This window comes from Epinephelus lanceolatus, chromosome 13 (assembly GCF_041903045.1).
Source record: "Epinephelus lanceolatus isolate andai-2023 chromosome 13, ASM4190304v1, whole genome shotgun sequence".
Taxonomy (NCBI): domain Eukaryota; kingdom Metazoa; phylum Chordata; class Actinopteri; order Perciformes; family Serranidae; genus Epinephelus; species Epinephelus lanceolatus.
In genome coordinates this window covers 15,474,226-15,687,643 of record NC_135746.1, presented here as the reverse complement: position 1 = coordinate 15,687,643, position 213,418 = coordinate 15,474,226, and the positions used below count along the sequence as shown (strand labels likewise).

Genomic DNA, 213,418 nt, shown 5'->3' with positions numbered 1-213,418 from the left:
CTTGTGTTTTCTACCAGCTGCTAAGTAGGTCTCTGGTCATCTAACGTTGCAGTTCTGTTTTTGTGGCTGTGACAAACCCCACTTGAAACACTTAAATCTCAGGACCAACATGGTGCTGCTGACACTGTTCCACCACTAAACTAGTGATCATATATTCACTCTCAGTAAACATCACCTTCATTTGAGCAGCGAACCAAACAAAAACAGTCCAAAATTTAAAAAAGATTTAAAAAAAAAAAACAACAAACTGATAATGATGAAGAAACGTTTTTTGTGTCTGAAATGTAAATGTTCAGATTTGCTTCAGACAATCCTGAATTTGCCCAGTTCTCTTCCTCCTTTCAGCTGCCCCCCTTTCAGGTATACACCATTCCAGTAACACTAAAACATGTGTTATCTGTCACATTAATAAACATCTAGAGTCCATCATCAACCTGTTCTGAACCTTGAGTGACTGAGTGTTACGCCGAGTGTGCTAGTGGCCCAGGCTTTACCATGGCTTAATCTGTACATAGTGTGAGGAGATGTGTTAAATGTCTGTTTGCTGTATGGACAAGTGGGCTTTCTGTATAAACGCTGTACTCACACATTCAAATTCTGTAAATGTGAACAATAAAACAGAAGCTCTGGCATGAATAATGGTTCTCTGTGTCGTTAACAGTGCAGTGTGTTTGAAGTTCGTCCTCAGGTAATAACTGAATGACTAAACTAAATAGAATAAATTCGACTCTGTTGAATACGTTTATTACAGAGTATTTGGGCTATGTTCCAGATTTCAATTATAAAGTTGCAGAAAATTTATTTCATAATATAAAAATGGTGTAAAAAAAATTCAATTGCACAACAAATAAATAAATGGAAAAGAAATAAATAATGAAAGCAGAAATCTTCAGGGTCTGCTGAACAATTGGAGTAAAACTGAAATGTCAAAAACATTTTTATAATTTTTGAGTTTTACTTTTTTTTGTGGTAGTCAAGTATGTTCGAAAACAGTTACCTTTAAACATAAATGCGGAGGGTTGTCTTTTAATCCAAATCAATTCTGGCATTAAAAACTACAGTGATCAAGTAAAGGTCAACCACACACACGGGTAATGGTGACATTTTTAACCAATAGGAAAAGACTTTATGTGACACTCGACCAATCAGATCAGCAGATCGTCTCCCCGCGTGCGCACTGCGCAGCAAAACCCTCAGAGGACCGGCAAGACCATTATTCCTGTTATTTTTACAATCTTCATGCTTTACAACCTCTATTAACATGGTAAGTATGAATTATTGTCAAGTTATGATTTATGTAACCGGGTGAAAAACTGTAAAGTTTTACTTTTTGTGCCAGCTATCAGGTAAATTAAGGTACTGAATCGGTGTTAGCTAACATTAATGCAACCGGTAACGTTAATGTCAGAATTTTAGCCAAGGTAACGTAACGGTCAAGTTAGGTGACGTTAACGTTACAATGACAAGATGGAGGACGACAGTTTAATCAAGTTTGATGTTGTAAAGGATACCTGAATAGTGATTTAGTGAATTAAGTGTATCTTAACTGGATTTTAGTTTTTTGATAAATGGAAAGACACCGCTTAAGACCAGTTTTGCCCGGAGGTTTGAGATGCTGGTTGTTCTGTTACCGTTAAACAAAATAGCTCGCTAACTGACAGATTGGACGGATAAACCGTTGCGCAGACAGAGCTAACGGTTCGCCCAGTCTTTAAAGCTAATTCGTGTTAGAAGATTGTGCTAACTGTTAGCTCTGTCTTTACAGTTTAACAAATATTTCAGTCAGATGAAAGGAGGAGTTTTTTTTAGCTAAATGGACAGTTTCTATAACCAGTAAAGAAACAATTAGCCTTATTGTTAATTAAGATAATCAGTGTGTAGTAAACACCTCAGTTGTACATTTTTGACAACCGTACAAATTGATATAAATTTGTGAACAATCCAGTGATTCTTAAATGTAAGTATTCTTTAAATTGGGCTGAAAATTCTCAGTTGAGGTCAGTAATGGTGCAGTTTAAGTATTTTTGTTCGTCAGATTTGGATATAATCAGACACTTGTAAGCCATCCACTGATACTGCAAGTTTGATAAAATGCTATATGATGAAGTTTGTCCTCCACAAGCACCGTTTAGGTCAAATTCTTCCTCCCATTGAGGTTCTGGATTAAGGTCTGTCATGTTGTCCGCAGGTTTGTCTTGCTTTATTTAGAGGCTAAATGAATATGCAACATGTAGCCTATCAGATGACTTTGCCTCACTGCTGAATCAAGCCCGATCTCATTTGCTAGCTTCAACACATGATGACTAATAGAGGTGGATTTCACCAGACGGTCCAGGATATGATATCATTACTATACTTAAGTCACGGTACAATATTATTGTGATTTCAAATATGTTGCGATATGCTATTGTGTGAAAAGTTTCCAGTGTGTTCATCTGACTACAGCAATTATTTTGCAGCAGCAACATGTATCTAATGGACTGAAAAAGTAATTGATTGTGTTATTTTAGTAGGCTACCTAAAGTTTGATTTGTATTTTTAATATTGACAGATTATATAATAATCATATAATAACAAAAATATTGTGATACTATGCTGTATTGATTTTTCCCCAGCCCCTCATGACTAATCTAAAGCATGTGATTAGTAGCTAAATGTTAAAAAAATTGCCTGTGTTTTCCTCCAGCGTGAGTGTATCTCAGTGCACGTGGGTCAGGCTGGTGTCCAGATTGGCAATGCCTGCTGGGAGCTTTACTGCCTGGAACATGGGATCCAGCCTGATGGACAGATGCCCAATGACAAGACCATTGGAGGAGGAGATGATTCCTTCAACACATTCTTCAGTGAGACTGGAGCTGGAAAGCACGTCCCCAGAGCTGTTTTTGTGGACCTGGAACCCACTGTCATCGGTAAAGTCTTAACTGAATGTGGACCATAGTCTCTGGTTGATTTTGGCGAGTCAGACCCTTTAGTTGTTCTGATTCAACACTGTCTCCTCAGATGAGGTGCGAACAGGCACCTACCGGCAGCTGTTCCATCCTGAGCAGCTGATCACTGGCAAGGAGGATGCTGCCAATAACTATGCCCGTGGACACTACACCATCGGCAAAGAGATCATTGACTTGGTGCTGGACAGGATCCGCAAACTGGTGGGTCACTTCAGAGTTCCTTCCTAATAAGACTGGGAGCCTGTGATTAAGCATGATTTTCTATAATTTTCTGCAACACATTTTTCTATAAATAGTCTGCAACACATTTGTGCTGTGATTCAACTGACTCAAATTATGCAGTTTAACTGTGCACCACTAGAGGGCACCAAAACCTTATACATGAAGAGTAATATCCCTGCTCATTTTAGGTGATTTTCTAGCCATGCAGTTTTCTTTTGATTTTCCAGGTTTTGAGACCTGTTTATGAGATTTCTGCCTTTAGACCAGTACAATGGAGGTGCCTGGGATTGTGTTTGTCACACTGACAGCATATATATGCCTACTTTGTTATTACTAAATGAAGTGGTCCCTGACCCATCATCTAAACTATATTATTGAATTTCTTATATCTGGTCAATGTCTGTTTCTCTGTCCTCAGTCTGACCAGTGCACTGGTCTTCAGGGATTCCTGGTTTTCCACAGCTTCGGCGGTGGTACGGGCTCTGGTTTTACATCCCTGCTGTTGGAGCGTCTCTCTGTTGATTATGGCAAGAAGTCCAAGCTGGAGTTCTCCATCTACCCAGCTCCGCAGGTGTCCACTGCTGTGGTAGAGCCATACAACGCCATCCTGACCACCCACACCACTCTAGAGCACTCTGACTGTGCCTTCATGGTGGATAACGAGGCCATCTATGATATCTGTCGCAGGAACCTGGACATTGAGCGTCCAACCTACACCAACCTCAACAGGCTGATGAGTCAGATTGTGTCCTCCATCACTGCTTCCCTGCGTTTTGATGGTGCACTTCACGTTGATCTTACAGAGTTTCAGACCAACTTGGTGCCATATCCTCGTATCCACTTCCCTCTGGCCACCTATGCCCCTGTCATCTCTGCTGAGAAGGCCTACCATGAGCAGTTAACAGTGGCAGAAATTACCAACGCCTGCTTTGAACCAGCCAATCAGATGGTAAAATGTGACCCTCGCCACGGCAAATACATGGCCTGCTGCCTTTTGTACCGTGGTGATGTGGTGCCCAAAGACGTCAATGCCGCCATCGCCACCATTAAGACCAAGCGCACCATCCAGTTTGTGGACTGGTGCCCCACTGGTTTCAAGGTTGGCATCAACTACCAGCCGCCCACTGTAGTTCCTGGTGGAGACCTGGCCAAGGCCCAGAGGGCTGTGTGCATGCTGAGCAACACCACTGCTATCGCAGAGGCCTGGGCTCGACTTGACCACAAGTTTGATCTGATGTACGCTAAGCGTGCTTTTGTTCACTGGTATGTAGGTGAGGGTATGGAGGAGGGAGAGTTCTCTGAGGCCAGGGAGGACATGGCAGCTTTGGAGAAGGATTATGAGGAGGTTGGGCTTGAATCTGTTGAGGGTGAAGGTGAAGACGAGGGGGAGTATTAACAGGGATAAAAGAATTATTTGAGGGGGAAACAGTTTGGTGTTCTTAAATATATTCATATTTGTCAACTAAAATAGTAGTTTGGTTACATTCAGATTTGAATTCCTTAAAATGTAAGTTTCAATTTTATAAAGGTTATTTGTTTCTATTGAATGCACTCCAGAGTTTATTTTGTTTATTATTTGTGCAGAATAAAAATCCTAAGCCTGTCAGTGCTGTGATTTTTTCAGGGTATGTTTTTAGCAAAGTTCATTTGAAGTTTTGTCTATTCTTAAAATAGTTTTATTCTATTTATTAATGGTTTTTAGTGAGGAATAAAAATCCATAAAATTTGATAGAAGTTTGAGGAATGCGTGTACAACATATATTACGGTGTTTTCATTTTACTTGCGCTCTGGCGTGACTTACGTTTCAGTGTGGAATCAGCACAATAATGCAGTGAAGTGTAAAATGTGTAAATACGGTATGAACCACAGGGTGGCAGCCTTAATATTTGAAGTTCTTCTTTTTCTGTAATATGATCATGAGACATGCCTGGATGAAATCAGGATTTACTGGGAACCTACTGCATTTGAGCTAAGAAAATAGAGAAACTGGGGGAAGTACTACAAAGGTACTCTCAGATGGTTTCATGTTAAGGTCCACCATTTACATGAAGTCTACAGGGACCCAGCATATCTAGTGGTCTTGGCAAACAGCAACTTGACAAACAAAATGATACAGCGAGGTAAACAAAAGCAAACAACATACATAAATGAAACAAAGTAAATGGGGAAATTCAAACTAGGTTTTAGTTGCTTTTGAACACAACATGTAGTGTTTCAAGTCGTTTAAAATATCAAGGTTTTGTTTTTGTTTGTATGTATGCCTGTAAAAAATGGAAAGATTATAAAGGATCGTAACATCCTGACATCCTGTTGAAGATGATGACAGATTTTGTTCAACCAATGGCAAAAGAGCTCGTGTGACAGTTGACCAATGGGATTGGGCAGATCTTTACCCGTGTAGCGTCAAGTGCATCAAGAGGACTCAGTTGACAGTGAAGCAACCCGGACAGGCTGTCTATGACAGTTGTCAGCAGATCTCTACATTTCAGTACCTCATAAACATGGTGAGTATGGAATTCTGTGAATTTGGCATATTTATTCTCCTAATTAAATTGAAAGCTCGGAAGTTTCCCTGGGTTAGCTAATGTTAGCTTGCTTTCATTTTGCGGAATCATCATGGGTTAACTGTCGCCATTTTAGCATTAACGTTAGCTAACTTAATAGATTGAAGAGGACGGTTTGCATCGCGTGTTTAATTTTTAAGGGACGTTTTAATTGTACGTTTTATAAATTGGGTTTATCTTTATTCAGTTATTGTCATTTTCGGATTAATGTAAAGGCACAGTTCAAATTCAGTTACAGTTTTGCCTCCCTGTTAAGAGGCTAGCAGCAAGTTAAATTAAACAAGATGGCGGACCAGGCTCCGGGTACATAAGTACATGAGAGAAGTTCTCCATGTAGGCTTTCTCTTAGAAAAGCCTTTCTGACAGCAGTCTGTGTATGTTAACTCAAACCACGAATTTTGTCTTACGCTTTACCAACAACTGCCTCTCTGGTAGAAAGCCCTTCAGCAGACAGTGTCCCAACTGCGCTTTCCAGCCATCAAAGGTTCCTCATATAGTTTTTCTAGGAGGTCAAAGGCCTTACCGCCCTACTGTCCTCTGCTTTACTGTCTGACAGCTTTTACAGTATTCGCCTTGTCTTTCTCCCTGCCGTTGTTCCCAGTCTTGTCTTTTTAGCTGCCTTTTAAAATATGTTTAGGGATCTAAAGCAAATGATTAGTATGAAATTGCTAAATGTTACAAATTGCCTGTGTTTTCCTCCAGCGTGAGTGTATCTCAGTGCACGTGGGTCAAGCTGGTGTCCAGATTGGCAATGCCTGCTGGGAGCTTTACTGCCTGGAACATGGGATCCAGCCTGATGGACAGATGCCCAGTGACAAGACCATTGGAGGGGGAGATGATTCCTTCAACACGTTCTTCAGTGAGACTGGAGCTGGAAAGCACGTCCCCAGGGCTGTTTTTGTGGACCTGGAGCCCACCGTCACTGGTAAAGTCTTAACTGAATGTAGACCATAGTCTCTGGTTGATTTTGGTGAGTCAGACCCTTTAATCATTTCGATTCAACCTGTCTCCTCAGATGAGGTGCGAACTGGGACCTACCGGCAGCTGTTCCATCCTGAGCAGCTGATCACTGGCAAGGAGGATGCTGCCAATAACTATGCCCGTGGACACTACACCATCGGCAAAGAGATCATTGACCTGGTGCTGGACAGGATCCGCAAACTGGTGGGTCACTTCAGAGCAGGAGGACAACCTACTAATGATGCCAATAGCCTGTTATGAATTATTCTTTTGTATCATTGTATCAGGAAAGTGCCATCAGTGCAGTTAGACTCACATTATACATTTTACATTTGTGTCACCAGAGGGCAGCAAATCATTTTCTATATGTAAGGTTGGATCGTTTTCTAACTTTTAGAAATATTCCAGACACGTAGATAGTTTTGCTTCAACTTTGTCCAGGTTTATAGACAGTGAGTAGCTAGAGGTTTAATGTCACTTAACAGCAAAGCCTTATTTTGTAGTTTGACCAGCTGTCAGAAGTTATGTTCAATGGATATAGCTGTTAAACTCTTTTAACACTAGCTATCAATTCAGATTTTAAAACTTAAGTCAAATACAAGCAAAATATTAGACTTTTGTTTGAAAAAATGTTGATGTTGTGAGTTTACAATGACACATTAAGTCCTCCTATTCATAGATCTCAGTTTAATGTCAAGTTAAAGGAGACCTATTATGCTAACTTTCAGGTCCATACTTGTGTTTTGGTTTCTACTGTAACAGGGGTGTCTGAGTTATCATGGGCCACATACAGCCCAATTTGATTTGAAGTAGCCCACCTATAACACCATTGCATAATAACCTACAAATAACAGCCGCTCCAAATTAGTCTCTTTTATTTAGTATAAATAAGTACTAGTACATTCTGTAAATGTTTATTCACTTACAAAACAGACTGCTGCTTCAACGATATGGCTCAGGGCTCTACATTAAGGCTTGTCCACTTATTTGGGAGAAGTGGATTTTTTTGAGGGCAAGTGGAATAGACATTCACCTACCCCACCAGACACATATTAAAAGTTATATATAAAATCATTTGTCACGCATTATTCGGGTATTGAGTTTGCACTTTCTACCATGAAAAATCACTAATAAAAGCTTTTCAGCCAAAATCTTCACGACTTGACGTGTTCCAGTAAGATTATATTTACATATTGGGGAAAAATTAACAATGACAGAAACCACGATTTTATGTTTCTAGGACATTAGTATGTATGTTTACATGTAGCACTGTAGGCTATGGAACGTAAATACTTGCAGTAGCATGCCTGGAGTAGATCATCATCATATGAAGAAATCTGTCACATCAGAACTCAGCTTGTCTCAAAAGAAGAGAAAAACACCCTGTTAGAAACAGAGTATTGAGAACAGCCAAGTCATACTGTAGGTCTTTGGTCACAGTGATTACTTTTACATATGTTTAATGTGTGAAACTATCAAATAACTTAATATTACTTTGTTATGAAGTGGTCCCTGACCTTATTGCTATTATCTAAACTATATTATTGAATTTCTTATATTTGGTAATATAAGATGTTATGTTTCTCTGTCCTCAGTCTGACCAGTGCACTGGTCTTCAGGGATTCCTGGTTTTCCACAGCTTTGGCGGTGGTACGGGCTCTGGTTTTACATCCCTGCTGATGGAGCGTCTGTCTGTTGATTACGGCAAGAAGTCCAAGCTCCAGTTCTCCATCTACCCAGCTCCACAGGTGTCCACTGCTGTGGTAGAGCCGTACAACGCCATCCTGACCACCCACACCACTCTAGAGCACTCTGACTGTGCCTTCATGGTGGATAACGAGGCTATCTACGATATCTGTCGCAGGAACCTGGACATTGAGCGTCCAACCTCAACAGGCTGATGAGTCAGATTGTGTCCTCCATCACTGCTTCCCTGCGTTTTGATGGTGCTCTTAATGTTGATCTTACAGAGTTTCAGACCAACTTGGTGCCATATCCTCGTATCCACTTCCCTCTGGCCACCTATGCCCCTGTCATCTCTGCTGAGAAGGCCTACCATGAGCAGTTAACAGTGGCAGAAATTACCAACGCCTGCTTTGAACCAGCCAATCAGATGGTAAAATGTGACCCTCGCCACGGCAAATACATGGCCTGCTGCCTTTTGTACCGTGGTGATGTGGTGCCCAAAGATGTCAATGCCGCCATCGCCACCATAAAGACCAAGAGCACCATCCAGTTTGTGGACTGGTGCCCCACTGGTTTCAAGGTTGGCATCAACTACCAGCGGCCCACTGTAGTTCCTGGTGGAGACCTGGCCAAGGCCCAGAGGGCTGTGTGCATGCTGAGCAACACCACTGCTATCGCAGAAGCCTGGGCTCGACTTGACCACAAGTTTGATCTGATGTACGCTAAGCGTGCTTTTGTTCACTGGTATGTAGGTGAGGGTATGGAGGAGGGAGAGTTCTCTGAGGCCAGGGAGGACATGGCAGCTTTGGAGAAGGATTATGAGGAGGTTGGGCTTGAATCTGTTGAGGGTGAAGGTGAAGACGAGGGGGAGTATTAACAGGGATAAAAGCATTACTTGAGGGGGAAACAGTTTCAGTGTGTTCTTAAATATATTTCAATATCTTCTAACTTAAATACTAGTTTGGTTACATTCAGAATGAAATTCCTGAAAATGTAAGTTTGAATTTTTCAAAAAAAATATTTTTTTGTATTGTATGTGTTTCAGTTTATGTGTTTATTATATGTGCATAATAAAAATCCTAAAATTGTCAGTGTTGTGAATTTTTTCAGGTAATGTTCTTAGCAAAGTTCATTTGAAGTTTGGTAAGGTCTACCATCTACATTAAGTCTGCAGGGACCTATCATATCTAGTGGTCTTGGCAAACAGCAACTTAAACAAAATGATGCAGAGAGGTAAACAAAAGCAAACAAAATACATTAATGAATCAAAGTGAAAGGGGAATTCAGACTAGGTTTTAGTTGCTTTTGAACACAACAATGTAGTCTTTCAAATAATCTAAAACATAAGAATGGTTTTGTTTTTATAAAATTATATGTATGTCTGTAATATTTGGAAAGATTATAAAGGATCGTAACATCCTGACACCCTGTTGAAGATGACCGATTTTGTTCAACCAATAGCAAAAGAGCTCGTGTGACAGTTAACCAATGGGATTGGGCAGATCTTTGCCCGGGTAAGCATCAAGTTTATAACGCTTTAAAGGATTAAGTTGAAAGTGAAGCAACTGGAGAAGCATCTTGTGTTAAAGTTATCAGCTCTCTACATCTCATAACCTCATAAACATGGTGAGTATGGAATTGTGTGAATTTGGCATATTTATTTACGTAAGTTAATTAAATTGAAAGCTCGGAAGTTTCCCTGGGTTAGCTAATGTTAGCTTGCGCTCATTTTGCTGAATCATCATCGGTTCACTGTCGCCATTTTAGCATTAACGTTAGCTAACGTTGATACCATGGAGGAGGGCGGTTAGCATCGCCATGTTTTATTTTTAAGGGACATTTATTTTAACTGTACGTTTTGTAAATTGGGTTTATCTTTATTCAGTTATCGTTGTTTTCTGATTAATGTAAAGGCACAGTTAAAATTCAGTTACAGTTTTGCCTCCGCGTTAGAGGCTAACTGTTAGCTGCAAGTTAAATTAATGTTAGACAAATGGCGGACCACGCCCGGGTCAAGCAGATGGGAGGAGTTCTCCGAGTAGGCTTTCTCCCAGAAAAGCCCTTCTGACCGAAGTCTGATCATTTTAACCCAAACCACGATTTTTTTTCTTATCAAACAAATGCCTCTCTGGTAGAAAGTCCTCCAGGAAAAAGTCTCCCAACTGCGCTTCCCAACCATCCATTGTTCGCCATATTGTTTTACTAGGAGGTCGAAGGCCTTACCGCCCTACTGTGCCTCTGCTCTGACATTACTGTCTGAAAGCTTTTACAGTATTTGCCTCGTCTTTCCCGCCTGCAGTTGTTCCCCGTCTTGTCTTTTTAGCTGCCTTTAAAATATGTTTAGGGATCTAAAGCAAATGATTAGTATGAAATTGCTAAATGTTACAAATTGCCTGTGTTTTCCTCCAGCGTGAGTGTATCTCAGTGCACGTGGGTCAGGCTGGTGTCCAGATTGGTAATGCCTGCTGGGAGCTTTACTGCCTGGAACATGGGATCCAGCCTGATGGACAGATGCCCAGTGACAAGACCATTGGAGGGGGAGATGATTCCTTCAACACGTTCTTCAGTGAGACTGGAGCTGGAAAGCACGTCCCCAGGGCTGTTTTTGTGGACCTGGAGCCCACAGTCATCGGTAAAGTCTTAACTGAATGTAGACCATAGTTTCTGGTTGATTTTGGTGAGTCAGACCCTTTAGTTGTTCTGATTCAACCTGTCTCCTCAGATGAGGTGCGAACTGGGACCTACCGGCAGCTGTTCCATCCTGAGCAGCTGATCACTGGCAAGGAGGATGCTGCCAATAACTATGCCCGTGGACACTACACCATCGGCAAAGAGATCATTGACCTGGTGCTGGACAGGATCCGCAAACTGGTGGGTCACTTCAGAGCAGGAGGACAACCTTTCTAATGATGCCAGTAGCCTGTGCTGAACTAAAATTGTATCATTACAGTGCCATCAGTGCATTTAGACTCACATTATGCAGTTTACATGTGTGTCATCAGAGGGCAGCAAATCATTTTGTATAGGCTATATAAAGTAGGATCATTTCATAACTTCTAGAAATATTCCAGTCATGTAGATACTTTTGCTTCAATTTTTTCCAGGGTTATAGACAGTGAGTAGCCTTATTTTGTAGTTTGGCCAGCTGTCAGAAGTTAAGTTCAATGGATATAGCTGTTAAAATCTTTAGAACCTGACATATTCCAGCAAGAATATAATCAGAAATTGAAGAGAAACAAACTTCAGCAACCAAGATTATGTGTTATTTGTAACATAAGAATGTAGCTGCATGTCGCAGTCTACTCTCAGCTGGGAAATGACTGTAACAGAGAATAGCTGCAGTTTCTGCCGTGATAAATACTATCAACAGCTTCTTAACCAAAAATAAGACCCACACATGTTCAGAGTAAATATAATCTGAAATCAGAAATTACCAACTTTGGCAATCAAGATTACATGTTTCCCAGACATTAGCATGTAGCTTCTTGTAGCAGTGTAGGCTATGTAACGTAAATACTTGCAGTAGCATGCCTGGAGCAGATAATCATATGAAGAAATCTGTGTCATCAGAGCTCAGCTTGTCTCAAAAGAAGAGAAAAACACCCTGTTGGAAGCAGAGTATTCAGAACAGTCAGAAGTCATAGGTCTTTGGTCACAATGATTACTTTTACATATGTTTAATGTGTGAAACTATCAAGTAACTTAATATTACTTTGTTATGAAGTGGTCCCTGACCCAGTTGCCATCATCTAAACTATATTATTGAATTTCTTATATCTGGTCAATGTCTGTTTCTCTGTCCTCAGTCTGACCAGTGCACTGGTCTTCAGGGATTCCTGGTTTTCCACAGCTTCGGCGGTGGTACGGGCTCTGGTTTTACATCCCTGCTGATGGAGCGTCTCTCTGTTGATTACGGCAAGAAGTCCAAGCTGGAGTTCTCCATCTACCCAGCTCCACAGGTGTCCACTGCTGTGGTAGAGCCGTACAACGCCATCCTGACCACCCACACCACTCTAGAGCACTCTGACTGTGCCTTCATGGTGGATAACGAGGCTATCTACGATATCTGTCGCAGGAACCTGGACATTGAGCGTCCAACCTACACCAACCTCAACAGGCTGATGAGTCAGATTGTGTCCTCCATCACTGCTTCCCTGCGTTTTGATGGTGCTCTTAATGTTGATCTTACAGAGTTTCAGACCAACTTGGTGCCATATCCTCGTATCCACTTCCCTCTGGCCACCTATGCCCCTGTCATCTCTGCTGAGAAGGCCTACCATGAGCAGTTAACAGTGGCAGAAATTACCAACGCCTGCTTTGAACCAGCCAATCAGATGGTAAAATGTGACCCTCGCCACGGCAAATACATGGCCTGCTGCCTTTTGTACCGTGGTGATGTGGTGCCCAAAGATGTCAATGCCGCCATCGCCACCATTAAGACCAAGCGCACCATCCAGTTTGTGGACTGGTGCCCCACTGGTTTCAAGGTTGGCATCAACTACCAGCCGCCCACTGTAGTTCCTGGTGGAGACCTGGCCAAGGTCCAGAGGGCTGTGTGCATGCTGAGCAACACCACTGCTATCGCAGAGGCCTGGGCTCGACTTGACCACAAGTTTGATCTGATGTACGCTAAGCGTGCTTTTGTTCACTGGTATGTAGGTGAGGGTATGGAGGAGGGAGAGTTCTCTGAGGCCAGGGAGGACATGGCAGCTTTGGAGAAGGATTATGAGGAGGTTGGGGTTGATTCTGTTGAGGGTGAAGGTGAAGACGAGGGGGAGTATTAACAGGGATAAAAGCATTACTTGAGGGGGAAACAGTTCAGTGTGTTCTTAAATATGTTCCAGTATTTGTTAACTAAAATACAAGTTTGGTTACATTCAGAATGAAATTTCTGAAAATATAAGGAGAAGGATCAGGAGGAGGTTAGAGTTGAATCTGATGAGGATGAGGGCGAAGAGAGGGAGTGGGAGAGTATTAGAAGGAACATAGAGCTTCTAGTAAAATAGGACAGATAAATCCATTGTGGTTTTAAATACATTCCAATGTTTGTGCTGTGAAATGCTAGTTTGGCCAGTTTGTGCCAAAGTCCTGTGACAGTAAGGACCAGGGAGGGTATGGCAGCTGCACAAAGAAAGTGGAGGTGTCTATTGAGGGTGAGGATAGGTAAGGGGCTTCAAAGCACTAATAAAACTGGAGATGTAAATGTATGTTTAATAGTACATGTTCAAAATAAAAGTCCTGGCTGTGTTTTTAATAAAGTTCCTGGCATGTAACGCTGTGCATCTGTTTGTCAAACCTTTTCAGCCTTTACTTTTCTGTTGCGTGATGAATGCAAACCAGCAGTTCTTTGATTGATCTTTCAAAATTGTAAAACTACAGTCAACTGTTGGTTATTTTCTTGATTAACAGATTCATTATTTGGTCAGTGAAATGTCAGAATATGAAAACATTGACTTGACATTAGACCAACCAACAGTTCTAAAGCCAAACGTGTCTAGTTTACTATCATGTAATACATCAAAAAGTAGATGATATTCACATTTGAGAGGCTGGAATAAGTACATCTTTGTTCTTTGAAAAACAGTTTACTGTCGTCAGAATAGTTGCCCTTAAATTTTCTGCCGATACACCAATCAATTTTATGTCAACTCCAGAACAGCAGCTGGAGACTCACCTGTATGCAGAGATGGAATAAGTGTTCAGAATATTTACTTAAAAATAGCAATACTACAGTGTGAAAATACTCTTATGAGTAAAAGTCATGTATTCAAATTCTAAAGTATTTATATTACTCATGCAGAAAATATTGTTGACTAGAAGTACCTCAAAAATATACTTAGGTGTCATACATGAGGACATACAGTACAGGCCAAAAGTTTGGACACACCTTCTCATTCAATGCGTTTTCTTTATTTTCATGACTATTTACATTGTAGATTCTCACTGAAGGCATCAAAACTATGAATGAACACGTGGAGTTATGTACTTAACAAAAAAAGGTGAAATAACTGAAAACATGTTTTATCTTCTAGTTTCTTCAAAATAGCCACCCTTTGCTCTGATTACTGCTTTGCACACTCTTGGCATTCTCTCCATGAGCTTCAAGAGGTAGTCACCTGAAATGGTTTCCACTTCACAGGTGTGCCTTATCAGGGTTAATTAGTGGAATTGCTTGCTTTATCAATGGGGTTGGGACCATCAGTTGTGTTGTGCAGAAGTCAGGTTAATACACAGCCGACAGCCCTATTGGACAACTGTTAAAATTCATATTATGGCAAGAACCAATCAGCTAACTAAAGAAAAACCAGTGGCCATCATTACTTTAAGAAATGAAGGTCAGTCAGTCCGGAAAATTGCAAAAACTTTAAATGTGTCCCCAAGTGGAGTCGCAAAAACCATCAAGCGCTACAACGAAACTGGCACACATGAGGACCGACCTAGGAAAGGAAGACCAAGAGTCACCTCTGCTTCTGAGGATAAGTTCATCCGAGTCACCAGCCTCAGAAATGGCAAGTTAACAGCAGCTCAGATCAGAGACCAGATGAATGCCACACAGAGTTCTAGCAGCAGACCCATCTCTAGAACAACTATTAAGAGGAGACTGCGCCAATCAGGCCTTCATGGTCAAATAGCTGCTAGGAAACCGCAGAGTGAAGGCAAAGGGGCCAACAAGTGCTAAACACCTCTGGGAACTCCTTCAAGACTGTTGGAAAACCATTTCAGGTGACTACCTCTTGAAGCTCATGGAGAGAATGCCAAGAGTGTGCAAAGCAGTAATCAGAGCAAAGGGTGGCTATTTTGAAGAAACTAGAATATAAAACATGTTTTCAGTTATTTCACCTTTTTTTGTTAAGTACATAACTCCACATGTGTTGATTCATAGTTTTGATGCCTTCAGTGAGAATCTACAATGTAAATAGTCATGAAAATAAAGAAAACGCATTGAATGAGAAGGTGTGTCCAAACTTTTGGCCTGTACTGTATACTTAGATTCTTCCGCTTCCTGTCTTTAGTACTAAGCCTCCATTTCATGTGATTAAAACAGCAAAGCATTGTGGGAAAACTACAATAAATAAAATATATATATATAAAGCACCCTAAGTTAAAGAAATACAGCTGTAATGCATGTTAAGTCAGCATTTGTTACATACACTGTAAATATGCCTGTTATTTCTCAGGTGAATGTGAAGAGCACACACTACAACATCCATGAAGCACTGGAAGATCACGCATGCGCATCAACTGCTCGAGTAAACCGATGACATCACGAGCCGCCCGGCCAACCAGCCCGTTGAATCATCTCCGTGCCGTCTGGACTCTGTGTTTTTCTGCTGCTTCACTTCTCTGCTTACTTGATGAACTTGTGTACACGGTGACTGAGGAAAAATGTTCAGCGTGACGAGGTAAGGACGATGTCGTCACGACAGAACTCACACCGTAACGGCTGAAACAATGCCCGCGTGCAAAGCCTCTCACCGGCCGGGCCGTTGGGTTGCGTTGTTGTCGGTGACCTCCGTACCGGTGTGGCCAGTCAACACAACAGCCATCGGTAACGTTAGCTGCGGCGAGTTTACGGAAGCTCTTTTGTTGAAGTCAGCTTCAGTGACCTGAACCAGGTCTAGACAGGAGTCAGCAGACAGGAGGAGGGTGGTATTTGCATCTCTTTTGCAAGTTTGTTTGTGATTGAAGCTGACCTGGTCACACAGGGAACCGCAACGGCTTCCACTCTGGATAAAGCCCCAGTGAAGCTATCGACACAAGACTGTCCATACTGAGGGTCCGGGGACCTTTAGGGTCCCTGAGAGGATCCTCCAGGGTCCCAGCTGAATGAGGGAAAGTTAGAAAGTCTTTACATTAACTGGCCTTGATATAAGAGGTGTGTATAGATACGTCTCCGAGACTGATGTATTTAAATTAAGGAGGTCATATCTATTTGTTTTTAATCTTTCTGGCTACTCAGACATATTTAAAACCTGAATGTGGTCGGGGAAGTGTTGTTGATGTGTATGAATGGATTTAGGGTTCATTTTGGGTTGGTAGGCAAAGAATAAAGCTCGGACAAGTCTGAATTGTAACTTTGGGTAATAATTAATTGTTTGACCTAGTATCTGTAGTGTAGTCTGACTCATACTGGATTTAATGAGCTCCATACTAGGGCTGCAACCGTAGGCGGATTATAAAACAATGAGCCCCTGGGCACAGAAATGCAAAAGGCCCCACCACCTCTCCTACACAGGAGCAAGACACACAAGACCTTTTACACAGGACCTCTACAAAGTCTCTTCTTTATGCTACCTTTGCATTTCTACACAGAACCACACAACAATGACATCAAGCTGCCCAAATGTGTGATTTTAGACAGCACGCTGGCATCATGGAGGCAAAAGAGGCATGACGGGTGTGATCTCATCCTCTGCTCGGAGGCTAAGGAGCTTCTTGATCTGTTTTCCAATTTGCAGACATTCATGGCTGCTGTTCTTCTTTGAGTTAGCTGCTAACTGGTATTAGCTAGTTTTTTAAATCTCCCACAGTGGGTCGCAAAATGTCACACCCATGCTGCCCTTGATCCCGTCCTGCCAGCTGTCCCTTTTGCATAGACCTTGTTTCGGCGCTGTTACTACCTCCGATGCTGGATTAAAGGTTTTGCCTCTTTTTTGTGATTTTGTGTCTCTTAAAGGTCATTTTTTTGTCTCTTTGCAGTTCCTTTGCACCTCTTTGTGGTATTTTTGCGTCTCTTCCTGGTTCTTGTTAATTTGAGCCTCTGGGCCTGTGCCCAGTAGGCCCATTCAGTAACCATCCATAGCTGCAACTAATGATTATTTTCATTGTCAATTAATCTGTTGATTATTTTCGTGATTAATCAGTGACCTGTTTCCGTCTATAAAATGTCAGAAAATGGTGAAATTTGTCGACCAGTGTTTTTCAGAGTCTAAGGTCCCGTTTATACAACAACGATTTCAACTGAAAACCATAAACTTTAGTTGCGTTTTGGCCGATCGTTTACACGACAGCGGTGTTTTGGGTGCCAGAAAACGCAACGTTTGAAAACGGGTTCCAGAGTGCAATTTTTTGGAAACGGCAGCGTCTCCGTTGTCATGTAAACTTGCAATATGCAGTTCCTCTGAAAACGGAAAATTTTCGCACATGCGCATTACAGTTCCAGTCACTAGGCATGCGCGAGAAAGTCGACCATCACAACAACAATGCCGAGCTCTGTTTGTGCTGCTCACCCTGTTGATTTAAAGTGAAGTGTAGATCTGTTACTGTAGCAGCTCCACCTCGTCGTCCATCCAGACAAAGTTATCTGTGCATGCTTTCACCAGTGTGTCTTCTTTGTTTTGGTTTGTAATCACTGAGTGGAAGGCACTTCAGCGCAGGCACATGGCGTCATGCCGTGGTGTTGCTTTGCAAATTTACACTGCCACCCATGGCCTGGCGTGCATACTACAGCGTTTCCAGTAGATTTTGCGGCTCTGTGTGAACGGGGATCATTTCAATAACGTCATCATATAAACGCAGATGTTTTTTAAAACGCAAAGGACAGACTTTACCGTTTTTAGACAAAATGTCTAAACAGGGCCTAAGATGACGTCCTCAAGTGTCTTGTTTTGTCCACAACTCAAATTTATTTAGTTTACTGTCTCAGAGGAGTTCAAAAATCGCAAATATTCACATTTAAGATGCTGGAATCAGAGAAATTTGTCTATTTTTTTCTTTTAAAAATGACTCAAACTGATAAATCAATTATCATATTAGTTGGCGACCACTTTATTAGTTGACAACTAATTGATAAACGGATTATTTATTGCATCTCTAGTCCATACCAATATCAGAAAGCCTATTTGAGAGGGTTTTTTAAATCCAGTAGTGATACACTTGTTGATACCCATTTACATAACGATATTACAGTTTATTTATTTATTGATAATTTTGTCATTAAAGCACTGTAACCAAGATTTTATAGCTTATGAATAAACTTGTCAGTGGTTGTGAGTTGTTATGTAATGGAGACACTGTTTCTAAATTACATCAGATGTGTCTTGGCAGTTCTGCAGTTTCTTATTACACAATATACACAGATACAGACATAACTGCAATAACTCAATATTGTTTGGAACATCTGCCGTGGCCAATTTATCAGTGAGGCTGTAATCTGTTGGCACACAGGCCTGCAAATGCCTGCTAACCTTAAATTTGCCTTTACAGATTTTTGTGTGGATCAAGCTTTGATATGTGAAATATGCACTTAGCCTCAAACAAAATTTCTATTCAGAGTTTATCATTTTTTCCACGTGTCCCAGTCCCATTCTTATCCTCTGATGATAAATTGAGGTCACATATGTTTGGCCCCTCATAAAGGGCCCTACCTGCCACATTACCCTCTATCAAAGGACCATCCCCTGGAGATCTCAGACATCTGATGCTTCACCTGTTCTGAGTTCATTTTTATCACCATGCTGAGAAGTGGAATGACTCACTTGTGAAAGCCACAAAGTTACAGGTCAGCCGGAGAGCTCAGCGCAGAGATTATCACAGCGTAATCATTCTAGCGGTAGGCTTACTCTCAGTTAGGCGCTTATCAGAAAAGGCTCGCATTCCCAAGAATTAAAATGGTCTAAACCACTGAGGGGGCCTGTACGTGCTTGTAATGGGCCGCTGCCTTGTGAGAGGGCTTACTGCTGTGGTGTGAGCTGCAGACATGTTTTCACTGTAAACACGGGAGAAGCCTTACGTGATGTACCGTGCTGTTATTTTGTCCACAGTGTTAATGCTCAGACAGGGAGTTGGCTGGGTACACATCAGCATTGACAGGCCCTGACATTTGGATCACGTGTGTTGTTTTTCTGAATAGGTGCACATTGCAGATGATTAGTCAACTGCTTTCCTGAGTGGTATGTGCTTTAAGCCTTTCTATTAGAGCCTGACCGATACACATATACATGGGCCAGTATTACTGGCTGGTACTGACTAATTACAGATATATCGGTATTGGCAGATTTGCACTTGGTTGCTTGCATAGTCTGACAAAAGTATAACCACATTTGATGCTGTTTATAATAACAAAGCCTATCCTGACATGCTCTGATCTTCAAGTCAGTTTATTTTGTAAAACCCAGTATCTCAAAGGGACTTTACATTGACATCACTTATTTATTGTGCATTGCGTTTTTAATACTCTGCCTCAGTGAATGTAGACTGTGGCTTTAAGCCTGTTTTTGGCAACTGTTCCTCCCCCCTTTCTGCTATCTCCTTGTTACCATTTGTAAAATCCCCTTCACAACAACAATCTCCGAGTTATCAACCTACTCACTCAAAATGGCAAGTTTTAAACAAAGATTTGGATTGTGCAGTAAGGCATGGCTTCGTCATAAAGCTCTACAACAAATAAAACAACTTGTGAACACACCTCGGGAAAGGCCCAGGCTCCGTCTCACACGACTTTTGCTGACACACGTTTGCTGACATGGCCAGTCAGAGTTGAATTACCACTTCTTGTGACCTTGGCAGCGGCATACACCTGTGATGCTGACTTCACCAGTGTACCGATCCGTTCCACTTCACTCTAGCAAATCATCTGTGCTTTTAATGGGTCCAGTAGTCTCGCCCAGGCTTCATCTCTCAGGCACCAACAATCAAATTGGGTTTGTCATATGTCGAAATTTTGCGTCAAAATAGCCATTTTAATGACAGTGCTCATCTTCTTACGTGCAAATGTTCAAGCAAAACAAATAACTCCTGACACTATTTTGTCAGGGCACCATGGCCGCATCCTGGGGTTAGTGCTGCCCAAGATGATTGTGATTGGTTTAAAGAAATACAAACAACCCAGAGACCTTTTCCCCTAAAGCAGAATGATAATGTGTGCCTCCAGACCTTTCTCTAGTGCTGACACTAGGGCTGCCACGATTAGTCGACTAATCGACTATTAAAATAATTGGTGACTATTTTAGTAGTCGACTAATCGGTTTGAGTCATTTTTCATAGAAAAGTACTATAAAAGTACCTCAAAATACTCTTATTGCAGCTTCTTACGTTCAGATATTGGCAGCTTTACACACTCCCGTGACAGTGAACTAAAACCCTTCGGCGTGAGTATGAAACAAGACATTAGATGACATAATTTTGGGGTTTGGGTGAGACAGACCGACATTTTTCAACATTTTAACACATTTTTTGATGAAATGATTAGTCGACTAATCGAAGAAATAATCGACAGATTAGTCGACAATGAAAATAATCATTAGTGGCAGCCCTAGCTGACACAGTGCTGTGAAGATAGGTCTAGCTATGCGAGACTAAGTTTTTAATGCTGAACCTAGGGATGCATGATATCTGCATGTCACTGGTATCGGCCAATATTGGTTTTAAAATGAATCAGCCAACATGCTTTTTATTATTTTGCACAATGAATGAATATTGCATACATTGAAAAGCATTGTATTTCATGTCTCCATCTTCTGGTTGGCCATCATGATAAGGGTATGCATGCATAATATGATGTTAATTCCACTGTAGAAGAGACTAGGGCGGAGGTAGAGGTAGAGCAGGTCGTCCACCAATCAGGTCCATTTCCCATTTACTAGATGATCACTAAAATTAGGTGGGGAAAAAGTGGATATATCGATATCGTCATTGCTTATCGGCCAAATAAGTTGTTATATATTGGCATATTGGATATGGGCAGAAATTCCAATATCATGCATCCCTAGCTGAACCCTCACACAAGCCCACCTTAAGTAAGGGAGTGTGTTTATCCAACTGTTTTAGCCCAAACTCCTGACTGTGTCTTCTTGTCTGACAGACCTGCAAACACAACAGTCATTGCATTTAGCTTGACAAGCTTGTTACTCTGTGTTACTGCGGCATATTTGTTGCTGGTGGCAGCTCTGCCAGTCACCTTTAGCAATCATAAGCACATTATATGACACATTATGGCGCCGCTTCCCTTTACACAAGCACAGCCGTCAGCTGCAGCGACTGTCGCCTTGTTTTGTTGGCACCGGCCGTTTGTTGATGTTTCACGTCATCCTCTTGTTGTCACAGGCACCGACACTCTCTGGGCTGCTGTCGGAAACAGAAGTAGACACAAACTGTCCTCTGTGAAACTGACTGCAGCATTGTGACTCAGTCTCTATTGGCACTGGTGGAGAACCGGAGCACATACCGGTCAGTTGTTTCTGTTGGGATATGAGCTGCTCTGTCCTTACATTTCCTCAGTGGGAACCATTTTAATGATGTTTAACAGGGTGTCTGCAGGTCCTTTAAAAATCTTCCACCATACAGCAATATCAGAATATGTCAGCAATAGACTGATATGGCTTCCCACAGCAAAGCATCAACACCAAAGTTGTCAGTCCATAAACAGCAGCAGTGTATTGTACCTGCTCTCCTGTCCGTCAGCACATACAAACCTTGCTGGAGCTCTCACAGGGAACTGGGTTAATGAACTGAGTGTTGCGTTTCACAGGACTGGCAGTGCAGCAGGGGGGGACCAGCCTCCCCGGTCAGCTCCCATTAAGCACTACAGAGTAAAAGAGTAAACGACAGCACCGACAACAGGGGGGGAGGTATAGACTAATTATTTCTTCAATGGTGGATGTCATTAAGGAGTGGCTGTAGCACAGCTGAGCCCCTTAAAGACCACCATATGTCAGCATGGTCTGTGGATGTTGTGGTGGCATTAATGTACAGAGGCAGGTGTCGAACCACAGTCCTGTAATGACTGCTTTCCCTGTGAGAATAATCAAAATGTATATTATTATTTAAGATCATCAGCTGCTATATCCGCTTCCTCTTTAGCATACTTACACATATTAGGGATATAAATAATGCATTAATTGTAACTCATGCATCATGGAGAGCTGTTTAAATATTTCACATGCATAAGATATGTGTTAATGCCTATAATAACTTAGGTTAAGCATTTAGTGGACGCACACTTTTACTGTCAGTAAAAGAATGATTATAGTAAGAGAAGGAAGCAAATTCAGTTCGTATACATACCATAGTGTCATAGCTACTGGACTCGATTCAAATGCTGCACGTGTCACATGTTAATTACCTTTCTGTAGACTTTGTAGCACCCGCTAATGTAATAATGTCCTGAAAATGTAGTAAAATTTTGCACTTAACCTAAATATAATCAACAATGTAATAACTTGACCAATAATGTAATTTAACATCCTGACTGATATTGTAATAATATTTTTACTGATAATGGCCGGGTCCTTTTTTTTTTAACTGATAATGTAATAATTTTGATATAAAGTAATAATTTTAAAAAGCAGGCTTTTTTTCCAAGGAATTTTTTTTAGAATATTGTTAGTGTCATGTTAGCCCGCTGAAAACACTTAAATTTGACACAGATTTCATGTCTGGAAATGTAAACTCGCAAATTTACAGTAGATGGCAAGTGGTACATAGTTATCAAGCGGCAACCCACGGGGCTAAAGCCAATGCGGACATTCCAAAAACTGCAGTTCCTCTAATGACCACTTGAGGCTGGCTCCATAAGCGAGTCAATCCCCATAGACCTCCATGTTAAAATGCTGAAATAAACATGTTTACAGTCTGGAACGAAAAACGGTTTTGGTCTCTACAGCTAATTTCAACACCCATGACAACTGTACAGGAGGATCTTTTTTATATAACTCATCAGTTTACATCTTGCTAAGGCTTAAAGTTACTCATGATTTAGGGTGGAGCTGCTTTAAGTGACAGCTTCTCAGTCAGATCCACCCCTCACTTGAACAGCTCCACCCTCTCATCCAAGTATGTTCACTTCTGCTCCCAAAAATCAAGATAGCGACGGCCGAAATGGGAAATTGTCAATGGGTCACATCATGGTAGCAGCATCAATCATTTTAAACTGTTCAGTGGTTGTTTTTTAAGGCAAAGATGCATTGACCTAAAATTCCTATCATTTGGAAATGAACCAGCCCATACCCATGTTTATTGGTCACTGTGCAAGGATCGCCCATTAGACCGCACTGGATCTTACTTTAGACACAGAAGATGACAAAAGCTGCAGAAGATGACTAACGTAACACAAGTAAAAGATGAAGGCAAAACAGTTGATTCAGTCTCCATGTAATGTTCCTTCTTCAGCTGAGTCAGCAGTGATTCTTACTGAATGACGTCTCTCCTTTGCCTCCCCTGATCTCATGAAATTTTTGCATGAGTAATAAGAAGTTTACACACCCAAACATTAAGTTCAGAGAGGACAGCAACAAGCGGGAAGTGGGTAGAGAGAAGTTTGGTTGTACTGTTCTAATGTTTTTATTACTATTTACTATTAACAAGCGACCTGTTGTTACACCAGTACAGCTTTAATATTTGATTTGGGTTAGGGTGAGATATTTCACTTTAGTTAACGTCACAGTAGGAAAGTAGTGTGTTCAAAAATGCTCATATGCTTTGTTATGAATTCATATGTCGCTTTAGATCTGTAGCTGAATGTGTCCGTTTTAGTAGCAGATGTATCAGAGCGAGAGCAGACATTTTCAGTCAGACTAGTCCGGTGATGTTTATGAAGAGATCTAAAAAGTCTTTGAACTGTTTGGGGCAAAGGTTTCTCCAGGTCAGTGTTGTTCCTGCTGGTGTCAGAGCCCCACGTTCTCAGATCTAACTCTCTCTGCACGATGTGTCGTGGATCCTGTGGGAGAAACTGTGGACCTGCAGTGCTCTGCTGGCCCGCCACAACAATAGGCCTGTATGACTGTTTGAATGTGCCATTCTTTGTATGGTGTGCTTCACTTGGGCCAGACAATAGCTTCATTTAGCATCCCTTCTCTATCGAGGCCTGCTCCGTCACCATGGCACCCCTGCCATGCCACACCCTGCCCCCAGTCTGGCCCGACTTTGCACTTGTCCTCGCTGTTGGGACAGCTGGGCTCAGACAGCCGTTGTTGGCCACACCCAAGGCCCAACCCCACATTTTGAGGATTGCTGTTTTGTGGATGAGCCGGACAACCTCTCAGCTTGTTTCGTTTGTATAAAGTTGAGTATGATAACTAACCTTGAGCTTGATTGAGACCTTCTAAACGTCATTTACTGAAGAGAAAAACAGAAGAGTCTGGGGTTGTTTTAAAATAGAGGCGGGCCACCTCCTCTGAAATAAGGACATCCTCCTCTCTTCCCTATCATACAAAATTAATGCACTTTTTGTTTCACAAGACAAGATACGATGTATTAATAGGATGTATTTCTGAACAGTTTTTGACAGAAACCCTTGACCATTCTTCTGTTAGAACTTAATATTTCGGAAAGAATCCAAAAAACAGACATTGTTTTGGATTAAAATACAAATAATCTGACTCACAATGTTTGTTAACAAGAACTGCCAGGTAGACAACCTCTGCGTCACGTCCATAAAATGAAACTAAGCTGAGAAACACTGCCTCGATTCATTAGTTTTTAGCCACTTAAAAAGCCGACCTGCAAAAAAACTATCAGTTTAAGAATATACAATAGTTGGAGTTCTGACGTTAAACTGAAGCCATTATCTCAAAGCCACCAGACTCCATTGAAAGAAACATAAATTTTACTTCACAGAACACAGGAGTTGCTGGTTCACTGCTGCCTCAATTGGTTACGCCGAAAAAAGAGCAGCAAACAACAGATAAATCAGACCATCGTGTTTAACTATACATCAGTAACGGCTAAAAATGAAAACAGGAAGTTTGCAGATTTCACATATATGTGCATTTGAAATCAATTGCCAGTTGTCTATCCATAAGTGTTTTTTGTTGTTAGCTCGATGTGACGGTGATTCTGTCTATAATATATTTCATATAATCTGCTTACAGCCTTTAAAATAAGTTAGTGCTGAGTGCTTGACTTTGACAAAACTGTACCCTAAACACTGACATTGGCAGATGAGTTTAGATACTCGCCCAATAACTGCACACTGCTTGTCCCCTCCCAAGATCACTGACTCCTGACCCCCCTGATTGTTCGGAGGTTAAAGGGCAGTGCACTCTGTTTCCAGTGCAGCCACTCAGTGGTGGCAGATTTTTAATTAATGGGCTTAAGGTCGACAGCTCTCAGACCCTTTGGTGAGTAATTGATCCTTCACAGCAAGACATTCACTCTTTCCTGTTTTTTTATTAGCAATAAAAAATGCATCACAGCCACTAGATGATGTGAACTGGGCCTGTAACAAAGGCTGATGAGAAAAACACTCACAGCCCCTGCAGATGTTTTAATTAATGAGATTATTAAATCTGAAGAGCCTGACGTCACTGTTTGAGTGTAGTGTGAACATGTTTTCAAAAGTTGGCCTCCATCTATTGAAACCTGTGTAATTACCATGTGTTTTAGAGTCCAGCCCAGTCACTGTTGATGCAGCACAGACTCATCTCCACAGAGCAGCCTCCCTCCAGAGAAACAAGCCTAGATCTGCAGTCTTAATGGTTCTATAACTAGAACTGGGTGACCTCTGAAGTTACATTTTGGGCCAATCTGAACTTGTTGCAGTCGTACCCTCGACAGCACAGTACAGGCTGTGCTACTTCTCAAGCCTGCAGAGATACTTTTTTAGACTGTTTGAAGAGGTGAAGACTATAATCAGAGATATTGTGTGTAAAATGCAGCAGCCAGTCGATCAGCAAGACAATTTTAAAGGAAATCTCTTGACACCTCATGATTTGATTCTGATTCACTGGGCTACGATGCAATTGTTAAAAGATTATTGATGCATCAAAATGTTTGACTTCTATACATGATTTATTTTTTCTCACTGCACGACACCTTCCTTTTAAAACATGGCGTGTTTGTAATGATCCATCTTTAAAATGCATTTATTCATTCATTCTCCGTAACCACTTATCCTGTTAGGGGACATGGGGAGACTGGAGCTTATCCCAGCTGTCACTGGGCGAGAGGCGGGGTACACCCTGTACAGGTCACCAGACTATCACAGAGCTGACACGTAGAGACAGACAACCATTCACACTCACATTCACACCTACGGACAATTTAGAGTCACCAATTAACCTGCATGTGTTTGGACTGTGGGAGGAAGCCGGAGTACCTGGAGAAAACCCACTGACAGAGAGAACATGCAAACTCTGCACAGAAGGTCTTGAAGCAGGAACCCTCTTGCTGTGAGGCGACAATGCTAACCTCTCTTTCATTTTAATTTAATACAAGCCAAAATGCTTCTATACGCTAGCTTTTAAGCAAGGGGGTAGCGGTCGGCTTGTACCATCTTTGGTTGCTCATGCTCTGCCATCCTCTCTGAATAATCACCAAAAATCAGGATGTGGCCTTACTTAGAACATAAACACGACACGTTTACGTCCATTACGTCTCCCTATCCAGTTAGTCCAGCCGCCAGGAACGTACAGCCTGGTCTTACGAAGTTGTTACAGAAGATCAGAATGTTGTCAGATCAGCATCAAGAAATAATCCTTCAAGACAGAACAGTGATGCAACAGATTTTTGCCTCTCCATCCAAGGGATAGTAGGCTACCTAACCCCAGGAGGAGTAAAACTTTTAAATGTGAGGTTGGGTTAATATATTTCAGTCATATTTTGTATATGTCTCCTTAGTCTTCAGAAGTCACCTTCATCCACACAACCAGGTGTTTTTTAGCTGTGACATGAGCAGGGAATCACCTCAGATGTCTTTACTGTTACTTCTTGTATCCTGAGCTGCACCCACATCTAAAAACATCTCAGTTTTGGGAAATTGTCTTCACTGGTTAATTGCCTGTTATTTAGAGTGACGTAATTGTCTCAGGCTGTTACAGTATGTCACATGACTGAGGCTATATTTATACTTCCTAGCTGAAGTCTTTAAATCACTTAATGTTTTTCATCTTATGTAGTTTTTTAATTAATAGGTTAGTTCGGTCGTAGTCAACAAAGTTAGAAAGTGACTGTTCTCCTGCCAGACCGAGAGAATTATCATGACAATGAGCATCAAAATTAATCACTTGTGTGGCTTAAGCCGCAAGACGTGGAAAGAGTGTAGCCATGCTGCGGTTCAAACAAAGGGAGCATGTGGGTCCTGTACGTGTGTGGGGGAGTCCCATAACCGAGATGTTGGTGTGGGAGGATGGGAGGGAGGGTTTATGGGCCAAGTGGGATTCATGTTTCAATCCTTGCTCGCCTCCATCCCCTTTGTCTAGGTCACATTATTAATGTTAATTCCCAAAGCAGAGACGCTGGAAGTAAGATTTTTTTTTTAATGAGTTTGCAGTTTTCAGGGGTCTTTCTGTGTTTTTCGTTGCAGGAGAGGTTCCAGCTGGTCTGATGCCAGCATTTTGTGTCAGACAGTGAGTTCTGTGCAGTCATCAGTTCAGGCTGCCACTTGTAGTTACGGTAATAACAGCTCAATCACTGAAAGCTGACGTGTGTTCAACATATCAAAGGCAACCTTATCACGCTCACCAGTGCAGCTTCGTTACTGGGCCCGTATAACAGCATTTTTTCAACCGTTAAATCCCAGAGTTTAGAACATTTCCTGTACGTTATCAGGGCACCTTTATAAAGAGGATTAACCTCAAAAGATGGCGACTGTGGCAGCATCCAGGTGCAGGCCTTTTCATCTGACTCAGAGCTTTAAAACAACCAAAAGTTCAAAGCTTGTTTTGACGTCTATGACCTCAGAGTTCACTGTCTTTTAATTTCAAGCCTCAAGGGCACATATTAACGCTTTAAAGACACTTAGTGGTCCATTTTGGAAATTACATGTGTATTGGCAGAATATGTGATGCATCCTGTCTGTTTGATGAATTTCTTCGATTGCACCGGGTCAGATGCCAACATGTTTCACCCTCAGACACGAACCAAAGCATGTCTAACAGGCCTTGAAACGGCAGACAGATATCAGATTCTGCAGCAGACTGTGCCAGAGCACGGCATGCTTTATCCTGCTCCCTAAAACGCCGCCCCACCCTCCAGAAGGCACGCTCAAGTTCTGACAAGTTGTCAAGCAAAAGGGCAAAGCCTGAAAAATATGTTTAGGCTATATCTTATATCTTTCATCCGGAACTGATGCAACTTTATCAAATCAGGAGTTCACGACAACACGGAGCAAAGGATTAGGAGTTGGGACCTGATCGCGGATGAAGTCAACTTGCATTGCCTCTGTTCCAGATAATCTTCTGCATAATATATGGAAATGAATGCACACTGTGGTTTAACAGTTTCTCTCTTTCTTTTGTTTGTATACCTCCTGAGCTGAGATGTCGTTGGTAGTTTTACCACGGTAATGTGATTTCCAGTTAACTGAGTTGGCGTCTCTGGAGCTGGTAACGTCATGCACATTCTTATTGAATTTGTAGAATTTGTGATCGTTTAAAAGAGGACCTTTTGTTTCTTTGGCGTTTTTGTTGTGAGGCACATTGTTCTTCTTCCTACAAATAACATGCATGAAAGTAATACATCCCAGCTTGGCTATAGACTGAGGCCCTGTCTACAAGTATACAGAGATTTTTGAAAAAGGATATTTTTCTCTTCCATTAAAAAGAAATCGGTCCACACTTGGATGCAAAAACGACTCCAAATGCTTGCTGGCGTTTACTGTCTTCTGCAGTCTCTCCCTTGTCACAAAGGCAGTAAAGTCTGCAGGCTAACGTTACCTTTTCTCAAGATGGAGATCTCGTCACCTTTGATTCCCGTTCAATTTAAAGATGGAGCTCACCCTAACAAACAACCAATGCTCTAGACATGCAAAATTTTTCCTTCCAATCCTCATGGACAGCAACATCCCTCGGAAAGTGTCCCATGATGTGCTGGTTTGACAGGGTCTAATCCAAACCCATCGTTTCTGGCAGACTGTTACGCTGCTAAATCTGGCTCATGAAACCTCATCAACTAAGGCTAGCAAGCCCGTAACTCAGTGCCTCTCCCTACGTGTTGACGTGACTGCCAGGCCACTGTGCTTGCTCCTCGCGACCAGCTTGCTCGGACCAGACGACTCTGCAGGACACCCTTCGAGACCAATCGGCCAGCTCGCTCTTCTTCGTGGTTGTTCAGAGTGAATGTGTATTTACATGGATAATTCGTGATGGCATGTCAAACGCATTCGCAGTCTCTTTTGTCTTCAGAATGTCTTGCCTCCAGCGTCTCCCTCGTGGCGTGCCTGATCAGCTCCAGCTCTCCCTCCAGGTGCGACTAATAGCGACTAATGAGTCATTACCACCAACTCCCAAGTGTGACGTCACTGCTGACCCTGCCTCCTACCACCTGGCTAAACCACACCCACAAGACATTCATTACACCACCAATAAAGCTATCATAATGCAGACCTTAAACTGCAGATGCTGAGGTGGAGCGGAAACATTGGGTGCATGAGACACCTCCATTTGTCCAAGAAGTGGTGCAGCAATACTGACTTTAAGTGTAGAGAAGTCATTAGACCAAGTAGAGCTAATAAAACTTTAGCAAAAAAGTAGTCAGCCATTGCTGTTGTTTTTATCATATGCTTATTACACAAAGCAACAATAGGCATGCCAAAACTGAGGAGACTACATCATTTCCCAAACACATCCACACAGAAACACGTAAATGCAGTTTTGAAAAATATGCACTTTAAGAAAAAACAATTTTAGTGAGCTGGGCCTGAAACTGCCGTCTTTATTCTTTATTATTCTTCTTCTCAACTGGCAGGGAAAGTTTCCTCTTTATCTTAAAGATAGCCACAGTAGGCACCTTCCATTCAGGAACACAAGGCGTCCTGGTCATTTTGGGCAGAGTTTTAAGCTGCTGCTGCTTCGAGGAGCAGGTTCCCACAGTATAACATATCTGTGTGATAACATTACTGTAGAAAAGCCGTCAAAACAGCCGCGCAGTCAGACGAAACCAGCTGCGTCAACAGCTAAATGTTCCTCAGGAGTGATTGTGTTACAGCTTTTAGCGGCGACCATTGTCCACGTCCATATTTCTTTCTCTTCTCACAGTTATGTAACTTGTTATACTTGTACCAGTGCTGTGATTTAGAGGTTAACCTTTAGAACAACTGGTTCATCCGTCAGTGCTCTAACCTTTGGGATTGTTTTACTGTTTTATCTATCAGTGTGTTTTTAGGAGACTCACAGAGATATTAGCAGTTTACCGCTGCCCTGAGCACAGTGTTGTTTGTGTCCCAGCAGTTTGCTTTGTGCAGTTGATAGCTGCGAGGCCGCAGGGCAGAAGCTGTCAGGTCGATCCTGTTAAACAGCAGGTGTCCTTGTTAATGTCCCCAAACATCCCTTTTTCTGCTGTTTGTGTTGTGGTTTCATTTTTCATTGGGCTGCCCAGCTCTTAGTTTAGGTTCCCCAGCAGATTTACCCAGCTTTAATATTGCGTTTTGGCTGGTCTGGTCTCAGGTTGTTTTTCTGTGCTGAGATTATGACACACTCTGAGATAAGCAGCTTGCAGCTCAGCCATCCAGCCATGCAAGATGGCCGCGTACTGTATGCCAGCTTGGTGTATTTCTATACCTCGCCTCTGAGTCAGTCAGTCATGCGTCCGGCTGGACATAAGCCAGTCTCACATCCGTGTTGCCGTTCACACATGAGGCCCAGACCTCAGACCTTTTCACATGGATTTAGTCTAGTGAGCTAATTCTCTGAGCATCCGTGTGTGTCATTAGCTAATAGTCATCGAGTGTTTTGAAACTGTCTTCACCCTCAGAGCAGACTGATACTGATTGGATTATGTTGGATTAACTATACTCTATTTGATGTGTTTGTTTATATGTTACCTCTGCTGTAACGTTGCATTACGCGGCCTCCTCTGTCTTATCTCTCTGCTGAAATCGTTAACCACTGATTTCTCAGCGCTGTGAGCTTGGCCTACATCTGGAGGATCAACAAGTTAAGCCACAGCCTTTTAACCCTCAAATTCTGGCAATCCGTTACAAGCACGTTCACTGCAGCTGCAGCCAGTCACTTAATATTATGTTTGCAGCAGTGCCCTCCACTTCTTCTTTTATCTTTGTATTCCTTGAGTTCTCCAGTTTTTTCATTTGGTTAAAGAGGTTAACTAGTTTAGAAAGAATCCTTGTTTATATTAGACAGCAGAGCAAAAAATAAAAACACCAAAAAATATGTTCAGAAGTTTGGCAAAGCTCAGATACCAAAGTGCCCTGACACACCAAGCCAATGCTCAGTCGTTAGCCAATATCTGGAAGTTGGTGAGTGTCTGTCGCCCTAGTTTTTGCGGCATGTCCTGCACGGTTGGTACTAGTCAGCCTTTTGGTCAATAAAGTTGTTTTTCATACCACAAGTGTTGCTGGAGCTCTTTTGACATTCACTAGTCAGCCTTTGTCAGCTGTTTTTCGGCGGATTCAACATTCATCAGGTTGTGTTTTTAATATGTTAACAGGCTAACTAGTGTTTTAAATCCAGGTCTTGCTGTTTCCTTTTTGTGACGAATGCAGACTACCGCATCTTCTGCGAGGGAGAGTTACTTCCTCTCACACAGGCGCATACAACATATGTGCTAGTTGGCGGTTAGCTGTAATCTTTGCAGTGTGCTCAAGTGCTGCTTTTTAGCCGAGACACAGGTGATGCGAGGTGAGGCAACAGTCAGCCTTCGTCGCCACTAATCCTTTGACTTCACTTTAGCTTTTCTTGGCCTTAAAGATAATATGACTGTGAAAAAAATCAAACTAGTCTGGTGGTTACATTTAATCTCCACTCCATACACTGAGGAAGACCATGAGATGGTTAAATGCTTCGGAAAAAGCCAGGTGGTTGACCCCCCCCCCCCCCCCCCCCCCCCCCCCCCCCCCCCCCCAAAAAAATGCATATACATACAATACATGTAATGCTATTTTTTAGTCTCAGTCAAGGAGAACGCCATAAATGTTCACATTTCAAGTTACAAACATGAGCCTCTCGTCCATGAGTAGATGCACACTTCCTTCTGCGCTCTGATATATTTGGTGGGTGTAGTTCAGTAGATAGAAAATAGTTCCTACATGAAACTGCTCATAACAAGGTCTGTGGGTTATCTTGAGTAACCAGGTCGTGATTTCCGGAAAGAGGCATTGCTGTTAAGTTTTTTAAACGTAAATTTTAGCGCTTTGAGCACCACAAGCTGAGTGCCATCTAGTTCCATTATATTGAAGAAAAGGCAGACATCTCTACGGCCAATACCTCAAATACTCGAAAGCTCACATTAAAACAAACTGCACTACAGATAAGAGGAAAAATATGTATTTCTGATTTCAGGGTGAATTGTCCCTTTAAGATTTGTTCATTAGAACAAGACTGAATTTTCACTGTCATTAGTCAGACTCATAGTGTCTGTTTATAGAGATATAAACTGAAATGTGAAGGGAGACAAATGTTAAACTGCTCCATGATGTTTTTATTGCTATTTATATGCTTTTTATTGGACTACAGGAAACAGAAGCTCGCTCTCTGATTATATGACAAAGGAGAAAACATCATGTGGGTGCTCCAGCCATGATGTATTGTTACTGTCTCTACCACAAGCTAGTTTGTCACATCTATCCTCTTTGAAAAACACTTACGTCTTCTGCAGTTTTCTTCTAAAACACTGCTCCAAACTGTAAAGTGTTGTATCCTGGACTTCCTTTTCGTGTTTGCAGTTGCTTTGGCTGACTTCTAGAGAGAGTAGTGGATGCAGAAAGTCGTGTGGCCCCTTCTGGGAGGGGGTAATTACAAGCTTTCCAGAGGGTGGGTAGAGACCAGTAGGACCTTTTTCAATCCTGGCATTTAATTTGTGAATGTTAGGGTCTCCTGCAAGGGAAGGGCTGCATGGGTGGAATTTATGGATATAGCCCCACCCGGAATGAAACATATGTATGGTGTGGCCCTGTTCCCCTACACCACATGATACGAGCCATAATATAACGTTCCCCCTTCACACATTCCTTGGCAGCAGTCTGAGAGTTTTTTTTATTTAAGGTCTGTCAGTCATGATTCTGCTGAGAATAGACTTATCATTAGCGCGCAGCAGATCTTTTTCTATTCTACTACTTCTATCAGTTTCTGTGTTTGTGGCTTTTGATCCAGTGTTTCACACAGTAGGCAGAACGATTAACATTTCACCAGAGTCCTTTTATTTCCTCTATTAGCAGAGAAACTCAGTCAACAGGCGTGTAATCACAGCTGAACTTCTCAGAGTCATCTACTATCTGCAGCCAGGCAGATTTCAGTGCTTCCTTGTATTGCTGTTGATGCATTACAAACTGGTTTCCAAGCCTCAGCAGCTTTCAACTTTTGATTTCATTCTTGTCCGTCAGATCTGGTGTCCCACAAGGAATGTAGTTGTGCCTGTCATCGTGGCTGATGGCAGGTGATTTTTTTAAAGGCTGAAGCCTCAACAGGTGCAAGGACATTATGCTTAGTATTTATTCACAAAACATTTGAAGGGCTTATCACAAACTCATTAAAGTTTGCACATGCATCAGAACTGTTGACGAAATTGATACTTTATGGGTCTCGTGCTCGTGTGTGACAAATTGGCTCCGTAGCACATCCAACAAAATTTCAACAAAGCACCTCTCGCTGTACATTTCACTTAGATGTATGAAACTTGAGAGGCACATGTAACATCCCAACATTTAAAAACATCCTCTTGGAGCCACACTTTAAATCCAACAGGAAGTCAGCCATTTTGAATTTACTGTGCAATTTTTGGGCATTTTTGGACATTTAACGAACTTCTGTATATTTCACCAGATCAACTTCAGATTTTGGCGGTACAATCTAAAGACCTTGGCCATGCTTAATTAAGAAGCTTTAGAGTTTCAGTGGAACGGTGTGACAGCATTTAGTGGTAGTTACAGTGCCACCTATTGGCAACAGGAAATTACATGTGCAGAAAGCTGCTTGCAACTTTGAGGATTCTGTTTATTTTTTGTTCAGCCTTGTCGCATTGTGCGTTATATGTTACGTTTTGTTTATATTGCTGACCTGCTTACTAGGCCAACACATGAAGCAAAATGTTAAATGTGAAAATGTTATGGTGGTTACTTCTTTTTTATATCTGTTACTTATTTAGTCTCTCTTTCGAATTTGGTGCTGACTAATTTTAATTTTAAGTGCTGCTTGGATGTAGACGATTGGAATTTGTGGCTGAGATGACGAAGAGTATCATATGTTACCGACGGTAAAAGCAGCAAAAATTAGCTGCCCACCCAGGTGTCATGTTTGCTGATTAGAGCTTTGACAGATAATCAACTGTGATATGAGTTGTGATTTTAGTGGGAATGGTCATTTTCGCATTTCATTTTCACTTGAAAAAAATATAAAAATGATGATGATGTCATTTTTGCTAGGATCTGTACCAAACAAGCATGTTCCCTTACATCTGTAATATGATTTATAGTCTGGGGCATCTCTCTAGGACCACAACGCTTCATGTATAATGGTTTGTTGTGATTTTACCTTTGTCCCAGCATTGCACCTCCTGTGATTTGGATATTGCACTTGGCCATATCAGTGACTACCATAGAGTCATTTTGTCCCAGGAATAAAAGCAGAATATTACCTCTCCCACTTAAGACAAAAGCCAGATGTTAGTGGATTTTTCTCCAGTAGGAAAGGAGCTACAGGAACAGGAACCTCTCTTTTTAACTACCAGGAAAGACTTTGATCACTGCCAGTTCCTGATCACAAAACTCCAAATGATTCAACCAAAGAGGCACAGAACATCTGACTTTAAAATCCTCCAAAACAACACAGAAAAACACAACAATGCCACAATCTGTGATAATGTCATCAACCAGAGTGTTCCATACATTTCCTGTCATATGTACCTGGTGCCCTCGAGGTCACCAAAACATCAGTCCTGGCTTTTATTGACACGGACGATCTATGTCCCACCAGAACAGAAGCCCTCCATGAGAACAGGACCTGCGTGTTATTCCAGCTGCATGACATTCTTTATTGAGGCAGCTGCCCAGGACCGTACAGCCTCCACTGTTATCCTCTCATGACTGCACCGGTGCGGCTCGCCACTGATGTCTGCAGCGCCAAACCTGTAGATACAAACAAGTCTTGGATCAAACAGTGCTGTCTCAGATATGGTTATTTAAACTCAAAGTAGAGAGTCTCAATACATTAGAAGATTGTATCAGCTAGCACTGACATGTGACTACTTGGAAGCGGTCCATAAATCTTAAAGCTGCAGGCAACTTTACACGTTGGCAGCGAGAGGTAGCTGTTTGAAAACTTTGAAGTTTTAATTTCCTGAAAATCATGTAACGAGACCATAATGGCCCATAATCCTTAATGAAAAGTGGTTGGTTAATGCTGTTTTATGGTTAATAGATGAAGCGAGGAAGCATTGCTATTACTGAGAATCGCTCAGTGCTCACTCACAGCTGTTAAGGAAAAAATCTGAATTTTGCTTTTACGTTTGATTTGCGACTTCCTTTTGGCACAGCAGAGTCCGAGTCCAGAATTTCCTTGGCGAGTCATGTAGATCCATAGTCTCAGTGACAGTCTCAGTTACAGAGGATTTGATACTCAGCTGTGTGTCCCTGCCACTGATAGTTCTGATTGGACAAAGCTGTGTTGCACAACAAAATTGACAACAAAAGAACTTTGACGTCTCGTTTCTGTGAAACCCACTGATGACATTTGACTCATTTCTGAAGAACAGAAGTTAACACCTGATAGGTGACACTTATTCTGTCAACACCTGCGTGGAAACCTGTAGGGCCTGAATCAGGTCGATGACTTCTGTTCTCTGATGAGAACATGTCTGATATTGTCACCTCCTGTATTGACAACAACAAGGTAGTAATTGGTTTGGTTGTTATAGCCTCGAGACTTACTTCAGAGTTGAATCAACAACACCTCATGATGTAGAGTCAACAATACTGTAACATTATTGACTTCTTAAAGTAGGCATGTCCCCATCCTGAGTGTTTTCAGATTGAGTTTTTGCTGCTATCAACATCAAAATTTACCTAAATGTTAATTAAAAATGTGTCTGACACCGTGATAACAGCTGTAGCCCTTTAAATTCCACCTCATTTCTCACATGCTATTTGATCCAAATACTGAAGATCCTGACTCAAAACTATAAAGTCGACAGGCTTTGATCATTGATATGATACGAACGAAAGTTTAACTGGAAGAGTGCAACTCCTTATGTGACACGATCAGCTCGAGAGAAGTTGTATCTCACTGTAAGAGTTGTGGAAGCTATAAAAAAAACTTGCGGTTTTGCAGTGGTGTCACAGAGCGATGCTTCTTCTACCTCACATCCAGTCTTTGGTTGAGCATAGACATCGGCTTGCAGAGAGCACATAAACCCGTCAGCAGCCAAGTTTGATTATGGCCTGCCATCAACTAAACTCACTCATAAAATTAACGTTACGCTAATTAGCGACAGCCGATATGACCTATCTCTGGCGACGTTTGTCATTTTTGGTTGCTTATTTGAGTTTTACGACAGAATTTAGGGGAAAAGGAAGAACAGAAAGTCTGTTGATGTCAAAATGAACCACTGAGGTTTAGCAGTAGTTATATAATGGGGTTTTCTGTCAAGAACTCTTTCTGACTTCACTTTAAGGGATCGTTCACATTTTTTTTAAGTGGGGTTGTATTGAGGTACAACAGTGTATTACCTACAGTAGATGGCAGTCGGCATGCCATGAGTTTGGAGAAGCAGGCAGGAGTACTGCCACGGAAGCTAACAGCGAACATACTTAAGCCACCCAACAAAAGTTCCACATAATAAAACAACCAATATTTTTTTAAGTGTACGCTGTATTAAGAATATTTTCATCGCTTTACCTTGCCATCAGACAACGATTTCTGTCAACTTATCTATGCTGTCTTCAAAGCCAGACTCCATTGACAAAAACAACATTTTTACCTCACTGAACATGGAAGCCACTTGTCTACCGCTGCCTCCATCAGTTAGTTAGTTTGTGTTATTGTGTGACTTTGGTGTTTTAAAGGGTTATATTGGATTCACCAAAGTCACAATAACACAAACAAACTAACTGATGGAGGCAGTGGTAAACCAGCAGCTCCCATTTACAGTGAGGTAAAATTGTTGTTTTTGTCAGTGGAGTCATACAGTCAGGTCCATAATTATTTGGACAATGATACAGTTGTCGTCATTTTGGCTCTGTACACCACCACAATGGGTTTTAAATGAAACAATGAATACCTGCTTAAAGTGCAGACTCTCAGCTTTCATTTAAGGCTTTTTTCAAAAATGTAGTATGAACTGTGTAGGAATGACAACCATTTCTTCACACAGTCCCCCAACTTTAAGGGCTCATAAGTATTTGGACAAACTAACATAATCATCAATTAAACAGTCAGTTTTAATACTTGGTTGCAAATCCTTTACAGTCAATGACTGCCTGAAGTGTTGGACACATAGGCATCATCAGATGCTGGGTTTCTTCCCTGGTGATGCTCTGCCAGCCTTTTACTGTAGCCGTCTGCACTTCCTGCTTGTGTTTTGGGTGTTTTGCCCTCAGTTTTGGCTTCAGCAAGAGAAACGCATGCTCAGTTGGATTCAGGTCAGATGATATGACTTGGCCATTGCAGAACATTCCACTTCTTTGCCTTAAAAATGTCTTTGGTTGCTTTTGCAATATGCTTCAGGTCAATGTCCATCTGCACTGTGAAGCATCGTCCAATGAGTTTTGAAGCATTTGGTTGAATCTGAGCAGATAATGTAGCCCCAAACACTTCAGCTTTCATCCTGCTGCTCTTGTCAGCAGTCACATCATCAATAAATACAAGAGAACCAGTTCCACTGGCAGCCATACATGGCCATGACATAACAGTACCTCCACCATGCTTCACTGATGAGGTGGTGTGCTTTGGATCATGAGCAGTTCCTTCCCTTCTTCCTTCTCTTGTCTTCCCATCATTCTGGTAGTTGATCTTTGTTTTATCTGTCCATAGTATGCTGTTCCACAACTGTACAGGCTTTTTAGATGGTTTTTGACAAACTCTAATCTGGCCTTCCATTTTTAAGGCTAACCAATGGTTTGCATCTTGTGATAAACCCTCTGTATTTTTTCTAGTGAAGTCTTGTCTTGCTTACAAGAGCAGCAGGATGAAAGCTGAAGTGTATGGGGCACCATTATCTGCTCAGATTCAACTAAATGCTTCAAAACTCATTGGACGATGCTTCACAGTGCAGATGGACATTGACCTGAAGGATACTGCAAAAGCAACCAAAGACATTTTTAAGGCAAAGAAGTGGAATGTTCTGCAATGGCCAAGTCATATCATCTGACCTGAATCCAACTGAGCATGCGTTTCTCTTGCTGAAGCCAAAACTGAGGGCAAAACACCCAAAACACAAGCAGGAAGTGCAGACGGCTACAGTAAAGGGCTGGCAGAGCATCACCAGGGAAGAAACCCATAATCTGATGATGCCTATGTGTCACACACTTCAGGCAGTCATTGACTGTAAAGGATTTGCAACCAAGTATTAAAACTGACTGTTTAATTGATGATTATGTTAGTTTGTCCAAATACTTATGAGCCCTTAAAGTTGGGGGACTGTGTGAAGAAATGGTTGTCATTCCTACACGGTTCATACTACATTTTTGAAAAAAACCTTAAATGAAAGCTGAGAGTCTGCACTTTAAGCAGGTATTCATTGTTTCATTTAAAACCCATTGTGGTGGTGTACAGAGCCAAAATGATGACAACTGTATCATTGTCCAAATAATTATGGACCTGACTGTAGATAAGGTTTAGGGTGCATTCACACTAGGATAATACGGGAGGCTCGATTTGATTGGGCGAGGAATGCCGAAATATTTCACACCTTCATTTGGTCTGGTTCACTTTCACACTGCACTTTTTAAGGCGGACCAAACCGCCTGGACAACGTCATGCAGTTACAACAGCTGCTTGTTTGGGGGCGGTATTGCCTGAAACGGCCACTAACCAGGAAGAAAAAAAAGCATGAGGAAGAAGAAAACCCAGCTCATCGATTGGCCAGGATCGAAAACGGAAATCCATTGTGGGTAGCCACAAGCAACTGTGATATAGTCCTCTGACCATATATCAATAAGTGCCTGCACCGCCTCACTGCTCCACGTCTGCCCATGAGACATTTTCCAACTTTTTCTTTTTTTACCTCTGCTTCTCCCAGTTCGCGCTGGCTTTGTTTTTTTTCTACCCAAAATGCACTGCACTCTACGTCACTTCCTCTCTTTGGTTTGCTGGATAGTCCGTTTGCATGTCCCACTGGAAGCGAAATGCACCAGGGTTCACTTGTAAGTGAATCCAGTTTTCAAGCGGATCAGGGTTCGCTTATTTGGTCCGCACCAAAGTGTTCGAATGAGCGTTCACACCACTACAAACGAACCGAACTATCCATGGAAGTGGACCAGGGTTTGTTTAAAGCGGTCCAAATAGCATCAGTGTGAATGCGTCCATACTTTCAGTTCTAGTGTCAGAAATCGCTGTTGACGGCAAGGTAAAGAGGTGAAAATATTCTTAATATAGTGTACAGTTAAACTGATATTGATTTCGTTACGTGGGACTTTTTTGGGTGGCTTAAATATGTTTGCTGCTGCCCCCGTCCACAGCAGTGCATTGCTTAGCTTCTGTGGCGGTACTTCTGCCTGCTTCTCCAAACTTGGGGTGCACTGGCTGCCATCCACTGGCGGTAATGCATGGACAAATGCAACCCATTTAAAAAAAAAATCCAAAATATCCTTCTAAGCTACTTGGAAAACTCACCTTAAATGAAAGACTTGACTGAAATAGTTCTTACTTTGTTATATATCTGATTCTCTTGTGTGAAATCTTGCAGCTAAAGGCCAAATTACTATGACATTGTGTACTTCTGTTCCAAGTGAAATGCTTTCTTCATGAGCATCTTCCACACTAAATTCCTTACATATTTTTATTCCTTTGGTACAGTCCAAAAATATCACTATGTTGCAATATAGGAATGTTTATGGATGCTGGATGTTGTGAGTCAGTAATTAGCTGAGATGCAGGAGTGATGCTTATGGCGTAAATCATGTGGGAGTGTCGGGGATTGTTTAGATTAAAATCCTCTGGATATTTTGTCAGCTGTCTCATCGTTGCCAGATAGTTTGGATGGAATATGTGCAGTGTTTTGAGTTGCATGGGCTGAATGTGTTTCTGTCATACACAGGAGGTGTTTAGGGTGGATGATGCGAAGAAGCTTAACTTCTGTCCTTTCTGAGTTTTTGTTTTTTGACATTTCCTCAGTAGCCTTGTCTCACTTTCGCTGCCTCCCATCTCTCTCTCTCTCCCACACTCACATTTACACCACACACTTTTTACACCTTAGCTTTATTTCCCTCCTGCAGCTCTCCAAACAAGCCCACTCTCCAAACAACCCCTAAACAAGTTGTCCAGAGCCAGTGTCGGGGGGAGGGGTGCGTTGGGCGGCGGCCACAGCTCGGCTGCATCCTATTAGGAATGGGAGTGTTGAAAAGGGGTGTGGCCTGGAGCCAGTAACATCTGTGCCTGTCCCCTCTGCCCCCACTGCATTCTGCAGAGAAAGGCAGAGAGAGGGAGGTTAGTGAGGGAGGGAGTGGATACGCCGAGGAGAAGTTCTCGCCGGCCAGCTGGCTGTTTGCAAGATCTCAAACAGCAGCTCATGCTATATGGCGAGTTTATCCCTTGTTTGCCCCCCGTGCCACCAGAGAGAAACAGTCTCCATCTGACTGGGATTTTCCTCTCGGGCTGATTTTGACAGCCGCTGGAATTCAAGGTGCTTATTAGAGACGACTTTGAACCTGCGTGGATTACATACCTTGCGCAGGAAATGCTCCAGTGCGTGTTGTGTTTTTCTGTCGACAGTGCAGAAAGCTGGATACTGCAGTGAGCTGAGGATATAAAGGGAATGCAACAGAGGCGAGCCCACTCCTGGACAGGGTAAGACGAGCTCAATGAATCTGCCTGTTCTACCCTGTAATCAAATGAGTGCAGGGAAAAGGAGTGCAGGAGTAGAAGCCGGCTGCTGATTGGAATGTGTGTGTCTGTGTGTTTGTGTGTGTGTGGACTGCATGTGACCAGTAGATAGTCCGAGGCTATCAGAGTCTCTGTGAGGGGAGTCGGCTGCTGGTTTGCTTTATCACTCCCCAGGATACAGGCTGGATTCCTCTCCCCAAGACGTAGGTGATTGTGTCATGTCTGTCTTATTAGGAGGTGTTGGTGCGGAAAAACGTTGTTGCCCTAGTAACCGGGGGGGAGGGGAGGTTGACAGGGTGCTCCGACCGGGCCCCGGGGGTGATTTCATGGTGAGAGAGTTGTCCTGTGTATGCGGGGAATGCCCCATAATGACAAGGCTGGTGTGGAGATAGGGTGAGGTGGTGGTAGAAAAATGTGTTCCTGCACGGAGGCTACAGGCTGCTACCTCCCACCAGCTTCTCTCTGTGGTTTGGCGAACGCAGCCCCTTATCAGTGTCAATGTGTGTGAGAGAGGAGAGGATGGCATACTTTTTTCCACGATGGTGAGGGGGGCGGAGTGCAGATAATCAGGTCAATGAAAAGGAAAGTCACCTTGAGCAGAGAGGGGTCTGCTCGTTTCCTGTCGCTGCCCATCCTTCTCAGGTTCCACCCTCGAGAGGTTATGAATCCTCTACATGTGAGCACCACGCAGACTTGATGCATTACAAAGGACTGACAGCTAGTCCTTGCAGCTCTGCAGGATTTCACGGAGCCGCTGAATGACTGCAAGCTAGGTTTTACCCTGTAATCCTTAATGGTTGTGTTATTTGTTTTTGTCCGCTGAATTAGAGAGACAATCCTATTTTCTCCCCTATAAACATCCAGAGCAGATTAAAAAGGAGGGTAATGTGCGGTGGAAAGGGCTTACATTAAATCACCCACCCACCCAGCTTGCACCGGTCACCCACCACTCTGGTTACCATAGCAACTGAGGAAGAGGTAGGGATTTTTTTTTTTTTTTTTTTTTTTAAAAGACAGGCTGCAGCTCAGGGTATCGTAGTAGAGATTACCACGCTCTCCACGCCCCATTATTGATGATCTGAGGGGTCGTCTTGTTTACTGCTCTGAAACAGATTTGTGACTAATATTGGACCGTGCCCAGCTGTGGAGCACATCATAATGTTTACTCATCCTTCTGCCACACGCAGGGAGACCACGATGACGGCTGCTTATGAGCCGTTCAAAGTCCACAGCTCATATCTGAAGGTTCGGATCTTATATGCTGGTAGAAGCACAGATGTAATCTAGATGATGGTCAATAATGGTTCTTCCTTTCTCTTTCCTTTCTGCTAAGAGTCAGGGAGTTATTGATCCTCTACTTTAATGGTCTCCAGCCTTTTTTGTCTGATGAAACCCCACAGCTCTATCGGATAAGCCAAAGTACCCTTTCATCAACACCACCCATCATGCTTCAGATGTGCTCATCTGAACTTATTTTTAGACTTGATGTTATGTATATGATTTATATACATGTGGTTATTATTTTTGGGTGGTACTGTGTTGCAGTGGTTAGCACTGTTGCCTCAAAGCAAGAAAGTTGCAGTTTTTAAACCCATGGCCAGCTGGAGCCCTTCTGTGTGGAGTTGTATGTTCTCCAGTGTTAGTGTGGGTTTTCTCCGACTTTTTAATAGAGATAAATTGACCATTTTTATGTCTGTTTGGTCAAATTTGCTTTTGCAGCAGGAAGTTTCACCCATACCTATCAATTTCAATCATGTATCCATCATAAGCTGAGGTGCTCCATCTTTTCTATTGGCTTGTTACATAGTTTTTACACAGTCTCAATCATAGCACATGGTTTTTAGGTGTTTTAGCTGACGTGGGTACATTTTTTTAAAGGGCCAATTCACCCCAAAATCAATGGTGTGAGTTGACGAGTGTTGGAGATATCGGCCGTAGAGATGTCTGCCTTCTCTTGAATATAATGGAACTAGATGACACTCGGCTTGTGGTGCTCAAAGCGCAAAAAATACATTTTAAAAACTCAACAGCAATGTCTCTTTCCAGAAATCATGACCCGGTTACTCAAGATAATCCACAGACCTTGTTGTGAGCAGATTCATGTAGGAACTATTTTCTTTCTACTGAAGTACACCAGCCAACCATATCGATGGGCAGAAGGAAGAGTGCATCTACTGCTAGTTCACCTAGCACCGCTGAGCTGGCTAACGTTAAAGCTAAGCTGAGGAGAACACCATGAATGTTCACGCTGTCACAAGCACGAGCCTTTCATCCGTGAGTTAATGCACACGGTGAAGAAGGAAGTTCAGTAGAAAGAAAATAGTTCCTACATGAAACTGCTCCCAACAAGGTCTGTGGATTATCTTGAGTAACTGGGTCATGATTTCTGGAAAGAGACATTGCTGTTGAGTTTTTCAAATGTATTTTCTTAGTGCCCTGAGCACCACAAGTCGAGTGCCATGTAGCTCCATTATATTGTAGAGAAGGCAGACATCTCTACAGCTGATCTCTTCAACACTCAGCAGCCCATAGCAAAACAATCTAGATTGAGAAACCGCCCTACAGGTAAGAGGAAAAATATGAGTTTTGATTTGGGGATGAACTTTCCCCCTTTTATTTTTCAAATTACTTGGGCTACTCCACAAACTTTCCACACAAACAGCAAGTGCAGAATGCATCGTGGGGTTAAAGTACCCCAGGTTGAGAATCGCTGCTCTCTTTGAATCTGCATTAACGCTCTTAGTATGATTTTCCCTTTCTGATTACCCAAACATGCTGTTGTGGTTATACTGTGATGGATGTAACAGGAGTAGTGTGACTGACGGTAAAGACCCTCCTCTCATAATGAATTACAGTTTCTTGATTCTCCAGTCTTAATCATAATACACAACATTTTCCAACCATCTGCTCACTCGCTTTGGTTCATTAGACTCAAGACATTACAGTACACTTGTTAGGAGCTGCACACACGGAACATCCAAAATACCGCAGAACAAATCAGAATTGCAAATTAATAAAGCTGAGAAAAACAACCTTGTAATTTATAACCCAAACTTTAACCTGCAGGACGAACACAGATCGTAAAAGTTAAGCTGCTGTTGTGAAATAGGCGGGTGTTTTTGCAGTGTCAACATCCATGCTTTGTGTTAAACATTGCCTTTTTAGTTCAGATTTCTCACAATGATGAAGCGGCACGATACCGGCCACTCGTGGGCTATTTTTAAACCAAAATGTTCTTGTTTCAGTGTTTTGGATCAAAGCCAACAAAGTGAACACAGATGACTAAGCTGAAACTCCAGCAAGGATACTGTCGCATGTTTGAGAAGTTTCCTACTTTGCCCTGGGTCTAACCTCCACTTGAAGGGTTGACCCGAGGAAGAATGCTAACATGTTAAAGAGTGGGGGGTTGGAGAGTCTGTCTGCAGAACAAGTTTGACAACCTTGCCTGCGGAAAGAGCAGCAGTGTTTAACCTGCTTTTTAATCTCTGTCCTCCTTACATTTCAGCCGCACACTCCCCAATCTTAAATGTGCATTTTTTTGCTCTGTGCTATTATTCATTCATGGAGGAATTAAAGGGGAATATCACAGAATTACAGCTCAGTCTTATCCCTTATATCTAATCTAATCTGTCACCATTTACAAGTCGACAATCATAAATTTTCCTCACATTCATTTGGGAGATCATACAGGTTTTTTTCCCAAAGCATCCAGTGTCTCTACAGATCAGACATATGGTTCCTAGTTGTGTGCAGAGCATGCTACTGTAACACAGCGCTCATTACAGTGTTAAAGTTACAACAAACACGTGGAGGCTCTGCCAGTAAATGGACCATCTCTAGGCTTTTAGATCATTGCGGCATCTCTAAAGGAAAAACTTGTAAAAAGCCAGAGGGTACCACAAATTAGATTCACCAATGATTGAGCCTCTCCCAGGCAACAAAACAACTTCCACTGACAAACATTTGCTCGTCAGCATTGGGTTTGCACAAGCCTTTGTTCATGAAGTAATGCTGTGGCCTCAGCAGGAGGAGTGAACGCAGATGATCACAGCCTTTATGCTCTGTTCCTGCTAGGTGATTATTTTTGACCAGATTATTGACCTTGACAGGCGTGGCTAGAGATACAGAAGCCTTTTTTAGCTTATCTGAGTCATCACTGCGACTGTGTCACTGGACTACACGTGTGCTTAATGAGGAAGGACGTGGAAAACAATTAGATTACCTCTGTGACATGGATAATAGAGTTCCCTGCTCTCAGTTGGAACAGATACAGCAGTGTCTTGTGTGTTGGTTACAAAGTACAGAGTAGTCCTAAGCTTTATTGTGTACCAGTAAATATCGTGTTAAATGTTACACTTGTGATATTGCCCCATGACAGTACAAAGTTAAAATCTGCAAAGCTTTAGCTGCCTGTTCAAGGTGGAAACTTTACACCTTTATTTGACCTTGCCGTTTTGTGTAAAAAGTACGATCATGGAGTAGGGGAAAGAGTTGTCTCACCTTTAAGCTGGCAGTAGAAGTAGTAACAGTAAAGAAATGATGTCTGTGTACAAAGGACAGTTGGCAGGATGGGATGGGGTTTGACAATTTGATGATGAATCATGTGTGCGACCCACTGCAGGAGATTTTAAAAAGTAGCTGTTAGCAGTTAGCAGCTAACTCAAAGAAGAACAACTGCCAAAAATGTCCGCAAATTGGGAAAATGATGGGGCCTGTGAGGACCTTTCCCTCCAAGCAAAGGACGAGATCAGCTGTCATATAACAGGGACAGTAAATGATTGTTATTGCCATGTTATTCTGTTGTTGTTGTTGTTCAGAAAGCCCTGCCAACGCATATGTTATTTGTCACACTAGAGGCAGACGCTGTTGTGTTACATGTCACATCTGTTACACCTCTTCTGATTCCACGATGCCAGCATTTCTGTGTAATCATGGAAAAGCATCATGAAGAAGGGACCTGGTAGCAGCTCTATAGCGCGATCTCTTTGTAAAAATAGCTTTTAAGAAGCTTGAAACAGGGTTTTGTACTTTTTTCTTGACAAATGACTTAACGCTGAAAATTGTTACGATACTGATGGTATTGGCTTGTATACAAGTCTGTGCACTGATCCGATACCACATAGATTATTTTTAAAATTTTATGTAGTTTTACACTCGGATAAAGCAGCACTTTCCCTGCAATCACTTCTTCTTTGCTGCTCTGAAACAGTAGCCTACACTAAGAATTATTGTGTGCAATCACTGGCAACTACAATTTTATAGCAACAAAGAAGAATTGATTTTCGGTAAATAGCGTAACGTTAGCCGTTTGCAAAATGTCAGCGATTTGGCAATAAAGTCCCACCAGTCTAGGGTTTATCCTGAGCAATGCCATACAACAATGATAGCGATCGTTTCACATCCATTTAAGGTATAGTAGTAAACAGCTGTTATTTATTTTTTGTAATGCAATGGTATCTGTATGCAGTATTGGCTAATATGCAAGTTCAAGTATCAGAATTTGAATTGGGAAGGGAAAACTGGTTTAGGAACATCTAAACTTAAAATAGTTGTTAAGCACTTAAATGAATATAAAGTAACTACAGACTCGATGACAAAATTTTTGTAGTTCTCATTAAAGCTCCTGTTTATTGTTTGTTTAACTCCACAGACAATATGGTTTAGCAAACTTGAAGTAGAAACTAGGGGTGTGACGATACATCAGTCTGGACTGATACATCGATTCGATGATCAACGATCCGACATATAGATGCAAAGTGAAAACATTGATACATATCGTCATCTTTAAGATAAGCCTTTTTTTTGTCAAAATCCCATGTCAAATTCCTGTGTGTCCAAGCGCACCTCCTTCCTAGACATTAAAACAGAGCGAGCAGCTTAGCACCAGGCAGAAAATGGCAAGCAGCTAAGAAAAAGACAATAAGGATATACACTGATATCGTGTCACAGCGATCACAGGCTCCTGAATTGAATCAAAAAAGTATCTTGGTAGACTTTTGATATCATTCAAATGTCATATTGTTTTCCAAAGAATGGATATGATATCATGTCCTAATGAAACGAGTGATTTACACCCTTAGTAGAAACAAATTAACACACATATATCAATGTGTACACAGGCATCATGAAAACTGGAAAAACTACCACACCAAAAGACTCATATTACATTCCAGCATGCAAATGATCTGCACAACAGTCGCAGCTCACAGAGACTTTGTCACAGTCCGCTGTCACAACTTCAAAGTCCTAAAAGATGTGAACTTTTTGAACCCGTGGCCTGGTAGACGAGACATTTAGTGTAAACTGTATCAGCTGGTGGAAGAAATGCTTCCTTTGTGTGTCTCTGTGCTGTTATCCCTTTCTCTGCACTCTCTCTGTATGTTAATCCTGTAATCTGAGAGCCACTTAAGCACAACTCCCTCAGCCATGTGACATTAAAGCTCCAGAGGCAATGCCTTTGTCATATCTAGACACACAATCCTGTAACGTAAATGCACATGAGTACGCAGGCATCGGAGCTGAACAGCCCTGATACTGTAGCATGGCTGCTTTCACATTGAGGACAGTTCTGACTGCTCTCTGTTGTCTGACTGATTGATTTTAATCTCCTCTTAACCTGCCACTCAGCATTTCTGTCATGGCCCAGTTATTTTCTGATGTATATCCAAGTCTGCGTGTGTTTACTCATTGTGTTCTTGGGGTGCTATTAAGTAATTGGCAGAACAAGCGTTATGTATGCTACCCAGCTGTGCAAGACAATTGGGCACCACTGTGCCGTTGGTACATAGCTAAACCAGAGTAAATTAGACAATGTGAAAATCACTGCCAAATAGCTGCTGGTTTTCCAGAAGTAACACTGGTTGGTTTACTTTATGTTAGCAGCTACTAAACGTTGCCTGTGAGCAAAAACATGAGAGATTTTGAGTTTTTCTGTCCTGGGAAAAAGCATCTGACATGTTCTGCAGCTGCATTGAGAAACGGAGATTGTTTTATTACTCTTGACTGCTGTTACTATTGAGCATTTTGTGGTTGGATCAACACAGTTTTGAGTTTCACAGGTTAAGCAAACTGCTCCATGTCCAAATACTGGGCTGCTGATTGATTTTCAGCAGGGCAGCTCCGAGCTGAAAGGACTACCAGCAGCCCTCGCTGTGTGACTCCAGAGCCTTTTGTTTGCAGCTGTCCAAATTGATCCAAAATAAATTACCAAATGCAGTGCACAACAGTTGCGGGGGTTTCCACAAGTCCATAAACCTCTTGAGTGAAGCACAGGGCAATCTCCAAACCATGAACTGTGTCTCCAGTGGGCCTTTTTTAATATACTTTTATTTTGTCAGTGTGAGAAACACTGTGGATGCATTGGAGTGGTATGAAATGACCCTACCTATACAACTCAATTGCCAGACTACATGTTGGCATTGTATGTTTCTGCAAACCACGGATATGTAAGATTTGTACATTATTATAAGCTGATATGTTGAAACTTTTCTCTTTAGGCACAAAAAACATTCGGTTTTGGTTAGGAAAAGATCATGTTTTGGCCTAAAACAGCCGTTTTTTGTGGCACCATCGAAGCTGAAAATGATGCAGATGTCTTGTTAAAGAAGACCTGCTTTTGGTGGCTCAATCCCAGCTGGAAACATTGCCACTGTCTTGCAAAAGAACACTCACTTTGGTGGCACCATTGTCACTGGAAATGACACAGATGTCTCACTAAAAAACACTTGCTCTCGGTACAATTGCCTCATGAAATATGAAAGTCTTGCTAAAGAACACCTGCTTTTAGTGGTACCATCGTCACTAGAAAGTCAGCTCATATACATCTAAACAGAATTACATCATGTTGATTTGATACATATGAAACTTTCATATATAACATATCTGTGTTTTGCAGAAACACAAAACACACATTTGCTCCTGGCGACTGGTCTGACCTATAATGTTGCTATGCATTGAAAATACTGCGATGAGATGATCACCAAATTGCAAGTCTGATCCATCCCAAATCCTAAATCAGAAAAGAAGATTAAACTTCTGCGCACCAAATGCCTCTCTGGTCTGCCTATAACACAGCAGCTGCAGCTATACAGCACAACCAGTCAGTTAATAGCAGCTGCATTTTTTGTTTTTTACAGCTAAACTCAAAACAACACATTAAGTTATTTGGGTTTTGTGCAGCTTTTAATGTGACCTCATGATTAAAAGCATGAATGAATTTAGGGATGCAGCCAGTGGTTATTTTCATTATCAGATAATCTGCTGGTTACATTCTAGATGAACCTTTTGGTCTGAAAAATGTCAGGAAATAATGCAAAATGTCTATTCCAGTTTCTCAAAGTCCACGGTGATGTCTTCATATACCTTTTGTCAATCCAAAACCCAAAGATATTCAGTTGAGTGTGATAGAAAACAGAGAAAAGCAGGAAATCTCCACATTTGAGTCTGTCATTTTTGCATTAAAAATGACTTAAACGATTAAGCATTTATCAAAATGGTTAGCGACCATTTTTCTGTCGATGGCCTCATCAGTTAGTTGGCCAGTCATTGTAGCTGTACTTAGGTTAGAGGATAATGCAAGGAGAAGAAGTAACTTGACACTATTGATTCCATTATTGGTGACAAATTTCATTTTAGTTTGCTCCCTCCACAGAGAGGTCGCAGGTCAGGGTTAGACTGAACCGTGTCCCTGGAGCATTGACATGTCTCACTCAAGGACATTTTAAAAAGGCAGATTATTTCCTATTATAGCCCCTGAGCCCAAGAGAGACATAATGTACCTCTTTTCAAAACAAAATGAGGCAGCCCTGCTGCATAGTATTGATTTTCATTACTGCTTTCATATTCTCATCCAAGGTTCCCTCCTCCACCTCCACCTCTGACTATACCCAACTCAATTAGAGACGTAGCAGAGTTGCTCTGCTGTGTCTTGTCCCAACCAACCTTACAGCCACTTATGATTCAGGCAGCCATAGCAGCTGTAGATATCAAAAATTAAAAGTAGATCTCAGTGCCAGAAAGTGCTGATAGACGCCAGCTGGTGCAGGAGAAGGTATTTCACACATCTGCTTTCAATACACTACTGTCCACTGTGTTCTCTCTCCAAGGCTGGATTCCTGTGTAAAGTCAGGCACATTCTGGCTTATTAGCAACAGCTTTTAGTTGACCTTTTAGTATTTAATAAATAATACATAAAGGCAGCGCTGTGATAGGCTGGCGACCTGTCCAGGATGTACCACACCTCTCACCCAGTGTCAGATGGGATAGGGTCCAGCCCCGCCCGACCTCTAGCAGGATAAGCGGTTACGGAAAATGAATGAATGAACAAAGACACCCATTTTTGACAGACAAGATAATCACTATTAGATTGCATGTTTTGATTTGGTTTGGTTCATAAACAGATTTTTTTGTTGCAATTAGTGTGATTGCACATTTTTGCAAATTTCCTTCATGTCTGGCAGCATTTAGAACGTCAACATGCTGTTATTAAATGAGTCTAAGGCTCAGAAGTGTACAGGCTAACGTCTACTTTTCAAAAACATGTCGTGGAGATACTCATCATATTCAAATTAAGGATGAAGCTGACTCATCATAGGAGTAACACGTGAAAGTTCTCCTTCCGGTTCTCAGTGACAACGATCCCACTCTGGAAAGTGTCCCACCACCTGCTGGTTTTACTGGGCCTGATCCAAAACCGTTGATTCTGGCGGACATTTCAAACTGCAGATGCTGAGGTGGAGCAGTTCACTCTGGACACTGCAGGTGCCTCCGTTCATCAGTGAACTGGTGCAGCAATACTACGTTTAAGTTTACAATAGTCCTCCTTATAGGAACACTGCAGCACCAGCGACCCAGACAAGACCAGAGAAATCAAACCCACATTATTTTCACTGCACAGTTTACCATCAGTGTTGATGCCATTTGATATAGATCTTTGACTTAGTTAGAATGGTTGAGGAGGCTGAAGAGAGGAGTAAAATGTATGGAGCAACATCAGAGAAAAGAATAAAGACAGCGGGATGAGAATCATCAGATCATCTTTGAATTCATTCTCTCTGTTCTTCATTCCTCTTCGCACATGTTTGGTAACGTGAGCATCTCTCTGTGTTTAGCTTAAGATGCTCCTCTCTGCCTCTGCCTTTTCTCCAGCGGACACTGACACTCGTGCAGGTTTTTGCAGAGAGGTCTTGGGCGGGCACCATGCACGGGCTCACACTCACTTTACAAACACTGGGATTCTTTTTACAGTCTGGAGTCGCGCCAGATCACCCGCCAAACCACATGGTCACGAAAACAACAAGGCTATCCAAGGATAGAAATCTCCCTACAGACAAAGAGAGAAGTGTTTGTGTGGATATGGGTGGGCGGATTTAATTATTGGATGTGTATGAATGAAGGAGTACAAGAAAAATCTTCCTCGTGATGTAACCGGCGGCCTACAAAAGTCATGTTTCTCCAAGTACAGTTCAAAAGTTGATTTGTGTCTGAATAAACAGCATTCTTCTTAATTTTACGGATAGTGCAGCTGTTATGTGGCATTTTCATCAACTTGCAGACTGTTAACATTTCAAACCTGCCTGCTACCATGATAAGTCCTGGAAATAACCATTAATTCCGCTGGCTTTTACTGCCTGGACAACTGCGGGTCAGTTTGACTGAGTGGGTCTGTATGTGCTTGTTTTAGGATTTGGAGTAATCTGAAGGTAACAGTGGAAGGTGTTGTTGTAAGGGTGTTTTTCAGGGTCACAAAGCTCACCTGGCTATGAGAGGAATGTCCTCTTGTTCTAACAGGCCTCTGTTATGTAGGGAACCTTGACCGTCTGACAGACAACCTCCGGGGGCTAATGTCGGAGCACTCAGGTCTCACAGGTTAACAATTACAACACAAACAAAAAGTTTTCACTGCGACAAAGTCTGCATGTCAAGATCTTAAAGGGCCAGTTCCTCTTACCTGTAGTGCTGTTTGGCAGTCTAGATTGTTTTGGTGTTAGTTGCTGAGTGTTGGAGATGTCAGCCGTAGAGATGTCTGCCTTCTCTACGATATAATGGAGCTAGATGGTACTCAGTTTGTGGTGCTCAAAGAGCCTAAAAATACATTTGACATCATGCCCTGGGTACTCAAGATAATCCACAGACCTTGTTGTGAGCAGTTTCAAGTAGGAACTATTTTCTTTCTACTGAACTACAACTGTCACCTGTTTCACCACTGAGAAGGGAGCATCTACTGCTGGCTTACCTACACCCTTTTTGACAGGCATGGGCTGGCTTGGCTTGGTTTGGGCCGTCAGCCCAGCACTGCAGGTATTTGCATTTCCATTACAACATGGCTACCTTCTTGAAGGTGTGTCTTACACTGTTGACAGCTTGTCTTGACGTTTTAAAGCAGTGTTGATCCACAGTTTAAGTCCCCTGTTATTTATGCTGCATGTGTTTTTTCACAGCAGGGCAGGTGAAAGAATTTTACCTGTTGGAGGTGAGCTGTTAGCAGAAGTGCAGTCAGAGCCTGTTCTCTGCAGCTCTTCATCAACATCTCACTGTGGCTGTTTCTACTTTCACTTTCCACCCTGACACATTATTAGCCTTACCTTTATTGACAAAAAGCCGCTAACAAAATTCCACCAATTCAGTATTCACACTTTTCATCTCCTATAGATTCTTCTCAATAAAAGTCCCCCAATAATTTGTTATGTATAAGCTTTTATTGTGAAGCAGCAAAATAAAGACATGTTGAGTTTTCAAGCAGCAACTTCTCACAACTTGTGATACGGCAGAAAGCGAACATAAACAGTAAAATAAAGCAAATATCTAAAGTAAAAACAGGACACAGGAGAGAAACTAAACTCCAAACCACAGAGATTCATTTTAAAAACGCCTTTCTCTCTGGTCTCTGGCAGAGAGGAGTCTCGCAACACACATGCTTGTTTGGGGGTGAAAGGGGGGTCGTTGGGAGTTGGCTGCAATCGGTGAGACATCACCACTACCCACTTGGTGGCAGGCAGCCCAGCATTTGGACCTACTCAGGAGAGGGTCCATCTCTGGTGCCGGTTAGCATGGCATGGTGCGTCGAATCTGACAATGGAAACACAAATTGGCGTGGCATGACTTTGCTCGGCACGGCCAAGAGTGACAATGGAAAAAGGGAACTAGCACCACTGAGCTAGCTAACATTACAGCTTAGCCAAGGAGGACGACATTGGTGTTAGCATCTTGCACTGAGCCTCCCATCCATGAGTAGATGCACTCTTCCACCTGCACGTCAGGGTAATTGTGGTTGCTGTTGTTGTTCATTTCTCCCTGATTTTGGATCATATTCTTGCTGGAACATGTGTGGTTGTGAAGATTTAGCTCTGGAAGTTTTTATTGGTGTTTTTTCACGGTAAGAAGTGCTGATGTTCTCCGTTACTATCATTCCCCTGGCTGCAATTATGGTACAGAGACCCCGAGATGCGGAAGACCCAGAAATACGGAGAATCAGAGCAGATTGGGCTTTTTTGAGATGGGGGCTTGAAGAGACAGGCGCTAAACGGATCTTTTCAGACAGAGGGTGAATACAGGTGCTCCAGCACAGTCAGTCTGAGGAAAATAAAGTGTTTTTGATCATTAAAGCATGTAAACATGTTCTAGAAACCCAAAAGACATGCATGAGCCTGAACAGAAGCACGATGGGTTCCCTTTAAACGCCCCCTCTCCTTGTGCCCTCCACACACGGCCAAGCTGTGGCACATCCACAGGTTCCTGTAAGCTGGATGGGGACCAGCGCTGTCCCACTCTGGCTCAGGGGTTTATACAAAGTTTACAGCTCGCTTCAGCTAATGGAAAAGATAGGCAGTTTTGTGGACTAATATGGTCAAAGAGGGCTTTGAATTGCTTGTTCCCTTCATGCTAGAATAGACGGTGAGCGTGAAGCCAAGCAGCTGCTGCTGCTGCTGCTGCTGAGGTCTCTGGTAGTCTATTTGGAAAAGTCAAGGATGTGTCAAAATAAATACACCATTCAGTGTGTTAGGAAGGGTGGGCTGCTGTGTACTTTATCCCACGTGTGGCCTTTTGGCCTCGGGCACCTTGTCTGTGTACACTACAAACTTTGTATATTCAGGTATTTGCTGAGTGGAGAGGAGAGTGGATATTCTAGTGATGGAATAAAGTTGGCTATTGTTCGTTTTGTTTGACAGTTTGCCCGGTTATTACGAGTTTATTGGCCACCAAGAGACACAGATTGTAATTTGGACGAATGTGTTTTACGTCTGATTAAGTGGTCATTGCAACAATTTATTATCAACACAGTTTACCTTGGAACAAAATATTAAATCGTTAAACGGCATTTTATCTTTTTTTGTTTTAAAGTGTTTTGATTATATTCGTTCTGGGGATTTGCTTCTTTTGTTATTGTTGGCATTAAAGGACATTAAAGGAAACATATTTAAAACAAACGTTAACAGGATGAAATATGAAAATAATATGACAGATTTCAGGATTTTGTGGTGGTTGGAAAAAGTCTCTGACAGCTTTAGTGGCTGTTCCAAATTTGAAAAGTACAGCTGCTGGATCGGGGAAACACAGATGAACCAGAAAAGTGACTAAAATGGGACAGTGATGGCATCAGGCTTTATTTAGGTAGACCACAAAATGGACTACTTATTGACTCTACTTAGACGAAGTTGCCACAGGAAATGTCCTCACTTTCCCTTTAGATAACTTTAGCTGTCATCTGTCACACTGGGACCCGCAATCTTCGATTACAGCAAAGTACATGACCTGACCAGGTTAAATTTGGACTGCATCACACTGCAAATGATGCGTTCTGTCTGGGCAAAGCCTCTGACTTGTAGGAAAACATTGGGAAAGGTCAAATGAACTTGGTTATGTTCAGCGGGCTGTCGGTCACCAAGAAAAGACGTCCAGAAATTCCTGCAGGTCAGCGCAGCCTCTGTGGTTATGATACTTGGCCTCACACAGCTCTGCACAGCAGGAAGGGAAGACAGAGGAGCTGTTTTTGTGACATGCTGACGACGGTGTCCTCGTGGATGTGTGGACACCATGTCTTTATTTGCCAGACAGCAGAGAGGTCTTGTGCACTTTATTCCATTATTGCTGCTTGGAGTCGAGCCAGCAGCTCTAAGAGCACACGCCGCAGCTGTCTCGTCTCTCAGCCCGTGTGTTTGTACGAATCAGTAGTTTGTTACAAATCAAACATGTTTGTGTTTTCAGGAGCGAGGTTCAAGGTCTGTCTTGTCTCAAGATTCAGTTTTTAACTTTAGCAACAGAGGAAAGTGTCACTCTTTATGAATGAATAGCTGTAACTAAATAACCAAACGCTCCATGTTCATCTGATCTCAGGTCAGAACACCGTCTGAAGATAAGACATAAATATTAAACAACACGAACAATCTACAGTCCTGCTTGCAGCTCTGTGAGGTTGTACTTTATCCTAAAGCTAGCATGGCGACATGCTCACGACATGCAGATGTTTAGCAGGTATAACGCTGACAATGTTCTCCATCTTATGCTGCATCCAAAATCACACACTGTGCACTACAAGCTCTATATGTGTCATTTTGTGTAACATATTTCTGTATGAATAGACAGTAGCATGTATCTTTTTAGACACACTGAGCTGTAATTGCCACATAACCTCCAGAGAGCCTCCTAGCCACATGGAAACATGTTACCATGTAACCATGGTAACCCGTGCCAACCTCAGCTGTACTGGCAATTTAAAAATAATTTTGCAAATATAGTCCGCCTAGCAAAATGAAATCTTATACCCACACTCAAACTGAAGGGTTACTGACGTTACAGAGCTGTCTTGGTCGCTGTCCGCCAATGTGTTTTGTGAACGTTTGTCACTACCACATTGCATTGTGGGATATTTATGCTGATGTAGTGTCCAGTGTTTCGATAATGTGATATTTCAACAGGCACTGTAGGTGAATCAACATACTATTGGTTTCCTACCAAGGTCTCAGACTTACTAGAAGATCTCACACACTGTTATATCGTGCTAAAAAGCATGTTAGCATGATATTTCGGATGCAGCATTAGTTTAGACGTGTTAGCATGTGCACATTTTTCAATTTGCACTAAACACAGGTGCAGCTGGGGCTGACAGGGATGTGATTAGTTTGGTTGTAAACCAAAGAATTGGAGACTTTGAAATTCTGAGCTGACGGTGGCACGAAATGAAAAGTTAATGGATCACCAACGTTATTAGACATTACCTTAAGGGGAATCTTAAGTGCTATAGCATAGGCAATTGGACTTTTTTTTTTTAAGTGAGTTTCTTGAAGATGTTTCGCCTCTCATCCAAGGGAGGATGAGATGCAAGAGACGAAACGTCTTTTAGATTACCATGACCTGGATGACTGAGAATCTTCACCAACATCTTTAGGTGAACATAAATGTGTGATCCAAATTTCATTTCAATCCATCCAGGAGTTTTCGAGACACTCACTCAAATGTCAAACACGTGGTGGCGCTAGATGAAGTCAGAGGATCACCAAAGTCATCAGGATTCAGTCTGTAAGGCTGCACAATTTCAATTTAATTTCAATCCTTCCAGTTTTTAAGATGTTTTAAACTGGACCAAAGTGGCAGATCAACACACACTGACACACCAACATTACCCTCCCTAGATTCTCTTGCTACTAGCACCAGCCCAAAATATCCCTTAAGAAGTTTTTGGGCACACTGGACCTTCACCTGGCAGGACATAACTTTCTGTAATGTGCTCAACCCTCCTCGTCAATGCAGCCCATTTCTGACAGCTGATCTTGATGTATTTTTATCTGTGATATAAAGGCAGGGCAGACTGGCAACAGAATCGCACACATTTCATACATTACTGGTGAAAGTGCAGCTGCTGGAGACCAAACGAAGTGTGTGATTATGTCTACGTAAGTCGGAGAGCCAGGAAGGGAAAGTCTGGTGTTGATGGTTATCAGAATGATTGAGGCAGTGTATGTTTGAGTTTGACTTAGTCTCCACATGCTGTAAATCTCACCTGTCATTTGAACAGCACGCAGGCCGAATTACACACCTGTTAATGACTCGTCCCAGGGTTCACAAGAGGGCCTGTTTTTTGCATTTCACCCACGATGACCAAGCCGGTCTTCAAAACCACAAAAGGCCTCACACACCTCTCTCACCATGGTCATTGTAAACACACCCGTCTAATCATCAGTCGTTAGGTCTTTAGAGGAAAGCTGATGCTGAATAGGAAGGAAGGGGAGATGAAAAGGCCTGAATACACTAATCCTGGCAAATTATGGTCTCTATTTCAAACATCACACTCTCACGGGGCCCTATTGTGTAAACGATATAATGAATTCTTTCATTGCTCGCCCTCACTGATACTCTGCATTGTGCTCTTACTTCAAAAATTATGACCCTTCATTATTAACTGTTTCCAGGGGCAGAGGGTTCAGTTGGAAGTATGGAAAACTCGTAGCCTTGATAGATTTTGTGTTGCCCAGCAGCTAATAAGTAACAGTTCTGCAAACGTCAACATATGCGAGCCAGTTTGTCCCTCGGGTGTTGGTGTGGGGCCCCGGATTTCATCCATGAAAGCAGAGAGTAATAATATTTGTATTTAATACCATTTAAATGTGCGTGCATTTGTATTCATGGACCGTATTATCTGCTATTGTTTATCTGTCTTCAAAAAATCTGCTTCTGTTATTGATTTTTGCAATGTCCATTTAAATAATAGAAAGTCACATGGTGAAGACAGCACTCCGCTGTGTGAGACCAGATTTTGTTTTATGTTGAAAGCTCATCGTGTCCCTTCTCTGTGTTCACAGTACTCTCTGACGGAGGCCGAACTCTGAGGTGGAGGGGGCTGTAAAGAGGCCCTGAAGGAGCCTCCCACCCTCCCTACCTGACCAGCCGGACGCAGCGGACAGCCATGGCTCCCCGGAAACGTGGTGGCGGCGGCAGCCGTGGTGGCCTCTCCTTTTTCTTCTGCTGTTTTAACAGCAATGATCACCCGGAGATCACCTACAGGCTCAGGGAGGACTTCGCCCTGCAGGCCATGGAGCCGGCACTGCCGATGCCGGGATATGACGAGCTGGATGGCATGTTCTCCGAGTTGGTGGTAAGACTTTATTCTGCTTTGTCTTGTCAAAGAAATTCAGACCAGAGTATTTGTAAGACATTAAAAGAAATGTTTAGTAAATAATTTCTAACAAATCTGGTGTTATTTTATATAGTTTTACGGGAAACTTTGGTATTTCATCCACCTGGACCCTATTTCCTCTTGGTTTTGTGACTAATTGACTAATGGGAACATGAATTTCTGACATTGATCCAGTATTGAGTGGGACCAGCCTGCAATTTGGGCAGTAGTGCACGGTCAATGTTCATCCATTAACAGTGCCTGTTTTCGCCAATGACAGGCTCAGATTGTTATAAAGGGGCTTTCAAATCAGGGACCCAGGCCCAGCTCTGAGTACCCTTGACCTCAAAGTCCAGTTTGTTTAGTGTGAATACTTTGTACCATAATTCGATCCATGCCCACACCATATTTGAGACCACCGTTCATGTGTATTCTGGTATTATGCGCATCAGTTATCAACACCAACTGTACCAAAACACAGAAGTGGACTGCCATTACGTTGACTACAACAAGTTTTTATCCGGTTATGAAACTGTCTCCAGTTAATAATGATGCCTCTATGTCAGACAGCAGTGCAGCCTGTTGCAGACAGTTCCAGATTCTGCTTCACTGTCACCTTCTATCTGCAGTCAGAGCTCCTCTGGTCAGGAGCAGAGTGTCACCTCACTACTCCTCCACTCCCCGCTAATGATGGTCCCCAGGGCAGCAGTGTCCATCTGTGGCGGCCTTTTCTACACCATATCATGACAAAAATGTCACGTAGATGATGACAGAAGTGTATTCCGGTATGGAACAACATTGTTATGTGAAAGCTGAGCGGCGGGGGACTGTAGATGAGGGGAAATTGTACTCAGGCACGGTGCTATTTAAGCATATCTAATATGAAAATGTCTGACAACGTTATGGAAAGCACCCTGCAAAGAAAGTTCACATTTTTCTTTACATTGTGCTTTATTTGGTCTGTTTATTATTGTGTCTAACCAAGTGTCACTCAGAGTGTCACTCTGTAATCCTGCAAGTAGAGTTGTTGCAGGAAGTCAATAAAAAAAACAGACTGGATCAAGCAAAAGGTAAAGAGAAACTTTATGTTTCTCTGCAGAGTGCTTTCCATAATGTCAGACACTAACTTAACACCCATTCACACCTGGACCCATCTAACCCTAACGACCAACATGATGGCCGGGTGGGTCAACGACTTACATGTGACCTCAACGACTCTCTTAGGGTTCACACCCACACAGGGTTTACAGCCTGCGACTCTGCACTGAACTGAAGAAGCCTCTTGGGTGAGAGGTGAAATGTCTGCCTCAAACTCAAGCAAGTCCAGTTGTCTACGATGTAGCATCTAAGATTACCATGACCTGGATGACTGAGAATCTTCACCAACACGTTGGACACTAACAATAACAATCTGAGCCTGTCAGTGGCAAAAACAAGAACTTTTAGTAGACATACATTGACAGTGTGCTAGTGCCCGGAATGCTCATTTGCCAGCTGCCAGCTCCAACTACTCTCTCAAGACTGGACTAATATCAAAAATAGTTATTCCCAATAGTCATTTAAACACAAAAACATGGGATAATAGAGTCCAGGTTAAAAAATACTTAAGTTTCCTTTTGATGTCATCATCCTTTTTGCCAGTTTAGCTAAAGCCTGATACAGAGTGTTCCTCTGTGTCAAGAACTACTGCGTAAAACATATTAATGAGCCTTGCCATTACACAGAGTGACCTGTTTTTATTACCATGAACATTACTTCTGTGTTTTATTCTGAGTTGATCCCACATTCACCATCCTGCTGTAAATACTCACTCAAGCCCCAAATGTTTATTAATCCGCAGCTCAGAATAGTTCCCCAACAAATGCTCTGTTTGCTGCTGTTTGGGTAACGTTTGCCAAAAACTGCAGTGTTAATATTTGTCAGTCGTTATAAAAGGTTTCAATTGCAGTTAAATTGGAGACAAGCGAGAGATGAAATTTAAATATTTGTGTTTATACATTAGATGTCTTTAAAATTTAATATTACCTCATTGTTTACTGTCTGTTACATGTTAAGACATTCCCCAACAAACTGTCACTTCCTCCCAGTTTACACTGTCTTGTGAGTAACGGGGCCAGACTGCCATTCTTCCTCTGTCTTATTGTCACTTCTAATTTGTCGTGCTCTCCTCTCTCCCCTGCCCCATTTTCCTCTCCCGCAGTTGCCACAGTAATCTAAGCATGACATTTTTGCACATCAATAGACCTCATTTAGGAATTCTTAGTGTCTCGGCCTCCTCCATCTGCTAATTGCTTGTTTTTGTCTCCCGCCCTTTATGAAGACATAATTGAGTGAGTTGAGTGTGACGACAAGGAGGCCTTCAGTTGCTCTGTTTACCAAACGAAAACAGCCACGTGCTTTTCTCTTCGCCCAGTGTGAGCCACCATGTGCGTGTATAATCCGAACAGGCTTGCTGGAAAAGAAGACCCACATTGTGGAATGAGTTAGGGCCATCTGGTTGGTTACGATCAATTAAACCAGACCTTTGAACCTCAGATTCATTGAGAAAAGTTTTCCAGAAACCTGCAAGTCCAGGTGAAGCTTCTTTTCCCATCCTATGTTTGAAGAGTTACTCTCACTCAAACAGAAGAGCTGCAGTAAAACATACATTTAAATCATGCCTACCATTCACTAGAAGGCTTAGAAAAAGACTTAAGTCTGACACACTCTCACATCCAAAGACAATGTCGATTTTTAGCCACTAATTATAAGATTTTGCAGAGACTGTGGATCTTGCAGAGTCACTGTTTGCAATACTACAACTTGATTCCTTTTAAGATGATTCCCATCCTGCTCCTGGTGGAAAATGCCACACCAAACTCCCTTTAAGAAATATGACATATTAACAATTCCTTACGTTAATCCAGCATCAATATAATCCATAAAGATAAACTGTATTTGTGTACAAACTTTACTGTCTGTGGGAGTGAGAGGCCAAGTCTTTTTTAAAAATTAAGATTTCTCACTAAACAAGTGCCAGTTGGTCGATAAGGAACACACCGAATTAAACACCAACCCTTGTCCACTGCATAGCTCAACCAGGTTCTCCTCCTTTTCTACAGTCCAAAAGAACAGAGACTTGTTCATGTTTTTGCACCTCCCTGAGCTCCCCTCCATGTTTACTCTCCACTCGGTTTGCTGCTTTGGTTTGTCTGGTGCTGGAGAGGATACAGCTATTGGTTGTTGTCATTGACCTGCACTATTTGCATGAGCCAAGTTGAAAAACTTAGGGTAATAGTAAACATTTATTGGAACATCAAGACCAAAAAAAGACTGATTTAAAGGTCCAGTGTGTAGGATTTAGGGGTATATATCGGCAGAAATGGAATATAATATAATAAGTGTGTTTTCTTTGGTGTATAATCATCTGAAACTTAGATTTTTGTGTTTTTGTTACCTTAGAATGTTTATATCTACATAGGGAGTGAATCCTCTTCTACGGAGTCTGCCATGTTGCACCGCCATGTTTGTGCTGTAGCCCAGAACAGACAAACCAAACACTGGCTCTAGATAGGGCCAGTCGTGTTTGATGTTGGCCACCATAGTACATAGCAGCTCCTCCACGATGGTTTAATTTGCCTTGAATTCTAACCGGGAGAAGTTTCATCTGGTTGCAATCTGCACTCCTTACTGCTAGATGCCACTGATTCCCCCTAAATCTCACACACTGCTCTTTAAGGCAGCTCGGACTGAGATTTATGACCACCTTACACCAAATGGTCGAGATCACATTAGGGTGCCACAGCTCCAACAAAACTCTCCTGATTTTATTCCACCACTGTAAATTTGTCTGTGACAGTGAAATCTCTTGAAGAAGTTGTTTTGTCTAAGGCCAGCATTATTTGCCTTTTTCCCATTCACTTCTTACTAGTCTGTGTAATTCATGAGATACATCAGTGGCTTTAGAAAAGAACATCCCCAAAGACAATTCCCATGAAGAGTAGCAGCCAGAAAACATTTAACAGTCAGTCTCTGTTGGGTAAATCACATTAACTTAATCTGCAGTTGTTGGTTAAATAGCAGCTAAGAAAGAATAAACCTGTGTTTAGATGGATGTTGACTCTACCTACAGTATCGTCTCCTGGAACTAAATCGCTTAAAAGCTTTCTCATGACTCGACATCTTTTTCACATGAGGCTCATTTAAGCAGAACTGCCTTTAGATTTGACCTGTGTGGATTAATTGTGTCCAACAAATGCGATGTTAAATGCCTAAAATATCCGTTTGATGCTCCTGCAGTTCACACTCTTTTCTTAAGATCATTATCCAGGACTTCTCTTATCTATCTCTCTGATCTAGCTGGTGTGACAGACAGGGATGGCGCCATTCACTAATAAGCTCCTCTCTATTGAAGTCTGATTTAAAAGACATGCAGTCTATGGTTATAACTTATCTGTGAAATCATCTCTTACACATCTATAAATTATGAAATATTAACCATAGAATGACAATATAATGAGAAAAACTACCACAGTTACCAACCAGCAGTGGCTAATCTTACATTTGAAGGATTAATTTACATTTATCAGCGTTTCGGCCACTTAAGTCATAATTTAATCCAACATCCAACCTGCATGTGCTTCCGTGTGACGGGACTTGGAGGGGGGAGCTTGCAGGGTTTCTGCAACATAACCGATAACCGCTCTGGTTCATAAACTACCATTTAAACATATTATCCTGAACATAACTTTCACATGGCAGTGTCATCTGTTTTGGTGAGCTCTGATAGTTCATTCTCAGATGAATAAAAAAATGAAGAATGTTGAAATATTTTTTCAGGAAAACACAGGATTTTCCAGGACATTGTACTTTTCTCTCATTATGCCTCTGTGCTGTCGGTAGTCGTGGTCAGAGTCATAATGTTTTCGGGTTGTCCGTCCCATTCTTGTGAACGGGATATCTCAGGAACGCTTTGAGGGAATTTTTCTTCAGATTTGGCACAAACATCCACGTGGACTTAATGATGACATGATGAGATTTTGTTGGTCATAGGTTAATAGTCAAGGTCACTGTGGTCTCGTCTGTCTCTTTCTTGTGAATGTATTATCTCAAGAAAGCCTTTAGGGAACTTCTTCATATTTGGCACAAATGTCCACTCGTACTCAATGAGGAACAGATTAAATGTGGGTGGTCAAGGTCAAGGTCACTTTGACCTTGCATTAATCTCCTTCTCATGAATGCAATATCTCATCTAAAGAAAATGACTTCATATTTGGCACAAATGTCCACTCGTACTCAATGAGGAACAGATTAAATGTGGGTGGTCAAGGTCAAGGTCACTTTGACCTTGCATTAATCTCCTTCTCATGAATGCGATATCTCATCTAAAGAAAATGACTTCAAATTTGGCACAAATGTCCACTTGGACTGAGGAATGAACTGATTAGAAGCTAGTGGTCAAAGGTCACTGTGACCTCGCAAAACATGTTTTTGGCCATAACTCAAGAATGCATTTGTAATTCTGTTTTTTTTCACAGACATGGATGGTAAACTGTAACCGCAACTTGACTGGTGCTTACAACCACGAGGCGGTAATTCTAGTTTTCCATGTGTTTTCCGTGACTGGAAAATTGGTCAACTGTTTTCCAGGTTTTCCAGTACATGTGGAAAACCCTGGTCTTGACATGCAAAGTCTCAAATTAAAACTCGCTGATAAGTTTAATTGCATTTAGATGTTCTCAGAGTGTTCAAATGCTCTGGTATTTAGTCTCCCCAGCAGCACCCTTTGTGTGCCTCTGTGAAATATCTGTTATACGTTGTGACGCATGTTGTCTCCAGATGTTTGTTACCACATGTTGAGCAGACAGGCCACGCCTTATCTCTTCCCCATTACTCACACGTTTAAAGGCTGGAAGACATCTGATTTGATTAAGAGTCACATTGAGTTTGACGATAAGAGCGCCCGGTGATATCCAGCTGATCAGGAAGAGATTTAGAGCAAACTGATGTCAAACTGAGAGCAGCGCTCTGGTGCAACTGCTCCCAGCACATGTTTTTGTTTTGGGGAAAACAAAATTGATTTATACGGATGTTTCATAATGTTTGAGAATGTTTTGAGAATGACGCTCTCCTAGACATTAAATATTATTTTCTCTGTACAGTCATCAGTAAATGATTGTGAGGACATATTTAAAATGCTTCTTCCTCCTTTGAACCTTCCTCACCAACATGTCTCAACCTTTTCTTCTTGTATGTTTCCACTTCGCAGGACGAGCTTGACCTTACAGAGAAGCACAGGGAAGCCATGTTTGCTCTGCCTGCAGAGAAGAAATGGCAAATCTACTGCAGCAAGAAGAAGGTAAAAGACTCACTGTGCATCATGTCAAACTCTACATCAGCCTCCACAAGCTCGCTGCTGCTTTCTCTGAATAATATCTGCACATATCCTGCCAAGTTTCTGTAATAGCCTCCCTCATTGATTTGTTGGTATTTGAAGCTGTGAGTTTCTCAAACACAAAACCACAAAACCTTGTATTACTGTATTCCTCTGCTCACAACAGGCAAGAGGAATACAGGAATAAAGGAACACTTCAACCCCCAATGATCATTTGTATATCAATTAGCGCTGCCCCTGACTAAGAATTTTCCTAGTCACCTAATAGTCGTCATTAGGGGCCATTGGTGGACTAGTTTACGATATTGAATTAATTATTAAATGATATATTTAATTAATGAAATACAAAACCGTACTAATGAACCTTCATTAATATAGGCCTATATTTTATCTACAAGTGCACGTCACACACTGAGCGAGCCGCCTGTTAATGACGCTGTGGGCTAATGGGCATGTAGCTACTTCCATGTTTCAGATGATACGTCATGTTTGCAGTTGACCAATGAAGATGAGTTTACATATCACCTTGGGTTCGTCCTTCACCTTCTCAAAATGATCCCACACTTTGGATTTCCTGCCCGACATGTTATTAACTAGCCTGTGGAATAACCGCAGGTACCAGCCCTGGAAATTAACCTGACTCCTGCCTGACTGCTGAACGTGGACACTTCCTGTGTCTGCCCTTTCGAATTAATTTATTCCCACATTGTCCAGTCATAGAGGTTTTGATGTATTTTGATAAGGTGTAGCTCCTGATAGAGTTTCACGTTTGTTTGTTTTCTGCAACTTAGCGACCGATGAAATCTTGCTGGCTAATGACCTCTCTGGTCGACTGATGTTTGGTCGACTATTAGCATACAGCCCTAGTATCAATTACTCACCTCATGTTAGGTTGAATTTGTGAGTAAAACTTTGTCTTTCTGGCATGCCTCCAGTAAACGAAGAATCTAAAAACTTGATGAATTGACGTCATGGGTGTCTGCGTTTAAATACAGCAAAACTATATGAAAACATCTGTTAACAAACTCTTACATAACTCGTGCAGTATAATCCAAGTCTTATTTATCCTGTTGTATGCTCACTTCTTCCTCAATAGACAGCCCTTTCCGATGGGGAACTGAACTTACAATGAAACTTCTCTCTACTTTCTTCAAAGCCAGACTCCATTGACAAAAACTGTAATTCTACGTTGCTGAACATAGGAGCTGCTGGTGTTCCGCTGCCTCAATTAATTAGTTTTGTTTGTGTTATTGTGTGACTTCTGTGAATCCAAACTAAACTTTAAAAACACAAAGTCACACAATAACACAAACACACTTACTGATCGAGGCAGTGGTAGACCAGCAACTCCTGTTTTCAACAAGGTAAAAGTACTGTTTTTGTCAATGGAGTCTGGCTTTGAAGAGAGCAGAGATACATTTCACTTTAAGTTCAGTTCCCCATTAGCAAGGATTGTCTGTTTGGGAAGTACTGAGCACACGACTGGATAAATGAGACTTGGATTGTAGCCATGACTTCAATTCATCAAGAATTTTCTCCGTTTTCGGATTCTTCGTTCACAGTTAAGGGATGTGAGAAAAACAGTGTTCATGAATTTAATGTAACAGGAGGTGAGTAATTGATACACAAATGATCCTTTGGGGGATGAAGTATTCCTTTAATGTCATTTGTATATAACTGCCTATTAGATGAGAACACACATATTTGTTGCAAACTGTCAAACTAAACTGCCTCTAAATTCTCCACTGTAATAGAAGGCATTAGAAATACATTAGAATGACAAGAATAACCTTAACATTTCAAATGCACCACTTAAGTACCACCCAGAGTACTGTCTATTGACTTTATTCCCCGGTCTGTTATGTATCTCTCCAATTACAGTCACTTTCCTCAAAACATAATAAGTCTGTGTTGCCTCTTCAAAGCTCCCCTATGAATAACTCACCTAAGTGGATGTTACACAAGGTGGATATAAAAATAGTGATGTGTAGAGGGAGTAACACGGACGCTAAATCCAGCCTGTTCCATTAGATAATCCTCTAACAGAGAAGCCAGTGACAGGAATCATAAAATACTGAAATATACTGCAAGACTGAATTCAGAAGTAGTATCTTGTTTCTGATGACCCCGAAGATTGTTATTTCTCCCAGACTATAAGGGCCTGGTTTCATTGTTCGACTGTCCTCCCTGATTCAAAGGGAGGATTTTTTAATCATGCGGTTTCTCCTGTTAGATAACACACCTGTCCTATCAAAGCGTTCGTGTAGCCATAACATACTCTAGCACGCTGTGACTGTGTCATATTTCATTACGTCTTGTCTTGGTGATAAAAGGAGTGTCAGCTGTTCCTCCTTTCCCTGTATATTAATTCCTGTCTTGCATGCAGGAAAAAGCAGACGCCTGGTCTAGTTTAGATCAACTTGATTTGAGCTTCCCAGTTACCTCGCATTCTTTCAGCAGTGTTTCTCAGGGGCATAGGTATGACTGTGTAGGATATCCTCTCCTGACTCACATGTAGACAGAGCATACTTTCCTTCATCCGGTTACAAACTGGAGGGGAGGAGTGTTGGGATTTAGGTTGATGGATGGATAGTTTGCATGTCAGTGTACAGTACAGGTCCCCAGAAGACACAGCTGCAGGAAGGCACGCCATTTGTGCAAAAGTGTAAAGCCCCATCATGCATACAAAGAACATATAAGGGATGTTGGTTTTATGCTTTTCTTGTTTATTTCTTTTTTGTTGTTGTTAAAATTGGGCCTAGAGAGTTTGAAGGTCCAGTGTGTGGGATTTAGGGACATTTATTACCATGGTAGGCTATGAAATGGGCTGTGAAATATTCATAACTAACTCTTATTAGTTTAGAATCACCTGAAATTAGGGGTCATTGTGTTTTTGTAAACATAGAATGAAGGTGCTTTCACACCTGCCCTGTTTGGTTCGGTTCAGTTGAACTCAAGTTCATTTGCCCCGTAATTGTGGTTTGTTTGGGCAGGTGTAAACACAGCAATCACACTCAGGTGTGCACCAAAACAACCGGACTGAGACCTTCTTGAAGAGGTGGCCTTGGTCCGGTCTGGTGAGTTTGTGGTGAGAACGTGTCCCGACCTCGATCCGAACCAACTGCAATCACATGACACATTGTTTGGGTTAAACATGAGCATGTTACAGTCCTGGAGGATTATTAATGTGCACCTCCTCCTGTACTGCCTTAATATGCACATTCAGCACATCCAATGCATCAAAACATTGTTTTCTAGTTGGAGCCGCGCCTCGTTTTCAAACTGTATGCTTTGACTAAAATGAACAATGACAGCGATATAGTCCACGATGAGCAGCGCTACAATCAACCTGCGTAGTTGTCCCTCCATTGTGACATTAGAAAGTGTCACATTTATCTTGCATGTGTACTCTTCTTCAATGTTTTGTTTACCTCCTGGATTTTTCCCACATGGAAATTCTGACCAATCAAGAGCAGCTTTCTCGCACTAAGCATTTTATCTGGTCTGTTTATAAATGCTGCCGAGAGAACATGTGCACCAAAATTAGTCCCTGATTCAGACCAGTGCAAGACAGCTCTAGGTCTGAAAGCAGCCTGAGTTGTTATATCTACATATGGAATAGGTCCTCTTCCTTGGTGTCCGCCATGTTGTTCTACAGTAGCCCAGAATGGACAAACCAAATACTGGCTCTAGATAGAGCTGCAGTAGTTCTCCTACGCGCTTGGCACACTGAGACGTTTCAGCTACGCAACCTCACTGCTAGATGGACTAAATCCCACACACTGAACCTTTAAATATGAATGAAGAAAATATAACCACCTCTCACCGCTGCTCGCCTCATCCCCGTCATGATATATTAAATAATAAATATTTTTGGTTTGACATTAGATCTGTTCAAATATTTTGGAGCATCCCAAAAAAATCAGAGTAGAATCATTAAAGACATAGTTTAACATTTTGGGAAATAAGTAGTGAGACTGAGAGGTGTTGATAGGCAGATTTTGTTACCTTTGGACACAGCCAGGTTAGTTCTTTTCCACTGCTTCCAGTCTTTGGCCTTGTTCAGACTTCAGCCCAAATCTGTTTTTGGTATATCCTGATTGATTTAGAAAGTCTGGACAGCAAAAAAAATGCAAACATTTTTGCAGTTTGGATCCAAACCACATTTAGAGGTGGTTCGAAATGTGATTCCAATTGGATTTTCGCAACGCAACACACAACTGGAAAACTTGGTCTGGTGTGATGTAGGTAATTCTGCAATGCGACTTAGCATTTAGCTACATAGTTACTGATACCGACGTCACTACCAGAGCAACCCATGCAGATAGGCTGGTGATGTCTGGACACAAAAATCTGATCTGATCACTTGCAGATAACAGTGCTGACAGTCTGTCTTAAAGATCTTGATTGAGAAACAAATCTGATTTGCCTGCAGTCTGAATTTAGCCTTTATGCTAAGCTAGCTTAGCTGTAGCTTCATATTTACCATAAGGACATGAGTGTTATTGATCTTCTTATCGTAATCACAGGGAGCAGGCGTTTAAGCTTATTTTTATTATATGTGCCAATAGTGTGTATTTATCTGGACAATTAAATTTAATGCAGAATTGGTAAGTTTTGAGTATTTTTGAGTCCGTTAATATGATAAGAGGCCTAAAAGCAACGACGAAATATTCCTCTTCAGCTAAAAGCCCAAGTATTGATGTTTTTATGACTCTGGCTGCACACAGCGTCCACTAGCCAGCAGCAACATGGCGAGAGAAGGTAGTGGAAATGGAAACAGCACAGTGCGTGCTCCCGTTTTTACTGTGTCCCAGTTAGTGGCCTCATTAGGAGTAGTCCCGGGGCCCAAGTTAGCCTGAAATAAGCCCCAAATATTGTTCTGCCTCTGCACAGCTTTCTAGAGATCACGCAGGGTTGCTTCAGGCTTGGTGTGAAGGTGGAAACAAATCTTTATGTGCAGCACTGACCTGCGGGGGGGGGGGGGGGGGGGATGACAAAAGAGAATCAATAGTGCTGACTCTGCAGCAGGCTCTGGCCCCGGACCAGACAGATACAAACTCATCTGAGCCCAGAGGAAGGGTGTGTGTGTGTGTGTGTGTGGAGAAAAGACGCAGAGGAAGCAGTCGGTTGTCCAAGGCAAACAGGAAGGCCTCACTTCCACAGGTGCAGCTTTTGTGTGTCTGACAGGAGGGATGATAAGAAGGAAGGTGGGGTCACTAACGGGGCGCTTTGAGTCCGCATATGATGAGGGCGGTCTTTTTCGCCAGAGGTTTCTTGGCTTCAGAAGTCGGGCCGAGCCGGGAAGAGATAAGTCAGTCAAAGCAGCAAAGCTTTAGCTGTTTGGTTTGGCTGGGCACCTGAGCCGATGAAATAATGCTGCAGAGAATCAATCTCCTTCCTCCTTCTTGTCAGCTCTCTTCTAGGATGCATCATCTGCCAAGAGGCAGATTTACTGATCTGGTTGTTAGCAGAGATTTTGCAGTTAGGTTTCAGAATTCATCCCCACCCCCCAAAAAAGCCCTTCATGTGTGAGAAGACAGAGCTGTAACTTAACTTCTCTTTCATGCAGACTCTAAATAACTGAGATTGATTCCTGTTTGCTAATGTGCCTTTGATCTTAACTATTCAAATGTGGAAAAAATAAACTCCCAGAAACACACTCCCCACTTTTCTCTCTCATCATGACCCTAAATAAACTGGAGTCATGTCAGCGTTTGAAGAGTGCTGACTTCCGAGGTGAAAGATGAACTCTTTAAGATGCAAAAGGAAGTGGTCCCACCTCTGCGTCTGCGCCACTAATGGACTGAACTCTTTCCAGCGCCCGCCTGGTCGAGCTGGCACCGGACGCGAGTGGAACAGCAGGATCAGACCTTTCCGTCACTGCACGATCCCCGCAGACCAGCCAAGGCCCGCAGTTTCTGTCAGAGCGGCCAACTCTCCACAGGCCGCTTTATTAAATGACGCCCAATTAGTTTCTGATGGTCACAGCTCGCTTGTGCTTAATGGAGCGAGGGCTAAAATGAAAGCCGGGGGCCCTTTTATGTACGGGCCAAGTTCACGGTCAAGTCATTTTCTCCTCAGTGTTTTTCCTTTGAGTTAGAAAATTAAATCATCTAAGAAATATCTCGCAGTTGTTGTTTTTTTTTCCACAAACGTGCCTGTCAGGAAGATTAATCTCAGCATAAATCTGGCCGTGTCCTTAATCCACAGTTTTAACATTCATTTGCTAATCTGAAGATTTTCTCAAGCAGCTGTGCTCTCTTTTCTGCACTTCTCACCACCTCCTGAAACTCACCGAAGCGCCTCATGATGAAATGGGCTGGATATCTGTGTCGTCCTACTTTGAGTTCCTGCTCCATTTTTGGCTTTTGGCTATTTATGCCCCGGACCTTCTGTTGCCTGTGTGTTTGTATGTTTCAACGTCTTGGGAAGCCAGTTGATCTGAAAATGATGGAAGGAAGTTCTCCATCTGGCTCGCAGTTGAACTTTGATGTATTCAAACATGTGACATGAACCAAATAACAACTTGTCCTCGCGTGTGACTTTGTGAAATGTTTCCTTCAAGACCACAGCCTTATATTTATAAATCCCACTTGCTCCCTGTTAATATTTATAAACCAAACACATCTTTTTCTAATTAACTTGTGTGTTTTTCCTTATCTTTGTGTGACCTCTGCACAGTGTCATTAATTCTCTGTTACTTCTGTTTTTCAGGAACAAGAAGAAAACAAAAGTGCGACTAGTTGGCCAGAATACTACATTGATCAGCTCAATTCAATGGCAGCTGTAAGTAAAAACATAAACTGTATTTACTCTCTTTATTGCATATAAAAATGGTCACGAAAAGTCCTGGAAGAACAACCTGTTTTCTATTTGACGTTTTCTTACCCTATTCAAGAGTCCAAGGTTGTAAAACCCAGACAAATCTGTGAGTTTGGGCTATAGAAATGCATCTTGACAACTTTCAACTGAATGAAGCTAGTAGTGATCCAACAAATAAGAAAGTTTGCAATTAATATATTTAATAAAGGATTTTTTTATTCTCTGGAAATGTGTTTTCCATGTTACCGGTACATCACTGGAAACCGATAAATGTAGCTTTATTTTGGCTGTGAATTGTCTCTCAGAGCTGAGTGCACCAGCTCGGTATAACAAAGTAGGTCTTAAATCTTACGCCGGTTTCAAATGTACACTAAGTGCACCAAGTCTGACTGACCACAGTCAAAGCTGCGCCTTGGTCTGATGCACGTGCACGTGAAAACATGTGAAGCAATGATTGTTGCCAGTCAACACACTCCTATCCAAAGCGCACTTTAACTGTCCAGCATGTCCAGTGGGTTTGTCTCGTAGACTGTACATAAAGATGGACAACACATCTCCACTTCCTCCCACTGTACAAAAATGAAGCCAAAATCTCCGGGATATTGGTGCAGCCATCCTGCACCGGTGACGTCATTTGGAGCCAGAGTCTGCGCAGTAGCGATCTCCTGGGTATCGAGTTCCCGCCCAATCACCTGTCAGACCAATAATGAGCAGCACCATTGCTCACAGGCACACACAGCTGTCAATCATGACGTATAAACCCCTTTTTATAGCATCAAATAACTAATTAAAATCAAACTTGTCAAAAAAAGACAGTTGAATAAATATCAGCGTCATGAGAGCTACCCAAAATGACAGAAACCATCTTTGTGAAAAATTTATTTGACGTGTACTTCAGTTTGGCCCATGTCCCATCAGCTAACGTGGAGGGGGCGGGGTTTATGACCTACACTGCAGCCAGCCAACAGGGGGCGATCAAGATCTTTTTGGCTTCACTTTTGGGGAGCTATTATGTCGTCCATCTTTATTTACAGTCCATTACAACTAGTTAGTGCACTCATCTCCAGACTTAGATCTTCACCATGTTAAATTTTTTGTTGAACAGAGAAAGACGCTCCTCGCCCTGGAGAAAGAAGACGAGGAAGAGAGGAACAAAACCATAGAGAGCTTGAAGACGGCTCTGAGGACACAACCAATGAGGTGGACTAATACTTTCTTTATCTCACTCTGTCCTGTCTTTTACATATAATGTCATCCATCGTCACATCTGCTTTCATTTAACCTCCTCTCACCTTGTCTGTCACTCTTTCTTAGTTGCTCACAACATTATGTAAATGAGTCCTTGAAGAAGTGAGCACCTGTAAAGGTCACTGCAGTGTTGGTTGAAGGTTTTACATTGACGTGAATGTGCATTAAAGCATTTCTATTTCAGGATCCTGAGCTCTTCACTGCACTTAAAAAGCAAATGTCCTGAGTTGCTTATTACATTTCCTGAGGATGATTCAGTTATAGCACAAGGAAACAGAGAGAGGAGACACACATACATTTAGATATTTGGCATGTGATACTGCAGCTTAACTCAAGGGCATTTGTTTTAATTAAACCTGGTTTTGCCAAACTAATATGATTCCTGTGCTCGTTTTCCTCTCAGGTTTGTGACCCGTTTTATCGACCTGGATGGCCTCACGTGTATCCTGAACTTCCTGAAGAGCATGGACTACGAGACCACGGAGTCGCAGATCCACACGTCTCTGATTGGCTGCATCAAAGCTCTGATGAACAACTCGCAGGGCCGCGCCCACGTCCTCTCGCACTCCGAGAGCATCAACATCATCGCTCAGAGCCTGGCCACGGAGAACATCAAGACTAAGGTGGCGGTGCTGGAGATCATGGGCGCTGTGTGTCTAGTGCCCGGCGGACACAAAAAGATCCTGGAGGCCATGCTGCACTACCAACGCTTCGCCTGCGAGAGGACAAGATTTCAGGTGGGTGGGAGAAAGTCAAGTGCACAATTTTGCAGATAGATAAAGTTGTTTTAGAGGCAACATGGTGTGAAGGTACTTAATGTAACTGTAATAACCTGTCATCCCACAGACACTTATTAACGATCTGGACCGGAGTACGGGGCGATACAGAGATGAGGTCAACCTGAAAACAGCCATCATGTCCTTTATAAACGCTGTGCTGAGTCAAGGCGCTGGAGAGGTGATTTATATACATGAGACAGCTTTTATGCCTCTCTTACACTTGAAGGTCATCGTGTCCCTCTGCAACTCATTTAAGACTCTTTAAAACATTGTGTGCATCCTTTTTATTGCTTTTCTCCCCTAAAACAGACAAGTTTGGAATTCCGTATCCACCTACGATATGAGTTTCTCATGTTGGGGATCCAACCTGTGATCGACAAGCTACGCTCTCATGAAAACTCCACATTAGACAGGTGAGGTGGAACGGAGAAAAAGGTAGTGTCTCAACCTCAAACACAATCGCACCTCATACTGTTAATTTGCAATAACAACTACTCAGGTAGAGGTAAAGGTAAGCATCAAAATACTACCTAGAGAGAAAAAGTATTCACGAAAAAATGAAAAGTAAAAACACCAGCAGTCTTTAATTTGATGTGGATATGACTGGAATGATCTCAACCACAGATGGCCTTCCTCAGGTAAAGAATACCCTTGTCACTTTTCCATTGTCACTCTTGGTCGCACCAAGTAAAGCCATGCTGCACTAATTTGTGTTAACATTGTCAGTTTACACGCGCCATGCTACGCCAAGCTGTGCCGTAGATGGAACTTTTCTGGAGTAGGTCCAAAAGCCGGGTGGCCCGCCCTCAAGTGGGTGGTGGTGATGTCTCGCCGACCACAGCCAACTCCCGATACAATATTCCCAGTCTGTATCCCTGATGTGATCACAAAAATATTAATATAATACTAAGTACACCAGTAAGTAAAATGAGTTCTTTACTTGTTGTCTCCTATTTGATATTTTGATTTGGCAAATAAATCAGCAAAGCATGTGCATGTTCATATTAGACTGTGCCTGTCATGTTAAACAGTAAATATAAGGAGTGTCAACATGTTACAGTGTTCTTCATCTTCTATCACTCCAGTATAAATGTCCCAGTTCCCACCACAGACAGCCACAAATCAGGTGTGACCCCCAACGTCCTAATCCAGCTATCTTTAATCACATAAAGACAATCAGAATAGAGAAGTGGCCAAATCAGTCTCTTATCTTACTGACAGTCTCATATCAGATGACTCACTGAGGCTAATTCGGAGATAGTGCTGTGATGATTCATCATTAATGGCCCTCTAAATACAGGTGTGTTCACTTCAACCACCAGCTGTGGTTGAAACATTACGTCAGGCATGTCCACATAAAATGAAAGCAAAATGCATACTGCTTGAACACTGTTAGCTTAATAGTTAGGCCTACATTATGGCAGAAAACAGGAGTAGTTTTTAAGCATGATATACCGTGTGTATATGTTATTAAACTTATAAACATTAACACAACAGACACACTTACTGTCAGGTGAGTGTTAGTGCGGTTCTCTGATGTACTGACTTCAGACCAGTGTTCACAGCTGGAGCCCTCTGCACTGAGTGCTGTTAATTTGTCTGTAAATATCCGCTGCTAGCATTATTTGAAAGCCATAGTAGCTTCAGCTATTATGCTGCTTAAAATAGAGTCACGGAGGCGTGGCTTTGATAGGATAACAGAGCACCTGTAGACCTGGGACCAGCTGACCACTTGTCTCTTAACAGAGTGTAAATGTATGCATAAAATAACAAATAAATAAAGGTAGTTTGATGAAAGTATCAAATGTAACAAAGTAAAAGTAATAATTTTTCTTTAAAAATCTACTCAGGCAAGTAAAAAGTATGCTGCATTAAAACGACTCTGACAAGTATAGTTTCCTCAAAAACTTACTAAAGTACATGTAACCATGAGACATCAGATGAGATCTGTCCTTCAGATGATGTATTTGACCGTGTATTTCATCTATGCTTTCCAGAGAGATCTTTCTAAATTTCTAATCCAGTCCTCTCACCCTCTCAGGCATTTAGACTACTTTGAGATGCTGCGGAACGAGGATGAGCTGGCTTTGGCAAAACGCTTTGAGATGGTAAGATAAAAAAAAACCTATAACCTTATGACATTAGTCTTACATAATTTATGACTGTAAAATATTCAGCAGGAGATACTCACACAGTTGTTGTTGCATTTCTTCTCCTCCAGGTACACATAGACACCAAAAGTGCCACCCAAGTTTTTGATCTCATCCGCAAGAAGATGAACCACACTGATGCACACCCGCACTTTATGTCTGTCCTGCATCACTGCCTCCTCATGCCGCGTGAGTGTTTCCTTCAGTTGTTTATAAGTGGGCTGCACACTATTAAACCTTAAGGCAAACACTGTCGCACAGAACACAGTTCACAATCTTTTGTGCTGACTCAAAGCTGGTGAGTCTACAATATCCTGAAATATAATGAGGCTCCAAAGAAGGTGGTATTATTACTCCCACACAACACACAGAACATCTGTACCTCCTGGTTTCTGGCCAGACAGATAAGGATGTTGACTTTGTGCAGATTAGTCAGTCTGCAAATTGAATAAGCACATTCCCTGCCAAGCTGAATACTCTGCTAGCTCAAAGTCGGTGACTGCTGTGGTTTTGTTACCCTATTTTTAAAGCATCAAGTTTGATTATAATTTGCCAGTTTTCCCATCTCAATTGACTTGAAAACAAAGAGCCACCATCTTCCCTTTTTAAGTGGCTTTTTAACGAGACCCCCCTCAGTCACTTTGTTTAGGCATTAAGAGTGTAATTAACACTTCAGCCTTGAATACAGAAGCTGTGGTCAAGACTTAATAAAGTGCCTGTGATGGTACTTAAAGGTATACTCTGCAGGGATTGTCATTAAGTCCTATCAAACACCGCATTTGAGCCTGGCACCTCCTCCATACGCTGCTTACACACACACACACACACACACACACACACACACACACACACACACTGCAAGGTACTATTGTAGGAGCATTACATTTGTTGTAATGGCGCACACCCACAGAAATGCAGCTCAGCCTTGCTTTCAGTTTTTCCCAGTGGCCACTCACGGTATTGCAGCAAAAAAATCCTCTGTGGCCCAAAGATCATTTTCCCCATAGTACAAAATTATAAAAGAGACATCTGTAAAACTGTTGATAGGACACCTGCAACTGCAAACAAAGTCAATATGACTCTTGTTATTATGAATTTTTGATCCATTGAGGTTTTATATTTGTAAAACTTTGCTCAAGCTGAGAAAAGTGATTCAAAACTTCATGACAATGTGAAGTCTATGGGCTGATTGAGACCTTGTGGGCGGAGCCAGCAGGAGAAATACTACTGCACATATTCAGTGGGGTTCATACCCCGAAAGTTACCCAGAAGCTAGAAACTTCTTCAGTGTATGTGCCAGATGAATAATTATCTTTGGACTGAATAGGCGCCATCTTGAGGTCCAGTATCCAGATTTAATAATACTGTAAAACCTCTATTAAAAGCGAAGTCCCAATTATATGCACAGTCCCTTTTACGAGCCTGGTGTAGCTACATATTTTGACAAAGAGGCCTGGTCTGGTTGCTAAGCAGGTCATTTTTATAGAAGTTCTTTGCATGTATAAAAGCAGGTTGTTGGCTACCTCAAATTATGTGTCTATTCCTTGATTACCCTGTAAGTTATTCATATTCCTTTGGTCTGTAAGGGTCCTTAGATCAAAAGAATCAAAAGAAATTTTCACAAAAATAAATCCAAGTTATGAATGTTGTTTTAACAGGATAAGGTGGTATCGGCATGTCGGGTGCAGTAACTTACCCCGATGTATTATCTGAAACTTATTTTTTATACAAGTAATATTCATACTGGTTTAAATAAACAGTTTGATTGTTTTTCCCGATTTTTGCTGAGCAACAGTTTTGTGTGAATTAAAGGCCTGTCCCAAATATAGGCCTGTTGATTTCAGTGATTGAAGCAAATGATAGCCTGGGCTACTAATTGAAGTTTTACGTTACATCCATTTTTAAAAGACAATACTTTAGCAAGCTAACTAAGCTAACCACCAGTGCCTACCTGTCCAACAGAAAACAGGCCAACTGTGCGTCACTGTTCATCCCCATCCTCTCATTCAGTGCATGCCAGTTCAAGTGAAAGTGAAAGCCAACCTCAGATTCACTCTTGTTTTCGGAGCAAATGTCATTGGCGTGGCATTTCGATGCACAATTTTTCCAGAGCTGCATCCGCAATTTTTAATTTCCTCTTGGATGCGTGCTGGTACTACCTGATTGAGTCCTGACCTCACCTGCGTGCTGTCATTGGCTAGAAGCTAAAAATAACCACTGCCAAAAGGTTGCAGCAGGTTGTTTTTTTTGTAGGAAAATCCTGTAAAGTTTAAATAGGAAGAGGAATCAGAAAAATATCCATGAAGATGATTTGATGCACTGAACATTTATCACGGTAAAGTAACAGGATGCCTTCTCACTGTAACGCAGTAAGTGTGTGTGTTTAAAAGGTTTTAAGCTAAATAACAAGTCAACAGTAAACACGTGTCGCCTTGTTGTAACCTGTAATTATCCTGCCTCTCTTTGGCTCCTCAGATATGAGCAGTTACAGACCTATTTTAGAAAATCAGTCCAGCAGTCGCTGTGAGGCACTAATGGAGACACTAATCCTGATGACTGATTCCAGCTGGCTGATAAGACACTCTTCCTCTCTTTCTCCTCAGATAAGAGAAGTGGTAACACGGTGCAGTACTGGCTGCTGTTGGATCGTATCGTCCAGCAGATGGTCTTGCAAAACGACAAAGGCCACGACCCCGACGTCACGCCACTGGAGAATTTTAACGTGAAGAACGTTGTCCGGATGTGAGTCCTCTGATTTCCTCTGAGACAAACTGAGTGACTGCATGGAGCAGATTACTCGGCTGCCAGATTGAAGATTGTAGAACAATGTTGTGTTTGATGAGGAGTGGAAAAAAAAAAAACACGTGCTCGACAGTGTTGGCTCAAAAATAGCTTCCCTTTTATGTTGAGACAAACAATGAGTGGAGTTGTTCACTGTAGGTAATTATGTGTCATCCTCTCTGCAGGCTGGTTAATGAAAACGAGGTCAAACAGTGGAAAGAGCAGGCAGAGAAAATGAGGAAAGGTTTGTACGACTCTAAATGACTTTCCTGAAATAGAAAACGTTTGTTAATTAAAATCATATTTTTAGTAAAGTCATGATTTGATGAACACGTCGCTGTGGCTTCTCATCACAGAGCACCACGAGCTGCAGCAGAAGTTTGAGAAGAAGGAGCGTGAGTGTGACGCAAAGACTCAGGAGAAGGAGGACATGATGCAGACGCTCAACAAGATGAAAGAGAAGCTGGAAAAGGAGTCCAACGAGCACAAGAATGTCAAACAGCAAGTGGCCGAACTTACTACCCGACTGCATGAGCTCAGCACCGTACGTCGTCCTTTATACATTACTACGGTTCACAAAACACAGTTGTACATAATCATCTCACACAGCACCTTCTCTCACTTCCATCTCATTGCATATTGATAGGAAAGCTATATTTACATGAGTGAAAAGGAATCTAATGTAAGATAAGGAGGAATCTAATAAGAAAATGTGAAAAAGTTATGAGTTAAAAAACATGCTACACAAAAGCCCCGTTTCCACCAAATGCTTTCAGTATGGTACCTTTGGAACCAAAAGTATCCCTTCAGACATGGTACCTAGATCCTAGAGTTTCCACTGCAAACAGTACCCTAAAATGTGGCCGGGGTTGTTGTCACTCACTGCTCCGTCCAGCACTCACTGTATTTCCACATCAGTGGTGACACAGAGGAAAGTCTGCCCCTCGTTTATCGTCCACAGAACGAGGCTCGAAATGAGCCTCAAAACCAGCCACAACTTAGCCCTGAGCAGAGTGACCGTCCTCTATTGACCAATCAACAGACTGCAGTGTTCACAGCTCCACCTTTTAGTACCAGATCTGTGTGCTAGGTACCCCAATGGAGGATGGGCCAAGAATGGGGACAGTACGGAACGGTTCCGTTGGTACCATCCACAACTTTTCACAGTGGAAACGCAAAAAAAGCGTACCGAACTGAACTGAACTGAACCGTACTGTACTGCTCGGTGGAAACGAGGCGAAAAAGTAATGAAAGTATTCAACTCTTAAACACTGGCATTCTGCGACAGTGGTTCACACCCTTGTCACAGGTGACCTTTGAATTTTAGCAGCAGGAATAAAAGCTCAGATCAGGCACAAAAAATCAGGTCCGACCCATTTTGGGCCCAATGCAGATTAAAAGCACAAATTCCTACTGTAAAAAACTATATTTGACATATAATAACATGTTTTGTTTTAAATTAAAACATTAATTACAAGGGCTGACGTGTCCCTTCGCACCACTTCTCCCTCCTCTCTTCCTTCTGTCATTTCAATAGTCTGCCGTCTTTTGCACGACAGGTTTGACAGAGCTTGCTGCGCCCTTTGGTGCATCTAGTGTGCACAGCGCTGTTCAGATGATGATCACAGCTCTTCGCTGCATATTACACACACACTCTCACACTGCTTAGGAGGCAGAAACAAACACTGCCAAGAAGCTTTGCAGCCTGTCACTCCTTTTTTCTGCCCCTCTCCTGTGCGTGCTTTACCTCCCTCCTCAAGTTCACTATATTGCTCCATTGTCACTTTCCCTTCATCAGTCGCAGCTCCCCATCTTTCTCTCTCTTCCCTTCTTGATTCAGTCCATTAAAACTCCTGCCAAAGTGCCATTTACGCATGAGAACTGCCACTGAGAATAGTGAGGAATATATTCTGCTCGGGCAGAGAATCAGAGGTCTAGCTGGAAGAGAGGAACGTATTCAATATGTTGTCATGTATGAAAAGAACCCAAATGAACACTGTAAACAGACGGCTTGATTCCTGTAGAGATGATTCTGTCAGAGGCTTTTTGATCCACATAAACAGTTGCACCATAACATTCCCACTGTATTAAAAACTCTGCAACATGTTAAATCTCCCTGGTGTCCTCCCCTCCCTGTAGAGACAAGCAGCTGTTGTTCCTGGAGGTCCTCCCCTCGCCCCCGGACCCCCCGGTGGTCCTCTGCCTCCTCCGCCTGTGCCAACTTTTGGAGGAATGTGCCCACCTCCCCCACCGCCCCCTGGGGGCATGATGCCTCCTCCGCCTCCCCCACCGCCTCCTCCGGGAGGACCCCCACCTCCTCCTGGACGCCCACCCATCGGAGGCATCCCTCCCCCACCGGGAGCACCCCTAGGACCTTCTCTGAAGAAGAAGAACATTCCCCAGCCAGCCAATGCACTCAAGTCCTTCAACTGGGCCAAGTTAGCTGAGGTGAGAAGAGTGCAGACACCAGAATATAAAATCTATATGATGCTTTGTGTTTGATTATAAAACATACATGTGTTATTGTCCTCTGCTCAGAATAAACTGGAGGGCACAGTGTGGATGGACGTGGACGATGCCAGGGTTTTCAAAATCCTGGATCTGGAGGACATTGAGAAGACATTCTCAGCCTATCAGAGACAGCAGGTACTGAGGACACCACAGTTCATCTCTCCATCTCACCACATAGTGCCAGAGAGAGACGGGGTCAGATGGGTTGGGTGGCTGTGGGCTCAGCTGGCTTGCATTTTTGGATTTGGCTCGTGTCGAGATTCTCTAAAATTTCTCCTGTTTTGCAACTTTTGATTTCTCAAGCAAAGTTGGAGAAGGGAGAAGGGGAAAGGTCAGATAAATACCAAAAAAAGCAAGAGTCAGCCTGAAGTCAGAGGAAGGAGAGAGGGGAGAAAGTGCAAGATATATTTTGGGGTTCATTAGACGCAACACTGTCATGCTTGAATCATCTCAAACGCTTTCTTACATTTGAATGGAATGCTGTTTTCTGCCATTTTTTTGTTTGTGGTTTTGATCATTTTGCCATTTGTGATTGAAAATGCATGACTGAGCTGCTCAGAATCGACTTTTTCTTTCTTGTGGCCTCAGTTTGCAATTCATTTAATCACTAGATCTTTATAAATAATCAGTAGTGTCTTTGTTAGTCGTACAGAAGAGAATGAGCATGTCTGTTCAGAGTTCAAGATGTCAACAGGCACTGTGTTTCACCTCAGTCTAACGGCCTTAAGCATGTTCAACACACATAATGAGATTGAAAATGAATTAATAAGAAGCGTCTTTCACAAATACAAAGACAGCGTCTGCTAAATTTTGATCCTCAGTGTCGGCCTGTTGAGTTTAAACAGAAATATGACATTGATTTCTTTATGTGCACAGCATGTGAACTATAAGCACGTATCGATCGACTGAACACCCACTCACGTCTCACTGCTGCTCACTTCATTACTGATGGATCCATCGTCATCTAAGTGCAGAACGAGCTTTGATTGCTGTTTGTTTGTTTTGTATGGGCTGCTGTCACGTAACTGCTTTACTTATTCTAATAATGAGTGCTTACATCTTCCCTGCTTCCCGCCTGCATTTTAGGACTTCTTTATGATCAATAACAGCAAACAGGTGAGTGCACTTGCAGTACAGTCCATATACAGACATGACTTTTTGTCGCTCCTCGTGGATTCAGTCAGACTTTGTTACACATGATGTCCTAGTGTCCTTCTCTTCTGATGAATCAATGTGTGTCCAACAGAATGTACGACCTGTTAGAGAGTCACCTGCCTTTAGTTGTGTGTCGTATGTGTGTACTAATCAGTGTGACGACCTCCCTGTGTGACTGTTTTCAAACCTTTGTGATGTATTTGTAGCTTTTGTTTTGGGATTTTGGGGCATGTGTCGGTTTGGTTGTTGTGTGTCTGTGGGTGACTCTAACTCAAACTAATATTTACATGTTACTATGTCTTGTTGCACTCTAACGTCTTCATCACTTGGCTCACAGAAAGAGGCAGAGGACGACACGCTGAGCTCTAAAAAAGTCAAGGAGCTGTCAGTCATCGATGGCCGTCGAGCTCAAAACTGCAACATCCTCCTCTCGCGGTGGGTTTTTATCTGCGTCTTGACACTCATAAAAACATTAGTGACACACCAGAGATTGTGATGGAATTATTTGTAGTTTTCACATTGTGTCTTAAGTTAATTTTATTTTCAAAATTTATATTTGAGGATACGTAATCCTCCAATCCTTCAAGTAGGTCAATAAGGGACAATAAAAATTTAATAATAATTATACATAAATATGGCCGCAAGTAGTGGTTCCAAGGTTCAAGCCACCGTGGACTGTATTATCAGTTGTTGTTTTTTAATAATTTTTATTTAACTTTTTTTTCAGTTCAGTAAGTACAGGAACAAAACAAAACAAAAAATAGCATTACACAGGGGAAAAAAAGACAAGTATGAGGTCATGGGATGTTTACAAAGATATGACAAATTTTCCTAATTTAAAATACAGTAGGATGTCATATATGGTACACACAATAATCACGTGGAATCTGTCTCATTTGCTGACCGATAGAAGTTAAAAGCTGCAAAGGATCAAGGCCTTTGATGGCTCAAATCACCACCATTAAAGACAACTAACAGGTTTTATGATGATCAGACAGACGCCCATTTACTTACCACCAAATCTCCACCAGGCCACACTTTTCTTTGGCAGCACCGTCACCCCCTATTGGTCAACAGCGAAAACATTTTGGGGACATGCTTTAACAGCTTAATTAAAAATATCCACTGAGTTTGGTGATGTTCAGACAAACTCTTACCGATTCATGGCCAAAGTTGCCAATGCACTTATTTGGAACTGGTGACATCCCATGTTGATTGATTTCAACATAATTGTACTCACATGGTTCAACATTGTTATGACACAAATCCTGCAAGTTTCATGATGATTTGTCAAACTGTTGTGGAGTTAGGTCTATTTATATGCTCAGCCACGCCCTTTTTGAATTTCTTAGGTCAACATCTTTGAAATGCAGTGAGATATCAACAAGCTTTATGAAACTTTTGATAAGCTTTGTCCAATAAGCATCTACAGAGAATTTGGTAGCAGCTGGACGTACGGTTAAGGACAGTGGTTCCCAAATGGTGGGTCGTGATCCAAAAGTGGGTCATGGGTCCATTCTAAATTGGACCACAAGTGACTCACAGATGTGATAAGTTTGTAAAAAACACACTTTGTTTTAGACTAGAGTAAATTTCTGGCACAGAGCTTTTATTTTGAAGTGCCGTTTCCTGCTGTAACGTGAGTGACTAATGAACAGGTGCTTAACAGAGACAGCAAACTAAGTCAAAGACATGGCCAAACGCAAATATGATGCTGAATATATTAAACTGTGTGGACCTTGAACCAGTGACTAAGGAGAAACGTGGACCCTGTGGCTGGACCAGTAGGGAACAACTGGTATAGGAGGATGTCTCAAAAATTTGTCTTTAAATAATTTAATAAGGCAGAAAATCTCATCAAGCTGACTTAAAAGGTCCTGGAGGCTAACTGCAGTGAGTGTAAATGATGTCTGTACCGGGTTTTGTGTAAATGGGATCCACAGCACAAGAGTTATGACTTTCCAGTGTTCAAAATTTTGACCTTCAATTGCAGTGCCCCTGTTTGGCTGATTGGGGTCATATTTCTTGGACAGCATTTGGTCACGATTTCCAATCACTAGTGAAAATGTCATCTGTCTAAGATGAACCATGTCATTGAAATGCACAAACATTTAGGACTAGAAATAAGAATAAACCAGCGCTAAATCAGCTATCTGGGCTTGAAACCAAAAATATAAAATCATTAAAACAAACACATAATAAAGTGACATAAAAACAGCACACATAAGCAAACAGGGCTCTCCCACAACCCTCGACCACACCCACCACAGTACATCTTCATTACTAGGATAATCTGCAGGAAACCAGTGCCAGACCACATCAAATCAATTAATGTGCCATTATAAGCACAAATAAAGTGCTAAATATTTCTGAGTGTGATCATTTAATTGTAACTAAAATCTGTCTCAATATCTGTCTCAAGGATAACTAAAGTGATGTGTTTAAAAATCTATCTGTTGTGTGCTGCAGGCTGAAACTTTCAAATGAGGAGATCAAGAGAGCCATTTTAACCATGGATGAACAGGAGGACCTTCCCAAAGACATGCTGGAGCAGGTACTCTAATGAATGATGAATCAGATGTGCTTCGTTGAGTGATTACACTTTGAGTGCTCAGTGAAAATATCAGCAGAGTGAATTCATGCCTGTCAGCATCACTTTCCTCCACCATTTATTCATGTTGTCTGAGTCATTGCTAAATCTGTTCAGGATAACAAACATCAGCTAAAACTCTGATAAAAGTTTATTGTGTTAAAGAAGGTTTTTTGGGATTTTGCAGTGGAGAGAGGCACACGTTATGACATCAGAGATTTGAAATGTAAATTAAAGAGATTTTTCCTCCCTCACCAGCTGCTGAAGTTCATCCCAGAGAAGAGCGATGTGGATCTCCTGGAGGAGCACAAACACGAGCTCGACCGCATGGCAAAACCCGACCGCTTCCTCTACGAGATGAGCAGGTACTTTACAGTTTTTCCCTCTCACGTGTCACCTTTTTAACTCTGTATTAAACAGATATTAACCTCAGATGTGACAGCTTCAGGTCAGTGCAGCACTCTGCAGACCAGATCTGCTGACAAACAATAGCCATTGTTTCCTCTCAGTCACGGCAGATAAGTGAAACGACACATGGGTTTCCACTCAGCAGAGAACAATGGCTGAATGTGTGAATCACTCTTAATGGTGTTGGTGAATAAATGGAGCCTGTAATGTAATAACAGTAATGAAATGAGTCCTGTGAGATAAAAGGAACAAAGGAAACGTGTCACAACTCGGCCACTGACTGAATAAATACATTAAAACCAGCTAAAGAACACAAAACTAAAATAACTGGCGCTCCTGATAATAAAGGCGTACGTGTCAGTAAATTAATAAAGTTAGTGTTTTGTTTGTTTTTAATCATTCACCACAGTTTGCCAGTTTCTTCTCTCGTCATTAGAGCCCACAGTGGACTGGAGGACAGATGTCACTCTGGTATTCATTAGCTGCAAAGTCAGTGGGTTTTTAAGCCGCAATGAGAAACGCTGCCAAAAATAAGCTTCGTTACCACAGCTTTATATGTATAATTTACTGAGCACACAGGCGTCTTGCTTTATTTTGCTCGAGCACAATGTCCATGTTTGTGGCTTTTGTCTAAATTGGTGGATTTCCCTGTTTATAATTTATTATTTTTTTGTCTATTTTCGTTCTCTTCTTACTCGCATTTTCCATCCCCTGTCCAGAATAAACCACTACCAGCAGAGGCTGCAGTCCTTATACTTCAAGAAGAAGTTTGCAGAGAGAATAGCGGAGATCAAACCCAAAGTTGAAGGTGGGGAAAGTTTTTTTTTTTTTTAATTCCTTTTTTCTTGCCATTGAAAGCCATCTCAAATAAGAAAAGTCTCTGTAGTCGTCTCTGACAGCCTCTAAAATTTTAATGTTTTATGTTTTTACCTTTTTATATCTGCCAAGTTACCAAAATCTAAAAATAAATCAACTTTAATTCCCTAAAACATACACATACACATATACAAATTACCCATACACAGACTTTAACTGTTTAATATGCTTTTATCTACATTGGTAATTTGTGTCCATACTGTATTTGTCAAGCATGATGAAGCAATAGATTTATATTCTTTTATGTTTAAATTATTTATCTGCATAAAGTGGACTGTACGTCTTTTTACAGTAATATAATTTTAAGAGAACTTATGTGATATTTATTTCATTAATTTTGTTTCCTTGTTTACGTTTATTTTTTATTATCATTAATAATAGTAATTATTGTTGTATTATAATTAACACATTTTTTACTGTAAAATGAAATATATATATATTTATATATTTAAAGTAAAATATAAATAATAATAAAAAATATACAAAAATATAATATGAAATATATATATTTAATATTATCATTATTATTATTTATATTTTTTATCTTATCCTGTCTTATCTTATCTTATCTTAAAAACATCTTAAAAAAAAAATTTTCCTGTCTCAGCTCTGTCGAGGGCGTCCAAGGAAATTCTACAGAGCAAGAGCATGAAGCAGCTGCTGGAGGTGGTGCTGGCGTTTGGAAACTTCATGAACAAGGGTCAGAGGGGCAACGCTTACGGCTTCAAGGTGTCTTCACTCAACAAAATCGCTGATACCAAATCCAGTATCGACAAGTGAGAACATTTTTCAACTGCATGAAATATATATATAAAAGTCACATCTGGAAAGAGGGAATGTGATGTGAATAAAACTCCATATGGTTATTCATATCTGAGCTTACATAATAAAAGCAATATATACTGCATGTTTGACACATTCACTGCCTTGAAGGTTGGTCCGCCTCAATGTGTGCGCGCGTCTGTGTGTTTGCAGAAACATCACTCTCCTGCACTACCTGATCACCATCCTGGAGAAGAAATACCCCAAAGTGCTGATGTTCCAGGAGGATCTGAAGAGTCTCTCCGAGGCAGCCAAAGTCAAGTAGGTAGAGCTGCGGAGAGAATCTGCTGCATGACTATTGTGTGGTTTTCATTTTGTATTTAACCATCGCTTTTTATTTTTTGCAGCATGACTGAGCTGGAAAAAGATATCGGCAACCTGCGCAGTGGCTTGAAAAGCGTGGAGAGTGTGAGTCACAAGGATCTATGACATAATACATGTTATGTATCAGCTGTACTGTTATACAATGTTTAGAACAGGTTCAGTGTCCTTTTTATTTGTACTTTAACTTCCTCTCCTGGATCACTTTGACTCACAGGAGCTGGAGTACCAGAAGAAGCGACCGCAGGAGCTGGGCGACAAGTTTGTGTCGGTGGTGAGTCAGTTCATCACCGTGGCCAGCTTCAGCTTCTCCGACGTGGAGGACTCCCTCACTGAGGCCAAGGAGCTGGTAAGTCACGGCGGACGGCACCACTTTCACTTATAGACACAGAGAGCCTGCATCCCATTTCCTCCCGGCGCAGCTGTTTCTACACGCCTTGTTGACCTCATCGGTCACCTTTGTTAGGAAGCTCACAGCAGGAGTGAAGTGTTTCAGCTTCCTGCCGCAGCACTTCTGACGCTTTATTGGTCGGTCTGCTTGTTGCCATGTGTGCAGGTCAAAAGAGAAAACTAGGAACAGAGGCGGGGGATATTATTTTACACGTTCAACCGAACATGCAGTGGTGGGGAGAGAACTGAAAATCAATACTCAGAAGTACATAAGAAATTACTCAAGAAAAAGTGAACATCAACGTTAGAGAAACCCACTCAAGTAAAAGTAAAAAAAGTACCTGCTTAATAAATTACTAAAAGTGCATTTTATTTTCCATTTTTTAAAGGTGTATTTTGCCAGTGCAAAAAACAACGCTTTTGTTTTTACTAAAGCATAGAAGGCCGGCTCATCAAAGCATAGAAGGCCGGCTCATCAAGTGTTGACAGTCACTTTGGTGGCATGTGTGAGGGATTTATGGGGGTATACTGCTGTAATGGAACATAGTATTAATACCTATGTTTTTATTAGTTAATAATAACCTGAAACTAAAGGTGCTTTCACACCTGACCTGTTTGTTTGGTTCGGTTCAATCGAAGTGCAGTTCGTTTGGGCAGGTGTGAACACTGCAATTGCACTCAGGTGCGCACCAAAACAACCGGACTGAGACCTTCTTGAAGACTCTAGGTCTAAAAGCACCCTAAGAATCCTGAGAATGAGCTATATATATATATCTATATAATAAGCGAGTCCTCTTTCACAGAGTCCGCCGTATTGTTCTACAGTAGCCCAGAACAGACAAAACAAACAGTGGTTCAATGTAGGGCCACTCAGGTTTTTGCAACGGCCACTGTAGTTCTCCTACATGGCTGGCACATGGGAGAGGTTTCAGTTGGTCGCAGTCTGCAACCTCACCACTAGATGCCACTAAATCCCACACACCAAACCTTTAACAGCTTGATCAGACAATGCTGCGACATCGGCTGGTGTCATATGAGCACACCTGGAGGCTTCTTTCCTCCCCTTTGGCCACGTCTGATGACCAATCATAACTTAACTCAACAGTTATTTGTGGAAACGTGTTCATCTCTAGGGCTCTATTTATTGGAGCAACACTCTCATTTTAGTGTAGGGTGCATCCATTGATTAATCTGCCAGTTTTAACAGAGGTTTTAACGGCATTGTAGTAAAGTAAAAAATATATTTCTGGCTCAAAGATATACTCAAGTAAAGATTAGAAGTACAGTTTAAAAAACATACTTTTTTAATCATGTGTGTTTCTTGCAACACTTTACTACCCTCCCCTGCTAACATGTCCTTTTGTGAATGCTTTTGTCAAACTTAGATTTTAGTGTGGGTGGCCTGTTTGAAAATTAGAATAAGTTCTTCCTGATGGCTTGCCTGGGCCCGGACCTTTGAATCCGCCCACCCCACGGAGTTCTAGTTGACTGAAGATGGAAATGGAGCGTAACGGGTTGACAATTCTGTCTCACATCAGGAAACCTCATGGCTAATGTGTCATACCAAAGCAAAAAAAGAAACAGCCATTTTAGCAAAACAGGCATTCTATGACCAAAAACCTGAGTGTATTTCCATTTCGACAGGAGTATCACACCCTGAAGTTTAATTGATGCATCTGCCCACATGTATCGATGCTGAGTTTGTATCTCTGAGCATGTTTTTCACCCTATAGTGTGCTCCATTGACCCAAGTGCTCTGCTAGTCACATGGCAGCCATTAGTTTCTGTGAATCATTTACAGTGTCCCACGGTTAAATATTTGAGAGTGTTTACAGTGGTTCCCTGTGCTTGTGATCAGGAACCAGAGAACATGCCGACCCTTTAAACAGCTCCTTGCATCTGGTTTGAGTGTATGAGTGCGTAAATACCAAGATATAAAAGAAAAGTGACATTTAAAGGCATTTTTGTCACAGACATCGAGTCCTGTTGTGAGGAAGTAAAAAACGCATCACATCTGAATGCACTGCACATTAATGAAGTAATAGTTAATGAATCAGTTGAATGCATTTTTGCTCCACCTGACAGTTTGCATGTCATCAACAGATCTCTACACATCTCAGAAGGTGTGTGTTCTCAGCATGAGCTCACATCTGGATGTTGTCCCTTTTAACTTACTGTGAACAACACTCAACAAACACGTTGCCTTAATGTGGGCTCTGGCTCCAGTCTCTGGCCTCAGCTGTAATCAGTAGCCGGTCAGATTTGGGTTAACATAGGCTTCAAAGCCCTGACTACTGGTGCCCCTGCTCTTATTTCAAAGAGCTGCGACCTAATGAGTCTCCTGTAAAACAGTCAAAGACGGAGTTAAACATGGTTCCACTGTGTCCTGTTGTTAATCTAATCCCTGTGTGCCCCTTTCTCTTTGCTCCCACAGTTCCTGAGGGCAGTAAAGCACTTTGGTGAGGATGCCAGTAAGATGCAGCCAGATGAGTTCTTTGGCATCTTTGACCAGTTCCTGCAGTCGTTTGCCGAGGCTCAGCAGGAGAACGAGAACATGCGAAAACGCAAAGAGGAGGAGGAGCGCAGGGCCAAAATGGAAGCTCAGGTGTGTGACCGTTCACTGTTTACATACCATGAAAAGAATCAGAAAGTGTTTACACCATGGGGTATAATCCAACATAGGTTTGTGCAGTGCTTAAAGAAAATTTTAGAATTCTGACAACTGTACAATAAAGATTAAGAGCACAACACCAGCAGGGAGGACAGAAAAATGTTCCATTGGTTCACAAGCAAAAGCACATCATCAGTTAAAGCCACACCTTCAAGGGGGCATAAGTCCCTGCTGTGCTGGACTGGGGTGCTGAGTCAAACAGGGTCAAGCCAAGCCAGCGTGTGTATGGAAAAGGGCAAAAGGAGAAACAGCTAGCCTTGCTCTGTCTGACCAAAATGCACCTGTAAAGCTGTTAAATTTAAATAAGTGTATTTCCCAAAAATGTGAAACTATTTCTGTGATGCAACAGTTAATGAATTCAGAGAGAATCTTTATTAACACAGTAGTTTTTGTTTCTGTGTCACCAGCTGAAAGAGCAGAGAGAAAAGGAGCGAAAGGCCCGGAAAGCGAAGGCCAACGGGGAGGATGATGGTGGCGAATTTGACGACTTGGTGTCAGCACTGCGATCAGGAGAGGTCTTCGACAAGGACTTGTCCAAGATGAAACGCAACCGCAAGCGCATCAACAGCCAGGCCACAGACGCGAGCAGAGAGAGACCAGTCACAAAGCTCAACTTCTAAGCGGAGGTCGAGGTCGTTGTCCTTGTTTTGCTCGCCCACCCCGGCTCATCATTAGTTTCCCTCTGGGTCGAACTGACACGCACATTCCTCCGCACCCTCCTCCGTTCCCACCCAGCTCGGCCTTGCATCATCGCCGCAGAGCCACACACAGCACAACATGTTCAGACCTTTCATCCTCTGAAGTCTTGATGTTAAACGGAGCAGAAGCCAAAAGTTGTTTTTAACGACCAAATGAGATAATTCCCTCTGGAGGATCAGTCTGGTGATAACAAGTTGTCGTGCAGGAGCAGGACGTGTTCCCAGCTGGAGAAGAGTTTCCTTCAAGGTGTAAGAGATGCTCACGCTTGTTTGATAGGAACCGTTCTGTGCTGTTTTTGTACGTCAGAATCTATGCACAGAGTGAAACGTGCAGCTAGCAGATTCCTTCAGGGCTCGTCGCTTGATCCAAACAGAAAGATGATTCCATTAAAAAACACAAGGGGCCATTTTGTACGGACTGATTTCATAGATGGAGCGAGGCTGCTTTCATGCCTGAGCTGTCCAAGAGATGATTTTTTTGGAGAAAGACTGAATCTGAACTTCCCCTTGTCACTGACCTTCTCCTGCAGTCAGAACCATCACGGGACTGAGACGCTGCGTCGTTAGACAGACGTGGATTTGACCGCAGGCGACACAGCGGTTTTCTTTTCTATTCATCATTATTGACGTGCAGCATTTATATATCTGATCACTGTATGTTTTATTTGAACCTTTTCCTGTTAAGAGCTGGCCTTAACTCTGTTGTTTTAATTGTTGAGTGGGTACTCTCAAAGGCCTGGGCCTAATCTGCAATTTCTCAACAAGTGTGGACACTCGTGTCATAGATTACATATATCTATATATAAGGTTGCGTGCTTGGTACACATGCACATATAAATCCATGATAATTACTATGCTAAATGACATTAAAACAATACCCAGTCGATGCAATACACTTGTTTCTCCTCCTGTGAAGGGAGTGCCCTCCTTTATGTTTTTATTGAATAGTTGAAATATGTTTTCTGAACACTGGCTGGATTCACACTGCAAAATAAACAAAGAAAACAAAAAAAAAAATCTGTGTGTGACCCACATGTGATGTTTTCGTTCTTGCAGGAAACATCACATGTTGAATTTGTCCCCTCAGCTGTGTGAATCCATCCAGTGTCAAACACCTCCATTGGACTTTTATAATTTAAATATTGCCTTCCATTGTACAATGACCTGATAATAATAAATGGGAGAAAACAGTCATGAGTTTTTGTATTTAAGCACATGCACTTGAATGAATTCTTACGCAGCATTTACGTGGAGTCAGAAAATTGTTTATTAGCACCATGACTATGAACAGGAATGAATGCACTAGAAAAAAAGGACTGAAGAATCTTAATCTTCAAAGACTCTGATAGACAGCAGGCTGAGAGCTCCATCTAGTGGTCTGTAACTGCTATTGAACAGAATACTTGACTGTGACTGTCATTTTTTTATATGCAGCATGGTGCAGTGGTTAGCATTGTTCCCTAACAGCAAAAGGATTCCTAGTTCAAATCCGGGGTGGGGGATTTTGCAAATTCTCCCCATGTCAGCGTGGGTTTTCTCTGGGTACTCCGGCTTCCTCCCACAGTCCAAAGACATGCATGTTACTTGGTGACTCTAAATTGCCTATAGGTGTGAATGTGAGTGTGAATGGTTGTCTGTCTCTATGTGAGCCCTGTGATAGTCTGGTGACCTGTCCAGGGTGTACCCCGCCTCTTGCCTAGTGTCAGCTGGGATAGGCTCCAGCCCCCTGTGACCCCTAATAGGATAAGTGAAAATGAATGAATGTGTCTTTTATGATCATTTTGTGTCTCTTTTTCTTGTTTTGTGCCCTTTTTATTTCTCTTCAAGTTCCTTTTGCATCTTGTTGTGGTCATTTTGATTCTCTTCCTGGTTGGTATATGTTAACTGGGGTGACATTTTGCAGGAGAAGGTAAGGGGACCCCTGACACTTTGGGCCCCTTGGTCCTCTCAGTAATCCATCCATGGGTATACTATGCAGGAATATCAGATACTGTTTGTAAACGCACTCGCCAGTGACAGTGAAAGTAAAAGCCAACGCCAGCTTCACTCTCATTTGGTTTGCCTCACTATATTTGTGGGGGTTTTCAGCACTTCGTCTCTGGGGATGCCTGCTGCTCAAGGTCTGGCACCTGGTCGTTACCTTTTTACAAAGCTCTAACGTCCCCTGAGCGCTCTAGGGGCACATGCCTTAAAACATCCACAGAGAAAATAAAAACACAAGAACATACAGGCAGAGGGCAGAGTCTCACAAGAAACACGCACCGCTGCACACTTCTAGTAGGTCAAGAGTGATGATTGAGTCTGTGCATATTCAATTTTAAAGTTAAAAAAGCACCTTATGACTAATGTTAAAAAAAAAGAATTTTGTTACGTATAACCACATTTAATAACACCTGTAATCGAGTCTCACTTCAGCAGAAAACCATGTGTCAGCTTGTCGTCTGGCTCCTGCACAAAGCGTGACACTCCGGTGTAAAAAGCTCTGCCGGCAACTTCCACCACTACAGCCTTGAAATCTCCGCACTTGGTTTCCTGAGCAGAAACACAGAAGAGAATCACAGACATGCCTCTGTGAACAGAAGTTTGTAAGTTGTATTTTTAGTTATAAACCAAAGTACTTTTGTAACAATAGTAAAACCTCAATGACAAAAGTCGACATTATTAAAAAGGTTCTTGTCAGCCATAAGTCACAGAAAAGTATAATATCATTATTAATAGCTTGTGAGACTGTGTATGTCATCATGGCATATGTCATCAAGGGAACTTTCTGTATTTTTCAACCTGGACCCTATTTCCCCATTTTCTTGTGTCTAAGTGACTGATGGGAACAAAACTTTTTGAATTAGGTCAAAACAGGCTGTGTGCACATTTGTGTCAATTTACGCCTACTCAAAGTGCTTGTTTTTGCCACTGACTGGCTCAGATTGTTTAGCTTTTTACTGTTTGTTTAAACAGAGTCTGGTGGATTTGGCAATTTCGACTTTGCAGCTGCTTACATAAAAAGGATCTTACTCTTTAACAAAAAAGTCTATCTCTGTATCTCTGTAGGGATCCTTTCCAAATTGTTGTCAGACATTTATAACAATTTCAGCCTGTCAGTGGCAAAAACAAGCACTGCTGGCTGCAGTGCTCTCGCTCAATCCTGGACCAGTTTAATAAATCGTTGTTCAAAAGAGTCACTTAGACATAAAAACATAGGAAAACAGGTCCAGGTTGAAGTTACCTATTAACATCTTATCAGCACACATGCAGGGTGGGGCCAGAGCAGGGGCACTAAAGGAAACTGTGGTACCTCAACAGCTTTCCCTGTGAACTGGGATCCAGTGGCTCCACTCTGAAATGTCCTGGTCTGGTTCAGCTGGATGAGACCTTTGTGATACTGAAGAGCCACTCGGGCTGTCACACCAGAACCAGTGGGGCTCCGGTCCACCTGAGAACATGTTTAAACCAGTTAAAGCCAGGTTTCAGATAGCTTTCCTCATAGCGTCAAACAAAAAAGGTGTCCGAAAAATACCTGAGCTTCAGCAAACACACAGATGTTAGCAGTGGGATCAGAGGAATAATTATCTTTGCCGTCAGTGAGGATGGTGCCATAGAGGAAGGCCAGGTCATCACTGGTTGGGTGGTGCAACTTCACCTAGGAGAGAATAAGACAAAAATACGTCAAGACTGACAACTAAGCTGCGAAATCAACATATGCAATGTGGCCAAATGTGTCCAACTCCAAATATCTATCTATCCATTTTCATCTGTGTATCCGGGGCTGGGTCACGGGGGCAGCAGACTGAGCAAAGCACTATCAATGTCTCTCTCCCCAGCAACACTTTCCAGCTCCTCCTGGGGGGCCTACCCTACCGGTGGGATGCGCCCTGGACACCTCCAATGGGAGGCGTCCAGGGGATCCCCTGATCAGATGCCCGAACCACCTCAACTGACGCCTTTCGACAGGAAGGAGCAGCGGCTCTACTCCGAGCTCCCTCCGGATGTCCAAGCTCCTTACCCTATCTCTAAGGCTTAGCCCAGCCAGTCTACAGAGGAAACTCATTTCAGCCAGTTGTATTTGCGATCTCATTCTTTCAGTCACTACCCAGAACTCATGACCACAGGTGAGGGTTGGGACGTAGATGGACCAGTAAATCGAAAGCTTTGCCTCCCGGCTCAGCTCCCTCTTCACCACTAAAGTCCGGCACAGTGCCTGCATCACTGCAGAAGCTGCACCAAACCACCGATCCATCTCACACTCCATTCTCCTCTCACTCATGACCAAGACCCCAAGATATTTGAACTCCCTCACTTGAGGCAGTAACTCTCCCAACCCGGAGGGTGCAATCCACTGGTTTCAGGCAGAGAACTATGGCCAAACTCTTTCCACAAACATTGTGTAATGAAAAAAAAAAGTTTCTGCATCTGCACTGATAATTCCGTGTTGAATAGTTTAACACAGCATTTCTTATTTCCTGACAGCTGCACAACCTGAACATGTTACCTGAGCTTTGACAGCGTTGGTCACTGCTGTGGCTGCATCCACCAGATCTCGAGTCCTGGACTTGGTCACATCGAGGCCAAACCTTTGGGCGTCTACAAAGGCGTAGAAGGCTCCACCATAGCTGATGTCAACCGTCACATCACCAAACCTCTCCACTGTCACCGTCACATCTGGTGGAGAGTCATTTAGTGAATCCTGCGGAATATAAAAACACCAGGAAATTCTTCGGGGTGAGTGTCCTACCTGTAGCGAAGGCGAACGCTGGCACGCTGAGAAACCTCACTCCTCCTGTTTTACCATCCGAGTACTCGACAAACGCCTTCACCAACCCACAGGGACAGTGGATGTTCACTTGAGTCTCTGGTGACTTTGGTTCTTTCACCAGTTTGTAGTCAACAGCGTAGCGTCCCAGTGCGATGACGGCATGTCCGCACATGGTGCTGTACCCCTCGTTGTGCATGAACAGCACCCCCAGATCAGCCTCAGGTATCTCACTGTCCACGATCAGGGCTCCATACATGTCGTAGTGTCCCCGTGGCTCGTACATCAGCACCCTCCTGAGGCGATCAAGGTGTTCCCGGACATAGCGGCGTCTGGAGAGCACGCTGTCACCTTTGACCTCTGGGTAGCCGCTGTGGATGATCCGTAAAGGCTCTCCACCTGTGTGCATGTCGACCACAGAGAGCTCGGCTCCCTCATGAGGTGGAAGCTGTATCTCCATCTCTGTGCAGAATTTAACAAACTATTAAAAATTAAAAAAAAAAAAGCTTTATCAGAAAGTTTTCTAACATCATTAATGACCAATATTGTAGATTTATGCATGACAAATAAAAGGTTGGTTGCTTCTATAATTTATCATTATTGTACAATTTTAAGGGTCAGTGACTGATGATAGTTTTAAAATTGTGTTTTAAATGTGCTGTGATACCCAGTGGACTTCTTATAAATTCAGGGATACCCCCAAACTGGCAATGTCAAGTACCTCACATGTAGGGCTGCAATGATATGAGAATTTTCACAGTACAATAACAGTCTCAGAAAATATTGCGGTGTCACGGTATCTCAGAATTTATAATATTATAAGTCAGAACGGCTCTGAAAGGCAAGAAAACAGAAGGGTTATTGTTGTAAGCAAATGTACACAGTATTATAACCGTCAACTTTTATATCAGGGTATACCTTGAAACTGGTATCCTCATCCTCATATAAGTACATCATGTTTTGGGTTTACGTGACCTTATACTTCATTCTACTTAACTTAGACCTGTTGTCCTCGTCTGTGGACACTTTTTTGTGCCATCTAGTGGTAGGAAGAGCACAATACACTAATCCATGAAAAAACAAGATGGCAGCCATCTCTGCCAAATCAGTCTGCAGCTGACCCCGACACAGAAGTGGACAAAGTCCAAAACCTGATCACATTTTATGGTTGAAACTTGTTCACTTATTTATGATTAATAATGTTCAAAGTTTGATTCGACAACAAATTTGTCCAATTTTAGCAACAGTAACAAGATAAGATACTGCTAATTAGGAAGTACTCCACTGAAGACATTAGGACTTTATTATCCTCTTGTTTGAAGACATTGGGACTTTATGTCGTCTTGTTTGAGGTGATTTGGACGTAATTATCGTTGACAACTTAACTTTTTCTATACTTATCGGGTCCTACTGAGCCAAAATACCAAAGAAAAGTTTAAAAAAAGAATACCAAACAAAAGTTCAGGTCTCAGGAGGTTAGCTTCAATGCTACTTCCAGGGAAAACATCACTGCGCATGCCCAAGCTGATTGGCCGTTGCCCCTCTGCTATTTGATTGGCTGTTTGCTAAGAGCTGTTCGTAGTTGTCGGAAGTTAACGTTTCTTTTAAAGAAGATAGTAGCCACGGTCAACGTATATTGCCAGAACTTAAATGAATAGTGGGAAGACATTTCAGTGTCCTCTAGCCGCGGGATAATGTTATAAACCAAACCGCAGGTAAACATAATTAGCATTAGCATAGAGTGGTTCTAAGGGAACAAAATGGCTAACTGCTAGCTTAGCCTTTCAGTGACAACGGGTTTTTTTTTGCTTCCGGTGTGTGTTATTATTCAGAGAGGCTGGTACCTGGACAAGAACAGTGTTTCAGGATCTCAAGCACATTTCTGAGAGACATGCCAACCATAAAAACAGCAGGACAGCTTGGTAAAATCTGACAGCGCATACAAACCGGGACTCGAGCACCGTAACAGCAAACTGAGGAGAACAGGTATGTGCTCAGTCACCTGTTATCACCTGTGTTCTGGTTTTGTATTTATGCACAGCAGTTGTTGCCCAATCATTTAACACCTAAAAACGCCACTGGTTATCATTGAATAACAAAAATAAAGGTTTTTAATTTGTTAATACTGATTTGTTGATATAATATGTTGCCAGCTGTAATTGAGCTATACCTCTCTTGCTGCTCGTTTTTAATTATAAAATTTCGATATACATTTACATACATGCATACATTTTTTTTTACCAGAAATAAACTGGGTAATTAACCAGTAAATAAACTGACTTTATTACTTATTTATTCAATTGGGGGGTAAAATGATAATTGCATATTAATTGTAAATAAATTTGGGAATTTTTTGGACATTTAAGTTTTTACTCTACCTACTTCTTTTTTGACACTGTTATCTTTGTCTTGTTTGTTTTTTAATTTTTTAATTTTTGGTTCGAAATAAAGTCATTTATTCATTCATTTATACATTTTTCCCTGACAATAAAGTACGGGAAGTAATCTGCAGAGTTAAACAACAATTTTCCTTCTTCTTTCATCTCTGTTGACTGTAGCTTTAACTCTGTTAAACTTGTTTTGGCATCGTCTTCATGCAGAATCCCTGCAAACAAATCAAGTGTAACAGAGTTTCTGGGTTACAAAAACTTCAGTCATCACAGATAAAAGAAAAAAGAATATTGCTGTGCAGTTTTGAACCAAAACTCCCGGACTTAATTGTCTGGAAAATGTATATGGTAAACCCAATGCATCCCTGCATTCTCATAACCAATGATCATTAAATAAAGATTGACTTTTAGAAGTTATGGCAGCTGCCGTGAATGAGAATCGGAGCGTTTAAGGACGTTTAAGGAAGTGGGTCTCCAGTAAAAGGCCACACAATGCTGTCGCTAATTAAACTAATATAACTCTAGAAATGATTGTATTTACCTGCTTTAGATCTTATCTGGACTTTGGCTCAAACTTCTGCAGCACTCGCCTTTTACTGCGCAGGCGTATATCCGTTTGCAAAGACACTAAAATGAGACATTAGTGCCACCCTGTGTTGTGGAGGGCTGCGTGCATGAAACTTTCAATATACTGTAAATATATTAATTAACATGCTTTAAGAAGTTTAAAAACATTTAAGTAATCTATAAGCTATAATTGCCATATCAGCACCAATGATGAGGAAAACAGTCAGTGGAGAGGAATTACTTTTCCAGAGGAGATGTGAAGACTGTCAGTGCCACATGTGACTATACACTCACTGGCCACTTTATTAGGTACACCTTGCTAGTACCAGGTCGGACCCCTTTTGCCTTCAGAACTGCCTTAATTTTTGGTGTCATAGATTCAACAAGGTGCTGGAAACATTCCTCAGAGGTTTCGGTCCACATTGACATGATAGCATCACACAGTTGCTGCAGATTTGTCGGCTGCACATCCATGATGTGAATCTCCCGTTCCACCACATCCCAGAGGTGCTCTATTGGATTGAGATCTGGTGACTGTGGAGGCCATTGGAGTACAGTGACCTCATTATCATGTTCAAGAAACCAGTTTGAGATGATGTGAGCTTTGTGACATGGCGCGTTATCCTGCTGGAAGTAGCCATCAGAAGATGGGTACACTGTGGTCATAAAGGGATGGACACGGTCAGCAACAATACTCAGGTAGGCTGTGGTGTTTAAACCATGCTCAGTTGGTACTAAGGGGCCCAAAGTGTGCCAAGAAAATCTCCCCCACACCATTACACCACCACCACCAGCCTGAACCGTTAATACAAGGCAGGATGGATCCATGCTTTCATGTTGTTTACACCAAATTCTGACCCTACCATCTGAATGTGGCAGCAGAAATCCAGACTCATCAGACCAGGCAACGTTTTTCCAATCTTCTGTTGTCCAGTGTTGGTGAGCTTGTGTGAATTGTAGCCTCAGTTTCCTGTTGTTAGCTGACAGGAGTGGCACCTGGTGTGGTCTTCTGCTGCTGTAGCCCATCTGCTTCAAGATTGGACGTGTTGTTGGTTCAGAGATGGTCTTCTGCAGATCTTGGTTGTAACCAGTGGTCATTTGAGTTACTGTTGCCTTTCTATCATCTTGAACCAGTCTGGCCATTCTCCTCTGACCTCTGGCATTTTCACCCTGAGAACTGCTGCTCACTGGATATTTTCTCTTTGTCGGACCATCCTCTGTAAACCCTAGAGATGGTTGTGTGTGAAAATTTGAAATACTCAGACCATCCCGTCTGGCACCAACAACCATGCCACATTCAAAGTCACTTAAATCACCTTTCTTTGCCCATTCTGATGCTCGGTTTGAACTTCAGCAGGTCGTCTTGACCATGTCTATATGCCTAAATGCATTAAACTGCTGCCACGTGATTGGCCGATTAGGTGTTTGCGTTAACAAGCAGTTGAACAGATGTACCTAATTAAGTGGCCGATGAGTGTATGATTCCAGGTAGGCGCCTTTGTTGTTCCCTGTGCCTTTCACGTTTCCTTTCTGTCTCTAATGTCAACCATTAAATAAATCAACAACAATCTTTAAAAAAAAAAAAAAACAAGAAGAAGAAAGAACTGAAAAGTGAACTTGGTTGTTGCAGCTGTTCATGTTCACAAATATGTTTTGACTTTCCTGGATTAACAAAAACATATGTGTAAGATAAAGCCTGTTTGCATGTTGAAGTTTTCAATGCATTTACATAGAGACTGACTTCTGTGTCGCATGACAGAGGAAACTAAACAACAGATGGTGAGCAGGCATCGGTTTTCATTATTCATTTCACTGTTGACAGGTTCCCTGGATGCATGCAACCTCCTTTATACATCTGATATAAAATAGATGTACTGAATCAACTGACAGTCACATGCTTACATCACAGTTCATACTGAGCTGATTCGCAGTCACACAGAAAATTAGAAAGCATCATCACTGTAACCATGCTGTTTTTTCATGTACATCATTGTTATCATTTTTATCCAAAACAGAATAAACAACAGCAAATGTTTGCATCACCAAGTGTGGTGCCAGTTCATTTAGATTTGCATAGTGGTGTGTAGTAACCCATTATTTGCATTACTATCTAATCTTACAAGTAGATTAAGAAACTCACTCATACTGAAATAAACAGTTAAATTCAGTATTAGAGCAAATATACCTGAGCAAGAGGCAGAGTAGTTGAAAGAACGTACAGTTAGTTTGCTGCAGTAACATGTTGAAAATTCACATCTTGTTTAAGGAAAATAAATCTTTCACAAGAAAATTGAGCATATGAATAAATAACAATACAAATCTATTATTAAACCAGCATCATTGCATTCCAAATCCTATTTCACATGCATGGGAAAACACAAATTTAAAAGAGTTTCTAAACAGTTCACAAAATGGATACAGTGCAGTGATGGAACTGAGAAAGTCCTCCACTGTATTCTAAAAATGGATAAACACTAACACACTTATACACACATATTATAAAAGGTGTGCTTAAAAATCATAAAGAGTTGATTATGTCTCATCAAAACAACTCTGACTGAGGCTTTGTTATTGTAAGGCACATAGTATTTATTACCTGACAGTTAGGGATGCACAATAACATAGCATGTCATTGTTATTGGCCAATGTTGGCTTTAAAATGAGCTTTTAGAATCAGCCAACATGCTTTTTCCTAATTTGCACAATGATTGAATATTACATACATTGAATAGTATTGTATTTTATGTCTCCATCTGCTGGTGGGCCGTCACGATAAGAGCGTGCATGCATAATATGATGTTAATTCCAGTGCAGAAGAGACTTGATGATCATCAACATTAGGTAGGGAAAAAAGTGGATATGTCGATATCAGTATCGGTCAAATGAGTTGTTACATATTGGCATATCGGATATCAAAAAATCCAATATCGTGCATCCCTACTGACAATTAAAGGAATACTTCACCCCAAATGATCATTTCAATATACATTACTCACTCTGTGTTACGATGAATTTGTAAAGAAAAATTGGAGGAATGCAGGTTTTTCCCGCATGTCTCTACGGTGATTAAAGAATCCAAAAATGGAGAAAATTCTTAATGAATTTAAGTAAAGGGCAGCCACGTTTATCAACAGCAAAACTAGATCAAAACATCCATTTTTACAAAGTCTCACGCAACTCGTGCAGTATTAAAGAGCGTACATCCCCGTTTCCACCAAACACTTTCAGTATGGTACCTTTGGAACCAAAAGTAACCGCCCAGACATGGTACCTAGACCCTAGGTCAGTTTAGGTAGTTTAAAAAAAAATTCTCAGACTACAGCTGCTGCAAGAGGCAGCAAAACATCCTTTCATTTTATATAGTTTACTAAAACTCTTCACAGTATGAACAGCCAGAACTTGGCCCTGAGTGATTATCTGCTATTGACCAATCAACAGACTGCAGTGTCCACAGCTCCACCTTTTAGTACCAGATCTGTGTGCTAGGTACCCCAACAGAGGGGGGACAAAAAATGGGGACGGTACGGAACGGTTCTATTGGTACCATCCACAACTTTTCACAGTGGAAACAGAAAAAATGCATACTGAACTGAACTGAACTGTACTGCTTGGTGGAAACAGGGCTTATATGGCCACCTAGTGAAAAAGCGTCATGCTCAGCACCTTCTTTTGGACTGCTCCGCCTTTCTTGTGTAGCCACTCCAGACGCTTCAAGTTGAAATTCTCTTTAATTTTTAGAAAGGCGCTAGTGATGTTACTGCTGCTTCTTAAGCAATACTCTTGTCTACTCTTACAACAAAGACAGTAAAGCCAATTTTTTTGGGAGCATATCGATCGGCCGACACTGGATGTTTCTGGAGGGTGATGTGCTTTTGTAACGGTTTGCTTTGTAAGCTTGTGGTTGTCTATATTGTCAACCCTCTGTTAATGTAGCATAACAGTAGCTATTTGGCTAAAGTTAGTGTCAAGATATTGATGTCATAGAAACAAACCCATGCAGTGCACGTCAAGCCAGGTCCTTATGCATGGATTCTGTTGGATTCTTCGTTCACCGTGGAGGCAATACATGAAAAACAATATGTTTTCTTTACATACTCTACATAACACGGGATGAGTAATTGATATGAAAATGGCCATTTTGTAGGTGAGGTACTCCTTTAGTAAAGGTAGGTAGCCACTGAGGATGGGCAGCAAAAATGAAAAACTGAGACTCTCCTCCTATTTAACATACGGTGGTAGGAAGGTTTACTGAAGTAAAAGTCAGAGTTGCTCCTGCTTCTCTGACACATGAGCAAGCTGAAGTTGTTTAATTCAATATAAAAGTTATGGCAGGTGAACCCTTTGGTCAGGTGTTCTGCTAAAAATTGTAAATTAACATCTAGGGGAAAAAAGTCCAGGAAGATCATGAAAAGGACAGCTTTACAAAAAGACTCAAACTATGTGTTAAATCTATGATTTGACCTCAGCCTTTAAGGCTCCGATCTTTCAACAAAAGCCTTCAACAGAGTATTGTAAGATTAGTAGAGATGTGTAGTTCTATAATGTTTGTACTGCTTTTGAGAATGTACTATTTTTGACCAATAACAACACAAAAGGTGTTTTTTTATTGTCTGTTTTTATAATTGTTCCTGTTTCTTTTGGGAATTTTTAAATGTAGTATACACAGGACCGTAAAAGTGCTTCATATGTCAAAGACCATTAAAAGAATCCCTGTTTTTTTGTAGTGCTCAGGAAACATGAAAGGGATTTCTGCATGCAGTTTGATGTTTAAATTCCAGGAAAGTCTTTGGCAGGTCGGAGTCCAGCAGGGCATGCAAACTGGTGCGTATATAAATCAGTTTTTAAGAGATCCAGGTTGTGGGTTTTAAAATCCCTAAATTCAGAAAGGCCCTTCATCTACTTTCGGTGTAACCGCAGTGGAGGCAGCCACTGAGTCTTGATTTCTCACTCTGGCCTTCGGTGAAGAAGTCGGTGGCAGTGAGAGTCTTCTTTTTACCGACAGCAGCCTGAGGATCTCGCCCACCTGAGTCTCGAGGACCGACAGGCGGCCACTCAGTTTCTGAATGTCTCCCTTCAGCTCCAGCTTGGCCTCATGTAGGGTGGCTTGAAGGAGCGCTTGCTCAGACACCGGCTGAACAAAAGAGTGTTTGAGGGAGTCGACCCCGAGACTGTGCTCAAATGGGTTTTTCTCCATTGGGCTCTTTTCCAGCGGGCTTCTTTCAAATGAGCTTCTTGAATCTCCAGCTCGGTCAATGCGTAGGTCGCTCTTTGTGATACCACTGTCACAGGAGTCAGTTTTGTGCAGGGCGCTTATTTCATCACCTGCCTCTCCAGCACCGTTGCCCCCCTCTGTGCTCCCCATCTCTCCACTTTCCTCAGAGTTCTGGCTCTTGTTCACGGCTGCTAATTGTTCTGAGGACTGGGATCCCTTGGGCCACTCTTCTGCTTTCTGTGGCTTCTTTTCAGGCTCGACAGCAGGAGGCAGTGGTGCAGGTGGTGCGGATGTTGCAGTTGGTGCAGCCGATGCTGCGTTTCTAAACTTTGCCCAGCCTCGAGCACCTCTGCTGCTGGTGACACCACCTACAGCTCCTTCTCCACCTGCACTACTGCTCCGTGCAGGGCTGTTGACCCTCTGACAAAGCTGACTCTCTGCACACGGCCTCGCTATAGATTCCCCAGCCTCTTTTGTGCAGTTTTGTGTTGACGTCTCAGTGTGGACCAATTTTTGTGGAGGTGCAGCAATACTGGAGCCACTGCCTGAATTCCCTCCTCCTGTGCAGGGTGCATTATTCTGCATCACAGAGCTGTACTCCTGCTGCTGAGAAGACATGGACTGACACTGCATGTAAGAGTTTGAGTCAGAGCGATGGTGGTGCTGCGGCTCCACCTGCACACAGTTTTGATCAAAGTAAGTGTGAGACTCTCCCGGTGTTTGAGCGTCTCTCTGCTGCCTGAACCTCTGGAACAGCTTGCGGACTGGGTGATCGTCAGGAATGGAGAGAGTCACCTCGTTCCTCTGGCGTTCCTGCTCCCTCTTCACATCAGCAATCTTTCTGAAGATTATCTGCAAGAGGGAGAATCTGTGCATGAGGACAGTGATGTGGGATGTACACACTGAGTTCACATTTAAATTACCATAGTAGAGCCCTACTTGGATGAAACAAAACGTACATATATAATGCAGCTTTAAAGCAAGGATAACAGTGCCATGCTATGCTAAGACCTGCTGTGTGTGTTGAAATATTAAAGACCTGAATGCTGCAATGCACCAGGGAACTGTTAATGGAGCAATAATGAAGTAATGGAGCAAGAGAGTTTCTGAATTCAGTCAGAAGACAAAAAAAGGAAATCCATTTCTTGGCATCTTACTTGGACTTGGCACACTTAATGGGTGCTTTCAGACCTAGAGTTGTCTTGCTTTGGTCTGAATCAGGGACTAATTTTGTTCCAAAGTTGTATAATTGCCTAGAGTTGGTTCGTGTTCTCACGGCAGCATTTACAAGCAGACCAGATCAAATGCCTTGCACGAGAAAGCTGCTCTTGATTGGTCAGAATTTCCGTGCGGGGAAAGTCCAGGAAGTAAACCAAACGTTGAAGAAGAGTACACTTGCAAGATAAATGTGACACTTTAATGTCACAATGGAGGGACAACTACGCAGGTTGATTTTAGCGCTGCTCATCGTGGACTATATCGCTGTCATTGTTCATTTTAGTCAAACCATACAATTTGAAAACGAGGCGCGGCTCCAACTAGAAAACAATGTTTTGATGCATTGGATGTGCTGAATGTGCATATTAAGGCAGTACAGGAGGAGGTGCACATTAATAATCCTCCAGGACTGTAACATGCTCATGTTTAACCCAAACAATGTGTCATGTGACTACAGTTAGTTCAGATCTAGGTCGGGACACGTTCTCACCACAGACAAACCGCACCAGAGTTTGTTTGTAACCAGACTGAGACCACCTCTTCAAGAACGTTTCGGTCCAGTTGTTTTGGTGCAAAGAACCGCACTTAGGGGGCAAACAAACTTGAGTTCAATTGAACTGAACCAGACAGGGCAAGTTTGAAAGCACCTTTTATCTATGTTGTTGAGGAAACTGTGGTAAGTAAGTATCAATAGGTTAACCTCTGGTCTTCGTGAACAATTTCAAATGTTCAAATTATTTTCACGAGTAGATGCACACTTCCTTCTGTGCTGTGATTCAATTGGTGGGTGTAGTTTGATGGAAAGAAAATAGTCCCCAAGTGAAACTGCTCAGAAGGTCTGTGGATTATCGTGAGTAATCGGGTCATGATTTCTTTCATTACTGTTGAATTTTTCAAATATATTTTTTGGCACATTGAGAGCTGAAAGCCGAGTGCCATCTAGTTCTGTTATATCTCTGCAATTCAGAATTACAAGTAGCAATACAGGTTAGAGGAAAAATTTGTATTTTAGTTTTTGGGGTGAACTCTCTGTTAAACTAATCTGTGGGTTCATCTAAAACTACCTGACTTAGATTTTTTGTCTAAAGCAACAGTGTGAGGAAAAAGTTTCATGGCCTAATCTTCATCCAGTTGCCAATGGTCCAGACAGTTCAGTTCCACAAGCATTTTTTATGGTCAAAAACAAATCTGTTTAATCAAATCAGCTGCACAAAACACCCAAAAAAGACCAACCAAATAAAAAACCTACTGAAACTTTGTTTTGCTGTATAACATAACTGATAAAAAATAAAGCAAATACATTTGAGAAATTTCTTTCAAGCACTTGTATGGATTCTTACAGCTAGTGTCCCGATGCAGTTTAGAAGCACATTCATGCAAGTTAACAGAGTACATAACAGTAAAGAGGGCAGAGAATAAATCTTAAACCTTTGCAGGCATGAACAGTTTCTAAAGCTGCTCAAATGAATAATAGATGGCTTTGTTTTCGCTGAATACATTTAACATACAAGACATAAATCTTTCAGCATGCAGCCATAATTTGACTCAAAATTGTTTAGATTTAGAGCTGCTTCACTGCATGGTTTCAGCATGTATGATTGCATAAGAGCTCTTACAATGGAGCTGGAACAAACTAGAAAAGTCAGAGAGGATAGTTTAAGTATATATTTACTTAAAACATTATAAAATCATTATAAACATGCACGTTTCTGTAAACACATTGTTTTGGCATGACTGTTTGCTTTAACTTGAGTAAAACTCAAGTAAAACTCCTGAACTTTTCTGGATACAGAGATTATAAAAGTAAATGTGAGTTGGTTTAATTCCTTCGAAAAGTACATATTCTAATTAGTAACATGTACTTGACCTCAGAAGTGTTTATATTTCATATAAGCCAGTCCCGAACAAAGAGCACAAGGAACCACATGGACCAGATTAAGTTTAAAGGGAATATTCATTAAGAATTAATGTGATGTTCATCCCATAGGATAACATTACAGCCATATATGAGCAACTGAGTACCAAGACTGGGAAGTAATACATTTCAATGCCTTAATGGAATTAATACATATACCTTGGAGAAGCTTTATAAAATATTAATTAGAGTCTCAGTTTGGACTCAGAGAATAACTATTCCTTTTTAGTTTCTCTCTACATCTTTGTGATTGCCCTGTTGCCAGTATGAAATCTGAATGTTATTGTTGGAAACTTTGCATGTGCAGAATTATTTAAGTATAGCAGGTGGTGGTTTTTCAGTGTTTCATTATATAAGTACAGAATGAACGATTGAAAAACTCCATTGAGATACAATATTCCAGTCACTGGAATAAATGTTGGCATTGAATGTTTCTGCAAACCACAAATATCTTAATTTTGTATGTTTCATATGTAGCGGGAATTTTCAAAGTTAACATTTCAATTTTTAATTTTATGTTGTCACAATGCTGTGGTTAACATGTGGTTGAGTCTTGGTTGTTAAAAATACCCAGTTTGGTTGCCAAAAACATGGCTGTAAATGTCCCAACATTTAGCCAAATACCTGGATTTGGACCTGGGTTTGGACGCAACAAACTTAACTGGAAATTTCCTGACTTCTTGTTAGAAATACCCAGTTTGGTTGCCACAAACGTGGCTGTAAATGTCCCTACCTCTTGTTAAAAAAAATACTTGCTTTTGTCGAAACAAACATGGCTGTAAATGTCCCTACCTCTTGTTAAAAAAAATACTTGCTTTTGTAGAAACAAACATGGCTGGAAATGTTTCGATATGTTGTAAAAAATACCCAGTTTGGTTTGGTTACCCCAATGTCAGCATAACATATCTGATATGTTTGGAGGATTCACTCAGAATAACGTAATTACTGACCCCCTGGCAGGCCACTACTTCTTAACAATATTAAATTGCAGGTGGTCCAGGGGTGTATGGTTCTAAACATGTAATTGCATCAGGAGATGACTGTTTCCTGTTACGTCTTACTGTCTACAAAGGCATAAAATGCCCAAACAACTTGTTCTCACCTTTAAAGCACCCAGTATGTTTTACACTGAAAACTAACTTTAAGAGATAGAGAGCAATTTTTACCCGTTTTCGTAGATTGCAGGTGAGGATGAGGTTGCGGGAGAATGTATTGGCAAATGCAGTGTAGAACTCCAGCACTCTCATCAGAGCGTCTCTCCTGATCACGTGTAGATCGCAGTAAGTCAGAGCTCGGACATTTGCACATGCACGGGCCATCGTGGTCTCTTTCCAGAACACGTCTCCAAACACATCACCTTTACCTGGATTCAGCCAGACATGATCACTGTGTTTATAACAGGTAGAAAGTATTGACTTCTTTGACTTAAATGTATTGTGTGACTTTTTCTTTTAAAGGGGGAGCACAGTGACACAATAGTAAACACAACTTGTGAAAATACAGCATACAGAGAAAACCTATAGGGCACCCTGTTAGTTTTTTCCAAGGAAGTGCATCTTTGCACTGAGACAACCTTTGCTCTCATTTTATCTATGCCAACAGGCCCAGATAAAACTCGACCCCGGCCTCTTTCATAAAATTGCATTAGATTACCTAGTATTGCGATGACCTCATCGTCCTGGATGACTTCTAGTGAACCAGAGACTACAAAGCAGAGAGTGTCAACGCTCTCTCCGATATGGAAGATGAGGTCTCCTGGTGCACAGTGCGTGGTTTGAAACTCCACAGCTAGAGAGCGCAGACAGCCGTCGCTGGCCAGACGAAACGCCGGGTGGTCGTTGAACACCTGTCTGTTGAGGTGGACACAGATGTCCGCCCGCATGTCTTTGGGACAAATTGAGAGAACCTGAGAGAGATCAGAGCATTTAATACGTCATTAAAGGAATACTTCACCCCACAAATCACAATCTGAATCTTAATCACTCGCACCCCATGTTACGTTGAATTTGCGAAGAAAATTTTTTTTCTGGCATGCCTGTGATGAACGGAGAATCCAATTAGGGAGAAATTTCCTCAGTATGGTCAGTACTTCCCAAACAGACGGCTCTTTCTGACGGGGAGTTGAACTAAAAGTGAAACTTATTGATGTTCGCTTCTAAGCCAAACAAATTCATTGACAAAAATAGTAATTTTGTCTTGCTGAACACTGGAGCTGCTGGTCTATCACTGCCTCCAACTGTAGTTAGTCTGTGCTATTGTGGGATTTTGTTGAACCTGAACTAACCCTTTAAAACACACTATGACTTCAGTTTATCAAGAATTTTCTGGATTTTTTGTTCATCGGAGGCATGAAAGAAGTTTTCTTCACGAATTCAATGTAACACAGGTGAGTAATGGATCTGTAATGGGTGATTTGATATAAGTATCAGGAAACATGCATTAGCTTTGCATTATATATACTCATTTTGTAGTGTTTTCCATGGCATTCCAGCCAAAAGTAATTGCCTAAGTAATTATCCATGGGTAGGATGTGCAGGGTGTCTACAGGCCCTTAAAAAGGCCTAAAATGTCTTAAATTCAATGTTACAACAATAATTGAAATTTGTGAGGTCTTAACTACAAACATTTTATCTTATTTCATTAATCCATTATTTAATTTCTTCCTGTGAAAATAATTCTGTGTAAAAGTCCACATTTCTAATGTTACAAATCTTTAAAATCAATAATATTGTCCTTTTACTTCATACTTGCACTCATCTGTTGGCAAGATTTAGATATACTTAACTCACTCTAATAACCATATTCCTACATAACAATTACCTCTGCACAGGACCACATATATACTGCTTGCCTGCAAGGCTTACCTGCATTGCTTTAAATAAGTAAAACATGATCTGTCCAAAAATCTGTCCTTAATTTGGTGAACGATGTCTTAAACGGCTCTTAAAAAGCATTAGATTTAACATACTAATACCTGTAGACACCCTGATGTGGCATAAAAATCCATTTCTAGGTGTTCAAGATTTGAGTCTCAAGCCAAGGGGTTAAAAACAACTAACCTTTAATAAATGTGGGTTCATACATCATAAAAATAAACCAACAAACTCTTGTCTTCCTCTGGGTTTTGAGATTATTAAACCATCACTCTGCTGTTGTTTGGCCATAGCTAAACAAAATATCACTAATGCTTTGTGGTTATGAATAGCATCCCCTTTCAAAGGTGCACGAGGTCCAGCAGTTTCATTGAACTCTGAGTATCAATGAGTGCACTCAATGATCTGCTGTAACCTTTTAGGCTCTTTATTGTCCAAACCTGTTGACCCTGCTCTTACATTTTTTATGATCCTGCTTAAAGTGATAGCACTCGTACTTTTTGATGGTGAGCGGCAGAGCTGTGCATCAGTTTAACTTTGGACTTGAAGCTTAAGTGTGCACGACCAATCTCTATCTCTATCAGTGCCTTGTGATAACTCTACAAGAATACACTAATTCCACTTCATTACAGTAATTACTCAGTATATCATGAGTAAAAGGGGTTGTTGATGTTGTCAGAAGAGCATTTTACAGTTTTTTTTTACTAATATGGGAAATTTCATGAACTCTTTTTTTCGAACAAAAATAATGATACCTTATCTGTGTCAATGCCCTTAGACATGGCCCAGGTGGAGACGATAAAGTCCATGACCCTCTCACTCAGACCTTTGGGAACCTGATAAAGCTTCAGGAAGTCACGCACGTTGTTGAGCATCTCGTGGTAGCGGTTTGTGTTGGTGTACATCTGCTGGAAGATGGTGGTGACGTTTCCAAAGATGGTTGCATACAGCAGTGCTAAAACAACAGATGAAAAGCAAAGTCAGGTACAAAGCAGCCTTACAAACAGACAGACATGCAGCACTGTTTTATTCAGCAGCACGAGGAGGGAGGATATGTTTTATTCCAGGAAATCATCTGGGATCTACAGGAGTTCAGTTCACATAGAGGTCTGACAAGTCCAAAAATGTATACTATTTATAGGATCTGTATTTCAAATAATATTCCAGTATGTCATCTCAAATTACAGGATACTTATTGGGTAAATTACTGATATTATGGATTATATGTATGTTTTAAGGTGTTTAAGGGGATAGAAAACCCTTACAATTTACAATAAAAGCATATACCCCTTAACTTCTATCTTGAAAAAGACCATTATCTTTCAGTTATAGTGCAAATTAAGGACTTTATCCGAAATAACCATTGGATACATAAAAAGAAAGATGGTTTTAATTAAGGTGCATATTCAGGAGAATAACCCCGAATATTGAAATAACAAATGACAAAGTTAAGTGATTGAGCCAACATGTATTTTTAATGGATTATTTGAATGGTTTAAGGAGTTTTTCAAGGGTAAAATAGTCTTTAAAATGATTTAAATCATGGAAGAAATCTAAGATGTTTCATCATAATTTAAAAAATTAAAGGCCTGTTGGAGGTACAAATTAAAAGATGTTTTTGGTCAATTCAAAGTTTTTTTTTTCACCCTCTAGTGAAAATTTTAAAATCCAATCAAAAATCCCTTAATATATATCCATTATCCATTCATCTCCTTGACTGAAAAATTAAGGTCCTTTTTATAAGGTATAAATTAAGGGATGGTTTTCATGTTTCACAATTTTAAGGAGCTGTTACTACATAAAATCCCTGTTGAAGTAAGCAACCCATTATCTATTCATTTTCCCCTTAAAATTCCATCACAAATACCTTAATAACGTCATTATTAATGGGTAAATCAATTGAAATATAATCGTATAAACCCAGACACATGAAATAATTGTCAGAGAATTCAGAATGTATATTGAACCTTTTGACAGAGAACAAAAAAAAGATTATGCAACTTTAATTTGCATATATGATTTCCTGTTTGTATCATTGAATGGTGGATTGAGCATTTATAATGTTATTCATAATGCACATTTCCCCAGTTAGTGTTCTGTGCTGCAGTGACCTCAAAGAGTCAGTCAGGATCTCTTATCGTGAGGTTTTACCCACTCAAGAGGAACGACTTGTCTCCAGTCGCCACAGCAGGATCACAGAGGTTAAGATAAATATCCAACGTGATGGCTCATTGTCCTTTTACTACACTCCAGCCTGCAGGCAAACTCTCGCTTTCTCCTTCTCCTCTCGCATAATTACTGTATCTGTAGCAGGAGAGCTATCGGCCGTAATTGAACCGGACACTTCAGTGTGACTGAGTGATCTTCGTGATGGAAACACCACCAGAATAATGGGTGTTTAGTTTTGGAAGTGCAGACCTTGAAGCGTGGCTGTCAGTTTGCGTTCCCCTCACTGTTTTTTATTGCATCACTTTACATGCTGTTTTAGAGGAGTGGGCCAAATGTTGGTGATGGAAGGCGAGTCATGACGGAGGAACAGTAAGCAAAGGCTGACAGTGGGCGCAGTGACACTGAAGGTGAAGCTATTACTGTAACTGCAAGGGTTGATAAAACTAATACAGACACTTGCATAAAAATAGATTTCTATTTTTATGAAGAGGTGCAGAGTATATGAGGTTGGTTTGACTTGTCAGTTCATTCAGAATAACTCAACAGGCATCTTCTTTTAAGGAGAATAGAGTCATTTTTGTGAATGAAACATTCAGGTAGATGAGATTACCGTAAAACTTCAATGAAAAGCCTAGTCCCAATTAAACGGCTGTCCCTTTTACTAGCCTGGTGTAGCTACACATTATGACAAATAAAAAGCTGTCTCAATTAGACGCCTGGTCTGATTGCCAAGCAGGTTATTTTTTTATAGAAGTTCTTCAATTGTATAAAACCAAGTGGTTGTCTACCTCAAATTATGTGTCTATTTCTCGATTACCCTGTAAATGATTTATATTCCTTTTAGTCCGTAAGGGTCATCAAATCAAAAGATTCAAAAGGGTTTCTCATAAACATAAATCCAATTTTTAAATAAGTAATATTCAAACAGGTGTAAATAAACAATTTGATTATATTTCCTGATTTTTGCAGAGCAATAGTTTTGTGTGAAAGGAATTAAATGCCTGTCCCAAAATTAGTTTTACGGTAGGTACATTTAATGTTCACCACCTCCTGAAATACAGGTAGTTTTAATGTGAAGTTAGAAATATGACAGTAAAAGACTATTAAGACAGTGTAGACTGCTTTTAAGTGTTATACAACATGCTAAAGCCAAAGCTGACTTTTCAAAATAAAAGCCCCCATTTGGTAATATGATCAAATTTGAAGCTTTAATTTTATTTTGAAGCTTCAATAGCTGCAATTGATTTAAAAAAAAATCAATTATTTTTTTCATCTACTCCACTTAAAATAAATACTTAAAATAAACTACTCCTGATACTTTTATCTACAGAGTTCATTTAAGCTTTAAACATGTCACAAAGTTAATGTACTTCTCCCATACATTTTTCAATTAAAAACAACTTCTCCATACTCTCAACTACAGAAACCATTCAAATGTCAGAACAGTATGTTCTTTAAGGACATTTATGCTTGTATTCAACTTTATTTCCTATGGTTTATGTTTTTCGAATTAAAAAGCATGTCTTCTTTCATAAATTTTTAACTTTAATCTTTGACAGTATTATAATTTAGCTCTTAGCTTTTCTATCAATGTATTTCAGCTCTTAGCTTAATGCAGCTCAGCTTCCAACTGTGCCAGTTTTACACTTCAGTCTCCAGCAGTGCAGTGCATTTGTACTTTAAGATTCCTGTATTTTCAGCAGTGCTTTGCAATCCCAGCTGTTAGCGTTCACACACAATTTTCTGCAGGACATGCATTTTGTAATTTAAAGCAGAGAAGGAGCCTGAATAATTTCAGTATGAGTGCATTAACACAAAGACAAAAAGGCTTTTCTGATGACCAACCTTCAGACAAACCCCCACAGAGCAGGCTGTGATGGGCGCTGAACATGTCACCTTTTATTATCAACAAAGCCGAATCCTAAACTCTCCCCAGTGGTTCAAGCACTGAGGCTGCAGCCTAATGTGAATTACATGGCCACAGCTGAGAGAGCCTGTAAACTATTTAATACTGTTGAGTGTAAAGAATTATTTATGTACACAAGTTCTCTCAGTTATTAAAATAATATTTAAAATGAGAGTGAAATAACATCTGTATGTTTGTGATTTAACTGTTATTTTGCGTTGCTGCCTTTTGATTGTGATGAAGCATGCAAACTATGCATCAAAAATTACCTAAATTATCGTACAACAGCCCTGATCTCGGCTACCCCACATATTTATCCATAAGAACCAGCTTTGTGTTGATCATACTGAGCTTGAATTTTCCTTTGAGGCTGTGCAGAAACCTGCACATCTCCACCATATGTTGCTTTACAGGCAGCTGGCAGACAACCAGCCGGGCTGTGGAGCACATTATCGTGTCTAACATGCAAGTAAATGCATCCAGATTGTTTCGGCTCCTGCAAGGTTGTACTGGCATATTATGAACGGATGAAATGCATGAATGGAAACGGCATCAAAGGATACGTATGTCTGCTGCAGAGTGATGGGGAGATCAAAAAGTGGCTAATGCTGTACAGCCATTGTTCTACTGGCTGTTCACTTCCCACTCACAGCTGCTTCTGTCACAATAATATGGCAGATAACCTTGTTTATATGGCAGCTGTCATAATATTCACTTTGTTGTAGTAAGTTAGTTAGCTATGTTAGCAGTAGCTAAATATTAGCTCTGTATGACTTGTGTAAATGACAAAACCTTTAAACTGATAAATTATTCTTTATGTTTATATGGAATTATTGTTAGAAGGTTGATATTTAGCACATTACAGTAGCTAAAGTGTTAAATTTACAACATCCCACTGGCCTGAGCATCAGCTTAAAGGGACAGTCTTCCCCAAACTCAAGAACATATATTTGTCCTCTGAACTGTAGCTGTTTATCAATCTAGATTGTTTTGGTGTGAGTGTTGGAGATGTCAGCCATAGAGATGTTTGCCTTATCTCAAATATAATGGAACTAGATGGCACTCGGTTTGTGGTGCTCAAAGTGCCCAAATAATACATCTTAGAAACTCATAAGCATTGTCTCTTTCCAGATGTCATGACCCAGTTATTCTCGAAAGTACACCCACCATCTGTATCACAAAAGGAAGCGTGCATCTACTGCTAGCTCACCTAACACCACTGAGCTAGCTAACGTTACAACTCAGCCGAGGAGGACAACATTAAAGGGGCTCTATTTTGAAATTCAGAGCGTATGAGTCTTGCAGACATGGAGGTGGCTGAGCTGGCGGCTAGCAGCTAACAGTGCTAACTTCATAAACAGTGCTAAACAATAGGAACAGTGCTAACAAAGCTAAATGTATTAACCAGGGAAACCAGAAGGTGGAAGCTTTACTTCCGTGACAACACTTTGCTGGTATCAGTGGTATGATGAGCTAACCAGTGGGATAGTCATGTGACCAGTATGGCCTGACTGCTTTGGTTTGCTACAAGCTCTGTGATCATGGATGATGAGGAAGGAAGCAAGGACAACTTCTGCCTTGCTGACCAGGGGGATTTATTCTCTGGGCAAACCACATTAAAATCAGTACAGCAACTTCTCATGACCAGCTCTCCACACACACACACACACACACACACACACACACACACACACACACACACACACACACACACACCTGTCCTCAAGGGGTCCAGACAAAAGCATGAGCCTCTCCTCCATGAGTAGATGCACGCTTCCTTCTGCACAGTGATTTGGATGGCTGGTGTAGTTTGGTAGAGAGAAAATAGTTCCTACATGAAACTGCTCACAACAATGTTAGTATGTATTTTTACATCTTCACTCACCAATGGATACTAGGTCAAAGAACCCCTGAGGATCATGTTCCGCCAGGACAGCTATGAGTTAGACTAATTTTAGTTGGCCGAAGGCCAAGTTAAATTTGGCAAAGCACCATGTAGGTAACAGCGCACGTGCTACTATCTTAGTATAAAAGCCATGTCTCTCTCTGTTTATGTATCACACATAGCTTCTGCATGTAGCAAATGTTGATCCAAACTCGTAATAAACGTGCATTAAGAAAGAACTCCATGATCGGCCTCATCCTTGCATTCTCCAGATCATCACAGAAACACCTACTCTCAAACAATGTTTGTGCATTATCTTGAGTAACCAGGTCATGATTTCTGGAAATAGACATGGTTGAGTTTTACAAATGTATGTTTTTTGGTGCTTTGAGCACCACGAGCCGAGTGCCATCTGGTTAAAGAGAAGGCAGACATCTCTATGGCCGATATCTCCAACACTCAGCAACACCAAAATAACCCAGACTGATAAATAGCACCACAGGTAAGAGAAAATATATGTTGTAGGAGCTAAGTCTATTGCTTGCAGCTACTAAGATGTTTAACCCAGCCTGACCTGGCTGACACACCTGCCTCAGTCGATGCCACAGCTTCTTTGGTTGTGCTGTGTTCAGACAACGAACTGCAAGCTCTAGTTACAGAAAAATAATCATATTTATTAATATCAGCAAACGTCAAATGTCTATCCATCCAAACCGAGCACACAACTTTCTGCATGTTCTACAATGTTCGCGGTCAAACCATTTGCCCTTCTGGGGTGAAGCACCTGACGGCAACAATGTTGTTCCTACCTTTATACATTAAGCTCAAAATACCAATACAGTGCCATCCAGTGTGCACTTATGGAAATCCAATTAAAGTCTGCTGAGTGAAAGGACATTTTTGGCTCTTACATATGTATTTATATACATAAATATATGTATTCATATGTCCCTTTTAAAGCCAAAAGCAGCTAAAATACCAGCGTTCATTTTGGCGTATGTCGTGGGGAAGTTGTATCTGTTAGAGGAACATTGGTGATATTCCATTAGAGTAAGTGTGTATGTCACTGAGGTAAAAGACACATCTTTTCTAGGCAAGAGAGAGCAATAGTTTCTGTTTTAATTTCAAGTGTTTAGCACACATGCCTTCATACTGTATGCTCCTCAAACAACAGTGAAGCTGCTGTTCTTTTGTCCTCTGCTCAGATTTATTTGGACTGTCAAGGTTGCACTGTATGACCACTGAAGAAGAAAAACAGCGGTCACTTTGACTTAAGCTGCTTTGAGAAGCCTCGCTCGAATTTCTCTTGACAAAGTGTCCACTGGCAATTGATAAATTTAGGTTTGTCAGAGGCTTGGAAGAACAAAGGAAACATCGGAGGCTTTTAAATGTTTAAGCTGTGTTTAAATGTGTGTGACCACGTGATAGAGGAGCTTGTGTGTATTTCTATTAGACGGCTGCGTGACTCCATTTACTGCTCCATTAACCACCACTCATACCAAGAACAGTAATGATAGAATGATGTTATTTGTTATGTAATATTAGACTTGTTGTTTTCCGACATGTGATTTAGAGAAGATTACAATTTGGCAATGAAATACTTCTTGAGATTTTATGAAATGTTGGCAACACAGTGCTTCACGTTGGAAAGTGATTGAGTACTTACAGCCCACCATCATCATAGCCACGGAGAAAATCTTCTCGCCATCTGTAGCCGGAGCAATGTTGCCAAATCCAATGGTGGTGAGACTTGTCATGGTGAAGTAGAGAGAAGAAATATACAACGTGTCCTTGTTGGGACCTCCCTCCCACTGTCCTGTGCCACTGGTATTGTAGCGGTAAGGAGTTCCAATGCTCAGGGCCAACTGGTAGAGCCAGCTGTCTGTCTTAATGGTGTTGGTGGTCTCATCGATCACCTCGTAGTCGCCGATGCTGTACCAGATGCAGGCCAGCCAGTGGGCCACCAGACCAAAGACGCACACCAGCAGAACAAGGACAGCTGCTCCATACTCCAGGTAGTGATCCAACTTTCGGGCCACTCGGCCCAACCGGAGCAGGCGGATCACCTTCAGGGAGCTGAACAGGCTGCTGAGACCCTGCAGTGAGAGATGGGAGGAAGATGTGAGTCAAATTAATCAGCAGATATTTTGATGATCACTTAAGCCACAAATTGCTAAAAATTAACTTGTTCCAGATTTTTCAAATGTGAATCTATTTTGGGTTTCGTAGTCTTCTCTGATTATAAGCTGAATATCTTTTGGTTCTAGACAACTGGACAAAACAAGCTTTTTCATTGTCGATTTTAGTTTGGGGAAATTGTGATGTGAAGTTTCTGACATTTTATCGACTGTATGCTTAATTTATATTCAAAAACATCATCAGATGCATAGCTAATGAAAATAACCACAAGCTGTAGCCATACTACATTTATTTTTCAAAAGGTTTTTCTTGTGGATTTCATCAGTGCAACTAACAACCAAAATCAAACCCTGGAAAGTGTAGGGTTAGCTAGCTAGCTACTTAAGATATAGCCTACTGAATGTATACACATGCTGCTTTTGCTTTTTATTGACTATAACAGTGAAAAAAAAAAAACGACCCTGCTGTACAGGAACCAGTGAAGGGAAGCAGGGAAACTTTGCTGATATTCAACCAGCAGATTTACATTGTTTGACTTCCCCAGAGATCCCTGCCGGTCCAACGGCTGAGGTCTGGATGCTGGCAGCAGCACGGGGCCGAAGCCAAACACCATTCATCTGCACACACTGCGATGCCACACAGCTGGTTCAATATCAGCAAAGTTTCCCTTTATATTCATCGTCTTCTGTGGCGATAAGCAGTGATGTGGTGGTTCACTTTTACACTGTGATCTGTAGCCTATAGTTCGGCTTTAGCTTCTAACTATCTTTGTCTTTTTAACCTGTTGTTGCTGCTGAGTCAGTTTGACATCCTGGATATATCCTTCAAACACAGATTTTGAAAATTCAGTTTTGACTTAAGCATGTTGTATAACACTTAAAAACAATCTACTCTGTCTTAATACTGTTTACTGTCATATTTCTAACTTCCCATTAAAACTACCTGTATTTTAGGGGGTGGAGAACATTAAGCAATATGTCACATGCAACTTTTTGGCCGAGAAACAGGTGACTCGAGGCAATGCAACAGTCAGCTTTTGTCGCCATTTGTTCTTTGATGTCAGTTCAGTGTGTTTGGGTCTTTTCACACTGGGGCTTGACAAATAAATGACATGAAAATGCAAAATACTCAGCTGCCAATGTTTCACATGAAAACTATTCAGCGTCAACAATGCAAATCAGTGACAACTACTGGGATCCCATTGACCCAGACCAGCATCTGTAAGCTACTGTAAGTTATTTTATCGTGAATTCCCTCTGGTAGACAGTTATGCAGTGTATATGTTTACGGCTTTTATTGTAAGAGGTGTGAAAGCTCAGGAAAACCAACCTCCTTACGAAAATACAAACAAAAGAACAACAGTTCAGAAAAAATATATGAATGTGCATATTAGTTGCACAAGAAAAACTCTCCCATGTGTAACAGCCTTTACAGTAAAATTAAAACACTGGTTCCTCTGATCCGCTCTGCTATGTTCCCCAGTTAATTGCTAACTTCTCGTTACATGTATTCATTTGATCCACTGTTAACATAAAAATATATTGATTTGGCAGCTTTTAAAGAAAAACATGGATTTCCTTACTGGGAGTACAGAGTCCTCTGTTCGTGTGGTATTCCTGTGGAAAACTGAAGACTCGTGGAGATGACTTGATCGAGAAGCAGATGTGACGACATCCTTCATAGAAACAGTCAGTTAGAAATGTTATGATGTTAATGTGCAGCGTTTAATACCAACACATCAGCCATTTTAGCAATGAATTAGTAAAACTCACCTCATTCACATGTTCAAAGGCATTGATGATGTCGTAGGGCAGACAGGACAGTAGGTCGATGACGAACCACGTCTTCAGGTAGTTCATTCGTATGAGCTTGGCGTCTGAAATGACCTCTCCAGCAGGACCCACAAAGGTGGTGTGGAAGTTAAGTACAATGTCGATCAGGAAGATGACGTCCACGACACTGTCCACCACCAGCCAAGCTAAATTGTTTTGCTTTGTCTTGAAGGAGACGTTATAGGGCACCATGATGGCGGTGTAGAAGGTGAGGATGAGGATGACCCAGTCCCAGGTGGTCTTGAAGGTGCAGTAGTGGAGGATGATGTGTGGAGGGGTCTTAGGGGCCTCCTGTTTGTACTGAGGGAGGATGTCTGATCCCAGCTGGAGAGCCTAAAATTCAGAGAGAACACTTACCATCATGAGTACAGAATCATGTGTGTGGTGCATCAAGAAACAGTCATTGTTAATCCATTTAGCTGTGGCAGTTAATCCTTAGAAATGTATGTAAAAAAAATTTCCTTTAAATTTGGTAGTAAATTAATTTCTTGATTGGAAGAATTATCATTCTTTTACAGACCCTAGATCTTCTATCTTTAAGGCACTTTCTTGATTGAGCTTGAGGTGCTTTTAAGTATATGTATTGGCACTAGAAAGCAAACTGTTCTTTTACCCCTGGACACTGCTCACCTCAGCCAGTCTGGAGGGCTTATGGCTGACCTCAGTCTTGCTCAGCGGTGCTATCTGCTGCACCAGGTTGCGATTGGTGGTCAGCGCCCGTGTCAGTCTGGCAAACTTCGGCCATCCTTCTCAAAGACAAAAAGACAAACATTTTTTAAATCTCCCGTATTTAAAGGAATACTCCACATACAAAAATTATCCTTTATACATTAATTACTAACTCCATTAGTTAGTAAATTATGTCACAACTCTGCAAAAATGCATGTGTTTGGGAAGACCTGAGCATACAACTGAATAAATTATAATTAGATTATACTACAGAAGTTCTGTGAGAGTTTGTAAACAGAAGTTTTGCTAGAGTTTTGCTAATGTAAACACTGCCACTCCAATTCATCAAGAATTTTCTCAGTTTTCAGATTCTTTGATCACTGTGAAGGCATGCGAGAAAAACAAAGTTTTCTCTGTGGTAGTCAACAATGTTGAACAGTAACTTTGTAAAATCACCAATAGCAATAAATGTTCATCCACTTCATCCATCCATTTTCAACCGCTTATCCGAAGCCGGGTAACGGGCAGCAGGCCAAGCAAAGCATTCCAGACGTCCCTCTCCCCAGGAACACTTTCTAGCTCCTCCTGGGGGATCCTGAGGCATTCCCACGCCAGACGAGAAAGGTAATATCTCCAGCATGTTCTGGGACTACCCCAGGGCCTCCTACCAGTGGAAAGTCCCTGGAACACCTCTAACGGGACACGCCCAGGAGGCATCCTGATCAGATGCCCGAATCACCTCAACTGACCCCTTTCAACGCTAAGGAGCAGCGGCTCTACTCCGAGCTCCCTCCAGATGCCTGAGCTCCTGACCCTATCTCTAAGGCTGAGCCCAGCCACTTTGGAGGAAACTCATTTCAAACTCTGTCAGTCACTACCCAGAGCTCATGACCATAGTTGAGGGTTGGGACATAGATGGACCAGTAGATCAAAAGCTTTGCCTTCTGGCTCAGCTCTCTCTTCACCACAACGGGCTGGCACCGCGATCGCATCACTGCAGACACCACACCAAACTGCCGATCCATTTCACTCTCCATTCTACCCTCGCTCGGGAACAAGACCCCTACTTGAAATCCCTCGCTTGGGGCAGTATTCACTCCCAACCCAGAGGGGGCAATCCACCATTCATTCTATTTGTGAAGAAAACATTTTGAGACCATTTGCGCATGAATGCATCATCCTGGCAGACTACCTGCATGTCTATGAAGAAACGAAGGAAACAATGACCAATGTTGACAGTGTTTAATGGGAAAATCCACCCTACACTAATCACATATTCCTATTGGGTTATGGTTTAAGGAAATAAAGCAAAAAATAGAAGAATTTCTACGCTCAAAAAAAGTTTGTAACGTAGATCACAAATTGAAACTGTCAACTTTGGTCTTTCATTCTTAAATCTCTTTTCCACTTTTAGGCTTAACTTATCACGGTCCCCTCTATCTCCTTCACCTCAGGTGGAAAGCTGAATTTCCTTTCTACTGATGCTGAGCCTTGCTGTCTTTGGCTTAATGGATGCTATTAGTTGTGTACCGTACAGTTGAACTCAGGAAAGCATTGAGCGTTTCCTTGATTGTGGTGGCTAGAGGATGGATCCAAATTGTACTGTACCTCGGACTGGAAGGATACTACTCGATGCTATTAAGAGTCTTGAGATATTTTGCCATGGTAAGTGATTTAAGATGGAATATTAATGGGTTATTAATTAGGTTCATACAGCAAAGAAAAGAAAAGAAAGGAAGGAAGAAAAATGTGGAATTACTGTGTATGTTTTGATTCAGCGACCCAGTGATAGTGACAGTGTGACAGCACGTACTGTATGCTGATTAGGGCATGATGGTGTTTAAATCTTCACTGTACAACTAGTTAAATTTTGTCAGCTGGTAAATCTGTGTTAAAAGAGACAGATTATTATTCACTCTCAGTGAATAATCAGTATTTTCATACATTCACCATCCCCATGTGTCCTTTGTTTCAGTTTGATGTATGTAACTGTCTTAGTGGCACACTTAATCCCCTGGGACATGGCACCCACAGAGACCAGTGTTCACTGACCCGCACACACAACACCTGGACAGTTGTATGTAACATAGCAGGAAACAAACGTCTGTTAAGTCACAGCCACTCGTGTAGTTAAGACTGTCGGCTGTGCTGCCCCCTCCGTGGTCTTATTGGGTAAAACTGAGCTTTGAGAACAATGGCTGGGTTTTACTGAGACATTTACTTGACAATCATTTCATCTGAATTTGATGTGTGTTCTCACCCTTTTAGTGTGTGGAAAAACAAAGGGAAATGCCGCTTCAGCAGTTAATCATCGCTGCAAATACTGAAGGCAGATCCAAAAACATGAACTGCCTCACCTTTAGTTGCTTCATCTTCAATTGGCTGTTTGAAGAGTGTAATGTCTCTGAAGGTACAGAGGAAAAGCACCACCTTGTCATTCTCATTCCTGATCGGAGCTACCTGCATGTAGAGCCATATGGGTGTTCCTGTGGGAAACATTTCAAGTGAGAGTTATAACAGAGATGGAAACAAATGGAAAATGGCACCTGAACAGATGGGACTTTAGGAGTAAATGTCGCAATAAAACCTTAGGTCTCATAGTGATACTTACTGTTCTTTGTGTAGAGCAGCACTTCAAAGAAATTGGACTCATAGTTGTCAAAGGTCTTTCTGATTTTGTCGATAGTCTTCTTATCGGTCAGGTCACCGTACATGAAACTGCAAAAGAAGGGAGAAAGAACAAAGTAATAGGGAGCCGATCATGGGGAAAGAAAGAACAAGGGATTAAAGACAGGACTACAGTGGACTGAATACTTCTTTTAATCTACACTGTAGCTGCTGCAAATCAGTGGTCACATTTTGTAGCGATAACAACAAGGTCAAGTTGTATTTTATTTTTGGTTCTCTGTTTGTCAGATTTTACCACTTCCATATTGAATAAGTAGACCTTTCTGCTATATATTATTCAACACATTCTCACTCTGACCTCGTCACATGTTGACATTTGGTCATGGGCTTTCCACGTCCACATAAGATGTGAAAGGTACCCTGGTTGCTTTGGTTGTTGACGTTCTGGGATGCCGTGTCAAGTTCTGCCTGTTACATGCATTGTCTTCTTTCAAAATACACTTCTGTTCACAGGAAATTAAACGTTTACATACAGTCTCTTTCAAAATAAATGCACTATGTTGGTACAACACCGCAAATTAACGTCTTTTTCCTTCGATAACAAAACACATGGTTAGGTTTAGGAAAAAAGAACAGGGTTTGGCTTTAGAATCTTACAGGACGTAAGCACAGCTTTCCCAGGTGAAAATCAGTGGTTGTTGGACCTATCCACCACCTGTCCTGCCCGCCCTAGTCAGACTTCACCGCCTTTACTTTCATTCTTGTCCCGCCACATTTCTCTCTGACACTGCGGCCGATGTTATAGGACACCTTTTTTCGTTGGTTTCTGACGCCACAAGTCACTGCCCAAGCGCTGGAATTCGATGACTTCTGAATGAGACCGGGCTCTATTATTATATAATAGGCTTGGGAGGTATATATTTTGTCATATCTTCAGACCTTCCTGACATTTCACCAGGGTATACGGTATATGACGGTATTTATTTAAAAATAATAAAAACAAAAAAGCTGAGTAGCTGATGATATACAGTACATTGTTGTTGCATGTATGTCATTGTCTAGCCCAGTGGTTCCCAGCTGGTCCAGCCATGGGGTCCAGATTGCTCCATAGTCATTAATTCAAGGTTCACACAGTTATATGTGGAGCATCATACTAGTGTTTGGCCACGTTGTCCAGCTAGTTTCCTGTATCTGTTTATTAGCTATCTGTTGTTCAGTCACTCTAGAGCAGGAAATGACACTTCAGAATAAAGGCCTGTGCCAGATATTCACTGCATTTCAAAAACATAGTGGGTTTTTTTTGTTTGTTTTTTTGTTTTTTACAAACTTGACACATTCGCGAGTCACTCGCGGTCCATTTAGAATGGACCCGTGACCCACCAGCTGGGAACCACTGGTCTAGCCTACAGTGCTGTGAATCTATTATGCAGTTAGCCTACTTAGACAAGTCTTTCTGGAATTAAATATGTAAGGACCATAGAATAACGAAAAGATAGGAAGGTAGCTCCCTTGTTGCTGGAGGACCCGATGACATTTGTTGTTGCGGTGGATACTGACACATCAGTGGGCTAAACAGAGATGATGTGTTGAATAAAATTATGTGGCGAATAAACTACTTTTGTAGTTGGAAGAAGTCATGTCAAAAAAGTTATATGTGGCAATACTCCACTACAGGGGCAAATGCATTTTTCCTTATAGCCCTTTAACATTATCCCCACCACTCACAATCACCATCTTTCTGAGTTCAGCTGCCTGTTTCACCAGTAAAGACTGACCTCTAGTGGTTCGTGCCGTGCACTACATCACGTCAGTGCAGCATCTCTGCATCGTTTAGAAGAAAGAGGAGCATCTGTATTTTTGACGGTATTGAAATGGGATTTCTAAATACCCTGCTGTAAAGTAATACCTTAACACTGCTCAGGCCTAATGTATGTCTCAAGATTTGATCAGATTTTAGGGTGCCGTTCTAACATCTGTAGATGGACAACAGATGAAAATTAGCCTTTGTGATGAAACCATGGTTCATTTACAGTTTCTTTCGTACTGTTGATCAGTGAGCACAGTCCCTATCAAATAAACTAATATGATAAAATCCATGTTCACCAAATAAAGGCTGAGATTCAACGTGAAAAACATAAAACATCTGCATAATCCAATTTGTGCTACGTTCACTTACAGAGGCTTCGTCAGTCAAGAACTTCAAGTATCAACATTATAGACGCAAGACCAACACCTGCAGCATTAGACTATATGAAGCCAACCAACATATATTTGTTAAAATACAAATCACCCTCTGTGTCTTCACATTCATGCCATTAGATTACAAAAAACAACAACAATATCTTACTTGCATGAGCTACTCCTGTGCATGACTTCAGCTCTGTGATATCCGGACAGTTTGCAGAATCCATCGTTGCTGTAAACGACCGGCCACTCCAGGATCTGTGCATTTCCCAACAGGAAACTGGTTTCTGCAACAAAACAGAGTCTAAAACTCGTCACTACAAACAACACACCTGCAGACTAGAGTGCACCTGCTGGTCAACCTTTGGGGTCTTTACCCTGTACATGAAATGTTGCAATTAACTAAATCACTGTAACACCAACTCTCCCACTCCTAATATTATTTTAACAAACATACGTACTGGAAACGAGATCATGAATATTTCAAGCAGCAATAAACACTGCTAATCAGACGAGTCACTGGGCAGAAATAGTTGTTGATAAAATGTTTATGTTCCAGCCTTAATGTGAATCAAATATTGATGAGGGGGCTGCAAAGTTGTACATGGTTCGGAGGGAGCTGCCGTCTTGAGGGGAAGAGACGGAGGACATTTTCTGTGAGTTACAGTCAGACTTCAAGCATCAGCATGTTTATCTTGAATTTAACACTTGAATGTCAAATGGGTTAATGTTGCAACAGATGCGTCCATAGATAAAGACAATAATGACTGCATTTCAGAGTATTGTCACAGACTAAATTCTACTAAAATATTAACAGAGGTGACATGTTTCACGTTGCATTATTTTTCTGTACACCACTGTTTGTCTGACACTGTGCACTTCTCCTGTACTTGTAATGAAAACCATCAGTTTCACAAACACTCAGCCTCACTCTCATGGGGAGGCTATTAGCTGCCAGGCAGACTGTCAATCCAAAAAATGAATTTTTAATAATAGTATTGCCTTTTCGCAATATAAACAACAAACACTAACATATATTACCACCAAACAATACAGAATTTAAAGAGACAAAGGCATTAAAATAGATAAAATACCATAAGACAATATGGTTAAACACCCTTAAAAAATAATAATAATAATAATAATGATTAATTTTTACTGTCTCTCTGTTTGTGTTCATATGAGTGTTGGCATTTTAAAAATCAAGTTTCTGATAATGATTCAACAAAAAGAATTAACATCTTATTAAAAATATTGGGCCTATATCATCATATATAATAGGTTTAGCATTAAAACATGTCTCCGTTCTCACCTAAATCACATTAACAAAGTATTTTCTCCGTAGACAGACCAGTGAGCCTGTTTCTGTAGCTCATGATGATGATATTTAGATATAAGGACATAATAAAGTCTATAAGAATAGGCTATTATAGTGATTCATCTAATCAATTCAGGGAATTGGGACAGAGTTGCATAATTCATGCAATAATTCATATTAAATTGTTATGTAGTTGTAAAAAAAAAAAGTGTAAATTGTGAGAGATTTTTTACATTAAATAACTGAAATAACATGACAGTTTTACTTGAGCATCCTATGCAGCCCCTGAGTGGTACCTTGATTGACGTGCCCAAATCAACATCCATTAATATTAGTTGTCCCTTTCAGAGTAAAACTCACCGCTGGAGCGCCGGACGATGTTTTCCAGAAAGGTGTTCTGCGGAGCCACCAGTCCTCTCTTGCCCCCATGCATTATGAGTCTCACAGCCGCTCCGTGGTCGTGCTGATGATAAATACCCGCCTCAGCTGTCTGCCAGACCGGAGCGAGGACCACAGGAATCAAGGTAACCAGTATAGTGCGAGGTACTTCCGGGCTGAGGTTATAAAATAAAAGCATCGGTACCGAATGTGGCTTTTTTTTCAGTTGTAGATAAAATTGTAAGACTGTTTAATGTAGAATCTGATTTAAATTATCTTCATTATTCCCAAACTGCTTATGACATCTACAGCAACGTTGATTTACAGCAAATGAATCCCAGAATAAGCTCAGTCACAATCACTACTATATAGAAGAAAATAAAATGCAGTAGATAAGCTAGATGGATCTTTATCTACTACATGAAAATCAGTCTTCAGATGTAAATAGTAGCCAACACATATTACTTAAAAATTCACATCAGCCTTTATGGGAAATTAAAAATACATTTGATTGCTTTTATTTTGAAGGAACAATCCGGTGATATTCTGGTATAAATGTCTCTGACTTGTCAGACCTGTGTGTGCACTAACCTGGAATATCTATTATATTTTGCTATGAACTTAAATTTCATTTTTGCTTTTGATTTGGGTGATGAGTTGGAGATTTATTTGTATGTATTAGACATTTATATATTACCTCATGAGTCATAGTGTCACTACTCATAATTAATAATATGTGACAAAAAGTTTTTAAATGTAACTAAAAATGTTTGTAATTATGGTAGGAAAAATAGGCTATCTGTATTAAAATGGATTAAAACTGTATTTGATTTTTTTTAACTTATCATTTATTCAACATATAATACAAAGACACAAAACACAGAACATAATATACAATACAGAGGAGATATTTGCATTAAAAGTCACATACTTAACCCTATTGTAGGTTTTCTCGTGCTCATATTCAACAATAGTAAATACATCTACACAAGTGATGTCATTTCCCATAGTACACCTTGTATGTCTGCACAAAATCCATACATTAAAAGAGCACGGGGAATACACATATGTAGACCAGAACAGTATCAATAGTACCAATGGTATTTTGAAATTTTTTAAATATAATTTGACTTTTTCAGAAAATAATCAGGAACATTTACAAGTACTATAGTTGAGTAGTTACTTGATTATTATTTCTACACTAAATTACAAAGATAAATATTATACTTTTTACTACTACATGAATGTGGCATCTAGATTTATTTACTTTGTGTATGAAGATGTTACATATAAAAATATGATCAGTTTATAAAATATAGGCCTAATGCCTTGTTATAGATTAACTACACAATTAATAACAATAAAACTACACAACAGTAGGCCTGTTTACAGTAGTTGAATTGACTCCACCTTGAACAGGTAACTGCTTATATAGTGTTGTGGAAGCTAAATCGCTGCTTTACATGCTACCAATTAAGTCACATCGTCAGAATTTAAACTACAACAAAGGAAGAACTCTAGTTTGGTTAACTAAAGCTACTTTGAAATAGTAGCAGACACTACTTTGTAAAAATGATGAAATACATGTGATACAAAGGTATAACAAATATTATTAAAAAAATCAACATGTTAATGGTATTTAATTGAGTTTATTGCAAAAGGTGGCCACATCTTCACAGGTCATACATATACAAAAAACTAAACAAAAACAAAACCATGATTCATGGGAAAGTCAGCCCTGGTTTTGTACACAAAGTCCATCAGTCAAACACCTTCCCTCCAGAAACTAGAGCACAAGCACAATGACTCAGTTATTTTTATATATATTATTATTTTATTTGCACACACATAAAACTGCATAAAATCCAAGTAGTAAAAAAGAATTTAAAAAAAAGAAGAAGAAATGTGTCAGGAGGGCTCAAAAAGCCACATGCTTATATAAACGGACCTCCCCCCAACTTAAAGGGAAAAACAGACAATGACAAAAAAGGGGAGAAAAGTAGACAAAATAACTAAATTAACATTATACAGGAAAATACAACAAAAGATAAATGACAACAGTAGGCACACTGAGCAGTCAGTGAAAAATGATCCAATAAAAAAAACAACAAGAAATACATAGAACACAGTGGAAAATAATTAAAAAGAAAAAGAAAGAAAGAAATAATTAGACATCATTAATTAAATGTATTGTTATTTTCCTAAGGATTAAAAGCTCTTGACAATATGATGTTCCTGACTCAGTTAGCCAGGTAGTGTCTAAAATAGCGTGCAACAATTTTGCTGAACATTTGTCAATAAATAGCAATAACCAATGCCTATGGCTAATTGTTGTTAAAGGGGGTCCGTTACAGTAGAGAAGCAACGGTAAAATAAAAAAACAACAACATTCCTTTCCTTTGATGGCCCAAAAGTGTTTGTGGTTTTAATAGTTAACTACACAAAAATTGCAACAAAAAACGTAATTTATCTACATGAATTATGATGCAAATATGAATGTAGTTAAATTACTAACAAGCTACAGTGAAATGTATTTATTTTTATTTTGAATTTAAAATATTTTTGATGTAATATTGGATTTTTAATAGATGTAGTTCCTCACAAGTCCAGCAGGGGTAGCACTTGGACATTTTGTATATTGACCGACTAACATTAAGTCCAGCGAAGAAGAAAACGAACTGTAGAAGAAGAGGAAGAGCGTGAAAACGAGAATAACGGCCTGACGCAGTTAGTTGGTGGCGGTATGAATTAGGATAAACCGTAGTTTAGAGTAATGGTTAACTGTAACGGACTTTGGATGCTGCCGTCTACACCGGTGTATAAGGTCTGTGTTTTGAATGTGGCTTCCAGGTAACCGCTAGTGTTGAAGAGGAGCCGCTCCGAGCTGTTAGCTAAATCACTGTTATTTTATCTCGTTAAGAGGAATGCAACGGCCACCGAGCGCCACTTCTCCTTAAGCCCACTCGATGAACATGAACTCCATTTTTACGGCGAAACAGTGTTGTGGATTTTAAGCTAGCAGTTATTTTACATCATGGCGACCGACTTTGTAAAGACTTTTGTACAGATGTGTAATTACCTCCAGGACCCGCGCCATGTAGCGAGGTTTCAAAATATTTGCGGCGTTAAAGGGACATTTCCGGTTAAACCGACGGATAGCGGAGAGTCGGAGCCGGACTGTCCCGGAGTGAGAAAGAGGGTGCAACAGGGGGGACAGAGCTCGGACGTTAGTGTTGTGAATGGAGCAGCCGGGGATGCGACCGCAGCGCAGGTTAACGGGATGCAGGGTGACAGTACCGCCAGGCCTGATGGTCCATCAGCTGCAGCTAATGTTGACCCAGACACAGTCAGAGCTAAACCCCTCCGGAGAAACTCCCTGACCGGGGATGTGGGTCAGGAGTTCCTGATCCACAACAAGTTTCTGTTCTACCTGTTCACGTTTGGGACTGAGCTTGGCAACGAGATGTTCTTCATCGTCTTCTTCCCCTTCCTCTTCTGGAACATCGACGCGCTGGTCAGCCGGAGACTCATCGTGGTCTGGGCCTGGAACCTGTTCGTGGGACAGTCCACCAAGGATATGATCCGCTGGTCCCGGCCTGCCTCCCCCCCTGTGGTGAAGGTGGAGGTCTTCTACAACTCCGAGTACAGCATGCCGTCCACACACGCCATGACAGGGACAGCCATACCCTTCTGTCTCTTCATGCTGACATATGGACGGTGGCAGGTGAGCCCCACACAGCCCAAAATGTCAAATATAGGTGAAAACAAAAAATTTAAATGTAGCAGCTGTAGACAGAAGACATGCAGTTTATGTAGGAATGTGCAGCTTGAGTCCAGCCAGGGCTGGATTGGTACAGGGTGAAGGGGTCAACTACCTCAGGGGCCCCAAGGGCTCCAGGTTAACTGTTTGACAAGTTGCTGTATTTTGATGAACTGTATAGTGATGGGTAATGGTTTGCTTTAGAGGTGAAATGATTGGTGAGTTAAATGGTTTGTCAGTTTACAGAAACCTTTGATAATAAATTACTCCTTTAGAGGAATACATTGACTCACAGAATGACCATTTGTTAATTAAATAGTCATGCCATATTTCCTTGAATTTGTGAAGCAAGCTTTGTTTTCCTTGCATGCCTCCAGAGAAAATAGGTAACAATAATTTATTGGTCAACCAGGGATCACGTTTGACAACAGCTAAACTATGTCAAAACATCTGTTTACAAACTCTTACACAACTTCTGCAGCATAATCCAAGTCTCATTTATTCACTCATATGCTCAGAACTTCCCAAACACATGCATTTTCACCATTATCAGACTCTGGCTTTGAAGAGAGCATTAATAAGCACTTTCACTTCAGTTTTAAGCATGTGTAGGAAGTGCTGAGCATATGACTGGATAAACGAGACTTGGATTATCCTGCAAAAGTTGTGGAAGAGTTTCTAAATGGATGTTATAATGATGTAGTTTTGCTGTTGTTAAACATGGTCCCCAATCAATAAATCAGTATGTTCACTGTTTTTCTTGCAGGAAAAACAAAGTTTTCTTCACAAACTATAGGTAATATGGCACGACTAACTCATATATAAATGCTCATTTTATGGGTGAAGTATTCCTTTTACTATTGTTTTAAAGCAAAAATATCCAGGATGCATCTTGATTATTTTTGGATAGAAATCACGTTGGTATGGCTTCTGCTTTTCTCTGTCTATTATGATATGGATCTAAATATGTTTGAGTTTTCTACATCTGAGAGGACAAAACAAGCAATTTAAATACGTCAACCTGGGATTTAAGAAAGGGTGTTGTTGTAACTATTCTGTAGTTGCAGCCCCAACTTACTTTTAAAGTACTGGAACACAATATAAACTACAGGATTTCCGTCAGGAAATGTTTCAGGCAAGGTGGTCAGCTACCCAGATTCTTGTTCATCTCATATCCCAACAAATTCGACTGCCTGAACAATAATCACACTTGTAAAACACATGGCCTTTCATGTGTGAGATAGCACTTATGCTTATTTTCCCTGAAGGTTTGTGTTTTATTTCCCTAAAATGTGAAAGTATTTCATTATGTTAGTGCCATGTTGGAAACCCATTTACCCATTATGTCCTGTTTTATGTCAAAGTGTAGTTTTGATACCTTTTTTTTTTTCAGTTAATGTTATGCTCACATAGATCATGTGTGTTCAATTACACAAAGTAACTAACGCATTGCACACCAGGGGAGCATTCCAGCTGATCTAATGGGTACTTAAATGCAACAGAATGTATACATTATGCAAAAAGAGTGGAAGGACCGGGGGATTAAGTAGGGCTCAGTGTGGAGCTGAAAATGTTATGGAAAACCAAGCTGCAGCCATATATATCTAAATTTACCAATATCTCAATGCTACGCCAATGTTATGCTCCTTCTTATCGCTACATCAGGCCTTGACCCATGGTATACTAACACGTTTTGATAATCCACAGATGAGGTGGCCAGATGCACCAAAGTCCCACATGTTCAAAGGCCCAGAGAGCGCAGTTTAAGATGTTGAGACAGTTGGAATCTCTATGTGTCTGTTTGTTCAGATAAAATCTAAGTAAATAAGACCAGGGTTCAAGAAGCACACATGGCACGTGCCCTGACCGAGTAGAATACAATAAGCTCCACATGACATTTTTCTCCAAAGCCCCCCCAGTGCTGAGGAGGGTCAGTGGGTCAGTCCGGCCAAAGGAACAAAAAAAGCACAGACTGCCTTTTAATCACATTTAATCTTTGTTGCACAGTCTCGTATGGAGACAACAAACATTCCTCTGTTTAAGCAGACCGTTAAAACATGACAGGGTGAGTCAGTGAAGCGCAGGTGAGGAGTGAAAAGAGGTAGCTTCGCATTTGAGATAAAGAAAGACTCTGAAGACTCCACTGTTTTACAATGCTATAGAGAGAGAGAAGGGACCAGTGATTGCATCAAAGTGAAAGTATCAAGTCTCAGCAAACATTTTGGTCTAAAGTAGCAGCAATTCAAATGAACAAGAAGACAGTCATGGATGAGAGGACACAATTGTTCCTGTGTCTTTTCAGGTTAAGATGGAGGACGGGGTTGGGAGGGTTGTTTCACCGCCTTTGAGCTCGGGGAGAAAAGAGTGTACTGTAGTTCAGTATCAGCCAGGTCAGAGAGCTCAAAGCCATGAAAGTTTTCCACCCACTGATAGGACTTATATGTTAATTCCATGACTAACTTGACAGCAGGCCAAAATAAAACTTGGCTGATGTCGGGTTTGTGTGCCCTCTGCACTCTCTGCTCTAAGATCACTTGTGAGGCATTAACCTCCATCCCAATCTTTCGAGTTGACGTCATCGATAACTTTAGTAACTTAAGTTATACTACCTAACCTTAACCGTAAGTGAAAGCCTCTATAGTTATGTATTGTGATGACTCACAATGCATTCCTGTCCTTTGTGTAATGTCATGTACTGTACATCCTGTGTTTCAAAATTCTTTAGTTATCTCTGTTAAAATCAGCTTGTCCCTGCATGCTGTGCACTGCATGTTTAATGTTAAAGAGATGAATTAATGTTATTTCTCAAAAGCTTTTTTTTAGTTTGACTTTTTAAGTGTAGATTGTAGAGCCCTTTTAAGGCGTCGCCACCAGGAAGGAAGAGCTAAGAACCTCATATGCCCTTTTTTGTTGTTGTACACCCGCACACAGGCTTTAAACTGAATGCAGGCAGTCTGGACTTAAAGGGACATCTCGCCCCAAATCAAAAATACATATTTCTCCTGTTACATGTAGTGCTGTTTATTGGTCCGGATTGTTCTAGTGTGAGTTGCTGAGTGTTGGAGTTATGGTGTTTCCAAGCGCAAAAACAAAAAAATACACTTTGGAGAATGAGGTAGTGGTGTGTTTGAGGAATGTCTTTATCATATGAAACTCAAGAAAAAATGCAGGTGCTCTTAAAGAAGAGGGTCAACACATGGGAAGAAAGGTGCCTGAAGTTCATTTTTTCTTCAAAAAAAAAAAAAAAAAAAAATCATTTATAAAACTCAACAGCAATGTCTCTTTCCAGAAATCATGACCCAGTTACTCAAGATAATCCACAGATCTTGTTGTGAGCATTTTCATGTAGAAGCAACTTTCAAACTACACCCACCAATCATATCACTGTGCAGAAGGAAGTGTGCATCTACTCAGGGACAAGAGCCTTGTGATACCACGTGATGTAAAGATTAATGGCGTCCTCCTAAGATAGCTAGCTCAGTGGTGCTAGGTTAGCTAGCAGTAGATGCACACATCCTTCTGCGCAGCGATACGGTTGGGGGGTGTAGTTCGGTAGGAAGAAAATAGTTCCTACATGAAACTGCTCACAACAAGGTCTGTGGATTATCTTGAGTAACCAGGTCATGATTTCTGGAAAGAGACATTGTTGTTGAGTTTTTCAAATTTATTTTTTGGCACTTTGAGCACCACAGTCTGAGTGCCATCTGGTTCCATTATATTCAAGAGAAAGCAGACATCTCTACGGCCGATATCTCCAACACCAAAACAATCTAAATAGATAAACAGCACTACAGGTAAGAGGGAAAATATGTACTTTTTATTTTGGGGTGAACTGTCCCTCTAATGGTGTTACAAGACTCATTTGTTAGCTGTGTTAGCGGTCAACCAGACTCAAATATCTCAACACCTATTGGATGGGTTGCCATGTCGTTTGCTCCAGACATTCATGTTTTCTTACAATGAACTGTGATCACTGTAATCAGCATGCTAATGTTAGCATTTAGCTTAAAGCACCACTAAGCACAGCCTCACAGAGCCGCTAGCAGGGATGAAGATCCTTGTTTGCATGAAATTGTTTCACAGATATCAGCTGAATGTCTTCTGTGGTTTTTCTAAAGCCAACTTTGTAACATCAGTGTTCATTTTCTTAATGTCATGTCTTTATGTCTCTCTCTCTCCTAGTACCCCTTCCTCTTTGGCTTTGGTGTGGCTCTCAGCTGGAGTATCCTGGTCTGTGTAAGCAGAGTCTACATGGGAATGCATTCTATTCTGGTACGTATATTAAATGAATAATCCCTCACTGAAATATGAATTAACCAGAGAATATAGAGTGAAGCTTCCCCACCTGAACACTTTACCTTGACTTACACCTATAGTTCAGCTCAGGATGGAAGCACTGGTGTCTTCCTCAGCTCTGTCTGTTCAAATCACCTGTGAATATTTTACATTTCTGTAGGTAGACAGATGATTTAATTTTTAACATATTTTAACATCACTGCACAACCTTAATATGCATGACATACGCTCATGCCCCATTTTACATGTTTAAAACAAACACATGACCTAGAGATTTATCATTTGTGGGACTATTATGCAACGCCAATAAAAAAAAAAAATCAAAGCCAGGAGATAAAGCTAGATTAGATTGGTCAGGCAGCTGACGTCAGTGGATATTGTTTGTGTTTATGTGTGTAACAACAGTAACACCTGTTTATCAGTCAGCTGCTCACCTGATTTTTATGTTCATTTGATGATGAAGAAACTGATGCTGAAAGAGCTTGGACTTTGTGTGCATTACATTAGTTTGTTGGCACTGATGTAAAGAATGCCGTAATGTATGTTGATTTTAACGTCTCGCGTTAGGTCTGCCATTAAAACACAATGAATCATAAATGAGCTTTAAAAGACTTCCAGTATATCAAGCAAGTGTCTTTAGAGTGCAGATATGAGTTAAACTTTTTAGCTTTCATGGCGTACACGCATGGTTTATAATGCTTTATGTCCCTGTGTTGCAGGAGGTAATCACTGGCTTCCTGTACAGCCTTCTTATTTTAGCGTTTTTCCAGCCAATTTTGGACAAGATCGACACCTTCTACATGACAGACCACTTTGCTCCACTCGTGATTATCGTGTCACACGTGAGTCTGGGACTTGTGGCTTTCTCCCTGGATTCCTGGAGCACCTCCCGGGGCGATACAGCTCAAGCTCTGGGCACCGGGGTGGGAGCTGCTATCGCTACCCATGTGAACTATCAGTTAGGGCTGCTGTTGGATCCACCACTGTCCTCACTTCCTCTAACTTTACCACCAATCAGCGTCGGCATGGTGTTTCGCTCCCTGTTGCGCTTTGTCATCGGAGTCGCCGTCATCCTGGTCACGAGAATGGTCATGAAAGCGGTGACCATTCCGTTCTTATGTCGACTGTTTGGGCTGCCTTCAGATGACGTAAGGCAGGCAAGGCAGCACATGAAAGTGGAGCTGCCTTACCGTTACATTGTCTACAGTGTTGTTGGTTTTAGTTGTGTCTGTGTGGTGCCTGTCCTCTTTAGGATTGTAAACCTTGCCTGAGTGTTGTGTGCAAACTGTCATATACTGCTGACACGTTCACCTACATGGTGAAGGCAAAGAGCACTTGGAAACATGCTGCTTGTCTTGACACAAGATAAAGTATCTGTTTGTGCACTACAGAAACTCATTTAAAGGATACATGTGGTGATATTCTGTAATTTTTTTTGTATTGTCATTACACCTTTGTGCCAAAGAGCCCCAGTGTTGTCCAGAAATATTTAAAACACGAGTGTATCAATCAAAAACATTTAAAAAAAAAAAAAACATAAAAAGAAACTATATATTTGTGACCCACTTTTAAAAAGTTATGTCCCAAGTAGGAACCAATCACCCCAGAGCCACAGACCGAAGGAAGGAGATGCACTACAGCAGTGGTTCTCAAGCTTTTTACACCCAGTACCACCTCAGAAAATATTAGGTTCTCCATGTACAAGCGCTATGACCAACATTAAATTACAGTAGCTCAGGCTTGCGGTATTCAGTAACCTACAGTTCACGCAGGAGGCAGGTTTATTCATTGATTACAGTGTTTTTAACACTTGGAACAACATCACTGTTCTTGTGCTGCTTTCAGATGCGTTTCACAAGTATTTAAACATTTGAACCTTGAGCAAATTGATGCGATTTCTTTCAAAAACATGGTGGAAAAGGCAATGAGCAACTCGGTAAAATATGTCTCAAAAATTGCAAGAAAAATAATAGAAATTTTTTAAAAATATGGAAAAATTATATTCATAATAATAATTATTATTACATTTTAAAGTTTTGTTACAGAATTATTATAGTTTTTAAGCACTCTTTCCAGGTAGTTTTCTTGTTTGTTTTTTCTTGTTTTGTTTGTTGTTTGTTTGTTTTGCTTGCTAATTTTTTGGGGCCATTTTTTCTTTTGCTGCTCATTGCCTTCTTCCCATGTTTTTTAAAGAAATCAAGCCAATTTACGCGGGTTTCAAAGTGTTAAACCAATTTGTTTTATCTCCGCTTAATGTCTTGGCCTCACAGTTTAGCTCGTAACTTGTCATGGACGTATGTGCGCTACGTTCATGAACGTGAAGAAATAGCAGGTTAACATCCAAACAAGAGTATTGCAGGAAAGGCAAAAGTTGTTTTCTCATAGGATCTCACAGTTTAAGTATTTTTGTTAAAATTGTAGTAATTTCATAGAATTATATATATTTCAATTAATTTATTAAATTCTTTTTTAAATATTTGGACATTCCTCCGCGTACCACTAGAGGGAGCTCAGTTCCACTAGTGGCACAAAGTGAGAGCCAATGCACTAAACCGTTGTTAGTTTTTGGCCTTTTTCTTGGGATATGTTGACAATAACAACAATACAGAACATCACCAGCCTTATCCTTTAAGATCCACCTGTGGTCGACACATTTAAGTGTTAACTGGAACTTTGCAAATACAAGATCTATCAGATGTACTGTAATGATGCTTGCATTCATTAACGAGGAATCTGTTGTACATTTCCATCATTGAGCGAAATATATAACAATATGTTATTGAAGTATTCCATGCTCTAAGAATAAACCAAACCATGAATCAGTCACGTGTGAAGTCACTTCACTTCTCATTTGTGGTCGTGCTGAAATCAAATCAGCCTGGAAGCAGTAAAATACTTTAAGTATTTAAGCTCACAGGTGTCTGAGTAGTTAGACGACCTCTATTTAAATCTGAAAGACTGGAAGAGCAGGTCTGTTGTATCATAAAGATTTTTCTACATTATCATATTCAGCGTTATATCAGCACCTCCTTTTTGTACATTTTTGTGCTTGTTTTAAAAACATTTGTGAAGCGCTCTGAATAATCATTTGAAAGCAAACAATTAAAATGAGATATTTTTGATAAAGATTTTGCCATCCTTACTAACTTGAGCTGAATTGTTAATCTAGGAAAAAAAAATCAAAAGGTATATTATTCATACTCGATTTCTAAGAATTACATTTAAGCGACATTTCAGCAGGATTTCCTTCAACATAAAAACACTGATCCAAGCACTTGTCTGAATGTTTTGATTGTTTATTTGCTGTTGTAACCTTACAATAATGGTTTGTTCTAACATTTTTGTCAGAATATTAACACCCCAGCATTTACAAGTATTCATGGGAAAATGTATAGGTTTATTATTACCATCCATTCCCACAACTTTTTTTCTGTCATGCAAGGAAAAAATATGGAAACAAGGAGAATAAAACCTTCCAAAAAAGGACAAAAAACCTACTTTGAATGCATTTTATTTTTAGAATTGCTCTGAGTACGTCTTTCTTGGCAGGAAATATCATAAGAGGGCCAATCAGTCAATGCATCTGGGATTTTAAACTAGTGTTTACACCGCTTTTGAGTACTGTGAATATGGATGTTTGATGTGCATGTTATATTAGTTCATTGGAAGCAGTCTGCAAGAAATCAGTAATTAGAAATAAATGTAAAAGAAACTTATTTGAAATTAGGCCTGTTACCGAGATGACAACAGAAAAAGTCAAGTAACTTCAAATTTAATGAACCTTTGTTGAGTTCAGTTCTGCAAAAATCCAGACCAACAGCATTTTTTGTTTTGTCAATAGTGAGGGAAGGCATGCTGTGTTGGCAGTGAATGGTCATGTGTTTTACTCCTGCAGCACACTGAATTCATGCTTAACCTTTGAGCAACATAGATAAGGTTTTAGGTCATTATCTAGTTTGTAACCCACGCGTACAGTCAGCCCAATCAGTGGTCTTCTCTGTGCTGCTCTTAAAAACTTAATTTTGGGTAATGGTTACCATTATACATTTATAAGCTCTTAATGTCAGAATTTCAAGCAGTAATACTTAACTTAAAAAAGCAGGACTGATAAGAATAAATTTTTCCTTAATGGAAACATTCCTTTTTGATGCAGATGTTTTATAATGAGGTATTATTCAAGCACTATTTTAAGCCTTTCAAGTATGTCCAAGGTCTTGAAGCTGAGCCACTCCCAAGTACCCACAACCATTAATAGCCTCCTTATACAGGCCTGTGCCCACTTGTTTTTGGTTTTTAATACTGTGGTTGTCCAGATGTGGCTCCTGTCTCCTTAGAAATCGAGGCCATGGGACACAGAAAAAGACTGAACATGCTTTTGTGTGCGATAATAATTCCTTTATATCTGGTAACAGTAGATTTTTAAAGGGGAACACAGAGATAGAATGAGAGTATAACGGAGATTGGACTGTTTGCTGTGGTCATTTGACTACCACAAAAAATGCGATTGTTGCTGGTTGTTATGGTGACTGACAACACAAGTCAGTGGGGCCGTAAAGTGTGTCATGGTCACTAGTCTGAAAACTCCATATCGGCCTACCCTTATGCCTATTTTCCTTATTAAACAGCAAATACAGCCACACACCAATCAAAGTTTCTGTCTTTCACTGACCTAAAACTAACATTAGTTAAATTGCCTTGCTAACTCAAGGTAAAACGCACTTAATTCAAACTCTACAGAAACAAAACTCACCAAAACCGTCATATTTAGCCTTGTTAGTCATCTAGTAAATTAGTCCACTGTTTCAAACAAACACCATCTCTGGTTATGTTGCAATAAATCCTTAATTCTCAGCGTTAAATGTGAAAATATGCTGATCTGCAGCGGTTTATCTCCGTCTCTGAGTTGTCCACTGAGCAGTGGCTCTTGCTCGTTATTTGGAGGCAGTTACAGTTCAAGTTTACATGTTTCAACAAACATGCAATTATTAGCAAAAAAAAAAAACAGGGAAGTAACCATAACAGTAATAATTTAAAATTAACGCATTGCTTATTTGAAAACGTAGCCTAATATTTCACTGCTCATTCGGTCTTTACTGTAAAGCCTCACCTCAATGAGTATGCGACTCACCGCGAGTTATATGTAAGTTTATACAGACGTTAGCCTATCACAACGGTTACAATGGTGAAGATACACATACAAAATGGCCGCTACTCAGTCCATTCTACTCTCATTCTTTTTCTATGCGGGGACGCCACCTAAATTAAGAATTCCAACATGCCATTTCCATGGCTGAGGAAGGTTCAATCAATATTTCTGAACATGAACTACTCTCTCTTTCAAAGGAGTCTCAAACTAGAACATCTAGAACATTTTTTCCTGTTCATTGTGAGCACCTCCAGACTGTATACTTGATGACGTCACGAATTTGAGATTCAGCCCTCTAGTTTTGGGTTTTAGGAGAGTTGTTCATGTTTACATATATTTTTGGACTGTGTTAGACCACATGATTTACACGTATGAATTTTGAAAATGGGCGTAGTTCACCTTTAAGAGAGGAAGTCTATTTTGTATAGCTTATAGTATAGTTTGTTACTTTTTTTTAATAAGCTTGTAAAAAGATTTTCGCCATGAAGGGGGGTTTCAGTTAAGTATATGAGCAAAAGTGGTATTTTTGTGTTTTTTTTAGAGTGACTGATTCCAAAAAAAGCCATGAAACCTTTTATTTTGAAATATCGGCGGACACTAAACCGGAAATCCGGTCTTTTGCTTTCACCTACTGAAAACAAACACCTTCAACTTCAGTGCACAGCCGGGTAGCAAGGTAGGCGTCGGTGAGACCATGCCAAACATTTAAGCAAATTAATGCGGTCGTGACTCGTAATGAAGACGGTTGTTCGTTTGAATCATTTTATAAGTTTGTCCGTTAGTGTTGTCGTTAACCGTTGTAACTGTTAGCTAACGTTTGTGTTAGCCGTTGTAAAGTTACTGTTTGGCTGCTGTAGACGTTGATTAGTCCACAGTTAGCTTGTTAGCTAGTTAAAATTCGCTCCACGTTACGTCGACTCCGTAAAACACATGAGAAGTAAGTTTTATCTCGTAAAAATATACCAGTGCAGATGCCTCGTTTGGAAAAGACAAATGGCAGAGGGACAAAAAGGTAAGACTGAGGCTAACGTTACACTACACGGGGAACTGATGGAGATGTTCAATGTGTGGAGATGTCAGTGTTACCTTAAAGGGGAACTATGCCCATTTTCAACATTCATACATGTAATTCCTATGGTTTAAGACAGTCCAAAAATATAAGTAAACATGAACAACTCTTCCAAATCCAAAAGCTAGAGTGTTAAATCTCAAATTCGTGATGTCTTAAAGTAAAAGGTCTGCAGCTGCTCCATAGACAATGAATTGGGAAGGATGTTGTAGATGACACTGAGATCACCCTACATCCCTTGGTAGTGTTCCTAATGTGGGCACATGTCTGTTTCACAGCTATGAACACTACAAAAGAATGAAGTTCATTTGGGTAAAAAAAAAAGAAAGCAACATGTGGGTTCACAAAACCAATTTCTGTGGAGCAGCTCCAGACTTTATACCGTGTGACATCACAAGTTTGAGACTTACATCTTGGTTTCTGTCATTGAGAGAGAGTAGCTCATTGTCACAAATATTGATTGGCTTTCCCAGCCCATTAAAATAACATTGAATATTTTAATTTAGGCGGTGTTCCCCTTTAACAGCAATATTTTCTGTTATCCCTCTGCTGATTCAACTTACCTCATTATTTTCTCTGATATTTTATTTTGTAATTAATCTTCACTGCCATCAGATCATACACAAGTTCACAGTTAAAGGCTGTACATTCAAGATAATTTTAAAGTATAGTAAAATATTTTGTTTGCAGGTCAGTTTTCAGCAACCAGTTTAAATGCTGGTATTGCTGTATTAGGAAAGACAGTGCAAGTGACAGATGCAACATAATGCAATCATTTCCTCATGACAAAAATTGGGCATTTCATGTATGTGGCCACAGGGTGTGAGTTCATACATTTGTAATTTTCTAATACAATTTTTATGTCCCTTGCTGTGCATGACCTCAGACTAAAATTAGACTGGAAGTTTGTCGAGAGGTTCTGCGGCATCCAGAAGGTCCTGTTCCCATCATGGACCAGTCAAAGTGTGCTGATGTTCGGGACGCTGCTTGCTGTCACTCTGACAGGTAACTGCTGGGGCTCTTTGTGCAGGAGGAGAAGTGTGATAAGCAAAAGGAGAACTCAATTATCACAGTAAGGTCAAGCTAGCTATCAAACGACTGTAAATGTCTCTCACATGAAGCCTCATCACGAGACTACAATGCCTGTTGTGGCATTGTAAAACTACTCTCAGATAACACTATACTGCATACAATGTCATTTCTTGCTGACCTTAAGCTCAAAGGTCATCTTAAAGGTTTCCTGATTTCCCCACATCCTTTACAAGTCTATTGCCCCATTCATTTAGTTTCATTTATTTATTCCTTTTGACCCCTCCCCGGGGTATAAGGGACAGACAACAAAAAATAACATTAACAAATCAGGACAGGCGGCAGCCAATGCACAGCAAAATAAATAAAACAGAATTTGTGTACATACATACAAGTCAAAGCAAATCAAGAGAAACTATTCAAGATTTTTTTTAAAAGTTTCAACAAATTTGACAAGACCTTTACTTTTCGAGATGACATCAACTTTTGAAACTTATAAATATTTGGATTTGCTCTATAGAACTGTCCGACCAACTCTCTTCTCTCTTTATCAAACAAAGAACACACAAGTAGATAATGATATTCGTCTCCTCGATTGCCAGTCAAACAAAGAGTACATTTCCGGGGGACATTTTCACGATCATACCTGCGCTCAGAGATAGGTAACTTATGATTTCCACACCGAAACTTAGACAAACAAACTCTTTCGGCAGGTCTTAACATAATCAGATAAGGTTCAAAAGTGAAATCAGTTTTAAACAATTTATAACTATCACATAAAGGGTTACTTTGCAATTTCTCATGCCATCTCTGTAGTTCCATATCAGATAATCTATGTTCAATCATTAATTTTAAATATTTAGGGTTCATCCGTCCAGCGTCATGCCATAAGTACAATAAACCACAATCATCAAGAATATTTTTAACTTTGGAAATCCATTTACACTGAAAAATATTGTCATACAAAGTCTTGAAAACAGTAAACACAGTCAAAGAGATTTTTGCTGTATTATGACTAATTAAATGTACCCAAAAGTTAATCATTCTCATGTTTACCTTTAAATCTAAACTATTTCGACCAAACTCTCCATAAATAATACAATTTGCTGTGCGTTTATTAACATTAAGTAAACGTTTCAAGAAAGATCTGTGAAGCATTTCAATTTGGTCAAGTTTATGAAATCCCCAGACTTCACTTCCATATAAAAGAATAGGCACTATAAGCTGGTCAAATAACTCACATTGTATATCAACAGGTAACTGTAATCTAGTAACTCTGTTTTCCAAGGAGAATAAAGCTCTTTTAGCTAGTTTAACTTGCTTAGCTATTGCTTTATCAAATCGTCCATTAAAATTAAATAACGTTCCAAGATAGTCATACTCAAAAGTAACTTCTAATTTATCTGAACCAAACTTAAATTCTGGGAGTATCCGTAATTTCCCCCTAGAGAAAATAACAACCTTTGTTTTGTCTGTGTTGACAGTTAAATACCAGTTTTTACAATAAGAAGCAACTGCATTTAATGCGGCCTGTAATTCTGAAGGAGTTTCTGCCAGTACAATCGTATCATCCGCGTAAAGCAGGACATATAATTTCAGATATATCCCTATTTCACCATTCATCACATTGCGGCATTCAGTTGAAAAAAGTTGAAGTCCGTTGTACCATTGACTCACACATTTTTTAAAGTCATTTAAATATAGTGCAAACAATAGTGGTGATAAATTATCCCCCTGACAAACTCCTACATTACATACAAATTGTTCAGATAAATCATAACCAGCTCTAACACAAGATTTGGCATTCTCATAAATATTATGTATCACATTTAATACTCTTCCGTTTATACCAAGTGCAACTAATTTAAACCATAGTGATGACCTATCTACCAAATCAAACGCTTTTTTATAATCAACAAAAGCACAATACAGTCTTTTTTTCTTATACAAGTACCATTCAACCAGTGAGTGAAGAACAAAAATATGGTCAAGGGTTGAACAACAATGCGTTAACACATTTTTTTTCTGCCCTCAGAGCAGCTGATCATTTACCAAGTGGGCATCCTCCCCAGCCACTTCTACAATGTGCTGGCAGACCAAGATTACTCCGGCTTCAAGAGTCTGGTGGGCACAGCTATGGTGCTCATCTTGCTCAACTCCACAGTAAGTTGAAGAAGCTGTGGGAGTTTTTGGCCTGCTGTCATTTTGCTCTTGTTTTTTTGTTTATGCCTCTTTTGTTTATGTTGGCTCTTATAGAACATTGCCTTCCTCTAGAGATTTGGACAAATAAACATTTAATTAAAAAAGAGCTGTGTGGGATGACAAGAGTTGACCTAGCTGCTGTTAATAATAGCCAGAGAATCCCAAAAGTACCAAAAAAAGTACAGCCTTCTGTCAGTTATCTTACAGTTTTGCTGTATGTGGAATTTGGTCTTTCAACGGTTTGCACTCTTCAAGCATGTGCAAACTCAGCTGAAAGTCACTCTTATCATTTTCCTTTGTGCCCAGCTCTGCTTCTGATTGGTCTGCAGACTTGTGAGATTGTTTAAAAGTGCCTGTACTTTAATTTACTTTATAGTTACTGCTTCATCACACAGATTTTTACTCTAACTCTATTTATGTACTGGATATTACACCAAGGAAACTAAAAAATAAGGAAGGGTCATTACATCACTATGTAGCATGTGAACCAAGGTTTGAAATTAGCACCAGAAACCAGCCAAATGCTGGTAAAATATGCAAGTGGCTGTGAGATTTGCTTCACTCACCAGCCAAAAAACAATGGTTATCTATTGAATGGCTGGTAGATTTTGAAATTGAGCAGGCACAGTACCAGGTAGACAAAAAAAGTAAATTTCCAGCCCTGGCATGAACGTACATTGGTTTTCTCTTATAGATGTATTTGATCATCAAAAACTAAGGTAAGTTTATTTATATAGCACATTTCAGCAACAAAGCAAATCAAAGTGCTCCACATAAACATCTAGACAAGGTGCAAAAGAAACACAGTATAAAAGAACATTTAAAAGCAATTCATTAAAGAACTAGAGAATAGAAAATAAAAAGTTAAAGTGCAATAAAACATGTATAAAATACAGAAATAAAAGTTACAGTGCAGTTAAAATCAGTAAAAGTATTTGGATGATGAAAATTACAGTGCAGTGTAAGAAATGAATAAATATTTGATTTAATAAAAGGCAGCGATAAACAGATAAGTCTTCAGCATTGATTTAAAAGAAGACATCCTACATTAAATACGAGATAAACCGATTAATGTCAGTAAGAAATAATCCTTGTGAAGGTGTGAAGGAAACAGATGGGGCTGCGGTGTTGGTGAATGATAGCAAATATAACAGACTCTTTACCTTAATCGTTGTCATGACTTATGTGTGTGTTAGCTAATAATACAGACTAAATGACTAGTATGAATGTTATTCACTGAAGGAAACAACAAGGCATGCAGCATATACAATGACGTCCTAGTTTGCTTTAAGAATATTTACTGGATAAACTCTGTGAAATGTATCCAAATATTACTCCAGCATGCGACCGTTGTCTGTTGTGGGCAATCACCACCTCCCAATGTAACACAATATTATTTGTAACCCTACTAACACGTAGATTCATATTATTAAATTAAAAGCAAACACGAGATCCTGCCCATTCTGCCCTCGTGAAGGATGTGATGCACCGCCTGCATTTGGAAAAGTTTGAATTCTCCATAAGAGGGTATAAAAACAACCTCTACCAGGTTTGGCAACCCTTTATAGCCAACTGTAAGAAAGATGCACTAAGTCCTTCCCCTTCTAGAAAGTCTGTTTCCACTTTTATATTACTGCCACTGTTTGTTTAACTTTGAAAACCCCAATAAAAAAAGAAAATTTACTGAACTCTGACAGAACAAATCTTTGACTCCAACCTTTTAAAATCAGAGCTTTTGATAAATTGAGCTGGTTATAACTGCAGTCAGGCCACAATTGGTGATGTATCGAGTGCGGCTATCCTGGAATAAAGGGGCTTTAGTGCCACAGCTTTTTAAACCAGTAGCTGAGGAAGAATACAAAAATACCACTTCTGCTCATACACTTAAAAAGATAAAGACAGACGACATGACAGCTCCCATCTCAAGACAGCTCCCAAGTGTCATCTCAAACCATGTTAGCGGATGGGACATGGGCAAAACAGAAAAATCAAAGTACACATCAAATAAATTCTCTCCAGAGACAGCGGTGTGTGACAGTAGTTGTGCTCACAATCAGCGGCACTTCTTGCAGTTGGTCAGACAGGCGTACTGGCAGGAACTTAATACCATGCACATTTATATAAAAACATCAGTCAGCATCACATGATGTGTTGGGTTTTTTATGTGGTGAAACAGATTTCAGTCACAGCTGAAACAGCGCAAATATAATGTGTTACTTCAATACAAGTGGCACCACTGCAAAACTTGAATGCCTTCATTGACGCAATGACCCTTCCTTCTTTTTTAGACTATATGAGGAAGTTGACTGAACACAAATTAATTATTATTGGAGTGCAACGTTGCTGTCATAATTGGGACAAAGCCTGTGTTCCCAATACTGTACATTATCTGCCTAGATACATATTTGAATGTGTGCTAAAAGTAATAATAAATCAAATTGATAGTTTCCTATATCTTAGTGTATGACATCATGTTTGATTTTGGATTGCTGTTGTAATAGACAATGGCAACTTTCCAAGGTCAGGGCAGCCTGACATATTCATTTCACAGTCTACACACATGACCTTGATACCTGGATTTTGAACCTCAACACATCATGATAATGAGTTTATTATGCTCTACATACAGCTTTTTAACACAATCCTTTATAAACAAACAGCTGTAACAGGCTTCTTCCAAAATATGAGAAATCATTTGATGGTTACTCTTGTTAGTCTCATAGAGATCATCATATACTTACAATTTATTGTCTGTGTTACTGTATTGTCTAATAGACAATTTCTCTCTCTCTGTGTTCCTCTCTCCCTCTTCCAGCTGAAAAGTATCGACCAGTACATTTGCAATCAGATGTACGTTAGCTGGAGAAAGACGCTAACTGAGAGCCTCCACACGTCCTACTTCCAGGGCCGAGTCTATTACACACTCAATGTACTCAGAGAGGATATAGACAACCCGTAAGCTTTAATGGTTTTCTATTTGTAGTCTCACCAATGCCTTTTTAAAGTACGTTGACACAAATGCAATTTCAGTTCATCAACATTTATCAACAAATCCAGCATCTGAATGTTTTTATGTTAGATGATTAAACATTGTCATTTTTTTCTTTGTTTCTTTCTGTGTAACCTGCAGAGACCAGCGAATCAGTCAGGACGCAGAGAGGTTGTGTAAGCAGATGAGCACCATGGCTAGTCGTTTGATTGTGTCACCGTTCACACTGGCTTACTACACCTACCACTGCTTTCAGAGGTGAGTTTGTAGAGTACTGTTGCGACTTATTTTGTCAGACCCAAACTCATGTAACATCATTGTTCACACACTGTTCTCTGTTATGGTATCACATTATTACAGCCACATTTGCAGGGTCCGACATTAACAACACAGGTACCACACAGAAACTTTTACAAAGGGTCATAATGTGCTTCTAGTAACTGTCAAATGGCCAGTGAAAGCTGTTTACACAGCGGACACGGAGAGCAGCTTAGTGCCTGCTCTCGTGGGACAAAGATCTCTGATAGAAAGACGGTTCACTCTGCTCTGCCGCCAGGAACAAACTGGGAGGCAAAGATTCTCTCTGAGGAAGAGGGCTCATTTTGCTGCAGGGTTCACCAAAACGTTTTTTTGTTGTTGTTGTTGTTTTTTATTAAATTGAACACACATTAAAGAACATACAAGATCCTGTAGAGAATTAATACATTAAATACAATACAATAAACATTATCAAATTAAATGAAGGAAGAGGATATTTGTAAAGTCAAATAAAATATTGGGATTTATGTAAAAATATACATAGAAACATATAAATAATTATATAATTAAAGATATGTAGGCTATGTTAGGTGAATACTCCTGTCAGTGACCCTGACCACTGGCATTGGCAAAAGAACTGGAGTTGGTCCCCGGACGCTGCACTGCGGCTGCCCACTGCTCCTAGTGTATACAGTAGGATGGGTCAAATGAAGAGGTCAAATTTCGTTTCAATGTATGTCATGTGCTGAGAATGGACAATAAAGAATCTTCTTCTTTTAATAATTTCTTAATAACTAGGAGATAACAAAAGAATAAAGAGATTTCAAAGACTTAAAAAATAAGGGACATGAATCAAAACAACAAGAAACGAGATATATCCCCAGTCATGCACACCCAGTTTTAATAAACTCAGTACTGTTTTTCAACACATATATTGTTTTGTCTTCATTCAATGTAGTTAGCACATATTGTTATTGCACCATTGGTTTTGGCCTTGGTGCCCCACATTTTTGCCGTGATGCCCCTATAAATTTGTATTTATCAAAGGCCAAAGTGGCCTTGCCCTAAAAATGACTTAATTCCAGGCCTGTAATCGTGTATTTCCTCTCCTGTTTCTGTCCTCGGAGGGGCCAGTTGCAGCGTGCTGCTTTTTTATGTGCTGCTGCCTCCATTGGCTGAGCGTCTCTGCTGACGTAAGATATAAGTCATGAGCGAAAATATGCACCACACAGCCAGAAAAAGAACACTTAGGCAGGGCAAGTAAGAATTTAGATGGGGCAAGTAGATTTGAGAAGTACTTGCCCGGCAGAGCAAGTAGGAAAAAACCTTAACGTCGGACCCTGATTTGTCTGTATTTGTGCTTGAGAGACGCACACTAACTCAAAAAAAGAATGAGAGATTAATTAGAAAGTTGTTGCAAATAAAGACTTCCCTTTTTATATATATAAATTTTAGTCATCTCATGTGCTCTTTGTCTGTGGTGTGTTAAAGGGTAACTTCTGTAAATTTGAACGTGGACCCTATTTTCCCATGTTTTTGTATCTAAGTGACTAATGGTAACAACAGTGTTTGAAATTGGTCCAATATTGAGCAAGAGCGCTGCAGCTGGCAGCAGCAAAACAGGCTGAAACAGGCTCCGGGCATGCACACACCACTAATGTACGTCCACTAAAAGTGTTTGTTTTTGCCACTGACAGGCTCAGATTATTATTCTAAGTGTCTGTCATCATTATGGAAAGGATCCCTACAGAGATAGACCTTTTTGTTGAAGAGTAAGATCCTTTCTGTTTCACCAGGAACAGTCCTCAAAGCGCTATAGCAAATACTACCAGACTCCATTTAAATAAACAGTCATTTAAGCGTGTAGAGAGTCAGCATATTTTCACATGTAACTGGGTGAAGTCAGGGTTTATTTTAACCAAACCAGAGCTGGCGATTGTTGGAACAGTGGAGGACGAACCAAGATGGTTTTTGTGAGTCATATTTTGTTTCTGCCGATTTTGAATGAAGTGTGTTTGACAATGATAAAATTGCAATTTATTTTAATGGAGTCTGGAGGGTTTGGCGATAGCAGTTTCAGGGCTGTTTCTGGTTAAACGAAATGGATCTTACTCTTTAACAAAAAGATCTATCTCTGTAGGGACCCTTTCCATAATGTTGTCAGACACTTAGACTAACAATCTGTCAGTGGCAAACCAAGCACTTTAAATTGATGTAAATTGACGGTACAGAAATACCCAAGTGGTCACATTGCAGCTTGTGATGAAACTGCTGGCTGCAGTCCCGTTGCTCAATACTGGACCAAGATGTTGTCCCCATTTGTCACTTAGACACAAACGCGCAAAAATAGGGTCCAGGTTGAACAGTACAAGTCCAACTGTTGTCAGTGACTCTTGACAGATGACGGGCATATTTTGCATGTGTCTGTTCCAGCTCGAAAGGTCTGCTGCAACTCTAAACCTGTTTAAATGGAGTCTAGTTTTCCATTGTATTTTGTGAAAAGTGAGGCTCTATGTTTGGGCTGTAACTGCAGCAAAATGACACTGTAAGTGTTATTTCTCTGAGTATTATATTTTGTATACTTTGACTGTTTGATTTTATTCACATTTGTTCTGTTTTAATGTATTTGCCTTTTCATTGTCTTCGTCAAGTTGTTTTAATGCCTTAGGTAAAGAACTCTGAATTGCCTTTTGTGTTTTGAAAAGAGGTGTATAAATAAAGGTGCTTTGTTTTGCAGCACCGGTTGGATCGGTCCTGTGAGTATCTTTGGCTACTTTGTCGTTGGGACCATTGCCAATAAAATCCTCATGGGGCCGATTGTGTCAACTCTGTTTGAACAGGAAAAACTGGAGGGAGACTTCAGGTATGTAAGTTGTGTTGTATGAAGTGACAAACGCACAACTGTCTTGTGTCAATAAGAATGTTTGCTGACAAATGAGCAAAGCAGGACTGAACTTAAGTTTTTTCCCAGAACTTGAAGAAAGTAGTTGGGTGTTTTTGCAGTTTAATTTGATGCAAATCCTTTCAGTGTTTATTTTTAAGGAAAGCAGTGCTTTGTTAAGAGGAAGTGTAGTAGACTTTGGCCCAGAGCCTTTTGCGTCTGAGGAAATAACACAGGACGTGTGTCAGCTGTTAAAAGAGGAATTGTAAAGCAATCTAACTGTCACAAGTTAAAAGTGTAACTGCGCCCATTTTCAAAATTCAGACATGTTAGTCCTATGGTCTAATGTCCTAAAATATAATATTAGTAACCACAAACAACTCCTAAATCCAAAAGACGGACTGCTTTGTCATCAAGTATGAAGTCTGGAGCTGCTCTATAAACAATGAAATGGAAAAGATGTTGTACATGACACTGAGAGCACTGAGGGGAATGTTCTTAGTTTATGTTTACATTTTCTGTTTCAGAGCTGAGAGCACTACAATAGTACAGAGCTCATTTGGTTTTAAAAAAGAAAAACACAAAATCAGGCTCCTATTCATTGTCTGTGGAGCAGCTCCAGACTTTATACTTGATAACACCAATCCATTGTTCTTGGAGCGGACAAGTGCAATGGAACAGTCATCCAAGTCTGACTTCCAAGTCGGAAACTTGGGCAAGATCCATCTAGCCTGGGTTCACCAACATAAACACATATGAAAGGTTTATTAGCAGAGACTAACCATGTCATTTACGAGGGGGTCCAACACAAAACATGCAACACACTTCATTACAATGAACACAATCACAGCATCAAAAACATCACATTTACCATCTTATTCCCACATCATTCCTAGAAGCCCACAATACCTGCACATAATAATCACCAATCATTATTTTTGCAAGGTCGACAGTGAGCGAGAGTCTTTTCTACAAGTTTTATTCTTCTTGTCTCTCTCGTACGCACTTGGTTGGAGATAGATGTGCAAAGTATTTCTTTGTTTTGTGTTTAGGAGTACACACTTGAAATGACTGACTTCTGACTTGCAGTGGATTTCAGGGTTATTTCTCTGGTATCTGGCTTTGAGAGAGAGTAGCTCATGTTCACAAACATTGATTGAACTCTTCGAGGCCATGAAAATAACATAGTGGAATTCTTAAGTTAGGTGGTGTCCTCTTTAAAGCTATTTAATTTGGTGTTGATAGGGGAACAGTGAAATGCAAATTGTATTAAATCTTAAATTGCATTGCTTGAAATTGAATAATGTTTTTGTGTCTCCAGATTCAAGCACATGCAGATCCGTGTCAACGCAGAATCTGCAGCTTTTTACAGGTGAGGCACAAACACGATTTATATACCAGGGTCGTCTTGTGCACGAATGATGCCTGCAGAGATTTCTCAAATCAATATAAAAATATTTCCTGAAAGTTTAGACAATGATAGCTTGTAACTTCCAAAGAAACTGCACTGGGTGTGTGATTAAAAAGAAAAATACAATACCTGGCACTGAATCGTTCTGACACACCAAATCATATTGTTTACAGAGTTAAAACTGTCTCTGTTTTTAGAGCCGGTAAAGTGGAGCACATGAGGACCAACCGCAGGCTGCAGGCTCTGTTACTAACTCAGAAGAGTCTAATAAACAAAGAGCTCTGGCTTTATAGTAAGAACATCCTACAGTGTACACCGCCTCCCACTCACTGACTCATATGTTTCACTGATTGCTTTGATTAAACTTGTTAACCTCTGACCCTTCCTCTCTCAGTCGGGGTAAACACCTTTGACTACCTTGGAGGTTTCCTCAGCTACATTATAATCGCCATTCCCATCTTCACTGGTATCTACGATGGTCTCACTCCTGGTGAGCTCAGTGCACTCATCAGTAAGGTAAGCTTTTGTTTCCTGTCCCTACTCTTCACATCTTGTAGTTCTTAAGAAATACAACTCTTTGTATGAAGTTTGAGTAGCTACATGTGCAGACTAGCCCAGAGAAGTACTGGTACTCATGAATGTGAATTTTGATATGAAGTTATTGAATTTCTATGGTTGGCTAAGTTTAGGCACGACTGAACTGTACTGCCACCAACTGGATTTTAAAGAAGACCTGTCATCTTCAGGTTCATACTTGTATATAATGCCTCTACTGGAACACATTTACATGCTTTAATGGCCAAAAACACTGTGCTGGAAGACCTGTAATCACCTTTAGAAAGCTTTGTTTAGTGCCCTGTGTTTTTAAGCTGCCCTCCCAAAAAAAGCCCAGTCTGCTCTAATTGGTTAGAATTTATAGGTACTCTATATCTCTGCATCTCTGCACCGTCATTGCAGCCAAAGAATGACTGTAATGGAGTATAGTTACACTTTTTACAATCAGATGTTGCTAATAAAAGCTTCTAAACACATTGGGGCATGTTCCAGTAGGAATATGATCTGAAATTGGAAGAAATTAACATCAGCAACAAAGTATACATGCCCTATTAGCATGTAGCTACATGTAGCAGTGTACCTAATGTATACATTTGCAGTAGCATGCCTGGAGCAGATGATCATATAATGAAATTCAACACACTACAATGTTTTGCTGTTGACAAAGTAGAAAAAATGTTGAAAACAAAGTATTCAGAATGGTCTGAAGCCTGAGGTTTTTGCTTACAGGGTTTACTTCTACACAACTTTGGCCACTTTTAGTATAAACATCCTTCATTGCACCACTATATTTAAGACACAAAATATGGTAAAGTATAATAGGTCCCCTTCAAGATGTATGGCATTTATCCTGCCAAGGCCAAATGCCCTATCTAAGTGTTAAGGAAAGTGAAAAAAAAATTAGTGTATCCATCCTGTGATACTTATCTGCCCCAAAATTTAATGGGTTCTTCCTTATCTCCTGCAACACCCTTCCACCAGTTTTCATGAAAATTGGTCCTGTTTTCTGTAATCCTGCCGACAAACAACCACCATCAACCAAAAACATAACCTCCTTGGTGGAAGTAATGAAAGGCAGACATGAGTGAACAAAGATTATTCACTTTAAAAATAAGTTAAATTGCGAATACAGTTATAAAGTCATAACAACTTTAAAATTTTGACTATGAATGGATGACAGTTTGAGCTTGTTTTACCTTTTCCTCACAAAGTTTAGCTGAGAGATGGCAGAGGGTTTGAAAGTCCTGTCATCACAGAATAGCTGGCTGAATGTGATGTGTTGCTAATTTCACCACTAGGTGGCAGCAAAAGCTTTCTCTCCTGATAAAACATTCATGCTGAGCTCAGTGCCTGTTGTTAGACAGAGTTCTCACTTCTAACTTGTATTATTGTCGCTTCAAAACTGTTTCCACCACATGTAGACAAGCACGTATTAGTTTTATCATCATTAAATTCCTCTTGTCATGCTGTCGTCCAATGAGCCTTGTTTGTTCTGTGTTCACTTTCTTCTTTTAATAGTCATGTCTTTTATTCACTCTGTGCTCTGGTTCTCCCTCTCCTTGTTCATATTCAGAACGCCTTTGTGTGCATCTACTTGATAAATGGCTTCACGCAGCTAATAGACCTGTCAACCACTCTGTCAGATGTGGCTGGATACACCCACAGGTATCACACTGCATGCTTAAGATCACTTCCTGGAGGATAGACGATGACAGCAGCGTTTGTGCATGCCACCCGCCTTTCTATCACTGAGCCTGTGTGTGTGTGTGTATGTGTTGTGGTCAGGATTGGGGAGTTGAGGGAGGTGATGGATGACATCCTACGCAAGCAGTGTGACTATGACCCAGCATCAGGGGAAAGCTACGACTTTGACAGGTTTGTGTGAGCAGTTTTACATTAATTTCTGCTGCAAAAAAAGTATAAGCGAAGATTTAAGCAACTCACTGCATGTTAGCAGAGTACACTCATGAAAATAAAGTCTTTGTAACAAAATATTTCAGCCTCCACGTGTTCTTTGTTTTTTATTTAATTTCCCCACACAGTGACTTCAACGTCCACGCAGGCCCAGCAGACACTGCCTTCATCCTGGACCATCTTTCTTACAAATCTCCATACTCAGAGGAGCTGCTGGTGGAGGATCTGAGTCTGAAAATCAGCCAGGGGACACATCTGCTGGTAGTGGGGAACACAGGCACCGGCAAGACGTCACTACTGAGGGTCCTTAACCGACTGTGGGAGGCACATAGTGGTGAGAAAAGGATGTTGTTTGATTAATTTAAATCCATGATAATGTGAGAGAAGAGCCTAAGTTTAGGCTGTAATAATAATAAGAATAGAAGTATAGTCAAAACATAGCACTTTTTGTTGTTATCGTTCATATTTTTACACCAAAAATAATGTGACAAAATGGACTACAAAAGATATCTGCATACATCAGTAGCCTCCTATCAACTGTCTCCCGTCTTCTCAGGTTTTGTGCAGATGACGACATGTTTCGGGCCCAGAGGAACCCTCTTCCTGCCACAGAAACCTTACCTGACAGACGGCACACTGCGCGAACAGGTCAGTTTTTCATCTGTTGTTCCTCTATAGAGCCTGTAACATGTTCAAGGAATACTTCACCCACAGAATGATCATTTGTATATCAGTTACTCATCCACAACTCTCACAACTCATGCAGTATAATCCAAGTTATATTTGTCCAGTTAAATGCTCAGTACCTGCCATATACATGTATTTTTGCTAAAACTGTAAAACACTTCTGCGTATTACAAATGCGTGTGCTCACACAGGCACACTACTCGTATGTAGAAGTGTTTTAAATAGTAATGTTATAGCGGAAAAAAAAGCATGTGTTGGGGAGGTACCTCATAATAATACTGTTATGACAAAGACAGAAACAGACACAAAGAAGTAACACAACATACACACCTGTACCTTCTGATCATTCCTCTACCCTGACCTTCCCCCATCCCTATGAGTCTTTCTCTAAATTCAACTATACATGTATAAAGTTTCTTAAACGTGCACTATTGGGTAAAAGCTAGCTAAACTGAGTGCCTCCTTCCTGAGCCTCAAGCATGATGTAACCTGCCCCCTTCATCCTAGCAACAGAGAGCTCCACAGATAAAATCTCTGTTGAGGAGTTTTTCCACTGCAAAATAGAAAGACTGTGTGGTGGCTTCCACCTAACTACCAACATCTTTTTAGCAGCAGTGCATGCTGATACCCATAGCTGCCTCTGAGTGTGATCAAAGCTGATGTTTTGAAATGCGAACCCCTTTACTTCAGTTCATCAAGAATGATTTTGAATTCTATGTTCATTGTGGAGGAAGGAGAGAAACAAAGTTTTCAGGGTAACACTGGGTGAATAATTGTATTTCTTTAAATCATAAATGTCTAGATGCCTGTTGCAAGTTTACCAAAGTGCTGAAATCTACAAAAATTAACTAACTGAACTGGAACTCTCCTCTCTAACAGGTGATCTACCCACTGAAGGATATTTACCCTGCATCAGGTATCAGGCTTCACTCTGAATGTTGCACTGTTTAACACTTAAATATACAGTTCAGTCAAAGGCTATACATGTTAATTCATTTGATCACAATTAGTTCTGGCAACAACAAAAAAAAACACAAAAAGCTCATAAGTAAACACGTGTCATTCAGACATGCAGTTGATAGATGCATAATTAATACATTAAAAGCCAAGGAACATGTTGTTTCAAATGTTTCCTGACAGCAGTATGTTCTTTAAATTAGACAGCTCATTTATTACCACAATAGTGATGAGATGACATCAAGATGACTGTGTTTAGATACATAATCTGTACTTGGGTCTTGTTTTCATGTGTAACTCTGTCTTGATGTTGCCTTCTGTATTGACTGAAATAATTAATTTGTGTAGGTGATACTCATAATGTGAGTGTCCTCTCTCCAGGGTCAGTGGACGATGACAGAATCATACAGTTCCTGGAACTAGCTGGAGTGGTGAGTGACTTTATCCTTCTATTTAAACTAAAATCCTCATTTTGTTTTTACAGAATTGTTTATTCACGTTAAATATTTCACTAAACGATTCTGAATTTGAACACTGATCTTATGTCAAACTTCTATCTGTGGTCCAGTCCAGCCTCCTAAAGCGGACAGGCGGGTTGGATGAAAAGGTGGACTGGAACTGGTAAGAGAAAATACAAACAAAGACAAAGTGAAACAGTAAATGTATGTATTCTTCAGTTGTGCCACGGAGCAATGCAGATGCTGAAGTAGTTTTTCTCTGCAGGTACGATGTTCTGTCTCCAGGTGAAATGCAGCGTCTCTCCTTTGCACGCCTCTTCTACCTGCAGCCCGCATATGCAGGTGTGTAGCTCTGGATTTCTGTTCTGTATTCATGAATGATTCATCTGATAAAACAAGACTTTAAGTGATTCTGACACAGAAGTTTCAGAGGAGCCAGCCTCGCCCACTGTCTTTGATTTAACACTAAGTTTAGCATCTCAGATGTAAAACATTTACATCCTGTCCTCTGTGTTAGAGGTGACCCAGACCAGAGCTTTGTCAGACAAGTGTTTTTTTACTCTCTTTTTTGTGCAGTGTTGGATGAAGCCACCAGTGCTCTGACAGAGGAGGCAGAAGCACAACTGTACAAAACCTGTAAACAGCTCGGTATGACTTTGGTCAGTCTGGGACACCGCAGCACCCTGGAGAAGGTAGGCTCAACACACACGTGTCCTGAACATCCCTGACCAGGGGCCAGACGCATAAAACTGTGTAGATTCACAACTAAAACTCTGTGTACCGACAAAGACAAAAATATGCATATATATATATATTATTTTTGTAAGATTTATAAATCCGCAGGAATGCATGATTGTGTTTAATAAATTACAATAATTGTAGAGTGGGAGGCTGCAGCAATACAGTCATACAGTATAGCATCATCATCTCCAAATAAATGTCAGCCTACAGATGAAATGGTTGTTTATTAGCAGGTTGGTTATTTACAGACAACACTAATGATATCTAGTCATTCAATCAAACATAAATAGATTTCCAGATAAGTAACATCCAGCAACCATCCTTAATTTATTAAGGTACTGTGATTGCTCAGGTTCAGACAAGGTCTCAAAACAATTATTAGACGTGTCCATAAAACAAAAGTTTAACAGGAAGCAAATGCATAAAAACATCAAAGTTATTATGCAAACACACATCAAGTTGTTTTAAAATCTACAGGAGCTTTAATTTTCATCCCCCACATAGGTGTTTGTGAAGTACTTGTATCTGCAGGTCTCATCTATTGGCAATGGACACATGCAGCTGGTTAGCAAGCACTCCCTTTTTTCTTACCCACAAATGCCTGGGAAGTGCATGTGTAATAATGTATTGCTGTATCGTTACATAGGCCAACCCTTTTTAAACTACTTAAACTCATGGTAAAATATTAAGGAAAAGTTTGTTTGGTATAAATGTGTAGGGAGCCCTTGGTTTTTTAATACATCCGTTTTCTTTTTTCAATTTTAGCACTCTGCTCATTGGCTTTGTTCTCAAATCTGTCTAAATCTACCAAGGATATTAACTCTGTCTCTCTGTTTCTCACAGTACCATGATGTCCAGTTGAAGCTGTGTGGAGAAGGCCGGTGGGAGTTAACCAAACTAAAAGGAGGCAGCGGGACTAGTCTCAGTCTTAGAGAAGAAGCCACATGATTGCAGAGTCATCTCTTTGAAATCCTGGACTGTACTTATCTGGTTTGTATGTGTTCATGCAGCACTCCAGCAGAGCTCAACTAAAATCTACTGGATCCAAGACTTTAACAAATGAATGGTTCAGATGGCTCTGAGTAAATTCAACAAATCAGGACAGAAAAAAGACCAAATCTTTGCACATATATTTATTGTATTATGTTTACAATCACTAAATTGGGAATATTAGTTCCAATTTTGTAATTAACACACAGTGCTCTCAGCTCTTTGTATCTGTTATCAGGAGCGGAGTACATGTGTGGATTATACGTACGGTTTTAAAGAGTTGTTTACTTGATTTCATTAAAAAGTCATGTACAATAAAAACAAAAATATTGGCCTTTAAAATCATTTTTGATACGATGATTAAGTGAAATAGAGCAACAAGCATCACATTCATTTTCCTCCTTAGATGAAAATGTTTTCAGTAAGCACATCATCATGGTTGTTGTTTACTACAGAGCTCATGGTGACCTTTAATGATCTCTTGAACTGCTGCAGGATCATCCAGCGTGCTCAGGTCACCCAATTCGTTCACGTCTCGCTCCACCACTTTCCGCAGCACCCGGCGCATTATCTTACCTGAGCGTGTCTTCGGCAGCCGCCGGGCAAACTGTGAGAATGACATGACGTGGCTGAGTACAGGTTAGTCTTAAATGTCTGTTTACAAGTTAAAGTCAGCGAGACAGAATTACCTGAATGGCGTCGGGACAGGCGTACTTGGCGATCTTTTTAGATACGGCAGCATTGAGCTGCCGAGACAGGTCCGCCTCTTGAACATCCACGTCCTTTTTTAGCACCACAAAGGCATACACACCTGACAACAACGAGAGAAGTCTTAACTATGATGGACGTTCTTAGCTAATGTTGCTAACACACAAACCTGAAGAAAGATTTCTTGCTCACCTTGTCCTTTAATGTCATGTGAGTATCCGATGACGGCAGATTCAGCCACCGCGGAGCATTGATTCTGTTACAGAAATCACAATCAGGATTGTCTGCACACTTTATGGGACATTTTTTTTAAAGTGCTAAAACACATGAATGTCTCTTTGGTTAATTATCGAAGAAAGTGCCTCGCAAGACTTTTAAAGAGTCAGTTCAACCCAAAATCCCCCTTAAGAAATGTTCCTCTTACCTTCACAGCTGAATGAAGGACCCTTCATTAATGTGTAGGTACAGTGACTTTTTTTTTTTTTTTTTTTGCACAAACGTCCCTTTCTCCGGTGGAAAGAGGAACTGTTGTAACTTTTGGTATCCATGAAGACGATTTAAACTTTTACAATTTTACCGCTAACAACCATTTTATTCCTCATATGTTTTTATCACTCCTATTTGATCTTTACTGTATGTGCTGCTATTGTTTACCTGAATGTTACTGTGTTATTTTGTCATTAAAATTATTAAAATAAAAATTTTGTCAAAATCTTCGTTGGTGGCATTTTGTTTTGTTTAATTTCTTTGCCATCAAAAAAACACGGCTACCATTTTCTAAAGAAGGGGACATTTGATCCTCAATACAATGTAAGCTTTAAGTTGTTCAGACAAATTTAAATATCTATATTAGTTTGAGCTTAAAGTTATTAAATTTGTAAGCATAGTCACATGGAACCAAATTTGTACAAAGTGTCTTCTATGATGAACACAATACGGCATTGCACATGGACAGCAGGTCAGCATCAATGCATGCTCGCAGTTGTAGGGTTTTATTACCCACTTCCACTCCCTGCCAATTGATTTGGGACAGCACTTAATGTGGCAGACCCTCTGCATGAATGTGGAAACGGAGTGGAAGTGGGTAGGAGGGTGTAGCAGTTGGTTTGCTCAAAGATAAAAACATTTTTCTTATTACTTCTAATATAGTTTCATAACTTACATTTTCAGCTGTTGATATATTTGCTATTTTGAGAACTTTTTGTCACCAATTTTTCAGCCATGCCAATTTTGCTAAAAAATAAAATATCTTGATTATACAGAGCTGCAAAAAATCTAAATTTTCCATTGTCAGGCACTTTAACAAGACACATAAACCTACTGTTACTTAAAAAACAAATTCCTGTCAGAGATTAATGCTGTCATTGCTAATAAACTACAGTTTGTATCATCTCTTATGAATGTAGCATGCAATGCTCAAAGACTTAATCATTGACCTTACCACCACATCCTCTATCTCTGCAGTCCCAATCCTGTGACCGCTCACATTGATGACATCATCGAGGCGGCCAGTGATCTGGTAATATCCCTCCTTGGAGCGATAGGCGCCATCGCCAGTAAAGAAATAACCTATTGGCACAAATATAGAGAGATGTAGAGACTGAGGGTTTATTTCTTCACAAAAACATCATAAAAAGAAAGTGTTTCATCTTGAACACATCACACTGTACCAGGATGAGGCAGACAGTAGGTCTCAATGAATCTCTGGTGGTTGTTATGAATGGTTCGGGCCATACCAGGCCAAGGCTGAGCTATACACAGAGCTCCAGATGTGTGGTTGGAAGTCAGCACTTTTCCCTGAAGACAGTTTAAGAAACAGTGATAAATGTTAGAGAGAAGCAAGTGCAACAACAACAAAAAAGAAACGCATGTCTTATTCAGCATTGTCTGGTTGCAAAGACTGATCGAACAACTAGACAAGACTAAAAAATACACTGTCACATTAGATCCTGGGAAAACTGGAGCTCTCTTAATACTGTGTGTGTTTTTGTTCAAGGGAGAGGAACAGAGATGAGCTCAGAGTCACCGCTCCAACTGTCTGCACAATCTGTGCATTTCAAAAGCCACAAAGTAGTGTGACAGATTTTTAATAGGAGGTTTGGCACGCACACAGCGGGACTGACGGGTGAGAGCAGGGTAGGTATCAAAAATGACCCAGCTGGTGACTAGTTTATAATCCTAATCTGACCCTCCCCTCTGGGTCGTTCCCAGCCATCCAACATTTTCAGGGACGGCATGCTACACACACACACACACACACACAGATGAACCCCACACCTCAGTGTCCATAAGCACGGGCTTAATGCCAAAGAAAGGTCTCATAGCCATTCCTGGGACAATCTCTGCGTCTGGGTCTGATGGCCTTGGGGTGATGCAGATACCACCTGTCTCTGAGAACACAGCAAAACAAGACAGATTATAAAGCTGCTGTTATTTATTCTTTTACTGTCAACAAATCCAATAAAAAGACTAGAACCAACAATGTGTTTGTCATTTTTTTGTTGTTTTTTTTTCTGACATCCCTGATCCCACTTGTTTCCACTTGAGATGTACATCTTCAGAAACAGGTAAGAAGAATTGCTGTATGAGGAATACAGATTGAGAGGAACGTGAGAAGAAATACATGACTGCAAATGACTGTTTTAAGGGCACTGACGATGCACCAAAGCAGAGTGGAAAAAAGTGAAATGAAGGGGACAGTAGGAGAATGTAAATGACTGACAGTTCTCATTGCTACAGATGTAGATTGTGGCATTACAGCCATACTAAGTAAATTAAATTAAATTAGGTTAGCCTGGACCTTGGGACCTTGGTAATCTGACTGCGAGTGTTGGTGGCAACAGTGCCGGAAACAGCAGAGGGGACCATAATAAAGTAGGACACAACAGATGATCCCACAATAGTATTAGAAACTGACATCCTGTTCAAATCAACTGTAACTGTTAGACTTCTGGAATAATGTCCTCCCAAAAATCACTTTTTTATTTGGGACATTTTTTATTGCATACTATGACTGTGACTGACATATTATGACGACATGCTATACCATGACATTTTTTCATGATTTGAGACAACATACTATACTATGACGTTTTTTCATGATTTGAGACGACATACTATGCTATGACGTTTTTTCATGATTTGAGACGACATGCTACACTATGACGTTTTTTCATGATTTGAGACGACATGCTATATACTATGACATTTTTTCATGATTTGAGACGACATACTATGCTATGACGTTTTTTCATGATTTGAGACGACATGCTATACTATGACGTTTTTTTCATGATTTGAGACGATATACTATACTATGACGTTTTTTTCATGATTAGAGACGACATGCTATACTATGACGTTTTTTCATGATTTTGGATGACATGCTATACTAGGGCATTTTTTCATGATTTTGGACGACATACTATACTATGATTTTTTTTCATGATTTGAGACGACATGCTACACTATGACGTTTTTTCATGATTTGAGACGACATGCTATATACTATGACATTTTTTCATGATTTGAGACGACATACTATGCTATGACGTTTTTTCATGATTTGAGACGACATGCTATACTATGACGTTTTTTTCATGATTTGAGACGACATACTATACTATGACGTTTTTTTCATGATTTGAGACGACATGCTATACTATGACGTTTTTTCATGATTTTGGATGACATGCTATACTAGGGCATTTTTTCATGATTTTGGACGACATACTATACTATGATTTTTTTTCATGATTTGAGACGACATGCTATACTATGACGTTTTTTCATGATTTGAGACGACATGCTACACTATGACGTTTTTTCATGATTTTGGACGACATGCTATACTATGACGTTTTTTCATGATTTTGGATGACATACTATACTATGACGTTTTTTCAGGATTTGAGACGACATGCTATACTATGACGTTTTTTCATGATTTTGGATGACATACTATACTATGACGTTTTTTCATGATTTTGGACGACATACTATACTATGACGTTTTTTCAAGATTTGAGATGACATGCTATACTATGACGTTTTTTCATGATTTTGGATGACATGCTATACTATGATTTTTTTTCATGATTTGAGACGACATGCTATACTATGACGTTTTTTCATGATTTGAGACGACATACTATACTATGACGTTTTTTCAAGATTTGAGATGACATGCTATACTATGACGTTTTTTCATGATTTTGGACGACATGCTATACTATGACGTTTTTTCATGATTTTGGATGACATACTATACTATGACGTTTTTTCAGGATTTGAGACGACATGCTATACTATGACGTTTTTTCATGATTTTGGATGACATACTATACTATGACGTTTTTTCATGATTTTGGACGACATACTATACTATGACGTTTTTTCAAGATTTGAGATGACATGCTATACTATGACGTTTTTTCATGATTTTGGATGACATGCTATACTATGATTTTTTTTCATGATTTGAGACGACATGCTATACTATGACGTTTTTTCATGATTTGAGACGACATACTATACTATGACGTTTTTTCAAGATTTGAGATGACATGCTATACTATGACGTTTTTTCATGATTTTGGATGACATGCTATACTATGATTTTTTTTCATGATTTGAGACGACATGCTATACTATGACGTTTTTTCATGATTTGAGACGACATGCTACACTATGACGTTTTTTCATGATTTGAGACGACATACTATGCTATGACGTTTTTTCATGATTTGAGACGACATGCTACACTATGACGTTTTTTCATGATTTGAGACGACATGCTATATACTATGACATTTTTTCATGATTTGAGACGACATACTATGCTATGACGTTTTTTCATGATTTGAGACGACATGCTATACTATGACGTTTTTTCATGATTTTGGATGACATGCTATACTAGGGCATTTTTTCATGATTTTGGACGACATGCTATACTATGATTTTTTTTCATGATTTGAGACGACATGCTATACTATGACGTTTTTTCATGATTTGAGACGACATGCTATATACTATGACATTTTTTCATGATTTGAGACGACATACTATGCTATGACGTTTTTTCATGATTTGAGACGACATGCTACACTATGACGTTTTTTCATGATTTGAGACGACATGCTATATACTATGACATTTTTTCATGATTTGAGACGACATACTATGCTATGACGTTTTTTCATGATTTGAGACGACATGCTATACTATGACTTTTTTTCATGATTTGAGACGACATACTATACTATGACGTTTTTTTCATGATTTGAGACGACATGCTATACTATGACGTTTTTTCATGATTTTGGATGACATGCTATACTATGACTTTTTTTCATGATTTGAGACGACATACTATACTATGACGTTTTTTCATGATTTGAGACGACATGCTACACTATGACGTTTTTTCATGATTTTGGATGACATACTATACTATGATATTTTTTCATGATTTTGGACGACATACTATACTATGACGTTTTTTCAAGATTTGAGATGACATGCTATACTATGACGTTTTTTCATGATTTTGGATGACATGCTATACTATGATTTTTTTTCATGATTTGAGACGACATGCTATACTATGACGTTTTTTCATGATTTGAGACGACATACTATACTATGACGTTTTTTCATGATTTGAGACGACATGCTATATACTATGACATTTTTTCATGATTTGAGACGACATACTATGCTATGACGTTTTTTCATGATTTGAGACAACATGCTATACTATGACATTTTTTCATGATTTGAGACGACATGCTACACTATGACGTTTTTTCATGATTTGAGACGACATGCTATATACTATGACGTTTTTTCATGATTTGAGACGACATACTATACTATGACGTTTTTTTCATGATTTGAGACGACATACTATACTATGACGTTTTTTCATGATTTGAGACGACATGCTATACTATGACATTTTTTCATGATTTGAGACGACATGCTACACTATGACGTTTTTTCATGATTTGAGACGACATGCTATATACTATGACGTTTTTTCATGATTTGAGACGACATACTACGCTATGACGTTTTTTCATGATTTGAGACGACATGCTATACTATGACCTTTTTTCATGATTTGAGACGACATGCTACACTATGACGTTTTTTCATGATTTGAGACGACATGCTATATACTATGACGTTTTTTCATGATTTGAGACGACATACTATACTATGACGTTTTTTTCATGATTTGAGACGACATGCTATACTATGACGTTTTTTCATGATTTGAGACGACATACTATACTATGACGTTTTTTCATGATTTTGGATGACATGCTATACTATGACTTTTTTTCATGATTTGAGACGACATGCTATACTATGACGTTTTTTCATGATTTGAGACGACATGCTACACTATGACGTTTTTTCATGATTTGGGACGACATACTATACTATGATATTTTTTCATGATTTTGGATGACATGCTATACTATGACGTTTTTTCATGATTTGAGACGACATGCTATATACTATGACGTTTTTTCATGATTTGAGACGACATACTATGCTATGACGTTTTTTCATGATTTGAGACGACATGCTATACTATGACGTTTTTTCATAATTTGAGACGACATGCTATATACTATGACATTTTTTCATGATTTGAGACGACATACTATGCTATGACGTTTTTTCATGATTTGAGACGACATACTATGCTATGACATTTTTTCATGATTTGAGACGACATACTATGCTATGACATTTTTTCATGATTTGAGACGACATGCTACACTATGACGTTTTTTCATGATTTTTCACGACATGTTATATACTATGACGTTTTTTCATAATTTGAGACGACATACTATACTATGACGTTTTTTTCATGATTTGAGACGACATGCTATACTATGACGTTTTTTCATGATTTGAGACGACATACTATACTATGACGTTTTTTCATGATTTTGGACGACATACTATGATTTTTTTTCATGATTTGAGACGACATGCTATACTATGACTTTTTTCATGATTTGAGACGACATGCTACACTATGACGTTTTTTCATGATTTTGGACGACATACTATACTATGATATTTTTTCATGATTTTGGACGACATGCTATACTATGACGTTTTTTCAAGATTTGAGACGACATGCTATACTATGACGTTTTTTCATGATTTTGGATGACATGCTATACTATGATTTTTTTTCATGATTTGAGACGACATACTATACTATGACGTTTTTTCATGATTTGAGACGACATGCTATATACTATGACGTTTTTTCATGATTTGAGACGACATACTATGCTATGACGTTTTTTCATGATTTGAGACGACATGCTACACTATGACGTTTTTTCATGATTTTGGACGACATGCTGGACCTGCCCATCCCCCCCCCCGACTCTTCTGCTGTCTGTCTTGGTCAACCATCTCCCACTCCGCCCTCCTCCCCCACTCCTCCCTCTCACACCTCAACACCCTCCTGCTTGACCCCCCCTCCTCCTCCTCCTCACACCTCCTCTGTGGTCAGACTGACTGCTCTCTCCATCATGAGGACTACACCCCTCCCCCACGTGTCGTCACCTCCACAATGTGCTTCACTGCTGACCATGTGAGAAGACAGCTGATGAGACTCCACTCAAATAAGGCTGCAGGTCCTGATGGTGTCAGCCCCAGGGTGCTCAAAGCCTGTGCCCCCCAGCTATGTGGAGTACTTCAGCATGTCTTCAACATGAGCCTTAGTCTCCAGAGGGTCCCCTTGCTGTGGAAGACATCCTGCCTCGTTCCTGTGCCAAAAACGTCGCATCCCAGTGGCTCCAAGGACTTCAGACCCGTGGCATTGACCTCCCACATCATGAAGACCCTGGAGAGACTCGTCTTGGAGCAGCTCCGGCCCATGGTCAAGCCCCTTTTGGACCCCCTCCAGTTCACCTATCAGCCCCGACTTGGAGTTGAGGACGCCATCATCTACCTGCTCAACCGCGTCTACGCCCACCTGGACAAGCCGGCGAGCACTGTGAGGGTCATGTTTTTTGACTTCTCTAGTGCGTTCAACACCATACATCCAGCTCTACTGGGTGACAAGCTGACAGCAATGCAGGTGGATGCCCCCCCAGTGTCCTGGATTGTAGACTACTTGACTGGCAGACCACAGTATGTGCGCTTGCAACGCTGTGTGTCAGACAGAGCAATACCGGGGCCCCGCAGGGGACTGTCCTCTCTCCCTTCCTCTTCACCCTCTACACCACGGACTTCAGCTATTGCACTGAGACCTGCCATCTTCAGAAGTTTTCTGATGACTCTGCTATAGTTGGATGTATCAGCAAGGGTGATGAGGATGAGTACAGGGCTGTTGTGGATAACTTTGTCACATGGTGTGAGCAGAACCATCTGCAGCTCAACGTGGCAAAGACAAAGGAACTGGCTGTGGATCTGAGGAGGACCAAGACACCGGTGACCCCTGTTTCCATCCAGGGGGTCAGTGTGGACATTGTAGAGGACTATAAGTACCTGGGGGTACACATTGACAATAAACTGGACTGGGTTAAGAACACTAACGCTCTCTACAGGAAGGGCCAGAGCCGTCTCTATTTTCTGAGGCGACTGAGGTCCTTCAACATCTGCCGGACTATGCTCAGGATTTTCTATGAGTCTGTGGTGGCCAGTGCTATCCTCTATGCTGTTGTGTGCTGGGGCAGCAGGCTGAGGGGGGCGGACGCCAACAGACTCAACAAACTGATCCGCAAGGCCAGTGACGTTGTGGGAACGGAGTGTGACTGATGGTGGTGTCAGAGAGGAGGATGCTGTCTAAACTACGAACTATCTTGGACAATGTCTCACACCCACTCCACCATGTGCTGGTCAGGCACAAGAGTTCTTTCAGTGGGAGACTCATACCACCAAGATGTACCAATGAGCGCCACAGGAAATCATTCCTGCCTGTGGCCATCAAACTGTACAACTCCTCCCTCTGAGTGGCCCTGAGACTTTTTCACACACTGCAATAATTTAATTTAACTTGTGCAATAACCCCATTCACCCTGACTGTATATATTCTGTTTGTGTAAATAATCTTGTTCATCTTACAATATATATATGTGTGTATATATATATATATATATATATATATATATATATATATATATATATATATATATACATATATGTATATATATTTATTTACGTTTATGTTTGTTAATAATTCCTGTTTATTTAACTATATATTTGTTAATACTATTGTTTAAATTTCTTATATTTTCACGTATCTTTCCTCTCTTGCAAGGAGCACCTGTAACATAAATAATTTCCCTTCGGGGATCAATAAAATAATTCTGATTCTGATTCTGATGCTATACTATGACTTTTTTTCATGATTTGAGACGACATGCTATACTATGACGTTTTTTCATGATTTGAGACGACATACTATACTATGACGTTTTTTCATGATTTTGGATGACATGCTATACTATGACTTTTTTTCATGATTTGAGACGACATGCTATACTATGACTTTTTTTCACGATTTGAGACGACATACTATACTATGACGTTTTTTCATGATTTTGGACGACATGCTATACTATGACTTTTTTCATGATTTGAGACGACATGCTATACTATGACGTTTTTTCACGATTTGAGACGACATGCTATACTATGACGTTTTTTCACGATTTGAGACGACATGCTATACTATGACTTTTTTTCACGATTTGAGACGACATGCTATACTATGACGTTTTTCACGATTTGAGACGACTTTTTTTCACGATTTGAGACGACATACTATACTATGACGTTTTTTCATGATTTTGGACGACATGCTATACTATGACTTTTTTTCACGATTTGAGACGACATACTATACTATGACGTTTTTTCATGATTTTGGACGACATGCTATACTATGACTTTTTTTCATGATTTGAGACGACATGCTATACTATGACTTTTTTTCACGATTTGAGATGACATACTATACTATGACTTTTTTTCACGATTTGAGACGACATACTATACTATGACATTTTTTCATGATTTTGGACGACATGCTATACTAGGGCATTTTTTCATGATTTTTCACGACATGCTATACTATGACGTTTTTTCATGATTTGAGACGACATACTATACTATGACGTTTTTTCATGAATATGGACATCATGCTATACTATGACATTTTTTCATGATTTTGGACGATATACTAAACTATCTAGCATTTCAATGACATTTCACACAATTTTCTGTGACTTTGGAATGGCATACGATAGTATGACTTTTTCTGACTATTTGTTTTTACGACATTATGGAAAAACAGGTACAGGAAAATAACACAATACAATCCTTTTTACTGACGTAGGGTATTTGGGTCATATCTGTGCCTGCAATTCTAAAGCTCATGATGTTCTGATGTTTAATAATCGTCCATTAATTAGTCCAAGTCTTATCAAATAAAAAAAGGATTGAATTATATAGTAGGCACAAAAGTCATATAATTTGCCATAAAAATCTTACTATAACATGCCACTAAAATATCATAAAAATGTCATAAACAAATTCCCAAATCTAGTATGCCATAAAAATGTCCCGTCCTGCAGTATCCTCTCACCTCTCTCGTCCAGTATGATCCAACATGAAGGCCGTATGCCAACAGCGGATCAAAATCTAATTTTCTCTCTAAACAGGCTACTTGCTCCCAGATCAACCAAATGGCATTTATGAATAATGCCACTTAGTCCTAATTGGAAACACTGGTCCAGGAAAATAACATAATATAATCCTTTTTACTGAAGTAGGGTATTTGGGTCATATCTGTGTCTGTAATTCTCAAGCTCATGATGCTCTAATGTTTAATTATCATCCATTAATTATGGATTTTTGCCATTTGTATGGTAATTAACGCAGCTTTGGTCCATTTGGTCATTACTCAATCTAATTTGGAGGGACTGAGGATGAAGCACAATGTCAGTTGGGTCCTGTGTTCATCCTCAAAACTGATTTTATTAGCGAAAACAGCTGATTTCAAACATGGTGTCATTATATCCCGACATAAGCTACTTTAGTACAGGAATAGTCGTAATTTGCAGTCACATAGAGGTTATCTGCTGATGAAGGACAAGTTTGTTGTGTCACACCCAATGCAATTTCTGTAATTATACTGTCACTGTAATGTACTCTGCCACAGTTTAGTAAGTTAACAGTCATTATTACACTCTGGTATGTTATATAATAATCACTGGGGAGGGCAGGAAATCTCAAGACGACAATACAATTACTTTCACAAATCATAGTTTTTACAAACAATTTTATTTGCTATTTCTCTGTGTTTGATATAAAGACAAATTGAAGACTGAATTTCTCTTTTGCATGTGTTTGGCTGGAGGTCGATCTGACTGTGGGAAGTACAAAGACTGATTTGATTCTACACGACTGCGACCCATTTTGCAACATGGATCTTTTGGCAGCTACGGTTATAACATCTTCATTCTGTGGTTAAAATGTATCCAAACTATTCCTGGCTTATGTGAGCATTGTGACAAACATAAAGCAGAGTTGAAATGATTCCCAACTCATTTTTCTACATGGTGTTAATAATGTTTTTTATAATGCAATATTAAGAAAAAAAGGCTGAAGTTAAGATTAAGTTCATGCCTCTGCTCCTAAAATCATATGCTCAACTCTGAGAGGAAAACATCTGGTTTGATACAGGAGCCAAGAGGGGTGGAAACTTTCCCGCCTTTTATGCATGTGTGTGTGTGTGTGTGTGTTCATGTACAGTACACACATACATACAGTGCATGTATGTGTGCACTTGAGCAGAGCAATGTTATGTAACACTGCTACTTTTGGAGGAGGAGTGCGGGCTGCTCTCCCCTTTAAGACTGACTGACGGGCCGTTTTAGTGCCTGTAGACGTGGCTGTGGTCAAAGAAGATTTACTGCCATAACAAGCTGTGAAATGCTGTAGTAAGACTTGCAGCATGGCACAAAACTTGGTTCAATGTATGCACAATAAATTTGATATTTTACGACCAATCACTCAGGTGCAATATCAGTATTGTCAATTGTGCAATATCTATACTTACATCAGTCAATAATGTAAAATCGGCCATTCAGTCTGTCTCTCTTGCAAATTTCCTCATTGTGGGACAAATAAAGGATTATCATATCTTATCTAATCGTATCTCATCTCATCTTATCTTTTGATAAGTTTGAATTGATAGAATTATCAACTCGCAATTTTCTGGTTTTGTAGGATTTGTACACAACAAATGACCCAACTGATTATAAAAAATGTCATTAATAAATTCTTCCATCACTGCTGAGATTGTTAAACAACGAATAATTTGTATTATCTGCAGTAGAAGGTGATCTGCATGCCCCCAGTTTGGAGAAGCCGGCAGGTGTACCATCATGGAAGCTAAGCAATGTACAGCTGTGGACGGGGGCAGCAGCAAAACATATTTTAGTTAACTAAAAAATATTCCACCTAAAAAATCACTTTAAAGTGAATGTTACATTTAGAATTATTTCACTGCTTTACCCTTAAGTCAGACCGACTCCATTATGAAAATTAGTGATTTAACATCGCTGAACACGGGAGTTGCTGTTTTACTTCTGCCTTGATCAGTCAGTTTGTTTCTGTTTTTGTGTAATTTTTGTGTTTTAAATAGTTAGCCTGGTTTCATTGAAGTTGCACAGTGACAAACAATCTACCAATCTACCGTGTGTTCCCGTGCTCCTGTGTTCAGTGAGCTAAAATTACTGTTTTTGTAAGTGGAGTCTGGTTGCTTTGATAAGAGCACAAATGGAGAACTGAAGCTGTTATCGGCTTCCCCATCGGAGAGGTCTGTCTGACGGCAAGGAAAAGTTGTGAAATTTTCTCAATATAGCATGCACTTCAAGTCTCTTTTTTTGTTTTTTGTTTATTTTTTGTGGGTCAAATATGTTTTGCTGCTGTCCCCCATCCACAGCAGTACATTACTTAGCATGGTGACGATACTCCTGCCTGCTTCTCCAACTGGGAGCATGCAGACTGCCATCTACTGTAGGTAATACACTCAGTACGTTTACAGGCAAAGTTATGATTATAGCTCGACTAGGCCATTTAATTGGACTACTGTCCTTGTTCCAGAATACTGTACAAGGACGGGAGGGGAATTGATCTGTTGGCCAAAATAGGTCAGACTTCACTACGATACATGGCAATATGCCTCTTTTCAGCATTTTTGAATTAAATCTTTTTCTGGTTGACCTTTTACATCAAGGCCCAAACAATCGAGTGTCGTCCAGCTGTTCCGCCACTTTTTTGAACAGGTCGCCATTCCATGTTTTCCTCCTATCCATGTTTTTTAAAATATTTAACTCTTTCAGCTGGCACTATGAACTGTCTCTCCTTGTCCGTCCAAAAATGCACTGCTCAAATGTAGATACCACCATGTTACCAATTAATGCTATTCGACTTCAAAGTCAAAGTTCGGAGCAGAAATTGGAGCATGCACAGAGCACCTTGGCCAGTTTGGCTCTGACTGACTTACTTGCAGGAGTAATGTGACTCCCAATCACATTATCCAACTTTGAGAAATTCAATTTAGTACAATTTTAATCAAACTAACATGTTTACATTTATTTTAAAAGTCCAGTTTTAGTCAGACTAACACAACAAATCAATTTTCTCTAATGTCATATAAACATACTGACTGACTATGGATAAGCATCTCATACAACCCCACTTCAACAGATCTGAACAATCCCTTTAAATGTGTCCGTGTTGACAAGCAGCAGCTCATAAATCTCACACGTCAGTGTATTTCCAGTTACCTGTTTGCCACCAGGTGTCCACCACAGGACAGCGTCCGTCCCCAACCACTCTGTGATACCACTCCCACGCTTCAGTGTTGATGGGCTCGCCAACTGCACGCAGACAAGAACAACTTTAATGAGATAATGTATTTATGTACTGAGTATTTGTTTCAGTCCAGTGCATATTTTATACATATTTTGCCAGAAAAAAATATGCATTGATGCACTGAAGACTAGAAAAGCATTCGGAGAGCGCAGACCTCCGCCAAGCAGCTCGGATTTCCCGCCATTTTATTATTTTATCCACTTCACTTCAACCAATCACCACCAAAATATTATCATCTGTTCCTTGTCCCATTATTATTATTATTATTATTATTATTATTATTATTATCAACATTTCATTTTCATTTGATTTCATCAAAATCCGTTCAGAACTTTTTGAGTTATTTTGCAGACAAACAAACAGACAAACAGACCAACGCTGGCGAAAACATAACCTCCTTGGCGGAGGTAAAAATACATGTAAAAAGGTTGTCTCTGTTTGTTAGGAGGTGGATTTACATTCTTTGAGCTTTGGTTTTAACACTTAAGCTTCATGATACAAGGAAACAGGTGTGTGTGTGTTTGATTTCCTTGTACGCTGGGCTTTGCTATGGCATGCTGACATACCAGCCAGGCTTGGCTTTCAGTAAACCTTCAGTATTGTGTGTGCTCAAAGGAAAGGAATTTGTGTAGTCAACTGTCAGAGTGATGCTTCACATGTGTCTTTACACTCTGGGTGTGTGTGTGAGTGTGTGTGTGTGTGTGTGTGTGTGTGTGTGTGTGTGTACATACTGTATATGAGTTTGATAAGTGCCAGCTGGTTTAGATGACAGGTTAGATAAAGTCAATGCATGCTAACTTATTAAATGATGATATTGATATATTATATTGATATTTGTCAACCATTAGCTCTCCAAACAAGACAATGTACTGTGAATACCTTTGTGACATCAGCTTTTAAATATTAACATTATTAGCACATGCAAAGAAAATTCCATTAAACTTTTACACCCCTGGTCCTATTTGTGGTCATACTTAAGGTTACTGTGTATTATGCTAATCAAAATCTATCTTAACCCAATTATATTGACCAGGTTACTTTGAGGTGGGAGCCAGAAGTGTCTGTTTCATACTATATACATTCTACTTTGTGTCGCATTCAAAAGCTGAGTTCATGCAAGGCTGTGGTACGTATGTAAGGCTGAAACTGAACTGGGAAGTAGTTCTATAAAATATATAGATGAAGTGTATAAATTATTGTGACCCAGGTCGTTATCTTTGGACATATGTGTTTGTATTCTTTCACTGATCTGTCTCATAGACTGGAAAAATAATAATAATGATTATCTGTCAAATATTTGTACAAGAAAAGGCAGCAGGCCCCAGCTCCTCATAACATGGTAAGGACGTCAAGTTAATAATGCTGAACTTGAAATAAGCCATAGAGACCAAAACTGGTTTTTTTTTTGCACCAAGCTGTAAACATGTTTATTTTAGCTGTAAAGTTGGGCATTTTAACATGGGGGTCTATCGGACTTTGCTCTGTTTGCAACCAGCCCCCAGTGGCCAGTCGATGAACTGCAGTTTTTGGCAATTCAGCACTGGCTTCAGTCGTCAGCCCTGAAGGTTGCCGCTTGATCTGTCTCAGGGATGTCTGTGTGTCAGTGATGTCTCTCTCCTCCCCTCAGAGTGTGTGCATGTGTATGAGTGTGACTGTATGTTAACAGCCAGGTGGGGCTTTGCTGATTGAACCATTTGCAGAGATTGCTGTCACCGGATTGGTCCAGTGCATGACAGAAGATTTTTAAACGCCAGCTGATAGATACTCTTCCCTCCTTTTCCTTCTACTGCTTCCAACAAATCCAGCACTTGCTCTGTGAATGTAGATTTTGTTTGTAAGTACCCGCATGCAAAAACGTACGATGTTGTTAACTAGTGTGTGTTCTGGATAACTTTGTTATTTAGGAAAGTATTTTGGTCAGTTTTGAGTAGGTGAGCTGAGTTTTGTACTGGCTTTGCACTGTAAATAGAGCATCTTTAAGTAGTTTTAGTAAAAGTGAGAAGCCCTTCTCTGCTTTTTGCAGATGATGTGGTTCTGTTGGCTTTATCACACCGTGACCACCAGCAGGCACTGGGGCAGTTTGCAGCAGAGTGTGAAGCGGTCAGGATGAGAGTCAATACCTCCAAATCTGAGGCCATGGATTTCTGCCGGAAACTGATGGATTGCCCCCTCTGGGTTGGGATATTTACTGCCCCAAGTGAGGGAGTTCAAGTATCTCGGGCCCTTGTTCACGAGTGAGGGTAGAATGGAGCATGAGATGGATCAGCGGTTTGGTGTGGCTTTTGCAGCAATTCAGGCGCTGCGCCGGATCGTTGTGGTGAAGAGGGAGCCGAGCCGGAAGGCAAAGCTTTCGATTTACTGCTCCATCTACATCCCAACCCTCACCTATGGTCATGAGCTCTGGGTAGTGACCGAAAGAATGAGATCGCAAACACAAGTGGCCAAAATGAGTTTCCTTCGTGGGGTGTCTGGGCTCAGCCTTAGAGATAAGGTGAGGAGCTCGGACATCTGGAGGGAGCTCGGAGTAGAGCCGCTGCTCCTTCATGTCAAAAGGGGTCAGTTGAGGTGGTTTGGACATCTGATCAGGATGCCTCCTGGGTGCCTCCTGCTGGAGGTGTTCTAAGGACATCCCACTGGCAGGAGGCCCCGGGGCAGACCCAGAACACGCTGGAGGGATTACATATCTCGTCTGGCCTGGGAACGCCTTGGTGTCTCCCAGGAGGAGCTGGAAAGTGTTGCTGTGAAGAGGGACGTCTGGGGTGCTTTGCTTGGCCTGCTGCCCCTGTGACCTGGCCCCAGATAAGTGGATGAAGATGGATGAATGGATTGCCATATCCTTTTCTCTTGTTTCATATGGTAGAAGTTTAGGTTAGGAAATGGTTTGTTGTTTCACATTTGTTTTTGCTAGGTAAGTTTAGGGTGCATTACTTTATTTTTGTTTCTTGTTTTGGGCACTGCTCGACTCTGAAGACAAATAAACTGCTTTCTTTGTTGTCTGAGATACTGTACCACTGGCCTTCCTTGGGAGTGGGAAGAGTGGGGAGTCACAGCATGTTATGTCTAGGTTCCCCTAGACTGGAAACATTACAAAATAATTCTAAAAATTCACGTTGTTTTCACTGCCCAAAAAAAGTGCAGATAATCTAGTTAAACTGCCTGATTAATTTTGTTACTTGATGGACTCTAACACAACCAAAAAGGCGAGTATGTGATCACTTCTAGACACAGATAAGAACCGGGTTTCCCTTTATGGTAAGCTCTTGTGATAATAATAGTATTTCTAAGTATCATGTTTGGCATACCAGAGCCGAGGGTTTTCAGGGTAGAGCGGTCATATTTGTGCACCCACTGGTCCCCGTACTTGAGCAGCAGGCGGAGCGCTGTGGGAGCTCCGTAAAACTGGTTTATTTTAAGTCTCTGCACCATCTCCCAGTACCTTCCTGTGAACAACAAAACATTGTAAAGTTAGCATTGGTCCAAAGAGATGCACTACCACGTTTTAAGAGAATACTGAAAATCTAAAAGAGTAAACAGAGATGACCCTAAATCAGTAGCCTGAGAACTGAAGACTTAACATAACAAATGTAATCCTTAATGTTGTTCTTGACAATAACAGCGAGTGCATGCTGAACCACATGACAACTGTGTATACAGAAGTCCTAATTTTAGTGTGTTTAGTGTGGAGGTATGGCCAAGTTCAAGTTCAACTGTAAACACTTATTCATAGACAGACACATGAGCACGCAGAGCTCTTGGCAAAGGACTCCAATACTTAGAGGACTTCTGCCAACAAACTCTACAAAGACACATAAAACTTTGTTAACATCATCATAAAAACATCATTACGATGATAACATTAGTGCTAATAAAAATCATCTTAGGAAGTTTTCCATTTATCATTTTGAGATTCGGACTGATGACCAGTCTGATACAGTCATGCGTTCGCTGATGTTCATACCTGGGTCAGGGTAAATGGGAGTGCTCTCAAACAGGACAGTGGTTCCCCCGTTGGCCAGCGGCCCGTAGACAGTATAACTGTGTCCAGTTATCCAACCAATGTCTGCCACGCAGCCAAACACATCTCCGTCATGGTAGCTGAAGACATACTGACGAGGAGAGGGAAGATTGACGGGACGATTAGATAAAAAGAGAAGAAGATACAGTATTTTGTTACCTTTATACTCCTAAATAAGACATTCAAGACGTAAGTGTAGTTCCAACTTCATGCCGGGATCAGGCTGAGATTTCACACAGGAATATGGATGATATTTTGGCCTAGTAATGGGCGAAAATGAGCATTTAAATCTTTTAAAGGACTCTTTTTAGTATCTGGTGTGTAGCAGGTTAGCCTGTCGAACATCTGGATGCTCAAGAATCCTTGACGTGTTGTAACTTAGTGCAGCAGCAGCACTTAATGAATGAGGGGGGACCTATTATATCCGACTCGAGTCAAGACTTGCGCCAACTAAGGCCAACCGTGCACCTACATACTCCTCATATTGTTCTTCCAACTTTGGTGCGTTCATGAGATTGAAGTTGTCATGTGGAAACAACATGGACAAAGAAGAAGTCTTTTATGGTGTCATGCTGCGTTCAAGGAAGAGCAAAGGAAACAATCAGGTGACAAATATAAACAGGAACTCATTTTCCGGATTATTCAAATACCACATTTGAGTACACCCCCTCCCGCTCCCTGCGCTCTTCCTCTGCTGGTCTCCTGACAATTCCCTCCTCACGCCTCAGCACCATGGGTGCCAGGACTTTCAGCTGCACTGCTCCCAGGCTCTGGAACTTCCTACCCCCACACATTTGAAAGTCTGACAGCATAACATCCTACCAATCCCACCTATTTAAACAGGTGCATGCACTCTACCACTGACTTAACCCCCCCACTCCTTTAAACAGCATAGTGTCTGCCCAATTCATGTCTCTTTTCTGTATGTTATTTTTTGCTCTGTAAGGTGACCTTGGGTATTTTGAAAGGCGCATGTACCCTCACAGGCCGAGACAGCCACCTGTGGCTACAAATAGCCTTTGTTCTTCAATGTTAAATAACTTTTGAACTGCTAATCCTTCCCACGTGCTTTAAAAAGTGGAGAATCTCGGCTTTTCTGACATCACGTCTTGTTTGGACATTCAGAGCCTCCATAGGGAACGTGATTACACAGTCATATTCTGCAGCATTGATTCGCCAAGGAAACCCACGTAGTTTCGTCCTCTGAGTCAAACAGCAATGGTTGTGAATGCTTAGTCCCAACCCCCATGTTCCAGTTGGTTCAAAATTTCACTATGGTGGTCCAAGACATCATCTACTCCATCAACAATAGTTGCGGTATTATTTTTTCAGAAATTTGAACAAACACGGAGGGAAACTGAGACGATGTAGGTGTGTTTGCTGGCATGAAAACACACAAAAATGAAAGATTAGCATGACAGAGCACAAAGCAAGACCGCAAAATGTTGAGGCACAGCCGAGTAGGTGTTGGAGTTCATTTTTGCGAACGAGTCGTCTGCGACATTGAGGTGGATCCTCGTCAGGTTCCAATGCAGGTGGTGCAGCGAGGAGGAGTACAGAGAGATCCATCCATTTGGAGAAAATAAGCGAGTAATGTAACTTATTTTTCATTGTGAAGTTTGGGAATTTTAAAAAATATGTTAATGTATCCATTATCGGACAAAGCAAATGTAAAACTGTGACTTAAATGAGTTAGACTGAAACGTCAGGTTGAGTAAAATGATGTATGGCACTTGATGTTGACTTCTAGAATGAAATCAAAATAAATACAGGAGAGTCAGGTGAAACCAAAATTGTTCTAGGCCTTTAAGGGTTAATGGAACGTCATTGAGAAACTCACACCACATTTTGCAAAACTCATGAGGTTCGACACATTTACATGGATCAACCTCAATGAAAGAATCTGTCTACCCATCACTATTTTGGCCGTCCAAGTCCATAATGATAAATAATACTTGTCCCTCTTCAGGTGTGATAACGCAGATGCCGGCTGTGGTTGATGGTTACCCTGTGTGTGAGTGCAGCGTACAGCAGGTATCCAGCCTGAGTGTGGACAAGTCCTTTGGGCTTCCCTGTGCTGCCTGATGTGTAAAGCAGGAACAAGACATCCTCACTGTGCATGGCAGCTGGCTCACACACCACATCCTCCTTCAGCATCTCCTGCAAGACACAATGACTTCAATTATTTTCTCTTCAAGTCACACTCAGTAACTACAGCAAGAAATACAACTTTAGAATATAAAGTAAAATGCATTTTGCTCACTAACATTTTAAAAATCTTGACTTATGCAGGGTGTGAGGGAAATTCTCCTCTCCGAAGAAGTGATGGACTCGGTGTCTCTTTAATACATGCAGCATGGAGAGAAGACCCAAGTGTTGGGCGTATGTATGAATTAATGTGAAATAAGTCAATAAAGAATAAACTTTGTGGTGGCTCATTCAGTGTCTAGTATACACACTTGTGTACTATAGGGGCTCGTTGCTCGGAATTAATGTGTCATACAAACCACCTGGCTGAATGACTTGCTCAAAGGTAGTGTATGCCTGATAAGATCCGAAGATCAGTGTGATTGTGAATTTTTTTTTTTTTTTTTGTGACCAACTTTTTATTATTTTTTTAGTTGTTTTTTTCCCCAGGGAGGTAGATAAACAATAATGAAAGAAAAGAACAAAACATTACCATATTTTACGCTCAGAACATTCACATTCTATACATTTGTCACACTGGAAGAAATGTTCACTAGTATTCTTAAACTAAAGAAAAAAAAGAAAAGAAAATTGATAACATCCAATTAGGAAACAAAGACAGAGCAGACAAAACAATCCTGCCTCTCTTAATATGTAAACAGTGCCAACATACATATTGCATATACAACCAGCTCAACAAGAAGTGAATTTTGTGTGAATGCTAAGCCCATTGGAGGTATAAGCACATCTGTCCCAGTGAGTCGGGTCACTTTTTGGGCCTGTTTGTACCCAGGCCCTGGAGGTAGATCTGATTCAACACTGGGAAGAATACCCATGCCTTTACAATGTGTCACCTCCAAGTTAAAAAAAAAAACGTAGTTTGGTGACGTCACCGCGTTACCCGGGGTGTGTGGTGTGCACACACAGGTCGTAACGCAGTTTGCGAGACTCCCGATGACAGAAACGCACGTCGCCAGGTATGAACACTCAAAAGATTACGATAGTCTCCACGATGCAAAATCGGGGTGAAAATCATGTAATGTGAAGTAGGCTTTAGTGTGTTCCAACACACAAGAAAATTGCAAGGCTGACACCGTGTCCCTGCTCTGCTTTTAGGCTGAAAATGGTCACAATCAGCACATTAAATCTTGGATGTTCCAAGGCCGTGCACGAAAAACTAAATGATGTCCTTTTTGGGCTTAGTAGGCTATTGCTGTCCATGTATTCGTGATTTTGTGGAGATCTCCCAACCCCTGTATGACATCAATCAGGGGGAAGACATTTGGCCATGACTGACATATTAACTTCTACAGACAAAAACTGCTCACCTGACTACTACATTGGCAATTATATCACTGACCATGTCTACTGTTACCTTGAAGCCGTGCAATTTTTTAACTAATCAACATTACTCCCCACAGCTGAAGATGGAGAACCACATCCCTGTCTGGAACTGGTTGACACAGCATCAAATCCAAGTGATGCAAAGTTTAACACTATTGTGCAATTAACCATGTTCTGAAGTTCATCTTTTCTAAAGTCAAAGCTGCCCTTCCAGAGCCACAGCGGAACAACTTCAACAAAGATCTCAGAAGACAACACTGGCAGCAGCCACGGTGGATTAGGCCAGACCAGGTGTTGTTGATGACTGCATCCAGACAGCTGAGAGAGACACCTGGATCCATGCATCTCTGTGTTGTGACTGCTGTTTTCATCCTTGGCCTGGTAACCACAACTGTGATTACCAGGGTCTGCAGCTGAGCAGCAATGTGACAGGCATTTCTGCAGAGTTCAAGTCTGGCACGAACTGGACTTAAAACATTTTCACATATTCACACTGGATCCATCAAAGACACTTGGAAATGAACTGATATCATCGAGGGCAACCTGGGGTCAGAGCTTGGTTTGGTATAAAGGTCTGTACATTCTGAAGGTTGTCAGAGAACACTTGGGTCTTCTCTCCATGCTGCATGCATTAAAGAGACTCAATTCCTCACACCGAGTCCGTCATTTCTTCAGCGAGGAGAATTTCCCTCACAAGGGGAAGGGGACAGAGTGCAGCATTAATATCTTAATCAACTTCTAATCGGCTTTCTGCTCTCTCACCTCCTCCATTGCGACGTCCCTGGCTGTCATGGCAACCGGATTCTCTGTTCTCATGGCAACAAACACCTGCTGTACAGTCGGGCAGCTTTCAACGGCCGTATCTACCGTCTTCTTCAGCTCAATGACCTTACCTCCCCGGACGCCTTGGTTCACCGTGATGACAGTGCTGGACTCGGCTGAAAATGTGAAGACATATATATATCTTTAATTCTATTGTTATTGCTAGTTTTACCTCATACTTTTCAATTTATCGTCAAAGTTAAACTGTAGCAAAGGAAACAGTAGAGGAAAACATGTCTTAAGATCCAGATGTTCAGGAGGTTTTTAGCTGGAGCTGAATTATCCACAGAGGTCTCTTATTCTCTAAATTAAACGGACCCACTGATTTAAACCAGTTAAAACACTGAATAAAACAGTTCCACGTTAAAAAAAGTAGTATTTTTTGTGGTGCTGCTAGTCGTGGAGGGGCTGCTAACTATGGCAGCTGACATGAAAAAAGCAAATGGCCCTATGAAGAGCTGTTTGGTGTTGGAGAACAAGGAGTTGTTGGAGAGGTTTTTTAGTGTTTGGTTTGTCCATCCTGTAAAAACATGACGGTGCAACATGGCAGACTCTGTGGATGAGGACCTGCTCCCTATATAGATACGAACGGCTCATTCTAAGGTTACGTAAACTCAGCGATTCTTATTTTAAGGAGATTATACATTATACATTATTATTTCTGCCAATATATCCTTCCTAAATCCATCACATTGTACCTTTGACTTCATGTTTACCGTCTCTTGGCCACAAGCTTTTCTGACAAAGAGGCTTCCAGACACAAGTTTGCTTGGCTAAATAAGTGACAGTTTGTGGATATATCAGCCGTTAAACAGCTGTGAATTTTAATATGACCTTTAGAAGGGGCCCCTTGAGAATGCTCAGCCCCCTCTGTGCTGAGAGTCTAGCTCCGCCCCTGAACTTTTTCCCAAACTAGGATTTTTTTCCCAGGAGGGTCTAAAAACAAGCTGAAACAAAGTGTCTGATATCTGGCTCCAGGCATGCTTTAAGGACACATCAAGGGCTGTGCATCTCTTTGCACGGTGTAGCTCTTGAGCAGGTTAAAGAGATGTTGGGGGTCACACCTGAGGGAACACGTTCATGCTCCGTTCACATTAATAACACGACTGCTAAAATGAGTCGAAACAAGACCTTAATAAGATTCAGCTTGTTCAAAACAGAGCTGCCCGTCTTGTCCTTCACTGCTCTATGAGGGGCACTGTAGAGGGGATGGGCGCATGCCAGCCTGTCATGGATGAGAGAAGAGGACAGACTGGCGTGCAGCCAAGAGTAGCCATTTCTGCGGTAACAACTTCCTGAATAAAGAATAAAGCCTCACAATTGAATCTGTCTCACACAGCCTCAGCAGGTCAGTCACACTGTCTCACCGTCTCTGATCCGCTCTGCGAGGGCCTCGGCACTGAACCCTGCAAACACAACGTTGTGTGCTGCGCCAATACGGGCACAGGCCAACATGGACGCCACAGCCAGAGGACAGGGAGGCATGTAGATGGTAACACAATCCCCTCTCCTCACGCCACGCCGCCTCAACAGGTTGCCCAGGCGACAGGTCATCTCCAGCAACTGCCTGTAAAGAGATATCAGTGAACTACATAACCTGAAATGTAAGGAGGAATAACACACACACACTCAAATTAAATGCAACTTGCTGACCTGTAGGTTATCTTGACCTCTGACCCCGGCTCATCTCTCTCCCAGATCAGGGCCACCCTCTCAGGACAGGTGTGCACATGGCGGTCCAAGCAGTTCACTGCATGCGCCCACAAAGAAACCAGACACACACACAAACACACAGCATGCTGCGTTCAATGTATTTTTGGCTTTATGTAACTGATAGAGACTGGTTTACATGATGATGCCTTCGCAGTCTCCGGATGTTCTGTATTTAGAAGTGTTCCTTAAAAAGCAGCATGGAAAACTGTGTCAGGAGAGAATACAATCACAGTCTGCTGCCTCCGAGCATGACCTGGCTGCAGCACTTTACTCTCATGACTACAACTATTTCAGGAAAACAAATCACTGGTTGTGTTATTGTTAAATCTGCAGATAATCTCACCGGACACATTCAGCAGTCCTCCCTCAAACCACTTGATCTTGCCCCGGCTCAGGTCGCAGTCCTGCACCGTGTGGAAAGGACTCATCCAGCTCAGTCTCTGACGCGCAGCAGCGGCCCAGAAGCTCTCACTGTTTGACACGGAGAAGTCCTGCAGAGCTGAGCGGTCCCACACGCCTTCAAAGCCCGCAGCCTCCGGCATGAACGCCGCTACGTTACATCTCGATCGACCCAAAACATGGAAATAAGATCTGAAGAGCCGACGACCGAGTGAAGTGAGGACAAACCTGGAGGTGCGTCTGCAGGGCAGCAACATAGTGAAAGTTTCCTCTGCTGTGCGAAGATTTATTTGCAAAACATTTCCGTCTCGGATTAAGAGTTTGCACGGAGTTTGGGAAGTTGCTCCACTTGGATTAAAAACCTGGAAAGTGCGCAGAGGAAGGACTGGAGGAATGATGCGTTAAAGGGCGGTACTAAAGCTTTGTGCCGACACTTTTCTTTTGTCTTTTGTCTTGGAAAGCACAGAAGGCTGCAGCTGAGCTTCAGCATAAGATGCAAAAGAAAAGTTTCTTTTTGTGCTGCATGAAGGGGGGTTTCTCTACTCTGCAGTATTTGTGTGGCTGTTAATGTTTGGTTGTTTTGTCTTTTTGATTGTTTATGTTTTTACTTTGTATGTGTGTGTTGTAAACAAGGGGGCATGAGTCACGGGTGCAGACAGATTAAGCAAACTTAAGTAAGGAAAAAAATGAGCCAAAAAAATAAAAGATAAATAAATATATGAATAAAAATAAAATTTTTAGGAAGATAAACAAATAAATAAATATTATAATATTTAAAAAATAACCCCCACGCCTCTGTCTTCTTCTTTGAATTTAATTCAATATACTCCATGAGACCCTGTGTCCTCATATGAGGTTTACTGCACCTTATACTTTATTCTACTTAACTTAGACCTGTTGTCCTTGTTCGTGGACACTTTTTTGTGCCACCTAGTGGTAATAACCACAATACACTAATCCATATAAAAACATTTTATGGTTAAAACTTGTTTATTTATGATAAATTAATGTTTGTAGTTTGATATGGCAACACATTTGATCAATTTTAGCAACAGTAATAAGCTAAGACAATGTTAATTAGGAAGGACATTGAGACTTCATTGTAGTCTCATTTGAGGACATTAGGACTTTATTGCAGTCTAGTTTGAGGAGATTGAGAATTCGTTGTGATCTCGTTTGAGGACAGTGGGATTTATTGTTGTCTTGTTTGAGGACAGTGGGACTTTATTATCGTCTTGTTTGAGGACATTGGGACTTTATTATCGTCTTGTTTGAGGACATTGGGATTTATTATCGTCTTGTTTGAGGACATTGGGATTTATTGTTGTCTTGTTTGAGGACAGTGGGACTTTATTGTCTTGTTTGAGGACATTGGGACTTTATTATCGTCTTGTTTGAGGACAGTGGGGTTTATTATCTCCTTGTTTGAGGACATTGGGATTTATTGTTGTCTTGTTTGAGGACATTGGGACTTCACTGTCGTCTTGTTTGAGGACACTGGGAGTTTATTATCGTCTCATTTGAGGACATTGGGACTTTATTATCGTCTTGTTTGAGGACATTGGGATTTATTGTTGTCTTGTTTGAGGACATTGGGACTTTATTATCGCCTTGTTTGAGGACACTGGGAGTTTATTATCGTCTTGTTTGAGGACATTGGGATTTATTGTTGTCTTGTTTGAGGACACTGGGACTTTATTATCGTCTCATTTGAGGACATTGGGACTTTATTGTCGTCTTGTTTGAGGACATTGGGACTTTATTATCATCTTGTTTGAGGACATTGGGACTTTATTGTCGTCTTGTTTGAGGACATTGGGACTTTATTGTCGTCTTGTTTGAGGACATTGGGATTTATTGTTGTCTTGTTTGAGGACATTGGGACTTTATTATCATCTTGTTTGAGGACATTGGGACTTTATTGTCGTCTTGTTTGAGGACATTGGGACTTTATTATCGTCTTGTTTGAGGACATTGGGACTTCACTGTTGTCTTGTTTGAGGACATTGGGAATTTATTATCGTCTTGCTTGAGGACATTGGGACTTCATTATCGTCTTGTTTGAGGACATTGGGACTTCATTGTTGTCTAGTTTGAGGACAGTGGGACTTTATTATCGTCTTGTTTGAGGACATTGGGACTTCATTGTCGTCTTGTTTGAGGACATTGGGACTTTATTGTTGTCTTGTTTGAGGACATTGGGACTTTATTATTGTCTTGTTTGAGGACATTGGGACTTTATTATTGCTGATATTGTTTAGTTTTTTATACTTATCAGGTCCTACTGATCCCAAATAGCTAGGAGAAATTAAAAACATTCAGGTCTCAGGATGAAAAATAAAAAGTTAAATGAAACTGCAGGGGTTTCCCCTTCTTCAGTTGCCCCCAGACCCTGGAGAGGGGGCTGACTGATGGAGGCCACCACATGCTGCTGCTTTTCCTATATAGAACAACCCCCAGACCCAATGAAAGGGGGCTGTTCATGAGGTTGGAGGTGTGTGTGTCCATTCATCAGATCAAATAGTCCTGTTTTTTTGCAACTATCCCTTTCTCTTAATCCCCTTTCCCCCCTTTTGCTCTCCTTTTTTTCACGTCTCCTCTTGAATTCCTGACTCTCTAAGTTGGCGAGTGGGGTCAGGGGTGTGGTAGAGGGGCAGGGGCGTGGGAAAGAAAAGGTCGAGGGAGGAGGGATAGAGACATAGAGAAACAAAAACAAAAAAAAACAGTTTCTAACTGAATCAGGTCAGTTTTAACTGTAACACAGCCAATGTTACTTTTAAGTCCTCTCCTGTGGTGGTGGACGAAGTACTCAGATATTCTACTCAAGTAAAAGTAGCAACACCACAGTGTCTAAGTACAAGTAAAAGTCCTGCATTCAAAATTTTACAGTCAGTGTTATAGTATCAACATCAGTATATACTTGCAGTACCAAAAGAACAGCTCATTATCTTATCAGAATAATGTATATCACAGTATTGGATTATATTAACTGATGCATTAATGTGTTCATCACTTCAATGCTGCTGCTGGTAAAGATAGAGTAAATGCAGTTAATTATATTCCACCACTGCTCCCATATATAAGTAAATCAAAATAAAAAATATAAAGCTTTGAATAATAACTTTTTCTTGTGTTGTTGCACATAATAGTTTGATTACCATTTAAAGGTCTAGTGTGTAGGATTTAGTGCCATCTAATGGTGAGGCTGAAAATTGCAATCAACTAATACTCCTCCCATGTGCCAAGTGTGTAGGAGAACTACGGCAGCCAACGTGAAAATGTGAGTGGCTCTATCATGAGCCAGTGTTTGTTTTGTCCATTCTGGGCTACTGTAGAAACAACATGGCAGAGTTCAGTGAGAAGGACCCACTCCAGGGGCAGGCTGGGGTTGAAATTCGGCCCGGGAGCTTGATTTGGAGAGGCCTTTTTTCAGATCGCACATGTAATTGTAATTTCATTTTCTTTCTGTATTCTTTGTGTTTTCAAATACTTCAGAATGTCTAGACCTCTTAACCTCACACCTAGATACAAAATCCTGCAGGATACGCCAGGTGTGAAACACACCCTAGGGGGTCAGAGCCAATAGCTGCGACAGACGAAAGAGTTTGAAAACAATGGGTAGGGGCACTGCTCCCTGCCGCAGACAGAAGGGTGTGAAACACACCATAAGAGGCGTTCCTCAGGTATAAATGTTTAGGCTTTCCTATGTTCGGGGTCTTTCGTCATTCTGACCACTCGTGTGATGACTGACCTTTTCTTTGCAAAGAAAATAAAAACCTTGTCGACCGGCAGAAGTCTCTATTTCATTATTCACCAGCAGCAGAGAATTTCCACAACAATTTGGTGTCAGAAGTGGGATTCCTCAAGCAATCGTCTGGGACGGGACACGGACAGTGACAGGCCATCCTGGAAAGAAAAAGATTTCCAGCCTCCAACCTCAAATCCTCTTCTGAGAAGGGAGGACTGACCGCAAACGCCCCAGTCACCGCTGGGATTTCCAAGAACGCAATTCAGCTAAATTCATCTGGTGAGCACTGAAATATTGACATTTAAGTTTTCTTTTCTTTAAAATTTGGGTTTAAAATTGGCATAACATTTCCGTTTCTCATGTTATCCACAATCGATCTTCTGCTTTTTATCGCTTGTAGCATAAACGAAGCGACCAGGTCTTTATCACTTGTCTCCTTAAAACGAAGTGATCAGGTTCTTTATCACTTGTTTCCTTAAAACGAAGTAACCAGGTCTTTATCACTTGTCTCCTTAAACGAAGTGACCAGGTCTTTATCACTTGTTTCCTTAAAACGAAGTGACCAGGTCTTTATCACTTGTCTCCTTAAACGAAGTGACCAGGTCTTTATCACTTGTCTCCTTAAACGAAGTGATCAGGTTCTTTATCATTTGTTTCCTTAAAACGAAGTGATCAGGTTCTTTATCATTTGTTTCCTTAAAACGAAGTGACCAGGTCTTTATCACTTGTATCCTTAAACGAAGTGACCCTTTACAGAGACGTCTGTATTGTAATAGTCGTGCATGACCTCCATTTGGAATGGGGAGTAAAAATTCTGTTGAGGTTGGACCTCCGGTGGGGCCGATTGTGGATATTATGAGAAGGAAATATGGGGATAAAAGTCTAAAATATTTAAATGTCTGGACAGCTGAGTTTGGTTTCCCAATAGGGGGATCCCTCAGTTTAAAAAAAAAACATATCAGAATTAGAAGAAAAACTGAAGGGCAAAGAACAAGAAATGAGAAGGAAAAAGAAAGTTTCTGTGAGAAAAAAAAAAAAAATTTTGAAAAACTGAAAAATTGAAATTATAGAAGGTCAAAAAGAATGTTTACAGATGTGGAAAGGAGAAGCTTTAAATGTGAATAGGTTGAAACCAATGAAAAGCAAAATTCACACACACAAAGAACACCAGACTCGCAGGTCTCCTCTTCTTTGTTTCCACAGTTGGCGGCTTTGAAGCTGGATCCAGATCTCAACGGCAACCCACCATTTCATCCTTCATTCAACACCTACAGTGACCTTCAACTACCTGATGAGTCAAGCGATTCTCCAGATGTGTGGGAAATTCATCTCTGCAATTGTTTCTTAAATGGACTAAAAACCGGACATTGCCTCAGCTGTTACAAGTGCCTGCATTGTTTGGAATGATGCACGCCTGTCCGAACTTCGCAGACACGCCATACATGCCCATGACCAAATACCCTAAGATAAAGAAAAAAAGAAGAGACAACACAGAAGGAGCTTCACATGGCAGCAATAACCATGTATAACACAGAATTCATCGGACACCAACTAGACGTGCAGGACTAGCAACGCAAACCTTTTCCCACCAGACTACACCATGCACCACCTGATCCTGACCCTATCATGCGATACTGATAAAGACCTACACCTACAAACCTGCCAAGACTGTCACTCTGACAGAAGGACAAAGTGTAACATTCAGCTGTACTGTTTCACCCCGAAATTTGACAATCAGGTCAAATTCACACATATTATGAACGTTAACAATGCCGATCAAAATTCAGCCTCATTTCACATTCCTGATCCCCATCATTACCCCAGCTCAGACTCTGACTCTGATGATGACAATTTGTAAATAATGTTTTCTTTTTTTGTTTTTGTTTTTTTTTTTTGCATCTTTTCAGACACTTATTTTTTGATTTACTTGAAATTTACACAGTGGGGTCTACAATTGATGCACAACAACATGACATGTAATTAGTGTGTTCTGCAGCACCGCATAGTGGACACAGTAAGTGGTGCAAAATGTAAAATATGTCATTCCAATGCCCACACTATATATATATATATATATATATATATATATATATATATATATATATATATATATATATATATATATATATATATATATATATAGTATACTACTATAAAGGACAAACCATCTCCCTCCTGCATGCAAGGTCTGACTTTCACAGAAAGGAACAGCGGCATCAGCTGGTGCGCTGCCAGCACCCCTTAGTTGCGCAGAGGTGCGAGGGTCTGTTCACTGCTGCTCGCAGCTTTGATGAATTGTACTTTTATTTCTTTTATCTGTTTTTGTGAATAAAATAGCCTGAAAAAAGTGTTCTCATGTCAGACTCAAACATCAAGTGCAGTGACATTAAGCAAAACACATTTTTGAGCAAAGAGGGACTTTAAATATCCGTAACTTTTAATTAGGCTACAGTTACATTTATACAGAGACAAACACAGATAATTAACTGTACACAACAATACAGCATTAACTATTGGACAATATGTTCAGTATGTACATCACACATGTTGCAACTGCTGAAAGAAAACAAAGATTGAATCTTGTATTAATCTTTTCACAGGAACTAACACCAGCTGTGTGCTTTTCAGTCACCAAACTGAAATCAGTCATCACAGGGAGGTCAGAGGTCACAGTCATCTCCTTATCATCATGTCTGGAGCAGGTATAGTCAATTTCTTTTTTAAGATGCTTGTTGAAATGAGGCTTCTGAAGACATTTTAATCCAAACTGTTGCATAAAAGTAGCTGCCATGTCACAGAACTGTACGGTTCACAATTTATTTTAAAGAAAATAAATATATTTTTTAATGCAGCTGCAGATCAAAAGGTCTGCGGTAAATGTGAGGAGAACATTTGTGTGATTCAGCAGAGGAAAAAATTATGTTATTGGTTGGGTTAAAAAAAAAAAAACCTCAATCAGAGTAGAAGTTATCCGACAAATGAACTCAAATAATTTCTAATTTATTTATCTCTGATTATAACATTTGATCTGCAGGTTTGAACAGTCTGAAGCACCGAGGTTCAACTCCACCAGTAAAACAGGACCTCTATCTCTCTGCAGGTATTTTCACCATCAGTCTTTATCCCGCAGCTTTTTTTTCAGTCACTCTTCTCCACCTCTGCCATCTCCTGCTCCGTCACCTTGTCCTCAGCTTCCTCTTTATGTGTTACGTGGCCATTTGTTCTGTCAGAAACTGTCCCAAGCACCTTGGCGCTGTGCTCCTGTGCTTTTGCTCGCAGTGCAGCAATACTGTTCTCCCTCAGTTCCTCTTTAGAAATGGGTGCTTTAGCAGTGTCTTTCATCTGTTTCTCCGTCTCTTCCTCCATCATTTTGACCGCTGGTTTCTCCTGTATTGTTGTTATTGGTGGTGGTGTCAGGCTGCAGGGTTTTCCAGGAGAGGTTTGTGTGGTTTCAACTGACTTCTTGTGCATACCTGAAGAGAGAGGACATTCATGTCAGTTAAGAGTCTGCAGGAGGGTCTTGCAAATATCCTTGTCTTAGGGTGCTTTCAGACCTAGAGTCGTCTCCTTTGATCCGAATCAGGGACTAATTTTGTTCCAAAGTTGCATAACTGCCTAGAGTTGGTTCGTGTTCTCACGGCAGCATTTACAAGAGGACCAGATCAAATGCCTTGCACGAGAAAGCTGCTCTTGATTGGTCAGAATTTCCATGTGGGAAAAATCCAGGAAGTAAACTAAACGTTGAAGAAGAGTACACTTGCAAGATAAATGTGACACTTTCTAATGTCACAATGGAGGGACAACTATACAGGTTGATTTTAGCGCTGGTCATTGTGGACTATATTACTGTCATTGTTCATTTTAGTCAAACCATACAGTTTGAAAATGAGGCGCCCAAGAAGGTCTTGGTCCGGTTGTTTCGGTGCGCACACGAGTGTGATTGCTGTGTTCACACCTGCCCAAACAAACCGCACTTAGGGGGCAAACGAATTTGAGTTCGATTGAACTGAACCAAACAGGGCAGGTGTGAAAGCACCCTCAGTTTTTCCTGGTGTAGTTTGACGTATTGATGCATTTGGGGATTTCAAATATAAAATATCTCTAATAAACTGCACCAATATTTCCTCTCAAGCGCAACATTTTGTACGTAGTGAGGTGTTTGACATTGAAATAAAGTGTGAAAGAGGATGGGGATAGATTAGTGGATTGAACCTCTTATTCAATTAGACTGAGCTAATTGATTTAAACTAATCAATTGACAAGAGGCGAGAGAGGACACCTAGTCTAATCTGTCCTGATTAAGTAGGATTATCAGTGTATCGACCTTTTATTGACATGCTGACACTTTTATTGGCTCGTAAATTGAGCCAGGCTAAACTCCCACTTCCTGTTAGAAGACATCTTAATCCATGTTTCCAAACACATATAATATAGGAAACTTTGGTTTATGCCAACAAGATTCAAGATTTCAAGACTCTTACATCTCAATTTTACAAGTAGCCTATAAGAGAGTAAAGATTTCTAGTTTTAGCAACTAAAATATGGACTAACAGTGACTATGTGCAGAAGAATTAATAGAAAACAAAATTTAACAACATGTAATAAACACTACTTACCTAGTAACCACGGAGCGTAGGACTCTGTGACGCCCTCCTTGGCTGACTTGAGGATGGACTCGGGCAGTGGGATGGAGTGACGGACCATGGCTCCGTACAGGCCGTACTCTGCCATCACGCTGCTGCGACCCCAACACTTCTCCCTCTTCCTCCACTTGGCCCTGCGGTTCTGAAACCACACCTGCAGAGATGGAGGTCAGATAAGAGGATTAGATTCTGATTGTATCACAACAATGCACTTAGGTTTCCTGCCTGACTGGACCAAAACATGTCAAAGATGTGTTTTGCTTATCACTGCGTCACTTGGATGTTTGAGCTGTGTTCACATGTAGCATGTTTTATGTTGAGAGGCTCCTGCCTGTCTGAGAGATAACAGGTCGACCTTGCTGATGATCCCAAGTAACACACATACTTTGTCTGACTCTTGTGACAACACGAGGATCTTAGTGACGTTGGACAGACACTGTATAAGGCTAAACAACACTGACTTTTTCTCCAAGACATGCCCTTAAAAATGTGAAAAATATTGTGGAAAAAATGGAAATCTTATTTGACTTTGAAGTGATTTTTTTTATTTATATGTTTATTTTGTTTGGTGAATTGTGTTTTATCCCCATCAGTATTAAGACATACAAAATAAACTATAGCTTATGAATGAGTGGAAGATTTCTCCCTCCTTAAAAATACCCTGGCTTTATATGAATCAAAGTCACAAATCATGAGGACCTTTGTGATCTTAAAAGGACAATATTATCCTTGATACTACAATGTAACCTTGCAGTCTTCTACTTTTATTTAATTTTAAGCATTTCACCTTCACCTATGATGTCCCTCTCCGTTGTCTTTGGTTTTGTCTGCTTTATTTATTTTTTGTAAAACATAAAAAGAAAAAAACTACGCACTCAGTTGCTACATAGGCTGAGTGAGTAGTTCAACTAAATTATTCTCAGCAGGTATGTTCATGAGTTGTCAAATAAACTATACAGATAATCTGTTAAACCTCTACAGGATTAAACAAAACAGTTGAATGGTTGAATCTCAACTAATAAGCTGTAGAAATGTGACAAATACTCTCTCTATAGGTGGACTATCCAAATAAAGATCACAGCTCACTTCCTTGTCTTGTGATGCTGTAACAATCCAAAGTCTCCTCAGTATGAAAGCAGGAGATAAATATGAGCAGAACAATGACATCTGCTGGAGGATTAAACAAACAAACAAACAAAAAGGTTTTTAGTAAAGAAAACTGATTTCAGAAAATAGATTTGTAACACAAGTCTTGAAGGCACTGTTAAATATTTAAATGTTGTCCTCACTGCGTCATTTATACTATATATTGTCCTCTATCAGGTGTGTGTGCATGTGTGTGTGTGTGTGTGCCCGTGCATTATTCTCTTCTGGCTCCTTTAGTGTCTAAATTGATTTCCACCAAGCCGGGCTGCAATGGCCCAAGCAAGCTGGTGAATATGGATGAGGAAAACAGGAAAAAATGAGCATCCTAAAATGGCCGAGGCGACAGGATGAGATCGTAGTGTGTGTGTGTGTGTGTGTGTGTGTGTGTGTGTTGCAGAGACCTGGAATTAAAAACGATCAAAGCCGAGCCTGGAAAGCTATTCAGGTAGATCTGATGATAACCTCCATCTCATAAAAAGATGGGCCTCAGATGAGCAATCATGCTTTCTGACAGCAACGGTGTGAGTGTGCATGGCAGTGTCTGTGTGTGTGTGCATGTGTGTGTGTGTGTGAAGTGCTTCCTGAGAGAGGTGACCCCGGGGGCAAAGAGGCTGATTGAAAAATAAGTTAATTTCCAGGCTCGATCGATGGGAGACAGGCGCTCAAATATCACGGGAAATTAAAATGCTCCTAGCAGCCGGGCAGAGCCCTCTGCTCAGCCGCTGACCTGTGCTAATTAATTTCTATGTAGTTATCATTTCATTTCAGGGCTGCGGCCCGTCTCTCGCAGGCAAAGAGGTGATAAGTTCTCCTCAATTAACTAATTACACTGAGAGGGCGAATTGGCTGCTGATGTGAAAGCAGAAGGCACCGGGAGGATGATGATGATGGAGCAGCCGACTGGTGTCTCCACCTGAATGTTTCCTTTAGTGGGAGAATCTTCATCCCTTTGTTAACTGATTTTGTGGCGCACTCTGTGACTGCAGATGATTTTCACTTTGAGTGTGTGAGACGCTTTACTGCAGAAAATATCTACATTCTTACTGTTATACTCTTTAAAAACTGGTTATTTTTGTCTCATCACTCTCCCTTAAAGACAGATGATTAAAGCATATTAAGATTTTTAAATTTAATATGTCAGCACACATATTGCACAGTCATTAACTCGCTCACACACACCTGTATTCTGTCCTCTGGCAGCTCAGTCTTCATGGAGAGCATTTCCCGGGCGTATACGTCTGGATAGTGAGCTTCATTAAAAGCCTTCTCCAGCTCCTCCAGCTGATAGGACGTGAAAATGGTTCTGCGGGCAAAATATAAAGAGAACATATGAGAATAAAAACCAATTTAGAATTTTAATTTCTTCATAAACAAATTATTTTTTTCTTGCATAATTATATTTTCAACACATCTTGCAGGTTTACATTAACTAATAACTGCTGTCAGTATCACAGCACATGTAGATATAAGGGCGATGACAGACAGGTAAATAAACAAAACTGAACATAATGACAAAAAATTTAAACAAAAACTGTTGGATCTTCTCTTAATAACATCGTGCCTCATGTAATACATAACATAAGACATAACATAACATATACACCTGCACATTTTGACCATTCCTCAACCCTGACTTTCCCCGTCCACATTGGTCTGTCTCTAAATTCTACTATACATTTATAAAGTTTCTAAAACATTCATTATAGAGTAAAAATGAAGACAAAATATAAATTCATACTGTTTTACTTGCTAACAATATTGGTTCTCAGGTATAAAGAAGTGCAGTGGTGTAAACATGTGGCTGATCAATGGTGATGAGTGTGTTTATGTAATAGTTTGATTAATGATGGATTAATACAGTTTGGGGTTGGGGGGTACAGCTAGACAAGCATGTTGCTTCTTCTCCTTTTCAGACATGAAATGTAAATTCATGTTTCATTTTGTAAGTCTGTTCATGATTTATTGTTTGTCTCTGTTTTGTTTTTTTGTTCTCTACAATATATTCTGTTTTATTGGATTTTATTTTTTAATGTTCATAATCAATAAATCAAGTTGAGTGCCTCCTTCCTGGTCTCAAGCATGACTAAATTCATATATCCATATTTTCACATTTGTTCAGTTTTGTATAATTTACAACTGAAATGTGCTGAAAGAGAGAAACAAATTCATCACATTTTTCTTGCACAGAATTTGTAATCAAATTAAGATCTTGTAAAAATGAGAAATAGTTGTTATTTTAACCATTTTCGAAATAGCTTGTAAGAAAATAATGAATTATTGTTTAATATTAAGCTAATTGCTAAATATTTAAAAAGAGGAGAGTACGACGTGAAATACTGATGTTGTTTACAGGACATGTTTGCTGGTTATTCTTTTTTGCCACATATTATTTTGTAAATCTTTGTTTTAAATTTTTCTTCTTTATTTTCTCATGTTTGATTGAAAAAAAAAACAATGACATGACAACTACTAGCCTATTCTTTTCCCCCAATTTATCTGAGACAGAGAAAAAAAAAATCAGAAATACACAATACATCTGATTTTTTCCCCCAAAACATATTCGTTATATTTCAGTAGCCTATTATTTTCTAAGAAATATATAGCAACAATTTATTTTAAAAAGAGCCTAGAGGAAATAATGATGATGATTATATAAGGATTTTTAGGCTAATATAGTAAATACTGTACCATATTATGAGCATCAAACACAAAAAAATGTTTCTATAGGAATTAAATACAGATGTTTTTGTGTGTATGGAGATTTCAATAACTGATGACAGGTAGCCTACATTGCTATGACTAAATAAAGACCTCATATGCGCCACACCGGAACAGCATCAGTTAAATAAATTAAATAAATAGCCTACATCTTTTGATTATCTTGTATTCGTTTCTTTTATTTTTACCTGTGTCGTCTTTTCTTTCGTTTCTTGCTCTGACTCAATGATGATTTAGAAAACTTCTGATCACCGGAGGACAGACTCATGTCATCAGAATCTGCGAGGAAACAACAGGGAACAGCAATCAATAAAAATAATAATAAAAATAATAATAAAAATAATAATAATAATAATAATAATAATAATAATAACAATTACTAATAATGATAATAATAATAAAAGCAGAATAATACATTAAAGATTGTAGACAATAGCCATGTTGATCCGTGGCTCTAAAATGTTTATTTCTGCACATTGAGTCTTCAGCGCGGATTCATCCCAAATGACAGAAGATAAAATAGAAATATACTTTTAAAATAGACTGCATTAAGTTTATAAAAATTATTTTAGCAAGACCTCTACACATCTTTTTCCAATATTGAAAACAACAGCATGAAATTAACTTTAAATCTCTCTCCATTATTAACATTAAATCAAGGCGCGAGCTCTTGAGCCCTCGCTTTTTCCCTTTTTGTTCCAGTAATATCTGCTGTCCTCACTCTTAGCTTCACAATAAATACATAATAAATAAAACATAAAACCACTCTTCTCCTCTCTGCATCAGAAACACACAGCCTGCCACACAGTGCAGGCCTACTTGCTGTCACACACTCACCGGAGCTGGCGGAGTGCTGCGCATCCATCTGCGCGTCCATGTGCGCCGCCCTGTGCAGCGGCTGCAGGTGCACATTTTGCGCCTCTGCCAGCACCTCCAGAAACGCAGGCTGGCTGTAAAACGAGTGTATTCCCTCCGGTCCCAGCAAACCCATCCCGACCCCGAGCCCCCCGTGTCCGAGGGCCGACCTGGCGGCCAGGACGTGCGCGCTGTGCGGCAGAGCCTCCAGCGGCCGCCTCGGGACCGCCGGCGGCTCCTTGTTGAGTCCGAGCAGCTCCTGGATCCCAAAGCCGGTGCGCCGGTGCACCACGGGGGCCATCTTCCAGCCTGGAGGCGGCTGCTGGGGTCCCCCGTGGTTCACGGTGGTGTGTGAGGCGGATTTCAGTTTATTCTCAGTGTCTGAGAGAACAACTCCCTCCTTCCCTGTCATGGCGGTGAGGTCCCACTTTTTGTTTTCCACTCCCTCCAAAACAAGAAAGCAGAGTCCCTGATGCAATCAGCTCTGAGATGTTCCCTCTTTATCTGTGCGCCCTCCTCTCTGCTGCGCTTTTTATCCAACAGGCAACAGGCGGCAGCCAATCACAAGAGGAGGAGACTCCACTCTGGAGTTTGCTCGAGCCCCACGACGCTTTATAAAATGGATAATGTAATTTATGGTGATTAAATGTGACATAATAACTCTCATATTTGTCTTTTCGCCAGCAAATTGCTGAGGATGTCTGTGACAAATAATAAAAAGTGTCTCTTACAGCTGCTGCAGAACAATCAGGCCCAAACTCATGAAATAAAGCTTCTGTTAAATACCACAAATTCGTATTTATGTCATATTGAGCGCATTAAAATTAAAATACAAAATCTTTATTGGCTGTTTTCTTGCTGAAATTGTTTTTTTTTTTTTTGCTTGTGACTTAGTAAGACTTAACGAGAGTGTGTTTTAAAGTTAAAATTAGTTCAATAAAATCATCATATAAGGAAAATCTGAATGCTTTTACTTTCACTGTAACTGTTGGTGTTTCTGTGGCTGCTCCTCTGAGTCATCAAGTCGAGGAAAACCAGCTTAATGTGCAACACGTTTGTCAAACACAGGCTCAACTGTTTGAATTCAGCACAGAGGAAACTGCATGATGGACCAAAAATGCTGAATACCAAACAAATAAAATCAGAAAAAGAATCATATCTCTGACTAAATCTACTGATTGAAAAACACATTTGCCTTTTAAGGTTTATTATCAGTCCTATAAGATTAAAAGGCCTACTTAAAATCATCTTATTTATATAATAATATTTATGTAATGACATAAACAAAGATGCATTAGGGGGGTCCTCCGCAAAGACTTAATTTGTTGCATTCTGGTGATTTTTTGCACCAATTTAATGCCTTACATCAATTTATGGTGTAAATGTCTTTAATTTTGTCATAATGAAAGTCCTCTGCTACTTCATCTTGTTACTCCAATAATCTCAGTCACTGTTATCTACTATTTTGTATTAGGTAAAGATGCAAAGGTATTTTGATATTGCATATAACATTAAAAAAACAAATTTGACTGGTCTTCTTTATCATTTCTACCCTTAAAATGTAAGGTTTGATCATTCACCAAAATGCATCTATGAAACAGCAGAGCAAAAGGCAGCCAAATAATTATGCAATTTAACAGAGGAGTAATCTGATTACACCTCACTCACTGTAAAACTGGCATCTTCTTCATAACTCAGCGTTCAAATGGGATATTTCTAATCAGGGTGTCCACTGGTATTAGATATTTAAACTTAACTTTTAAGATATTTTTTTCAAACCAAATTTAAGACAGAATTTTGGACAAATAATGCTTTAATAAGACAAAGATGATAAGTGTAAAGGTAAGTCGGATATATCGAGGAGCGAGAACCAACTTTACAGGACAGCCTGAACCAAAAATGACTATGTCCTGACTTTGTTTACTGGTTTTTATCTTAAATATCAAAATTCATAAACATGTGGATGACAATATACTTACTGAACAATATTTTGACTTATTTATTTTAACTGTGTAAGTGCACTTGTGCCCTTTTCAGCCCCACATATTTCAGTTTCAGTTTAGTTAATTAAAGGAGGGACAGTGCAAATTAGTAAATACACATGGTATAAAAATGCCATAATCAGCCAAAAGGCTGTTTTTCATCTGTATTCACTTGGCTGAGACGTTACACAAGGCTACCTAAAATAAAAACAAAAACAAAAAAAAAAGGGGCGTACAGTTGAAAAGACTTCAGTTTGGTATGTTGTCTTTTGGTTTGTGATTAATAACTCTGGATTTTTTTTAAAATTCACAAGGATCCTTTTGGCTGTAGAAAGCGCTCATAAAGAGCTTTCATCTTTACTTTTATTCTATTTATTCAACCTTTATTTAACCAGGAAGTTCCATTGAGATTTAACATCTCAAGGTGACAGCTAATCAAAGCACATTTAAAATGCAACAAATAATACAAAAAATCTACAATAAAACAACAACTATTCAAACATAGTGACCTCTCAAGAAAAACAAGCACGTCTCTTTCACCACATTCTTAAATTCATCAATGGATATGTGTTATTGATGTTTCCATGTCCAAGGTGCAAAGTGCATCTGATATATATGTATATATAATATAAATTTTTTTGCCTCAAAATGTCACTCAAGCTCCTCTGGTTTTCATCCCTGGATACGGGGTCCTGTGCAGGTTTTATGTAGAAATATGGTTGTTAAGGGAGTTAGGTTAACCTGCATTTTGCCAACAGGTTAAGTATGAAGTAAAGGGGTTCAGTGGGTTTAAAGATTTGTAACATCAGAAATGTGGACATTCATGTACAAGAGCTGGATTTATCATGACAAAAAGAAATTAAAAGATGGATGAATGAAATACGGTAAAATGTTTGTGGCAATTAATTCCTCACAAATTCCAAATAATTTAATGACATTTAAGGCTGTATATTTATTTAATTTAATTTAAGACATTGTAAGGACCTGCAGACACCCTGATACTTTCTAATAAAAATGCCAAAATGTATTAACACAATAAACCTGCACATTAGAGCAGGTCATACTGGATCAGGAGCATGAGAACAAAAAAGAATTTTCACTGGTCAAATTAAAAGAAACACTCAAACTCACATTAGCCAATTTCTCTATTAGTTAATTAATCACATCAGCTTGTTATTAGGACACACACACACACACACACACACACACACACACACACTGATTGATCCGTTAGCAGACTGCAGCTCTCCAACGTCCCATATAACCCATCATTTGCATATTCTAATTAGGTTTGCGCACCAAACGTTTTGTCTTTGGCGGCAGTCTGCGCATCTGTTGATAGGTTATTAAGCCTGTTTTATTCTCTGACGGGTCACATGATAAAGAATACAATATCCCAGTTCAGCGTATTTAGGACACACCAGGGTGGCAATTAAATATGAAACACACAGGCGGAGATGCCAGAGCAGGACGCAACAACAGATTTATTTACCTCCCGAGGTTCAAATGTCTTTCTGTCTGTTTGAGCTCTGATATCACACACTGAGAAGTTCCGCAGTGTTTGAGCGCATAAATCTGAGTGAAAGTATAAGAAGACATGTTGGGATGTCAGGGGAAATCACCCGCGGCTTCTCTTCACACTCATTTATCACAGTATTTAAACCCGCAGCTCAGATTCAGAGCCGCTGAAATGTGAAATGAAGTGAAAATACTCTCATTTTCTCCCCGTCTCACACAAACCTAATCCCCTCTAATCAGCTGTTATTCAATTATTGCGCAGTTTCAATCGCTCGGAGATAATGTGCGGCACACTTTTGGACATCTGGACGGACAATTACGCAGAAGGAGAGTTTATGGAGATGAGTGGACGCGCGCGATGGAAGCGCAGATAACAGTCGTGTCAATGGGACATGTGGTGCTGAATAAATAAATAAAGAGGTGGTTCCGGTGGGACTGTTTGGCAGCCGTGCGTCAGGCTGTCAGGGACGGTCGGACCCACAATAGATTTAGTGCTGGTTTGTAATCTGAGATGTGATCAAGAGATGCGGCTTCACCCGGTCAAGTCAATTATCAGGCTGCTTGTTGCTTTGTGTATCACTGCGCCGCATCTCCCTGCAGGAAAAGGCCTAAATTTAAAGTGGATTAAATACATATCAGGTAAAAAAACAATTGTATTATGATACTAAATTAAATAGTCTCAGGCAGGGGCGTGTGAAATGAGGGATTTGGGGTCCTCTGCAAGAAAATTTTGCTGATTTGTTTGTGCATGAATTGATGCCTTATATCAATTTATGGTGTAAATGTGTTTAATTTTGTCATAATAAAAGTCTTCTGCTGCTTTCATCTTGTTACTCCTGGTCTCAGAGTCATTATTAACTGTTATGTTGTTTAAGACATTGCCTTAAGTAAATTATTTAGCCTTTAAATGTGAAAAAATAAAGTGTGAGATTGTAGATTAAATTCTTCTCTGTGATGAAAAATTAAAATAGTACCACCTTTTTGACCTGTTCCAACAAAAATAATAAATAAAATGTATGTATATAATAAAAATAAAAAAATCGAATGTCCCAGATGTTGTCGAGAGTGAAAGAGAGCAGACTAAAGCGACCTAAATTACCTTCAGCATCTCATGAGAAGCTATTAGGGAGACATTTCATTAGAGGTGAATGAAGAGATCAATGCCATACCAACAGCTATGCTAATGAGGTTTCTACATTACACACACACACACACACACACACACACACACACAAATCACATCCTTCTACTTGGATCAGGATGCAGCTAGAAACACGTTTTTGCATCTCAGCGGGTATCACATCTTATCGCCTCTGAACCTCAGCTTCAGCTCACGGTTCATCTCCATCAAATTACTTTACAAAACTGTTCAGAAAAATGTTTTAAAAAATCAGGAGACAGTGCTTTACACAAGAGAGGAAATGCAACTGAAATCAGGTACAGGAAAATCATTAAGATTATTTGCAAGTTTTGTACAAACAATGGAATGAATGCAAAGGATTAAATGTTATGAACATTTTACAGGAATTATTTAATGTCTTTTTTTTAATTTAATGTCCCATTCTAAAATGTAGAACTATAAGATATGAAAACATACTCCTCCCTGTTAGTTTGCATTACAAACGCAATACATTTCTTACAGTTCTCCACTTTATAAACGTTAAAATTGTATCTACACAAAAAATGAGAATTAACCCCCGCGTTTGTATGCCTCTGTGCACCAGTCAAGTTAATCCTACAGTTTAGGTCCATGTCTGTAAAAACATGGATGTGTCACACACAGAAGATCTATAAAATCAGCACGTACTAGATGGACACCTAAGATTAGTTTCACCAATTTAGTATCCGACCAAATGTCTCCCCTTCAGCTCCTGACATAAGACATCAAGTAATGACCAGAAAAAGTGGTTTATGCAGAACATTATGTCACAGTGAAGTTGACCTTTGGGATATAAAATCATCGTTATATCCTATTAGACTTTTCTGCAAAGTTTTGTCATAATTAGATTTGAATTCTTGAGTTACAGCGAAAAACATGTTTTGAGAGGTCCCAATGACCTTGACCTTTGACCACCATATTCTAATCAGTTTATTCTTTAGTCCAAGGTGCGATGGTGTCAAATTTGAAGAAATTCCTTCAGGGTGTTCTTGAGATATCGCATTCAGACAAACGTGGGACGTACGGATGGATGTAGAGACAAACAACCTGCAAACATAATTTTGTATTCTAAAAATTCTAAAAGAAGCACATGAAACAGATCTGTGAAAAACTAGAATTACCACCTCGCAGTTGTACGCCTCTGCACACCAGTCAGGTTTCTTTTTCAGTTCCATGTCTGTAAAAAACATGGATGTTTCACACAGGTTCCCCGTCAGCACATATAATCTATACCATCAGCTCAGTTTAAAGATCAGTGTCACCAATTCAGTGTCTGACAAAATGTCTCCCCTTCTGTTCCTGAGATATGACACTGAATAATGGACAGAAAAGTGTTTTATGCAGAAAATTATGATGTCACAGTGAAGTTGACCTTTGACCTTTTGGATATAAAATGCCATCACTTCATCGTTTTATCCTGTTAGACATTTGTGGGAAGTTTTGTCAGAATTAGCACACGAATCCTTGAGTTATGGCCAAAAACATGTTGTGTTTTTTAAAGATTATTTTTATGGGCTTTTTGCCTTTATTGACAGGACAGAAGGTGAAATGGGGAGACAGAGAGTGGGGACTGAGCAGCAAAGGGCCGCGAGCCGGATTCAAACCCACGGCCGCTGCAGCGAGGTGATGCCTCTGTACATGGGGCGCCGGCACTATCCACTATGCTACCGACGCCCCCAAAAACATGTTTTGCGAGATCACAGTGACCTTTGACCACCAACACCTTATCAGTTCATTGTTGAGTTCAACGGAACGTTTGTGCCAAATTTGAAGACATTCCCATACGCTCTTCTTGAGATGATCAGACGGACAGACAACCCCAAAAAAACATAATGCCTCTGGGTGTGGCAATCACTGGCATGGAGGCACAAAAATCATCGACCTCCTCCCTTTCTTATGGCTTCCAATGGCATTTGCTAGAATCGACTGTGGCTCATCGAAAACAACCAATCAGAGCAGAGGAGTCTCTAAAGCAGCTGTCAATCATGTCGATCACTGCTCGTGAACTGCAATAAAACTCAAACTAGGCAGCACTGGTCAAGGTTCGTTGAACGGACTAGATGTTGCAATCCCTCTTGTAGCACCACTTCTAATTCATGGGAAGTTCTTGAAAGATGGCTGCTATGAGTTTTTACCGCCGGGACACATCGTCAGTTGTGTACCTCAGCATCGACGGGTGTTTCGGCCATTTAACACAAGACACCCTCCACTGAGGCAGGCCCACCACAGGTTGATCAAGCCTGGGTGTGTGTCCCGGAGTTAGCTGTTTGCCTTAGCAGCCCAGATGGTGTCGTTTCTCTTCAACCACAGCCAATGACTCGTCCACTCAGCAGTGTTGGCCAGCTCTTTAATGGCCTGTCTGTGAGCCTGTCCCCTGACTCCAACCTCCTTAAAGAGCTTTGCTGTTGTACTGGCTACAAAGCCCCTGCGCCCCACCTCCACCGGGCGCACCTTTACTTTCCAGCCTTTGTCCTCTGCCTCAGCTGCTAAGATGGAGTACTGCAGCTTCTTGCGCTCATATGTTTCTTCCATGGCGTCCTCCCAGGGGACTGTCAGTTCAATGATGTAAACCAGCTGGGAGGAATTAGACCAAAGGACGAGGTCTGGTCGCAGAGTGGTCGTCGCAATCTCCGGTGGGAAAATGAGCCTCTGATCCAAGTCGACTCTAAACTGCCAGTCCCTGGCTGCATTCAGTGGGCCCATATCAGGGGCTGAGGGGTGGGTCCTCAGCTTGTCTCCCTCCCTAACAAACGATGGTGGGTGTCAGCGCGCATCCTGGTTGTTGAAGGGTTGGGCGTTGATGAATACCCTCTTACACTCAAGTTTGTCAGCTAGACACCTGAGGACCTGGTTGTGTCTCCAAGTGTATCTGCCTTGAGTGAGGCTGTTCCTACAGCCAACCAGGATGTGTTTGAGCGTTGCTGGAGTCGTACACAGGGGGCAGGATGGGTCTTTTCCAAGCCAAAGCTGCAGGTTTGTGGGAGAGGGCAGCACGTCGTATGTAGCTCGGACGATGAAGCTCAATCTGTTGTATTCCATGCCCTAGAGTTCGCTCCATGTGAGTTTCCTCTTCTCAACGCCCTCCCATTTCATCCAGCGACCCTGTGTGGCCTGTGCTACGGCTTTGGAACGTCTGGCTGCTTCCTCCTGTCGGCGCACCTCCTCTACCACCATGGTTCGACATTCGGTTGCAGATGCCTTTTGCCAGAGAGGTGTTACAGTTCCAGGTCAAATATGAACCAACATTCTGATTGCTTATTTCTTGCCTCAACTGTTTTCAGAAACATATTTTAGTCTACTGTTTAGCTGTAAAATGAGAAAGTCTGTGACCCGGTCGCCATGTTAGAAAAAGTTGCCTACCGGTTGGATCAACTTTCTCATGTTTTGGCTCACGATACACATTTTTGGGGATACAATCTGCACAAAAAGGGCAGAGATAATTTGGTAAAAAAACATCTGCTTTTTGTGCCAGAATCTCTGCAGATAAAACAGTGCCAGGTCGCTAAAAAATACCAATGTTTAGTGCCCATGTTAAGTGCTAAAGTACAAATCATTTTGTTGTTTGCTGGTCTCAAACAGTGGTCTGCAGTTTGGCAGGCGTCTTGCAACGTGTTTGCAGAAAAAACAATAAAAAAATTAAACCCCAGCTAAAGCTGACACCATGAGAAACCAAAATACCGAAGGAGACACACAGGACTTCAGACTATCTATGAAGATAATCGATCAAACACTCCAACAGTGTCTTTGTCCACGTCCTTGTATAAATGATTTACCAAAAATATCTCTAATTAAAATTCATCCACTGTAGCTCTTCAATAAAAACATATTTGAGGTAATAACAGTCTGGGTCAGCGATGAGTTTCTGAAGCAGCTCTTTCTGTCTGATCCGTCTTTGTCTTTGTTCGAGGCTGCAGAAATGGCTCCTCTAATCTAGCTAATTGCCGTTTCCCAGAGCTCGACATTTAAGAAGAAGAGCTGGGTCACCAAACAGCCGTTGATCAAAACATCCTATTAAGGTGAAGAAACAAAAGGCTCTCACAGTCTTAACAATGTGCCACTGGTGATTCAACAATTTGCTCTGTGGGCACAAAGCATTAATTAGGGCAATAACTTCATGCTATTGCCGTTCTATAGTCTCCATTTCTGTATGAGTGCATCTATTTATGCTCTGAAGTTTGTCGGGGACTCTGACTTGACGAGTGTGCCGCATTCCCCCGTCCCATGTGCAGATGTGTTATTGGCATAATGAGGAGAATACTTTGGGAAACGTGGGAGAGAGGCCCCTCAAACTCCAAAACTTTCCTGACAAAATAATATTCCTCACTGTGGCTGCTCGTAACGAGAATTGACATGGTTACTTGGGCCCATTTCTTGTCTAATTAGCACACTTCCACAGTGGACAGGGACGAGCAGTTAGGCAGGAGAAGGGAATCGGACAGGCATGGCAGTGGCAACACAAAAAGGGGCCTCTGGTTTCAGCGTAATTAGGTGAGACAATGCCCCTGACTGTTTTGAGATATGGCAGCGGCTCAGAACTGGGGCTGAGCAAGCGAGCGGACGCCCCGCGAGGTACGTCTCCCCGAGACCCTAATAAGCCCCTAATTGTCTTTTTTTTTGATTCACATGGGCAGCACCAGCAGACATGAAGACAGCCTATTCTTGGTCTCCTGCAGAGAGCGTTTCCCTCGTCCTGCAGGACGGGGGAGATTTCAGTTGACTCACTCAGGACCTTCACTGTATGGCCCTCAAACTCCAGACAACTTGTGTTAACATCATGTGACAGCGTCCCAAACCTGGAGAGCTGCCAACTTGTTGAAGGCCGAGACACAGGGGCAGCTATGTTTCTTTAGCTGTCAAGTCACTAGAAGGAAATGTCGGCATTGTACACTTCTGCAAACCATAAGTACGTTACATATCAAAGTTTCCAAAGTGACGTAGTATATGAGCTGACTTTGTCATATCAACAATGCATAAAACTGCCGTGACACCATCTTCACGGTGACACGAGACACACTTTCATCAGCAGAGGAAAATCTGCACTTTGTAAATTGTATGACGTAGTGTACGGTGTAATTTTGTTGGCTGCCATTTTGGAAATCTGGATCAAGGGAACAAAAAAGTTGCAGTGGCCACTAACAGAGGCTTGGCTATTCAAAAATGGTGGGTTTGTGCAAAAATTTTTTTCCTAAGATGGCAGAGGCAGGCACTGCCCTACTTTTCATTTCAGGCAAGAGGAGATTGGTTTGGGTTAGGGTAAGAATGTCAGAGTAAGCCAATCAGAGACAAGAGGACAGTTTTTGAAACATCAGTTTTCAGTCGATGCACTTAAAATAATACGAGAATTAGCCACTTTGTTAGCATGCAGGCCGTGGTAACATTAGCCATAATCGCTGGAAAAAAGAATTAAGGATGCACGATAAATGACAGGCCATTAGCTTATAGGCCAGTAGTAGGAAACTTATATTATTTATCATTATTACAACAATAAAATTATAGCCGATAAATACAACCAATGATGCAAAGCCAAATTGCTTTCATTGAATTAACTAGCCGCATCTATGCCGCCCTTAAACACATAGCAAAAGCAGAAGAGCAAGCGCAGCATGCTAACTATAGAGCCAAACATGGGTGTGGACGTTTTTTCATAGTTTTAGAGAAAGACAACATAATTGTGCCGGGGATGAGATGCAGTAATGAAGTACCGTCCCTACAGCTGCTGTCTTTCCGCCAAACAGTCAGTTCAACATCTACCAGTCTGGCTCCAGCTAACACAGCAGCAGCAGCTAACATCCAACACCGAGCTATTAAACAGTCCCAACAAACCACATCGACAGTGTAACTGCTCGACACTGTCATTAAACCTGTTAATAACCATTAGGTAACGTTAGCCACATGATGCTAACAGTTAGCCTTGTAACTGTGTTTGTGTTAGGGTTGTGGCGGTATGAGATTTTCCACGATACTATAACTGTATCAGAAAATAACGCAGTTTCACAGTATCACAGAATATATATGATCAGTCAGAGTGACCCTGAAAGGAATGAAAAGGGAAAGTCAGAATTTGGAGTCCAGTGTCAATGTTTTTTAGTATTTCTTTCACAAAATAAAAGTTATTTTTGTGAAATGAAACATGTTTTCATGCCTAGGCTTATTACATAATGAAACTGCTTTAAAGTTACGTAATACCTTTGAATAATATTAGCAGTAAGGAATTAAGTTAGAAGTACAGCTAAAAATCACCCTGGGCAAGATTAAATTACTTAATATTACACAATAAATTGGTATAATAATAACTGACAAATGGTATGTGGCACTAACATGATTCTTTTAAACAGTCTAATGTGAATGAAATACTTTGGTTTGACAAGCGAAAATTCATTCAGTTATCCAGATGTTGATCGTGTGCGACCGACGTAAGCAATAAAATCAAGTAAATCTAAACTACTTTTTTTGAGTGTAGTCAAACTGTGCTTATAGAAATATGCCGATCACTGAGTCCAAATGTCCTGGTGTGAGAATAACTAGTAATTAATGTGGATGTATAAGGAATTATATTGAAATACTATTTCTCAATTTATGGGCTATTTGGGATTTCTGAGGTAATGGTATAGAAAAATAGAGCATTTGAAAAGGCTATTGATGTGGACGTCAGTTACCTGGCAACAATCAAAGCTTCGAAGCATTCAGGTTAGCCCTACTTATTTCGAATCATTTGTTTTTTCTTCTTCGCCAGAACTAAACTTAGAATTATTATTATTAAATAATCATCAGATTCACTTTCTATTTTTATGCAGCTTAAGAAAACTTTGAACCACAAGCAGCTGGACTCTACAGGCTGCATTTCAACACTGTTTAACCAGACACACATTAACACACACACAGAGACTGGTCCATATGTTTGAGGCCACTTCTAACGGCAGGTGGTGCCCACAAGACTCAATATTTCATAACTCCCTCTCTCTAACATCCCCTGCAGTCAAGGCCTCTCCGCTCCTGTTTGGAGGAACGTCAATGCGATGTGCCCTCACTCCTTTAATTAGCTGTCAATTAGTGCAAATGAATCAACTCTTCGCCTAATTAAGCAATGCCACCAGGCAGCTCCCATATACGGGCCATTGTGTGAGCAGCATGAGAAAACCGCAGCTAGCAAACTCACTTTGGATCACAAGTGCAACGTAACGATCACACTGACACACTGTGTGTAGGGAGGGGTGTGTGTGTGTGTGTGTGTGTGTGTGTGTGTGTGAGAGAGAGAGAGATTTTACGTATCTTAATTGCAAAACTAGTAGAAATTGTCCTACTTGACTCATTTCCTATTTTTAACCCACTGTCACGTTTACAAAGACACACAAATAAAAACACACTCCGGCAGAAGCACTTGGATTCAACAGCAGCTTATCACTTTACTGAGACAGACACTTTCACCAAACATGTCACTCATGCCGATGATTTAAAACCCTGTGAGTGAACAAATGTCACTGTATTTGGTGATGCTCTTTAAAAAGGTAAGAGCATGTGAACTATCCAGCAAATCTTTTTAATTTAAGTGTTATTTCCTTGAACATACAAATATGGACGCAAATGAGAGACAGAAGTATTTGAATTTCAACAGCCACTGAATACTCAAAGGAAAACTTTGGTATTTTTTAACTTGGACACTATTTTCCCATGTTTTTATTGTCTAAGTTACTACATGAGACAACCATTTTTCAAACTGGTTCAGTTTTAAGAGAGACTGCTGCAGCCACAGCGGTGAAACAGGCTGCAATGTAACCACTTGGGGTATGTTCGCACCATCAATTTACACACATTAAAGTGCTTGTTTTGGTCACTGACAGGCTCAGACTAATTTTAGATTTGTCTAACAACATCACACAAAGGACCCTACAAAGAAATGAAATGTTTTTTCTTGACACAAAAACACAGGAAAATAGTGTCCAGGTTAAAAAAAACAACCTAAGTTTCCCTTTATGATCGAAATTTAAATACCTCTGAATTCTTAGCATCAAAATATTTTAATTTGGAAACCATTTATTTGAATTTTATTTGTTCTGAATTCACCTCTATGAAAATAAACCAGAAATGTCTTCATTTGCAATTAAAAAAAAGCTAAATTTGAATATACTGTATATATTTTTTCAATGTTCACTAATTCAGATGCAAAACTTTAAATTGTTTCACAAAAAAAAGTAGATTTTTCTTCTTTGGTGCTGGGGTGACCACACCTATTTTTCCCTAAATCCATGAGCAAAGACTAAAAACTTACAATATTAAACATGTTTAATTTTGTCGTAATGGCAAAACGAAAAAAAAAAGACTGACTTAAACAGCTTGAACTGAGTTTTGTGGCCACCTTACGCCAGACGATGGAGATCACAGGAGTGTTCACCAACTGAGGTAAAACTCTCATGATTTTATTCTGACATCGGAAATTTGTCTGTGACTTTGAAATCGCTTGAAAAGTTGTTCGGTGTGAGGTGGGCATTACCAGAGGCCCGTCGTTCTCCCTGGGAGTCATCTTTGGGTTTCAGTTTTCGAGCTGCTTTCTTGGATCACAACCGCTGTGCTCCGATAGGCCAGAAGTTGGTTCGACTGCGTTCAGGCTTGATTGCCTGTCCTGTCCAGAGCAGCCCAGATGTTGCCATTTCAAATTTTCAACTTTAATTTTTGGATCTGAATTTGCTTTGCTTTCATACACGAATAATCAAAAACTTAAGCTACAGTTTTAGCTATGACCCTACACCAGTTAGCCAAATTTTTAATCCACATGAAATATTATTTTTGACACTGAACAGAGATTTGACTCCATTTATATTCTTCATGATTTCCCTGGGATTAATATCCTGTGTTTTTCTCAAACTCTCAGCCTCAGATTTCAGTCAAGATGTTATCATGCAGTCCACATACTTCATTTACAGTCAGAGCGGAAATGTAATCTCCACAAACATCTGTTCACTTCTGACTCTCAAGACAAGAGCCTGTTTTTTTTTTATTCTTAAGAGTGACATTCTTCTCAGCTGACTGAATAAAATATTGGCATCGCCTTTAATTTGAGTCAGGTCGTCATCAGCACTTTGTTTGTTTACAACTGAGTTCAGAGGAAAATGAATTTAGCTTCAACATTTGACTTTATACTGTAGTTTTTAAGAGTTGCTTCATTACTGAGGTCACACCTCTGACCTCAGATTAAGATTTAATTTTCACTTAAAGGGGACAGATTATTTTACACTCATACAACACACACAACATGATCAATATTGACGAATGAATCTGTCATGGTACAAAAGGTCAAAAGGGCTACGTAAACACTCTAACTACACCCAGCAACCGAATCACTGCTCAGAATGAAGTATGCTTCTACTGCTAGCTCACCTTGCACCAGTGAGCTAGCTCACATTACAGCTCAGCCGAGAAGGACACCATGAATGTTTACATCTCGCAGTACCATGAGCACGAGCGTCTCATCCATGAATAGATGCACACTTCCTTCTGCGCAGTGATACAGTTGAAGGGTGTAGTTCAGTAGAAAGAAAACAGTTCCTACATGAAACTGCTCACAACAAGGTCTGTGGATTATCTTGATTAACCAGTTCATGATTACTGGGAAGAGACATTGCTGTTGAGATTTGAGCATCACAAACAGTTTCACTATACTTATAAACTCAATTAATTAGCTCAAAATAACTGCCTGTATTTTTACTTTAAAAAGTAGATTACATAATTCTTTACAGTAAATGATGAGGAGATTATACACCTATAAAATAAAACATTTTGGTTACCAAAATAGAGGTGGAAAAGCTGGTTAATTGGTTTAAGTCCTAAAACATTAAAAGATTCGGAAAAGGTTTTGCACGACAGAACCAGGAGTTCAAACCAAACATTAGTGAAGGTCACTTCTTGTTAGCTGCTTTTAGTCATTTAGTGAAACATGGTGTATTTTTCATGATTTTTAGGCTTTTCAAATGTATATTGTTTTTAGATGTATCACTTATGATTAGCCTTTTATTTATTAACTTAAACACTGGCACTGTTTTCGTTCATGCAGTTGTTTTTTTATGTAGTGGCTGGGCAGGTTCCTGAGCTAAGTTCATAATGGAGTGTTTGTTATTCTGTACTTACAACAGCCAGATTACATTTAAAGTCAATGCAAATGCCAGTTCTGGGTTTGCCTTTTATTTCTATTACAATAAACTGCTATCTTATAATAATTCTTAACATCTTCAAAAAAAAAAAAAAGACTTGTACAATTGCACTTGAAGCCACGTCTCTGCCTAAATTTTTTAATAACTATAATTAATGTGGATGCATAAGGAATTCTCATCAGTTCATCCTCGCATCAAAGTGAATGTCTGTGCCAAATTTGAAGAAATTTCCTCAAATTATTCTAGAGATATCACATTGACAAGAATGAGATGGATGCAAGGTCACAGCAACCTTGAACTTTGACCACCAAAATCTAATCAGTTCATCAATGAGTCCAAGTGGATGTTTGTGCCAAATTTGAAGAAATTCCCTCAAGGCTTTCTTGAGATTTCACATCCATGAGAATGAGACAGACAAGGTCACAGTGACCCTGACCTTTGACCTATGACCATCAAAAACGAATCTGTTCATTGCTAAGTCCAAGTTGATGTTTGTGCCAAATTTGAAAAAAATCCCTTGGGGTATTCTTGAGATATTGTGTTCACAAGGACGAGATGGACGTACTGATGTCCATACAACAACCCAAAAACATAATGCCCCTGGCCACAGCTATCGCCAGCGTGGAGGCATAATAACAAATAGTGTTGCTGTTTTATTAGCCTGTTAAGGGTGAATATTCACCAGTTACGATATACTCCAAAAAATACTCCAGCAGCCATATTCGCATGAGTAATGCAATGTAAAAATTTGCTTTATTTTTGGTATGAACACAGTAGTGTTACTGCTGCTGCAGTTTGTCTTTTATATGTTCTCTGGGTTACCTTATTATTGTGGACGGGTGTTGTCTGATTTAATCTATTTTAAAAGCAGTTTCAAAGCTCTCTCCGTACTCCCAGGAATTCTTGTGGAGATATACCGTATCCTTTTTTTATTTAATTGGCTTTAAAGTGGTCCAAATCAAATATACTGAGTCTGAAAATACCGGAATGAGCCTTAAAATTAACCATGGGTAACGTTTCAAATGTAGAGCAAACGTAAATTCACCCAAGGTTGTTAAACTCGCTGAGTCTGTACGCTGGTGAACACTCAGACACTGTGATGTAAGGATGCTTTGTGACATGAGGAAGCAAACTCATTTTCAGGCACGTGAGCAGCCATGTTGCCTCCCTCCCTCCAGCAGCCACTCTAAACCATTACAGGCTGTAATTGTTATTTAATGGATTAAACATTCATCCTTCCTGTGCAAACCCCCAGAGGGCTGGATGACAGCTTCACCATGTTCACACAGCTAAACATCCCCCCATCTCTCACACACTCTGTCTCTCTCTCACACACACGCACAAACACACACACACACACACACCCGTCGACGCTCATTTGACGGCAGTGTTTGTGCTTAAAATTCAATTACCCACTTATTGATAGCTCTCTGGGGTGCTAAAGAAGTGGACACAGTGCCGGCGGTGGAGGTGTGGATGATTTCCCAGGAGGCTCGGGCTCCTCCACACATCTCCAGCTGGATCTATTTCATGGCTTTACTCATCAGCGGCAGACGCAGATGGAGCAGAAGCAGCCGTCATACACCTGCACACACCAGCGCACGCAGACACAGGCAGACAGGGAGGTGCGTCACACAAACACACACACAGACACACACACATAACTTATTATTGTACATGCGAACAGCGTGAGAGTAACGAGACGTTTGGTGAGCTTTATCTGATGGTCAAAAAATACATTTGAAATAAAATAAAATACAGATGTAGAGGTACAGAGAATGTCATAGTGTCTAAATTTTAAGGCTGCAACAGATGATCACTTTCAATATAAATGAATCCATTGGTTGTTCAATTGATCGAATAATTGTTTAGTCCATAAGATGTCAGAAACTAATGGTAACCAAACCATTACCAAATTCCCGAGGGCTCCAGTCCAAAACCTAAAGACAGCAGAAGCTGCTAAATGTCTTGTTTGCATTTTATTTCCCTTATACTCTTATCAGTCATCCAAATTATGATTCTAACAATGTCATCACTTCTTAATCTTTATAAAAATGGCTTCTC

The 213,418-nt window shown here is 40.6% G+C and overlaps 9 protein-coding genes, 1 long non-coding RNA gene and 1 pseudogene across 16 annotated transcripts; 7 read left to right on the top strand and 4 right to left on the bottom strand.

Annotated features, from left to right (window-relative positions):
- The first annotated feature begins 2,689 nt into the window (after window positions 1-2,689).
- On the top strand, window positions 2,690-4,767 carry LOC117271084 (tubulin alpha-1B chain-like). Its single transcript, XM_033649183.2, has 3 exons — window positions 2,690-2,909; window positions 3,001-3,149; window positions 3,589-4,767. Exons 1-3 carry the CDS (start codon window positions 2,789-2,791, stop codon window positions 4,564-4,566), a joined length of 1,248 nt encoding a protein of 415 aa, XP_033505074.2. The 5' UTR covers window positions 2,690-2,788; the 3' UTR covers window positions 4,567-4,767.
- Window positions 4,768-5,564: 797 nt separating this feature from the next.
- LOC117271083 (tubulin alpha-1B chain-like) lies at window positions 5,565-9,466 on the top strand (annotated as a pseudogene). Its single transcript, XR_013493134.1, has 4 exons — window positions 5,565-5,675; window positions 6,438-6,660; window positions 6,751-6,899; window positions 8,291-9,466. The product of XR_013493134.1 is annotated as a tubulin alpha-1B chain-like (transcript).
- Window positions 9,467-9,896: 430 nt separating this feature from the next.
- Window positions 9,897-13,654, top strand: LOC117270888 (tubulin alpha-1B chain-like). Its single transcript, XM_033648859.2, has 4 exons — window positions 9,897-10,007; window positions 10,791-11,013; window positions 11,104-11,252; window positions 12,188-13,654. Exons 1-4 carry the CDS (start codon window positions 10,005-10,007, stop codon window positions 13,163-13,165), a joined length of 1,353 nt encoding a protein of 450 aa, XP_033504750.2. The 5' UTR covers window positions 9,897-10,004; the 3' UTR covers window positions 13,166-13,654.
- Window positions 13,655-15,646: 1,992 nt separating this feature from the next.
- Window positions 15,647-92,137, top strand: daam1b (dishevelled associated activator of morphogenesis 1b). 3 transcript variants are annotated; one of them, XM_033648772.2, is made up of 26 exons: window positions 15,647-15,784; window positions 58,036-58,328; window positions 64,597-64,686; window positions 71,440-71,511; window positions 72,653-72,747; window positions 73,199-73,532; window positions 73,642-73,752; window positions 73,884-73,987; window positions 75,616-75,682; window positions 75,796-75,913; window positions 78,328-78,466; window positions 78,691-78,749; window positions 78,862-79,049; window positions 80,645-80,953; window positions 81,044-81,151; window positions 82,103-82,132; window positions 82,509-82,606; window positions 84,641-84,725; window positions 85,020-85,126; window positions 85,889-85,977; window positions 86,653-86,821; window positions 87,021-87,128; window positions 87,215-87,275; window positions 87,406-87,537; window positions 90,013-90,183; window positions 90,657-92,137. In XM_033648772.2, the coding sequence occupies exons 2-26, from the start codon at window positions 58,140-58,142 to the stop codon at window positions 90,867-90,869; spliced, it is 3,246 nt and encodes a 1,081-aa protein (XP_033504663.2). In that variant the 5' UTR covers window positions 15,647-15,784; window positions 58,036-58,139; the 3' UTR covers window positions 90,870-92,137. The 3 variants fall into 3 exon arrangements, with proteins under 3 accessions (XP_033504663.2, XP_033504662.2, XP_033504665.2); XM_033648771.2 differs by lacking the exon at window positions 15,647-15,784 and adding an exon at window positions 40,812-41,206; XM_033648774.2 differs by lacking the exons at window positions 15,647-15,784; window positions 82,103-82,132 and adding an exon at window positions 40,812-41,206.
- A 59-nt stretch (window positions 92,138-92,196) lies between these two features.
- l3hypdh (trans-L-3-hydroxyproline dehydratase) lies at window positions 92,197-98,699 on the bottom strand. 2 transcript variants are annotated; one of them, XM_033647933.2, is made up of 6 exons: window positions 98,626-98,699; window positions 95,677-96,156; window positions 95,434-95,603; window positions 94,462-94,584; window positions 94,240-94,377; window positions 92,197-93,479 (listed from the first exon to the last, which is right to left on the bottom strand). In XM_033647933.2, exons 2-6 carry the CDS (start codon window positions 96,152-96,154, stop codon window positions 93,354-93,356), a joined length of 1,035 nt encoding a protein of 344 aa, XP_033503824.2. In that variant the 5' UTR covers window positions 96,155-96,156; window positions 98,626-98,699; the 3' UTR covers window positions 92,197-93,353. The 2 variants fall into 2 exon arrangements, with proteins under 2 accessions (XP_033503824.2, XP_033503825.2); XM_033647934.2 differs by having other exon boundaries at window positions 95,677-96,175; window positions 98,626-98,691.
- On the top strand, window positions 97,240-127,176 carry LOC117270370 (uncharacterized). Its single transcript, XR_004502801.2, has 3 exons — window positions 97,240-97,409; window positions 97,527-97,680; window positions 126,948-127,176. It is a non-coding gene; the product is annotated as an uncharacterized LOC117270370 (long non-coding RNA).
- Window positions 100,429-127,102, bottom strand: LOC117270368 (voltage-gated delayed rectifier potassium channel KCNH5-like). The gene is made up of 12 exons (XM_033647928.2): window positions 126,960-127,102; window positions 125,445-125,568; window positions 123,081-123,187; window positions 122,827-122,955; window positions 120,431-120,546; window positions 119,741-120,133; window positions 119,551-119,643; window positions 117,496-117,925; window positions 110,625-110,824; window positions 108,650-108,902; window positions 108,163-108,359; window positions 100,429-104,715 (listed from the first exon to the last, which is right to left on the bottom strand). Exons 1-12 carry the CDS (start codon window positions 127,030-127,032, stop codon window positions 103,531-103,533), a joined length of 3,300 nt encoding a protein of 1,099 aa, XP_033503819.1. The 5' UTR covers window positions 127,033-127,102; the 3' UTR covers window positions 100,429-103,530.
- Window positions 127,177-129,643: 2,467 nt separating the features above from the next.
- LOC117271282 (sphingosine-1-phosphate phosphatase 1-like) lies at window positions 129,644-136,604 on the top strand. Its single transcript, XM_033649433.2, has 3 exons — window positions 129,644-130,701; window positions 134,920-135,009; window positions 135,753-136,604. The coding sequence occupies exons 1-3, from the start codon at window positions 130,012-130,014 to the stop codon at window positions 136,302-136,304; spliced, it is 1,332 nt and encodes a 443-aa protein (XP_033505324.1). The 5' UTR covers window positions 129,644-130,011; the 3' UTR covers window positions 136,305-136,604.
- A 4,209-nt stretch (window positions 136,605-140,813) lies between these two features.
- abcd4 (ATP-binding cassette, sub-family D (ALD), member 4) lies at window positions 140,814-158,312 on the top strand. Of its 3 annotated transcripts, none has more exons than XM_033648431.2 (19): window positions 140,814-141,191; window positions 142,135-142,253; window positions 144,313-144,440; window positions 147,295-147,434; window positions 147,610-147,726; window positions 150,464-150,589; window positions 151,929-151,979; window positions 152,216-152,310; window positions 152,413-152,534; window positions 154,147-154,238; window positions 154,359-154,448; window positions 154,616-154,821; window positions 155,044-155,135; window positions 156,054-156,090; window positions 156,513-156,562; window positions 156,700-156,752; window positions 156,855-156,931; window positions 157,166-157,281; window positions 158,174-158,312. In XM_033648431.2, exons 1-19 carry the CDS (start codon window positions 141,151-141,153, stop codon window positions 158,276-158,278), a joined length of 1,857 nt encoding a protein of 618 aa, XP_033504322.1. In that variant the 5' UTR covers window positions 140,814-141,150; the 3' UTR covers window positions 158,279-158,312. The 3 variants fall into 3 exon arrangements, with proteins under 3 accessions (XP_033504322.1, XP_033504321.1, XP_078029912.1); XM_033648430.2 differs by having other exon boundaries at window positions 156,480-156,562; XM_078173786.1 differs by lacking the exon at window positions 140,814-141,191 and having other exon boundaries at window positions 142,138-142,253; window positions 144,318-144,440; window positions 156,480-156,562.
- A 136-nt stretch (window positions 158,313-158,448) lies between these two features.
- On the bottom strand, window positions 158,449-183,847 carry LOC117270692 (acetyl-coenzyme A synthetase 2-like, mitochondrial). The gene is made up of 14 exons (XM_033648428.2): window positions 183,388-183,847; window positions 182,985-183,081; window positions 182,699-182,898; window positions 181,272-181,447; window positions 178,986-179,138; window positions 176,922-177,069; window positions 176,266-176,403; window positions 172,876-172,968; window positions 161,306-161,418; window positions 160,699-160,825; window positions 160,470-160,597; window positions 159,221-159,284; window positions 159,010-159,131; window positions 158,449-158,927 (listed from the first exon to the last, which is right to left on the bottom strand). Exons 1-14 carry the CDS (start codon window positions 183,698-183,700, stop codon window positions 158,754-158,756), a joined length of 2,046 nt encoding a protein of 681 aa, XP_033504319.2. The 5' UTR covers window positions 183,701-183,847; the 3' UTR covers window positions 158,449-158,753.
- Window positions 183,848-189,607: 5,760 nt separating this feature from the next.
- On the bottom strand, window positions 189,608-197,043 carry LOC117270694 (visual system homeobox 2-like). The gene is made up of 5 exons (XM_033648433.1): window positions 196,536-197,043; window positions 195,887-195,977; window positions 194,160-194,283; window positions 191,808-191,988; window positions 189,608-190,664 (listed from the first exon to the last, which is right to left on the bottom strand). The coding sequence occupies exons 1-5, from the start codon at window positions 196,963-196,965 to the stop codon at window positions 190,330-190,332; spliced, it is 1,161 nt and encodes a 386-aa protein (XP_033504324.1). The 5' UTR covers window positions 196,966-197,043; the 3' UTR covers window positions 189,608-190,329.
- Window positions 197,044-213,418: the final 16,375 nt, after the last annotated feature.

Coding starts and splice junctions, on each gene's coding strand:
- LOC117271084 (XM_033649183.2), top strand. CDS start 2,789: ATGCCCAATGACAAGACCATTGGAGGAGGAGATGATTCCTTCAACACA. Junction 2,910..3,000: donor CCTGGAACCCACTGTCATCG/GTAAAGTCTTAA, acceptor CTGTCTCCTCAG/ATGAGGTGCGAACAGGCACC. Junction 3,150..3,588: donor TGGACAGGATCCGCAAACTG/GTGGGTCACTTC, acceptor CTCTGTCCTCAG/TCTGACCAGTGCACTGGTCT.
- LOC117270888 (XM_033648859.2), top strand. Junction 11,014..11,103: donor CCTGGAGCCCACAGTCATCG/GTAAAGTCTTAA, acceptor CTGTCTCCTCAG/ATGAGGTGCGAACTGGGACC. Junction 11,253..12,187: donor TGGACAGGATCCGCAAACTG/GTGGGTCACTTC, acceptor CTCTGTCCTCAG/TCTGACCAGTGCACTGGTCT.
- daam1b (XM_033648772.2), top strand. CDS start 58,140: ATGGCTCCCCGGAAACGTGGTGGCGGCGGCAGCCGTGGTGGCCTCTCC. Junction 78,467..78,690: donor GTGAAGAACGTTGTCCGGAT/GTGAGTCCTCTG, acceptor TCCTCTCTGCAG/GCTGGTTAATGAAAACGAGG. Junction 85,127..85,888: donor TTCCTCTACGAGATGAGCAG/GTACTTTACAGT, acceptor TCCCCTGTCCAG/AATAAACCACTACCAGCAGA.
- l3hypdh (XM_033647933.2), bottom strand. CDS start 96,154: ATGGAGATACAGCTTCCACCTCATGAGGGAGCCGAGCTCTCTGTGGTC. Junction 94,585..95,433: donor CCAACGCTGTCAAAGCTCAG/GTAACATGTTCA, acceptor ATTCTCTCCTAG/GTGAAGTTGCACCACCCAAC. Junction 94,378..94,461: donor GTGTGTTTGCTGAAGCTCAG/GTATTTTTCGGA, acceptor ACATGTTCTCAG/GTGGACCGGAGCCCCACTGG.
- LOC117270368 (XM_033647928.2), bottom strand. CDS start 127,032: ATGCATGGGGGCAAGAGAGGACTGGTGGCTCCGCAGAACACCTTTCTG. Junction 125,569..126,959: donor CATCGTCCGGCGCTCCAGCG/GTGAGTTTTACT, acceptor GTTTTGTTGCAG/AAACCAGTTTCCTGTTGGGA. Junction 108,360..108,649: donor TGAGGTCATCGCAATACTAG/GTAATCTAATGC, acceptor GGCTGAATCCAG/GTAAAGGTGATGTGTTTGGA.
- LOC117271282 (XM_033649433.2), top strand. CDS start 130,012: ATGGCGACCGACTTTGTAAAGACTTTTGTACAGATGTGTAATTACCTC. Junction 130,702..134,919: donor TGACATATGGACGGTGGCAG/GTGAGCCCCACA, acceptor TCTCTCTCCTAG/TACCCCTTCCTCTTTGGCTT. Junction 135,010..135,752: donor TGGGAATGCATTCTATTCTG/GTACGTATATTA, acceptor CCTGTGTTGCAG/GAGGTAATCACTGGCTTCCT.
- abcd4 (XM_033648430.2), top strand. CDS start 141,151: ATGCCTCGTTTGGAAAAGACAAATGGCAGAGGGACAAAAAG. Junction 147,435..147,609: donor AGAGAGGATATAGACAACCC/GTAAGCTTTAAT, acceptor TGTAACCTGCAG/AGACCAGCGAATCAGTCAGG. Junction 156,563..156,699: donor TCCTGGAACTAGCTGGAGTG/GTGAGTGACTTT, acceptor TCTGTGGTCCAG/TCCAGCCTCCTAAAGCGGAC.
- LOC117270692 (XM_033648428.2), bottom strand. CDS start 183,700: ATGTTGCTGCCCTGCAGACGCACCTCCAGGTTTGTCCTCACTTCACTC. Junction 160,598..160,698: donor CTACTGTCTGCCTCATCCTG/GTACAGTGTGAT, acceptor TTGTGCCAATAG/GTTATTTCTTTACTGGCGAT. Junction 158,928..159,009: donor CCTGTCCCGACGCCATTCAG/GTAATTCTGTCT, acceptor TCATTCTCACAG/TTTGCCCGGCGGCTGCCGAA.
- LOC117270694 (XM_033648433.1), bottom strand. CDS start 196,965: ATGACAGGGAAGGAGGGAGTTGTTCTCTCAGACACTGAGAATAAACTG. Junction 191,989..194,159: donor TGCCAGAGGACAGAATACAG/GTGTGTGTGAGC, acceptor CCATCTCTGCAG/GTGTGGTTTCAGAACCGCAG. Junction 190,665..191,807: donor CTACGCTCCGTGGTTACTAG/GTAAGTAGTGTT, acceptor CTCTCTCTTCAG/GTATGCACAAGAAGTCAGTT.